This window comes from Pseudorca crassidens, chromosome 20, assembly GCF_039906515.1.
Source record: "Pseudorca crassidens isolate mPseCra1 chromosome 20, mPseCra1.hap1, whole genome shotgun sequence".
NCBI classification, from domain to species: Eukaryota; Metazoa; Chordata; class Mammalia; order Artiodactyla; family Delphinidae; genus Pseudorca; species Pseudorca crassidens.
In genome coordinates this window covers 48,255,867-48,518,401 of record NC_090315.1, presented here as the reverse complement: position 1 = coordinate 48,518,401, position 262,535 = coordinate 48,255,867, and the positions used below count along the sequence as shown (strand labels likewise).

The window sequence follows — 262,535 nt, the reverse complement described above, 5'->3', positions numbered from 1 at the left end:
AACTTAACTTCTCCCCCTCGAAATGCAATTTGCCCCACAGCCACATATCAGATGCCCCTTGGTATAGGGCCAGCATGGCCTTTGGGTGCACAGAACTCTTTGGGATCCTAGAACAGAGAGATACCTGATTTTTTTTTAATGCTATCAGATACTGACTGTTTTGACATTACCTCATTTAATGTCGCAACAATCCTTGCGATGGATACGATTTTCAGATGAAGAAACTAAAGCTCAAAGACGTTAAGTCACTTTGGAAGTGTCCATTCAATAACCAGGAACTCACCTGGAGCAATAGAGCCCTGTGGGTCGAATCTACGCCTCCTTTCTTTCCCAGCCACGCCCCTTTCTGAGAGAGCCTGTCCTGTTCACCCCCTGGATGCTGCAGCCGGAGAGCCACCTGACCTCTGTCTGCCTGCCCACAGCTGACGGGGCCGAGAGTGGACATCTGGTCCAGGCGGGGCCCCTAAGAGTCTCCTGGAATCTGAGGTTGAGAGCCAGGGCTGTCAGGCAGTATGTGTGGCATTGAAGCTGGGTGGTGATACAGCTTTGGGGGCGAGAGGTGGCACGACAGCAATCCAAAACCAAGCCCGAAGTGATACTGAGAAGAGTAGGAACCAAGAGCCCGGGAGAGTCAGAGAGTAGTGGAGAGAAGATGCAGAGAAAAACACAGGAAAGAAGGAAGGGAGGAAGGACAGAGACTGAGAGAGAGAGAAAGAGACAGAAACGGAGTGAGGGGAAGGGGAACCAGCCACCAGCTCCCACGAGGCCCTGTTGCACTGCCTAATACCGACTTCCCTGCCACCCCTATGTATCCTACCAGGGGATCTCCTGTCCACTAAGCGCAGCCCCCCACCCTATCATCCCTAGGTGTCCTCGGCCAGCATCCCCCAGGATGAGGCGCTGTAGCCCAGTCTATAGCTTCACACCTGCCCTCCCGACACACACTGCTCTGCCTGGGCTTCCCCTCAAAGCCCCCGAGGCAAGATGGGGTGGAGCGGTTGCCACGGCCTGGGATCCATGCAGGGGCAGAGGTGGGTCCTTTTCTACCTGGTTGCAACTCCGGGACCCAGATTTGCTGGAAAGGGAAAGGGCCTGGGAGCCCTTTCTCCCAGGCACGATCTCTATTCAGCAGAAGGGGAAACTCATGCCGTCAGGGACACCTCGTCTTTCAGAAGCCCGTTTAGTTCATTGTGAATGCAGGTATCTGTCTATTGAGACAAAGGGAGAGGGGAGGGTGATGCTAAGGCCATCACAGTGCCGTGCCGTCCTCAGGGCTGTGCTGACTCTCTCCTGTGTTAGGAGCCCACGCCAGGGGAACAGGGGCTGGGGTGACAGGGAGCGTGGGGTGGCATCTGGGATTCATTTCACCCTCTTCTTTCTCTCTTGTGGACACCAGACTTTGTTGCTGCCTGACTCACAGGTGCGTTAGGAGCTGGTGAGCTCTAAACACAACCCTTCAGCGGAAGATCCTAGCCCAGCTCCATGCCCTTGAGTGGAATTTCCCATTCCACATAGAGCCTTGGGACCTGAGACCAAAGTCCAAAATAGAGCAGTCCCAGGCAGACGCAGAGATTTCAAACTTAAAGGCAACTGTCTCCCGGGTACATTCTCCATTCACAAAATTCCCTTTGGAAAGATTACCAAAAGCCAGGCACAAACCCATCTAACTCTGTATTTTGGAGGGGGACACCTGTCTTCTACCCTAGCCTCCCAGGACCACCCCAGGAACGGCCCCACCCCTGTGAGGTCCAGCACCTTTCTCTTGTCTTGAGTTTCTCCAGGCAACTCTATCAACAGCCTCACCTTCTAACACAAAGGCCAGCAGAAACAGGCTATGAAGAAAAAGGAAAATGCCCAGGAACACCAAGTCCAGTTAGTAAGTCCCGAGGAAGAGAGCAGTGTCACACAGCTAACTCGATTAGCTGGAATTAGTTGCATCTCAGGGCCGAGAGAGCAGGCTGGTCAAATCCACAAGGTGCCAGGTCACTGGGAAGAACCCAAAATGGTTTGGACCACTGCAGTTCTTTCCCCAAGCAAACTGTCAATAATGTAATTTTCCTGACAACTACTTTCTACCACAGGCTGCATGGGGAGACGGCAGGAAGACAAAGACATAGCGGATAGGCTCGGTGGCACTGAGAGGGCATGGCCCTGACCCTCGGGGAACACATGATCCCACAAGGAGCCTCCCTTTTGTGTATCTGGTGCACCCTTGAACGTGTGGCCCACACGCCCCCTTTGGCAGCAGCAACAAAGGGACTGCCCCTTCCTCTGGGAATCCCTCCCTGGCTTCCCAGTTTGGGTGCCACTCCCATGGGCACCTTCGTTCAATAATAAGTATTTGTTGAGTACCTTCATGGAGCTTATACTCTAAGGTGAAAAAGACAATACATAGATTAAAATGTTCATAAAGTTGTGATACGTGCTCTAAAGTTCAACAAGGGAAAGAGGTAGGAAGAGGGGAGGGAGGCACTATTTTAGGTTCTCTGAATAGGTGAAATTCAAGAAGAGATGTGAATGAGGTGAGGGAGTGGACCTTGCTGCCATCTTGGGGAAGGGAGTCCAGATGGAGGAAACAGCCAGTGCAAAGGCCCTGAGGTGGGAGAGTTCCTGGCATGCTCAGAAATGTGGTCACTGGGGCTGGGCAGAATGAGGGAAGGGGGTGAACAGTTGATGGGGCTGGGGAAACAGGTGAGGCCAGGTGGAGGCCACAACAAAAAGGACTTCGGATCTTACTGTGTCAAAGGAAGCCACTGAGGGGGGAGATCATCAGAGAAGTGACATGATTTATTTTCAAGGTCACTCTGGCTCCTGTGTCAACACTAAACTATAGGAGGCAAGGGAGAAAGCAGAGGCGCCAGTTAGGAGGCTGACGCACCAGGGCCACTGAGAAACGCTGATGACTTGGACCAAGGAAGTGGGGGAGGTGACAGCAATAGCAGATTCTGGACCTGTTTCTAGGATTGAATCAAAAGGGCTTGCTAAGGACTAGATATGTGACACGCGAGAAAAACAGGAGTCAAGAAATGACTCCGAGGCTGCTAGCTGGAGCGACTGGGTGCGTGGTAGGTGCCATTAACCGAGACAGGAGAGGAGCAGGTTTGGGGATGGGTCGGGGGGGTAACTGGGATTTGGGACACGCTGCCTGGCATTTGGTGTCTGTCAGGACACCAACGGAAACCAGACTGCACATTCACATTGTGGACCTTCAACAAACATCCATGAGACAGACAGACGCTAGGTGCTGGGGACACAGCAGTGAAGAGGAGAGTCCCTGGCTGCCGAGAACTTAAAGGCTCCTGGGCCTGAGAGATGAGGAAACTAGCAAGTCCGCACGGTAAGTGGTAGGTCAGAAGAAAGCACAGGAAGAGGTCCCTAGATTGGGGGTGGGGGTGAATTCCTTGGTGAGAATGCCTGGCAGTTAAAACGTCAGCGTCCACAGTGGCACCAGAGCCAGAGGAAGCCATGCTCAACTGGGGGGACTGCAAGTCTCTTGAGAGCTGAAGCTCAGAGGGGAGAAGCTCAGAGGGTAAAGCTCAAGGACCAGACAGGACCAGCTTGTGCAAGGCTGGACATCACTCTCTTTTCCCAGGCTGCTTTGCAACTCCTTTCTTCTCCTTCTGGTCCTGGCTCAACCGTCACCTCCTCAGTGAGGCCCACCCTGATTAAACTGCAACCCACTCACCCCCCACCCGATGCCCCATAACCCCTCCCCACCAGGAATGTTTTTCCCCATAGCACATGACGACGTGCCCTGACGTGCGTTCAGATGCTCCCCCAGCTAGAAGGTAGGTCCTCCAGGGCGGTGCTCACACTCTACTGTCCTGCCCACACCTGCCCAACCCACACACCTGGGGGCACCATTCCTTCCAGCCTCCTCCTCACCTGGCACCCCTCAGCTCCCCAGAATAGTGGCCCCAAAGATGTCTGAGCCCTAAATCCTCGGATGTAGCGAATACGTTATTTTCCATGGCAAAGGGGAATTGGGACTGTAGAAGGAATTAAGGTTGCTAGTCAGCTGACTTCAGGGAGACTATCTCAGATTATCCAGGTGGGCCCAGAGTAATCACAAAGGTCCTTGGATGTGAAAGAGGCAGGCAGAACCCAGAGTCAGAAGGATGCAGTAAGCGGGAAGCGTTTAGAAACTAGGAAAGGCGGGAAAACATTCTCCCTTAGAGCCTGCAGAAGCCCCGCAGGCCTGCCGACACCTCAATTTTAACCCATTTTGGACTTCTGACCTCCAGAGCTGTAAGGTAATAAATTTGTGTCGTTTTAAGCCACCAAGTTTGTGGTAAGTGGCTACAGCAGCCAACAGGAAGTGAATACAAAACAAAACATAAAACAGAGGCCCACCTACTCGGTATTTGTGCTCCTGTCACATTATGAAATATGGGTAAGAATATATCTTCCTGCGAGTGTTTCTGTGAGGAGCCAGCGGATGCTAGTCACACACACGCTTCGCACGGTGCCCGGCACGGGGTCTCACTAACTGGCAGCCGTGAGGATGATGTCTGTTGTGGCCGTAGCGCAGGAGGCTTCCTCCGCTTTCTGCTGTGTGTTCTGTGGCTGCCCCAGGACTCACGGGGACCCAGCTGGTTCCAAATTTGGGAAGTCGCCCACCAGGCGCCCACCTGGTGCACCGCATCCTCCTTCGGGGATGGGAGTCCTCCAAACCTGGCAGACACCCCAAGGGACAGTTCTGTCTGCCAGGGCCCAGGAGCTGACCTCACACACCGGGCCCACGAGGGGGTTCCTAGAAACCACCCAGAAGCCTGGATCAGGGTGCTCGGTCCTCCTTACGCCTGTCCTTTGTTTCCACTCAGAGATCATAGTCAACCGGGAGAACTTGGCCAGACAGCCCCTTTGTTGGTCTCAAGTTCCCCATCTGTAGAATGGGAAGCTTGGAGCGAACGGTGTGCAAGCCTCCTTCAAAATCTTACCCCCTGACATCTCACTGAATAGCGTTTATAAATGGCAAACAAACACATCGAAGACGACTGACATCATCAGCCATTAGGGAAATGCCACTGTGAGATCCCACTGCACACCAGTGTAGACTGACTATCATTTTTAAATGTCTTACCCCCGCTTACAAAAGCAGAATCTACTAAATTGTTGCGGATGACAGGGAATGGAAGAAGAAAAAAGGCTTCCTCATAGAGCCAGTAAGCTGAGTGTTAAAACAACATTACCGACAGTTTTAAAAAATAACCACAATGAAATTCCCACATCCCTCCATGCAGTGCTCTGTAATTCATTCTTGTTCCACTGGATCTTGGATTAGCAGTCTGCTTTCATGAAGCCATCTGCTTCTGGACCAAAAGGAGTCCTGGAAATCCTGACTCGATCCACGTTTATAGTCTGAGAGCTGCTTAACTGACGTCAGCTCAGAAGCCTGCACCCAAGAGTCTTTTCTTTATATAAAGTATGAACGGTTTGAAGCACCTGGTACAGTCTTTTATCACAAGGCTCTAAGACTGTCCTTTTAAATTGATGACACACGCCGCACCCTGCAGCTTAGAGCAGAGCCTTCAGGCACACACCAGACTAAACGAAAACATCTCTACGATGACACAGACTTCATGGCTGTGGTTAATGGATTACTCTAACCAATAAGATCAAAATGGAGGAGAGTAAACTTCTCTCTCAGGCTATCGTACGGAATGATTTCATGAGACTTTAGGTGAGGCTTTCCCCTGAGGGTAAAAATATATGGGCAGTGAGGCCCTGACAAATCACGAGGAGCTTCCATAAACCACACGATTTCTAAACTACTTACATTAACATTTCATCTGTATAAGCATAACCTCAGGAAGGCCAAAAACGTTCTCTGATCTGACAAGTCTTCTTGTGCAAATCTTATAAGAGTAACACATCAAACAAACCTAATTCTTTCTGGCACTCTCTTTTGATAAGATGCAAAAACAAATCTTTGTGATTTCCCAGGGCTCCTCTGAGAAATCTCAAAGAACATAGTAGGTGTAAAAGATACCTTGAAAGTTTTCTCTTTTTTTCTATATTTATTAAATTATTTGAAAAGGGAGAATCTAAAGAGTTACCAGAAGGGATATAGACACTTGATTAATATATGATCATGGGTGCCTGAGAATTTAATCCTTGGTTACCCACTTAATTAACAACATTTAAAAGTAAACAGACGCGGGCTTCCCTGGTGGCGCAGTGGTTGAGAGTCCGCCTGCCGATGCAGGGGACACGGGTTCGTGCCCCGGTCCGGGAGGATCCCGCATGCCGCGGAGCGGCTGGGCCCGTGAGCCATGGCCGCTGAGCCTGCGCGTCCAGAGCCTGTGCTCCACAGCGGGAGAGGCCACAGCAGTGAGAGGCCCGCGTACCGCAAAAATAAATTAAAAAATAAATAAAATAAAAGTAAACGGACCCAAGAGTATTGAAGGCATACATCCACATAAAAATTTGCACACAAATGTTCACAGCAGCATTGTTCATAATAGCCAAAAAGTGGAAACAAACCAAATGCCCATCAACTGATGAATGGATAAATAAAATGTGGTGTATCCATACACTGGAATATTAATCACTCATAAAACGGAACGAAGTACTGATACATGCTACAACACGCATGAACCTCAAAAACATCATACTAAGAAGTTACACAAAAAAGGCCCCATACTGTGTAATTCTACTCACATGAAACGTCCAGAACAGACAAATCCATTGAGACCAAAAGTAGACTAATGGTTGTCAGGGGCTGGGGCAGTGGTTCGGGGGCCGGGGTGGCGGGGGGTGGTATTGAGGAGTGACTGCTAATGCAAACGAGGTTTCATTCTGAAAATGTTCTGGAGGGACTTCCCTGGAGGTCCAGTGGTTAAGACTTCGCCTTCCAGTGCAGGGGGTGCAGGTTGGATTCCTGGTCAGGGAGCTAAGATCGCACATGCCTCGTGGCCAAAAAACCAAAACAAAACAGGAGCAATATTGTAACAAATTCTATAAAGACTTTTTTTTTTTTTTTTTTTGCGGTACGCCGGCCTCTCACTGTTGTGGCCTCTCCCATTGCGGAGCACAGGCTCCGGACGTGCAGGCTCAGCAGCCATGGGTCACGGGCCCAGCCGCTCCACAGCATGTGGGATCTTCCCGGACCGGGGCACGAACCCTTGTCCCCTGAATCGACAGGCGGACTCTCAACCACTGCGCCACCAGGGAAGCCCTATAAAGACTTTTTAAAAAATGGTCCACATCGAAAAAAGTCTTTAAAAAAAAAAAAAGGAAATGTTCTGGAATTAGGCAGAATTAGATAGTGGTGATAGTGGTGACGGTCGCACAACCTAATAACATACTAAAACCCACTGACCTACACTCTCTACAAAGGTGAATAATATCTTAACTTTCTTTTAAAATGCCTATGCAGGCACTGATTGTGAAAAAATTAAGTAGAATAAACAGAATTATACACCTAGCTTGTTCGTAAGTGAGGAGTTTCTATTTCTTGTGGTGTAAAATGGTCTATTCTAGGACACAGCGAACTCAACGTAAAGCACCAGAAAGGTTTCTGGTGGGACGCAGAATCTCTGCTATCGAGAACAGCCTTCTGTGTTGCAGGCAGTGGTGTTAATCAGTGAGCCAAGGAGGCAAGCCCACCCAACCTGAGCGAACTTTGCTAAAACAGAATATATTTCACCCTTTCTTTTCAGACAAAGGTATTATAAAGTAATACAAATGAAATTCACCTTCACTCTCCAGACCTTGTCCTTCACAGTGCCCTTTCACTTTCTGGAACAGACTGATACTTTACTGTAGGACAGAGAGTCTGCGGGGTCAAAGCTATTTTCATAATAACGATAAAATGTTATTTATGTTAACATACAATGTGTTCATCATTGCTATTTTCAAATGACTCAATAAATAAGTAATTTTTTTAATGTCTCCATTCTGATTTCAAATGCAGTAAGTAGTATCGAGAGTTTTAACCCACATAAACAAAAGCTCTCTGGGTAATCTCAAATGAGTTTTAAGAATGTAGAGGGGAAAACCACATCCAAAAACAGTGTTGAGTGCGAAAGGAAACAGATTAAGAAATGGCGTAACAATACCACCTATGCGAATTAAAAGTACTTACAAGACAGCATCGATGCTCTGTTAGAGCATTAAGACAACCAAAAGACATCCACTGAGTGTTCCAGAAGGGTGGCCTACGGTGGGAGAGGGAGGCATGGGAGTGGGAAACCTCATTCAGAGGGCCTGAAACAAGGCAGGGGCCTTGCACAGACAATAAACTGCCACAAACCGAGAAGGGCGCTGAAATTCACCCTAGGCCCCAGAGGCTCCCATGTCCCCTCCCACAGGAAGCTGCAGCTGCCCAGGACACAGCTGACACCACACAGAGACCCTGTCCTGGCTCCTAGCATCGTCATCTTCCCGGAGGGGCCTCATCCTGGAGGATTTTCTCCAGCACATCCACACATGGAGAGGAGCAAGGGAGAGCTGGCCTTGGAGGGAGGAGCCCCCAGGGGTGGGAAGGCAGGTAGGACTGGGTAGATACCAGAGAGGCAATGCAAGCATATTTATCATGTACAGACCACCTACATGGACCAAAGGGGTTGTTCAGTTGCAGGGATAAGGGTGGGAGTGCTGGCCGGGTGGGAAGCCTGTACCTAACACGGAAATAGGCAGGAAGTGACAAAAGTGGCTGGAGGGACCAACCACGCTGTCTGTCATCCTGTTAAGTGGATGTTTTTAAAAGGTGCATGAGTTGGAGCGCCACAGTGCCTGCGGTGAGGGGTGGCAGAGGAAAAAGGAACCCAGGAGAGACACACAGAATCCAGACTGGAGGGCCAGAAGCTGAGAGAGGAAACTTCTTCAAAAGGTGCAGAGTGATCCATGGGGTCAGTGCCACCAGCTCACATCCCATGGATATGTCCCAAAGGGCATGTGCTCCATCACATCAAACCAACCATGGAAATAGCAGTGATCAACGCCGGAGGACCTGCTGGTTTCCGCTTAACCAGTGCCCTGGCCGACAACGGGGACCTGGCTGCTTGTCAAAGAAACAGATTTCACTGTCATTCAGCTTGCTTACGAAGTTTGTCATTGTTTGACGACTACTGTTTGGAGCATTAACCACAGGCTATGAGCTACACGCACGCTGGGGTTTATATAATGAAGAACCACAACAGACCTGCCCGGATAAGGCTCCCGGTCGAGGGGATGGCCAACACTTCCAGCAGACAAATAATCACAGGGGTGTTCTTGCCTTTTTGAGTCCCATACAAAATGCCTAACCTCTCATCCTATTCATCCCGTTGATTTTAAGGCGGCCCCTCTCCCTGTCCCTCTGTGCCCACCCTCCACTCTCTCTCCGCAGTCCCAGGCTCTCTGCACAACTCTTTCTCCAGTGACCTGTCCCCTCTTCTTCCCTCACTGCCCTCAGTAATATTCCAGGGACACGCTGTGGTCTGTAACTGCCCCTCTTCAGGACCAACCAGGTAAATGATCTGTAGGGCTCAGTGCTAAAAAGAAAATGCGGGGCCTCCTTCTTCAAAAAAGTATGAAGAATTTCAAGGCAACGACAGCAGAGCATCACACCAAGCGTGGGGTCCCGTGTGGCCGCTCAGGTTGCACACTCCAAAAGCCAGCCCCTGCCCCCGGGACGCGGAGACATAAACGAGCTCATCGACCACCAGCCTGGGGCAGAACAGGACAGACGCCCACCTGCGCAGCCCAGTCTGTGACCCATCAGCTTGTCATGAGCAGGGGATGGGCTCTCATCGCTAACGGCCCCCAACGGGGCCCAGAATCTCATCAACTCCCCGTAAAAGGGATCGCTAACACTTGTTAGAGCAGAAATTGCAAATGGAACTCAATGGTTAACGAAAAGCAAGGATCCTGAATATTAATTTTAATAAACCAAAGTGAAGCTGTGAAAAGTCCTCTGTGACCACAAAACTACGCTCTGAATCACAAAAGCCTGCATAGCAGGCCCCGGCTTTGGGGCAGGTATGGACAGGGCAGCACGTCCCCCAGGGACATGTCAGCAAACAGAGAGATGACACTGAAGGGGCTCCAGCTGTCCCCAGAGCCGCAGCCTAGAGGAGGATGGCTCATCTCACCCCAAAGGTGGCCTTTCTAAGTCCTGAAGGAAGACGGCTGCTGCTCAGGACTCCCCTTTCTTGGCCTCTGGTTTCATGAAAATCACTGAAGTCAGGAGGCACTCCTCTGAAGTAGGTTATCGCATCAAAGACTAAGCAGCTGAAACCACAGCCGGATTAACTGGCAAGGAGCTGAAGAGCCCCAGGCAAAAGTATAAAGGGGAAAAGAAATGGACCCAAAAAGGCAGGGAGGCCACAAGACCCGGAGAGTTACCACCTGCAGAGCATCCCTCAACTGAGAGACTGCAGTCGGTGGGTAAAAGCCCCAACTTCCTGGTGCCATTTCCCATGGCTCACACCCCACCCCCTGCCCTGTGCCTCCACCCCAGCGTCCAATGCACCCCAAGTCAGAAGGCAGTTGAATCCCTGGATGAGAAAATCCGAAGTCTGATGAGTCCCATCGTGACGAATACGATCCCAAGACAAAATACTGCCCACAGTGGTTCGAAGGAGGCAGCCTCCTTCCCATCCAGATGGAGAGAGGAGGCATCGCTGCGCCACAGCAGAGAGACAAGGAAGGTGCGCAGCCCACGCTCTGCCGAAAAAGCAAGAGGAGAGTCACATGGGCCTTCAGAAGGCCACCGGCAGCAAGTCATGGCTCTACAACACAAGCAAATCAGGAAGAAAGGGAATGGTTTGAAAAAGATGCAGCCTTCCAATCCCAGATGAGATATGTGTCCAGCAGGCAAGTGTTGGAAGAGGAAGGGGAACAGTGAAGGGGGCAAGTGTTCCCTGCATCTGGCCAATGCTCCTCTGGAAAATGAAGGCAAAACCACGCAGGCCTTAATGAAGGCCGTCAGCCACGAGTCTGTGCTGGTGCACAGACAGCCAATCAGAGTGGAGAAACAGCAGAAGCGGCTTGAGGAAGTGAAAAGGAATAAGCAGAAAATCCAAGACCTGGAGAAAAAAATGAGAAAAACAAGAAAAGGTCCTCTAAAATGTACATCTGCCTTCTTAAGCAGGAAAGCCACAAACTCATGTTCTGGGAACAGGATGTTAAAAGAGCTCTTGCCACAGAGAAGGTGGGAATTGCCAACTTGAGACATGTTTTAGGACAAGCACTCCAAGAAACAGAGAGACTCTTCAACAAGCCCTGTCTCTTGAAACAGCTCCAAGAAGTAAGCCGTCCACCAGAAACTTCCTGGAAGATGCCCTCAACGACCAGAGAGTTCCTCTGGCCCAGCCACCAAAACAGGTGAAGTCTTGCTCCCAGTATCAATAATAGGCCAACCTGTGGGGCCTTTCTCTTCCTGCTGAAGGAGCCCGGCCCAGACCGGAAGCCCTGACAACCATTCCCAGGGGTCACCTGAGCCCTCCAGTGCGGTGCCTGCCTCCTGGCTGGTTCAGTGGAGTCCCACCAACAGATGCGAGAAACCCTTCTCTTCTAGAGAGATGGATGTCACAGGCCACGTGTCATTTCCACAATCTCCATGATCACAGAGACAAAGATGCCCGCCCCCCGGGAAGACCTCCTGTGCCCCCTGCATCCTTCCACCTATGGTTCGCCTTAGACCTACTGAGAAAATACAAACTGTGCTCCCCTCCCCCGCCTGCCCAGTAAGAACAATCTGAGGTTTGCGTTTTAAACAACCGTCTGACCACTGTGAAGGCCACTGGCTAAACTGCCTCTTCCCACCACCAACAATGAGTCAGCCTACAAGCCCCTCCTCATCCCTCACTGGAGGAGTTCAGCCTGGACTTGGGTCCGGGCCTGCAGAGGAAGCCCCTACACCTTGTCCTGGGCTCCTCTGAGGTCTCTCCTGACCACATATCTGTGCTTTGCTGAAACCTTTCACTTCTGCAAATACGTGGAGAAGAGCCACTGTGTCACAGCATCAAAGGAGAACCAACTTGATTCCCACAAACACAGCCAAGCCAGGGCCAACTCAATCATCATCTTCCTCAGCAATCCTCCCTGGCTCTTCCCAGTGAGAATTCGAAGACTGTGGCCCCACCTGTGGAGACTGGACATACTCCAGCATCGGCTCTGCTGTCTACATAGCAAATGAGAGGCTTCCACACTCTTATGACAATTCATACCACAATCCTTGGTGCAGTGTAACCAGCTTGAAGAGGTGCTATTTGCAATTAACTGCAAGCCTGACAGCCCCAGCTCCATGGCTACCACACTTACATGGAAAACCAGAATCTCTGAACCCACACATTGATGATGACCTGCAACATCAACTTGGTCTATATCACGCAGCCCTCAACATCCTAGCGGCACCGTTTAGAGACTCCCATGATAATGGCCACATTCGCTCTGCAGAGAACCACCACCATGCTTTAAAGCAGCCAGCAACGTTGCCAGGGTGCACACACCTTACCAACTCCAGATGCCTCTGCGTACATTACATGTATCGTGGCAAAGCCGTGGTGTCACAAAGCACTAGATGGAATCTTCGTCACCGAGCTCACAGGGCCAGCTGGGCAGATGACCGTCCAGGTCCACAAAATGGGAAGGGGGACTCAAATGGCCACACTCAACGCTACAGACACGTACCTCCCACAGCCCAACTTCACGCTGATGCTGACGCCTGGGGTCTTTGCCAAGATCCCCAAATCCCACAGAGCGCAGGGGCGACTCAAGGCAAAAACCAGCACTCGGTTCCCTCACCCAGAGGTGCTCCTTGTTGCACCCACAGCATTTCCAAAGCTTGCTTCTGCTGCCTGGTACCAGGCATCACAGTCCCAACAATGAGGGAATCTCTGGCTGGTAGACCCGCAACTGAATGACTGCCCGAAGCAGGCCACGTGAGCATTCAGACGAAAAGCTTCCTAAGTCTGGAGGAACATTCCTCACTCCTGAGCAGCAACACATCCTCGAGTCGTTTGGGATTCCTGGGGAGCTGTCAGAGCAGGTATACCAGGAATTAAGCAGGGAAAGGAGAGACGAGTCTGACTCGGCTGTGGAGGATGAGTCATCATTAAAAAAAAAAAAAAAAAAAGACCCAAAACCCTCATTGCATCCAGGATGCCCTGGTCTGAGGGCACAGCAAGTGCAGTGCTTGTACACCACCTCCTAAACAGTGGGGACCTCAAATGCTTCCAATTCTCCTGCCACATCCGTTCCCTGCTGGGCCTTCTCCTTAAAACCCTTCTCTGGTCTCTCCCCTGAATGAGCAACTACCACTGCTGAAGTTTGTGATTTAAAAAAACAAAAATGTATTCACCACACAAGAAGATTACCTCAAGACCTTGTTCGCCACATAACTATTTAATTTTAATAGCAGCTCAGGTGTCAATTAACAGTAAAGGGCTGAGTGACTTACAGCACTGCGTGTAATGCTCTAAAAATCTTTGGGTTTGGGGCTTCCCTGGTGGCGCAGTGGTTGAGAGTCTGCCTGCCGATGCAAGGGACACGGGTCCGTGCCCTGGTCCGGGAAGACCCCACATGCCGCGGAGTGGCTGGGCCTGTGAGCCACGGCCGCTGAGCCTGCGCGTCCGGAGCCTGTGCTATGCAACGGGAGAGGCCACAACAGTGAGAGGCCCGCGTACCGCAAAAAAAAAAAAAAACTTTGGGTTTGAGTGAAAAGAAACACAATAAAAACCGAGTTCCAGCCGATCCAGCTGCCCAACCAGCTTTAGGAACCAGTAATTCATATCTGAAAGGGCTGGGGTTTGAAAAGTCTGTGTCCGTCAACTTTGAAAAAACGTCTTGCCGTGGCTTCATGGGAGCCTCCAGATGGTCACAGAAGTAGGCAGAGACCACCGAGGTTCAGAAAAGTCATCTCGCTAAACTCAACACAGCACCTAACAGCCGCTTTCTGAGGGCTCACCCCACAGGGACCGCCGCAAAGCAGTAGTTCTCAACCAGAGACGGTTTTGTCCCCAACTCCCCTCCCCGAGGACATCTGGCAATGTCTGGAAACGTTTTTGATTGTCACAAATCGGAAGGGATGCTCCTGGCATCTCATGGCGAGGGCTGGGGACGCTGCCAATCATCCTACGATGCACAGGGCGGCACCCCCCACCCCAACCATGACAAAGAACGATCCAGCCCCAGGTGTCAGTACTGCTGAGGGTGAGAAGTGCCAGTCCTAAAGTCACGCGAACCCCCCTAGGCATCCACTCTCTTGAGTCCCTCTGAGCACCTCACTCAGTAGGCCCTGTCCCTGGTGGCGGGGGCGGGGTTTATACACACAGACACAAAGGTTCGCAGCCTTGAAGGGGCGGTGGAAGGGTGCCAGCGATGCCTGATGCCCACTCATGAACTCTCCCCCACACCCCGCCCCGCAATGCCAGGCACCCAGGGATGCTGAGTTCAAGTACTCTTTTTAGAGAGTCTTCCAAATTTTTAAAAATCCTTCTAAGTAAAAGAAACGCCGCTCAAAAGAAGCTTCAGCACTTATTACCTCATTTAAACTTCACAGCCATCCAATCGGGTCGGGACTCAGGATCACCAAGCGACAGAGGAGGAGACTGGGGTACACACGAGGTTTAGGTAACTTTTCCAAGGTGAAACAGCCCTTGAGTGGCAGAGCCGCAGGCCCGGGCCCTCCGGGTTCCGAGGCCACCGTGGAACTGCGCGGTGGGGTCCCAGCCGACGGGGGACGGGGGCGTTCCGATCCCAGCCCTGCTTCCATCCGGCTCGCACCTCCTCCGCAGCCGCTGCCCTTCCCTGGCTGGGAGGTGAAGGCATCCAAGGCGCCGGGCCGGCCCTCTGTCACGGCCCTCACCAGGGAGGGCAGCTCTCGGGGTCAGAGGCGGGGCCTGGGCCGTGAAGCGTACACGTAGCGTGGGGCACGGGCAGCTCCTCCCACGGGCCGCCGCGGCTGCGCAGAGAGGACCCTGCCCCGCCTCTCGCGCCGCGCGGGTTCTCGCAGATGCCAGTATGGCGGGCCAGCTCCCGTTCCTGCGCAACCACGCTCACGTGCGAACGTGGCCAGCAGCACCTGTAGGAGCTACTGGTTCATGGAGCAAGTCACTTCCAAGGCCCATCACCTGTGCATTTAGGGTCCCCCAAACTTGCCCGCTCACAGCATCCGTCAGGAGCCTCTCTGTGCCCCTCCAGCAGCCAGCCAATACCTAGAAATCAAGGAGCAATGACGAGTCCCTGAGGTTTCCTTATTTTTTCCTCCATTGAACCGCTCCTCGGTTCCCTCAGTCTGTCTCTGCTTTTGTTTCACAGCAAGAGGCTGCTTGTGGACGAGGCGGGCCAGCGGTCCTGCAGGGACCAACCTCACTCTCCTCCTCTGGCTGAGACTGATGCCGGACTTGGACATTCATGCGCCAGGGCTCGTCCCGTGTCTTCATTTCCTGGTGGTCACACTTTAGTCTGATCCACAGGTTCCTGTTGAAAACCACCCAGCAGGGCACCTTTGCATCCAGAGGCCTGTGACAATGAAGAGACAGCATTCAGGCAAACTATATTCCGAGGCACATTTTTTTCTTCTACTTTGCAAATACACATACTCAAATCTAAAATTTTTGTTTCAGAAAACAACAGCCAACCAGATTCTACAGATGTTACCCCTTTGCCGTATGAGCGCCAGACCAGTTTTTTAAATGAGTAAACATTACTCTAAAGCTAAGCTCCCCCACCGACCACTACCCAGCTATTCCTTTCAGTCACCCACTCCCCCTCTGGGACAAGCACTATATAACCAGAGCATCCCTTCTCTGGATATTTCTTACTGGTATGGGACACTAGTGTAGCCAGAAATCAACATGTCATACCTGCCCGGTGGGTTCTGACAACTTACAGAAAAGGTAGCATATTGCCCACGTCTGGACCCTATTTAGGCTCGTTCTAAAACAGTCCCAGCACCTTTTCCTGACTGGATGTCAGATCCCTGTAGCTGGGCAAGGGTGGCTTTTTCCATCCTAGGCTGGAAGGGATGAACCCTGCCATCTGATGGAGGAGAAACAGGCCCAGAGAGGGGAAGTGAATGTGTCAAGATCACAAAGTCAGCGGTGAGGTAGGGACTAGACCTGCGCTCTTGGCCTGGGCCAGGGTGCATTCCTGAGCTGGTGACATCATCAGAACCTTCTTCCTCCTCATCCCACACAGAGCAGGCTATGTGGACGGGACTCCTCCTTCCCCACTGCACTCGGTCTGGAGAGGAGCCAGCCAACTGCAGACAGCCATGCCGGGAGGCTCTGAGCTGCTGCAGTCCGCTTGTGGGCATCCTGCCACTGGGGTCAGCAATTCTGGTCAAGAGGGAGAGGCCTAGGGCACCAGAGCTAGGAATCTAGGTGAAGCCACAGCGCCCCCTGTGGCTAACTGCTAAGTAACCCAAACCTTAGGTCTACCTGTCAGATTTCTTGTGGTGCCCACCCAGGAAAGCTGAGGGCTGGGTTCAGAGCAAACCCCTCCTGGGGAGATTTTCCTTTTGCTCTGCATCACCCCTGGGGGAACCCTCAAGATCCCAGTCGATAAGAAAATCATGTCCACCGTGTACAAGACCCTTTGTCTCTCTGACTGCTTCCCTGAATGTGTCCACCCAGCATCATCTATTGATGGCTTTATGCGGGCCAGCCACTGGGTCCAGTACTTTGGGGATGGAAATGACAAGACACTCTTCCACCCACCATGGAATTTCTTGAGTGAGGCAGACAACCAAGGAAACATAGTGAGACAAAGATTTGATGGAGTGCAGTGGGCTGGGGGAGCAGAAAGGAGGATAAAGTACCAGGGAAATGGATCGGAGGGGCTCTAATGGCAGACAAGGTGTTTGAGCTGAGCTTTGAGGAGGAAACACAGGAAGACAGATATGGAGAGAGGGGAAGGCATTTGTGGGGGATGGAACATACACAGCCAATACCCTTCCTCACTTGTCCCTTGTCCCAGCTGCTTCCTATTCCTCCCTCCCCTCCTAATTCACCATGGGTCACAGTGGCTGTCCAGCTAGAGAAGCCACCCACCTTTCCTGGCTGCAGCTCCCCTCTCTGACAAGGTCCGTGTCTGAATGGATTCCTGTGACTCTCCCAGCCCTCACACTTTGACCCTGCCAAGGAGCACTTGGTTTCCTGAATCCTGCACAAGCCTATCCACAATCTGGACACTTGAGAATTCAATACGTGGGAAGTATTTCTTATGCAGGGGATTCAGCAAAGTTGAAACCATCCTTTGTCTCTAAGAAAGAGGATTCATCCCAGGAAAGGAGAAAAGGGGCAAAGGTGTCGTGCCGAGAGAAGTTTCTCTGCAGGCCATTATGGCTGTTATACACCCTCGCTCATGGCAGAGTGGGTCCTGAAGGTGCAGGGAAACCCATTCACCCTGGACAGCAGCATTATCCTGATACTCCTGTCTCCTTTGGAAGAAATCATCTTGAGCTAGAAATCTGTGCTGCCACCAGGGGGCAGCAGAAGACCAAAGCTTTACCTGAAAACAGCTAACGTTAAATTCTCTGCCCAGGAGGTAGAGCAGCCGTTCCTAACCTTGGCTGCAAATCAGATTCACCTGGGGAGATTTAAACAACACTGACGCCAGGTTCCCACCCCCAGAAATTCTGATTTAACTGACCCGGGGTGCAAGCCAGCATCACACTTTTTGGTCTCCCCACAAGAACTTTAATTTTGTTTAACAGAGAAAGTATAGACGAGGAGAAGCAGCAACCTCTCAGACCATTCTACATTTCAGCCAGGGTGAGAACCACGGGGCTAGATAGACCACTGTAACTCAAAGCATGGTTCACAGACTACCAGCATCAACATCACCTGGGAGATTGTTAGAAATGCAAAAATCTCAGGACCCACCCCAAACCTATTGAATCAGAATCTGCATTTCAACCAGATCTCCAGGGGATTTGTTTGCGTATTAAGATTTGAGGAATGCTGGTCTTAGTAACCAGAAGGGCCCTTGGGGAGATCCTAGTCCTACACCAAACCTGGTTTACAGATGTAGAGGTTGAAGTCCATCTGCTCAGACATTGGCGATGCGTTGGGTGGGATGGCACAGACCTCAAAACCCTGACTCCCGGTCCAGTACTCTTTCTCCCACAGCACCCAGAGCTGGGCCTGGGCACCAAATGGCCATAAACAGTGGCGCGAGTTTGGTGAGGTTTTGGAACTTCCCCATAGCTCTCAGCATGCGGACTGTGGGCATCCCAGAGATGGCTAAGTTACCATCCCGGCTCAAGGCACTTCCATCCTCATATGTAACTCAAAACACACACACGATATCAGCCAAGCATAACCTCTCACCTTGAGTCACGCTGTGGGACCATCTCTAAATCTAGGAAGAAAGAGAAGGGAAAAAGATCAGTGTGGACTGATGTGTGGCCAGGGAAGGTTTCCTGCAGGCTGGACTTGTGAGAGGGGGTGGGTGAGATTTCAGTGGCTGGTGGAGGCAGAGGCAGCCTTTCAGGCCAAAAGACCAAGACGAATGAAGGGTATTAATAAGGCAGGAAGGGGATCAGTGTGACCAGGGCACCAGGTAAGGATTGGGCAGCAGTGAGAAATAAAGCTGGGTTGGGGGAGTGGCTCAGAACACAGACAAGGCCCTGAAAGCAGACAGAGGACTGCGGGGTAGAGCTGATTCAGTTCCTGGGCTGGAGGCCACAGTGAGCCATAGAAGGCATTGAAGCCAGGGTGGAGTCTGGTCCTTGGACAGGCCTTCTGGGGTGTATCGGACATGGTACAATGGAGGAAGGGGCTACAGGAACCCTCATCCTGGGAGCTCACTGAGGGTACGGCTAGAGGCTCGTTCATCTCAAGGTCACCAGCATTTGGTAGAGCCTTGGCCTTGGCAGGTCTCCTCCAGCTGACGATATGCATGGGAGGCCAGCCTTCCACCCAAGGGCCATTTAAGACTCAAGGTCTAGATCAGAACAGGAAATTTAAGTCATTCTCTTGTGACCTTGGGCTTGTTCCACCAGAGTCAGGATGATAACAGAAACTCCCTCTTAAGGTTAGTACGAATTATCTGTGATAAGGCACTTTCCATAGCTGGCATCTACCTGCTGCTCCATAACACGAGGACTCCCTTCTGTAAGGCCAACTGGCCCGAGGCAGGGGAACAAAATCAGATTCACAGGTTGCATCAGACCGAAATTCTCCCGACCACCCAGTTCCAGTAACTGCCCTGGAGACATTCCGGACCACCCAGTTCCAGGAACTGACCTGGGGACTTTGAACCCAGCCCAGCCTTCCTGCCTTTCGAGGGGCGGGACTAACGGTCCCCCAGGATACCCGAAAAGACCACCAAATAAGGAATACCCTGCGCCCTCCCAGATTCACCACACCCCTTTCCCTTCTTCCCCTATAAAATCTTGCCCAACCCTCGCCCGGGGGCAAGTGACTTCTCTGGCCCCTTTCTCTCGGACCAGTGAACCTCGGCCAGGAGCGCTCCCTAATAAAGCTCACTTGAAGCTTTCCTCCGTTTCGCGGTGCTGTTTGTTAAGATCCGACCTTACACTTTCTACTTCTTAACCCCTGCTCTTCCCAAGGCCTCAGAAAGTTAGCACCACCTTGGTATCCCTTTGAGTTGCTCCTTCAATCTCTTCTCCTTCCGTAATTAATGGTAGCATCTGTTGAGTACCGTACCCATATAAAAGCACAAGCCCATTACATCCTACAATAATGCTTTGAGATCGGTTCTATTCATTCCCTGATTTAAAGATGAGAAAGCTCAAGGACAGAGTTTTACATGCACACAAGAAGGGTTTGAATTGGGTTACCATGTCAAGCACCCCTCTCCTAACCACGCTTTCATATGGCCTCCAAGTGAGATGGCCCAGGACTCTCCATGGCTCCTCCATGACCCTCAAGCTACACATTCTCCTTCCACAATTCCTCCTCTGACAGCTGTAGGGACCAATCTCAACTTTTTGTCTTCGGCCTTGGTCTTCTCCTTTGATCAACAGAACCATATTTCCAAAGGCCAGTGGGATATAGATCCACATGGATGTCTGTCTTCCTCTGAAACCTAACCCACCCCAAGTTCCCAGCCCCTCCCTCTAGCCTGAGCCTGTTAGCTCATGCCTTGTACCTCCTAAGTTCATTCTATCCAGAAGGGTGGCCATGCTGGTCTCCATCCCCAGTGTGGGGTCCTGGAGAGCAGGAATCTGTCCTCAGGTGCCTCTCGCAGAGCCAAGCACAATCAATACAGGACTTACCTATCCCTCCAACCAGCGTCCCCTCCTAGCTCTCCTATTTCGGCTCACAGCACTGTATCCTGCATCTGGTCCTTTAAGACCTGAAACTTGGCCCTGGACCATCCCTCTCCAGCAGCTTCCTCATTCCCCCAATATCCTCTCTGCTCAGAACCGCCTCCCAACTGCCTCTTAGGTTGTTCCCTTCCCCCACTTCCCAACAGACCAACTGCTCCCAGCCCTCCTGCCAGCTCAGGCCAAATCCAAGCCCCCTTGAGTCTTGACCACACCCTGGCCCCTATTAGAGTTAGTTCCCAGTGTATACCTTAACGCAATGAACCATAAACTCCCTGGGGGCAGGAGCTGTGTCTTTTTATTTTTTGTCCCCATGACACCATTCACAAAAATTAGCACACAAAACCACTAATAAACATATTTTGAGTAAAAGAATTTGGGGATTTAGTTAAAGCTGAAAGTCTGATTCAGAGGGAGCTTTTTTTTTTTTTTTTTTTTTTTTAATTAACAGCATGGAAGTTGTATGTATTCCCAACACAGAAACTTATAAAACTGCCCACTTGGGCTTCCCTGGTGGCGCAGTGGTTGGGAGTCCGCCTGCCGATGCAGGGGACACGGGTTCGTGCCCCGGTCCGGGAAGATCCCACGTGCCGCGGAGCTGCTGGGCCCGTGAGCCATGGCCACCGGGCCTGCACGTCCGGAGCCTGTGCTCCGCGGCGGCAGGGGCCACAGCAGTGAGAGGCCCGCGTGCCGCAAAAAAAAAACCAAAAAAAACTGCCCACTCCCACAGCCCATATCACTCTGCCCCTTGCCATGCACACCTGCCCTATTTTTATTGATTCATTCATTTATTCTGTTTTCACCCACTGATGTCTGTTGACTATTCATTCAACTACTTCTTGAGCTAATGAATGAAGATGTTAATGGTCACCTGATCCAGGAGAATTTACACTTGAATAGTGGAAATACCTAAGAAGTTTGTGAAAAGTACAATCCTCAAGACCATTTCTAAAATTTACTGAATCAGAATCTCTGAAGGAAGGCCTGAGGGCTTCCACTTTTATTTATTTGTTTTTAACTTTTAACTTTTCCTTTTAAAGTAATTTTCAGAATTATAAAACAGTTTGAAAATAACAAAGTTCCCATAATACCCTTTACCCAGCTTCCCCAAACATTAACCCTCAGGTAACTGTCATGCAATGATCAAAACCAAGAAATTGGGCTTTCCTGGTGGTGCAGTGGTTAAGAATCTGCCTGCCAATGCAGGGGATGTGGGTTCGATCCCTGGCCCAGGAAGATCCCACATGCCGCGGAGCAACTAAGCCCATGAGCCACAACTACTGAGCCTGCGTGCCACAACTACTGAAGCCCACGTGCCTAGAGCCCGTGCTCGGCAACACGAGAAGCCAGCGCAATGAGAAGCCCGCTTGCCCCAACTAGAGAAAGCCCGCGCACAGCAACAAAGACCCAAAGCAGCCAAAAATAAATAAATAAATACATTAAAATAAAAACAGGAACGCTTTTTTCTTTCCACTAGTACTTCCATGGTTTCATTTTTTTACATTTAAATTCATGATCCATTTGAGTTTATTCTTCTATATGGTGTGAGCTGTGAATTCATTTTTATCTTTTTTGAAAAGACTACTCAGTTGTCCCAGCACCATTTATTTAAAAGTCTAGGGCTGGGCTTCCCTGGTGGTGCAGTGGTTGAGAGTCCGCCTGCCGATGCAGGGGACGCGGGTTCGTGCCCCGGTCTGGGAAGATACCACATGCCGCGTAGCGGCTGGGCCCGTGAGTCATGGCCGCTGAGCCTGCGCGTCCGGAGCCTGTGCTCCGCAATGGGAGAGGCCACAACAGTGAGAGGCCCACGTACCACAAAAAAAAAAAAAAAAAAAAGTTAAAAGTCTAGGGCTTCCCTGGTGGCGCAGTGGTTGAGAGTCCGCCTGCTGATGCAGGGGAACATGGGTTCATGCCCCGGTTCGGGGAGGATCCCACATGCCGCGGAGTGGCTGGGCCTGTGAGCCATGGCCGCTGAGCCTGCGCGTCTGGAGCCTGTGCTCCGCAATGGGAGAGGCCACAAGAGCGAGAGACCCGCGTACCGCGAAAAAAAAAAAAAAAAAGTCTATCACTGCCTCTGAGATTGGAGATCCCATCTTTGTCATATACTAAATTTCCATTTGTACTTAGGTCTATTTCTGCATGTTCTGTTCTGTTCCATTGGTCTGTCTATTCATGTGCCAAGGCCACTCTGTCCTAATTACAGATGCTTTTACAGTTTGTTTTAATGTCTGGTAGCTACCTACCACCTCCAGCCCCTGCCCTGCTCTTTTGTTTCAGTGTTTCCCTGGATATTCTAGCAGGTTTATTTTCCATATGAACTTTAATATCAACAAACTGTGCCCCACAAAATGGCTCCAAGAAGTAAGCAGTCCACCAGAAACTTCCTGGAAGACACTCTCAACTACCAGAGTTCCTCTGGCCCAGCCACCAAAAACAGGTGAAATCTTGCTCCCAGTATCAATAATAAGCCAACCTATGGGGCCTTAAGACTCTTCCTTTTCTGGGAGCCCGGCCCGTAATGGAAGCCCTGACAACCATTCCCAGGGGTCACCTGAGCCCTCCAGTGCAGTGCCTGCCTCCTGGCTGGTTCATCGGGGCCCCACCAACAGATGCAAGAAACCCTTCTCTTCTAGAGAGCTCGATGTCACAGGTCACCTGTCATTTCCACGATTTCCATGATCACATGGAGACGAAGATGCCCGCCGCACCGGGAAGACCACTGTCTTAGGGAAGACCGCTGTCTTATCTAGGAGGACCTTCTGCGCCACCCTTCCACCTACGGTTCCACTTAGACCTACTTAGAGAAGATACAATCTGTGCTCCCCCCAAGTACGAACTTCCTTTTGCCCAAGGGGTATATGCAGACAATAATCTGAGGCTTGGAGTTTAAAAAAACTGTTTGACCATTATAAAGACCACTGCCTAAACTGTTTCCACCTATAGAATCATTTACAGAATCACCTTCTTAGTTTAACTCCTACCACCTCTGTAAGTATGAATGAATTTAATTTCTAAGTGTGATAAACTTCACACTATAAATAAATCCTTTTCTATGGATGATTAGCAAGAGTCTCTCAGTTATTCCAATGCGCAGCCGGGTTTGGGAACCAGGGGAATACAACAGACAGGATAGGGATCTGGCAGCCCCAGGGGTGCTCCTACACCCTAACAGGGTCCTAGCGAACAGCTGAACCCGCCACACCAGGCGGTGAATAGGGAAGGCTCAGCAAGACCAGGGGAGTCCTCCAGCTGAGAGTGGTCAAACCATCAGTGATGAGTACCTGTCACCACAGCTGCCTTCCCAAGCTAGGTGTATTCTGCAAACTCTAGAATGGTATCTCCCTCCAATCTTCCAGCAGCCCAGTGAGGTAAATTCAGGTATGATCACCATTTTATGGGAACAGAGAGGTTAAGACAACCAATCAAGGCAGACCTGGGGTGAACAGAGGCATGTCACTCCAGCAGCCATGCATCCTTATTTCCAAGACCTTGGATTCTAATGACATTATGAGAGGTAGAAAGCGCAGCACTAAGTCCCACTCTCTACGCTGCATGGCCATAGCCCAGGGTGAAGTTACGTGATGCTGGATCCTAGAATGGGCAGGAAGGGATTGACCCTGTCGTTTCATAAAGGAGAAACAAACCCAGAAAAGGAAGAGACTTTCTCAAGATCACAGCCAGTCAGTGTCAAAGCTGAGAACAGAGTCCAGGTCCTCTAAGCAGGAGTCTTTGCAACCACCTGCAAGGCATTCAGGAGTTTAGAGGCAAGGCAAGGCTGCCCCCTGGAGGAAATACTGGAAAACTGCAGGCATCCCTATCCTGAGACCCTGGGCAGCTTCACTCTGCATGATGGATTTCCTGACCCTGTACCTCCCTGAGGGTTTCTCCTTCTTTATTAGTGTCCCTCTGCAGAACCCCCCAGGACTCTGTTGATGAAGTCATATCAGGGGTCTAGCATACACAAAGCAGTTTTTCCTCTCACTGCATCCTTGAAATCACTGGCTCAAGAAACACCCGGATAGAGATGGCTTTTCATGTATGAGGCGCTGGGATGGGTGCGTGGGGACAGAGTCTGAGAAGGTGACCCTGCCTATCCACATGGAGGTTATGATGTGTTGGGTGTCTCAGACACAATCTGTGGTGAGCAGAGAGCTGGAATGGGACGGGGAGGCAGGGGAGGACCAGACGCCAACTAAAGAATGGAGGGTGGGACTCATGGGCATCACATCTGAGTTAAGTGTGAAGAGGAAAGGATTTCAGGACTGAAGATGATGGTACAAAATTCCCGGGGAAAGAGGGAAAACAGGGCCAGGGCCTCGCCGCATGTTCCCTGGTGCCTGCCCTTCCCCTCAGCCCCTCACTGCCCAGCCACCAATGTCCGACTCCTTACAAAGCGCCCTCCCCTGCTGCACCTGCCTCTTCCACAGGTCCTCCCCTACCTGGCCTTGATCACATCTCCTGCAGTCACTCAATCCCAAGCCTGAACCCTCAGATCTTCTGGTCCTTTGTAGGCCTGTCTACAGAGAAATCTCTATTGTAATCAATCAATAAGCTAAAACTAGTTCTTGTGTACCTGCTGCAGAGGATCCAGAAAATTCCAAACCAACCTCTGCCCCAAAGAAAAAGAAATCATCTCAGGGGAAGAGTAGAGGTGCAAGGAAGTGATAGAGAGGGAAACATTCCCTGCTAGTTCTGGGCAGCTGTGCAAGGGGAGCCCAGGCCAGAGGGACTTTGGGGGTGACTGACATCGGATTAGGAGGCATGGGTAGGTGGCAGGAAGGCAGCAGCAGAGGCTGGGAGGCAGGAAGGCCCTGGGTGGGTCTGCAGGTCAGCGCATGGCCTGACTCATCCGGCTGAGAGGCTAAGGGGTAGCCTTATCGGCCGAATATTTCCCCAAAGGCACTGAGGAGCCACTCAAGACTGGGACACCTTGAAAAGTGTGTTTACAGAGATTCCTGGAACAAACCGTGTCCTTTGCTCTGCAGCTTCTCAAGGTGGCGGGGGTGGTAGGAGGGAGCTCTGGCGACACAGCTCTCACAGCCCCTGAGAACCTGTCCCTTTGGGGGAGCTGTCTGCCCTGCAGCCAGTTTCTTCCTCCAGTTCTCAGGGCAGAATTTGTACCACCCCAGGATGACCGGGAGGGGAAGCCACAAGGTCAAGGCTGGGTAGTGGCTGAGAGAGAAGAGATGCCAAGCCCTGACCCCGTGCAGTGCTCTTTGCTCACTGCACAAGCCCCCTCCAGCACTGAGTCTAGGCAGGAGGTGTCAGCAGAGAGTGGCTTGGGGGTGGGGTCCAGAACCTCTCCGAGCATGCTTCTGAAAATGGTGTTTCCAGGGGTGGCTCAGATCCTGCCTGTGAGTCACAGAGCACTGAGTCAAGAGAGGAGACAGAACTGACATACAGGGAACAATTGACCACAGGATGCAATACTATCACTAAGTGCCCTAGGAAATCAGAACAGGAAGGGGGAATCAGTGTGAACAGCTGTCCAAGAGATGACCTGAAACCGGTGTCCAACTGAGCACCAAACCCCTGAAAGGGGCAAGTAGGGAAAAGGGGCTAGACCCACCAGATATGAAAATACATTGTTTCCCCGGTGGAAACCAGACTTCCACAAGAATTCCACAAAAAGAATAAGCTGCCCAGTCCAAGGTAGTAATCCTACCCCATAATAATCGTTGGACACATGGGAGCGGGTACTGATTCGTTTGTAGTCATCCCTTCCGGGCATCAGCAACAGAAATTCCCCTGAAGAAAGGAAGGAATGCTTTCTTAGAGATAGTTATATGTTCTGCTCATCTGTCCATTCATCCATTCATCCATCCACCCTGCATTCTTATGAAAAGATCTAAAACCTTGCTGCTACTCCTCTGCCCTTCCAAATGCGAGGCCCTATATGTAATAAGGAAACAAACAGAACCACAAGGTTGAATAAACGACTAAGATAGCAAGTCCAAGACAACCATAGTTTCTCCCTCCGTTTTCCAACGGAATTCACATTCAAGAGTCTTCTGGAATCTTCTCTCCCTTCTCCTACCTCACCTCTACGCCCAATCCCGGACCAGGGCCTGGCAAGTTCACGCCCCCAACTGCTCTGCGCCCCTCCCTCCTCTCTCCTCCTCCTCTCCCCACCTGCCCGCGCCCCAGGGCCCTTCCCACCATTCAGGGGCACCCTCGATGCCCACCTGCAGCCGCTGTCGCCCCCTCCAGCCTTCGTCCACCCGCCGTTTGTCAGCAATACGAGTCTGAGCTCACGCACCGCGCGCTCAAGCGACGGTGGCCGTCTGGGCGGACGCCCTCGTCTCAGACAGCCGCTCGCGCCGCCTCCTCCGTGCGCTTCGCGTCCCCGCTGCCCGGCCTCGCGCCGAAGCCAGGCGCGTGCCTTCCGGGTTCCCTCGGCGCCTGCGCCCTCGCCTGGCCCTAGCGTGTTCTGCCCCGCCTCCTCCTGTTCACCCAGCAGAACCCCACCGGCCGCGCCCCTTCCCAATCCCGTCCCCCGGCACGAGCTGCTGCACGAGCCCACGTCCTCCCCGGGACCCGCTGCGCTCCCGGCAGGCGCGGTCCACCCTCCCACCGCAAGACGGCGCCTCTCGCCGAAGAGCGATCCTCCTTCCCCACGTGTCCGGGGACCTGCCGGATTTCTGCCGGGAGACGCTGACACTTGGGAGGCGGCTTGGCCAGAGGAATGGGCTGCAGGCACTTTCCCTTTATTGATAAGGAAGACTTTTTCTATATTTGCCTTCTTGGTGCAGTGGGAAGCGCGTCAGTCTCATAATCTGAAGGTCTTGAGTTCGAGCGTTTTGCTGCCATTCACAGAAAATAATCTGCATTCTGGGATGGTGTTTACAGAGGCCCCGCGGGGCCCAGCATGTAAAGGGAATTCCACGTGCTTATGTCCAGAGGACATAAGTAAATGCTTAGGTCCACACAGAGCCCATTCAACCGCAAGCCACGGCCACGAGGGACGATCATTGTCCCCTCTACCATAATAATAAGATTAAAAACCCGTAAATGTGAAAACGTGCGGCATCTGCGCGACTGCGAGGAAATGGACACTGCGCTGCTGAGTGGTTCAATTCCTCTCGCAACATCCGTGAAAAATCTCGGTCTCCGAGAACACTTCCGATCTCCTTTTTCCCCAGCTTCCTCTACTCGAAGCAAGGCCATGTCTCCACGTTCTTTTTCGGCTGTCTCCGGAGACTGTAACCTCGCTCCAGTCCAGACCCAGCTTTCAAGACCGGCTGTCAGTGCCGGTCCCCTACGTGGCCCCGGAAAGCAAGGTGGGGCGACATTGATGAGCCGGGAATGGCCAAGCTCTAACTATAGCTTTAGCTGAATCCTTCAGTTTATGATTATTCAGTTTACAATAGCTTCCAGTTACTTTGTGATTTAGCCTCTACTAATTATTTAGAAATATATTTCTTAATTTCCAAAATAGGGAAATTTCTAGTTTTCTATTATTTATTTCTATCTTAATTGCATCATGGTCGTAGAATATATTCTGTAAGAATTAAATACTCTGAAATTTATGGCTCAGTATTTGGTCAGGTTTTGTGTTTCTTTGTTATTATATAATTTTATTTATACTAGATTAATATCAAATTAAACAATATACTATTAATAATGAGTTAATAATAAAAGTGTCAATTATAAATATAAATAATAAAATTTATTAAACTTATATTATTATATATTATTATACTCTATTATTCCAGTATTTTTCCTCTATTAGTTTGGAAGCTGTACCTTTGTTTCATATTCTTTTAGTAATTAATCTTGAAATTACAACACTACTTGATTTATCAAGACTACTATTAATTTGGAGTTTTGCCTTCTTTCCAGAAAAAAAAAAATTTACAGTTGTTTTACTTTATCATTTCCAGTTATTACCCTCCCAACTTACATTTGTTTCCAATTCTCTTGGGTATATATCTAGGAATCGAATTGCTGGGTCACATGGTAACTTTATGTTTAGCACTTTGAAAAGCTACCAAACTGTTTTTCAAAGTGGCTGCAATGTGTTTTACAATCCCACCAGCAAGGTACGGGGGTTCCAATTTCTCCATGTCCTCAGCAACACTTGTTATTGTCTGTCCTTTTTATTCTAGCCATCCTAGCACATGTGAAGTGACATCTCACTGAGGGTTTGGTTTGCATTTCCCTCATGATGTTGAACATCCTTTCCTGTGCTTATTGCCATTTGTATACCTTCTTTTTTTTTTTTTTTTTTTTTTTTTTTTTCGGTACGCGGGCCTCTCACTGTTGTGGCCTCATCCGTTGTGGAGCACAGGCTCCGGACGCGCAGGCTCAGCAGCCATGGCTCACGGGCCCAGCCGCTCCGCAGCATGTGGGATCTTCCCGGACCGGGGCACGAACTCGTGTGCCCTGCATTGGCAGGCGGACTCTCAACCACTGCGCCACCAGGGAAGCCCTGTATACCTTCTTTATAGAAATGTCTATTCAAATCCTCTGCCCTTTTAAAAATTGGTTTACTTGTCTTTTATTGTTGAGTTATAAGACTTCTTTACACCTTTTGGATATAAATCCCTTGCCAGAAATATTTTTGCAAATGTTTTCTCCCCTTCTACGGGCTTTCTTTTCACTTTGTTGATGGTTTCTTTCGAAGCATTCATTTTTAAAATTTTTTTATTTTTATTTTTTATTTTTTGCGGTACGCGAGCCTCTCACTGCTGTGGCCTCTCCCGTTCGGGAGCACAGGCTCAGCAGCCATGGCTCACGGGCCTAGCCGCTCCGCGGCATATGGGATCCTCCCGGACCGGGGCACGAACCCGTGTCCCCTGCATCGGCAGGCGGACTCTCAACCACTGCGCCACCAGGGAAGCCCCGAAGCACTCATTTTTGACAAGCCTTATTTTTGAAGAAATAAACATTGCAGATAGAGTTGAAGCTCCCTTTATATCCTTTTATGATCCAATTTCTCTACCTCTGTCTCCATAGTTTACCACCATTGTGAATTTGATCTTTATAATTCCCTACATTTAAAAAAAAAAGTGTGTAAAATACACATAACATAAAATTTATCATCTTAACCATTTTAAAGTATACAGGTCAGTGACATTAAGCACATCCACACTGTTGTGCAACCATCACCACCATCCATCTCCAGAACTTTGTTCATCTTGCAAAACTAAGACTCTGTACCCATTAATCTTCCATTTCCCCCTCCCCTCAGCCCCTTGTAACCACCATTCTACTGCCTGTCTCTGTGTATGACCTCTCTTAAGTACCTCATATGAGTGGAATACAGTATTATCCTTTTGTGTCTGACTTATTTCACTTAGCATGTCTTCAAATTTCATCCATGTTGTAGCAAGTGTCAGAATTTCCTTCCTTTCAAAGGCTGAATAATATTCCATTATATATATTCTATATATATAACAATATCACATTTTGTTTATCCATTCATCCATCGATGGACACTTGTTATAGAGACACTGGGAGTCTATTTGTTACTATAGCCCAGTAGGATAGACCTACTGTTGGACTCTACCGTCTGTATTATATTTTTCAATGGATGCTAAATAAATATATCATTTAGAGACACGCTGGCTACAGGAGTCAGCAAACTACAGTCAGCAGACCAAATCTGGCCCACTGCTTGTTTTCATAAATAAAGTTTTATTGGCACACAGTTGCATTCACTTATCTGTTGCCTATAGCAGCTTTCATGCTACAGCAGCAGAGTTGAGTAATTGGGACGAAGACCACAGGGCAAAGCCTAAAATATTTACTATCTGGCCCTTTAAGTAAAAGTTTGCTATTTCCAGGGCTATAGTAACAAATAGGCTCCAACATGTATAACAATTCGAATACAAGTTTCTCTCCCATGAAATAACCCAAAGGGGGAAGCTTTTCTCCACGTGTGATTTGTGGACACGGGATGCTTCCATCTCATTGTTTTGCAATCCCCTCGGGCCTTCACATCGCTTGCCTGGAGCTGGTCTAAGGGGACAGAGAGCCTGGAGGGGACACCCCACTCCTTTAGCATTGGCCCAGAAAGGAGACACATTCTTCATTCATGATCCATCAGCAAGAACTAGGACCCAATAATATCTCAATGCAAAAGATGGTACATTTTGTCCCTGGCTTTGTGCCTCTTCCGGTGAACTCTAAGCGACAAACGTTAGTGGACAGCTAGCTGTCTCAGCCATGCCAACACCAAGCAAAGAGGCGGGAGGATGGAAAAGACCAGAAAGCAGGCCTATATGGCTTGGTTCAGGGAGCTGGGGCTTTTTCAGCCTGGCAAAGGCCAGACAAAATATCACACCCACCAACGTGAGGAAGTTGCCCGGAAACAGAGACAGGCAGCTTTTGACCGGCACAAAATGCCAGAATTAGGATCGGGACTTTGAAAGCCTCAGATAAAGCGAGGTTTCACGAAGTAGGTAGTTAAAAGGACAGCTCTTCCTGGGATATGGTTAGACCAGTGACTGGAGTCTTAACCTGCGTCAAGAGTTGGGTGTTGTTGGTCTACCAACACGCTGATACAATCTGAAAGTTTGTACATGGACATACGTTGCTTCTTGAGCTTTCTTAAGAGTCCAAGAATTCCAGAAAAGTTATAAACGAAACTAAGTCTGGTCTAAAATTCCTTCCCCAACCTGGAATTTGCTGAAAGGGGGCATAAGCAACCCATCACGATGAGTTTGTTGTTTGAAAGAACTGACCGGGTATCCAAGCCATTTTGGTTTTTGCTTTTCCATTTTATCAATTACAAAATAAAGAAATCAGTGGTAGAAAAAATAACAAAGGAAAAAATCCCTAAGTTACATAATAAAAACCTGGAGAACAGGCCAGGTGTGTGCTGGGTGGGAGGGGAATGGACAGATGACCAGCCAGGGAGGAGAAGGTGGGGCTGTGGGAGGTGTTAGAGTTGCCTGACACCCCGAGGTCACCCTCCGAGCACGCTGGTCTTCTTTGGGTCTTCACCAGCAGGACCGTGGCTTGCAAGTTTCAATACAAGAGTTGGTAAACAGTGGCACTGTTCTTGGAGCCCGTGACCAGGTACTGGTTGTCGGAAGACACATCACAACATAGGATGTCTGTAGACTCCTCTACCTGGAGGGAAAGAGAGGCCACAGAGGAATGATATGCAGGGGCCAGACTGGGGCCGGAGATGCACACTTCACGCAGGTCTGTTTCAGGGCTCCGTGTAGACCTGAGGCCCAGTCTGGAGACCGGGCCAGGTTCAGGGCTCAAGGTGGAGCCCAGGAGTTCCTAGGACCTTGAGTCCTTGTTCCCTCGATGTACTCAATGGCCCTGTTTGCCATCTCAGAGGTACTTTCCAGCACTATTTCTGGGGCCCGACCAACTGGGAGCTGGGGCTGGAAGCTCCAGCTGCCTGGGTTTGCACACGCCTCCATCCAGTACCTGAAACAATCTTTGTAGAGAAGGTGCAGCTATGCAGCGGATCGACTCATCCAGTGTGGACACAAAATAGCTCCCTGGCGAAGGAAAGACAGATGGAGGGGCCAGAGGCCAAGCCTGCCTTCCAGTCCCAGCTCTCTGCTCCCGACTAGACCAGGGAAAGGATCACTCCTTCTCTGCCTCAGTTTCCCCATCTATACAACTCAGAGACATGACCCAAACCATTCCCTCATCTGCCCGCTTCCTCCTGCCACTCCCAGGATTGTGGTGAGGGGCAATGAACAACTGGACAGCCACATGGGGCTTCGAGCATCTTCCGTCTGCCGATGTCTTTGGGCTGTGGTTCCACATAGGAAGCTACCATTACAGACAGAGCCAGAAAAGGAGAGGGGGTGAGCAGAAAAAGAAGGGAGGAAGGGTAGCCAGGCTGGCAGGGGAGAAACACCGGTGACAGGAGGAAGCAGAGGCGAGGGCAGTGGGAAGGTGGCCCTGGACCTTGGCCCGGCCAGTGCTGGGGCTGGAGAGGGGGGAATTAAGAGCCTGAAATAAGGCTGGGCCCAGACTCTACAGGTGAGTAGATGCCTTGTCAGGTGACAGGGCACCCAGAGGTGTCCCCTGCCTGCTCACTCACCACAGGAGGAAAACTTGAGATTGTGGTGGTAGACATATTTCTGCAGGACAGCCTTAAACTTCTCCCTCCGGTGTGTGTGCAGGATTACGATGTCACTCATTCTCAGGCCCACTAACAGCCACTCCTCACTGGGGTCGTGGGCAATGCTGAGGATCTGTTTGGAAGGAGGTTTGGGGTCAGCGCACAAAGCTGCCAGCGCCATCATTCGTGGCCACCTCTTCAAACTCGGACTCTGCTCCTGCGGGCACCGACTCCCAGTCCCCAGGGGGACTGCACTCAGCACAGCCGCAGCCGTCCGGGCACCTCATGCTGTAAATCGTGTTGCTGCAGCCTCTGGTAGTTCCTCAGGTCCCAGGAATACAGTCTGGTGTCTTCACCTCCCGTCCAGAACTTATTGCCCGTGATGTCCACACATCGGGACCCGTACATGGGGACTTCGTGCTTCCTGGCGGGAAAACAACTCAGAGGTTCATGCACTGCTTGGACCCTCAGAAGTTTCGGGCCCAGGAAGCCCCTAGATACGTAGCCCAAATGCGTCCTCCACACCGACTCACCTAGTCCTACTGCAGAGGAGAGAGTGAGGTCGGAAAAGAGGCCCAGGCTTCCCCAAGGCCTCACCGTCCAGCCCTCCCCCAGGTCATACCTGATCAAGATTTGGTTCTGCAAATCCCAAATCTCAACAAATCCTTTGAAACAAGCCAAGCAGATCTGGGCGTTGGAGGAGACAGCCAGGGAATAGCACATGGGGCCTGTGGAGGCCAGCTGTGCCCTGATGCGAGGGGTGGGCGCCAGGTCCCAGAGAGTCAGGGTCTGGGACAGACCCCCCGTGATCAGGCTTTGCTCATCGGGGGACAGCTTGCAGGTGAGGACACAGTTCTGACGGTCCTGTAGGAATGGGTGACATTCTCAAATCATCTCCTGGAAGCATGGGCTCCAAGTATTAGGACACAGGTCACATCTAGGCTCCCTGAGCCTTCTGCATGACCCCTCACCTGTAAGTTCAGCTGGGCCTGGGGGGCGTGGTCCCAGGCATGCAGGGCACTCTCATCCCACACCCTGATGTAGCCATGGCCGCACGTGTACACGTGGTGAGTAGAGCTGCTGATGGCCAGGGAGTGGACTTTCTTTCCATGGCGGAGTTTGCCAACCTTCCAGGACTTATGTGGGGTCATCTGCCTGACCACCACTTCATCTGGAACGGGAGGCTGGGGTGCCCATGAAAGGGTCACAGCCTTGACCTGCCCTCATCCATGGGGGACAGCCTTCCCTGTCCTCTGACTCGATTCCTGACCCTGCATCCAACAGCTCCTCTCTGACCCTCAGGCAGGACTGTGTCCTCAGCTGGGGTCCCCAGACCACTGACATCCTTCTGCACTAGCCCAGGATGGCCTCCCTCATAAACAGGCCACATTTTGAGACACTTCTGAGTATAAGCAATGAGAGCAGAGCCTGGCTCAGAGTCTCCTAGGATGTAGCTCTAAAAGTGACCCTGTCAGCTGAGGCCCTACACACTGGTGATGGGAGGAGGGTAGCTTGGGTCCAAAGAAGCAGGAAGTCCAGTGCACCCACCACCTATGGGAGAGAGTGAGGATGTGGACACACTGCATGCCCTCACCTTCTTCCTACGAGCTTCTTGTTCCAGGGGTAACAGGAAGGGAAAGATGCCATGTTTAAAAAAAAAAAAAAAAAAGACACTTACAATTGCTCTGAGGAATGACAAGACTTCTTCACTGGGACGAGGTGAAGGACAAGGCTGACCTGCAGGGAGACACCAGCGGCCAACCACTCAGAGAGAGGAGGTCTGGCAGCAACAGCGTCACGGGATCCAGGGAGAAGACTGCTCTCTCCACCCAGGAGCTCGTTCCAGGTCTCCCATCCAATGCCCAGCCATGGGCTACATCCTGCCTGCCCGCACCGTCCCAGCTGGGACTTACCGACCTCGGATCCTGGTGGGGAGCTGTGACACACAGAGGAGAGAGGGGGAGTCAGGGCATGAGATGGATGGAGAGCTCTGTGTCAGGATCCCTCTCCCCGAGACAGTTCGCTCCCCCCACCAGTCTTGTTCGGGTGAGACCTACCTGAGGCCAGGCTCTGCTTCTTCTGATTCTGCCTCGGAGAGCTGAGTGGCCTGCAGCTCAGATCTGTCCAGGGCCTGGGGGGCCCACTGCTGTGGACTCACACAGCTCATCTCCTGATAAGCCAGGTCATGCTGCCTCGGGTAGCGTGGGAGCTGCTCGGGGGGACCACACGCTTCGCCCAGCTGGGACTGTGCATGGTGCTCGTGCTGGGAGGAAATGCCGGGGCTCTCGGGCACATTCCTCCTCTTCTCTGGTTCATCATAAATTGTGAGTATACTGAACGAGGCCTCTTCCTTCTCTTCACTCATGGTCTTTGATCGATGAAGTACCTGAGCTACCAGGTTCGAGGGCTTAGAGGAATGAGCCCGTCACCCAGATCCTGGGTTTCCAATTCGTCCCGATGCCCTGTAGCAAGAGAGAGAAAAGATGCTGACACGCAGACACAATGTTCCAGGTCTACTGAGAAGGCTCAGAGAACACTCCTCTGGGGGAGAGGATTCAAAAGACTGGTCACCAACTAACTTGTGATACTACATGTTGGCAGCAATGGTGTTGAGGGTAAAATTTCACACGCACGTTTTGAGATGTTAGTACCAGGTAAGTTATGTTTTTCCTTCTAGACACACAGACTGCATTTCCCATCCTCTAAAATCAAATTCACCCTTTAATCTGACTGTATACTTTTCAAATGAGGGCTCACCCCCAACCCCCGCCACAGGTAAAATAAACAAGAGGTAGGACTTCCCTGGTGGTGTAGTGGCTAAGACTCCAAGCTCCCAATGCAGGGGGCCCGGGTTCGATCCCTGGTCAGGGAACTAGATCCCACATGCATGCCACAACTAAGAGTTCACATACCACAACTAAGGAGACCACGTGCCACAACTGCCTGCCGCAACTAAGACCCCATGCAACCAAATAAATAAATATAAAAAAAAAAAGAAGAATGGCTAACTTTTTAAAAAATAAATTTATTTATTTATTTTCGGCTGCGTTGGGTCTTCGTTGCTGCACGTGGGCTTTCTCTAGTTGTGGCGAGCAGTGGCTACCCTTCGTTGTGATGCACAGGCTTCTCACTGCAGCGGCTTCTCTTGTTGCAGAGCACAGCTCTAGGCACGTGGGCTTCAGTAGTTGTGGCATGCGGGCTTAGTTGCTCCATGTCATGTGGGATCTTCCCAGACCAGAGCTCGAGCCCGTGTCCCCTGCCTTGGCAGGCGGATTCTTAACCACTGTGCCACCAGAGAAGCCCCTAGAATGGCTATTAAGAAAGAAAAAGAAAAAGAAACACGAGGGCAACAGGAAACTGCACACACATCGCAGTGTCTCTTGCCACCCTGCCCCACGTGCCCCCCAGAGGGGAACACGTGGAAGAACTCAGCGGTCCTGCAAACAAGACGTTCCCTTTGGATGGGGCGAGGCTGTAGAATGATGAAGAGTCTGGCTGGTGGTGACTTAATCTTTCCCATCCTAGGGGATAATTCTGAGAACTGAATGGAGTCATGCGTGTAGAACACTCATAATTACATCAGGCCAGTGGCAAACACTCAATACATGGCAGAGAGTGCGTTTACTTGGAGGTTGTGCCAGGGACCAGAGCTCTGAGGATTTAAGGCAGACCAAATGCCTTCCTTCAGGCTGCCCAATAGCTATCCCCAGAAGGCCCTGAGGAGACCCAGTGTTCCATTCTCAGGATGTATTAGCAGCTCCAGGGAGAAGACGATGTGCAAGGCTGGGGAGAGGATCCTCCAACTGGAACCAATGCCTTGAAGACCAGGCTCAATCCTTGGCTCTCAGACACCCGGGGGTACCCAGGCTGCCTGCCCTTGGCAAGATGTGAGGGCAGCTATATGGCCAGACTCCACTCCTCCTGACACTTGGAGGTCTCACTGTGTCTTTGGCCCTGAACCAAATACTTTACATAGTTGGTCCCATTTCATCCACACAGCTGTGTGGGCCACATTTTACAGGTTTTAAACACTGAAGCTCTGAGCAGGTGAGCAAATAGCTAGAAAGCACGGAGAAGAGGTTCAAATTCTGCCCTGTCTGGTTCTCAGCAGTCTGCTTCCTACTTCCCCATCAGAGGGAGGAAGGCAATATCCACCACAGTGACAATGCAGTTACCCTCTGACCCAGCACTTCCACTTTCAGGCATTTATCCTAAAGGTGCCCTCAGATAAAAATCCATGTCTAAACTGAAGCATCACAGCATCGCTTACGACAGTAGATGACAAACCCAAAGTCCACAAGAAGGGCCTGGGGAGATAAGTCACAGTACATGCATGAAGTGGAATATGACACAACTGTTAAAAAGAACAAGGACACTTACATCTGGACATGGAAAATCCCAAGGTCAGTTAATGGGGGAGGGGTGGATTCAATGCACATAATGCACAGATTTGCTGTAAAAAGATGGAAATTAGAACCGATCTTTGCATATGTTTGTATGCACATAAGAAATTAAGAAGGGCATTGCCCTTGGGAATAGAAATGGGCAAGTAGGAAAGAGGAATGGGAGGAAGATTTGTCACTGCAGAACTTGGGATAGTTTTTGCATATCTGAGGCTATTTAAACCTAAATTAAAATTGTTGGGCCATGAGCCTTTTTCTTCAACCAAGTCCTTTGTCATCTTCCCCCAACTGACAATTTGGGGTCCTCGTGATTCTTAGTTACTTGTTTAAATAATTTAGCAAATTGGCCCAGACACGCAGCAGTCTCCTTGAACTGGGACCCCGGGGCTGCCTCGGCCCCGGGGAGGGTGAAAGCGCGGAGGACACACATTCCCAGCCCAGGGTGAAGAGGATGGGCAAAGAGAGATGGGCAGCAGCCCAGGCTCACGTGTGGGTAAACCTTAAAGACAGGAAGGCCATTTAACCAGGATTCCATGGGTGAGGGGGACTTCATCCTAAGAATAAGACAAGGCTTTCTAGAAAGTGTACAAGGAAGAGTCAGTATCACCGATTCCCCTCTCCACTCTACCCTCAGAGCTGGGAATACAGGCAACCCTTCTTTCTCAAGCTTCAACACAAAATGCTAGGGCTGGGGTCCACCCTGCCGCCAAGACGAGCACTCACCAGTCCCCCACAGCATGCAACTCACCTCTGAAGGCAGGTCAGACCCTGGAGACGGGAGGTCAGAACTGCGCCCAGCTAGTGCGCTGGGAAGACCTTCCTCCAGCCCCGGTCCGCCCCTCCCACACCCAGGTACTGCCCCTTCCCCTGCAGTGCTGCTACTTTACACTAATTGATAATCAAGCCCTGGGTCAGAACCTGGGTCAGGTGCAGGGCCCTGAATGGCTCATCAATTACCGGGCGTGGCCTCAGCCAGCACCCGCCGCACAGCCACTTGCGGGGCTGCCAGTTCTGATAACGCTTGAGTCCTGGGATAAGACGGGGTGTACCAAGTAAATTCACAGCAGGAGGCCAGGGGGAGTGAGACATTTTTCAGGGGATGAGTCTTTGGGTTGGATTCTGGGCGCCCCACAAGAGCCAGTGTTTGTGCAAAGATGGAGAGGCGGGTTGAGCTGCACCCAAGAGCAGTTTCAAATGCTCATCTCCAGGTGAATTCCCTTTGCTTGGGGAGGCCGGCTCAGTCATCTCTCATCTCTCACCAGTGTCTCTGAAAGGGAAGACCAGGGAAGACTTTCTTCTCTGCGGTGGCCTCATCGTGATTCTTACACTGCAGCACTCGGAACTCCCTGGAGGGCTTGTTAGAACAGAGCGCTGGGCCCACCCCCAAGAGATTCTTTTTCTGTGGGTCTGGGGTGGGGTCTGAGACTTGGTATCTCTGGCAATCTCCCCGGTGAGGGCGACACTGGGGCTGCTGGTCTGGGGACCCCATTGGAGAAGCACTCTGTCTGGTGGTCCCTTTCTGGCAGGAGAGGAAGGGGTGGTGAGGCCAGATCCTCTCCTGCTCTGCTCCCCTCATTCACCTCCGGCCACTGGCCACCCCTCCCACTGAACGCACTCTTTTTCTGTTTCTTCTCACTCATCAGCTTCCTTCTTTTGAAGCAGAAGTTCTGAAATGGCTGCTGCTTAGAAAGAAATCTTTTACCACCCCTGACCTCCAATCTCTAAAGCTCTCTGTCTCTCTCCCTTTCTCTCTCCCCCTTCCTGTACACAGCCCTTGTCCCCAAAACTGTAATGGCTGCCTAGGGCCCTCCAGACAATGCCTGTATTTAAGATCCATCCCCATCCAGGCCCAGCGTGTTCTCACTTTTCCTGTGATTATACCCTAACTTGACCCCCAATGTACTTGACTGTACATTTCCACCCTCATGCTGTTCCCTCATCCAGAAATGCTGTTCCCTGCCCACTCATGTATTAAATATGTGCTCCCATATACTCTGAGCAATGTGCCAGGTCCTGTGCACAGTGTCAGAGATCAGCCTAACACCTGGCCCAAGTCCTTGGGGAGCTTCAATCTGAGAGGAGGGATAGGGGTTGGTGGTGGTCTTGATATATATACACATAACCCCCCGTCTGATACATGATCCACTTTTGGAACATTCTCTCTTTTTTGATTCCCATAGGAAACACAACAATGTGGGATACCGGCATGGATTTGATCCCCAATTTAGAAATATGAGAATTAATTTAGGGTGTCAGAAACTCAGAAAGACTTGTCCAAGATCTCACTAAACAGGTGGAAAAGCCAGGATCCAAATCCAGGCCTATATGATGTTTACAAGGAAGTCTGTGGGAAAGTGGGTTGAATCATAGAAGCTCTTTCTCTATGCTGGATATGAACCTTTTGTCAGCTGTGCAGACTGTGTATGTCTCTACCACTCTGTGGGTGGCTTTCTAACCCTTTTAATGGTGTCTTTAGATGAGCAGAAGTTCTCGATTTATTTTTTTTTAGCAAAAAAAGTTCTCAATTTTAATTCAATCCAGTTTATCTTTTCTTTTAAGGTTCGTTATTTTAGAATCCTATTTAGGATATATTTGCTGCCCCCAATGTCACGATGATGTGCTCTTTTATGTCTTCTAGCAGCTTCTCTATTTTACCTTTCACATCTAGATCTATGAAATTTAGGAACTTGGCACTATCTAGAAAGGGTTGCAGGGAACACAGAGGATCCAGGAGCGAGGCCTGGGCCTCTCTCAATGGGAGGCAATGGGTGCAGGGGCGAGGAGCCCGGCCCTTCTGTCAAACTGTCATGATTTGAAACCCAGGCCTGTCACTTCCAAGCAGCATGAGTTTTGACAGCTTGCCAGCCTGTGCCTCAGTTTTCTCATCTATAAAATGGAGATGCGGAGGTTAGATTCCTCCTCAAGCTGTGGTCAGACCTGGAGGTTAACAGGGCTTTGATGCTGTCAGGCTTCAAGTCAATGCTCATTCAGGGTTAGCAATTCTTAGGAGACTGAGGAAGAGAAAAGAGAGAGGTGAGAGAGGTCAGTGGGAGGAACCTAGTGGTCAGCGAGGCAGCCCATGGAGAAGAGGGTTTGTAGAAGGGGCCTAGGGTCTGGAGCATAATCCAGAGCATTGTCAGGCACTGGACATGCATTTTCTGCATTATCACAGCCCACTCTCAGAGCTGACCCAGGAGGGAGGTTTACACTGAAGCAAACTAAGGCTCAGAAAGTTTAAGTAACCTGCTCAGGATGGCACAGCAAGGAAGGGCGGGAGTTAGGGTTTGAGGCCAGGTCCTCACAACCCCACACAGCCCTCCACCAGGCTGCAGGGAGACAGAGGAGGATGACAGGAACAGGGGGCCACCTGGCTGCAGCAGCCCGGAGGGGTGCTTTCTGGGCACTCTTAGGCCAGACGCTAGATTGCTAAGAGTTGAATTAGCTGCTGATAAGAATGGAAGTCGGGGTGCAGAGAACTCAACTGAGACATTCGGACAAAAGAAAAAATGGGGCAGCCTGAGGGGTTACAGGGTCAAGGAGAACAGTGGTTCTGAAACTCAAGACGCAAGTTAAAGTAACCAGCGTGCTTTAAAAGTACCCATGCGCAGGTATCTGTGTGCCCCCCTTTCCCATTTAATTAGTAGGGATGCAGCCTGGGCATGGGGATTTTTCAGACCTCCTGCTGTGATTCCAATTCCAAAGCTAAGGTTGGAATCTCCGAAGCAGAGGGTTTTGTAGGGAAGGAAATAGGGCAGAAGGTAGAGATAAGTGGGTGGGAGATACTGCAGAGGCTGAGAACGGAGGGACAGAAGTGACAAAGGAAGATTCCTGAGGTGCTGGGGATGGCTGAGGTCCAGGGCACAGAAGAGGGAATTTAAGATGGAAAGGAATTTAAAACCCAGATGTGGAAAGATAATATGGACTTATTGTCCCTCAACCATGTCTGTGGATGAAGGTGCTGGCTTGAGCCCAGGCTGTGCGTGGATGAGAGTCAGGTGCATATGGCCAAGTGGCAGGACCAAAATGTCTGAACCAGGGTGGAGGAACTTCCAGGCAGAGGAAGCAGACTGGGGCCAGGTGGGCAATCAAACACATCTACGCATCTACCCACGAGCCCATCACCTTTCCCTCCAAGTGACCAGTCTGCACTGTGTTTTACTGAGATCCAGGCTGTGCTGGGCTCTGAGGATTCAAGGCTGAGCCTACAGACCTGACCTTGACCCTTGTGGGTTTCAGCCTTTGAAACTGACAGTTGAACTGGCAATTACAAATCAGAGGGGAAAGTGCCATGATGAGGGAGGGAGGGTGTGATGGGGGAGCACAGAGAAGGGGCACAGAACCCTGACGTGAAAGGTTATGGGGAGCCAGTGAGGTCTGAGACATGATGGATGGGAGGCCTTAGTGGGGGAGGGCAGAGGAGAGCACAGGAAGATGTTCTAGGCAGAGGGAACAGCAGGTGCAAGGGTTTGCAGAAGTGTCTTTTAGCACCGGAAGAATTTTCTAAAGGCTGGAGCACAGAGGGTGTGTGTTTTAGGGGCAGGGAGGGCAGGGATGTGTGCTGTATCTAGGGAGAGTGGGTGGGAGGGCACTGAGGGGTTTTAAACTAGGGGAGACATGATCAGACTTGTGTTTTATAAGGACTCAGCCTACTCTTCAGTGTAAAGATTGGAGGAGGGGGCAAGTCTGAGAAACCAGTTAAAAGAGAAGATGCTCAACATCAGTAATCATTAGGAAAATATAAACCAAAACCGCAATGAGGTACCACTTCACACCCACTAGGATGGATGTAACAACAACAAAACTACAAAAAATAATAAATGTTGGTAAGGATGTGGAGAAATTGGAACCCTCACACATGGCTGACAGAAATGTAAAACGGTGCAGCCACTGTGGAAAACAGTTTGGCAGCTCCTCAAAAAGTTAAACATAGAATTACAGTACGACCCAGCAATTCCACTCCTAGGTATATACCTAAAAGAACTGAAAATAGAGGCTCAGATTTTTCTACACCAATTTCACAGCAGCATTATTACAATAGCCAACAGGTGCAAACAACCCAAGTGTCCATCAACGGATGGATGGATAAACAAGAAGTGGTATATCTATACAATGGAATGTTAGTCACCAATAAAAACAAATGGAGGACAGATATATGCTACCACATGGATGAACCTTGAAAACATTACGCTATGAAAAAAGCTAGACACAACTGCTCCATATCGTATGAGGCCATTTACATGAAGTACCCAGAACAGGCAAATCCACAGAGAGAGAAAGCAGATGAGTTGTTTCCAGGGGGTGGAAGGCAGTGGGTATGGGGAGTAACTGCTTAATGGGCATGGGGCTCCTCTTAGGGTGATAAAAAAGTTCTGAACCTAGATAGCGGTGATGGGTGCCCAACATTGTGAATGTACGTACTGCCACTGGGTTGTACACTTTAAAACAGGTAAAATGGTAAATTTTACGTTATGTGTATTTTACCACAATTAAAAAACAAACAAAAACAGACATTGTGTCAATGAGTTGGAGGCCTTGCAAGTCCCAGTAGCATTTTTTCCTTCTTCCTCTTTATCCACCAAACCCCAGACAGTTTAGCTGGTGGTTTTCTTACCTTTGCTTTCTCAGGAGAAGAACCAATCACATGCAGGTACCCCTGCCGAGACCCTGGCCAGCTATAGTCAAATGGGCAGGGGCTTGCGCGCCCTCTGGTGGGCAATCGGAGAGCAACCCAATTCTAACTTGACCGTAAGACGTTTGTGCTCACAGCCCAGTGCACTCGATGGTTGTGCTCAGGATACTGCTCTCCCACTCCAGAATTTCTCTTTCTTCACTAGAGCCCCCGGAGAATTGACCTGGGCGCCTGTTGTGAATGAAAATGTATAAACCATATAAACACTGGCAAAAAAACACTTCTTCCCTTACTAATTCACTGACATCATCCGCTCAGAAATTATTCCCAAGCAAGTTCCGGCCTGGCCCAATGCGCTACCCCCAATGCCCTTGCGGTCCACAAGGCGAGCCGGTAAACCAGCAGCTCCAAGTAGAGAAGGCAGGGAGTGGTAAAGACTAGACGGAGGTGAGAGCAGAAAGCTGGCGGAGGACCCAGAGCAGGGGACCCAATGCCAACCGAGGAGACCAGGGAGGCCAGCGAAGGGTAGGTGGCCTTTGTCTGAGCTCAATCTGAAGGGGGAGGGGGAGAGTTCTCCGGGTATACGGGACACTCCTCATTGTTCCCCTGGTTCCTGCGCTTCCTCTCTCTTCCTCCCTCCCTGTCATGAGGAGCCTCCAACTCACCACTCCTTCCCAGGAGCCCTTCCCAGGAAAGCAGGGTGGCGGGTCCCACCTCCCCCATCTTGTACGGTTCTTCCTACCCAGCTCGTGCCCGCGGCCTGGCTATCGAACGCTTGCATTCTGAATCCTGCGTTCCACTTTCCATTCTGGATCGACCTCTTACCTCCCAAGGGACGTTTAAGCAAAGCCCCTGGCCTTCACTCCCAGGGGTCCACTGGCAACTGCCCCCTCCTCGCAGCAGCTGTACATATGTGCATTTACAATATAGACCTCTAAGCAAGATTTCATGGGTGATGGGGGAGGGGAGTAGGCTGTGCTGCTTTTAAGAAAAGTTTGCAATGCGTTGTGTGCGTTCTTCTGACTGGCCTTCAGGGCACGGGGTCCCGGCCGCAGGCCGGCTCCGCGCGGTCAGGGATCCCTGCAGTCCTCCAGGGCCTCTAAGACCGTGTCCACCACCATCCACCCCCGCCACCCCGCGGATCCACAGGAGATTTTCCGCGGAGAGGTCAAACCGGCTGCCCCAGGACTCCGCGCGCGCGACACTCCGCGGGATCAGAGCAGGGAGAGCCGGCCCGCGCCGAGGGGACCCGGGCAGCCTCGCGGTCGTTTTCTTCCCGCCCTGCAGTAAGCGGACCGGCCGTCAGGGGCAGCAGGGGGCCCAGGCTGGCGGCCAGTGCCTCGTAATGGCTTCTCACGCCCACAGCGCCGGCCTCAGGGCCCTGAACGCGCAGGCCCGGCCTCCCCGCTCCGTCTCACCTCGAGGCCAAAACGGGGTCCCAGGGCGAGAAGGCGTGCGCCCAAGGCCGGCGGGGAGGGAGGCGGCAGGTAGAGGCCGCCACCCGTCTGCCAGTGCCGCGCGCCTGTGGCCCAGGGCGGGGGTGGGGGGTGGAACCCAGGGCCTCGGGTCCCCGCCTGGAGCACATGGGCCCTGGGCGCCCGGGCCACGCACGGCTGACAGACGCGCCAAATCTGTGGCAGGACGATCCCTTACCGTGGCGGGCTGAGGAAACCAGCCGGAAGAGGCGCGTGCGGCTGCGCTTCCGGGAGGGCTTCTTGGAGGCTGGCTCCGGCTGAGCGTGGGTGGGATTTCAGTGGCCGGGAGGAGGTGGGGGCCACGCTTCAGGAGCACTGGAGCCTCCCAGGCTCTGCCTGCGCGTTCACGGGCTGGCGAGCGGTGGGAGGGAAAGCCAGAGCCGGAGGGCCGGTCAGGCCGCGGGCAGCCCAGGAGCAGGCGCAAAACGCAGGGCCCCGCAAAGGGGGCTCAGACCAGGCGGAAGCCTCAGGAGCCACGTGAGGTGTTGGATTTGCTGAGACCACGTGGTCTGTGGTGTGAATGGGGCCCGAGAGCAGGCGGAAGGGGCTGCGGGGAGCTCGCCGAGGGGAGATGTGGCCGAGGTTCCCCCATCTCAGGTTCCCTGGGACTTGGCAAACCCCGGCCCGTGGAAGGGCGTGCAAATGTTCAACTGAATTGAATGGACTGTGTAAGGGAAGGGGTGTCCTCAGTTCCTTGTCAGGAGAAAGGATAGCATACAGGGTGGGGCTGTGGTCTGGGGAGAATGGAGACCCAAGAGGCAGAGAGGACAGAAGAGCGTCCAGGTGCCTCTCCTCAGAACTTCCAGACCCATCACCAGGAGAGGGCTGCCAGCCCAGGGAGAGCTGTGCTGAGTCTCTCGTCCCCGCACATGACACCCAAGCCCTGTCTCCACCCACCCACGGACCCTCCCAGCTGTGTTTGGACCTCTCTCACCAGGCTTCCTGGTCCTGCCGGGGCCCCGCAGCAGCCGCGTTTTCCACTGAGCCTGTTTCCCCTCCTGACCTGGACAGGGCAGGACCAGATGTTCTCTGAGGCCCCTTCCAGGGTGATAGGCCAGGGTGGGAGGATGCCCTGTGCTGCAGGGACAGAACATGCTGACCTGGACTGAGGGAGAAACTTGCTTTAATCCTGACCCTTCCAGGCTCATGGCTCCCTTTCAGAAAAGAGGTGCCTTTGTGAGGGGAAAAGGGTATCCAGAGCCACGGCTCCTCTTTGTTCTTCCTCATAAGGCCTCCACTGAATCCAGGCAGCTCTTGACTGGAGTAGTGAACATCAAGACTACAGGGTGTCAGGAATCCTGGGCCATGGGACCACGTGACTTCATGAGACTTTGCAGGTATCTTCCTTCTTCACCCTCGTATCCTTGGGATCTGAACAGAAGGACCTGCTGTGGACAGTAACAAAGCTACAGAGAGGGAGAAGACCCTCAGGGACTGACTGGGTGAGAAGGGTGTTGAGCCCTGGGACTAGCCCCCACCCTGCACTGAGAAAGAGCCTGAGACCCAGAGGCCAAGGTCACACAGGACATTGGTGGCAGATCTGGAACATCTGGTCCTGTCCTCAGTGGTTCTCAGCCCTCCTAGAGTCCCTGCCTTGGTCCTGCCACAGCAAACAAACTGCCAAACCCCACTGGGAGCCAGGACAGCAGGACTTCCAGTCCCCATCTTCCCTGTCACATCTGGAGACCATCTGGAGGTGATTCATGATCTAGGAAGGTTGGGGTAAGCCATGGCCTTCTGACCTCTCCTCTGGCCTGGGTAATGGACCACCTCAGCCACTGATTTGCTGTGTGACCGGGGCAGTGCCATCCGTCTCTGGTCTTCAGTTTATAAGTAAATGAAGGACTTGGACCCCATGGCCCAGGGCACTTCTGGGTCTCTTTGTATGGTCTGGAGCTGCTCACAAGAGCAGGGCCAGATGGTCAGGGGGAGGGACTCTGCTCCCTCCTCTCTGTTCTGGGGGCTCCAGGATCTGCCTCCACCCATATGCAGGTGGGGTGGGGGGAATGTCACTTACACAATGGCCCTGGACACTCTGCTGAGGTCCTATACCATATCAGTAGCTTTCTGACAGGAGTGGCTCCTTTGAGGTATGCAAGACAGCATTCCCAGCCAACACGGGCCTCCCGAGCTACAGAGAGCACAGCAGCAGGTATGGGGAAAGGGGCGCTGTGGGGATACACTGTGTGTCTATAAGAGGGTCTCTGTGTTTGTCTTGTCAGTGGGAGAGAGGTTGGAGGGCTTCCTATGTGTGACTGTATGCTTGTTTTAAATTTTTACTCCTTAGAGTACTACTGAGACTGAACATCTTCCTTTATTAGTCATTTTTATATCTTCTTAAAAGCTGCTTGCTATTGTCATTTATTTTTCTCATAATTTAAGACCTCTTTGTATGATACTTTTATATCACAAATTTTACAAAGGTATTTCCACTTTTTGTGCTTTATCTTTTAAACTTATTTGGGGTTATTTAAAACAAAAACATAAATATTTCATTTTGAAGTCAATTTATCAATATTTTCCCTCATGGTTGGTTTCTGGCTTTCATCTGATGCTTAGAAAGCTTTTCTCCATAGCATGAAAATAAAAAGATTTACTCATATTTTTTCCTTAAGGAACTCTTTATTGTTTTTCCTCTTTACAAAAGTGATGCATGCTTGTTGTCAAAGTAAAAGGGCAATAAATTAATTTAGGTAGGTAGTATCTTTATGAGTTTTTCTATCTAAGAACAAGGTATCACTCTCTCTCCCCCCATTTATTTAACTTTCCTTTTGTACCCCTCAGCAGAGATTTATAATTTCTCCACATAGGTCCTAGTAAGTTTATATCTAGAAAATCAACTTTTCTTGATGCTGTTGGGAATGGGATATTTTCTTTCATTATATTTTCTATTGGTTGTTGGTATAAAACAAACTACTTATTTTTGGATGTTATTTTAAAACTGGTTGTCATTCTTGATCTAAAATTGAATAAAATGGAAAAGATTTGTTTCCTTGTGAAGACTCTGCCGTATCCATTTCTCTCTCAGGGTTTTCCACCAGGGTGAATCTGAGGATACTTGATCTAGTTCAGCATTAACCTTGACAGTTTTCTACATCCTTATTAGGATTTTCCTTCACTATGGACACTCTGATGCTGACTAAGTTGGAAGCTAAACCTGAAGGCTTTCCCACACACATTACACGCATAGGGTTTCTTCCAAGTATGGACAGTCTGATGTATAATACAGTCAGAACTATAGCTGAAGCCTTTGCCACACTCCACACATCTGAAGGGTTTCTCCCCAGTGTGGCTTCTCTGATGCCGAATTAAATGGGCATTAACATGGAAGGCTTTTCCACACTCCTTACACTGAAAGGGTTTCTCTCCAGTATGGATTCTCTGATGTACAATATAGTCAGAACTACAGCTAAATGCTTTCTCACATTCCATACATTTGAATGGTTTCTCCCCGGTGTGTATTCTCTGATGCCTAGTTAGTTTGGCATTGATGCTGAAGGCTTTCCCACATTCCTTACACTGATAAGGCTTTTCTCCAGTGTGGATTCGGTGATGATCAAATAGGTTTCTTTTAGAAGTAAAACATTTCCCACACTCATTACATTCAAAGGGCTTCTCCCCAGTGTGAATCCTCTGGTGCTGCATTAGTTTTGCATTAACGTTGAAGGCCTTTCCACACTCATTACACTCATAGGGCTTCTCCCCGGTGTGGATTCTCAGATGCTGCCGAAGCTGGGAGTTACACCTGAAGGCTTTCCCACACTCTTTACACTCATAGGGTTTCTCACCCGTGTGGATTCTCTGGTGCTGGATTAACTTCCCTTTGACGCCAAAGGCTTTTCCACATTCAGTACACTCATAGGGTTTCTCCCCTGTGTGAATTCTTTGATGCTGAATGAGTTTTGCATTATTACTAAAGGCTTTTCCACACTCCTTACACTGATAGGGTCTCTCTCCAGTGTGGATGCTCTGATGCTGCCTAAGCTGGGAGCTGCACCTGAAGCCTTTCCCACACTCATTACATTTATAAGGTTTCTCTCCAGTGTGGATCCTCTGATGTTGAATTAATTTTGCATTAACATTGAAAGCTTTCCCACAGTCATTACACTCGTAAGGTTTCTCTCCAGTGTGGACTCTCTGATGTGTGATATATGCAGAACTGCAGCTAAAGCCATTCCCACACTCCTTGCACTGATAGGGCCTCTCTCCTGTATGGATTCTCTGATGCCTACTCAGACTCCCATTAACGCTGAAGGCTTTTCCACACACCTTACACTGATAGGGCTTCTCCCCACTGTGGATAGTCTGATGTGTGATATAATGGGAACTGTAACTGAAGCTTTTTCCACACTCTACACATTTGAAGGGCTTCTCCCCACTGTGAAGTCTTTGATGCCAAATTAATTTTGCATTAACGCTAAAGGCTTTGCCACACTCCTTATGCTGATGGGGCTTCTCCCCAGTGTAGCTATCTTGATCCTGATTAAGTTGAGAGTTACACCTAAAGCTTTCCACTAATTCTTCACATTTGAAAGGTCTTTCCCCAGAATTAATTATTTCATGTTGAATAAGTTTTGTGTCAAAGCTGAAGGCTTTCTCCAATCCTGTACACTCAGGGGACTGCTCTCCAGTGGAGATGGTATGACACTGATTCAAGTTTGGACTTTGCCTAAAGCAACACTCCTCCATGGGGCTTATATTGTCTTTCACTGTCCCATCAATGACACTCCTGTTTTCTTTCTCCATACTTCCTACTGAGTGGACTTCCTGCTGTTTCTCTAGAATATAAGTTTCTGAAAAGTCTGTTTCCTGGGAAGAGTTCCTTTGAAGTTCAAATGATGTATTATGTTTTTCTTCATACATTTCCTCTGTCAAATTATTGTCAGTCTGGATATCAATATTTACTATAAAAAACAGAAAACATAAAATATCATGTAAGAACCATGTTAGAAAACAAAAGAACTGTGATAGAAAGAAAAAAGGATCAGGGTAATCAAGGGTGGGGGGGGGCTCTTTAAAATCACCAGACTAGGTCAGAGAATCTAAGGTTCATCCATAAGGTGGAATAACATGTAGCTGTTATAAAATGAAATAAATCTATATGTACTGACATGAAAAGATGTCAAAGACACACTGTTAAGTGGAAAAACAAGTTGAGAAATGGTATGTAGAGTATCTTCCATTTGTGCAAAGGAGAGTAAAAAGGGCTGACATAAACACATATATTTGAATATGCCTAGAAAACTACTGCAAGAATACACAAGAAACTGAGCAAACTGGCACAGGAAGTTTGGGAGACTTCCCCACTGCTCCCACTTTATGCACTTTTTATACTGTTTTGAGCATGTACCAATATTACAAATTTTAAAGTAATGATTTTAAAAGATCACCAGTCTCTAAACCAATAACCAGTAACAAGAAGGTTAAAAGTGACAGCAGTGGAACAAAATTCTAGGTCTTATCTGCCAGATCAGCATTCTTTCCATCACACCATACTTTACTACACTCTTCAGTTTCTATTAATAAAAATGGAAACTGCTTAAGAAAGAGAAGGCACAGAATCCAACAACATGTGGCAACAAGGGATGGCAGGTATTAGCACTAGGAAGCAAATGGGAACAAATCTTGTTTATTTTCTTAGAACTTAAACTCTAGGCTTTCCAAAACTTCTCCTTTAACTTCTTTTTTCTCTACTTCAGAAAGGCTCTGTTCAGGCCCATTTGATCCCTTTGATCCCATATCTTCCCACCCCTCCAGAACACTGCAGCATTCTCCTTGCCTTTCCTTCTACCTCTTCCCTCAATCCTAAAATTGGTCACTCCCTAAAATTCTTTCTGTAATCTTATTAGTCTTTCTATAATCCCATAGTCCTAGTAGAACCAATGATCTCTACATTTATTCTCAAATTTCTCAAAATTGGCCCCAAAATGCTTCCTTTATTTTTTCACCTCTCATCTCTCCTCAGCCACATGTAATATGCCCCCTACCCCAGTATTTCATTATAATTGTCCTCAACAGACCCAAATGACCTGGACTTCCCTAGCAATCATTTTCAAAATAATATTGGTCTTTTCCTGATTATAGAAATAATATTCATCTGTAGTATCAGAAACTTACAAAGAAAAAAATTCAAATTACCTGGAAAATTTTTTTAAAAAATCAACTCTGCTGACATGGGTCTTGTGCCCTGTGATTTCCCCTTCTTCCTGCCTAGAACCCATTTGATTCCTGACCCCAATTAACCTACATACACTGACTAGATGAACGTTTCTATCCTCACCTGACATCACGATGGGTTGTTCAAAGACTTCAGGACTGTCTGTTGCCTACAGAATGAAATCCAGACTTCTTTGACTAAGAAGCTCCACAATATCACTTTCATCCCCCTCTATATGTCAAGCACTTTAAGCTCTCCATTTCCAAAACATGTCTTCCTTGGTCAGTGAACATCTGGTTGAATGATTACAAGGAACAAAAAGCCACTGAAACCATCTTTTAAAAAAAGAGGATTCATCAAAAGGATGCAAGAGTATCTTATGGACCCCAAAGGCAGGAAGTAAAGCTGGGCCTCATGGGAGATGGGAAATCACCTGGCAGCTACTCTGCATGAGCCAATGAGAACCTCACTATTTCAAGAGTGGTCTGGGAACAAGAATCACTGGCATTACCTGGGAACTTAACAGAAATGCAGAATCTTGGCCCTGCCCCAAACTAACTGAATGACAATCTGCACATCTGCAAGATGCCCAGGTGATGCATTTGTTCATATTTTGAGAAGCACCAAATTGATAGCATTACTTCCTCCCACCTTATTTCCTAGAGCTTATTATATATAGCTTTCTCCCCCCCCAAATAATAATAATAATAGTAATAATAATAATAAAAACAGAATTTAACTGAGCACACACTATAAGCTAGGCACTTGGTACATGTTATCTCATTTTATCATCAAACCTAGCACCATTACCTCATTTTGTAATTATTATTCCATTTTCAAGGGTGAGAACACTAACTCTTAGAGAATGCAGATAACTGACCTGCTCAAAGTCACACAACTAGGAAGTAGCACAGTTGGGATTGGAACTCAGAAAGTCTACTCCAAAGTCTAAGTAAAAAGACTTTTAATTCTGTACCCTTCACATTAAGTGGACAGTGCTTAGAAAGTAGCAAGGACCCAAAAAAAGTACTGAATCCATTCATTTTGTCTGAGAAAGGTAGAATTCCAAAATTAGGATTGAAAATAATTACAATAAAGCATTTGAAAAAAGATCTCTTCTTGGAATTAGAAAGAAATAGCAAACTATGAAAATAGTCAGAAAGGTCTCAACTGTTGCTATCTCTAGAAATCATCAAAAATTATTTAAATGGGGCTTCCCTGGTGGCGCAGTGGCTAAGAATCCACCTGCCAATGTAGGGGATACAGGTTCGAGCCCTGGTCCGGGAGGATCCCACATGCCGAGGAGCAACTAGGCCCGTGTGCCACAGCTACTGAGCCTGAGCTCTGGAGCCTGCAAGCCACAACTACTGAGCCCATGTGCCAAAATTACTGAAGCCCGTGTGCCTAGAGCCTGTGCTCCACAACAAGAGAAGCCACCTTAGTGAGAGGCCTGTGCACCGCAGCCAAGAGTGGACTCCACTCTCTGCGACTAAAAAAAAGAAAGCCTGCGTGCAGCAACGAGGGCCCAATGCAGCCAAAAATTAATTAATTAATTAATTAATTTTTAAAAATTTAAATGTTACTCTGTACGGTTAGCCAATAAATGTGGCACGCTTATATGTTGCTAAAGCTGACTTTCTTCCTAAAGGATTACTTTTTCCAGCATAATGGGCAATGTGTGCCTCCTTACCAGTCCAGAGGCCCTGGGGGCCTGTGCCTGTTCCAGAGGCCAGTGGAGATGGGCCCTCCAGCTCACCTCCTCCCTCCAGCTGTGAGATCACAGTAGGTTTGAGAAGGGGAAATCCTGTTTTGGGGAAAGGAAATAGGAAAGATAGGTGAATGATCTCCCACAGCTGATTTCCTAAACCTCTTCTCAGATTGTGTCAGCAATGGGGAGGGAAGGAAAGAGCCCCAGAGGGTCCCGTGCCTAAGAACTATGGGAAAGTGGCGGGGGGTGGGAGGAAGAGGCTTGAGAAGATGCGGGAGGAGTTGGGGAGGGCCCAGACTGTGAGACCTCATGCAGGGCAAACAGGGAGATTCTGCCTAAAGGGATAGGTACCAGTTTTTGACCAGGGCCTAAAATATTACAAGTACACCGAGATCCTTGGAAACACTCAAGATATCCAGGTAGGGTGAGGGGGAACCTGAAGGTAATGCTGTAGAACAGGAAGTTACTTTTTTTCCACGCTGTGTCCAAAACACAGCCTCTATCGGGTGGATCAAGAGTGCACAACAGTCCCAGTAAAGTCCTATATTGGCCCAAAAAGGGCTTGGGGTTCACCCTTCCCAGCAACCCCGGGTCTAGGGGATTAGGAATCAGCCCCTGAGGTTCCCACTCAGTGAAGGATTACCAGAGGCCCCACCTGCAACCAGTAAGGGGAAAGGAAGCCAGGAAACCCTAATCAGCAGAGTCTGAGTCCCCGGGGGAGAAAGGCCTTACCCAGGGAGGCCACATTCCCATAATTCTCCAGCATCACATCCCTGTACAGAGCCCTCTGTGCAGGGGACAGGCCATCCCACTCCGTCTGGGTGAAGTACACAGCCACGTCCTCAAAGGTCACCGACTTCTGAAACAACAGGTTCCTGCTGCCCTAGGGGCCAATTCCATGGCTCATGCCCTAGGTGAGGGGCAGAGGGCAGTATGAGGGCTTGAGGAGGGGCTTGTGAAGAGCACAACATTAATAACAGGGGGAAAGATTTGAGAAAAACACTTGGAAGGTAAAGCATGGAATATCTGACCTGGCTCCCAGCAGAGAAACCTCATGCCATATTTCACACTTACAAAGGATGACATAAGTTGAGATGAAAGAAAAACACCTCCCATGACCAAGTTCCCCTAACGCAACTGCTTTCTTTCAGTCAGGCCGTGCCCTCACTGGCGGAAGTAGCTCTGGGCCCACCCACAGGTTTTCCCACTTCCTCGCCCTCACCCTCACCCTCAAACCTCAAGCCGCGCCCAAAGAACGGCCATGGCTTCCATCTCACCCAGCCCCACCTGATTTCTATCATGGACCCCCTACAAAAGGCTGCATAGCCTCTGCTCCTGCGCCTTCAGCAGAGGAAGCTCAGTGCTGCCCAGATCGGCTGGGCACCGTGGAGGTGGAGGGAGGGGTGAGAGCAGGCAGCCCATCCTGCTTGCAAATGGCTCTCGCCAAAAACCCATTTTCTGTTACCCTCTCCCAGTCAAGCCTCATCCTGTCCAACTTCACCCAAGACTTCACTGTCTCTCCAAGGAGGTTTGGGAAAGAAGGGAGGTCAGCCATCTTTTCAGCCGCTCCTCTGCATCACTCGGCGCTCGGCACTCAGCAGAGGCTCCACCATCAGGGCTGATGGCCGAGCTGCTCCCAGGCCCACCTCCTCCCCTCCGGGCAGCTGCCACTTCTGGCTGCCCTTGCTCTACCCACCTCGGCCTTCTGTAACAACCTTGGGGACACACTGGCAGCGATTTGCCTCTCAACTGCTCTCTGCCAGGACCTGTCTTGCTTGATTCTACGGGCCTCCACCCATCAACAATTCTAGTCCAACTTGTGGGCATTTCTGTGAGTCATTCATCGTGTGACTTGGATAAGACAAGAAATTCTTGGTACAAAATTAAATGCCTTCGCTCTCGCCCACCATCCCCTTTTAGCCCACGACTGGTGCCTCCTCCTTAATTCAAACCTCAGCTGGTGTCACCCACCACCATCCGCGAAGGAAAGAAACCTGGGGATTCGTTCCTGACTCCTCCCTCCCCCTTACCCCACCCCAATCTTTTGACTCTTCCTCCTAGAGATTTTTATGTTAAGCATTACTTGAATTGGGTCTCCCTCTTTAGCAACTACTTGCCTTAATGAAGCCTATGTCACCTAGACCAATAGGACTCTTTCTGAAGTGGTCACCTTGCTTTTAAACCTCCCCTCAAAATTATTCCCCACACAGGCATCAGAAACCTGACCTCGTTAACTTCACTGGCTCCATAGGTGTCATAGGGCTGAACAGTTAAGTCACACAATGACAAGTCACTTCACTCCCCTTTGCCTTTGTTTCTTTTGTGGTAGAATGAACGCAACACAGCGCCTATCTCCCAGGGCGTCTGTCAGGACTGAGTGATCCATGTAAAGTGCTTAGTATGGTGCCTGCGGCGTAGTAAGCCTCAAATGGTGTAACTTGAGTTACTGTGACTATGATTATTCCCAAACTGTAGCCCATGGAGGTCCCTGGATGAGCATCAGTGGGGTCCATGAAATCCCTGAAATCGTATGGAAATTTTCGTTTGCATGTTATTCTGGGAAGAGGATCCAGAGCTCTTATCAGAGACCTAAAGCTTGGCCACTGCACCCCAAGCCCTGAAAGCCTCCCCAGGACACAATGAGACACAGGACTTCCTGTCTTTTTTCCCTCCCTTGATCCCACTCTCCTTATGTCCCCTTCCCCTGGAATTAGAGGCACAGCCATTCTTTATGTGGATCTGGTCCTGCTAGTCCTCTTTATCTACACCTCCCTCCCTGGAATCCTAGTCCCCTGCTATCTTCTTCCATTCATGGGCAGCTTCCATGTCTCTCATTCACCAAAGCCCTCTGCTGGGGGAGCAAAGCAAACTGGTGTGCAGAAGACTATATTTCTGCCTTCCAGACACTTCTGTCTTGCCTGTCCTGGTCTCTGGCCCCTATCCCTCCATATCATCGCTCTTCCCACAAGCCCAGTCTGGCAGGCCCCTCCAGCTTTCATAGAAAGGCTCACCAGATTCCCTTCTCAGTTTTCTTCAATGTGAAACTGCTCAGAGGAAGAGCTGAAGGACCCACAGCTCACCTGGGGCCAGGCTGTCAGAAGCATGGCTGCCATCACCTGGTCTCCCTCTCAGAGAAGGACTGGAGCTGAGGGAAAACAGGGGGACAGATGTGAGACAAGCCACCCCCACCACGAACAATACAGCCCCTCACAGAAGATCTGAGATGCAGGCAGCCAGCATCCAGACAGAAGTGCAAGCAGGAGCTGCCATGGGAAGAAAGGAGCGATCTGTTCACTGGATCTGTGCCCAGGGCTCCTCCTGGCCATGACACTGACACTGACTGCCACGGACCCTAGGATTTTTACAATTCTGGACACATATCATACACACACACGAGTGTGCATAAAATGCAGGTAGAGTCTAAAGAATAATAAAACAAAGACTCGTGTAGCAACACGATGCTCTAAACGAGCATCCCTCTCTATTATACTGCAAGAGAAGCCAGCTGGACGGGCTGCAGCCCCAGCACATAGGCCTGAGTCAGGCCCCAGGGAGGCACCTCCTGGAGAAAGGGACAGCTGCTCCCTCCCACATGCCCGTTCCCTCACACAGCTGACTGCCCTCAAGAGTCCTGATACCTCTGTAGAGATCTTGGGAGGTTAGGCTCCTGCCCGGCCCAGGTTTACTGTGAGGAAGCTAGGCCACAAGTGAGGTACCGGATGGCTCCTCATACCTTCCAGCCTTTTGATGGCAAAGAAGCCAAGGCTTCAGCTGCCTGAGAGAGGGGGTCCCTATAGCATCCCGTCCCTGGTCCCATGACCCAGCACTCCTTGTTCATTGTATTCAAGACCACATGGACTGGTTATTTTCTAATTTTTAGTGCTCCCAAAGTCAGTCTTGAAATTTTATATTTTCCTAAAATATTGTCTATATCTTCCAGAATTTAAACTTGAGTGTAGAATTATGGGAAACAGTGGCTCATGATTTTTTTCATTTCCTCCATACCTTGAGGTATACCTTGCTTTTCCTACTTCTTCTTTGAATATATATGCTCTCTAGACCTTTTAGCCTTAGTTAATGTTATGGACTGAATGTGTCCCCCCAAAATTCGTATGTTGGAGCCCTAATTTCCAATGTGACTGTATTTGGAGACAGGACCCATGAGGAGGTAATAAGGTTAAACAAGGTAATAATCTGATAGGGCGGGTACCCTAGTAAGAAGAGGAAGAGTCTTCCAGAGCTGTCTCTGCTGTGAGGACACAGTGAAGGCAGCCACCTGCAGCCTCACCAAGAACCACATCATCTGGTACCTTGATCTTAGACTTCCAGCCTCCAGAACTGTGAGAAATAAATTTCTGTTGTTTAAGCCAGACAGTGTATGATATTTTGTTATGGCAGCCCAAGCAGACTAATAACATTAGGCTGAACCATGGTTTATCTAGTTTAATGTTGTTTTATTTTCAAAGAACTAGCTTTTCTATTTAGAACACCACTCCCTTTTCTACCTGTTTGTTTGGTTTTATAAAATTAATTAACTTATTTATTTAGTTTTGGCTGCGCTGGGTCTTCGTTGTTGCACTCAAGCTTTCTCTAGTTGCGGTAAGCAGGGGCTACTCTTCGTTGCGGTGCGTGGGCTTCTCCTTGTGGTGGCTTCTCTTGTTGTGGAGCACGGGCCCTAGGCACACGGGTTTCAGTAGTTGTGGCACACAGGCTCAGTAGTTGTGGCTCACAGGCTCTAGAGCACAGGCTCAGTAGTTGTGGCGCACAGGCTTAGTTGCTCCGCGGCATGTGGGATGTTCTCAGACCAGGGCTCGAACCCGTGTCCCCTGCATTGGCAGGCGGATTCTTAACCACTGTGCCACCAGGGAAGCCCCCTCTACTTGTTTTAAATTAAGCTCTGCATTTTAAAATTTGTTTTTTAGCTCTGTAAGAGACACCTTATGTACCTCACCAAATCCTCTTGTCCACTCTTAGTCCAGTTCCAGAGGCTTTGACCAGCTCTGCACAAGTACAACCTACAAATGCCTCCTCAAGGGTCTACACCACACATGCCTGGCTCCTGCCCTAGGGCTTCTCTGTCCTGTGTGGGACATCTGCGGACACCTGCTGGGTCCTGAAGGATAGGGGAGTTAATGCCTGTGATGCTACCACTGACCAACAGGAGACAGAGGTCAGTGGATAAACGTTTCCCCCTTTAGTCCCCCATGTGGGCAGCCATGAGATTCCAAGGCTCCTCAAAGATCCTGCAAGTCAGAGCACCAGTCACCTGTGGAGGGGCCAGCCTGACAGCACATCCTTGTATTGTCTGTCCCTCCTTCTCCATTGCACTCTCCTTGTCTTTCACTCTGCCCCTGGGACTACATTCCCAAATAAACTGCCCGCACACAAATCTCTGTCCTATGTTCTGCTTTCGGGGAAAGCTAGACTACAAAAAGCTTTTTTCTACCTTCTTGAGGCTACATGATTCATTCATTTTCATTCTTGCTGTGTAGCAATCTAAACCTATAAATGTTCCTCTGAATACATTATTCCCTACATTCCAGAGGCTTTTCATATTTCATGTTTTAATTACTATTTTATAACTCATCAGCAACTGTGTTTTGTCTCTGGACAAAGAACTGTTCAGGATAATTTGTTGTTGTTAATTTATTCTCTGGCTTTACTGCATGGTGTTTAAGTAACCTGATCTATTTACTTCTGCTTTACAGATTTTTAAAGGTTTTCTTTTGTGGCTACAGTGTCCATTTTAAAAATATTCCATGGATGCTTAAAAAGATAACTTATTCCAACATGGATGGACCTAGAGATTAGCACACTAAGTGACGTAAGTCAGAAAGAGAAAGACAAATACCATATTATATCACTTATATGTGGAATCTAAAATATGACACAAATGAATTTATCTGTGAAAGAGAAACACAGACATAGAAAACAGATTTGTGGTTGCCAAGGGGGAGGGCGGTGGGGGAGGGATGGACTGGGAGTTTGGGACTAGGAGATGCAAACTATTATACGTAGAATGGATAAACAACAAGGTCCTACTTTATAGCACAGGGACCTATATTCAATATCCTGTGATAAACCATAATGGAAAAGAATATGAAAAAGAATGTGTGTATATATATGTGCATATACCTATATAAATGAATTACTTTTGTGTACAGTAGAAATTAACACAACATTGTAAATCAACTATACTCCAATAAAATAAATTTAAAAAAAGGAAACTTATCCTGTGATGGAAGAACATAATCTATCTGAATCTAATAAATCAACTCTACCAATTTTATTATATAGATTTTTCTCCATAACCCATGATTACTTTTACCTAATTGTTTAGAGAGCCAGTAAAGAGTGAACTCTCACAAAACACTGAGCCCTTATGTATCATGGGAAAAGCCTTTCAAATCTTTAAGAAATGAATAATTCTAACACTATTTAAACTGTAGCAGAGAACAGCAAAATAAGTTTCCCAGACCTTTTTATGATGCCAGCAAAATATGGATACAAAAACCATAAACTAGTATCATTTATGAATACTGATGCAAAAATCCTAAATATTGAGGACTAGACTCCAGTAGTTCCTTAATGTGACATATCATGACTAAGAGGGATCATCCTATGAATGCAAGTAAAGTTCAATATTAGCACAGATTGTACTTTCCACATTAATAAATCAAAGAAAAACATACTCTCCATCTCAGTGGATGTCAAAGGTGTTGGATAAATTCAATATTCATGCCTAAATTTTAAAACTTATACCCTAGGGAAACTCTCATATGATATACATGATATATGATATACATACAAAATTATATATACCCTATACCCTAGGGAAACTCTCATATGATATACATGATATATGATATACATACAAAATTTTGTATATATACAAAATTATTATCAGCAGTATTTTAATAGCAAAAAATTGGAAACAACTCACATGTCCACTGAGAATACACAAATAAGCTGTCGTGCCATTTTTACAATGGAACATTACCCAGTAGCAAAAACGAATGACTCACAGCTACACACAAAATATGGATGAATTTAGGAACATTAATATTGAGTTATGCCAGTCCCAGAAGACTACAGACACCATGATGCCATCTTCATAAAGCTCAAAAACAAAATTAATCACATTATTTACATACACATGTATATATGATAAAATTATTTTTAAAAATATGATTAACACAAATATATGTGTTATCAAAAATCAAAAATATGATTAACACAAAATTCAAGAGAGCTGTTACCTCTAGGGGTGAGAATGTGGGAACTGGGTTGGGGAGGAGCACACAGATGCAGCCGTATGGGCAGTGCTCTTCTTAATGGTGTGGTGTGTTTAATGCGTGCTCACATTACCACTATGCTCCATAAATGCCATGCTAGATGCATAACATTTAAAATATACATACTTATCTCTATGATATGAAATGATTTTCAGTGTGCAAAAGGTAGTGTGCTATCTTCTGTGTAAGAAAAAAAGGGAGTATAAGAAAATACATGTGTATCTGGTGATTTGTGCAAAAAGAAACAGAAGGAAAAACAAGAAACTAAGGAGAATAGGGGCCTCAGGTGTGGATGGGAAGTAGATGAAAGGAACCTGGGAACTGAAACAGGATGGAAGGAAACAGTGCAGAAGGGATGAGGAGGAAATGATACTTCCCTGTGCCTTTTTGTTCTGACTTTCATAACCACAGTAATGTTTCATATATCTATACCTGTATCTATCTATCTATCTATCTATCTATATATATGTATAAAAATCAACCAACCAGAATGGGATGGGGGGGTGACGACGTCCAAAAAATACAAACAACAGTAAATAAGCCTAACTATACCACAGCATAACCACAGTGAAGTGATGGGAAAGAAAAGAACTAAGTAACTCTGCAAAACAGTATTTTAACTAAATTCTCTAAGGCTAAAAAGACCTGTAGCCAAAGACTTCTTGAGGTTGCATGATTTTTAAAATCTATTTTCATTCTTTCCTATTTGGCAATTAAAACCTATAAGGCCACAAAATTTCCTCTGAATACACTACTAGCCACACTTCATGTTTTCGTTACTGTTTTATAGCATATTTTTTTGTAAACTTGCTTTCATGAGGGTATGAATGAGTCATTCTGGAACTTTTTGTGTATTCTAGGACTAAGCAAATCAGTATATTCTACATTGTAGAAATCATTCCCAGGTCATTGTCATCCCACCGCCCAAGAGAAGTTGGGCCGGGTTACCGTTTGGAACTGACACGGCTCCTGCAGACAGTGCTCTCAAAAGTCGGGCTTCTTCTGTAGCCTGGAGGGGCTCTGCTTTTTCTGCTCCCGCACTGGCCTCGATTCACTCCCTGAGTTAGGAGGGCGGGGCGCATATAGTTCATACTTGAAATGCATAAAACGTGCAGGTAAAAGCCCCTGCACGACCTCATTATGTCAAAAGACTCATATCACCTCAGGCCGCTTCACCCCTGCAAATATTCTACCCCCTGGCTGCTCCAACACAAGTTCCCAAAAGGCGAGCAGCATCTTCCCCAAAGTGCTAAATGCTCGGGGCTTCGTGGCTGTGGCAGTACCCCGGGCTTCGCCTTCCACGAGACAGAACGTCATCGGCCACCAAGTCCAAAGCGGGAGTCGAGGAGGGGGGAAGAGGACCCCCCCGACAGGAAACCCACCGCCAACGCAGGGGGAAGGAGCGTCCCTGCCGCACCCAGAGCCTCGGAACCAGGCACCGCCCCCGCCTCCCGCAGCCCGTACTCACCTCCAAAGCTGGCTGCTCGGCGGCGGGCGGCCGGAAGTGCGTCACCAGGCCCCGGCCGAGCCTCTCTAGGAGCAGCTTCGCTCCTTCTCGGCGGTGCTCTGGCCCCGCCCCCTGCAACCGAAGCACTGGTACTCCGAAGCCTGGCACCGTTCTCCCCGATGCGGGTCGCAACGAGGAAGCAGTTGCTCCTCGCGGTGAGCTAGGGAAGACAAGAATGCGGCGAGCGCTGGGCCCAAACCAGGGGTGGCGCCGGGGATTTGTATCTTAGTAAAGCTGCCGTGCAACCAGATTTGGGAGTTTCCGGACTGGACGCCTGGATCGCATGCTGTCAAACCCAAGGCCCCCTTTCTGGAACAAATATTTCCTAATGACCAGCATACTCTCCTGTCATGAAACTCATAGGTAATGGCTTAGAAGATCATAGACGGTATAAACAACCTGCATTATAAAAAGTAATGTTAAAAAAAAAAAGTAATGTTATGTGCTAACATTTATGTAATAAAGGAGAAATAAAAGGAAAATTATAATTTAAAATATATATTTCAGAACGTATAGGTTTGGTCGTGACTGGTATAGGAGACCTAATAAGTGGTCAGATCATTTGCTCTACACATAGAACGTGCCTGAATGCCACAGTGCTGTATCTCATATTGGTATTTCAAAAATCACAAGTTGTTATCCAAAATGGTGAGCACAGGGACTTCCCTGGCGGTCCAGTGGTTAGAACTCAGCGCATCCAAGCTGCAGGGGGCACGGCACGGGTTTGATCCCTGGTCCAGGAAGTAAGATCCTGCAAGATGGGCATAAATGGAAAAAAAAAAAATGGTGATCACAGAATCTTCTCTTGATTATACAGTAGTTATATTTCTGGAGACTCAGTTATGTTAAAACTGTGCAAAGATACACTGCGTTCATCTTGATTTTTTTTAAAAAAAGTTCTAGATTCAGGTAATTTATAAACAGTTTTTACCTATGTGAATGTTCAGCAAGACGTATGAAAGTCTGTGAAAACTTTTTCAATAGACAGGTCTGTCTTGTGCATTGCAGGATTTGTGGTACTCCTGGCTCCCATCCAACACCCCCAAATCTTGTGACAAAAATGGCCCCGTAAAATTCCAAAATGAGGCCTGGGGGAGGGGGACAGCACCAAAAGCCACTGGATTGACCACCCTTAAGTTCCCTCCCAACCGTGACCGAGCTGGCCCTTGTTCTTTCAGCTCTGATCCCTCAGTGCTGCTGTACTGGAAGGTGGCCAGCCCTCACTCTCTTCCAGCCTCTTAGCACTCCCATTCTCCTCTCAACTTCAGCCCCACTTGCTGAACATGCTGTTCTCTAAACCTAGAATGTACTTCCCATTCTCACCCTCTGTCTTGACTGTTACTTGAAGTCTCAGCTCATATCCCATTTACCGTGGGAAGCTAGTCTTCCCTGACCACCCAGAATAGGGCAGGTCCCCAGTCACATGCCAACATCACCCTGTACTTTTCAGTACATGGCACATGTGTAATTATTCAATGGTGACAGTTTATTTAAATCTCTGTTTTCTCTCATCCCTCCAGGGAGCAGGAACTATATCTATCTTGTTCAACACCATTGTCCTCAGCTAGAGCACAAGGCCTGGCACAAAGGAGGTGTACGATAAACGTTGGTTGCTGACATAATCCAAAGGCTTCAGCCCCAACTCCTGGGTAGAAGCTTTCTTTATTTCTGTGCCACTAGAGATAGGATACGTCTTATGCCTGGGATCATGACACTGACCAGGAACTCATCTCTGCTTTGCCCTGACTCTGATCATCACTGTTGCCCAAAATGAGCACTTTACATGGCTCATCTCCTTCAGATGGGAAAGTGGTCTCATGATTGGGCACAGCGATAGCTGGGGATTACATTGCTCTTGGCAAGAACTGCTGTTTCCACTTCTTCCTAGATTCACAAAGCAGACCTTTAGCTAGGAATGAGGACTCGTCTAAAGAAATAAGGAATTAGATCACAGTGTCACAGAAATGATGGCCCCAAGTGTTGGATCATAAACCAGTTGCCTAATTTTACACAGAAAAAATAAGTCCTCCTAAATAATCATGAATCTTCTACTACTAAGAGTGCTAGGACAGGTGCATGCCAAGTTTCTAAGGCTCTACAGAAGGCCTGCAGAGGCAGAGACCACTCCTCGTTTGCCAACCTCTGTTCTTCCCTAACAGAATCTCTAGCAAGGCAAAGACAGTCCAGAAAAAATAACACACTTCCCAGCCCCCTTTATAGCAAAGTGTGGACATGTGAGTAACTTCTGGCAAATGGGCTATAAGAAAAAGCAATGCTTTGGTCTTAAAGAGTAGAGGCATGCTCTCCCTTGCCCCTCAGCCAGGGAATGCTGGCAGGGGTGTGAGCATCTTGGACTATGAATGAGGATGTGGCCCCTGAAGATGACAGAGCAGCCAGAAGGAAGAGTCATGGAGCTGCTATATCAGCCCTAGCAGCCCAAATCCTAGCTAATACCCTTAGAAATAAGGACTGGTGAAAAGAATCACACAATAGTTCAGTGTTCTGCAAGTCCATCTCTATACTGGGCCTATAGCCACTTTTATTCACACTCAGATCTAAGGCTTATTCTCCTGGACCCTCTGTCCTCGAAATCTCAGGGCTTCCCCAGAGCCCTTCCTCCCTGCCTGCTAGGGGAAACTGACGGTCTTCTCACATTAAAAAATCTCTTTTGGTGTTTCCAGTTTTAAGATGACAGAGTAAAGATGGTTCTGCCTGTGTCTCCTCTTGAAAATTGTGGGAAAGAAATAAGAGCCTGGTTGGGGTTCATTCCAAGAGTTCAAGGATGTTTCAATATTATAAAATCTTCCTTTATTTATTGATATTGTGAATTAACTTAGCAGATCATTCAACTTACTATGTGGAGAAATATAGTCACATGCCCGGTTTTATGTCAGGTCCCCTGGCTTTACATCAGGTGCCCCAACTTTATGTCATGTGCCCTGGTTGGTATTTTTTGTTTTTTGTTTTTTTTAATAAAACTATTATTATTTGTGGTTAACCAGAATATGTAGATGAAAAAAATAGTCAAAAGGATCTACATACAAGCTAATAGAATTAGTAAATTATTTTAGCTAGGTAGGTCCCTGGGTAGATCAATAAACAAAAATTGTATTTCCATGTACTTACAACAAAAGAATTTGCAAATGAATTTGCAAATGAATTCCATTGTAAGAGCATGAAAAAATATTAAATACCTAAGCATATAAGTATATCCCCCTTATCTGTGGAGGATATGTTTTAAGACCCCCCAGTGGATGCCTGAAATTAAGGATAGTACTGGACACTATGTATAAAATTTTTCCTATACATACATACCTATGATAAAGTTTAGCTTATAAATTAGCCACAGTAAGAGATTAACAACAATAATTAATAGTAAAATAGAACAATTATAACAATATACTGTAATAAAAGTTATGTGAAAGTGCCCTCTCTAAATATTTTATTATACAAATTTAATGCCTTTTCCATCTTTTAACTAAGCACTTATCACACACTGTGGCCATATCTTTTGCAGCTTGAGGTTCAGCAAAACTAGCACAAATTTCTTTTTCTTTCTTCACAATTTCATAGAACATTTGTTCTTACTAGATGTTAGCAACCTCAGCATAGGAATTTTTTTTTCCTTTACTAAGTCAAGAGCTTTCACCTTTTCACTTAAAGGAAGAACTTTATGGCTTCTCTTTGACATATCCGAATTGCCAGCATCTCTACTCTTGCACTTTGGGGCCATTATTAAGTAAAATAAGTCTTCCTTGAACACAAGCACTGTGATGCTGTAGTAACCAAGCAGGACCTACGGGGTCTTCCCCGGAAAGACCCCTCCCCCCGAGTCCTCTGCTTTGGGTCCTCTGTGAAGTACCTAGCTAACAGTATCTGACGCACATTTCCCGAGTTGTTTTACAGATGCTAAAACAACCACTAAATGGAAGAAGTTAACTACTTGGTGACCATGATGAGCACGTAGCCCCCAGACTGACAGGAGCCTCAGTATTGATAATGTTAACCCCTGTGACACCGCCCTCTTACCTCACATCAACCAATCAGCGAATTGTGTCCGAGCTGATCACCTACCCTGGGATTCCCCTTCCTCAACTTGCCTTTTAAAATGCTCCCTGAAACCCACGGAGGAGTTCAGGTGTTTTTGAACATTAGCTGTCCTGGACTCCTTGTCTGATGCCTTACAATAAACACTACACTTTCCTTCACCATAACCCGGTGTCAAGTAGATTGGTTTTACTGTCCGTGGGCAAGTGGACCCAAGTGTGGTTCAGTAACACAGTGACAGTCGATTTGACAACTACGACGGCTGCTAGCTGAATAACGGCTGGGACAGAGCAGGAGGGCGTGAGATTTCATCACGCTACTCAGAAAGGCTCACAATTTTAAATTTATGGATTGTTTATTTCTGGAATTTTCCGTTTAATATTTTCAGACTGCGGTTTGGTGCTCTGGTTTTGCATAAATCTTGCCTGTATTACTTAAAATGGCTCAGCATCCTGAAAATTGACCCTGGTGAATTTTAGGGTTTAACTTGCTAGCCACTTGATCTCAAATCCCTGGATTGACGTTGAGTGTCTCCTAATAGTCTGCAGTCTTGTGTCAGTTTTATATTGAAGCAAACATCAAACCTCACTTAGTTATGGTATTTGGAGCTTGCTTACTCATAGCATTAAAAATAATTTCAGAGAACTTAACTGAAAATAATAAGACACTACCAAATAAAACTAAATCATGACTAGCTTGTTACCGGGGAAATAAAAATATGGGTCTATAAAACTGAGGCTGGGGCTTCCCTGGTGGCGCAGTGGTTGAGAGTCCGCCTGCCGATGCAGGGGACACGGGTTCGTGCCCCGGTCTGGGAAGATCCCACATGCCGCGGAGCAGCTGGGCCTGTGAGCCATGGCCGCTGAGCCTGCGCGTCCGGAGCCTGTGCTCTGCAACGGGAGAGACCACAATAGTGAGAGGCCTCCGTACCGCAAAAAAAAAAAAAAAACACTGAGGCTGCCTCCAGGGGACACCTCTACACCACCTGGCTCTGGCCTATGCTTTCAGCCCCACAGCACTGTTTATATTTGCAAGTTTTAAAATCTTCTGCCTGAGGGTCTGGCTTCCAATCAGCCTGAATCTAGGTTCTGACTGAGATTCCCCTGCTTTGGAACACCGACTGGTCTTAGCACACCGTCATCTACTACGAGCTATTAAAAATAAAATAGGCTGCTTGGACAATCACTGAGGTTTGAGAGACAACAAGAGTGAGGCAGGATTGAACGGTCAGGCCCATCTCCTGCAGGAGGCCACTGCTTTAAGTCTGGCTGCTTTATCTAATGCATAGAAACCAACAGAGAGTCAAGCAAAACGAAGAAACAAAAGAATATGTTCCAAACAAAAGAACAAGACAAAACCTCAGAACCAAACCTTAATGAAGGTACTTATTGGACTGAAATAGACCTGTTCAAAACACAAAAAATTATTGAAACACAAGCATTTGTGTGGTTCTGGATTAGATACTAATTTGGATAACCAGCTATAAAACACATAATTGGAACATTTGGAAATTTTATATCATGTTTCAGGTATTAGGTGAGATAAAATTTATTGATGTGTAGAGACCAAGATAGTCAACTGAAAAAACATATTATTGTACAATGTGTATGATCTCTATAGTTAAAAATATAATATTACAGAGGTTTATTAGGGCAGTGAAAATGCTGTCTATGATACTGTCATGGTGGATACATGTCATTATACATTTGTCCAAACCCATAGAATGTACAACACCCAGAACAGACTCTAATGTAAAGTATGGATTTTGGTTGATAATGATGTGTCAATGTAGAGTCACTAGCTGTAACAAATGTGCAAAATCTCTGTTTCTTCTCAATTTTTCTGTGAACCTAAAACTGCTCAAAACAATCCTTTAAAAATATAGATACATAGACTTCCCTGGTGGTGCAGTGGTTAAGAACCCCCATGCCAATGCACACAGGTTCGATATCTGGTTCGGGAAGATCCCACATGCCACGGAGCAACTAAGCCCATGGGCCACAACTACTGAGCCTGCACTCTAGAGCCCGTGCGCCACAACTACTGAGCCCCTGTGCTGCAACTACTGAAGCCCGTGCACCTAGAGCCCGTGCTCCACAGCAAGAGAAGCCACTGCAATAAGAAGCCTGCGCACCACAACAAAGAGTAGCCCCGGCTCACCGCAACTAGAGAAAGCCCGCACACAGCAACGAAGACCCAATGCAGCCAAAAATAAATAAATAAAATAAATAAATTTATTTAAAAAAAGAAAAAGAAAAGAAAACGGACCAGAAGAACTGTTCCCATGCACAATGGATGGCGTCTGTGAAAAGAAACACCTGTTTATTTGGATGCTATTTCTTTATCAAGGTGCTTATTCACTGATCCTTCTTCTAGGAAGCATGCTAAAGATACTGCCAACATATTACATCAGCACAGGAGCTGAGAAGCCAGTTGAACGTTCCTCTGACCAAAAATATCACATTTTCAAGGCAACCATCTCACCTGTGTGTGGGAAGAGGTGGGACTCTGCTTCCAGGCGATACCTATGCATTTTAGTTTGCTCGGGCTGAATTTACAAATACCACAGGCTGGGTGGCTTCGACAAAGAAGTTTTTCTCTCAGGTCTGGAAGCTGGAAGTCTGAGATCAAGGTGTCAGAAGGGTTGGGGAATTCCCTGGCAGTCCAGTGGTTAGGACTCTTCGCTTCCACTGCAGGGGGCACGAATTCGATCCCTGATCAGGAACTACGATCCCACATGCCACGTGGCATGGCCAAAAAAAAAAAAGGTGTCAGCAGGGTTGATTTCTTCTGAGGTCCCTCTCCTTGGCTTGAAGATGGCAACCTTCTCCCTGTATCCTAACGTGGTCTTTTCTCTGTACATGCCTGTGTCCTAATTTCTGCTTCTTAATTGAGTTAGGACCCATCCCAATGACCTCATTTTAAGTAAATTACACCTTTTAAAGCCCTATCTCCAAATACAGTCACATTCTGAGGTACTGGGGGTTAAGATTTCAACATGTGAATTTTAGGAGATCTAATTCGGATCATAAGACTGTTTGGATACTCATGCTTCCTCATCTCTCTACCATATTCTGAGCAGACTGGGTATTTTGCAGCCAAGACATCAATCACAGTAGTCCCATTTCTCAGAGGCCACATGAATGACTTACAAAGCTGACGATTTTCTGCTGAAAGCCAGAAGACCTAAGGAGAGAAAGATTTTGACTACAAAATAAAGATCTCAGTTTTCTAAGCTCTTATGTGACATAAATATGAATTGAGAAAATACCCCAAACTAGAATCATAATAACAGGAATAATAGTGACCCTCACAGGGGACCAGAGGATGTCCTGACCTTGACGATGACATCCAGTGGTCAGATAACAGGATGTGATGACATTCTGAGTGTGACCTCGGGGGCTACAGGTTAGAGGACAGGATGTGAGGATGTCCTGGGTGTGACCAAGGTGTATGAATGTCCCCTCCCTCCTGTCACAGCCCAGGTCTGAATGTCCCTCCTCCTGTCACAACCCAGGGTCTGAGTGTCCCTCCTCCTGTCACAACCCAGGGTCTGAGTGTCCCTCCTCCTGTCACAACCCAGGGTCTGAGTGTCCCTCCTCCTGTCACAACCCAGGGTCTGAGTGTTCCCTCCCTCCCGTCACAGCCCAGGGTCTGCGTGTCCCCTCCCTCCCGTCACAGCCGAGGGTCTGAGTGTCCCCTCCCTTCTGTCACAGCCCATTGCCTTTCGACAATATTGAAGGTGACCTAAAGGTCCAGAAATCCCCTCACCCTCTGTGTCTGGGAAATGGCTTCCTGAAAAGACCCCTCCCCACAAAGACTCTGCTGAGACTCAGGAGCCCCCCTTTCCTGACCAGACCACACAGACCCAGTCCCTCCCCGGGCTCATCAGCCAGGAGCTGACCCGCTCCTTCCCAGGATCTGTGAGAACAAGGGCTGGTGACCCACGCGTCTCCCTCCTCCCCGGCCCGAACTGCAGCCGCCGGGTCAGAAGCCCTGCTCAGGGCACCTCCTGAGTCGGGGCCCTTGATCCACGTGCCGTCAGGCCACCTTTTGTGCCAACCCCTCGCCTGGGCCTTTATACTTGTGTTTATTTACTCCTCTCCACGGAGAAACCGCCTTTGCCCCAACTCTCCAGATGCTTCCAGACCTTGTCTCTTTTCCTCCAGATTATCAGTCTCAGAGTTACCTGTCACCACTCACAGTCCCTGCAGAGCCCAGAGATTTCTCCTTGAAGGAAAGGTTCTGGAGAAATCGGAGGGTTAAATAAGGAGTGCAGCCATTTCCCACCTGGTGCTGATGCCCAAGAAGGTGAAGAGAATGAGTGTTTTGTTAACGCAAGTTATTGTGTCCGACACACGGTGAGGTCAAACAAACTGAAACATTGGAGTTTGGAGCAGAGAAAGGTTTATTTCAAGGCCATGCAAGGAGTCGAGGCGGCTCATGTGCCCCAAAGCCTCAAGCTCCCGGGAGGGTATGGCGAAGCATTTTTAAAGCCCAGGGGGTGGGGTGGGGTGGGGTCGGGTTGCAGGGTGTGTGGTCAGCTTGTGCACAGTTCTCTGATTGGCTGATGGTGGGGTAGCAGGGCGGCGCCACAGGGCTAACATTATCAGTCCTTAGGCTCCAGATGGCCTGGGGCTACGTGCTCTTGGTCATCAAGTAGTTCTTCCACCTGATGGGGGGGGGGGCGGGTTTCACATCTGTGAAACAATTCAGGAAATGTGCATCAAATACTATTATCTAAGGACTTCAGAGAGGAACTAAAGCAGAGGATACGGCGGAAGGCCTGTCCCGGGAAGGCCCCATAGCGTCCTGCTCCGTTACATTTTCTCGCTAGAATTTTAAAATCCTCCAAGTAATAGATCATTTGGGAGCATCCTGTGTCTTCCTGTTCATTCTAAGAGAATGTCCCTCTTGAATTTTAAGGGGGGGAAATTCTTTATCTCATAAATATGCGGAGTGGGAGATCCACTTATAAAATATTATCAAGGTCACTGCAAAGGTTTCCAAAAAACCAGGACACAGCGCCCGGTGCTCAGACACTGGCTAAGAGGTTCCCGCCTGGATCCTCAGGCACGTCGGACGGCGGGGCAGTCACGACCCTCCTCCCACACGTGGGCCTCTTCAAGCTGGCCCAGATTAGCCAATGGCAGGCAGCTGGCTACATTTGCGAACGAGAGAGAACTCCTCAGCAGCCTGGGACCACCCCTGGGCGTGGCCTAAGGAGCCTAGTCCAAGCCAAAAGCTCCTCTGCGGAGCAACGCGCTGCGTCAGGAGCTCCTCTGGTCCGGCGTGTGGCAGGAAACTGTGAGTCGAAAGGAGAAGTGTTTGGGGGGGCTGGGGGGAGCTTTCTGCTGAAAATAATTTCTGCTTCCACTTCTGCCGCCGACTTGGTGTTTGGTCTCCAACAAGCCCCTTTCCCCCTTGGCCTGGGTTTTCTTACCTGTGGAGAAATGCGTTAGATGCCGGCTTATTGAGTTTCCTCTGAGTTTGAGGTGCTCCTGCGAGACCCCCCCCCCAGCCCCACGGCCCCTCCTTCCCACTCAGGCACCTATTGGTTTGGGGTTCTCAGTTGATGCAATTTTAATAGGTTTCCATCATTTCCTGAGGGAAAGATGGGAGGGAGGGTGGTTTGTTGCAGAGACGGATCTCACTGCACCTGGGAAGGCGGGACACTCATTTCCCCTTTAGCTCTAATGATAACCGTCCACTTTCATCAGCAGGTGAGTGAATGTGGCTTCTTCCCAATCATGGTACAAAATGTATAATTTCTCCTAATGAGATTTGATTTTAATGAGAGACTAGATCATAGGAGAGAGTAATTATTTAGATGGTATGCACGTGCCAGGTTAATTTTAAATCAGCTTTTAGATCAGTCTATCTAAGTTATTCAATTAAGTGTTTTCGACTAGCGATTTCAATAGTTGTATTAGCACAATGCCTGGCAATGTAATTGCTTTTTAGATCCTGATCATTGTGACATCAAAGTCAGTGCCTGGGCTCTTTCTCTGGGCTGGTTTAAGTGTGTGTGTGAGAGTAGAGTGTGTGAGAGTGTGCACACACACGCTGGGGGGAGGCTCTTTCTCCTGATTTTTTCCCCCTACATTAGGGCTTGTTTATTTTATATTTAGTAGTTTGTATCTGCTACTCCCCAACTCCTAATTTATCCTTCCCCTCCCTTTCCCCTTTGGCAACTGTAAGTTTGTTCTCTATGTTTGTGAGTCTGCTTCTTTTTTGTAAGTAAGTTCCTTGTGCCATATTTTAAATTCCACATATAAGTGATATCATATGGTATTTGTTTTTCTCTTTCTGATTTACTTCACTTAGTATGATAATCTTTAGGTCCATCCATGTTGCTGCAAATGGCATTATTTCATTCTTTTTTACGACTGATATTCCATAGCAGATATATACCACATCTTTATCCATTCCTCTGTTGATGGACATTTAGGTTGCTTGCATGACGTGCCTTTTGTAACTAGTGCTGCTATGAACTTTGGGGTACAGGTATCTTTTCAAATTAGAGTTTTCTCCGGATCTATGGGTTGGCAGAACCCCAAGGACGTGCAGAGAGGAGGGGTTCATTACCAGGCTCCTCTGACTCTCTGGCCCAAATTGCCTCGCGTCGTAGAGGGGACATAGGTCTGCCTTCAGCACCTGATGGGGCACTTCTAGCCTGGCCAGGTGGCCCACTGGCCGGACAGCCTAACAGGCTTTCTGCGGTCTGACTGCCCTTTGTTTCTCTAGAGGCAGTACTCTAGACCCAGAAATACCTGGCATGACTCTTGGGCTTGGAGTTTTCAAGCTGCAGGCCTGCGTGGGTTTTGGCATCTGGAAAATGGTGCTGGGGGTCGTGAATACGGAGCATGTAAAAACCGTGGTGTTTTGGTGCGCAGGCTGTGCTCATCCCTGTGCCCGTTCTCTTGAGAGTTCTCCGCAAACTTCCTTCTCCCTTGCCATCTGAGCCTCTTTCTCCTGTCCCTGTTAGCACAAGTTCATGTGCCTGATGCACAGTGAGGCCAAACAAACCGAAACGGAATTTGGAGCAGAGAAGGGTGTATTGTAGGGCTGTGCAAGGAGACGTGGCTCATGCCCCCCAAAACCCCGAGGTCCCCGAAGAGTTTCAGCAAACCATTTTTTTTGTTTTGTTTTGTTTTTGTTTTTATTGCGGTACGCGGGCCTCTCACCGTTGTGGCCTTTCCCGTTGCGGAGCTACAGGCTCCGGACGCGCAGGCTCAGCGTCCATGGCTCACGGTCCCAGCCGCTCCGCGGCATGTGGGATCTTCCCAGACCGGGGCACGAACCCGCGTCCCCTGCATCGGCAGGCGGACTCTCAACCACTGCGCCACCAGGGAAGCCCTCAGCAAAGCATTTTTAAAAGCCAGGTGAGGGAGGGGTGGATCAAATGGTATGTTATCAGCTTGTGCACAGTTCTCTGGCTGATGGTGAGGTAGCAGGGTGGTGTCACAGGGGTTAACATTATCAAGCTTTAGGTTCCCGGAGGCCTGGGCCTATGTGCTCATGGTCAAGTAGTTCTTCCACCTGGTGGTGGTGGGCGGGGCCGGGGGGGTTCAGATCTGCAAAACAACTCAGGAAATGTGCATTAAATACTATCATCTAAGGACTTCAGAGAGGAGCTAAAGCAGAGGATACGGGGGAAGGCCTGTCTCAGAAAGGGCCCATAGGGTCCTACATCCCCACACTCCTCCCCTCAGCAGAAGGTTCTCACTTATCCGTCTGTTGAACAATCACTGATAGCCTCTATGCCAAAAGCTATGTTAGGCCCTGGAATCAACAGGAAGTTCCAGTTTTTGAACTCCTCCAGCTTTTGCAGGATTGAGGGGCAGGCGTGGCATAAATCGGGGTTAGGTGACAATAAAGCCTGGGAAATTGATATAAACAAAGCCTGTGATTGTGCCGTAAAGCACGGTCAGGTGCTGTAAAGCAGCGCCAGGTGATGTAAACCAGGGTCGGATGACGCAAAACCCGGGAAATTGATGTAAACAAAGCCTGGGGGTTGTGCCGTAAAGCAGGGTCACCGGCCATAAACGTTGGGTAATTGACGTAAAAGAAGCCTTGGGGAAGTGCCGTAAATCACAGGTGAGGTAATGCCTGGCACCTGACCAAGCTGGGCTCCTGCTGCAAACCCGAACACGTGACATATGAATTGGGATATATGAATACCCCAATTATAACCCAAATCCAAAACTTTACATAATGTTTAGTGCATAGTTTATGGGGATTAAATACATCATTTATGTCAGACGTTACATTCTAACTTGAGGGATCAGATTTCTTGAATAGATACCTGCACAGGCCTTTTGTCCAAGTCCAGAGACCAGTATTCATTAGGAAGAAGTTCAGTGGCAGAGAAGAAAGGACACTGGGAATTAGGATATTTGTGTCCTGATCTTGGCACTGCCCCTGGGAAATTGGCATCAATCTTGTGTCTCTGTTTCTTAAGCTGTTAAACAAGGCAATTGGACTACATCTGTATTACTCAGGGTGCTCTAAAAACCGTCTTTGTAACAGCGCTTCTGGGGTCAGGAAAGTTGTTAAAAAAAAAAAAACCTGCTTACTCCATGGGGTTTTCAAGCTATAATATTAGAATTCCCTGGACGTCCAGTGGTTAGGACTCTGCTCTCACTGCCAAGGGCCCGGGTTCAGTCTCTGGTCAGGGAACTAAATCCCACAAGCCACGATTGGTGGCAAAAAAAACAAACCAACTCCCCCCCCAAAGTATAATATTAAAGTTTATATAGATAATATCTAAGAGATATATCATAGTATATTATGTACATGACATAAGAATTTTAACATGATAAATATTAAAGTTTATCTATAGTATTTATTATATATTGTGATATGCATTCTATTAATATTGTAAAATGTATAAAACTGCATTTTAGCAACCACGAGGCTCTGAGAAGTCTGTGGGGTCAGAAAAACAACAACGAGCCATAGATAGTGTTGACTACAGACCCTCTCTTCTGAGAAAGCTGTTAGCATCACATAGGCCACCTGGAGGATACTGAATTTGATGAGTGTAATATCCTCTCTACCTCCAACATGCTATGGATATCTTTAGAAAGATCTGGCTTTGGTGAAATGCAACAATGGCTTATCTTTCAGGAGGCTGAGGTGCTTTGTCTTTTTATCTCAAACTGTGCAAACAGTGAGGAGACCTGGAATGTTCAGAGTACACAGTGACGATAGGGAGGCTGGTGAGCCTCCTTTTGTTTTCTTCATAGACAACAGCGGCACCGTCGATAGCATCTTCTTTGGCTGTTAGGAAGGCTGCATCAATTCAGGTGTAATCTGCCCTTTCCAATTTTATTTTGACTCTTTGATTTGACGAGGGTGTTGTAATGCGAAGTTTTGTGTTAAAATAGAGAACACATTTAAGTCTTCGGAGGGAGTAGTGGCTCCCTTTCTCCACTTCTCAGCTCCTGGTCCCTGCGGAGAGGATCCGTGGACCCTCCAGCTGGGCAGTGCTGTCCCCACAATGACGTCCCTTCTTGAGTTGGGGATTTGCTCCCTGTGTTGCGCTTGGGGCAGGTCAGCTCTGGGAGGTGGCTCCTCCCACACCTTCGCAGGAGTGAGAGTTTCACATCCAATCACGGCGCAGGAGTGGTTCGGCAAGTGCCGGGGGACTGGCAGACGGGCGGAGCTGCAGCCGGAAACTCTCCGAAGTCAGCTGTCGTGGTGAGTACCGCCTGCCTGTCTCAGTTCAGAGGCTCGAGATGGGGCGGTGGTGAAGGGTGGTCCGCGCTCCCCTCGGGTCCAGACTCCTCCTTCCTTCCTGGGGCCCAGGGGCAGCAGGAGAGCATGGAGGGCGGCGTGGGGGGTGGGGGCCGGGGGGAAGCGTCCGCTCGCAGGCTCCGGTGTTCCCAGCGTAAAGGGTAGGAGACCCGCTGGGTCAGAGCCACTGAGCCGGCAGGAGCCCCTGGACAGTGGCTCACAGGGGGCGTTGACAAGCCCGCTGTCTGCTGGGCCGCTAACCTAGTTGGTAGGACAGGTCTGGGTCAGGCAGGAGCTTGTTGTCTGAGGCCTCCTTTCCTGTCCTTATGCTGCGGGGACAGGGCCATCCAATCTGGGCAGGTGGGTGTGGGTGAGCATCTGGGGAGCCCGCTGAACGTTCAGGGGGTCTGATGAGTACTTGATTGGCCCAGTGAGCATCTTGGGAGCCCGCTGAGTGTTTGGGGAGACTGGTGAACATTTGGGGGGCCCAGTGAGTGTGCAGGAGGCCTGGTGACCATTCGGGGAGACTGCTGAGTGTTCGAGGGCCCGCAGAGTATTCTGGGGGCCTGGAGATTGGGGAGCCCACTGAGCATTCAGGGGCCTGGTGAGCATTCAGGGGCCTGGTGAGCATTTGGGGGGCCTGGCGAGCATTTGGAGAGCCCGCTGAGCATTCCGGGGTCCTGGTGAGCATTTGGGGAGCCCACTGAGCACTTGGGGAGCCTGGTGAGCATTCATTCAGGGGGCTGGTGAGCATTTGGGGGGGCCTAACGAGCACTTGGGGAGCCCGCTGAGCATTCCGGGGGGACTGGTGAGCATTTGGGGGGCCTGGTGAGCACTTGGGGAGCCCGCTGAGCATTCCGGGGGGCCTGGTGAGCATTTGGGGGGCCTGGTGAGCATTTGGGGAGCCCGCTGAGCATCCGGGGGCCCAGGTGAGGAGGACGATGGGAACTCCAGTGGGTTTGCCATCAGTGAGCACGCCCATCCGTTCCTTTACCTGAGAGCTATTTCCTGAGTGTCTACTCTGTGCCAGCCACCACCTGCAGGTAAGCGTGGTCACAGAAGGAGCCTTCCTGCCATGGTCACAGGTTGGCAGCTCAGATGTCTCACCTGGCCATCCAGGAGGGTCAGCGGGACTGGGCCCTTAGCTCATCTCGCACCCGCTGCATTTTGTGAAAGTGTCTCCTTGTGCCCACCTGAGTCCCATGTTGACTGAGGAGGCAAAGGGTGGAGTGGATGCAGCTGAGGAAGTGCTGGGTGGGGAAGGCATCGGGGTGTGCGGGGGGCACCTGGCCTACTCCCAGGGGTGCTGTCCCAGGGCTCGAGGTTGGGGCTGCACCTGGGGAGTGGGGATCGCCTGGCCGGTTCTGGGATTGCGCTGCTGCTGAGCACACCTGAATCTGTACTTGGAAACCAGAGAGCTGGGGTCTGTGGTCGAGGGAGAGGGTGGGTAACTCACACCTGTGCACCTGGGAGGAGGTGAGTGCCTGGCAGGTGCAGGATTGGTGTCCACGGGGATGGGACGATTTTCTTCCCACCGTGGACAAACCCATGACCTTCTCAGGCGGGGGCAAATGGGAGGGTGAGGGACTTGTTACAAAGTGACCCAGATTCTGATGAAACTGGGGGATGTGGGACAGGAAGGAACATGACACTCAGTGCTCAAGTGACCTGAATTATGGGGACATGGGGACAGGAGTTGGTAAGACACCCTGAGTGTCGTGTGACTTGTGTTTGGGGAGAGGTCTCCTCTGTGATGGGGATGCAGACACACACCTACAGGTGTCCCCACAGTGGTGACACAGACACACTAACAGGTGCCCTACATTATGGGGGACATACATCCACAGGCGCCTCTGCACCACCCACGCCTGGGGCCTGCAATAAGTGTTTTGCTTTATGTCATCCTTGCAGTCCTTTAGGCCTATAAAATAAAATCAAGTCTGGGTTAGAAAGGAGACTTTCATTTCAAAAGAATTATTGCGAGGAGGAAGGGGGACTATAACAAGGGGATGAGAGTGTGGTAGTAGAGGGAGGGACTATTACAACAGAGGGGGACCATTGTAGAGAGGGCCTATTACAATAGAGGCAGCACTATTTCTGTAGAGAGGGAACTCTTACCATAGAGGGGGGACTATTACAATAGAGGACGACTGTTGCTGTTGAGAGGGAGCTATTATAGTACAGGCGAGACTGTTAAAATAGAGGGAGGTCTATCACTGTAGAGGGGGGACTATTACTGTACAGAGGCTACTATTATAGAGGAGGACTATTACTGCAGAGGGGGGACTATGATAATAGAGCAGCATTGTAACTAGAGGGGGGACTGTTACTAGAGAGTGGAGTCTATAACAATAGAGGAGCACTGTTACTGTAGAGGGGGGATATAACAATAGGGGAGGACTATTGCTGTAGAGGGGGGACTATGACTACAGAGAGAATTCCTGACAAGGTCTGGAAGCATCTGGAGAGTTGGGGCAAAGGCGGTTTCTCCGTGGAGAGGAGTAAATAAACACAAGTATAAAGGCCCAGGCGAGGGGTTGGCACAAAAGGTGGCCTGACGGCACGTGGATCAAGGGCCCCGACTCAGGAGGTGCCCTGAGCAGGGCTTCTGACCCGGCGGCTGCAGTTCGGGCCGGGGAGGAGGGAGACGCGTGGGTCACCAGCCCTTGTTCTCACAGATCCTGGGAAGGAGCGGGTCAGCTCCTGGCTGATGAGCCCGGGGAGGGACTGGGTCTGTGTGGCCTGGTCAGGAAAGGGGGGCTCCTGAGTCTCAGCAGAGTCTTTGTGGGGAGGGGTCTTTTCAGGAAGCCATTTCCCAGACACAGAGGGTGAGGGGATTTCTGGACCTTTAGGTCACCTTCAACATTGTCGAAAGGCAATGGGCTGTGACAGGAGGAAGGGGACATCCAGACCCTGGGTTGTGACAGGAGGAAGGGGACATTCAGACCCTGGGCTGTGATGGGAGGGGACACTCAGACCCTGGGCTGTGACAGGTGGAGGGACACTCAGACCTGAGCTGTGACAGGAGGGAGGGGACATTCCACAAACCATTTGCTCTGGACCCAGCATGAAACCATAGTGTGATGTGCATCACAGGTGGCGTCGGGGCAGACCCACTGAGAGGCTGCGGAGGCAGAAGAGTCTCACCCTTCGTGCAGCTGTCCCAGATAAACAATCACTGTTGTCTTGATAATGGAGGCGGTTTTGTGTTTGGAGCCAGGCCCCACTGGACTCGGGCCTCTCCTCCCAGGAGCAGGGAGACGGGGTTTCCTCCTCCATCACATTTCAGACACACGCCCACGTCTGCAGGAAACATTCTGAGCTGTGGTAGTGTCAGAGGTGTGTTCTGCCTTTAAAAGATGTGCACACGCTTCAAAGAGAGAAGGAATTCCCACACTTTCTAAAGTAAATGTCCTACAAAAGCAGAAGAAGGGAGTCTTCCTTTATTCTCCAGGGAAATTAAGCCCTGTGGTTTGGATTTGGATTTGCTGTACACTGCCTACTGTGCGTCCCGGGTGGGCTGTGTAGGAACCGAGTTCCTCAGCCTTCTTTGCAAGTTCATCTGCACTGTGGCTGGTTGTTTTTTGTTCTGTCTCAATGTAGATGAGGCCCCAGGAATTATTTCACTCGGTTGAGGATTAAAATTGCAAAGCAGTGTGCGAGTACTGTAGTGGAACAATTACCACCACCGTCCCTGTTTCTGGAACAGCTGCCACTAATATTAGTCACAGGCACATCATCAGGTGTGTGTACCTGAGGATGCGGAGCAGGTGGGCGGGCCTAGGGGAGGTACGAGGTAGGTACAGGGAAGGGGTGATCTTTCCGTTTTCAAGGGCACGTTTTTGATGGATTTTCCTGGAGCAACACTGTATCCTATAAATAGAAATGTCTGTGTGCTTCTGTGGTACAGGGGTCATCTTAAAAGGTGGGGGTTCTTGTGACTGTACCTGGGAGTGACATTTGTTCGTTTACTCAACATATTCATGTTTGGGGTCAAGGAGCGTGTGTGAGGGCCTGCAATGCAGGTGTCGGGTGAGCTCCTGTTGGGAGTGACTCTGGAATTTCTCTCGGGGAGGGGCTGGGGTCCCTGTGAACGCCCTGCTGGGTTACCACCAGTTCCTTCCTTCCTTCATTCTTTTCTTCACTCAGCCATGAGTGAGGCTGAGGTCTGCTGGGGTGACCCTTTCTCCTGTGGTGACAGTGCCCGGACGCAGACATCCTGAAGCAACAGCATCCTTGTCTGGTTCTCAAGTGAGGGTGTCTGGCTTCACCACGGCCATAATCACGGACCTGCTGGTTGGACACAATGTTTTCCTCCTCTTCCGTCTCGTAGGAGCTCTGCCCACTGCTCTTGCTGACATCTGAATGTGCAAAGTGGCCGTGTTTATCCAGTTTGGCAAGTTGTGGAATTGAGGTGAAAATCTGGAAAATCCATACCCCTGGACACCTAGGTTTTGGGTGTGAGTCCAGCCAATGTTTCAGGGTCTGAGTTCTGCCAGGGGGTGGTGACAGGGTCATACGCAAGGATGTACTGGCCAATGGTCAGGACCCTGCTCTCCAGGGAAAGAAGAGCCAGCATGCCTGCACAGTTTATGATCTAAGATGATGTGAAGGACAGTGGTACACAGATAACAAAGATGATGCTGTGCTGATATCATGTGATAACAGCACACAAGCCTGATTCTCAAGGGCTCCCCCAAAAGGTGCATATATGGGCCCATACGTTTATTAGCTAAATTGATACCCAGGATGTAGCAAACAATTAACAAAAAATACTAGTGGACAGGACTTTGGTGTAAATTCCAGAGAGACCAGGGCTTCACGGGATGCTTTTGTGGATTTTTGCCTGGCTCCTGTTCCCCCACCACCCGTGCTCCCCTAGTCGACACACGAGAGCAGTTCTGGTATTGCTTGGAATTTTCTTGTAATTAAGGAGTAAGACTACGAAGTCCACGTGTGTAGAACCTCACTCCTTCCTCCATGACGTCAGCAGCCTCTGCTGAATCGCGTAGTGGGTTTCGGATGCAGAAGAGTGTTCTCTCGGTCTTTGCAATGCAACACCACAGACACACCCCTGCACATCCGGTCTGCAGGAGTCACACTTCTCCCATCACTTTCTAAGTCTAGACCATCAACAAAACAATCACCCAAGGCTGGGTGGTGGCATCTGCCGTTTCTGTGGTGTAGATATTCCCACGGTGGCCAGTTTTGAGTTTCCGATGTGATGTTCGTGAACGCGCAGCCGGGAAGAACCCCAGAGAGAGTTTCCACCGCACACACTCTGGGTGGGAGAGGGTAAGAGTGAGCAGAGATGGTAGTAAATGCAGTACGATAACCAGTGAGGTCTACAGTAATGGTAGTGAGTTTTGAGAATTCGCTGCCTTTATTCTGAATATAGTTTTCAGTGTAAGGCCGTAAGTTAACTGCTAACGCTAGCTGTGGTTAACAGTGGCTCACGCCATTTCTGAAGTTTCCAAGATGGCTTTCACGATGGATGGCAGCTCGCTCCAGCGCCCACTCCCCTTCCAGGTTCAGTGCCTGGAACCCAGATGTTAAACTGAGAAAAGGCAGACTAACAAGAGGGGAAAAAAGATGGAATGTGTGGGAGTTTATAAGGCAGTATTCCTCAAGGAGGCAGTGAGAATTGGGGGCTGAAATACCGTCCTGGGCTGGACAGAGGGAAGGGGTTGGTGGGGCGGGGATAAGCCATGGGAAGTCAGTCCGGAAAGCCCGGTGAACAAGAGGGTTAGTGGGGCTTGTGATGCAGATTCAAGTCGGTGCCTTTTTTTTTTTTTTTTTTACTGGTGAGAGTTGTTACGCAGCCTCCTCTTCCAGGTGTGGGAGAAGAGGAGGTCCCTACAAGTGGGCATTTCCTTTATAAATGTGAATTTCCTTTATGGAAGGAATGCTTGTGCCCTGTTCTCAGAGCGTTTCCTGAGTCTGCTGGTTCTCAGTGGCCTTCTATTCAGAATAACCCTTATGCCAAACATGCACATTTGGGTTGGTGAGTCCTGGTTCCTTTCATTTGAAACTCAGTGGTTTTCCCTTAAAAGCAAAATGGGGAAGTCCCAGGAGTCACCTGAGCCCCTCGGTCTGGGATCATTGCGACCTGGCCCAACTTGGATAGGATCCACAAGGGCTTGGATTCCAGTCAGTACTCCAGCTGGCTGTGAAGGGGGCCCACTGGGGTGCGTGGTTGGGAGGGGCGCAGACCCACCCTTGTTCTCCTAAGGACAGCAGAGGTGTGTCTCCCTACACTGAGGCTGACCGCACTCCTAATTGGGGTCCCTGTGATGCAGCCATCCCACACTACAGAGCCCTGAGTGTGGGGTTTTGGGGTCTGAGCCCTTGCCCTGATCCGCCAGCATTTCAGAAACCTGCGTGGGCGATGTGCGGGCCATTGTAGCTGGAGGGCACTGGGATGGAATCACCCCCGGGTGTGCTGCATGGCAGAGTCCAGCTCCAGCCACCTGAACACTTGGTGCTGGAATGTCACACCCCCCCCCCCCAGGTGGCCTGGGGTCCCGGGTTCTCGCCTCAGGGGACATTTATGAGACAGGGTGTGACTGAGGGAGCCATGGGACAGGCTGCGAGAGAAGATGGAGACCGGGGTGCTAGTTGAGTATCTCATAGGTGGGGAGAGGGTTGGTGTCGCTGCTGAGGCAGAACAAGAACAAAGGGGGGGTTGGCTGTTGGTGTATTTGACGCGGTATAGGGGATGAAAAATTTTTCCTCTACTCTCTTAGGTTCTGTCCCAGGGACCTGCAAATTAAACTGACAACAGATTAACAGGAGCAAAAGGTTTATTATGTCTGTGTACAGAGCCCTGCACAGAAAAGAAGTGGAGATGCAAAGAGACAGTTAGACTTAAGGACTTATGTGCCATGTTAACACAGGGTGATAAGTTTTTGGAGAAGTGACAAGACAAAGGAAAACAGGTTTCAATTTCTAGGGACAGGAAGTTGTGGGAAGGTAAGTAAGTGGGGGAAGATAAGAGAGGACAGAGCTGACTTAGTGAGGTTTGTTATGCAGACTGAAGTCAGTACCATCTCAGATGATAAGATTGTTTCTTCCCTTCCTGGAACAGGGGAGGGAGGGGGACATCCTCGCAAAGGGATCAGGCAGATGGAGGAGGGCAGAGTTTTTCTTTTTGCAGCTTCTCAATCACCTCAACTCCAAATAACCCTTATGCCAAAGTGACATATTTGGGGTGGCAAATTCTGAACCCCCTCAGCTGTATACCACAGCTGGATGTGGTACCGGTGGATGGGCCTCCTCTAGACTAGAGGGAAAACGTCCCTACCAGAGGAGAGGGTCCAGAATGTTGGGGTGATGGCCAACAAGCTTCATGGTTATTGTGCGCCTCAGTTCTGAGTGCCTCACATGCTTTAGCTCAGAGTCCACCCTGTGACCCCGTGAGATGGGGCACTATAACCAATCCCATTTTACAGGTGAGAAACCGAGGCCCGGATGGTGGGGTAACTGGTCCAAGGGTGGCTCGTTGGTGGTGGAGCTCAGGTGCAAACCCAGCTCTTCACCGCTCTCCATAGAGGATGCTGTCCGTGTTTCCTGGGGCTGCCGTAACAAACACCACAGACCAGGTGGTTAAACAACAGACATTCATTGTCTCGCAGGTTCTGGGGGCTGAAGCTCCGTGTTCAAGGTGTTGGCAGGGTTGGTTTGTCCTGTCGTCTCCCTCTTTGGCGTGTTCTAGAGCTTTCCCTGCATCTGCTCGTTCTTGGTGGCCTTTAGCTCAAAGTAATCCACATGCCAAAGAGGCACATTGTGGAGTGGTGTGTTCTGGTACCCTCGTTTCTGCGCTGACTGAGCAGGATTCTTGCTGAGACCGGGCTGTGCAGGCCCCGCAAGGATGGGGCCAAGGTGGAGGTCACGGACAGGGTCTTGGTGCGATATGGTTCAGGAGAGTCTTGGTCACCTCGGGTGGTCCTGGGCATGTGCCTGGTGTCTCTGTGTCCTGATATCCTCTTCCTATAAGGATACCTGTCATATGGGATCTGTTACCTTAGAGTGAAGGGGGATTGTGTCTGCCCACCCCAGCGCCACCCATGGAAAGAGACAGCCACATCCTGACCCCAGGGCCTCAGGACATGACCTTATTTGGAAGTAGGGCCTGGTGCTGTAAGTAGTTAAGACAAGGGCATTGGGGTGGCCCTCGTCCTGTGTGACTGCGTCCTTATAAGATGAGGGGAGATAACAGACACAGAGGAGAAGCCACGTGAAGGTGAAGGCAGAGATGGGAGAGATGCAGCCACAGGTCTGCGGATGCCTGGAGTCCCCAGAAGCTGGAAGAGGCAGGAAGGACCCTCCCCTGCAGCCTCAGCACTTTGCAAGTAGACAGGTGCAGTGGGTGGGCCTGAACTGAAGGCAGTGCTGTGGCCCTTAACTGTTCTGTGTTCCCCACATGGTGCCCTGAGGACAGCTCTCACAGGACACTGACCAGTAAGTTGGTTTCACATGAGACTGCAGGGCCGGTCCTCTAAACATGCAGGCCTGTCTCAGCCTTCCTCCTGGGCTCCGGTCACACAGGATGACTGTGCACCGTGTGGGGCTGGGCTTTCAGCTCCTACACAGGACCCCTGGGTGTCGGTTAAAAATGCAGGTTATGGCCCAAGAATGACAGGAGGTGAATTTCTCATCAGCCCTATACAGTGTGGGCAGGGAGTCACAATAAATTATAGAGTTAAAATTAAGGGGGCGGGGAGTATTAACTCAGCCGTGAAAAGGAGTGAAGCGCTGACATCGGCTGCAACATGGATGAACCTTGAAAACATGATGCTCAGAGAAAGAAGCCAGACACACAAAAGGACAATTTATTAATTCCACTAACATGAGACATCCAGAACAGGCAAACCCATAGCGACAGAAAGTGGATTAGTTCTGTGCTCAGATGGCTTCTGTGCTCCAGCCTCTCCGTGTTCGCCCCTCAAATCAGCCCTGGTGCACGAAGCAGCCTGGCCGGGTGCTGTAGGAGCCGTCACCCCCCGGCACATGCTGCCGGGAAGCAGGACCTGTGCGCGGTGCTCTCAGCTGCCCTGAGCGTGCTCCCCCGATTTGGCCCGTGGGATGCACTGTCCTTCCTGGGCTTCCATTGAGGCCGCCTCCTGTTGGGGGCCTGGGATGCTGGAATCAGGCCACTTCTTGGACAGGGCTGCACTGCAAGAAGTTCCAGGGTTAGCCCGGGATCCTGACCATCACGTGGCCAGAGAAATTGGTAACGTTTTTGTTTTGCACATTGAAATGTTTAATGTCAGAAAGATTTTGTTTAGTTTCCTGATGTGGGTAAAGTGTGCGAGCCCAATGTTGATTTATTCTCCCAGAAATGTACATCCTGGTTCCCACACGAGGGTGAGCCCCTGTCCAGAGATGAGAGACCCCACATGTGTGACCTTGTGCCTCCTGGGAGAGCAGCCCTAAGCTAGTTTAAACCTGATCAAGTTCTGTCTGCACGGTAGGGTTAGACAGCTCCATGTCCTGTCTACACTGAGTATGTTTAGACCTGACCATGTGCTGTCTACAATGAGAATATTTAGACCTGACCGTGTTCTTTGTGCGCAAGGACATGGGGATCTGGCCTGGCCTCTGTCCTGGGAGCTTCAGGGGGACATGGAGACCTGGCCTGGCCTCAGTACTGAGAAGCTCCACGCCTCTGTCCGAATGTCAGTGCTCAGACGCCTGGGGTCTGGAGCTGAGGTGGGCTTGTCTGGGTGACAGCGCTCTGCTCTGAGTGTGGTTACATGGCCCTCCCAAAGGAGCCATGGTAAGGGCCTTAGTCCTTACCCCTGCAAGGTTCACCTTCCCTGCGGCTGGTGGAGACTCCTCAGGTGGGCTACCTCATGATTATTCCAATTCACCAGCACACGCAGAGCGAGTAGGAAGGCAGGTTTACCTGGTGAATTGATTGCCGGGCACATGGATCTAGGTGTAAGGCCCATCGGCAGCAGGTGAGATGTGTCTCTGTAATCTCCTTCTGGTCAACCATCTCTGCTCAGCAGAGTCCGGACCTGCCCCTCCTCTTTCACCCCTGCTGTCCTGTGAGTTTTCTCAACACCCCAGCAAATCAGGAGAGGACCAAGCCTGCCAGACCCAAGGTAGTGTGTTCAACTTCAGCACAAAAAAGTTAAAAACAAAAGTGAAAACAGGAGGGGACTGACTTCTCTGGGGCAAGTGTTAGGAGAGGAGACAGACCCTACACTTCTTTCTCTGGTCCCAGGGACCTGGCTTGTTCCCACGTTGGGGGCTCATGCAGCACAGCCATGGTATCCTGACCAGGGGGATGTGTGACCCTAGTTGCGGTGTCTGGGGATTGTGTCGGGCTCACCCCATCCGTGTGGGTCAGGCTCATGTGCAGACCCCATGTCTGCTCTTTGCCTGCAGTGTGTCTTGTCCCCTCTGAGATTTCCAACATCCGAATTGAGGGTGTTGCCCTGATTAACCTGTGGTCCCTTTTCTTCTCTTAACCTTGTCATGTTCATTTGAGGACAGGCACCTTTGAGCAGGGTGGTCCTCCTGCTGAGTGACAGCCCTTGGTGGTATCATGTTAATATCATAGCAGATCATGTGTCTTATCTATGGGGTCGCTGCTGTCTGGGTTCCCGTGGACAGAGCTCAGGTAACACCGACTGGCCCCCCCCAAGAATGGTCCTCCACATGCCGTGTGCCCGAGGTGGGGGACAGTGCTTTGACCTTGCACATTTGTAACAAAGGGGTCAGATTGGAGTCTCAGTTAACCAGACATTTTAAAATTTTAAATGAAATAAACACACATCACACAGCATTTACCATCATCATCATTTTAAGTGCATGTTTCTGAGGCATCAGGTACATTCACGTTGTGGAGCCATTACCACCATCTCTAGAAAATTCCACGACCATGAAAGTCTCACTTCCATCCCCTCCCGAAGCCCTGCCACCAACGACCACTTAGGTCCATGAGTTGTCGACTCTTGGGCCCCTATTTGAGTGGAATCCTGCAGTGTTTGCCCATCGAAGCTCTGCTTGTTTGCATCTGAATACCCTACATTTAGGGAGAGGGCGTGTGAGGAAGAGGCTGTAGGAGGGACAAGGTGTGCGGGGCACAGATGAGCCAGGACCTGACCAGCCGCCTCTGGGGCCCTCTGCTCCCGTGTCTTGGGCTGTTCGTCATCTGCATCGTTGCTGTCCACGCTGGCAGCCCTGGGGCACTGATGTCTGAGTGAGTGAGACTCCTCTGCTGCCCCGCCTTCCACCTGCTCTTCCTGCTGGTTGGGGAGAGGGCTGCTAGCTGGGTGGTCTCTGCTCCTGCAGCAGGAAGGACCCTGCAGGGGGGACCCACAGAGTGTGGAATGCGATCCCTGGAGCTTGGGGGGCGGGCCACAGCGTGAGGCCGTGACAAATGCTCAGACTGCCACATCACTGACAGAATGTTCCCAAGACCCCGCTCAGGAGGGAGTGGTGGGTGGCCCGGGACCCCAGAGACCCCCTTCCTGTCCTGGAGCTCAGAGAGCGCATCCTCTGTGGGCTCTGGATTCACCCCGTGGCTCACGCCATCTCCCTCTGTCCTGTCTTTGAATGAAGGAAAATGATTTCTCCTGATTAGTGTCCACAATACAGGTCTAGTCCTGTCGATATTATGGTTCTTTAATTTAGGTGTCCTGGAATAGCATCTGTTTTTAGGCCTAAAGAAGAAACAGCTCACGAGTATAAAACATTTTCAGATGAAACTAATATTCAATGATTATGCTACTTCGTTGTTGAATTAGTCATAATTCTCCTGGTTTTAGATCTCATGTGGGGATTATAGAGGAATAAAGTTTTAAATCTTCATAATCTGTGTGTTCATAGCTTCAGTGTCATTGATGACCCACAGTTTTTACGTTTAGGGAAGGGGTACTGATTTCATGTATCATGTAAAAGATTTGTAATGAGGATAGGGCAGTTAAGATTCGAATGATGGCCGGTACATGGTCCAAATTGTCTCTACTTGTGCATCTGTTGTGTGTACATGAGTAAGTTTAGTTGTCAATATTAATGAAATAATACAGAGGGCTAGAGAACTTATTTTAAAAGTGATTATTAATGTATGATCATGAAAATGTAAAAGTTTTTCCATAATAGGTGATGTTGCGTCTAGAAAGCCTAGCTGAAATGGATTTGCCATCGTGTTATACAGTATTTTTGTCTATGATTCAACTTTGACAAAGTTACATAATTTTTTGCTATTATCTCACTTATTAATAAAGACATAATAGTTATGGTGTTGGCTTGAAACTGGTTGAGGATTCAGTTCCTTCCTTTCTTATTTTAAATTTACATAGGTGTGATCTTCAAGTATAGAATATGGTAGAGGGCATTCATGTAACCATTCTGGGTTAGTAGTAGTTAGTTCCTCTTCTGAAACTTCTCATTTAGATGCAAATACATCTCAAAATTTGAAGATTATTAGCATTACTGCTGTTAATGAGATGAATGAGTGAAATATTTCTTGTGTGTGCTTGAGGGTAGCTGGAGTAAAGTCGTGGCATCCCTGAAAAGCCAAGAAAGTGCTGCAGGGGAAAAAAAAAAATCATATTTTCTACTACAAATACAATTGTGAAGTGAATTTTTGCTCATGTGAAGTGTATAACCTGAGGTTATTGGAAATCAGTGTACAAAGCCTCCTATAATAGTGAAGACTGCTCCCATTCACATTACATACTGGAATGTGCTACTGCGTAGTCTGTATTGTGGAAGACAGTGTCCTGGGATGAACTGGCTAAGATGATTCCTGTTAAACCACCTACTGTAAAAAGAAAAATAAAGCATAAGTCTCATTTTGCTATACTATATCATAATCCCTATGAAGAGTTGTTAATCAGCCACTTTTACTGCTAAAGGAATAGCAATAGCTATGGTAGCTGATGTAAAGCATGCTCATGGGTCAACATCTGTTCCTACGGTAAACATATGATGGGCCCACAAGATAAATCCTAAAAAGCCAGTGCACATGGCTCATACTATTCCCATATATTCCCACATATCTGTCCCAAATAGTATGTCACGATATGTGAGATTATTCTGAACCCTGGTAGGATAAGAATATAGACTTCAGGGTGACCACAGAATCAAAATAGCTGTCGGTGTAGGATTGGGTCTCCTCCTGTAGGGGAAAAGAAAGCAGTGTTTAGATTTTGATCTGTTAACAGTATGGTAATTCCAGCTGCTAGAACTGAGAGTGATATAGTAATATGGCTATAACTAGGGCAGATCGAATAATGGTGTTTAATATTGGGATAATGGCTGGTGGTTTATATTAAAGACGGCAGTAATAAAAGTAACAGCACCAAGAATTGAGGAAACATCTACTAAATGTAAGGAGAAAATGGTGAGGTGGACAGAGGCTCCTGCATGGGCCAGACTGCCAGCTAGGGCTGAATATATGGTTCCACCGGTACCAGAACCAGCTTCTACTATTGATGATATGAGTAGGAGTAAGACTGATGGGGGAAGTAGTCTAAAGTTTATATTATTTATTCGGGGAAATGCTAAATTGAGTGCCCCAGTTATTACGGAGAGAAGCCAGTTTCTGAACCTTCCAATCATTATAGGTATAACTATAAAGAAAATTATGACAAATGCATGTTCCGACGACATTATGGATTTGGTCAGCTCCCAGCAGCACTCTGTTGGCCTAGCTCAGCACGGATTAATGGACTTAAAGTGGTGCCTACTATTTCAGTTCAAGCACCAAATAATAAAGTCCTGATATCTTTGTGATTTGTTGAAAATAATCAGCGGTTTGTGAACATAGGTAAAAAAGGCTGAGCAAGTGTTAGACTGTAAATCTAAAGACAGAGGTTATGCCCTCTTTTTGTCAAGCCCTGGGGTGAATCAACAAATTGAACTGCAGATTCAAAGATGCAGACGTTGAGAACGGACTTGAGGACACGGTGGGGTGGGGAAGGGGAGGCTGGGATGTAGTGAGAGAGTGGCATGGACATATATACTACCAAATGTAAAACAGCTAGCTAGTGGGAAGCAGCCGCATAGCATAGGGAGATCAGCTCGGTGCTTTGTGACCACCTAAAGGGGTGGGAGGGAGGCTCAAGAGGGAGGAGATGGGGACATATGTATATGTATAGCTGATTCGCTTTGTTATACAGCAGAAACTAATACACCATTGTAAAGCAATTATACTCCAATAAAGATGTATAAAAAAATTTTATTTTAGGGGCTTCCCTGGTGGCGCAGTGGTTGAGAGTCCACCTGCTGATGCAGGGGACATGGGTTCGTGCCCCGGTCTGGGAGGATACCACGTGCCGCGGAGCGGCTGGGCCCGTGAGCCACGGCCGCTGAGCTTGCGCGTCCGGAGCCTGTGCTCCGCAACGGTAGAGGCCACAGCAGTGAGAGGCCCACGTACCGCAAAAAAAAAAAAAAAAAAAAAAAAAAATTCAATTAAAAAAAAAAAGAAGCAGCTTCAGCTCTGCTGGCTCTTCTTCTACCTCTTTTTTTCTTGATGGTGGGAGAAGTAGATTCAAGCCAGCTGACTAGAGAATTTACCTGTTAACTAAAATTTTGTGGGGTGGAAGCCCAGCAATGTAGTAAGGATTTAGCTTGAAGTGTTTGATTTGCATTCAATTGATGTAGGATAGAGTCTTGCAATCCTTATTTTCAGGAATTGAGTAAATTGTACTTGCTTAGGGTTTTGAAAGCTCTTGGTCTATACTAGCCTAAATTCCTAGTCCAGCGCTGATAGAATGGGTATTAAGGGTGGTAATAGTGTGGATATTGAGGATTAGTAATGATAGGAAGGTTATTCGTTTTGTATGTTTGAATTGTCATTTTATTTTTAAGTTATTTATTGAAGGGAGTATAGTTAGTAACATGGAGTATGTTAGCCGAAAGTAGAAATACCTGTTGAGTAGTACTCTGATGGCTGTTAGTGTTGGCAGAATGATGTGATTGTTTTTTGTTTTCTCTTGGATAATTACTCATTTGGGTAAAAACCCTGATGGGGTGGGAGACCTCCCAGTGATAATATGATGGTAATGATAAGGATTGTGTTGAAAGGTGTTTTGTTTAATGTGTGTGATAATGACAGTGTTGCAGTACCTGAGCTGGGCATAAATAGTAAGAAGATAGCGTTATTCTGCACCGATAAAAGAAATTTTCACATATTGAGGTACGGGGAAGTAATTCTGGCTTATACATGATTTAACTCAAATTTTATGCTAACTTAAAAATAGCCAGTTTGTGGGCTATCAAACATACATTGTTCACCTGCTTTAATTTTTAAAGAAAAGGGCACACTGACCAGAAGTAAAGAATGTCCACGTTAAAAATAAAGATTAAATGCTTCCCTTCCTGGGATGCCAATTCTGGTAAGACCCTTCAATGATAAGACTCTTTCCCAGGTGTCAAGGCCATACTGACTTGTGTACATGTGTAGTTTTCTTTTTCGTTTTTATTTATTTATTTTTGAAATCTTGAAGGAATGTATCCCTGGCTTTAATGTTCTTTGTTCTGACAAGATATAAAACTGTACTGAAAACCATGCTTCTCTGAAGCAGTTCCTCAGAGTTACCTGAGACGTTGTCTTCTGGGATCTATAGTCCTCAGTTTGGCTCTTTTATAAAACAAAACTCTTTTCTATTCCTATTGTAGATTGTTTATTGATTATTTTCACTGAAATTACTTATAGTCGGCAGGATATCAGAAAAACCTGCCTGAGGTCACCTGGATCTACTTTGGACCGGTGCTCGGGAGACCAAGCCTGGGCCCTTTGAGCCCCTCTGGCTTCAAAGTACCCTTCAGGTGCTTTGGTGAGTTCTTCCTCATTATCTGGATCTCCTTGTACTAAGTGACAGTTTGACTTTTATTTGAGCTGTTATCTTAAGACTTGGAGTCTTAAGGGGATACTGGTATATTTCCTAGGTGAAGAGGTCCTAGGGGTAAGTTTCCAGGGAGAGGACCTGGGGGAATTTCTAAGCAGGAAAGCCTGGAAGAAATTTTGGAGTGAACTGTGTTGGCTGACTTTTTAAAAAAATGGCTTAAAATTGGACATTTAAATTTAATTTTAGATGTGTACTTTATAATAGAATGAACCTAGAAGAAAGCGGGAAATTGCGCTTCTAAAACCTACCAGCTCCCAGGCAGGCATCCACCCACTGACACTCTAGCTGGCTTCGACAATTGGTATGGAGCTAATACTTAACAAGTACTTACCTAATCCAAAAATGGCCAGGATGGAACTTTTTTGACATTCAAAACTGATTTTTGTGTGCACAATTAAAGAAAGCTGGCTTGATACAACATCTTTTCAAAATTCTGACTCTAAGAATAAAAGTACTCCTAGGAGAAAACTTGTAATTATGACTCTTATCATGTCCTTGAAGTGCTAACGCATACCACATTGTTTGAGACTACAGCCTTGGCTCAATTAGTGGAATGTAAAACTGAAGGGAATAAAAAGGCTTTTTAAACCTCAGGCAGGAAAACTATGAGATATCTGTGTCTATCTGGATGTGTGTATGTCTGTATGTATGTTACAAGTATGTTTCTACTTCCAGATGATATCATCAAAATGAGTTGATAGGGCTTCCCTGGTGGTGCAGTGGTTGAGAGTCCGCCTGCCGATGCAGGGGACATGGGTTCGTGCCCCGGTCTGGGAGGATCCCACATGCCGCGGAGCGGCTAGGCCCGTGAGCCATGGCCGCTGAGCCTGCGCGTCCGGAGCCTGTGCTCCGCAACGGGAGAGGCCACAACAGTGAGAGGCCCGCGTACCGGGGGGAAAAAAAAAAGAATTCATAAAAGAGCTCTATTTAATTGACTTAAAAATACGCATTTACAAATCAGATATTTCTAATTGTAACAAAAAGCTAACCCAAATTTTTAGAGGAGCATGCGATCTAGGATTAATCTTCAGTACATGAAAATAAGTTTAAGTTGTTGACTTGATTAATACAAAGATGCCTTTAGGGTCGTCAGTGTGAAGTATAATACTTTTATTTGGTACCTAGGTTTCCTAAAAGTCAATAAGCTCATGCTACCTCTGTTACAAAATTTGTCAACAAGAAAATTAACTTAGTATGGTGGTATTTTCATAAGTAATAAAATTGAGATAAATGGGATAAAAGCTTTTAGGTGAACTCTTTAAAAATGATTATGCTTTATGGTATGTATACCTAAAAAGAGTTTCTCCAGATTTTGGGTAACCTGAAACTTTGGAGTTGTGCTAAATTAAATTAAATGATGGGAATTCACTAACTATCCAGATCATTTCCAATTAAGATAAAAATACTAAAACATTAATTGCTCAGCATGTCTAAATTTACCTACTTTGTCTTATCAGAGAAAAACTAAAGATGTTTGGGTTTATTGGACACATGTCTTATACCACATTGAGAAAAGAAATCATGCTATGAGAAAATGTATGTTTCTAAAGGTTGTTGAAATGTTGATAAGCTTGCCAATCAGGAAACGCTGGTATAACAGTTCACGATGTACTGTTTCTTGGTTTTTGTTAGGGATTAAGGTTTTCAAGGGTTAAATATTGTAATTAAAGTTAGTAGAAATAATAAGGTAAACATTTGAGTATTCAAGGGAAAAAAAGATGTGTTTTCAGTAAAAGGAGGATTGAAAATGGATTTAGTTAATGGAAAATGAAGTGATACTGTCCTGAAGTGTCTCAAAGAGGGAGATATTCAACTAATTATGCTTATTTGGTCTATTATATTACATGGGAAGCATTGTCAACATTAAGCCTTCTTTATGTCTATAAGTATATAGTGTAAATGTTCCAGAAATTATATGAAATTCCTGAAAATCTTCCTGACATAGAATGTTTCTTTGTCATCAAAATCGAGGCTCACACTAAAGGGACTGAACCCCCGAGTATTAGGGAGATGCTCTGCTCTTTCATGCAAAGGCAACAACACAGCTGATGGCACTTGTAGGTGAAGTCCATTCTGTGTCTACAAAAAATTAACACCTCATTGTCAGGCATTTGCCATCCTGATGTCCTTATAACACGACAACAGTCTGCTCCTAAATCAGAGAAATTAAGATGGGTCAACAATAGCTGTGAATTAAACAGTCTGGGATATGGGAAACCAAGACGGCTGCTTGGCTTTTCCTGGCTTCCTGGCAAACCCCATTTCTATTTGATGGATTAAGGCCTTCCCTGGCTGCAAGGCTGATGCCCTCACAATGACAAAGAAACTGTTGGAAAATGTGTTTCCCACTTGGGGTATACTTTCCACAATCTCCAGCAAACAAGGCACCCACTTCACGTGACAAATCATATAAGCCTTAACAAAAACCTCAAAAACTTTTAAAAAATGTCCTCAATCATCAGGCAAGGTCACCAAAACTAATGGGAAAACTGGACTCAAGCAGAACAAAAATTAATTATATGGGATTGAATGAGCTTGTAAATATGATTATAATTTTTATGATTTTTTGTCTGAAATATTACTGGCTTTTCATCTTTGTTTTCCAGATATAAGGAAACCTTTCCCCTTAAGCAAAGTATGACTTACAGCAATTTGGTAAATTATTCCTTTGTGAGCAGAACTGAAGCATTTATCTTTTCTCTCTACCTGATTCCTCCTGAATGTAGAATCTCTTAGGTTCCTCACAGCCTTTCCAGGTGAAAAAGGAAGTCCACTTCCTGGCAGAAATGAGAACCTCAAGATATTTTGGAACATAGTTAGAGAGGAATCCACCTAAATCTGTAGGTATTGCAGGTAGAATCTAATGGCATGGCTTTCCTGGCTTTGAGAGGCCTTTTAAAAGTTCAATTTGAGATCCCTTATGAAAAGTTGCAATAAAGCCAAATTTCAAAGGGCCTATATGATCAGTTACACTTATGTAAGTAACCAGGGTAAGTGTATAGAAACCAGATTTATTCTTCAAACAAATTAGTCTTAATTTGACTATGTTTGGTCAAAATGAAGATAATTTATATAGAAAAATTAAGTTTCAATGATATACCTTCGTGGATATTGAGGTTTTATATGTACTGAGGTGTTGTACTTACTGCCTACAGCCGAGATGCCACTTTGTTATGTCACATTATTGTAAAGTTTAATTGAATTATTAAAAGGATATCCAAGCTTGCTTCTGAAGCCGATCACAGTGTTCTATCTTTGGATGAAGATCAGATGCTCCATGACCTGCACCTAGGAGATTGGGCATACTGGAAAAGATCATTTAAAGGACTATCTCAAACCTAAAAGGAAGGATCCTTATCAGGTACTCTTAACTGGCTCATGCACAGTAAAACTGAAGGGAATTAACTCTCCAATTTTTATTTCTCACTTAAAAAGGGCCTCTGCATCAGACTGGTCTGTAGAGGGGACTGCTGACCTCAAGCTCACCTTAAAACAACCATCAAGCCAGGACGAGAAGACGATGACAACAGTGGACAGCTGACCCAAGAATCCGGGCCAAGCCTGTAAGACCCATCCTACTAGTTCGATTGAACTGTTATTTGAATGTTTGTCTCCCTATCAAAACTGAAAGTTACTCTTCTACTTCTAGCTGTACTTTTGCCTCAATATTGAAGATGGAAAGAAAATTCTTTAGTAAAGTTGTCACAAAGCATAGCTACTGGGATAGGCCCCTCATAATACCTGTCACTGACTTTTCAGATGTTGCTAATGTTACCGCTCACCCAGACCAACCTCTCTCTGACCTAATCTTTCAGGTTTAAATTCTTCAACGTATTAATATGGCCATTCCTTGTCTGATACTATCTTCAGTCCCTAGAGACTGAGCAATACTTACCCCAGGACCCCCTCCCTCTGTCCCTTACTTAATTGAAAAATGTCTTAATAGCTGACAAATAGAAGGTATATATTTATTAGAATATTACGTTATCCCATTGTCTATACATCAGGAAATAAATGAATCTCCTTTCTCTCTTCATTAAAGAGTCAAGCAATCTGTGTTAGCAAAATACCAAGATACCAGTGGCAAATCTTTTGGGAATCTTGGTTCCTAATGCAGGAGTGTATGTAAACAAAAAGATCAGAAATTTATCAGCCACCACTAGTCAAACAGCCAAAAAGACTGCACTGCAGCACAACAGATATCCCTATATTCCTTAGCCCAGGTAGTATTAGATAACTGGGTTGCCTTAGATTTTCTACTGGTATTTGTGCTATTGTTCACACTTATGGGTTAAATTTTTTTTTTTTAATTAGAATGGGGATAATAGTAACCTGTGTGAGCTTGTTATTTCAATTATAATTCCTGAGATAATGGTTAGTAGAATGATAGTAAACACAAGAGGGTTTATTAGTACTGGAAGGATGTAAACCAACATTTTTGGAGTATGGGCCCAATAGTTAGTTAGCTGACTTTACCATGAAGAATTTAAAATTCTTAAGGGTGGGTTCAATTTCTATGATTCTAGAAATAAGAGGGTTTAAACCTCTATTACTAACTCTATCAAAATAACTCTTTGTCAGACATATTTCTTATGTTTGTGGTGGGATGCCTGATGTGATGACAGGTAGTGAAACTTCTCATACACATAAGACTAATGTTAGTGGTAAAAATTTTTTCATAAGAGATATATAAGCTGATCTTATCAAAATTGTGGGCAGGATGCTTGAATTCATATAAAGGAGATTGTTAGGAGGAGTGTTTTAATGATGACATTGGCTGTATAGAATTCTAGCATGTAGGGGTTGTTAAATGCTCCTAAAAATAGGATTGTTGTGAAAATATTTATTGTAATGATATTGACATACTCTGCTAGGAAGAACAGGGTGAATAAGCCTGCTACATTTTCTACACTGAAGCCAAATATAGGTTAAATCAAATGGGACTCTGTTGGTTTCTGCTAGAGTAGAGATAAATCACATTCTGGCTAGGGGTCAGGATGGGAAAATTAGTCACAGGTATTCTTGTGTAATAATTACTGCTGAAAGTGTAAATGATCATTTATCACTAGAACTGATAAGAGAATAATTGCTACTGTTACATCATATGAGATTGTCTGTGCTACTGCATGGAGACCTCCGATGACTGTGTATTTTGAATCCAAAACGCATACAGATCAGAGGATGGAAAAAATGGCTAGGCTTGATAGCTAGTATAAATAGTACACCTAGGTTTATGTTAACTAGTGGAAAGGGTAGGGGGAGAGGAATTCATCTTGCGAGAGCCAGGCTTGAGGCTAGACTTGATGCGATAATACAGAAATTGATGAGATTGATGGTCATAGTGTTTCTTTAATAAATAATCTGACTGTATCAGCAATGGGTTATAATAATCCATAAGGGCTGACGATGTGTGGCCCTTTCTGGATTTGTATATAGCCTAGGAATTTCCGTTCCATTAATGTGAGGAATGCTACAGCTAGTAAAAGTAGAATTAGTGAAAGAATGCAGATTATAAATATTTCCGTAGGAAAAGGACTTGAACCTCTGCGGATAAAGGTTTTAGTTTTACACAATTACGGGGCTCTACCACCCTAACAAACCCTGTTCTATAGTGGGGTATGTATAAATTAATTGAATTGAGATTATATCATCAATTAGTTTGAAGACATTTTGTAAAATAGGCCTTATTTCTCTTGTTCTTTCATACTGCAAGAAATATAGAATAGAAACCTAATGGGATTACTCCAGTCTGAACTCAGATCAAACAGGACTTTACTTGTCACTGAACAGACCGTTAATAGCAGTTATACTATTGGGATGTACTGATCCAGCATCAAGGTCATAAACCTTATCGTCAGTATGAACTCTACAATTGTGCTGCTACCCCTAGGGTAACTTATACCACTTATCAATATTTTGGATCATTAATGATAAAGCATTTTGACTAGCTGGTCTAAATCTTAATCACTTCGATGTTTTATTCTCCAAGGTTACCCCAACCAAAATTGTTAATCCATTAAAAGCTATGTTGGGGCTTCCCTGGTGGCGCAGTTGTTGAGAGTCCGCCTGCCGATGTGGGGGACACGGGTTCGTGCCCTGGTCCGGGAAGATCCCACATGCCGTGGAGCGGCTGAGCCTGCGTGCCTGGAGCCTATGCTCTGCAACGGGAGAGGCCACAACAGTGAGAGGCCCGCATACTGCAAAAAAAAAAAGCTATGTTGGAGGCTTTCAAGACGGCAGAGTGGAAGGACCTTGAGCTTACCTCCTTCTCATGAACATACCAATATCACAACTGACTGCTGAACAACCATTGATTACAAAAAAGACTGGAACCTACCAAAAAACATCATCTACATCTAAAGGCATAAAGAAGAGACCACAATGAGATGGTAGGAGGGGTGTACTCGCAATATAATCAAATCCCCCCACCCCCGCCCGTGGGTGACCCACACACTGGAGAATAATTACACTGCAGAGACTTTCCCACAGGAGTGAGAGTTCTGAGGCCCCCATCAGGCTTCCCAGCCTGGGGGTCTGGTGTTGGGAAGAAGAGCCCCTCAGAGCATCTGGATTTGAAGACCAGAGGGGCTTAACTTAATGCAGAGCTCCACAGGAGTGGGGGACATAGAGACTTAACTCCTGAAGGTATTGCACAAAATCCATGCACCGGGACCAAGGGCAAAAGCAGTAACCTCATAGGAGCCTGGGCGAGACCTACCTGCTGGTCTTGGAGGGTCTCCTGGGCAGGTGGGGGGTGGCTGTAGCTCATGCTGGGGTCATAAAAGCTGGTGGCAGAAGGGGATTGTTCATCTGCATGAACTCTCGTTGAGGCAGACATCATTAGCAACAAGACCCAGCCCCACCCAACAGCCTGTAGGCTTCAGTGCCAGACGCCTCAGGCCAAACAACTAACGGGGTGGGAACACAGCCCCACCCATTAGCAGACGGGCTGCCTAGAGATTTCCTGATCCCACAGCCGCCTCTAGACATGCCCCTAGCCCTGCCCACCAGAGGGCCAGGACCCAGCTCCACCCACCAGTGGGCAGGTATCTGCCCTTCCCGCCAGGAAGCCTACCCAAGCTTCTAGACCAGCCTCACCCATGGCGGGCAGAAACCAGAAGGAAGAAAACTATGATCCAGCAGCCTGTTGTCTCAAACACAGGCCGGACATTACCCTGCGGCCCCTGGCCCTTGGGTGACGAGAGAGGAGTGCACTGCTGGGACACACAGGACGTCTCCTACAGAGGGCTACTTCTCCAAAGTCGAGAAAGGTAATTAACCCAAAATGAGGTGGCAGAGGAATGTGTTTCAGATGAAGGACCAAGATAAAACCCCAGAAGAACTAAGTGATGTGGAGGTAAGCAATCTACCTGAGAAAGAGTTCAGAGTAATGATTGTAAAGGTGATCCAAGAGCTTGGGAGAAAAATGGATGCACAGATAAGTTACAAGTGTTTTTTAACAAAGAGTTAGAAAATATAAAGAACAACCGAACAGTTGAACAGTACAATAACTGAAATGAAAAACACACTAGAAGGAATCAATCAATAGTAGAGTAAATGAAGCAGAATGGATCAGTGAGCTGGAAGACAGAGTAGGGGAGGTCACTACTGTGGAGCAGAAAAAAGAATGAAGAGAAATGAGGACAGTTCAGGAGACCTCTGGAACAACATAAAGCACACTAACATTCACATTATAGGGGTCCTAGAAGGAGAAGAGAGAGAGAAAGGCCCGAGAAAATATTTGAAGAGATAATAGCTGAAAACTTCCCTAACCTGGGAAAGGAAACAATCACCCAAGTCCAGGAAGCACGGAGAGTTCCATACAGGATAAACCCACAGAGGAATACACCACGCTGCACTGTGATCAGGATGACAACAATTAAAGAGAAAATATTAAAAGCAGCAAGGGAAAAGCAACAAATAACACACAAGGGAACTCCTATAAGGTTATCAGCTGATTTTTCAGCAGCGACTCTGCAGACCAGAACGGAATGGCATGATACTCTCTCTGTTCACTTATTTTAAGTGTGTCTGTCAGGCAAGAGCTGCTGTGATGGTTTACAATGATGCCAATAAAAAGTGGGTACCAGCTGGTGGTTCAGCTGGGTTCAGCACAGTTCATATATATCGTCATACATGGAACAACACATTGAGTGGTGGGCAGGAAGATTCAGGACCATCAGGTCGTGGTAAATTGTGCCATTCCTAAAGGGCTGAAGTACAATCAAGCAACACAGACGTTCCACCAATGGGGGGACACTAACTAGACAGGTGTACGGTCTCAACTTTGGCAGCAAAGAAGATGCCAGTGTCTTCGCGAGTGCCATGATGCATGCCTTAGAAGTGTTGAATTCACAGGAAACGGCCAACGTTGCCTAGACAAAATTCACAGAGCTACCTGCCCAAGTTCAGAATGGCCCATCACGAGAAGAATTGGAAAGTCAAAGAAGGCAACTACAAGAACAGCAACAAAAGGAGCTGGAGTGGGACAGGCTAGAGGGAGAGATTGGAGAGGGAGAGGTTAGAAAGGGAAAGGCTGGAGAGGGAAAGACAAGAGCTGGAGGGGCTGAAGAGACGGGCCTGGGAAAGGCCAGAACAAGAGCGGCGAGAGCAGCTAGAAAGGGAGCAGCTGGAATGGGAGCGAGAGCCAAGAATGGCAAATGCCGCTGCCCCTGCCTCTGTGGAGACGACTCCTCTGCTTCTGAGCCAGACTTGCAGGCAACCTCTCTGCCGGCCAAGACTCCAGCCCAGCAGGACATTGTCTTGGGACCACCTGCACCCCCACCCCCTCCTCCACTCCCACCAGGTCCTGCCCAGGTATCAGCTGCGCTCCCTCCTCCCCCAGGACCCTTCTGCCTCCTCCACTTCCAACCTCAGGGCCCCCGCCTCTGCCTCCTCCACCACCTCTTAATCATATACCCCCTCCTTCTCCACCACCTGCTTCTCCCCTCCCTGCATCTGGATTCTTTTCGGGATCCCTGTCTGAAGACAATCGCCCTTTAACTGGACTTGCAGCTGCAATTATTAGAGCAAAACTTAGGAAACTGTTGCGCATGGAGGATGCCTCCTTCCCAAGCGGAGGGACTACCATTGGTGTGAATTCAGCGTCATCTAAAACAGATACGGGTCGTGGAAATGGACCCCTTCCTTTAGGGGTAGTGGTTTAATGGAAGAAGTGAGTGCCCTGCTGGCCAGGAGGAGGAGAATTGCTGAAAAGGGATCAATACAAAAAGAACAAAAACAGGACAAAAATGAAAATTCAGAGTCTGTAACTTCTAAGGCCTCTTCAACAAGTACACCTGAACCGACAAGAAAACCTTGGGAAAGAACAAATACAATGAATGGCAGCAAGTCACCTGTTATTTCCAGACCAAAATCTGCACCCTCGTCACAGCCCAGTGCCAACGGAGTCCAGACAGAGGGACTGGACTATGACAGGCTAAAGCAGGACATTCTAGATGAAATGAGAAAAGAATTAACTAAGCTAAAAGAAGAGCTCATTGATGCAATCAGGCAGGAACTGAGCAAGTCAAACACCGCGTAGAGAAACAAACTAAGGAGAGATAGGACTTCAATCTGGAGTGGAAAAAAAAAAAAACCCTACAAACAGCAACTGTTAATAACAACAAACCTCTACATTTTGTGAGCTGTAAGAAGAAAATGGAAATAAACAGAAGGAGGGAAAAACCAACATACTCTGAAAGTCTTCAGACATTACTACTCTGGCGATAAGCCATTTCCCTCCCAGTTTGTTGCTTTTTTCTGACCTTTACAACAGGATGGAAGAGAGTCGCATAGGAGTTCCTGTATCAGTTTTGCAGAAAATACTAAACGCATCAGGCAAGATGACTGCAATGAAATATTTTCATGTCAAGAGAAAACCGCACATTTTCCACAATCCATTACTAAAATAAAAAGGAGAAAGGCTTGAGAAGTTTTTTTCAGAGAATGCTGATGAAGAATTTAGCAAGTTATGCTATTGTATTGTAAACGCTTCTCTCAGGTTTGTCTTCCTATCATATTTAATATTCCATGAATAATTGAGATCAGCCCTATGTAGTTAAGATCATAAAGTGTGGAACCAAAGGAATTGTATTTGCTTTCAAAGGGTGATATTTATAAGAAAGAGTCCTAGAAATGATTTGTCCAGAGTGAGGAATTTTAGAATGATAGGAAGTCTCTCGAGTTAGCCTTCATGCAATTTTGTAGATTCAAACATAAAATTCATCCAGAATTTAAAGATTTAGATGCCTTCCTGAATTGTTACAGTGCTTTACCAAATCTACGACTTCTACGTAACACAAACCAGTGGTCAAATGTAAAACAATATATTGTAGATTTACTGTAGGTTTTTGACCTTTTTTAGATTAATGCCTGCAGACGTTTTTGTAATGTAATTACAACCTCCACAAAATTAGTTTTTTAAATTGCAGACAGTAATGCATGTCAAACTAATATACAGTGGCCTTTTCAAGGCTTAGTCCAGGGAAAACATTTTGTAGAGTATAGGGGAGTGGGAGGAAGGGAAGGAATAATTTTTTATTTAAAGTTAACTTCCGTACTATCTTTTTTCTCAATTATCTGCATGAATAATAATGAGGAATATTTTGTGACTTTGATAAATATGTTAACAGAACCAAGTACTTAATCTTCTACATCATGTCTCCGGCTATTTGTATTTTAACTTCAGTAAGTTCAGTGGTCTGAAACATGATTCTGAGCTTCACATGCATTGTATCTTACTGTGGAACTCAAAAGTTCGATCCCTGAATTTGGCTATTATTATTACCTAGGGGCCCTGCAGTTTTACAGGTGTTCAGGTGCACGTTCCTGACTACAAAGCTGCTTTTGAATTTTTGTTAGGTTGAAATACTAAAAAAGTAACAATGATGGCAGCAATTAACGTTACAGAAATCATTAAAGGGAAAACGACGGGTCCTGCATAATTTTCTTTTAATAGACTTAGGTGGTGGGAGGAAGGAACTAGATACTCTACTTACCGCCGTGTGCATGTGTGTGTGTGCGCGTGCGTGTTTGTGTGGGCACTCGTGTGTGTGTATGTTATCCACTCCCTTTTCTTTGAGACTTCTAAGATTAAAATAGGGGAGAAATCCTGTATGTTGCAATGAGAGAATTTTTTGAAAATTCAGGAAATCAGAAATTCTCCAGGCTCTCCATCCTGATTTATGCTTGAGTTGTTATGTGCCATATTTGCTTTGAAATCTTTGGTTATCAGTAGTTGTACTAAAATTTTGAAGAAATAATCCACTTTCATCTGCTTTCTAGATTTCTTAATCTAAATTCATAAGACAGATCTTGCTGATAGCATAGTTTTCTAAATGCTGCAGGTTTGCAGCCATTACCACTTCAAAGAGGTTTGAAGGAATTTTTTTTCCTTGTTAAGATAGTTCCTGTTTCTGTAGAAACTTCATTTTTAGATTAATTTGTGATGGATAAGCTATCATAATTCAAGTATACATTCCTTTTTTTCTACCAACTATTCATTATCATCCAATAGTAAAGACATTAAAGATGCAGCAAGCTTATGAAGTATTACTTTCTAAAAGAAATAGGCATTTTCATCTTTATTATTGTACTTTTGGTTATGCAAACACTTTGATATGAATTTTTTTAATTAAAGATTTATTTATTTATTTTTATTTTTGGCTGCATCAGGTCTTCGTTGCAGCATGCAGGATCTTTCATTGTGGCGCGCAGGCTTCTCTCTAGTTGTGGTGGGAGGTTCCAGGGTGCGTGGGCTCTGTAGTTTGCGGCACACAGGCCCTAGTTGAGGCGCGCGAGCTCAGTAGTTGGGGCGCGTGGGCTTAGTTGCCTTTCGGCATGTGGGATCTTAGTTCCCAAACCAGGGATTGAACCCGCGTCCCCTGTATTGTAAGGTGCATTCTTTACCACTGGACCACCAAGGAAGTCCCGATGATATAAATGTTTATGTCCCCCATAAATCTAGTCAGAAATCACTTTGGATTTTGTTGATTAAGTTAAACAGTCTATAGTAGGATAGAGTATTGGGTACAAGTGGTCCAAAGTAAGAGAAAAGACTACGATAAGAATGCTAGATATTAAAAAAGAAACTGGTTTATGCACTAAACGTTTTGTGCCTTGGTCTAATAGTAACATGATGTCTATGTAAAAACGACAGAAAGAACCAGTGTTGAATCACGTTTTATTTCCTGTCATTCTGCTTTATCTCAGATTGCTAAATGTGTTCTTTCCAAGAAGTTTTATCGAATTACTGTATACAGTTACTGTCCTGTGACAGTTTTGTCATTGTTAGAGATTTCAGTAATTAAAATGGGAAACAGAAGCTTATTTTCCTTATCAAAACTGTTACTTGGACCCACATTATTATGATGGTTTTCATGCCCTTGTACATTGGATGTCTTAAGCTGAGTGCAGTTTAGGGGATCCTTTCTAATTACAGGAAGGTGATCTGACCTGTGAGAAGTCTGTACTATACACTATGTAAATAGCTAACAACTCAATTGCAAACCAACTGAATGTCCAAATCTTAGTGCTTGTACTGAAATCTCTTCAGAAGAGTCATTATGATCTCAAAGTTTGTTTCAAAATTTGCAAGCATTAAGTGTCAAACCAAACTGAAGATGAAACACTAAACACTAATTCTTGTGCTTTAGGTGTACTTCCTTTTTAGAGTTTTTGGTTCTCTGCTATTTTTACTGTACTGTTTCATTTATATTTCCTACACATGAACTTCGTTTGTGCAATTGAAATAAAACTGCAGTATACACATGTTAAAAAAAAAGGCTATGTTTTTCCTTAAAGTACAGTTATTATTTTTTTGGATTAATTAATTAAACCTCCATAGGGTCTTCTCATATTATTCCTGCCTCTTCACAGGAAGGTCCATTTCACTGATTAAAGGAGACAGTAATACTCTCGTGTGATCAGTTATACAGGTCCTTATTTAGAGAAAAAATGACTATGCTGCCTTTCCACACTCAGGATACCATGACCATTAAACAGATGTCACTGGGCAGGCAGTGCCTCTAATACTAGAAGTGCCAGAGGTAATGTTTTTTATAAAGGAGCAGGGTTTGTGATTGCTGAGTTCCTTTTACTTTTTAAAATCTTTCCTTAAATGCATGCCTGTGTTGGGTTTAACAATTGTTTTAATAAATAACTAGGTATTGGTTTAGGTTTATTTTACTGTTAACTCTCAGTAGGTTAATGTTCTGATATAAGCATATGCAAGGAGCAATACTACTTGTTACTTATACTGACAGTATTGCTTCTATTAATAGATAAGTCCAGTATTAAATTAGGGTTGGTTTATTTACTATTGGTATTTAAGATGAATGTGTGGTCGACCTTGAACACTTCTGCAATTGGTGGCTGCTTTTAAGCCAAGTATTGTTTATGCTTACTCTCTGGGGAACTGTGTATCCTGATACTAAAAGCTGTACCTTTTTCGAATAACATTTAAAGTTATAATAAAAGTTATGTTTCTTAAGTAATATTTAAAGTTGAACTAAAATTCTTTTCTAGACAACCAGCTATCATCAGGCTTGTTAGGCTTGTCACCTTTACCCGAAAATCTTCTATTTTGCCATATAGGTGAGTTTGTTCTTGTAAACTGTTCATAAGTAGCTCACCTGCTTTCAGGTTATCTAACTTAAGTTCTCTATGTTAAAGTTTTCTAGTTAAATCATTACACAAGAGGTAAAAGAGGCAAGCTTTGCTTTTTGGTATTTTGAGTACTTCTTTCATCATTGCCGTAGCATACTTTATAACACCAGATTTAAATTTCTGTCTCCTATACTTTAGATGTTGAATGAATGTTTAATTCACTTATGGTAGTTGAATTCGGTGGGAAGTTTGGGCTAGTTTCAGTACAAAGTGTTCATGCAGTATGAAATCTCCTGGGTGTAAACCAGGTACTTTTCTGTAAGCTACACTTTGATTCATCCAAGCATACTTTCCAGTATGCTCACTTATCTCCTCTTGTATGTTTGGAACTTATTACTGGGATATGAAGTTATCACTTTGAGGGGGGAGTCAGAGAGAGAGAGAGAGGGAGGGAGAGAGAGAGAGAGAGAGAGAGAGAGAGAGAGAGAGAGAGAGAGAGACAGAGAGAGAGAGAGATAGATACAGAATTTTATATATTTTATGTTCCTGAGGTACAAAATATAGCCCATTTCTTCCCCTCCCAGAGGTTACAATTTGATCTAACGTTTTGATGTCTGATAATTTTGCTTACTATTGTTTACCAAAGTTTCCTGAGGATGACAATACTTAGGGCTGGTGAGGTTTATCAGAGTTTATCAATTACAGAATAGGTTCCTCTAGAGGAGTATGAATCACTGCCAAGTCTTTTGACTTTTAGGTTGATGCGGGTAGTATTCTAGCAAATCATTTTATTGTTATAATTATTTGAATTTATGGCTAAGCATAGTGGGATATCTAATCCCAGTTTAGATCTTAGCTGTCATGTAATCAGAAATGTGAAAGTCACTTTCATAGTTTATTTTTGTTTTAGCTATGGCTTTTTACAGCTTAGCTAGGACTTCATTTTATTTTGGGGTAATCTTTAACACGCTTTTCACTGGATTTCTATTAACATGGGTTAATCTTATGACCAAGGTGGCTGACATGAAATTTATCAACCCTAATTAGTTAATATAACTTACTCAAAAACTTTTGTTTGGGGCTTAATTTTTATCACTGCCATTTCCCATAAGGGCGTAGTTAAGTAAGTTGTTTTGAGCTGCTTTTTAGTGTGCTTGATGCCTCCTCCTTTTAATCTTTTTTGATTTAAAGGATATTCTCACTGGGATGCAGATACTTTCATGTGTAATTTTATTTGAAATTAATAGAAAGGGTAGGACCAAATCTATGGGTTTATGGCGTTAGTAAACTCAACTAGGTATTTACAGTGCCTCGCTTTAATTATTAAGCTTCATCATTAGGTTGAGTAGGATTTTGTATGTATCAATTTATGTAATTAATTGACAATGTGTTAAAATATTGAAATAATTTTTTTCTTGTGGAGATTATTAAAATGTAATTTTAATTTTGTTTGAGGTAAATGACAGATCGAGGGGGATGGCTGTCTATATAAGCCTTATATATGTACATAATTCAATGGTATAGTTAAGAGGCAAGTTTGGATTTACACTTACTTTGGGTTGGTGAAGTGACAGCAGTATGTTTGTTAGGTGAGTTAGTTGAATCTTATATACTTTGACTTGTTTTGGGGGTTTGGCAGGGTGATAATGGTATATAAAGTATGAGAATTAGTGGGGTAGGGGTTTGATTAAGCAAGCTGTTTACCAGATATGAGTGTGCCTGTGTGGTACGTGTGTAACTGCTCTATATCCTGTGACCACTGACGCAATAACATATTATGGTAGATGATGTTGGAAAATAATACTCAATTCAAGCTCAGCTACAAGTTTCTCGGCTGTGTTAAAGACCTCTGATGGCCAAAGCTGAGTCACAGCATGCCCCCCAATTTAAAAATACCAAAAGCATGAAACCAGTTATGTGTGAACATGGCTGATTAGCCATTAGTCCATCGAGGTATATTATTGAAGAGGAAAGAGTAGGCAATTTTAGGTGAGATGGTCCTGAAGTAATAAGAGCCAGATGCCAGATACAGTTCATTTATAGAAATCCTCATGGTTCATTGGCCTAGAACGAGGAGAGAGACATATTTGTGGATGGGTTGATTGTGGCTTGATTATTAAGCTCTGGTTATCGGTTATGATAAGCATGATGACTGGAAATGATTTGACTTTATGTGATATGATTAATAAACGTATGTCCTGTATAATATCAATCACTTCAATTACCCCTGGAATCTAATGTGAGTTGAACTGTTTAATGTGTATGTAATATCAATAGGCTGATGTACTTGCTTATATATATGGGATAATTAATTTATGATTATATACCATGTATTATGCATAAGAAGGTATATATACTTACACATGTGGAAGGGCACAAAATGCACAAAGTACACAGTAATGTTAGTTTTCAAGATGTCACTTTTAAATACTTACACAGTACTTAAAGACAGTGTTAATGTCCCATAAGCAAGTTGTTCAGGGAATCGTTGAAGTGGAATTTCAGCTTCGGGTGTTGATGGTGGGGCTGGAGCTTCTTCCTCGAGTCTTAGGAAAAATGTTTTCCTTTTCTGGTTTAGAAGAACAAAGTAATAAATATACTACAAAGACTCTTCATTTTAGGAGGTTATTTTCAATATGCTTGTTAGTGGTATAAGGACTATAATTATGAGAAAGTATAAAATAGATGCTGTTTGTCCAATGATAATAAATGGGTGATCAATGGTTTGTCTTCCAATTCATGTTACTGTTAATAGGTCCCCTACAAGTACTCAGAATAAACGTTGGCTAAGAGGTCATAATGTTATACTTCATTGTTTCACTGTATGAAGTACTGGGACAATCAATCAAATTAGGAATGAGATGGTTAATACTAGTACACTTCCTATTTGTTGTGAATAGATCACAGAATTGCATATGAAAATAAGAAGTATCATTCTCGTTTGATGTGAGGGAGAGTGCTGAGGAGGTTAGGTGGAGTATAACTTTCTCTACCTAGAAGGTCAGGTGAGACTAGTACTAGTATTAGTAAGATTACAAATAGGAACAAGGCACCCAAGATATCCTTAATTGTGTAGTATGGATAAAATGGGATTTTGTCCATATAGGATGAGATCCCTGCTGGATTATTAGAGCCTGTTTCATGAAGGAATAATAGGTGAAGAACTGCTAAAGCTGCAATAATGAATAGGAGGATAAAGTGGAACGTGAAGAATAGGGGAAGGGTGGCTTTATCAACTGAGACTCCTCCTAAGAGTCATTTGACTAGGTTAATGCCAATGTAAGGAATTACTGAAAGGAGACTTGTCATGACTGATGTTCTTCAAAAGGATGCTGGACTATTACCTTAAATAGTAGGATGATTCCGTTGTTTCATATTTCTAGGAAGGTGTAAGATCCATAACACAGGCCTTGCCCTACATGGATAAATAAGCAAACAAAGAATAAGAATAGGAAAGGTCCGTCTGCATATACATATCAGATAATTCATCCACAGTTTGTTTCGGTAGATATGAGTTATAGATGAGAAGGCAGTTACTGTATCTGATGTATTAATGTATTGTGAAGAATAACCCTGTTGGGCTTCCCTGGTGGTGCAGTGGTTAAGAATCCGCCTGCCAATGCAGGAGACCAGGGTTCAAGCCCTGGTCTGGGAAGATTCCACATGCAGAGCAACTAAGTCTGTGCACCACAACTACTGAGCCTGCGCTCTAGAGCCTGCGAGCCACAACTACTGAGCCCAATTACTGACGCCTGTGTGCCCTAGAGCCTGTGCTCTGCAACAAGAGAAGCCACTGCAATGAGAAGCCTGCGCACCGCAACGAAGAGTAGCCCCTGCTCACCACAACTAGAGAAATCCCGCACACAGCAACAAAGACCCAACAGAGCCAAAAAATTCAAAAAATAACCCTGTCAAGATTTGCAAAATTAAATATAAAGCAGGGATGAAATTTTCATCATGAGCTATTTGATGGGGCTGGTAGATCATTATATGCATTATTAACAATTCTGATTAATGGGTGGGATTTTAAAATGTTAGTCATTAGTGTTTCTATAGCTGAAATACAACGATGATTTTTCAGATCATTGGCCATGATTACATTGCATTTAAGAATAATGATGACACACATTGTATTTGTTTTAAGTACTATTTTGGTAGTTTTGTAGGTCCTTCTTCAAAACTTTCACAAATTTATGGTGGGCCTGGGTTAACTGGGTTAATTGAGTGGTTGTGATATTGTAATGAATTTTGGTGGATCGTTTTTGTGCTTAATGGTTTTTAAAATTTGTTTAAAGAGAAAGTGAATAGTTTTTGGTTATACAACAGCTGTGTCTACTAAGCAGTGTCCTGAGGTTTGAGAGTCTAATAAAACCCTCTTAGGTATATTTCTTTAATGTTATGATGGACATGCAAATTAAAACCACAAAGTGACATCTATTCACATATAATAAATGATTATAATCAAGAACAAACAAAAATGCTGGCAACAATGTAGAGAAATTGGAACCCTTACACATTGCTTGTAGAAATGTATAGTTTGGCATTTCCTCCAAAAAGGTAAAATACAATTAGAGTCTGGTTCAAGAACTCAATGCCTAGATATGTGCCACAAAGAATTGAAAACAGGAGTTCAAACAAAAACTTGTACATGAATATTCATAGCAGCATTGCTTACATTGGCCCAATGGTAGAAAAAATTCAAATATCCATCAGTGGATGAATGGAGAAGCAAAAGAGGGTAGATCTAGAAAAAGTTCCATAGTATTCTGCCATACATAGAAATATAGCAAAATGGTGCCATCTGCTGTGGAAAAACAGTATGGCAGTTCGTCAAAAACAAAGTATGATTCAGCACTTCCACTTCAGGGTATATACCCAAGAGGTTTGAAAGGAGGGAGTTAAACAGATATTTGTACACCCATATTCACAGCAGCATTACACTGGCCAAAAGGCACAAGCAACCCAAGTGTCCATGGATAGATGAATGGATAAGCAAAATGTGATAATATACACAAAGGTACATTATTCAGCCTTAAAAACTAAGGAAATTCAGACACATACTACAACATGTATGAGTCTTAAAGTCATTATGCTAAGTGAAATAACCCAGTCACAAAAGGACAAATATTATATGATCCCACTTCTATGAGGTATCCAGAGAAGTGAAATTCAGAGACAGAAAGTAGAATGTGGTTGACAAGGGTTGAAGGGAGTTAGTGTTTAATGGATGCAGTTTCACTTGGAATAAAACAAGTACAGGAGATGGATGGTGAGGATGTTTGTACAATAATATAAATATGAATGTCATAGAACTATATATTTTAAATGGTTTAAGTGGTAAACGTTATGTTCGATATTTAATCACAATGGAAAATGTGAATGAAGTACTGATACAAGTTACAACATGTATGAACATTGAAAACATCCTAAGAGAAAAGCTATGCAGAAAAGGCCACCCAGATCATACTCATCTTGTGTGCTTTAAATCCATCAAGGCTGTGAAAATGAGGGGAAGTCTCAAGATTGCTTCCAGAAAAAGAAAACTGGAGTATTTTCTTTTTGGAAACACTGGAAAAATGTTTGGAAACATTGGAAAAAAATGGAAAAAGACATTTTCATGCTTTGGGGCAGGTGATGGAAGTGGAAGTGGAGCCAGTGGATTGGATTAGAAGGTGAAAACCGTAATGATTTCTCATATGGGGGTTATAGGGGTGTTCCCTGGGAGAGTGTCCCTTTTTGGGGTGGAAACACAATGGAAACAGTCATTGAAATTGGCATATGTGGTAAAACAGTGATGACTGGGGAATCTGAACTTACAGATAAAGACTACATTGTACTGCTACTGCAAGTTTTCTGTATGTTTGAAGTTAGCAGAAAGTAAATAACTTTGCAAAACATGTCAACACCATGCCAGAAGAATAGACAAGACATCAAACTTCATGATGAGGCCAAACCCTACCCAGATTCACTTCACCCAAAATGGTTAAGCTAACTGCTCTTGTAGGAATCATATATTATTAAGAGGTGCTATGGGAAGATTATATTATTAGCAGTCACTGTGTCTTGGGGGTTGTGGATGACCTGGGATGTGGTAGAAACAAAGGGATTTTTGAATTACAATTTTCCACATCAAACCGCCAAAAGTTACAAGTAATACATGAATTTAGTAAAGTTGCATGATACAAAAGCAATACACAAAAATCATTTGAGTTTCTATACACTAATAAAGTATCAGAAAGAAAAATTAAGAAAACGACCCCATTTGCAGCTGCATCAAAAAGAACAAAATACCTAGGTATAGATTTAACCAATGATGTGAAAGACTTGCACAATGAAAACTGTAAGACACTAATAAAGAAACTGAAGAAGACACAAAAATATTCGTGATCAGGCACTGGAAGAATATTCTTAAAACGTTCATCCTTCCAAAGCAGTGTACACATTCAATTCAATCTCTAACATAATTAAAGTGGCATTTTTCACAGAAACAGAACAAACAATTCTATATATCCTGTGTGGAACCAAAAAGGACCCCAAATAGCCAAAGCAATCCTAAGGAAGAGAACACAGCTGGAGTCAACTTGCCCCCTGACTTCTAACTACACTGTGAAGCTACAGGAACCAAAACCAAAACTTGGCATAAAAACAGGCACATGTACCAGAGGAACAGAACAGAGAACCCAGAAATACACCCATATGTATGTGGCCACTTAATTTATGACAAAGCTGCCAAGGACATACACTGGGGTAAGTCCCCTCAATAAACTGATGCCAAAGAAACTAGATACCACACACGAAAGAAAGACACTGGAAACTGTCTACACTACACACAAAATGACCTGAAATCCACAGTTTTCCACATCAAGCCCATTGTCTGCTGGCTTCTCTGAAAACAGACCCCCTTCAGCAGTCAGCCGCATACAGGAAGCTTCTCCCCACTTTTTCTTTACCTTTTACTCCTGCGGCAGTGCCTCCCAGCAGGTCCTGAAGACACTGGCTCCTGTCTGCATGGACTAGTATGTCCAGAGGAGACCAACCTCCTGTCTATGTTGACTCAGCCAGTCATTGTCCGGAAGCCAAAGCCCTGGAGAATCCTGAAAAGACCAAGCCCCGGTCAGCTGCCTGGAATCAAGTCCTCCGGCTGAACACGCACTAGCCTCGAAAGTCAGAGAGGTGGGCTTGGCTCCACCTGCTGGCCAGTTTGGAAGTGCAAGCCTCAGCCACTTACCTTCCACTGGAGGCCCTGCTCTCAGCTGGCAGGTCTGATGAATCCACTAAATTTGAAAATTCAGACTCAAATGGAGCCCCAAATCCCATGATAAGCCACAAACGGAAAGAAAAAGATTTGCAAAACACTTATCTGATAAAGGATTTGTACTCATTATATCAAGAACTATAGAACAAACAACCCCATTAGAAATGGGTAAAATCTGAATGGAGACCTGGCCAAAGTAGATAGTAAGTAAGCATACAAAAATATACTCAACATCATATATCATTAGGGACTTACAAATTAAAACAGTGAGATAGCACTGCACAACTATTAAAACTGCTGAACTCAAAAAAAAAAAGACACTACCAATTGATGGAGTGTGAGGAACAATGGGAACTATACATCACTGCCAGTAAAATAAATATACAGCTACTCTGTAAGACATTTTTCCAAAGCTAAACAAATCTCACCTAAAGAGCCAACATCCTGCCTCCAGTATTTAGACAACTGCTCTGCAGAACTAGGTCCAAACAAAAACGAGGATGCAATTAAGCACAGCATCTCTATTCAGAATGGCTAAAAACTTAAAGAAATCAGTATGCCCTTCAACAGATGAACATATAAGAAAACTAGGGTACATCCATGTTGGGGGAACAGAATATGCTACCCCAAAATATGCCTGTTTGGTGTAAGGATTATTTTGGCTTGATTGTTTTTAAAAAAGACAATTTCTGAAAACCAGTCAAGATTACACTTTTGTGAAGGAAATTTACATTTATAAGGGAAATCTCCATTTAAAAAGTTGTCTCCCTCTCTGTACCAGGAATAGACAGATGACTAAATCTCATGAAACACTTATCAGTAGAGAAGGCCGGGACTTAAATCTGCGTTTTCTTTTTTTTTAATTTTTTTTAATTTTTAAATTTTAATTTAATTTATTTTTGGCTGCATTGGGTCTTCATTGCTGCGCGCGGGCTTTCTCTAGTTGCAGCCAGCAGGGGCTACTCTTCGTCGTGGTGCACGGGCTTCTCATTGTGGTGGCTTCTCTTGTTGCAGAGCACGGGCTCTAGGCTCACGGACTTCAGTAGTTGTGGCATGCGGGCTCAGTAGTTGTGGCTCACGGGCTCTAGAGCGCAGGCTCAGTAGTTGTGGCTCACGGGCTCTAGAGCGCAGGCTCAGTAGTTGTGGCTCATGGGCTTAGTTGTTCTGCAGCATGTGGGATTTTCCCGGACCAGGGCTCAAACCCGTGTCCCCTGCATTGGCAGTCGGATTCTTAACCACTGTGCCACCAGGGAAGCCCTTCTTTTGTTTTTAGGTGAAGATGGTATTTAAGGTGATGACTTAGGCCATTTCAGGGACTAATTTTTCCTGGGCATCGCCCATGCATATAGGAAGTACAAATGTTATTAAACTTCTCTTTGTTTTTCTGATGGTAATCTTTTATTATGGGGGGCACTTCTCAACCAAGAACCTAGGAGGGTAGAGGGAAAATTATTTTTCCTCTCATACACATGCAATGGAATACTATTCAGACATAGAAAGGAATAAACCATCAACCTTTGCAAAAAACATGGATTAATCTTACACGTATACAGTATTGCTAAGTGAAAAAATCCAGGAGGAGGTACACACTGTATGACCCCACTTATATGACATTCGGGAATAGGCAAAACAAAGATGGTAGGGCTTCCCACTGGTGGCGCAGTGGTTAAGAATCCGCCCGCCAATGCAGAGGTCACGGGTTCAAGCCCTGGTCCAGGAATATCCCACATGCCACAGAGCAACTAAGCCTGTGTGCCACAACTACTGAGCCTGCGCTCTAGAGCCTGTGAGCCACAACTACTGAAGCCTGTGCACCTAGAGCCCGTGCTCTGCAACAAGAGAAGCCACTGCAATGAGAAACCCGTGCACTGCAATGAAGAGTAGCCCCTGCTCACTGCAACTAAAGAAAGCCTGCGCACAGCAATGAAGACCCAAAAATAAAATAAATAAATTTATTTTTTTAAAAAAAGATGGTAAGCAAGTTATGGTGTGGGGTTTGAAATGTTCTATGTAGTACTTTGATGGATACTTGCCACTATGCATTAATCTAAACCCATGGGTTTTTACAACCCAACAAGTAAATCATAATCAAATTTATTTAGGATATGGGAGTGTCACAGGATGGAATACAGATGTGACAAAAAATCTAACTGATTTAGAAATGTACGAAAAAAACTCACTGTTGGTAGGGCAAAAGGTGCTGACTTAAGTAACTATGGAAATAAATGGACTCTGTAGAGCAAAGGCAAAATGTGCTATACATAAATACTGGACTCTGTAAGTTCTTTCCCATGGTGGTAATACCTAACAATAGTAATACTACTATATCTGTAATCTAAAGGGAGCAAGCAATGAATTCAATGTAGGACAGGTGGTAGGCTGGCATCTTACATTTGGAATCGATAGTTACAGATAAGCAAAGGCAGAAGGTTACAATAACCATGCAATAATGGATAGATTATATTTCCTCAATTTTAAAAACTTTTGTGCATCAAAAGATGATATCCAAAAAGTGAAAACACAGCCGGCAGAAAGGAAGAAAATATTTGCACATTGTATTATATCAGACAAGAATCTGTTCTTCAGAATATATCAAGAACGTTTACAAAACATCAACAAAAAGACAACACAAATTTTAAAATGGAAAATGACTTGAATAGACCTGTCCCCGGACAAGAAAAGCAAATAATCAACAAGCACGTGAAAAGGTGTAAAACATCAGTTGTTGTGCTGGAAATGCAAAGTAATACCATAATTCAGTACTCCTTCACACATACTAAAATGGTTATAATCAAAAAACAGAAATTAACAAATGTTAACACTGTAGAGAAAATGAAACCCAACATTGCTTGTGGAAATGGAAAATGGTGCAGCTTATGTGCATAATAGTTTGGCATTTCCAATAAAAGATAAAAATACAATTATCATATGGTACAACATCACTCCTATAGACCCAAAAAATTGAAAACAGGTATTCAAAATGTTGGAGAGGATGTGGAGAAAAGGGAACCCTCCTACACTGTTGGTGGGAATGTAAGTTGGTGCAGCCACTATGGAGAACAGTATGGAGGTTCCTCAGAAAACTAAAAATAGAACTACCATATGATCCAGCAAGCCCATTCCTGGGCATATATCCAGACAAAACTCTAATCCAAAAAGATACATGCACCCCTATGTTCAAAGCAGCACTATTCACAACAGCCAAGACATGGAAACCACCTTACTGTCCATCGACAGATGAATGGATAAAGAAGATGGGATACATATATACAATGGAATACTACTGAGCCATAAAAAAGAATGAAATAATGCCATTTACCGCAACATGGATGCAACTAGAGATTATCATACTAAGTGAAGTAAGTCAGAAAGACAAATACCATATGATATCACTTATATGTGGAATCTAAAATATGACCCAAATGAACCTATTTATGAAACAGACAGACATGGAGAACAGACTTGTGGTTGCCAAGGGGGAGGGGGGTGGGGGAAGGATTGGAGTGGGAGGTTGGGGTGAGCAGATGTAAGCTATTATATATAGAATGGATAAACAAGGTTCTACTGTATAGCACAGAGAACTATATTCAGTATCCTATGATAAACAGTAATGGAAAAGAATATTAAAAAATATATATATATGTATAACTGAATCACTGCTGTATAGCAGAAATTAACACATTGTAAATCAACTATACTTCAATAAAAAATAAATTAAAAAATAAAAACAGGTGTGCAAACAAAAACTTGTACACAAATATTCACAGCAGTGCAGTTCACAATAGCCAAAAGGTAGAAACAAGTAAAATGTCCTTCAAAGGGTGAATGGATAAATAAAATGGATAAATCCATAAACTAACCTATACCATATAAAGGAATAAAGTAAAATGGTGGTGCCACTCTGGAAAACAATATGGTAGTTCCTCAAAAACTTAAACAGACAATTAATATATGATCTGTCAATTCTACTTCAGTATATATACTCAAAATATTTGAAAGCAGAAACTGAAACAGATATTTGTACAACCATATTCATAGCAGCATTATTCATAGTAGCCAAAAGGTGGCAGAAACCCAAGTACCCATCAACAGATGAATGAGTAAACAAAATATGGTATGAACGAATAAACACAATAGGACATGATTCAGCCTTTAAAACTAAAGTAATTCTCATACATGCCACAACATGGATGAACCTTGAAGTCACCATGCTGAGTGAAATAAGTCAGTCCAGAGAAGTCAAATTCAGAGACAAAAAGAATGTGCTTTCCAGGGGCTGAGGGCTGTGAGTGAATGGATACAGAGTTTCACTTGAGAAAAATTTTTAAAGTTCTAGACATGGATGGTGAGGTTATTTGTACAACAGTATGAAGGTAGCTAATGCCACAGAACTGTACACTTAAAATGTTTAAATGGTAAATGTCATGTCATGTATTTTTAATAACAGTGGGGAAAAATGAATTAAGTACTGATAAGTGTTACAACATGGATGAACACTGAAAACATCCGTACTGAAAAAAGCCATACAGAAAAGGCCACCCTGATCACATACTTGTCTTGTGTGACTTAAATCCATTAAGGTTATAAAAATAAGGGAAAATCTAAGTAATCATTCCAAAAAAAAGAAAACCGGATCAGAATGGAAAAAGATACTTTCAAACATTTGGACAGCTGGTGAAAGTTAAACTGGGCTTGTGGATTAAATTATAATGTGGGTACCATATAATTTCTTGATTTGGGGCTTATGTGCTGGTTCTCAGGGAGAGTATCCCTGTTTTGAGTAAAACACACTGGAGTATTTTGTGTGAAGTGGCAAATGTGAATACTTTTTACTTTTGTGGAAAATTTTCTGTATGTGTGAAATTACTAGAAATTACTTTTCAAAACAACCATGTCAGTACCATGCCAGAAAAACAGAACACATCGAACTTCATTATAAATGCCAAGACTTACCCAGATCCAGTTCAACGAAAGCTGTGATGTTAATTGGCCTTGTAGGAGTCCACATGTTATTAAGAGACACCGTAAGAAGATTACACTAGGAGCCACCATGTCTTGGGTGTTATGGATGACCTGGGATACAGTAGAAACAGTGGGATTTTAGAATTACAACTTTCCACATCACTCCACAAAAAAAACTGTTGGAATAAAATTTAGTGAAGTTGCAGACTATAAAATCAATATACAAAAATCAGTTAAGTTTCTATCCACTAATAATGAACCACTAGAAAGAGACATTACGAAAATCCCATTTATAACTTCATCAGAAAGAACAAAATACCTAGGAATAAATTAACCAAGGACATGAGAGACCTGTACTCAGAAAACTATCAAGCACTGATTTTAAAAATGGAAGACACAAATAAATAGAAAAATATTCTGTGCTCATGGATTGGAAGAATTACTATTACTAAAATGTCCATTCTACCCAAAGCCATCTACAGATTCAATGCAATCTTGATTAAATTTCCAATGGCATTTTTCATAAAACCAGAAATAATAATATTTGTATGGAACCACAAAGGATCCTGAATGGCCAAAGGGATTCTGAGAAAAAAGAAAACAGTTGGAGGCATCTCCCCCTCTGACTTCAAACTGTATCACAGAACTAAGGTAACCAAAACAGTGTGGAACTGTCACAAACACAGATACACGGAATAAAGGAACAGAATAGAGAGCCCAGCAATAAACCCACATATGTGTGGTTAGTTAATTCATGACAGTAGGGCCAAGAACATACAACAGGGAAAGGACAGTCCCCTGAAAAAATGGTATTGGGAAAACTGGACACTACTCTCCAAGTAATTAATTAGAAAACATGGAATGAAATGAATATAGACATAAACTTTACAACTTATACCCAAACTCACCCAAAACTGTCCACAAACTTAAATTAAAAAACTATAAAAATTCTAGAAGAAAACGGAAGAAAAATCTACATGACCTTGGGTGTGGAGATGACTTAACACACACCACCAAAAGCCTATCAACAACAAGAAAAAAGTTAATAATGTGCATTTTATAAAATTAGAAAAAACACAAATTGAGAGAAAAATATTTGCCAAGCACACAGCTAATAAAGGATTTATAATCAAATTTTCCCAAGAACCCTAGAACAAAACCTCATTAAAAATGGGCAAAGATCGGAACAGACTCCTGGCCAAAGAAGATATACAGAGTGTAAACAGGCATACAAGAATATACTCAACTTCATATACCATTAGGGAAATACAAATTAAAACAACAATGAGCTAGCACTGCACACCTATTTGAACTGCTAACTCCAAAAAATGACAATATCAACTGGGGGAAGAACAACCGGAACTTTCCTGCTCTGCTGGTGGAGTGCAGGTACAATCACTCTGGAAGACAGTTTGGCAGTTTTTTCCAAAACTAAAAAAGTCTTAGCATAGAATAGAAAAATCAGACCTCTAGTATTTAGACAATTGCTTTGAAAAACTGTGTTCAAACAAAAACTACCATAAAATTATACACAAGTTCTATTCATAATGGCTAAAAGCTTAAAGATATTAGGATGTTCTTCTGTAGATGAACGCGTAAGATTATTGGGGCACCTACATGTCAAGGGTAAGAGCATATGGACCCCCAAATATGCCTGTTTGACATAAGAATTATTTTAGGCTGATTAATTTTTTTTCAAAACTGCGAACATGGAACAATATAAACGCATTAGAAGTTGCTTTTTATGAGGTCGTTACAGGGTGGGATCTGAACCAAGAACAAAGAAGGGTGGAGGAAAATTTATTTTTCCTCTCCTATATATGCAATGGAATACAATTTAACAATAGAAAGAAATGAGCCACAAGCCCAAGCAAAGACAAAGATGACTCTGTATATATTGCTAAGTGTGTCAACCAGAAACAAAATAACATAATGCAGGAGACAACAAACAGGAAAAGAATTTATTTGGGGTCTTTAAGAATTGCTGTTTGGGAGACACAGATTCAGGTAACCCTGAAAGTGAAAGGTTCTTGCCTCGTCCCAGGCAGAATTCAGAGATGAGACAGGGAGGTCAAGAAAGTAAAGTGAGGATTTATTTAAGCTATAGTACGCTCTTGGGGAGAGCGGGCAGGCTCAGGTGAGTAAGCTGCCCTGAGTTCTTTTGGCAAGCCGGTTACATGGGGTATAATGTTCACTGGGGAGGGAGGGATTTGGGGGTGATATTCCCTGATTTTCACCCCAGCGCCACCTTCCCGGGGGGAGGAGGAATTTTTGTCCTTATTTAGCCTTGATCAGAAGTGTCATGGCTTCTGTGCATGATGGGTACTTCTTATCTGCAAGGCTAATTTTATTGTAATGAGAGCATAATGGGCAAAAGGTTACATTCGGACACCAGATTCCCACCTTTTCCTACTTTTCTTTGCCTCCAGGACACTTATCCCAAAATGTATGGTTTCCTGCCAGTTTGGAGGTTCCAAGGACCCCATCCCACCCCCGCCTTTTACAAGACGCATGGTTTCCTGCCATCTGGCCCATGCCCCCCCCCCCCCCACTTTCTCTGCTCACATCTAGCTACCTTCCTGCTTTAACAAAAGAATTTCTGGGGAAGAGAAAGAGGGGCTTTTAAAAACAAAAAAGCAATGAGGCTGATAAAAGTTGTCCGCCAATAAATGCAACTGACTGTTGGAAGTCTGAAGATATTTGTCCTTAAGGAATTGCCAGTTGTTACAGGTAAAATAAGTTGATAGATTTTCATGGATTATTTTAGTGTAGGAGTCCAATAAGTATATAGACTGTCAGGAGTTCCTGGCAGATGTTCTGGATGATTCCAACAGGTGAAAAACACCCCATTTAATATGGAAAATACAAGCAGACCAATTAACCATCCTCTGACCCTTTCTCCTTGCTAGTTCTCTCCGTGTTCTGGGATTTCCCCCTCCTGGGACACAGAGGAAACAGGGACAGAGTTGTTTGGCAGCTCCCCTTAAATCTGACCCCACCCACTGTCTTTATCTTCCCCAGACATGCCCCGCCCAATGAGGACACCATGCCAGAGGGAGTCTCAGGAATCAATGATCCTGATGTGGGCTTCCCTGGTAGCGCAGTGGTTATGAATCTGCCTGCCAATGCAGGAGACACGGGTTCGAGCCCTGGTCTGGGAAGATCCCACATGCTGTGGAGCAACTAAGCCCATGTGCCACAACTACTGAGCCTGCAAGCCACAACTATTGAAGCTCGAGTGCCACAACTACTGAAGCCCGCATGCCTAGAGCCTGTGCTCCACAATGAGAAGCCACTGCAATAAGTTCATGCACCACAATGAAGAGCAGCCCTCACTCACCGCAACTAAAGAAAGCCTGCATGTAACAATGAAGACCTAATGCAGCCAAAAGTAAATAAATAAAATTTTAAAAATGATCCTGATGTGTCAGAACTTATTTGATTACAAGGGACTAGACATGCTTACTCAAGTAAAATAAATATTTTAAATGACAGAAATTAATCCTTACAAGAGACAAGTTGAAAACTGGGTTCAGAGGTGTCAGGTCCAAGGGCTCACATGCTTGTAGTGTGACCTGGTCCCTCTCCGACCATCAGCCTGCTGAGTGCCTTGTGGTCCCATTCACAGGCACAGTTTCTCTCATTGCATCCAGCAACTCCAAAATGACACAAGCTTAAAGTCCATACCAGGAATGCTTTCTCCTTCAGTAGGCTTCCTTGAAAACTCATGGCTTAGAATGCCTTTGGCCTGGCTTGGATAACATTCTCATCCTTGCACTGATCACAGCAATCAGAGGATGGAAGATGGGATCGGCCAGGTGGGTGGAATGTGGGGTCAGCCCTCTGAAACTATTTGGACTGGAAGCACGCAAGATGTAGCTCCCAAAGGAAAGCTGAGGTGCTGCACTTGGACATGAGGACAGATGCTGGCTCGGTGAAAGCAGCAGATTCCCTATCACTGACCACCCACTGCACAGCACAGAATCTGAAGCACAAGGTAGAAAGGGATTCACTTAGGGTTAGGGGCTGCAGCCACCCATCTAATGTTCTTGCTATCCTTTCACGACAGCAAGCAGCTTTTCCATTTGCTGAAAAGCAAGGTTGATGATGATGGTAAACTCGAGGCTCCTGCCTTGGGCATCAGGTCCTTACATAGCTCATGTGCCCTAGGAAGGCACACAGACCTCACTCTTGTTCCTGGGGCGGGGGGGTGGTAGCCCAGAACTCATGCCTGCCCCCCAGCCACATTAATCAACCACTCCCAAAGAACAAACATTGCTCATTTTTCCAGTCTCCTCTCTCCACGACAAAGAGCAGACACCAAATGCTAAGGGTGGCAGAAAATTCTTGTTCAGTGAAGTACTGGGAGGTTCGAGGATTATTCAGTACCACGGAATTCATAACTGGCAGGCTTTCCAAAGTCCACATGGGTGCACGTGGCTCTCCAACACCATTCAGCCACTGTGAAACTGCCCATTAGGAGGCCCAGCTGCTTAACGAGTATGAGTGATTAAGATCTTAATGAGTAGGAATGTCAAAAGTTTGTTAACAACTGGAAGGCGAAAGGATTGCCTGGCCACAGTCTGCCATCTGGTTGTTGTGCCAGGGCCACACTCACCATTTACAAGGTTATTAACTCTTGCCAAGTCTGGGATTCTAACTGGACTATCTTGGGTTATCTACTGACATCTGAACCAACAGCTGTAGCTTGAGGGAAGGAACCTGCAGCTGAGCTGGGGCTGTGTCACAAATTCTACCCCGAGTGGAAGACAGAATCCAAAAGGAAATTTAGTGTACTATTACCAGTAAAAGGGGGTAAAAAATTCTGGGAGGCCAAAACATCCAACATCCAGCACTGGCTTCTCTCCAGGGTGGATATGATCTAGCTGGGAAGAAGTCCTAAAGGTTTTTTCATACTTGACATATTCACAGGTTTTCTCTCTAGTATGGACTCTTTGATGCTGAAGCAGATTTCTTTTGCTAGTTAAGACTATTCCACACTCATCACACACATAGGAAGTCTCCTGAATATGGATTCTTAGATGCCTTTTTAATTGATCCTGAGCACTAAAGGCTTTTCCACAATCTACACAGTCAAAGGGTTTCACCTCACTGTGGACTCGCTGGTGCCGATTTAGTTTTGTATGAAAATTGAAGGCTTGCCCACATATTTTACAAGAATAAGGCTTTTCCCCTGTGTGAATACGCTGATGCTGACTAAGATGAGAAGTCCGTCCGAAGCTTTTGCCACACTCATTACACTCATAAGGTTTCTCTCCAGTGTGGATTTTCTGATGTCGCAGCAGTGGTGAATTACCAACAAAAGCTTTTCCACACTCATTACACTCATAGGGTTTCTCCCCAGTGTGAATTCTCTGGTGTATGACAAACTCAGAACTACTGGTGAAACCATTTCCACACTCCGTGCAGAGATAGGGTCTGTCCCCACTGTGGATTCTCTGATGCCTGATCAGATTTGCGTTATCATTAAAGGCTCTCCCACACTCTTCACACTGATAGGGTTTCTCTCCAGTGTGGATTCTCTGATGTCGAATTAATGAAGAATTGCCATTAAAGGCTTTTCCACACTCATTACACTCAAAGGGTTTCTCCCCAGTGTGGATTCTCTGGTGTCTAACATAGTAAGAAAAATAGCTGAAGCATTTGCCACATTCCTCACATCTGAAGGGTTTCCTATTATAGTGGATTCTTGGAACCTTTCCTCTAACGTTTTTCACTGTGGGGATTTCCTGGTGCTTCTCCAGTTCACATGTTTCTAGGAAGCTGTTTCTCTTAAGAACATTCTTCTGTGGCCCATGTAACATCATCATATCTCTTTCTTCAGAAACTCCCCATGTTGGTGTTAACTCATTGTCAGTGTTGGTCCCAGCATCTGACATAACAAACAGAAAACAAAAATGCCACCTGAGGATTATACTAGAAAACAAAAGAACACTGAAAATTATTGTCATCCCCCCTTATCTGCAGTTTCCCTTTCTGTAGTTTCTGTTTCCTTGTCAACCATGGTCTGAAAATATTAAAGGGAAAATTCCAGAAATAACGATTCTTCAGTTTTAAATTGTGCACTGTTCTGAGTAGCATGATGAAAACTAGAGCCATCCCGCTGTGATCAGATGTAAATCATCCCTCTGTATATGCCACCTGCCTGTTACTAAGTAGCTGATTCAGTTATCAGATTGACCATTGCGGTATTGCAGTGCTTGTGTTTAAGTAACCCCTATTTTACTTCATAATGGCCCCAAAGTGCAAGAGGAGTGATGCTGGCAATTTAGATATTCTCTTACTGTGCCTAATTTATAAATTAAACTTTATCATAGGTATGTATGTATAGAAAAAGACATGGCATATACACAGTCAGTCCTCTGTAACCACGAGTGAAGAACCCGCAGTTACAGGAGGCCTACTGTACTATGCCATTTTATGTATGAGACTTGAGCATCTGCAGATTTTGGTATCCACAGGGGTCCTGGAGCCAATCCCCGACAGATACCCAGGAACAACTACATAGGGTTCAGTATTATCCACAGTTTCAGGCACCCACTGGGGGTCTTAGAATGTATGCCCCACAGATAAGGGGGGACAACTGGATAGAGATTTTAGAGATTACTAAAACTCCCAACATCAGCCTGCTATTGAGACAAGACTAATAAAATGAAAGTGCCAAATATTCAAAAGCAGAGAACAGTTGAGATGGAAAGTTGTTTATATATTTCAGATACTAGTCTCTGTCAGATATTATATTATGCCAGAAATTGAAGTGGATCTTCTATTCCCTTCCTCCAGTCAGACTACCTTCCTTTTTTCCCATCTGCAACCCATTCTTATCTGTTGAACTCAGAATAAATGGCCCTGCCACTGAAGGAGCATCACCTGAGCTTCTAAACTGAAATTACTCTAACCTCTCCTCCTGCTATGCTTCACAGCCCACTGCCTATATATCAACAACAGCACTTGACACACATTTTGCAGCTCTAAACATCTGTCTCCATAACTTATATCCTCCAGAGCTTCTAAATCAAAGCTTGGCACATGGCAAGTGCTCAAAAACTGCTCCTGAATAAATCTATCCCATCCAAGGAAGGAGGGCCTCTGAGACAGGCAATGATGAAACTCAGAAAGGAGCAATGGACACAAAAGTTAACTCAAAATGGATTAAAGACTTGAATATAAGTAAGATCTGAAACCATAAAACTCCTAGAAGAAAACATAGGCAGTAACCTCCTGACATCTAGGAGATGATCTTTTGAACCTGACAGAAAAAGCAAAAGCAACAAAAGCAAAAATAAACAAGTGGGACTACATTTAACTAAAAAGCTTCTGCACAGCAAAGGAAACCAACAAAATGAAAAGGCAACCTATGAACAGGAGAAAATATTTGCAAACCATATATCTGATAAGGGGTTAATATCCAAAATATGTGAAGAAGTCATACAACTCAATAGCAAAAAAACCCCAAACAATTCAATTAAAAAATAAGAAGAGGCTTCCCTGGTGGCACAGTGGTTGAGAGTCCACCTGCCGATGCAGGGGACACGGGTTCATGCCCCAGTCTGGGAAGATCCCACATGCTGCGGAGCGGCAAGGCCCGTGAGCCATGGCCGCTGAGTCTGCGCGTCCGGAGCCTGTGCTCCGCAACGGGAGAGGCCACAACAGTGAGAGGCCCGCATACCGCAAAAAAAAAAAAAAACACAAAAACTAAGAAGATCTGAACAGACATTTTTCCAAAGAAGACAGACAGCCAACAGGCACGTGAAAAGATGCTCAACATCACTAATCATCAGGGAAATGCAAATCAAAACCACAATGAGATATCACCTCACACTGATTAGAATGGCTATTATCAAAAAGACAAGAAATAAGGTGTTGGCAAGGATGTGGAGAAAAGGGAACCCTTGTGCAATGTTGATGGGAATGTAAACTGGTACACCCACCATGGAAAACAGTATGGAGGTTCCTCAAAAAATTAAAAAGAGGGGCTTCCCTGGTGGCGCAGTGGTTGAGAATCTGCCTGCCAATGCAGGGGACACGGGTTTGAGCCCTGGTCTGGGAGGATCCCACATGCCGCGGAGCAACTAGGCCCGTGAGCCACAACTACTAAGCCTGCGCGTCTGGAGCTTGTGCTCTGCAACAAGAGAGGCCACGGCAGTGAGGGGCCCACGCACCATGATGAAGAGTGGCCCCCGCTGGCCGCAACTGGAGAAATCCCTCGCAACAGAAACGAAGACCCAACACAGCCAAAAATAAATAAATAAATAAAGAAGCTTTAAAAAAAAAAATTAAAAAGAGAACTACCATGTGATCCAGGAATTCCAAAGAAAATGAAAACACTTGGTATTTAACCAAAGAATATGAAAACACTAACTAGAAAAGATATATGCACCCCTATGTTCATTGCAGCATTATTTATAATAGCCAAGATACTGAAGCAAGCTAAGTGTCCACTGATGGCTGAATGGATAAAGAAAATGTGATTGATACATACATACACACACACACAGAAGAATGTTAATTCAGCCATAAAAAAAGAAGGAAATCTTGCGATTTGTGATAACGTCGATGGACCTCGAGAGCATTACGCTAAGTGAAATAAGTCAGACAAAGAAAAACAACTACAGTATAATCTCACTTATATCTAAAATCTAAAAAAAGGAACCACACACACAAAAACAAATAAACCAAGCTCACAGTTACAGAGAACAGGTTGGTGGTTGCTAGAGGCAGGGGTAGGGAGTGAGAGAAACAGGTAAAGGTACAAACTTCCAGTTATAAAATAAGTCATGGGAATGTAATGTACTGCATGGTGACTAGCGTTAACAATACTGTACTGCATATTTGAAGGTTGCTGAGAGTAAATCAAAAGTTCTCACTGGAAGAAAAAAAAATTTTGTAATTATGTAAGAGGACAGTTGTTAACTAGACTTCTTGTGGTGATCATTAACGCAACGTATACAAATATCAAATTGTTATTTGTATACCTGAAACTAGTTTGTTATATGTCAATTATACTTCAATAAAAACATTTTTTTAATTAAAAAAGAAGAAAGGAGCAATAGATTCGAGAATTATGAGATGTGTTAATCGGAAATATGTCAGGAAGAATTAAAATTGGTGGAAATGGTTTCATATTTTACCTATTTTGAGAAATTATCTGTTTTATTTAAATCCTTCCCAGCATGGTTCATTTTAAAATATACTGCTCTGTAAAGCTCTGTAGCTGCTGTTCCTAAACCTGCCTCACTTACTTTTACAGATGTCTTTGGTCCCCTGTGCAGGGGGATCATCCTGTGTCTCCAGGCCCCAAGGCAAATCCCCTCTCTCCAGAAGTGAGACCAATGCAGGTTTGGGAACTGGGTATCCTGAAAAGGGGTAGAAAATGGCACCTTTCAGTCCTGTGTCTGCTGTGTCAAAAGAAGGAAAAGCTCAGGAGTCTCAGTGATAATAAAACAGATCCACAGAATAGGGCTCAGGACTGGGGAAAGCCGAGATTTTTGCTCAAGTGGAAACTGAGCATTTGTGACCTCTTCCTAAAACAACACGTAAGAGTACGTAAGTTAGTGATCCTGCAGGACATATGCAAACACAGGGAAGGGGTCATATCCTTCCCTAGACTACGGGGAGATAGCAACAAGCTGAGAACTTATCTGGCAATGGATGCTACTTATTCCTTACTGTGCAGAGCCCCTGGGAGGACAGATCATACTCTTACCAGGCGACAGCAATTCCCTATATTGAGACCAAACTGACCCAAGACTTGTCCCTACCCAGCAAGCTCTCAAGTGGGTCATTTGGTCTCAGTCCCAGAACCATCAGTGAAGGATACAAGAGATGACTCCTCCCTTTCCACACCACACCTCCGGCTGATAAGGAGGAAAAAAGGAAGGAAATGGGAAAGCATAGATCTGAGTCCCAGGAGAAAAGTGGCCTTACCCAGAGACGTCAAGTTCCCATAAATCTCCAGCATCACACTTCTGTACAGGGCCCTCTGTGCAGGAGAAAGGCCAGCCCATTCTGTCTGGGTGAAGTATACAGCCACGTCCTCAAAGGTCACCACCTCCTAAAACAAGACGTTCCTGCTGCCCCGGAGCCAATTCTATGGCTCAGGGCCAGAGTGTGGGGTACAGGGGACAGTATGAGGGAGGGGTCTTATTAAGCATGAGTAATGAGAAAATGTGAAAGAAATGAGTGTTAAATGACTATTGCTACAACCAAAAAATCTGGAACTTCTCTCACTACCAGAAGAGTTTCCATTTGAACACAAAATTTAGTGTCATAAAACACGACACATTTTGAAAACCCTGGAAAGTCTCCCATTAATTAATATTCCTAGAGCAAAATCTCTGTGATTTTATCAAACTTTGTCTTTTATTGTTGCAACTACAAGGAAACAATTAGCTTCAGTCTCTCCAGACACCACTCAGAGGTAGCATCTCAGGACTGACCTGTTCCCCCTTCACTGCCCCAAGTGCCCAGTCAATCCATCTGTTCCCCACACATGCTCATTCTACCCTAAACCTCAAGTCCACATGACAGGAACAGAGTCACATTTTTGCCTTGATGACTGGTCTCATCCAACCCTCATCTGTTGCTTGAAGAAGGGGTTGTGCAGCCTGTGCTCAAGAATGTCCAGTAGAGACAGCTCAGTGCTGCCGGGGGCAGTCTATTCTGCTTCCTGATGCGTTTTCCTGGGAGAAGATGCTTCTGGAATCAAATTGCTGCTGGGTAGTTCTTTTAACTGCTTTTCTTTATACCTCCAAGACAATCTGTAATTGTTTCTGCCAACTAAGGCTCATGCTTTTTTAACAGTCACCCTTTCCCTTCCCTGACGGTCCCAACTCTACCTTCCCAGAGAGCTCAGGATCTGGTTTATAAAACTCTTATTCATTCCCCAGACTTTGGTATCAGACCTGGTTACCTGAATGCACAGTGAATATCCTGCCACCTTCCAACACCTCAACTGATTCTGCAGATCTCCCCAGCACTGCCTCAGACTCCCTGGGGGACCTAACACATCTGACCCATCTAACACCAAACGCATCCCCCCTTCCTGCCCCCTGCCAAACTGACTCTATTTTCAATTCACATAACTAACTGGCACAGTGAGTGACACTGTTGTTTCTCATTTAACAGTGCGAATTTCATCCCAGTCTCCTAAGTTAGAAAATTGAAATTCATACTACACTAACTTGCCCTAGTCACTACTCATTTCCGATAAATAGTCAGTAATCAAATCCTGCCAATTTCATTGTCTATATGTTTCTGGAATCTGACTCCTCTTCACTATGGTACAATCAGTACAGTAGTATGGGCTGGGGATACTTAACTCCAATTCCAGGCCTGTCCTGTTCTGAATCCATCCTCAGCCAGCCATACAATCAACAACTTAAAATGACAAACTGACTCAGTCAACTGAATGACTTCCTTGAATGAGTCACGACTAACTACAACAGTGGTTCTCCAAGTGTGGTTCCCCAGAGCAGCAGCAGGATCACATAGGAACTTGTTGCAAAGGCAAATTCACAGGCCCCAATCCAAAAGCAATTTGTGCTTCCATAAACCCTCCAGGTGATTCTGACGCACACCAAAGTCTGAGAACCCTGGACTACAGGATAAAATCCGAGCTCAGGAAACCAAGCTCTATCAGGTAACAGCTGGAGATGGGAAAGCACAAGACTGTACACAGAGAAACTATCTGGGAAACTCTGCAAACAAAATCCCAGAAAAGGAATGACAAACCCTGAATGAGGGCAATATAAAAGATGGGACAAGTGGAAGAGATAGTAGGCAGAAGCAATGAGACTTGGTAACTCTCTGAAAGTGGTATCAAGGAGGAAGAGAGTCAACAATTACTCAGCAACCTAGAAACTGAGTGGTGAGGACTGCGACACGGTGATACCAGTAACTCACTAAAACTTACAGAAGATCAGAAGAGGACGGGAGCAACAAGAAAGATAATGTCTTGGTGAGGCAGTAGGCAGAAGGACCTGCCAGATACCAGAAATCCAGGATTGGGACTTAGGATATAGTTCATAGATGATAAGTTACTGGATAAATAAGTCCCAGGAAGAAGGAAATGGTTAAGGAACACCCAGCAACTCATCAGTCTCAAAAAGTAAAATCAACTCAAGAAATCAATTTCCTTGTCCCACAAATGTAAGGTACTTAATGTTCACCTCACAGATGAAGTTAAGGTGCAAAGAGGTTAAGTGACTGGCTCAAGGCCACAAAGCCACTGAGGCTTTATGGGATCCCTCACTTCAGGTGTTCTGTCCTAGTGCAGATTATTCCTATTATAGCCCCCTGCCTTGATTAGCCAACAGCACTGACCTCAAGGAAAATATATTTTCCCTGATTCTGAAGCCAACTTCTTCTTTTTTTTTTTTTTTTTTTGCGATACGCTGGCCTTTCACTGTTGTGGCCCCTCCCGTTACGGAGCACAGGCTCCGGACGCGCAGGCTCAGCAGCCATGGCTCACGGGCCCAGCCGCTCCACGGCATGTGGGATCTTCCCGGACCGGGGCACGAACCCGTGTCCCCTGCATCGGCAGGCGGACTCTCAACCACTGCGCCACCAGGGAAGCCCTCAACTTCTTTAATAAATGGGACAAGCCCACTTTTTCTTGTCTTCTTCCTGCCACCGCTCTGCCCCTACTTCCCAAGAACCTTGTGACCTCGCTAATCTCGATTACTCTCACTGTGTAATCAATACCTACAGCACAAGCCTGAGTCCTTCATTCTCACAGGTCCCTCTGTAGGAGGAACCACTGAAACTGGGAACCATCTAGCTCAACAGAGATCCTCAGAGTGCAGGAGCCTAGGCTTCTGCTGCCAAGGACACTCTCTCCAGCCATCACTTGCTGGGCTTCTGGCTGTTCAATCCCTCATCATCAGCTTTCTCTGGCATCCAGTCCTACTGAAGAGAATCAACAAGGGTCTTCCTACTGCTTTGGCTCTAAGACTTTTGCCAGAATCATCTCTCTCATCCCCCATTTCCTTCAAATCAGATCTCTCCAAGGCTGACCTGAGGGAATCACAGCTCACCTGGTGCCAGGCTCTCAGGGGCATGACAGCCATCACCTGGGCTTCCTCTCAATGAAGGGCAGGGGCTGAGGGAAGAAGCAAAGAGAAACAAGAGTGAGCCCAACCCAGACAAAGGCTCTCCTTTAAATCAACAAACTTGCTGGTAACAGTAGCAATCATTTACTAAATGCCACTTGGTAAGTGGTGTATGAATATTTCCTCTTTTAATCCACACTATGCCATGAAGTTTGAATTCTGAGGAAACTGAGAATTTGAAAGGTAAGTAACTTGCCCTCAGCACCACAGGCTGTACTCAGCAACATCATGCAACGCTGCCTGTCCTAAGACATGAGCAGAGGGGAACATGAATACACAAAGAGCAAAACAAGCAAAAGACACCAGAAAACTCAGAGCAAACCCTAACAAGAGGAAATCCAGACCTTCATTTTTTAAAATAAAAGTTTACTGAGAAACATAAAAAGTAAAAAAAAAATAGAAACGTGTTATTGGAGGAAAAATACATATTCTCTCATTCAATCTCCACAATAATCCTTTGAACCTTTTCTTTTTTCCAAATAAGAAAACAAGTCTAAGACAACAATTTTCTCTACCAAGGTCAGTCACCCAGTGGATGAATGAACTTGGATTCCCAAACCAGATAAGCCAGATTCCAGAAGCCAAGCGTTTAATAACTACATCCAAGTGCTTCCAATAGTAATCGCAACAGGATGTTTTTTTTTTTAAGAACTTGATAAAGTGCTTCTAAGGTTAATATGGAAAAATAGGTAAAAGTAGCCCCCCCAAAATCAGAAAAAGAATCTTAGAGTAAGGTTTCCTTTTCTTGGACCTTGGGGCAGGCATCTTTTTTGATCATCACCCCACTCTACACCCAGTAATAACCAGAAACAAATTAGCAAAGGACCCTGAAGAGGCCACAAAACATGCCAAAAGGTCTGGGTTATTACTTTAATTATATCATCCCCTACAGACACTTTGTATTCTTGTTAACCAGTCATATTCTACCAAAAACCCAGCATCTTCCAAAACTCATTGCATGCTGCAATTTCCTGCTAGCCCCATCTTCTTTCAGTTTATCTACTATGCTAATTCAGGATCTTTGTACCTACTGTTCCTCTGCATGAACCACTCTTCTCCAACCTTAGAACCTTTGGAACTGACAGTCTCTGTGTGCAATACTCTCCAGCAGCCTGACCTCTCTTCATCTACGTAAGTGCCTGCTCACCCTTCAGATCACCGCCTGTCTCCACAGATCAGGTCGGGGGCCCTGGGTTACACACTCCACTAGCACTGTATTCCCTTTCTTGTATACCACCTCTCCCAGTTTGAGATAATACACTGATCTATGTTTTCTTCATCCCACAAACATTTATCACATATTTATTTCATTCCAGGCCAAGCATGAGACACAGGAGATAACAGTGGAGAGAGAAAGGTTTGATCTCTTCCATCACGGAGCTTAGACTAAAGAAATCAAAGATTCTCATAGTTAGCTTTAAGACCACGATCGTGATTAGTGCCAGGGAGAATTTATCCTAGATGGGGAGGCTTAAGAATAGGAATTAACTAGGTTGAAAGAAAAATCTTTCCGAAAGTAACAGCATGTGCAAAAACATGTTCCCGATATGAAAGTCCAAGAAGACTGTAGCAGAGCCAAGGGAAGTGTGCTGAACACGAAGGTGAAGTTGCAAGAGGCCAAGGCCCCCATGGCCTCTGCACGTCAAGGACTTCGTCTTCATCCTAAAAGCAACAGACCGCAACTACAGGGTTCAGAGCAGGTGGAGTGAAACGATCGCACTGGATTAACAGGGGGCTTTCCATTAAACTGAAAGCTCCCTGGGGGAGGGGCCCACGGCCGTCTCATTCGCAGCTACATCCTGGGAACCTACAAGAGCAGCTGGCATTTAGCTGCTCAGTAAGTAGTTATTGGACCAGGGAGCAGGGGAGGCTGTGGCTGTGTCGGGTCAAAGGGCGTCTCCTTTCCATACCCAGCCTCCATTTCCTAAGGCAGCCGCAGCGGGCTGGAGAAAAGGCGCCAGGGCGGGCTGGACTGCCCGGCGGGCGCCCTCGCTCCCCGGATCCGGTGGCGCCGCCCGACTCCCTCCTCCTCGGCATCAGGGACTAAGGGGACAGCCTCCTCCAGGGGAGTAAAGAGCGTGGCCCCAGCAGCTTTGCTGGGGCCACAAACCCCCAACACTCACCTCAGGAAAGGTGCAATGTGCTGCGTGACCGGAAGTGCGTCACTACGTCGGCTGCGACGCCCAAGCTTCACGAGCTTCCTCTCTAGGAAGCCAGAACGCTCCTCTCTGTGGACTCTGGCTTTCTTCCCCTGGCGCACGTTTTTAACCACGGACCTAGAATAGAAAAAGCTTATCCTTGTTTAAGCTAACCTCTAGCTGAAACTTAGCATTTCCTTCAATTATATGTTGGCAAAAACCACAGTAGTATCAGCAGTGCCTTGCGACTTTGTCAACAATAGAAATCATAGATGTTTTCATATCACATTGCAATTGATGAAGTTATAGTGGAACTTAAGTATCATGCACGGTCATTTTTGCCTTGGCTGACAAAGAATGTAAAGTTAACCTAATGTTTTGTTGCAGTACCTATATTGACTATATTTGATGTGATTATCTCCTTGCTGCTGAAAACATACTTAATGGTGAGAGAACGCCTTCCCTGTAAAGTTGGCAACAAGGCAGGTATGTCCGCTCTTCCCACTACTATTCAACATCCTCCTGGGAGTCCTAGCAAGTGCAAGAAGGCCAGAAAAAGAAATAAAAGGCATAGAGATTGGAAATAAATCAAACGGTTACTATTTGCAGAGGACATGATTGTCTACACAAAAAAATCCCGAAGAATCTACAGAACTTCTAGAACAAACAAGTGAGTTTACCAAGGTTGAAACAGGAGGGAAGGGGTCAGGGTACAACCTTCAAAGGAATGACAGCTGTTGAGGATATGACATAAACTGGTTAGAACCAACTAGGTCTGGACTTCCCTGACCGGCCAGTGGTTGAGACTCTATGCCCCCATTGCAGGGGGCACGGGTTCGACCCCTGGTGGGGGAGCTAAGATTCCGCATGCCTCACAGAGTGGGAAGGAAGAAAAAAAAAAAAAACTCCAACTAGGTCCAAGATAGCAGAAGATTCAACTTCCCGTAAACCTTGAGTCTCATTATACGCTCATTATAACACACTGCCATATGCTAATGACACACCCACAGGTGCCATGACAGTTCCAAGGCTAACCCTAAAAGGCCAAAAAGTGAGCAGTGGCCCAACTCCTGGAAATCCCCACACCCTTCTCCAAGATAGTTGAAATAATCCTCCCAGTCATTAGCCTATGAAATTACCCAGCCCATAAAAACTAACCACCCCATATTTCAGGGCCTCTCGCCTGGGCCCATATTCTCTCTGTGGAGTTTGTATTTCTCTCAATAAATCTACTTCACCTCTTGCTGAATTCCTTCCGTGCAGAGACATAAAGAACCTAAACTTCAGTAGGTCCTGAGACCAGGTGTGTGATTTTTATTAAAAGACAGTGGGTCAAGTCCCAAACTGAGTTGTGTGGCTTCAACGTCACAGAGTTAAAGTAAAGGTGCAAAAAAGATCAATTGTTGGAAACCAAAATTTCCAGCAATAAAATTTCCTGCAACCTTAATAAATTTTAAAAAATAGTACCATTTACAACAGCATAAAAAACATGAAATACTTAATGCCTAACAAAATATGTACAAGATATGCAAGCTGAAACTATAAAATAATCACAAAAGAGATGAATGTATACCTAATAAATTGAGATACTGTGTTCATTGATTGAAAAACTCAGTATTATTAAGATGTCAGTTATCCCCCAAACTGCTCTATATATTCAAAGCAAGCCAATCAAAATCCCAGCAAGACCTTTGTAGAAATCAATAAGCTGATTAAATTGCATGTCAATCATTTAATAGAGCTGAAAAAAAGCAGTGGAGAAAGGAGGAATTTTTCAATAAATTATGCTGGAACATTTGGATATCCCAATAGAAAAATAAGATTCTTACTTCACACCATCACTAAAATAAATTCCAGGTGGACGAAAAATCTAATTGCAACAAATCTACATCTTTGATGAGAAAGTATGAGCAGTATGATTTCTACAGATGTGTTAATACTGTCTGCCCACACATCTGATGCCTGAACTCTGTAATGGATACCTCAACATGGGGCTGCTCAAGCTACAGTCCAGCATCCCTGGCAGATGGACGTGGTGTCTTCAGAGGCATCTCGCATGGCCTCCCTGTACATGTTTGTACCCACTTGCCACCAACCTTGCCATAATGCCCAGTGGCACTGATTACCTCTTCATGTCCTGTGTTGTCTCCTATGACTGCCCCTCCTGCCCTTCTGTAAGCCAAGGAGAAAGGCCTCAGGAGAAATCAAACCTGCTAACACCTTGATTTTGAACTTCCAGCCTCCAGAATTGTGAGAAAATAAATCTCCGTTGTTTAAGCCTCACAGTCTGTGGTATTTGCTACGGCAGTACGTGCAAACTAATTTAGACATATAAAGTTAAGACATGTTGGCGGTGTTAGAGGCTGCTAGTTGCCTGTACAAACATCTATTTGTCCCTCTTATTTAGTAACAGAAAAGTTCATCAGGGGTTGGCACCTTATCTCTCATCCAAGGACAGTTCTTGCCATCCTTGTAAGTCTGTGGCTCTCCCAGGACTAAGTTCTGCACAGTGAAGTGGAAGTGGAAGTGTTCTCAGCACTTACAGGATATTTCCTTGAAAGGAAGGTGACATGCTCTTCTTTTCCTCCATCCTGCATCCTGGAATGGCTGGAGCTCTAGCTGTTGCTTTAGACTGTGAGGATATTGCCCCATCTGATGGATGGCAGTGCGGTGAACTGGAAGGAGGCAGGATTCCCGCTGCCAGTGTGCAGCTGCCTATCTCCAGATCTCTTTTATTTTATATATTTTTTTAAATTAATTAATTAATTTATTTTTGGCTGCCTTGGGACTTCGTTGCTGCGCTGGCTTTCTCTAGTTGAGGCGAGCGGGGACTACTCTTCATTGCAGTGCCCGGGCTTCTTACGGCGGTGGCTTCTCTTGTTGTGGAGCACAGGCTCTAGGCGCGTGGGCTTCAGTAGTTGTGGCACGTGTGCTCAATAGTTGTGGAGCACGGGCTTAGTTGCTCCGCGGCATGTGGGATCTTCCCAGACCAGGGCTCGAATCCGTGTCCCCTGCATTGGCAGGCAGATTCCCAACCACTGCACCACCAGGGAAGTCCCCAGATCTCTTTTTAAAAAAGGAAAAATCAACTCCATTCTTGTTTTAAGCTCTATTATTTTGGATTTTCAATTATGTGCACTTGAACCTAACCAAGCCTGATCCAAAGACAGTAAGTCAGTTAGAGGGGGACTCCAGCAGTGGCACCTAGGTCACATATCATGGATAATCTGCTAGATACTCAAGTTCAGGAAGATGGAGCTACTCCGTTACCTTAGAGATAAGAGACACCTTGGGGGTCCAGCTCTCTGGCTCAGGCACTTACTATGAAGGTACTACTTTCAAATAGTTGTAGCAACAAAAATGCCAGTGCCACGCAGCCACTAAGCCTTACTGGGGAATCTAGGAACGAGGTCCTCTGCCTCCTAGAGCTGTATTTTCAACTTCTGCACATGCTACCTCCCTGACAACAGCAGTTTTGAAACTGTGAAACACACAATGAGCCACTCTGTACTAGATATGCCTCGCTGTTTTATCTCAACCCATTCACCGCCCTCTTTTCTCCAAAGCCAATATACAGCCTCCCTTTGCCTTGATCTGATCCCCAGTGTCTTCCACTCACAAAGAGCATCATAGCAAAGTCACCTCAAATGTGTCTTTTTGGTCACTGAATTACATTTGTTACAGATCTTGCTTCTAGACTTTAGGGCATCACTCTGTGACAGTTAGAGCATGGGCTCTGAAGCCAGACTGCCTGGGTTTGAATCTCTGCTCTTCCAGTTACTAGCTGTATCTTTGGGCAACCTACTTAACCTCTCTGTTCCTCACTTTCCTAACTGAAACAAGATAACAGTACTTCAAAGGCTGTTAGGAGTTAATAAGTTAATGCATTGTGGAGCACCTAGCAGAGATAAGTGCCACAAAATGTTACTGGTTAGTAGCATTTATTAAAGAACAGCTATGGCAAATTAAAGGCTAGTATTCTGTTGGGGAAGCAACAACAGGAACTAACAAACCTCAACTCTAGTGACTTCAACCATTTCTTTATCTGAATCACTTTGGTTTCGGCAGAATTATAAGTCCACTACTAAAAATGATTCCCCTCCCCAGGCAGGGGTAGATTGCTGTCAAATAAAGAGGAAGTGGTGAAGTCATTCTCTCAGGGCCAGATTTCAGTCAACAGGTTAAATCTGGAACTGAAAAACTGCCATGACAGATGACAGTACAAGGTGGCATGGGAAGTAACAAGGCACAGGTTGACAGGCATCCAAAGAAGAGAACTTCCTCCTTATTTTTACAAAAACATATCCTCAGTATCTCTTTAGACCAGTGGAAACAATTTTGATTGTTATGAATGAGGGTAGGGGAGAACATCACAAACAGTATCTAGTGGGTAGAGGCCAGTGGGTAGGCTAAACATCCTACAACTCACAGGACAGTGTCCAGCAAAAAATTAACAGGTCCTAAATGTCAATAGTGCTGCGTTTGTAAAATCCTGCTTCAGACTGAGAACCAAAGCCATTTCCTTGGGTGTAAAAGCCCCCTAACCAGATCAAAGGGCAGGGCAAACATGCTATGCCGGGCATTATAATGATAATATCAAGCTTTTGCACGGAAATATGAGTAATAAAAATCTTCCTATAGGTTTTATAGACAAACAAACAGGAATGACAAGGGGCATATTTGAAAATATTTTTTAAAATAAGAAAAATTACTTGGGTACAATGCTAAGCTAATGATTTATAAATGTCAGTGGGAAATTATACGTTACCAACATTGATTCAAGAAGAAACAGACAATGTAATGGACAATGCCAGGGAAGGAATTACTAAAGTAGTGAAAGTTCTACTCTGCTCTACACTACCCCCAACAAAAGCAACTGGTCCAGGCAGCTTTACAGGTGAACTTTTTTCAAATCTCCAAAGAACAGATAATTGCTAGGCTTTTGAAACTATTCCAAAGCACAGAGAAAGAATAGTCTCCTAACTATTTTTAGCAACGTGGTATAATTCAGGTCCCAAATCTTGACAAAGAGTGAAAAAAATTACAGGCCAATCACACTTATGAATATAGATGCTAATATCCTAAACATATTAATATAATCCAGCAACATTTAAAGAAACTTAACAACACTATACCCAACTAAGATTATGAGAACATAAGTATGACTCAATATTAGGAAAAACATTAATATAACTATATAAATAGGTCAAAAAAGAAATATCATCTTTAACAATCTAAAATAAGATAAAATTCAGCATCCACTTCTATTAGAAACTGAGTAGGAAATAAATACTTAAAAAAATATTTTCTAATTAATACATTCATCTACCCTACAGAATATTCGATAGAGATTTTGTTTTATAATAACTTGAAATTTTCATTAAAGTGCTTAAATTGCTGTAACTTCCAACCATTTAGGATGCCTGAATGTTGACTTGGCTTAATCGAGGGTTAAAGGCTTTCCCACATTCACAACACTTGAATGGTTGCCTCTGTATGAACGTTCAGAATCATAGCTACATCTTTTCCAATACATCACTCACATGAAAGGTTTCTTCATAGTGTGGAATCAGTGAAGCTAAATCAAGTTTATGTTAACTCTGAAGGTTTTGAAACATATGAGACATTGAAATGGCTCAATATCAGTATGGATTCTGTTACAAGTGAAAGAAATCCCAACTCAAAACTATTTAAGCAAAGAATTTAATTTTTTGATTTACATCACTGAAAAATCCAGAGGCAAGTTTAGTTCTCTGCATCTCTGTTTGCAGGGCTGGCTTTCTTCTCAGCCTTCACGTGGGTCAAGGCTAACATCCATGTCCAGCAGAAAAGAATGTCACTTCATGGTAGGTTTTGCACAGTCAAAGGGTCCATTCTGATTGGATGAACTTGGGTCACCTGAACCCACCATTGTGGTGGGTGGAAGGAACAGTACAGATGGGCCAGACTAGGCTACATGTTCCACCTTTGCAGTAGGGAACAGAGCTCCACCCAAACCACATGAACTGTTGTGTTGGGGCAGAGTCGTATTTCCCCCAAAAGTAGGGTAGTAATTACCATGAAAATGGGGTAAAAAATGCTGGGAGGCCAAAAGAACCAAGGTCCAGGACAGGCTTCTTTCTAGGGTGGGCATACCCAAGATGATGTAGCTGGGAGGAAGTCCTAAAGGTTTTCCCACACTTGCTACACTCATATGGTTTTTTTCCACTGTGGATTCTCTGATGCCGACTTAATGTTGACTTAACAGCAAAAGGTTTGCTGCACTCATTACATTCATTTTTGGCTGCGTCAGGTCTTAGTTGCGGCCCGCAGGACTTCCTTGAGGCATGTGGGATCTTTCCTAGTGGCACATGGGTTCTTCATTGCAGTGTGCGGGTTTTCTCTTTAGTTGTGGCGTGCAGGCTCCACAGCGCGTGGGCTCTGTAGTTTCTGGCACGCAGGCTCTCTAGCTGAGGCGTGTAAGCTCAGTAGTTGTGGCGAGTGGGCTCAGTTACCCCGCGGCATGTGGGATCTTAGTTCCCTGACCAGGGATCGAACCCATGTCCCCTGCATTGTAGGGTGGATTCTTCACCACTGCACCACCAGGGAAGCACAAAATTTAACCAATATTTCTAAATTTTTGAGTTGTTAAAAAAATAAATTTTATATTCAAGTGTTGATCTTTATCAATTCGTACACTTTTGTTAATTTGTATTCTAAAATATTAGCTTTTTATATCTTTTGCAAAATAAAACTATGTGCTGAACACCTGCTTTATTTTTCCTTTTCTTTACAAATTAGTTGACCTTGATCTTAAACCACTAGAACATAAACTCCATGAGAGCAGGGACTTTGTTTTCTTTCCTGCTATCTTGGGTGTCTTGAACAATACCTGGCACATAGTAGACAATAAATAAGTATGATAAATAAATGATTGAATAATTGTTTGTTACTCTGTATAAATAGGCATACAACTCACGCACTGCAATAATAAAATTATTCTGGCTCAAAAATAACTGTACAATTCCAGACCTGACCTCTCCCCAAGATTACAGAGCTGCATTCTCAACAGCCTGCTATACCCAGGGAGGTGGGTGTCCCAAGGAAACTCAAACTTCGTGGCATTAAGTCTAGTGTCATCTACCATAAAAACTGTTTTTATATCAGGACTCCCGTACGTTACCCAATTCACTGACACTTTTACTAAGCTCTGTCAGTGGTACCAGGACATTTCTCACAATCCTTTCCATCCCTACATCACCCTGTCCCCAAACTTGTGTAGGCCTCCAAAGTTATTAATTGCAATATAATGACAATGGAATAGGGGTTTATGCCTTCATTTTCTCCTCAGTCCAATCAAATTACATACTATTTTGAGTTAGTATTTCTAAAACAGAGCCCATTACGGAACTCTGTCACGATGGCAAAGGCACCGCGGTGGGGCCCCTGCTCCACACTCCCATTTGACTGCTCTCTAATTTTCTGAATACATATTGTCAGGTCCGAGGGCCTCTTCCATCCTTGTCAAGGGGACTGCTAACCTTCTCTCCTTTCATACAACATGACTGCTCTCTCATTTTCTGTTCCCATGCAGTAAGTTCCCTAGGACAGAACTCTTCAGGTCGGCCATAAACTCTGTGTTCTAGACTTTCCACATGCACCAACAACATTTATGCACGGATGGGTAAGTAAGGGGGCTTAAGGATATGCTCTGCAGTAGAAGAGGGATGTCCAAAGAAATATAATGTGAGCCATAAATGCAAGCTACATATGTAATTTAAATTTTCTGGTGGCCACATTAAAAAAGTAAAAAGAAAATGGCAACATTAATTTTAATAATACATTTTATGTAATATATTTAATATATTTAAATAATATATTTTATTTAACCCAATATATCCAAAATTTTATTTCAACATGAAATCAACATAAAGATTATTAATGAGGTCATTTACATTTTTTTACTTTTTACTTTTTTTTTTTTTTTGGCCGTGCCGCATGGCCTGTAGGATCTTAGTTCCCTGACCAGGGATGGAACCCACGCCCCGTGCAGTGGAACCGCAGAGTCTTAACCACTGAACTGCAAGGTAAGTCCCCTCAATTACATTTTTTTATACTAGGTCTTCAAACTCTGGTACTTACAGCATCTCTCAATCTGAATCAGCCCCACTTCAAGTGCTTAAGAGTTTAATTTAATAAGCACATGTAGCTAGTGACTACCATGATAACAGGACAGAAGTAGAGAAAAGAAAATCTTACTAGGTTTTCAGTCCTAAGCCCTATGCTTTTGAATGCTTACTAAGAAAGTCAGAAGAATGAATGCTTGAAGGAGAGACCCAGAAATATCTTCTTTTTTTTTTTTTTGCTGACAAAGCAAAAGACTTTATCGGGAAGGGGGCGCCCGGGCAGAGAGCAGTTGGGTAAGGGAACCCAGGAGAACTGCTCTGCCACGTGGCTCACAGCCTCAGGGTTTATCAGAAATATCCATTCTTACAACTAACACAAGAAACTAACACAGTCTTGTGAAGCAATTATACTCCAATAAAGGTCTATTTAAAAAATATCCTGGGCTTCCCTGGTGGCGCAGTGGTTGAGAGTCCGCCTGCCGATGCAGGGGACACGGGTTTGTACCCCGGTCCAGGAGGATCCCACATGCCGCGGACCGGCTGGGCCCATGAGCCATAGCTGCTGAGCCTGCGCGTCCGGAGCCTGTGCTCCGCAATGGGAGAGGCCACAACAGTGAGAGGCCCGCATACCGCAAAAAAAAAAAAAAAAAAAAAAAGGTGGGGGGGACTGTGAAGTCTCTGCTTGAGCCCCTCCAGCAGATTTCCCTCTGAACAGCCTACTCAACTCCAGATGGTCTTCCTAGGAGAAGGTGCTTCCTGATTCTAATGGCTGCTAGGTAGCTCCTCGGGCCGTCTCTCTTTATGCCCCTCACATAATCCGTCCTCTGCCAGACAAACCTGCCAGCAGCCCAACTCTCCCTTCCCATACAGTGCCATGATCTGATCCCCTGGTCTCTTTGGTGCCTTCCCTGTGCGGTGATGACCCTTCCATCTCCTCACTCCAAGGTCTCATGAGGTTCTGGCATCACCACATGGCTAACTCAGATGCCCTGATGACTAAAGAAAAAAAATATTGTTGCCTGCCATTCCAGTTTTACAAGGATCAAGCCATTAGCCACTGCAGTCTTCCACCCACAATGCGCCTGAGAGGAATTCAGGATGGAGAAGAATTCAGGATGGAGAAAAACAGGAATCGTTCTGTGCTCTGGATACAACCCCTAGTTAGTTAAGATACATATCTAAGGAAATTTTTCAATGACCCCAAATTCTTGAATCTTCCCATGCAAAGCACTAAAATCATTAACTCAAGATGTCTTTGTGTTTAGGAGTAATCTTTTGATGTTTGACATGTTTTTTTTTTCTCCCCTATGGCAAATATTCATATACATCCTGGCTCCTTCCTTATCTCTTCATAACAGTTTCTCAGAGCTGAGAGGCTGACTCCTGGGCTACAGTCCTTAGTAAAACACTGAATAAACTCAACTCACAGATCTTATGTTGTGCTTTTTTTCTTTTAAGCTGATACAACCTTCATCCCAGTTATGTTCCTCATTCATATGAGCCACAATCCAGTTTTGAACTCATCTCCCTTCCTAAACTGGCTCCTTTGCTCCTCCAAATTCACACCAACTGCTCAGTACGTGAGAAACAAATGGTGAGAAACAAATGCTCAAACATGACGTTGGTTCTGATTTTGATCCCTTGTCTCAGTGAGTTAGTACCAACACTTTCAGCCTGGTCTCCTATGCTAGAAACCCGAGAATCCCTCTTCACCATTTCCCTACTCACTGCTCAGTTCTGACACACAATCAGTAATCAGATCCTGCCAATTTTACCTCCTAAGTATTTCTTGGATCTGACTCCTACTCGCCATCATTACTCACCATATAATTTTTCAGTTCCTCAGCAACTGTCCTGTGGAGCACTGCAACAGTCCCTAACTCCAGACTCATCCTCCAAGTCCACCTTCTGTCCAGCACATAGAATGATCTATAGAAAATGCCAACCTGACCTCAACTTTGTGGGTTAAAACACTTAAATGGATCACCACACAACAGCAAACTTAAGCCCAAGATCCTGACCCTAAGCTCCACAGGCAACAAATGTCAGAAGATTAGAGACACTTTTTTTTTTTAAATAAATTTATTTATTTATTTGTTTTTATTTTTGGCTGTGTTGGGTCTTCACTGCTGTGCACAGGCTTTCTCTAGATGTGGCGAGTGGGGGCTACTCTTCGTTGTGGTGCGCGGGCTTCTCATTGCGGTGGCTTCTCTTGTTGTGGAGCACAGGCTCTAGGTGCACAGGTTTCAGTAGTTGTGGCTCACGGGCTCTAGAGCGCAGGCTCAGTAGTTGTGGCACAGGGGCTTAGTTGCTCCGCAGCGTGTGGGATCTTCCCAGGCCAGGGATCGAACCCGTGTCCCCTGCATTGGCAGGCGGATCCTTTTTATTTTATTTATTTATTTTTGGCTGCATTGGGTCTTTATTGCTGCCTGCAGGCTTTTTCTAGTTGCGGCGAGCAGGGGCTACTCTTCGTTGTGGTGCACAGGCTTCTCATTGCAGTGGCTTCTCTTGTTGTGGAGCATGGGCTCTAGGTGCGTGGGCTCAGTAGTTGTGGTTTGCAGGCTCTGGAGCACTGGCTTAGTAGTTGTGGTGCATGGGCTTAGCTGCTCTGTGGCATGTGGGATCTTCCCGGACCAGGGCTTGAACCCGTGTCCCCTGCATTGGCAGGTGGATTCTTAACCTCTGCACCACAAGGGAAACCCAGGGCCTCTCACTTTCTGAGATGGCCCACACTGTCTCTGTGGAGTGTCTTTCTCCTAGGGCCACTCTTGCCCTTTGAGATGGACCACTTTCTGTCTGTGGAACTGTAACCCAGCAGGACTCCATGGGGCCTTCCTGGGACAGGCCTTCCCCCGTATCCTCTGCTTTCGCTCCTCTCTGAAGTACTTAGAGAGTAGCATTTGATGCACATTTCCTGAGTTGTTTTGCAGATGTAACCGCTCCCCCACCTCAGGCCTCCTGAAGCCTAAGGACTGATAATGTTAGCCCTGTGACCCCATCCTGCTACACCATCAGCCAATCAGAGAACTGTGCACAACCTGACCACACACCCTGCACCCCCCTCCCTCACCCGGCTTTTAAAAGTGCTTTGCTGAAACCCTTTGGGGAGTTTGGGGCTTTTAGGGCATGAGCCACCTCGTCTCCTTGCATGGCTTTGCAATAAACCTTTCTCTGCTCCAAACTTCAACGTTTCAGTTTGTTTGGCCTCACTGTGCATTGGGCACAGGAACTTACATTAATAGAATGTGTATCTCTACAAATAAATCCACTTCTTACCTATCACTTTGTCTCTCACTGAATGCTTTCTTCGAGGAGACATAAAGAACCTGAGTGTCATTAAATCCTGAGACCAGGTGTGTGATCTCAATTAAAAAACAGGGAGTTCAAGTCCCAGTCTGGGTTTCGGCTGGATTCAAGTCCCATCTGAGTTGTGCGGTTTCAGCACAGGCCCCCCTTTTCTTGCCTTCCTCCTGCTGTCCCTCTGCCCCTACTTCCCAAGAACCTTGTGATCCACACCACTAGCCTGAGTCCCTCATTCTCACATATCCCTCTGTGGGGGAAACTATTGAACTTGGAGATCCTCTGGCTGAGCAGAAATCCTCAGAATGCAGGAGGCTGTACTTTGGCTTCCCAGGACATTCTCTCCAGCTATCTCCAGCCATCACTTCCTGGGCCCTGGGGTCTCTGCTGCTTAGCCTCTCACCATCATCCAGTCTCACTGGGGGAGGAGGGGGGTTGGATGAGGGATGTGTGAACAGGGGTCTTCCTACTGCTTTGGCTCTAGGACTGTGTCAGAATCACCCCTCTCATCCTCCATTTCCTTCAAATCATATCTCTTGAAGACACATCTGAGGGATCCCATGCTCACCTTGTGCCAGGCTTTAAGGGGCCTGATAGCCATCACCGGGGCTCCCTCTCAATGAAGGGCAGGGGCTGAGAGAAGAAGCAAAGAGAAACAAGAGTGAGCCCAACTCAGTCAATACCTTACCTTTAAACCTGCAAACCTGTATTAGCTGCGAATAACGACAGGTGACATTTACTGAAGGCCTGCAATATGCCAGCCTCAGAACTCGGGCACTTTACTATGTACTAGGAAATATGTAATACTGTTGTCCTCATTTGACCAAAACAAAGAAATGAGCCTTAGAAAGTTTAATTAATTATCTTAGGCCACAAGATCTGTATTCATAACCACTAAGTAATGCTCTCTCCCGCGTGAAACAATAGAGCAAAAAAATACACGTAAACAAAAGCAAGATGCCAGGCCACACAGGGCCCATGAACGTTAAGAACATCGTCTTCTGCCCCCAAACAATGGGGTTATTACGAGCAGGAGCAGCGGTTATGATCAGACTTGATTAATATCGACTTTCCCATGAGGCTGAAAAGTCCCCGCGTCCGTCTCAATCACAGTTGCGTCCCCGGAACCCGGAACAACACTGCACTTAGTAGGCGCTCGATACGGTCACTTTCTAAACCGTAGCGTGTCACTTACCGGGGCCACCCCTTCCAAGGCAGTCCACACCCCCGCCCCACTCCCAAAGCGGCCGCGGCGGGGGGCTGAGGGAGGCTGGACTGCCCGCAGACCTCCTCGCTCGATGCGGCCCTGCGCCACCGCCCGACCCCCTCCCGGGTCCGCCTCCCCGGGGCCTGGGGGAACCTGTGGCGCTGCCCGCCCGGAATGTGGAACAAGAACGCCGGTTCACCTTGCACTCACCTCCGACGGTGGGCGGCGACGCTCCGGCGCTCCGGAAGTACTTCACCAGCTGGCGCGCTTTATGGAGCCTGCCCTTCCGCTCTTGTAGAACGCCCGCGCTTCTCTGGGGGCTTCACTCCCTTTCACCCGGACCAACTCCTACGAAGAGCAGGCTGCTTTTTTTCCCGGTGGCCTATGGTGGCACTGCCTTTCAGCATTTTGTATGGGGCGGAGGAAGCCAAAGGCCAGCCTCGATGAGCACTAGCATTTGGGGATTCTCTTGTTTGACTGCAGTCAAGCTGGCTGTGCTCATTGGATCGGGTCAGATTTCGCTGTAGGTCAATCAAGTTGCAACTGCAGTATGAAGAATGGATTTAAGCTGGGCAGGAAAGCAGTTAGGAGGCTATTAAAAAGGCCCAGTCACGATAAAGAACAGCTGGATCAAGGCAGTACTGTTTATAACTCTTTGTAACGAGAAACAGCTGTAACTGTAGATACACACAAGCTCATTTATATGAATTACCTGTACATTTATTCAGCCTTCTGGATGGTACTGCTCTAGAAATTAATATTTAGATATTCTTAATTTCCCATCACACATAATTAGCATCCAGACTACTTCAAAATTGACAATGTTTATTCTGTCCCAGTGCTCTTGGCTGACAACAAAATGTTCTGAGATATGCCTTCTTCATTTAAAGATCACTCCAGGGACTTCCCTGGTGGCGCGCAGTGGTTAAGAATCCGCCTGCCAATGCAGGGGACGCCAGTTCGAGCCCTAGTCCGGGAAGATCCGGCATGCCGCAGAGCAACCAAACCACTGCGCCACAACTAATGAGCTTGAGCTCTAGAGCCTGTGAACCACAACTACTGAAGCTTGCACGCCTAGAGCCCATGCTCAGCAACAAGAGAAGCCACCACAATGAGAAGCCCGCACACTGCAACGAAGAGTAGCCCCTGCTCGCCGCAACTAGAGAAAGCCTGCACGGAGCAACGAAGACCCAACACAGCCAAAATAAATAAATAAATAATTTAAAAAATAAAATAAAGATCACTCCAAGGACCTCCCTGGTGGTCCAGCAGTTAAGACTCCGTACTCCCAAAGCAGGGGGCCTGGGAACTAGATCCTGCATGCTGCAACTAAGACCCAGCATGGCAAAATAAATTAAAAACAAAACAAAACAAAAGTCAGCCCTGTTTAAGGGAAAAAAAAAATCACTCCATTATTTCAACGAGGAAATGGAATCCTAGAAAAAGGAGACATATCTGAGATCTCACAGCAACCTAGGCAGCTTTCTGGCCACCTTTGCAGTATGACCCTGGCTTTTATCTCCATTCTCACTGCTTCAACTCAGTCACTGAGGGCCTTAACATCTCTTGGGGCTCTGCAAACACTTCCAGTTCCACTTTTCCTAGACAGATAATTATCAGGCCCTGATGAGGCTGGACTGTAAACTCTGTAATTCAGTTCAAATTCAACTAGTAGGAAAAATACAAAGGGGACTTAGACTCTAGGCAGAATTCTTCAGCCCAATTTATTGCTCTGGATACAGACAGAAGGTCTTTTCTGGGGGGCTTCTGGCTGGACAGATCTTCCATAGAGAGGCTGTGGTACTTGGCTTCCAAGGATGGGGTTGAGGGCATCTATTCATGTTGTTGGAGGCTCAGGATCTCGGGTGCAGGGGAGCCCTGGCTACCAGTTAGTGGTCCTTTAGGAATATTGAGGGGGAGAAAAAATAGAAAAAGGAGAAGGTTGACCAAATAACACTAGGATACTGGAGAGCCTTCAGTTTACACTTGGAATAGCCACAACTTAATGGTTTTCAATTTTTCCCCCTATGTGGCTTCACTAGTGATGTCATTTATATTGTATCTGAAGCTTTCCCACATTAATTCCATAACATTGTTTCCCATATCAGTGATTTCCAAGGTCAAGGGTTAAGGGAGGATTTAACTACAAATGGGCAGCAGAGAGTTTTATTGAAATGATAGAACTGTTCTGAATCTTGATTGCAGTAGTGGTGATTACATAACTATGTGATTGTCCAGGCTCATAGACCTATACAACCAAAAAAGAGTAAATTTTACTGTATGTAAGTTTAAAATCAATAAAAAGCAAAAGTTTACAAACATCCTTATAAAAGAATATGTAAACACAGAAAATTCAAATTCTATAAAAAAGTACAACAGGGAATGTAAATTGATACAGCCACTGTGGAGAACAGTATGGAGGTTCCTTAAAAAACTAAAAATAGAATTACCATATGATCCAGCAATCCCACTGCTGGGCATATACCCAGAGAAAGCCATAATTCAAAAAGACACATGCATCCCAATGTTCATTGCAGCACTATTTACAATAGCCAGGTCACGGAAGCAACCTAAATGCCCATTGACAGATGAATGGATAAAGAAGATGTGGTACATATACACAATGGAATATTACTCAGCCATAAAAAGGAACAAAATCTGGTCATCTGTAGAGATGTGGATGGACCTAGAGACTGTCATACAGAGTGATGTAAGTCAGAAAGAGAAAAACAAATATTGTACATTAACACATATATGTGGAATCTAGAAAAATGGTACAGATGAACTGCTTTGCAAGGCAGAATCAGAGACACAGATGTAGAGAACAAACATATGGACATGAAAGGGGGAAAGCAGGGGAGGGGGTTAATGATGGTTAGATGAATTGGGAGATTGGGATTGACATATACACACTAATATGTATAAAATAGATAACTAATAAGAACCTGCTGTATAAAAAATGAATAAATTTTAAAAAATAAAAAAATATATATCAGCACCATTATAAAAAAGTGGTTAGATGAACTAAAAAAAAATTTGATAAGTTAGATACAAATAAAAGACCTATGGAATAATTTTTAAAAAAAGTATACCAAGCAATGTAAAAATTATTAGAAATCCCACGGAAAACAGGAGAAAACAATATTTGGTAAATACCTTTGTAGAAATCTTTCCATGCATATAAGCTCATATGCATATTACATGACCATAAATTCAATTTTATAGAAAATATTGTAGTAGATGTATTCAAGCTCCATAATTCTCATGGGATCAATATGAAATTAGTTCCCAGCTAAGACCACATCTTTGCCTAGCTTTTTCCCTGGTCCTGTATCTCCTAAGCACACTCAATTAATCACTTGCACAAGAATCCCCATCTCAGGCTCTGCTTCTGCTAGAATCTGGCCCAAAACAGGTATCATACTATGTATGCTCAACCATAACTTACTTGTCAGTCAACAAGGTATGGGCATGTCTTTTTCATATTAACAGTGATTCCCAATATTGTTCTAAGTGACTGTACAGTATTCCACAGCAGTTATAATAATTTATCTAATCACCTATTGATGGATATTGATTATATATCCACCTATTGATGGATATTTAGGTCATTTCTAATTTATCATTAATATAAACTGTATATAAAGCTACAAGAAATACTCTCATAAGTATATTTCTGAATACAATTTTATTATTACCTGAGAGTAAATTTCTAGTAGATGTGGAATTTCTGAGTCTAAGGGGTAGCATATTTAAAATTTTACTACATACACTGCTAGCAAACTGCCACCCAGAAAGTTCATCATCAATTTATGGTCACAACAGAGCACAAGAACGCCCATTTCCCCACACCCACACCCAAAACTGGATTTGCCAATATATATATATTTTTTTTCGGTATGCGGGCCTCTCACTGTTGTGGCCTCTCCCATTGAAGAGCACAGCTTGACAGAGATGGAAAATATAAAACCATGATATTAAACATCAGTGAAAATGAATGAACTTGAGCTATGTGGTTAAATCTCAAGTCTATAAAGTTGAATTTAAAAAGTAAGCTAGGGGGCTTCCCTGGTGGCGCAGTGGTTGAGAATCTGCCTGCCAACGCAGGGGACACGGGTTCAAGCCCTGGTCTGGGAAGATCCCACATGCCGCGGAGCAACTGGGCCCGTGAGCCACAATTACTGAGCCTGCACATCTGGAGCCTGTGCACCGCAACAAGAGAGGCCGCGACAGTGAGAGGCCCGTGCACCGCGATGAAGAGTGGCCCTCGCTTGCCACAACTAGAGAAAGCCCTCACACAGAAACGAAGACCCAACATAGCCATAAATAAACAAATAAAGTTGTAAAAAAAAAAAAAGTAAGCTGGTGCTCACTTCAGCAGCACATATACTAAAATTGGAATGATACAGAGAAGATTAGCATGGCCCCTGCACAAGGATGACACGCAAATTCATGAAGCGTTCCATATTTTTTTCAAACTACCACTGGCATTTTTCACAGAACTAGAACAAAAAATTTCACAATTTGTATGGAAACACAAAAGATGCCAAATAGCCAAAGCAATCTTGAGGAAAAAAAACGGAGCTGGAGGAATCAGGCTCCCTGACTTCAGACTATACTACAAAGTTACAGTAATCGAGACAGTATGGTACTGGCACAAAAACAGAAATATAGATCAATGGAACAGGATAGAAAGCCCAGAGATAAACCCACACACATATGGTCACCATTTCTTTGATAAAAGAGGCAGGAATGTACAGTGAGAAAGGACAGCCTCTTCAATAAGTGGTGCTGGGAAAACTGGACAGGTACATGTAAAAGTATGAGATTAGAACACTCCCTAACACCATACACAAAAATAAACTCAAAATGGATTAAAGAACTAACTGTAAGGCCAGACACCATCAAACTCTTAGAGGAAAACATAGGCAGAACACTCTATGACATAAATCACAGCAAGATCCTTTTTGACCCACCTCCTAGAGAAATGGAAATAAAAACAAAAATAAACAAATGGGACCTAATGAAACTTCAAAGCTTTTGCACAGCAAAGGAAACCATAAACAAGATGAAAAGACAACCCTCAGAATGGGAGAAAATATTTGCAAATGAAGCAACTGACAAAGGATTAATCTCCAAAACATACAAGCAACTCATGCAGCTCAATAACAAAAAAACAAACAACCCAATCCAAAAATGGGCAGAAGACCTAAATAGACATTTCTCCAAAGAAGATATACAGATTGCCAAAAAACACATGAAAGAATGCTTAACATCATTAATCATTAGAGAAATGCAAATCAAAATTACAATGAGATATCATCTCACACCAGTCAGAATGGCCATCATCAAAAAATCTAGAAACAATAAATGCTGGAGAGGGTGTGGAGAAAAGGGAACCCTCTTGCACTGCTGGTGGGAATGTGAATTGGTACAGCCACTATGGAGAACAGTATGGAGGTTCCTTAAAAAACTACAAATAGAACTACCATATGACCCAGCAATCCCACTACTGGGCATATACCCTGAGAAAACCATAATTCAAAAAGAGTCAAGTACCAAAATGTTCATTGCAGCTCTGTTTACAATAGCCAGGACATGGAAGCAACCTAAGTGTCCATCCAGAGATGAATGGATAAAGAAGATGTGGCACATACATATACAATGGAATATTACTCAGCCATAAAAAGGAACAAAACTGAGTTATTTGTAGTGAGGTGGATGGACCTAGAGACTGTCATACAGAGTGAAGTAAGTCAGAAAGAGAAAAACAAATACCATATGCTAACACATATATATGGAAAAAAAAAAAAAGGTCAGAAGAACCTAGGGGCAAGACAGGAATAAAGATGCAGACCTACTAGAGAATGGACTTGAGGATACGGGGAGGGGGAAGGGTAAGCTGGGACAGAGTGAGACAGTGGCATGGACATATATACACTACCAAACGTAAAATAGATAGCTAGTGGGAAGCAGCAGCATAGCACAGGGAGATCAGCTCGGGGCTTTGTGACCACCTAGAGGGGTGGGATAGGGAGGGTGGGAGGGAGGGAGATGCAAGAGGGAAGAGATATGGGGACATATGTATATGTATAACTGATTCACTTTGTTATAAAGCAGAAACTAACACACCATTGTAAAGCAATTATACTCCAATAAAGATGTTCAAAAAAAATAGATCTACAAGGACCTACTGTATAGCACAGGGACTCTATTTACTACTCTGTAATAATCTATATGGGAAAAGCATCTGATAAAGAATGGATATATGTATATGTATAACTGAATCACTTTGCTCTACACCTGAAGCTAACACAACATTGTAGATCAACTCTACTCCAATATAAAATAAAAATTAGATTAAAAATTTTAAAAAGTAAGCTGCAGAAGAAAATATCAAGTATACTATTTATATACATTAAAAACATGTAAAATAATGTTATGATGTTTATGGAAATAACCATATACAACAAGTTTTAAAGCATCTATGAGCATGAATAACAACAAATTCATATGGTAACTACCTCTGGAACCACAGAGAGGTAAATGCAATTCAAAAGATGTATACAGGGGACTTCAATTCCATCTGTAATGCTTTAGTTCTAAAAAACACATGGAACAGCCATGACAAAATGGTCAGATATGATAAAGCTGAGGGGAGGTACATGGGTGTTTGTTATTCTCTTAATTTTTCTACACTTGAAGTATCTTAAAGAACTTTAAAAAAAATTTCAATAGTTCCACTAGTAGAATAAAACCAGGAGAAATACCTTTTAAAAAATTGAGAAAAGAGAGGGACTCCCCTGGCAGTCCAGTGGTTAAAACTTCACTTTCCAATTCAGGGGGTGCAGGTTCAATCCCTGGTCAGGGAGCTAAAATCCCACATGCCTTGAGGCCAAAAAAACCAAAAAACATAAAACAGAAGCAATATTGTAACAAATTCCATAAAGATTTTAAAAATGGTCCACATCAAAAAAATCTTTAACAGAAATTGATAAAAGAGCAAAGAAAGCAAAAGGGACAAAATAGGACACAAGTAATCATTAAAAATTAAAAGCATTCAAGATGACAGATGTCAGACCAAAATTTATCACAATAAATGTAAGTTGGTTAAAACATTCTTAAATGCATCAATACAGGAAATGCATGAAACATACTCTGCCTAGATAGTTGGGCTACTTTCCATAAATCCAAGGGTAAATAAGCCTGTGAATAAGGAGATTGCCTTTACCTAGACATCCCTCACAAACCAGAGAGCTTCTGTTTCTAATTACCTGGAGAGCCCTTGTTCTTTTCACTGAGGACAAGACCCCATATACTCATGAAGTACACTATCCTAAACAGAAATTTCTGAATTACTAATGCAACAAATTAAAATGTTAGTGAGGTCTCACTAATCATTTTCCTCTATTCCGTGTACAATATGTGCTTTCCTGATATTTCTTGCCAAAGCCCAGGAATCATTAAAGACTTTGGGGAACGATAACTTCTGTGCTACATGTGGTGTACCAAACTGCTGGGTTTGGACGCTCCAAAACAACTGGACACTTCCACAGTCTTGGTTAAAGCCTCAGCTTTCAGTGACAGAACCCAGGGGGCTGTTCTGTCTCTCAGGGCCAGGAGGTTTCCTCATTCTAAAACTCTGCATGGCCTCCTTGCCTCTTTCCCTCTCATGCAGGGCAGTGCCATCTGCACACACTTCCCTCGAGCTCACCATCCCCAGGCTGCTCTCTTTCCAGCTCAGGCTGCAGTAGTGGAGCTTGCAGCTGTGTGGCCTCCGACAGCGGGGTTGGGGTGGGGGAAGATAGCGCAGGTCCGAGGCAGAGACCCAGAGGTGGGAACCGCTGCACGGGGAGACCCTCCACCAGGAGCTTTGAGGCCGGCGCCCTCCCTGGTGTCTTCCTTGGAGCTTGGACAACCTCAAGCACTACCCAGCTCAAGGGATGCGGAATGAATCATACGCATGAGAAAATCAAGGTTCAGGGAGTTTTAATAAGGCCACAGTAATCATATACTGGGATCAGGAGAGGAGAGAAATGAACAATTTCAAACACTTGAAGGCTTCCCTCGGTCCTGAATATTAAATAGAACATCTGAATGTCAGCTACATTTTCCACAGCACAATGGTGACATCTAGTGTTAGCTGGGTAAATATCAGCCTTGCAATTGACCTGAAATTCAGAGTCTTGGTGTCTCCTTTCGCCTCAGGATTCTCACCTTGGCTTCCTGCAGGACCAAGAAATTTGTTTTTGTTTTTTTCCAATTTCTAACTTGCCTTTTAATTTTCTTAACAATTGCTCTTTTATTTTTCACACTGTTGAAGTAAAAGTGATGTACAATAGACTGGATATTTAAATTTTTTAATTGAAATATATTTGACATAACATTGTGTAAACTTAAGGTGTACAACATGCTAATTTGATACATTTATATAGTATCATATGATTGCCATTGTAGTGATTATTTGCACCTCTTCCACATTACGTAATTATTCTTTCTTTTAGTGGCTGGATCAATTAAGTTCTAGTCTTTTAGCAAGGTTGATGATTATAATACTGTTGTCTATATTCACTACACTGGGACTACTCTAGGACTTATTTACTACTTGTTGCAAATTTGTAGCCTTAAACATCTGTCCTATCCTCCCACCCAAATTGGACATTTTTAGGGTGTACAACGTGGTGAATTTTGACCAGCAGAGAACGAAACAGACAAAAATTCCTGTCCTCGTAGGCTTGCATTCTTTTTAAAAAAGTATTTATTTATTTATTTCTAACTTTGGCTGCATTGGGTCTAAGTTGCGGTACAGGGGATCTTTCATTGCAGCACGTGGGCTTCTCTCTAGTTGTGGTGTGCAGGTTTTCTCTCTCTAGTTGTGGCGTGCAGGCTCCAGAGCACGTGAGCTCTGTAGTTACAGCATGTGGGCTCTCTGGTTGTAGCATGCAGACTCAGTTGCCCCTCGGCATGTGGGATCTTAGTTCCCTGACCAGGGATTGAACCCACGTACCCTGCATTGGAAGGCGGATTCTTAACCACTGGACCAGCAGGGAAGTCCTGGCTTGCATTCTTTTTTTTCCGGCTTGCATTCTTAATGGCCAGAATTATGCCACATGGCTACTCCCAACAGCAGAGGAATTTGGAAGGCAAGTTTTTAGCTTTTTGGCTTCCACAATAGAAAGAAAATGGAAAGGGTGTTTTGTGAACCAACTTACAGTTCCTGCCACAATGGGACTGAGGAGCATGCTTGAAATGTGTAAACGCTTATGTACACCAGTTAGGTTTAAAACATGTTTCAAAAGTATTGACATACCTACTCCTTCAGCCAGCCCCATTCATTATTATTATTACTACAGTTAGTCATACCTACTCTTTCAGCCAGGCCCATTCATTATTATTATTACTACAGTTAGTATTAACTTAGATGTCTTATTTGATGACATGTAAATAGATCCCCTAGCACAAGACCCTGGCCCACAGGGGACCTCCATTCAATGGTAGATACTATCTTGGCACCAATAAGGTACCCCCCAATGGCCCTCGAGTGTTGTTTAGACCTTCCATTACCTCAGGTCCCTTTCATTAGCTCACTGTAAAGATTCCTTGTTAAGTTACATGCTCAGCTGGCTTTGCTAACCTCTCATGATGTTCACAGCCTCTTTGTTTTCTAAAGTCCCCTTAATAGAAAGAAACAGATGTTTACTAGATAGGATGAATGGAACTGCTCATCTGGCTCAGAATATACTCATTTTTACTGAATCAATATTAAATCACAGTTTATAAAAACTCACTCCAAAACTCCTGGGACTCTCCACCAGGATATGCTTCCCAAAGTAAATTCCATCAGATCACAGCTCTTAAACTGGAATGCACATTGGAATCACCTGGGAAGATTTTTTTAAACTGTGATGCCTGGGTCTTGCCCCCAAAGCAGTGATTTTCAATTGGGTGATTTGCTCCTTCCACCAGGAAACACTTAGCAATGTCTTTTGGTTGTTACAACCGGGAGAGGGTGTCACTGGTATCTAGTGGGTAGAGCCGAGGGATGGTACTAAACATCCCACAATGCAGAGAAAGAGAAAGGCCTCCATAGTAAAGAATGTCTGGTCCCAAATGTCAATATGGCCAATGCTGAGAAACCTCATTAAAGATTTGACTCTCTAGATATGTGTTCACCCTGCGTGTGGGAGTTTTTTTTTTCAATTAAAAAAATTTTATTTTATATTGGAGCACAGTTGATTAACAATGTTGTGTTAGTTTCAGGTGTACAGCAAAGTGATTCAGTTTACATAAACATGTATCTATTCTTTTTCAGTCTTTTCCCATTGGCATGGGAGTTAAAACCTTCCCAGGTGATTCCATTATGCAGCTAAGTTTGAGGGAAAAAAGCTAGAAACCTGTTGCTAGAGAACATTTGCATATGTGGCTAAATTGCTTTCAACCCTGTGCCACTGAGTTTCAACTGGAAAATTTCCACATCTTCTCATTGGATCGTGAGTTGGGTTGGAGGTTGAAGGTGCTTGGAAGAAGGAAGAGTTGGTTGCTTTCGTAAGGAGGACCCCACAACATGCTAGAATGGACATCTCCACAAATATAAGTTTTGCTGCTTATTATTCACCTACTTAGGAGTTGGCCTCGCTGGTACACATCAGAAGGATCATTAACTACAAACAGTCACGTCCTGGGAAATTGGCCACTAGGAGTCACACATGGGGGAAGCAAGCTGGCTAATCATTGCCGCTGCTCTGGGAGGTGACAGCTTCTTTGCGGGGGAACTCCAGGAAGGGCCACTGCAGTTGCACAACTTCAGGGGTACTGTTCACATAGAACACAACACGAATGGTGCTTCCTGGCTCCGTAGCCCCCAAAGTAAATTTTTACATTCACCAGATTGCCTAGACTTTTAAGCTAAACCGTTTTAAATATTTTTGCCAAATGAAAATAGCTCTATATATTCTATTTTTTTTAGTTTTTTTTTTATGTGGACCATTTTTAACGTCTTTATTGAATTTGTTACAATATTGCTTCTGTTCTATGTTTTGGTTTTTTGGCCAGGAAGCATGTGGGATCTTAGCTCCCTGACCAGGGATCAAACCTGCACTCCCTGCATTGGAAGGCAAAGTCTTAACCACTGGACCACCAGGGAAGTCCCTATTCTGATACTTATACTGTCTCAGATAATACTAAGGAGACTATATTTTATATTATATATATGATATTTGCATGTGTATATATATAATATAAACAATTTTAAAAAAAATATTTATTTATTTGGTTGCATCGGGTCTTAGTTGTGGCAGGCAGGCTCCTTAGTTGCGGCATGCACGTGGGATCTACTTCCCTGATCAGGGATCGAAACTGGGCCCCCTGCATTGGGAGCACGGAGTCTTAATATAAACAATTTTTAAACACAAATGGTATTATATTATACATACCAACTGCAACTTGCTTTTTCTTTTTTTGGCCATGCCATGCAGCTTGCGGGATCTTAGTTCCCCAACGAGGGACTGAACCCGGGCTACAGCAGTGAAAGCTCAGTCTTAACCACTGGATCGGCAGGGAATTCCCTGCAACTTTCTTTTTCATTTAACTTTCTATATTGTCCACTCCACAGGTTCAGACATATAGCTATGTTATTCCATCTAACAACTACAGAGTATTACATTGTGTGGAACTGATGACCTTAAAGAGTAGTTGCTTATTAAATAAGGGTGGACTGAACACAAGAATTCCTGGAATCCTATAACATGACACTAAAAGTACAACAAGGATAAGGATTTACAAGGACAAGAGAATGAGAAAGGAGATGAAAACTGATGAGAGATGTCAACACAGTGTGAGCAGATGGAAAGAGAGAAAGAAGTGGTAACCAGAGAAAACCAGAAGCCTTGCATGTGACAAGAGAGGGGAGGAGGGTGGCTAGGACACGTGGATAATACCACAAAGCAAACTGATTCACCCAGCAGAGAGGCTCAGGAATCAGGCGTCAGACACTTTGCACAGCAGACACAAAACACAGGGAAGAGGAAAGAGGGAAGAGGTATAGGGACAACTGGACCTATAGATCCCATCCCCATGTATACAGCCCAGAGATTTCTGCCCCCAAACCCTGTAACACAGGAGGTTTATTCTCTGGGGGAAAAAAAAAATACAGAGGGCCAGATTGAAGCAGTGGATTTAGAACAAGGAGATGAATGAAAGTCTGCAAACTGTACAGAGAAATATCACAATGCCTCAACTCCTCCTCCCCCATCCCCCGAGATCTATTCTCCCACCTGGCTCTCAAACTCTATCAACCCGGCTTTATACCGTCTGCACAGGAGCTTGGAAGGGCCTTCTTTAGAGGCAAGGAATAAAGGGAATAACACCCAATAAACCTACAGACATCTGTGGTAAGGGTCTATCGACAAAAAATTCAACAGTCTCTCGAATTCTTCTTTACTACAAAGTGTTGGATGTGATTCTAAGGTCACAAGCATGGCCATGCCTATGTGTAGGTCGAAGGTAACAGAAATATAATGGAAGTAGAGGGAATGCTCTAGAAATAATGATCAAGGATATAGGGGATATTTTATGTTGAAGCTGGGGATCTTAGGAACACAGTGGTGGGGGTAATGAAGAGCTGTTAGAGGATGTCAGACTGAGATAGACAGGAAGGAGAGAGAATCCGGAGCAACAACCAGGATGTCTACCTCCTAATTCCCACCAAGGAGACAGTCATCATGGGTCAGAGTGTCGCCAGTGCACTTTCCCATTCAGCAAACATACTGTGTGTACCTACTATGAGCCAGGTTCTGGGTTAGGGAACATGTAAAGATATAGACTAAGATGCTGTTCTTGTCCTCAAAGAACTATTGATCTATACAGGGGATATCGCCAATTGTACAGCTCCCTGCTGTCCTAGGATAGACATGGGGTCCTGAGACTCTCCTGTTGCTTTCACAGATCCCTGCCTAGGCACAACATTGTGCAGATCCCTCCTCATTTCCTCACTCTCCTCCAGCCTCACACAAAAATGTCTTTCCCTTAGCATTCCCACTCAGTCTGTGAGAACCACAATTCGGCACAGCTGAAGGTCTCTTCTGGCTGTCATGTCAAACTAACAAATTAGCATGGAAAAAGCTCACTATGTCCAAGGGGCTAGCTAACTGGCGTTCAAATTCCATCATATAGGCTTGGAAGTTTAGCATTTATAATGATGTCTTCAAAATAGAAGAGGGCTAATAAAAAGAAAGGAAATTGAGTTATTTGTAGTGAGGTGGATAGACCTGGAGTCTATCATACAGAGTGAAGTAAGTCAGAAAGAGAAAAACAAACACCATATGGAACACATATATATGGAATCTAAAAAAAAAAAAAAAAGGTTCTGATGAACCTAGGGGCAGGACAGGAATAAAAACACAGACGTAGAGAATGGACGTGAGTATATGGGGAGGGGGAACGGTAAGGTGGGACGAAGTGAGAGAGTAACAGTGAAATATATACACTACCAAATGTGAAATAGCTAGCTAGTGGGAAGCGGCCACATAGCACAGGGAGATCAGCTCAGTGCCTTGCGACCACCTAGAGGGGTGGGATAGGAAGGGTGGGAGGGAGGCAGACACAAGAGGGAGGAGATATGGGAACATATGTATATGTATAACTGATAAACTTTGTTATAAAGCAGAAACTAACACACCATTGTAAAGCAATTATACTCCAATAAAGATGTTAAAAAAAGAAAAGAAAAGAAACACAGCAGTTTAGGCCTAGAGTCATGAGCCATACATTTTTTGTTTGTACACCTCCTAAGGTAATTTTGTGAATACTAGGTAGTTGCAGTTAACAAGCATATTAAAAGATGCTCAACATTCTTACTCGTTAGGAAAATGAAAATGAAAATCACATTGAGATACCACTTCACATCCACTAAGTTAACCATAACTTTTTTTTTTCTTTTTTCTTTTGGCAGTTCTATAACTTTATTGAACAATCAGCAGTTAGTTCTCATCCACACTAACTGTCTGTAGATTTTTGAAAGTGGTGACAGGTACATAGGTAACTAATGTATAGAGCTTGTTTGGTGAATCTTCCATTATGTTTTCTGGACAACTGCACATGGATACAGTATGGGACATTCCTTATTCCTTTGGCCCAGACAGCTTTGTTGAGCCTGGTGTCAATGAGTACATCTGGAGTTCCCATCTCCTTCATGGCAAATTTCCAGATTTCTCTGAGTGCCCGAGGGGCACGCTTCTTGAAACCCACTCCACGATGCGCTTGTGAATGTTGATGGTGTATTCTCTGGTCACCACCTCGTTGATGGCAGACCGGACCTTCTTCTTCTTGCCGCCCTTCATTGCGGGAGCCATCCTGCCCGGCCAGCGTTGGAAAGCTCATGACTTTTTTAAAATGGAAAATAACAAGAGTTGTCAAAGATGTGGAGAAATTGGAACCTTCATACATTGCTGGTGGAAATGTAAAATGTTGCAGTGGCTGTGGAGAAGTTTGGTAGTTCCTCAAAAAGTTAAACCAAATTATCAGCAACGTCACTCCTAGGTATAGAACCAAAAGGATTGAAAATAGGTATTCAAACAAATACTTGTACACCTATGTTCATAATAGCAGCACTATTCATAATAGCCAAAAGGTAGAAACAACCCAAATGTCCATCAGCTGATGAGTGAATAAGCACAATGTGATATATCCATTCAGTGGAATACTATTCAACCATAAAAGGGATTGAAATACTGATACATGATACAACTTGGATAAACAGCAAAAACATGTTAAGTGAACGAAGCTAGACAAGGTTACATACTGTATGATTCCATTTATATGAAACGTCCAGAGTAGTAAATCCATAGAAACAGAAAACAGATTAGTGGTTGCCAGGAGGAGTGATTGCTTAATGGGTGTAGAGTTTCCTTAAACGTCCAGAGTAGTAAATCCATAGAAACAGAAAACAGATTAGTGGTTGCCAGGAGGAGTGATTGCTTAATGGGTGTAGAGTTTCCTTTTTTTTTCTTTTTTAAAAAAGTTATTTTATTTATTTATTTTTGGCTCCGTTGGGTCTTTGTTGCTGTGTGCGGGGTTTTCCCTAGTTGTGGCGAGCAGGGGCTACTCTTCGTTGTGGTGATTGCCATGGCTTCTCTTGTTGCAGAGCACGGGCTCTAGAGCGCAGGCTCAGTAGTTGTGGCACACAGGCTTAGTTGCTCCATGGCACGTGGGGTCTTGCTGGACCACGGCTCAAACCTGTATCCCCTGACTTAGCAGGCAGATGCTTAACCACTGCGCCACCAGGGAAGTACCCTAGAGTTTCCTTTTGAGGTGATGAAAATGTCTTGGAAATACAGGTGATGGTTGTGCAACACTGTAAATGTACTAACTGCTACTGAATTATACAGTTTAACATGGTTAATGGTTAATTTTATGTTTTGTGAATTTTACTCAATAAAAAAATCAATAAAAGAAAAAAAGACCTAAGTAGTCCCCCTACTCGTTTTTAGCTAATATTTAACATTTCTGAAGTTTAAAGAGTTGCAAAGGATGTAACTTCCGGTATATTATATAAGCCCGATGTGCTGCTGGCTGCGCTAAGAGGGCAGCTCTCCAGTATATTATAAATAATGACAATTTAAAATAAAACTGTTAACATCATTCTTTTAAATATATCCATACAATCCTAATGCTCTAATTGATACCCCATCACCTATTTGTAAAAATACATGAATAAACTCTTCTTTAACTATCAGATATTGTATCTATTTTTCCAGAGTTACCACATTATCTTATTTAAAATGTGCAGTTTTCAACAACCAAAAACCACTTATGAGATATACAAAGAAACCAGAATGTATGGCTCATACACATAGGAAAAAAGAGCTATCACTATTTTACATCGCTCCTTTTTCTCCTTAAAATGGTATTGCCATTACATTTCCCCACATATTTTTATCCTTGTGTAATTTTTTATGGTTTTTGTTTTTGTTTTAGTTTCCTGATACCAAAGGTCCCAAATATTAAAAATTTCTTCTGGATTGGGTTGTTATAATTGGTATTAGTATACATTTGATCAAAATAATGTAAGTATTACAAATTTTGATAAATAATACAAACAGTTATTAAACATAAAGAAATTTGCTGAAAATACAGATCTCTTAATAGCATGGATGGGGCTTTTTTTTTCTGTTTATTCTTGAATTCATGGATAAATATTACCTCTTGCCAAAATGAAAAAGTTCAGCATAAACCTCTATTTCTTGATTTTGCGTCTACACATTCAAGTACTGTTCACATAAACAAGTAGATGGGAATAGAGAGTTTTGTTATAGCAATGGCAGTCAATCAATCCTTTGACGGTATATGCCAAAACCCACCCAATGGTCAATCATCAAAAGATTACTGTCAGTGATCTATCTGCTGACAGCTAGATTAGGTATTTCTTCAGTGAGTTTATTTTTTAGATTCATTTATTCATTTATGTTTTAATTTTTGTTATTGAAGAGTTCAAGTCTATACAAATTTAGAAGAGGAATGAAATGAATCTCTACGTGACCACCATCAAGCTTTCAACAGCTTTACCAACCTATGGCCAATCCTGTTTGATCTCTATCCGCCCCCACTATCTGCTCTCCATCCCCCACCCTTCACCACTGCTGGATTATTTTGAAGCAAATGCCAAGTATCAGGCCACTTCTTCTGTAAATACCTCTATATATAGCTCTAAAATATAAGGACTCTTTTTAAAACAAACCAGTACACCTAAAAAATGTAAGTCATCCAGTATTCAGGCAACATTCAAATCTCCCCTGGTTGTCTCATACATGCTTTTTGTTTTGTTTTGGTTTGGATTTTAGTGTTGGTTTTTCAATTCAAGGTCCTAACAATGCCCACAAATTGCTTTTGGCTAATATTTCTCTTGTCTCTTAGTGATAGATTCTTCCTCCTGTTTTTCTTTCCTCTTGTAATTGGTTTGTTGAAAAACTGGGTCATTTTTCTTGTAGGGTTTTCCACATTCTGGATTTTGCTGATTACTTCTCCCTGGCCTCTGTATTTCCTAAAAATTGATATTTAGGCCTGGTCAGATTCAGAGTTGATACTTTGGCAAGAATCTTCCATAGGTGAACCAGTGGTTAAGATCCGCCTGCCAATGCAGGGGACACAGCTTTGATCTCTGGTCTGGGAAGATCCCACATGTCATGGGGCAACTAAGCCTGTGCACCACAACTACTGAGCTCACGAGCCACAACTACTGAAGCCCACGTGCCTAGAGCCCGTGCTCCGCAACAAGAGAGAAGGCACTGCAATGAGACACCCACACACAGCAACGAAGAGCAGCCCCCTCTCGCCACAACTAGAGAAAGCCCGCATGCAGCAACAAAGAGCCAGCACAGCCAAGAAAGCCCCCCAAAACCATATACTTTGAAAATGTCATCTTTAGCTGCTAAATAAAACTTAAAAAAAAAAAGAATCCTTCATAGGTGGTGTGTGTGTGCTTCCTGTTTCATTGGAGGTACATAACGTCCGAGTATCTCTTTTTTCTGATAGTATTAATCTGTGGGTTCAATGTACCCACTCATTATCAAGGTCCCCATTAGCTTTTCATCTAATGGTTTTAGCAATCATTAATGATCATTTCTTAGATCCATCATTTCATTATAAGTTCCTCTTTCATTATTTTTATTTTTTTGTTTTTTATTTTCCTTTTTCATTTTTGACAAAAATAAATCATTGGAAACTTGCAAATTAATTTGTTGCCTTCTTATTGGAGTCATTCACTTTCTTAATTTCTGTAAACTAGTATACTTTTTAAAATTTCAAGAATTATATTACATAATTATTAATGTTGAGTATTATGTAATTACAATGAATTATATCTGTTACTCTTTCACTTAAGAGATACCTTGTTTAATCTGATAAACTCAGAAGATATTGGGAAAATCAAAATATGAATTCCAGTGCATCACAGCCGATTCAATATTTTTCCAATAAAAATAATTTTATCTCATCCCACATTTTAAATACATTTTTGTCAAAAATCTTAGAGGGCTTCCCTGGTGGCGCAGTGGTTAAGAATCTTCCTGCCAATGCAGGGGACATGGGTTTGAGCCCTGGTCCGGGAAGATTCCACATGCTACGGAGCAACTAAGCCCGTGCGCCACAACTACTGAGCCCGTGCACCACAACTACTGAGCCTGCGCTCTAGAGCCCGTGAACCACAACTATTGAAGCCCGTGCGCCTAGAGCCCGTGCTCCGCAACAAGAGAAGCCACCGCAATGAGAAGCCCGTGCACTGCAATGAAGAGTAGCCACCCCCCATCCCACCCCACCCCCGCTCGCCGCAACTAGAGAAAGCCCATGCACAGCAACGATAGACCCAACGCAGCCTAAAATAAATAAATAAATTTATTATTTTTTTAAAGAGAAAAAAGAAAGAAAGAATTACACTTCAGGAGAGTTTTGGGGTTTTTGTTTGTTTTTCTCTTTGCTTCCTTTGAAGCAAAGTTTTCATTTATACAGATATAAAAGGTACTACAAAAGAGACTTCCCTTCCACCCTGTTCCTCCTCCACCCTGTTCCTTTCACCAGAGGTTATCAATGAGAAAGAATTTAAAACATGAAATCTGTTGTAATCCTGTATATGCCTGGGGCAACATAAGAGAAACCATTTGAGGCTAATCTATAGTCCAGGAAGTGTTTGGGTATTGTAAAACCTTTGTTACGGAAGACTAAGTATAGAAAGTTGGAAGCAGGGTCGAGATAAAAAAGGCACAGAAGCAAAGAAGAGGATGAGGGACAAGGGAATGAAATAATGAGTCTGGGAGTGCTGAATTATAACTACGAGTTATGTGTGAACCCAAGGCAGGAACAGGAGTTTTCAGAAGTCCACAGAGCAGTTAAGATCAGAATAAATCCAGGTAACCAAGACCAGTCAATGTAGAACCTAGGCATGGAGTCAGGCCCCAAGACTGCCCCTCTTTTCTCAGACTGATTAATGATCTTGAGCCCCTACCCTCCAAAACTGCTTCATGGATAGAGAACCCCTACATTTTAGAGCTGAGAAGAAACTTAGAAATTATCTAACACATCTATTCTCAAGGACTTTGGTCTCAGGGCCGCATAATACTCTTAAAGATACTGAGGACCCCAAAAGTTTCTGTTTATGTAGGCTATGTCTATCTATATTTACTATATTAAAAAGGAACACTGATGAATTTTTAAAAATATTTATTAATATATTTTAAAATAACAATAATAAACACATTACATGTATAAGACTTTCTATGAAAAATACTATATTTTCCAAAACAGAAAAAAAATAAGTGAAAAGATCAGCATTATTGTTGAAAATCTCTTTAGTGCCTGACTTAACTGGAGACAGCTGGATTCTCTCTGCTTCTGTGTTCAATGTGTTTGATATCACATGGAGTGGAGCCTCAGGAAAAACACTGTATACATACAAGAGTGGTTTGGAATGTACAGACTCCCCTGAAATGTCTTGGGAATCTCAGTAGTTCCTGGACCACGGTTTGAGAACTACTGATCTGATGTAATTTAGGATTATACTTTCCTATAATGCCACTTATTAGCAATGTGACCTTCAGCAAGTTACTTGACCTCTCTAGACCTCAGCTTCCTTAGCTGTGAAGTTGGACTAATAACAGACTTGCGTGGATTCCTATAAATGTGAGTCCTCACAGTCAGTTAAAATACAGAAGTGAGGGGCTTCCCTGGTGGCGCAGTAGTTGAGAGTCCACCTGCCGATGCAGGGGACACGGGTTCGTGAGCCGGTCCGGGAAGACCCACATGCCGCAGAGCGGCTGGGCCCGTGAGCCACGGCCGCAGAGCCTGCGCGTCCGGAGCCTGTGCTCCGCAACGGGAGAGGCCACAACAGTGAGAGGCCCGCGTATCGCAAAAACAAAAAACAAACAAAAAACAACAGAAGTGAGGTGACACTGATAAATGTTTAATATAGTGTTTGGCCCCTAGTAATCACTCAAATGATGACTCTTCTACTACTGTTGTTAATATTTGTTATGACAACATGCCAAGCATTGTGCCAGGCACCAAGGATCATATCAAAGTGAGGAAAATAGCCTGAGTCACTTAAGAGTAGGGGAGATAAAATAAATGCATAACTGTGAGAACAAAAGATTATGACAAGAATGATAGAAGAGAGAGCGGTCACACTCATTCTCAACAAATATTAATGAATTGCTTCCTGTGTTTCAGGAGCGCCACGCAGTAGGGGGCCAATATGGTGGAGAGGAAGGGTGGCAGGAGGTAAGGGGGGATATGGAGAGATCGGGGTGGGCCATGGACACATTGTGTAGGCCTTGTAGGCCAATGTGATTTGGGATATAAGGAAATGTTTTATGAGGAAGTACCATTTGAGTTAGAATTTTGAGAAGAGGTAGGATTTGGGAATAGAGTTGACATACACATTCTTTTATTTACTCATCCAAAAAACATTTGATTTTTCTGCTAAGTCTGCTCCACGTTGTACAAACGAAGGATCCCTACTTTCAAAGAAGATATCTTGCATTTAACTGTTTTTATAACAAATATAGGATCACTGGAAAAAAAAAAAACTGGAACATACAGGTGAGCAAAAATGACAAAATAAGACCCACTCATAATCTCCCTAATCCACAGAACACCACTTCAGGACCAGGATTAAGGTGAGGTGAATTTTGCCTCAGGTGCAAAATTTCAGGGGAGGGGAAAGCGCTAAAAAAAATCAGTAATATTCTAATTTTTTTAAAAATCAAAATTATTGCAAAAAATTCAGGATGACACAATACCTAAGGTTTTTTTGTTTGTTTGTTTTTTTGCTGTACGCGGGCCTCTCACTGTTGTGGCCTCTCCCGTTGCGGGGCACAGGCTCCGGACGCACAGGCTTAGTGGCCATGGCTCACGGGCCCAGCCGCTCCGTGGCATGTGGGATCTTACCGGACCGGGGCACGAACCCGTGTCCCCTGCATCGGCAGGCGGACTCTCAACCACTGCGCCACCAGGGAAGCCCAATACCTAAGTTTTAAAGAAAAGCAGGCTCCAACCCTGTGCTTGCCCCACTCAGCCTGACTGTGCTTGGTTATTTTCTGTATGTTCCTTCTTCCCAACAGATCCATTCTCTGCCCTTCTCAGCCCTGCTCTGGTCCCTGGGGGGCTGGTCCCTGAGGACTGCATCAATGGGCTTCTTTGCCTTCTGGTTTCCAGTAGGATTCAACCAACAGGAGGCACCTATTAGAAACCAGAGGGTGGGAGGAGAGAGAGGTTGGAATATTTCTTTTCCCCACTCTATCCCTTCTCATCACCTATTGGAAGGAGACCCTAGAGCTGGAGTAGTGGGGCCACCTGGGCCCCCCGCTTTGTTACAGATCTGAGGAATTCAAGGTGGGGAGCAGCAGACCTGTACTGGGTTCTTTCGGCATCCTGAGGACAGGTTGTGTGTGAAGCTTCAGGACTCAGCTTCCCCAAGGTCCACCTGCCAGTTTCAACCCTAAGCCGGCTGACCAGTGGTTTTGTCCATAGGGAGTCTGAAGAAGCTGGAAGAGCAGGCCTGCCAGTGTAGACTTCCTCCTTGCCCCTTAAATAAACTGTGCTCACTTTCATTCAGTCCTCACCACCAGTTGATTACACTTCATGCCTGTCTGATTACAGATTTGAAAAGTCAGGAGGAACATTCACCGCACAATAGAAAACATGCCCCGGGGGCCCAGAGGAGTTAGCTCACTCCCCGGGCTCTCCAGGGAGGCCCGCAAGAGCCCGTGGGAGGGAGGCGAGGCGCTGAGTAGAGGAGGATGTGGTGGTGAAGGTAGATCTCCTCGGAAGGAGGAAACAAAGTTCCCGGGCGACAGAAATGTGAAAAAACGGGGCAAAGTGAAGTGAGGCGTAAGCATCCACGCTGGAAACGCAGTGAAGCAGAAAAAGCAGCCGTGCTGTGAGGAGCGCCCAGGAGGGGATGAGGTGGCGTGAGAAGCGAGATGTGCTCAGCAAACAGCACAGGGAGTTGGCCTGGGAGCCCCTGAGGTGAACACCATTGCCCTGACGGCTACTGGGGGGCTGTGAAAACTCCCTTCCCAAACATTTTAAAGCAGGAAGGAAATGAATCTAGCTGGGGATGGTTTTAGGTGTTGCCCCTTTATCTTTTGCTCAGACTGTTGGCCAAGTTCAGAAGTTTCCACTTTGCCTTTAGATTCTCTCGCTTTGGATTCCACAACCCCCTCATCACCCCTGTAATCTCACAGGGGAGACAGACATGTAGAGCAAAGTGCATAACTGCAGAGGTCTGTACAACCCAGAGACCACTGCAGTGGGGCAGGGAGGGAGGAGACTGAACTGAGCAGCAGGGTAAGGAAACGTTGCACAGACAAGGCATGTCTGAACAGAGTTTAGAAGGCTTAAAAGGAGTGTGTCAGGTGGAATGGGAGCAAAATGGAGAAAACATTCTAGAGAAAACATGACACAAGATTTTAGATAAGGTATTTATCCTTCCTAACTAAATTCCACTTGCATGAAAAACAGTGACACCCACCTAACAAATATAATTAGTGGATTATGAAACACTTTTTGAGGACAAAATGACATCCTCACACCTGAAAGGTAAATGCTACCACAACTCAGGTGAGATGTGCTCTTAAGAAAAGCACTTAGAATAGTTTATTCCGATGCTGATTCTGGTTTTGGTTACATGGAGTCTCGTTCATTCTTACATCTGACCTCTACCCCTGGCTATAATTAGTTTTTCACAGAATTAGACCAGCAGAGGCCAGGGGAGTGTATGGAAAGCAAAATAGAAGAAAATAAGACAACCCAATAGCCGGAGCGGGGAAGAAACAATTCATGGACCCCCAATGGACAACAGGCTAAATGACTGTCAGGGAGAGAATAGCAAACCTTTTCATCTCAAAATAATTCCTTGGTCACTGGCATCCAGCAGAAATCTAGACTTTAATAAGAGATGTGATTTAAAAATAAATGGGGGACTTCCCTGGTGGCACAGTGGTTAGGAATCCGCCTGCTAATGCGGGGGATACAGGTTCAATTCCTGGTCCAGGAGGATCCCACATGCCTCGAAGCAACTAAACCCATGCACCACAACTACTGAGCCTGCGCTCTACAGCCCGCGAGCCACAACTACTGAAGCCCACGCGCCTAGAGCCCGTGCTCCACAACAAGAGAAGCCACCGCAATGAGAAGCCCGTGCACTGCAAGGAAGAGTAGCCCCCGCTCACAGCAACTAGAGAAAGCCCACGTGCAGCAACGAAGACCCAACGCAGCCAAAAATAAATAAATTAATTAATTAATAAAAAAGATAAATGGGAGCATAATATTATTTTTGTATTAAATTATTTGATATGACTATTAGCCATATTTCTGCAAAAACCATCCCACACCATGCTGCTAGAATTTAGCAGCTAAGGTTGACCCAACCCTTCATTATGTCACTCCCTTGCTCAAAAGTTAACTATCCCCTGCTGAGTAAAAGATAATGTTAAAATGTCCCTAACCTTATATTCAAGGATCTCCACGACTGGGCTCCATGCTGCCCTACCACTCCCAGACATTTTTTTTTTTTTTTTTTTTTACTATTTCTCTGTAGAAACTCTCTTCCTAGGCAAAACTAGTTTGCTCAGTGTCCCCAAAACATGCGATACCATGTGATTGTTGCTGACCTTTCATAAGGATAATATTCTTGCCTTTCTCCCCACCCCCATACTTGACTACGCTACTAGAAATGATATTTTCCTCTGCAGACCCCTAGAGGAAGTTCTCTCTTTCTCTTTTTTTTATATTAACACAAATACTTTTTTTTTTAAGCCATGCAAATTTTTTGACATGATTTAGGAAATATCAGTAGTTCACAATGGTTTGGTATTGTGTACTGAAGATAATAGTAAAGATATGTAGACTGAGTCATATCCATTTACACTCTACCCTTTAAAGTGTTCTTACAGTATTTAGATTATCTTTAAACGGATCTATACAACATAATAAAATATAAAATAGATTGCGCAATGTTTAAGAAATAGTCATTTGTACTTGAGGCAGTAAAAAGCTTTAATCTGTGATGAGTGTTTACTATATACTGTAGCTTCACATATCTTGCTGAACTAGGTTTTCTGTGGGTGTGTCCATTTGATTACACTGTTTAACTATGGGGAATTTTGCACCTGTCGTGCACAAAGAAGTAAGGCCCTTTGTAAAGGTTGAACAAAGGTTCATTCATGCATTCCTTTCACAAGATTTCACTGTGCACCTTCTAGGTGCCAGGCACTGTGCTAGGTGACAGATGTACACAGATAAAAGTGTCCTGTCCTAAGGGAGCTCCCTAACGTTAGTTCAGGAGACAGGGCTAAGGCTTGTAGCAGAGCTATACCCAAGGGACTCTGTGTCAATGATCCAGTGCCATAATAATGCTAAGTAGCAACCAACCACGTAACTTTAGTGGATGAAACAGTAACTGTTAATTTCGGCGGTTGCCTCAGCAGTTCTGCTGATTTGGGTTGGGCTCAGTGAAGTGTCTGGGGGTTAGGTGCTGCTGGCTGATCTAGGATGGCCTCACCGTGTTGATCTAGCTCTGTTTCATGTGTCTCTCATCCTCCAGCAGGTATGTTCTCATGGCACTGGCTTAGACACAAGAGGAAGAGCATGCTCTTGAGGAGTTTTAAGCTTTTGCTTTAAAATATCCCACTGGTTAAAGCAAGCTGCATGGCTGAGACCAGAATCAGAGTTATATGGCACAGGGCATGGATACAGAGATGGAAGAATGGGGGTTGACATTGCAATCTATCACAGGCTCTGAACACACACACCAGGGGCACCTAACTCAGCCTAGGGAGATGAGGAATGGTTTCTCCAAGAAGGTTATGTTGACTTGAGTAGAATTTTGAAAGAGAAGATGGAAGCTAGCTAGGGAATAAAGAAGATGCTTTAAACAGAGCAATCCACATGAGCTATTGTAAGTACTTCCACATTTTTGCCTCATAGATGCAGATACCCTTTGCCTGTTAACCTTTTCCCCCTTTCCCATTTGGAATTTAGATTTGAGTTCTACATGTGCAGCAAACTTCTTATGACTATAAGGCAATAAGTGTCAGGTTGAAGGTCTGCAGAAAGACGGCACTTAACACATCACTGAGCCACTGTTAAGAGCCCCAACTGACTATGCCCAGACTTCTTGTCATATGAGTCAGCACCAGAAACTCCTGTAAAATCCCCTGAAGAATTACCTTGTTCTTCAGTGTTCCACACTCCACCCCTTTCTTCCTTCAATCAAAACTCCCATTTGTTCAGTCAAGCTGACTCCAGATGCTTTGCATCATTTGCAGAAATGGTGACACTATTCATCTCCAGAATGACATTTCTAAATTTCTAGAATTTCAGGTGCCCTCGACAAGACAACATCCCTCCCCTGACCTCATCACTGTGAAGAGTAAAGATGGGCATACCTTGGACGCGCCTGGAAGGTCCTTCATACCTCCCTTTCCTCAGTATTCACAGTTTGGCCACCGTTATCTGCCTTCAGACCATCATTATCTGTTATCATTATTCCCTTTAGCCTGCTTTATGCTAGTCACACAAGGAGCCCCAGGATTCTAGATCATTCATTATCCCTTGCATTTCATCCCAAATGGTCCTGTACATTCTGTTTTCTAACCCCATTTCCTACCCTCTTCATCTCCTGAAACTCTCAGGAACTGGTTGTTGGGATCCGCAAAATTCCTCTTTTCTCAAAATCTCTGAATTTTTCCTTCTTGCTCTAAAGGAGATCTGGGTCTCCTCTGAGGACAGTGATTCCTCTGCAGCCCTCTCAAGTGGTGGCTGTTTTTTCCCCACACCTTGCAGTGGAATAGGTATCCTCTTTGTCCTTTTTTTTTTTTCTCTTTGTCCTTATTGCTGCTTCCAGACCATTCTGCTTCCCTCCTTCCCAAAAGTGTCCAGCTTTGATTCTGATGTTAACCAGACTATGCTACCCTCATTGCCATCATGTGGCCACTACCAGTCTCCAACCCTGCTCCCACATAACCTCAGTATCCTTATAGATGATGCTTTCAAAACACTAATTTCTAAAATCCCTGACTGCCTCTCCTCTAAAAAGTTTGTCCTCCATTGTAGCTCAGTTATTCCCTTTGTGTCCTTGTTTCACCTCTTATCTCACTTAGATTCTGTGGTTTGTTATTATAATCACTCCTTCGAATACAACCTTGGTTCCCTTTCCCCTCTCTCTCGCTTCACAGTACTTTTCTGACAGAACACAAGCCTTAATAAAATCTAACCTTCCACCTATGCATGCACAAGTGGGCAGCTGAACATGACTGGAAAATTCACATACCTCTGCTAACTGCTCTCTCTTTAAGTTTATGACCACTCACCTTAAAAAGGCCTTCAATGTCACTCATCAATTCTACTTACATTATCCTAGCACAGTCATTAACGCATTCTCACAGATGACCATTCCATACCTTCCCCTCTCTTTTCAAACTTTTCATAACTTCTTCCCCATCCTAAGATGACAACCTTGTCTCCTAGTTCACTGAGAAAATAAAAATAAGAAGAGAAAGTCCACAAGGTTCCCACCTCCCCGCATCCATGCTCATCTACTCTGCCTTCCCTCCTATCAATAATGATGAATGGTATGTGCTCCTAACTTGGACCAACTCCTCCACTTGTGTACACCTGATTCCATCACTCCAACCATTCTCCTCTCTCTCCTGGATCATTTCCCTCAGCAAATAAAGAAGCCATTATTTCTCTCATCTTCAAAAACAACAACAACTGTCTCTTGATCTCACTTCTCTTTCCAGCTACGGTCCCATTTCTCCTCCCCTTCAGACAATGAGAATTGGCTATTTTCCCATCTCCAAACCTTTCCTCCCATCAGATTTTCATGCTTATGACTCCACAGAATGTCCTCTTGTCAAGGTTATGAATGACATCCAAATTGCTATATCTAATGGTCAATATCTATCCTTAATCTTTCTGAAGGTTTAAACACAATTGATTACTCCTTTCTCCCTGGAACACTTTCTTCTCTTGGCACCACATGCACTTTGTTTTCCGCCTATCTTGCTGGGGACTCCTTGGTTTCTTTCGTCCTCTTCTCCAACTTCTCACTCTTCCTGAGTGCTTTTATCCAGCCCTGTGGCTCTCTATGTTGATGATTCTCAAATACACGTTTCAAGCCCAGACCTCTCCTTTGAATTCTATATATGTATGCATATACATATATCTAACTGCCCGATCAACATTCCCACTTGGTTGTCCAATAGGCATCTTGAACTTAACACATCCAAAACCAAATTCTTGATTTCTACACCAAAGTCTAATTCTTCCCATCTTTGAAAATGGCAACCATACACTTGAGTCAGCCTTGACTCCTCTCTTACCCTCATTGCCACATCTGATCCATCAGTGAATTATTTGACTCTACCTTTAAAATATATGTTTTAATAGATATTTTAGAATCCACTACCTCCACTGCTACTACCCTGATCCGAGACAATGGTCTCTTGCCTAGCCTCCTAGCTGACCTCCCAGCTTCTGCCCTTGACCCTCTTATGGGTTATTCCCCTCACTGTATCCCAAATGATCCCTTAGAATATGTCATTCCTAAACTTATAGCCTCCAGTAGCTTCCCATTTCACCCTACGTCAGAGTCAAACTCCAACTAATAAGGTCTACTGCATTCCTACACCGTTTGTCCCATCCTGCCTTTGCTTCCTTGCAACCTCCTCTCTCATGCTCTCCTTGCTAACTCACTCTGATCAGTCACACTGCTTTCCTTGTGATTCCTGGCTTAGCACCTCTGCACTTGCCTGTTCCTTTTGCCTAGAATGGTCTTTCCTCAGGTATTTTCCTCACCTCCTTTAGGTTCTCGCCAAAATGTTACTTTCCCTGACCCTTCTATTAAAAATTGGAAAACGGAGTTCCCTGGTGGTCCAGTGGTTAAGACTCCATGCTTCCAATGAAGGGGGCCTGGGTTTCATCCGCAGTCAGGGAACTAGATCCCACACACATGCCGCAACTAAGAGTCTGCATGCCACAATGAAGATCCTGTGTGCCACAACTAAAAAATGAATAAAGAAATACATAAATTAAAAATTGGAACAACCCCAGCCCCGGTCACAATTTCTCCTTTCCTTACTTTTCTCCACAGCACTTGCCACAATCTGATATACCACACATTTATGTGTTTGTTCCCCACCCAACAGAATGCAAGCTCCACAGACACAGAGAATTTTGCCTGTTTTGTTCCCTGCTGTTCTCAGGGCCTAGAGTAGTGCCTGGAGTGTAAGAGACACCCAACAAGTATTTCTGGAATTTACTGCATGAAGGAGATTATGATGGAGAGTACAGAAACAACAGCACTTGAAAAAAATACTTAATGGCATGCCAAGTTTTCATCTTGCCTATACTGAGCTCCACTGCAGCACTTCCAGCAGAAAGGTGATAGGGATCAGATCTGTACAGCGAAAGATCACTCTAGCTGTAGGGTGGAGCAAAGACTGGAGGGGTGGGATTGGAGGTGGAGGGAATAGTTGAGGGGCTGTTGGCAGAGATTCAAGCAAGGAAAATTGAGAGTCTGAGCAAAGACAGTGGCTATGGACATAAAGGGAAAGGGAGCAAAGTTGACAGTTACTTACGGGTAGAACAGACAGACCTTGGTGATCAATGTGATACAAGGAATACAGACCAACAGAAGACACCCTTTTATTCTCCCCAGATTTCATCCCCAGCAACTCCTTGACTGGGCCATCATGGATCACCTGCAGCAGTCTCCACTGATTTTTGAAAGCCTGAAGGCAGAATCCTCAGATCACATCCTGTCCTGACTCCAGGTAAGGCATCATCCAACAATGTCAAGCTCCTGAACCACCAAGAACTTACAAGTTCTTGTAAGGAACTTCTTCTTGTAAGGAACAAGGAACTCCTGGCTCTATTTCCCATTTTCTCACTCACTCACTCTGACGTGTTAAGGAGACTTAAGCAAGCAAGAACCAACAAGAAACTTAAAACCGTGTTTACCTTTTACCTCCTACTGACCTACCTTAATTCAGCGTGTTCTCCCAGTGTTGACTGAAATAGATACTTCTAATACAGAGATAGGGGCTATCCTATTTCCAGGGGATCCCCACCCAGGTGTCCTCCCTCAGGGCCCAGCTCAAGGAAGCAAGTTCTACTGAAGGCCGTTGTCCATTTGATAATAGGATTTACAGCAACCAAGATTCCCTTCCCGGCATACTTCTTCAGAAGGTCTTGGCTCCCTAGGATGCTAAGGTCCAACTAACTGCTACCGTCTACAGATGCTTAGCCCAAACAGAAAGCTCCAGTCCTCCAGAATTCATTCTTTAAACCCAGCCGCTTAGCCAGTACCCTGGTTGGGACTGACACCAGGCTTTGGTAAGCCACACAGGGCTGGTGAACAATGGAGGGAGTGTAACGTCACTCAAGTTTCAGGCCCTAACATCCACACTGCAGGCTGAGGCATACTGAGTGAAATGAGGAGTGCTGGAGCCCCTACGTGAAAAGGAACGCAAGGAAAGCTGGACTGTGCTTTTAGTGTCACTGTGGACAGGAAAGACAGGTAGCCAAGTACAGCAGTTGAGAAACTCCAATCCTAGTACACAAGGAGTGATGGTCTGGGTGAAGGTAGCAGGAATACGTAGTGTAACCAGCATAGAAATCCTTCTTGGTCTCTTGAGAAAATCAGACTCTGGTTCAGGGGCTGACCAAGGATTTCTTCACCATTCAGATGGGTCCCCAGACTGTAAAGATCCAAGAGCAACTGATGGAGCTCAGAGCTCTGCTGTATAGTGGTCCCTGGGAGAAAGCTCTCTCCACAAAATCACAGTTTGGGAAGCACCTGAAGTGCGTGCAGACTTTTGTAAGGATTCTTAACTTGGGACCCCTTGAAATTGGATGATTTGCAAATGTGCGTTTTTCTAGATAGAAGGTCTTTATCTTTCATCAGATTCTCTGAGACTCAAGAAGAAAGGGACTGGAGGAGCCGGGCGTCCCGGGCGAGGGGCAGGCGGCTGTACCGGCCCCGGTAGCCGTGAGCGGCGCAGCCCGGTCCCGGCCGGGGGTCGCCAGCGAGCCGCCGCCGGCTTCATTCATTCCCGCGGCTTCGCCTCCTTTCCCGGGCTCAGGAGGCGCGTCCGAGAGGATGGCATTCCCTGTGGATATGCTGGATAATTGCAGTCATGAGGAAATGGAAAATTCTGCTGAAGATTACATGTCAGATCTCAGGTGTGGGGACCCTGAAAATCCTGAATGTTCTTCTCTTCTCAATATTACGATTCCTATTAGCCTGTCAAATTAGCTTTGTACCTCTCTATGGTGGAGATCAGACCCAGAAAGTTCTTGCTCTTTCTGCACCCGAGGACTCACTCACAGCTGCGGCACTTTACCTTGCTGATCAGTGGTGGGCTATTGATGATACTGTGAAAACATCTGTCCCTTCTAGAGAGAGACTTAAGCAGGTGAGAACTCTTGGGGAGAGAGGCGTTCTGTACTGAATCGAATTATTTACAGAAAGCAGGAAATGGAGAGAAATGAGATCCCATTCCTGGGTCATAGCAGTACTGATTATGCTAAGATTCTGTGGAAGAAAGGAGAGGCCACTGGGTTTTATCCAGTTAAGCCTACAGGAAGCATATGTGCCTTGTTTCTTACCCAAAGCTACCAAACTGCCAGTTCTTGATACAATGTTCATAAGAAAGAAATATAGAGGGAAAGACTTTGGGCTTCATATGCTGGAGGACTTGTTGATTCCTTCACAGAAGATGCACTTGGCTTGTGGTATCCACTGACCTCTCTTATGTACACAGCTTGCAACCAGTACTTTGAAAAATATCCAGGAGACCATGAACTGCTTTGGGAAGTTGAAGGTGTGGGACACTGGTACCAGAGAATACCAATCACCAGAGCATTACAAAGAGAAACATGTAAAATGACTGCAGTTTCTCAAAATGAAGCTAAAAGACCTGTGTCTGGAGAATATGGTCTTGCATCTGTTCCAAACTATGAAGCAGGAGCTGAAGACAGTTTGTCTAGTGAGATGCAGCTAACTATTGATTCTCTAAAAGATGCCTTTGCAAGCACTTCTGAAGGTCACGATAAAACACCTGTTTCCACTCGTACTCGAAGTAGTCATCTAAAGCAGCCAAAGACTGGAAAATGGTTTCAGGATTCTGAATTTAGTAGTTCTCGAGGGGAAGACGAAAAGACTCCCCAGACTTCACCTACAGCTTCAGTGAACAAATTGGAGTCTACTGCACAAATATCAGAGAGCTCAGAAAAATTCTTGGAAGAAGAACCCTAACAGACTGTGATTGAATCTGAAGATGAAAGTAGTGATACAAATGTTTGACCAGCACCAGAAACCCAGCCAGGCCTGGAAAAGCAAGAAGGTGAAAAGGAATCTGAATTAGAGCCTATGAATGGTGAGATAATGGTTGATACTCTTAAGACTTCACCTATAACAGAAGAGGAGGACTCCACTAGTGAAGTCTTAGGTGAAGAATTAAAATTGCAGTTTTGGGGCTTCCCTGGTGGCGCAGTGGTTGAGAGTCCGCCTGCCGATGCAGGGGACACAGGTTCGTGTCCCGGTCCGGGAAGATCCCACATGCCGCGGAGAGGCTGGGCCCGTGAGCCATGGCCGCTGAGCCTGCGCGTCTGGAGCCTGTGCCCCGCAATGGGAGAGGCCACAACAGTGAGAGGCCCGTGTACCGCAAAAAAAAAATAATAAAAATAAAAAATAAAATATAATAAAATTGCAGTCTTTTAATGCCAGTGAAGACTCTACGAATCTTGTTCCACTGGTGGTAGAATCTTCAAAATCTCCTGAGGCTGTTGCACAGGATAAGACTTCACATGTAACTGACTCAGAAATGTTGCTAGATGAAGGCCCATCTGATGACAAGGGGCACACTGAAGAGTGGCTGCCTCTAGTTTCAAGAAAGAAAGCACATTTTGGGAGTTCAGACAATGTGGCTACTATCCCAAATGAAGAATGGTTTTCCAAACTCCGTGATAACTGAATTTTCTGAAAATGTATCACCCAACACTACTGCCTCATTGGAAGACCAGCGTGAGGAGGGGGTAGCCGAGCCTCAGGAAACATCTCCAGCTCTTCCTCAGAGCTCTTTAATAGAGGTTGAACTTGAAGATGTGCCATTTGCACAGAATGCAGGACAGAAGAGCCAGTCAGAGGAGCAGTCTGAAGCATCTTCTGAGCAACTAGATCAGTTGACACAATCAACAGAGAAGACTGTGGATAAGCAGCTCAGAGGAGATAGAAGTGGAAGTGCCTGTGGTCGACAGGCGGAATTTAAGAAGAAAGGCCAAAGGGCACAAAGGACCTGCAAAGAAGAAAGCCAAGCTGACCTGAATGAGGAAGAAATGCGGATAACATAATTGTTGTTTTTAAAATATGACAGTGAATAAATAGCATGGGGCACAGGACAAAAACTCCAAATTTTCAATTTGAACTTATTTATGATGCTGCTTTTCCCTCCCCTGTAGGACCTAGGATACACCGTTCTTTTTAATTTTTCAGGCTATTTTGTGTAAATACAATTTTTTTCATTATTAACCATGTTTCGATTTTGGGAAACCAGATCATACTATATTTTCTTTAGCAGTTGGGGATATCTGACCATTAATATTTCAGAAAATATAAATTAAAAAATGTGAAAGTAGTAGGGTTTCCATCAATTGTAAGGATCACAGAAATCTTTTATACTAAGGGTTTTAATAGTAATCTCGGTGAAGGTTCTAGAAGTTTTATCTTAAATTTCAAAACTAATCACCATTTTTTAAAATGTAGGCATACTTAAACAAAAATGTCAGTAAATTAGGATAAATGCAACTTCAACTAAATGAGAGCACAAATTTGGAAATTTATGGTCAAAGGTTTATGAAGGTGGTATTTGGGCCTCTTAGTTCTTAGTTGTAGGTGCAATTTCTTCCTTTGACTTCAATGTCTGTGGAAAGGCACAAACAAAATCTGTTTCCAGTTCACTCTTGATAACATCTGATATTAATAGTACTGCTAGGGATTTAACTCTGGCCTGTAGGCACTCGTATAATTATTTAAAATTTCATTTGAATCTGGGGACTGTACTTTTGTCCTCACCCAGTTAACATGTATACTTTAGAAGTGTGAGAACCCTTCCTAAGGCTTCTCCTTAATCCTGCCACTGCCTTTATTCTAGAATCTTCGTTATATTCCCCTCACTTTCATCCACTTCCCTAACTCATGGAGTGATTCCTGTCAAAAGATCTTTTTGCCTGCCTGTCAGCTTATGCCCTTGGCTTCCATTTTTGGTAGGTTTGGAACTGCGTCCCACAATCTTAGACCTAGAGGGCAGGAATAAGCTGCCCTAGGAGCCATAGTTACAAGAGCTTAAATCAGATTGGAGGCTTCATTTGTCCCTTTTGGCTTGCTCGCTCTTGATTTGCTCTGTGCGGACAGGTTACAATCTAGCCTGCGTGTACATTGTGGTTGCCTTTGCCTGCGCAACACAAAGGCCTTTGCCTGGGTAAACTAAAAACAAAAAACATCCTCAATTGTTTATTTTCGTAAAATAATTTATTTAAAAATGAACAAAATGGTTATTCTTAGAATCCAAAGAGAATCTTAAAACAATCCTACTCTTTGGAAGTATTATGTGTACTCAAATTTTCATGTAAGTTTGGGAATGCTTTGAGGCCATTTAGATTGTTTTTGTTTTGTTTTGTTTTTTTACGGTACGCGGGCCTACTCACCGTTGTGGCCTCTCCCGTTGCGGAGCACAGGCTCCGGACGCGCAGGCTCAGCGGCCATGGCTCACGGGCCCAGCCGCTCCGCAGCATGTGGGATCTTCCCGGACCGGGGCACGAACCCGCGTCCCCTGCATCAGTAGGCGGACTCTCAACCACTGCACCACCAGGGAAGCCCTAGATTGTTTTTAAAACTGCTTGGTCCTTACATGAAAAAAAATGTGTTATGACTTTGTGTCATTATTTGAGGTGCTAAGGATTGATGTTGAAGGTTTATTCAGTCTACAGTCAGGTGATACTAAATTTTATTTTGGGATGTTGGCATTTTAGGAAGATTTAAAGTTGAGATAAAAATCTTTAGCAGACAGGGCTTCCCTGGTGGCGCAGTGGTTGGGGGTCTGCCTGCCGATGCAGGGGACGCGGGTTTGTGCCCCGGTCCGGGAGGATCCCGCATGTCGCGGAGCGGCTGGGCCCGTGGGCCATGGCCGCTGGGCCTGCGCGTCTGGAGCCTGTGCTCCGCGGCGGGAGAGGCCGCAGCGGTGAGGGGCCCGCGTACCGCAAAAAAAAAAAAAAAAAAGGTGTAGTTTAAGACTGAGCTCACTGACAACTCTTGATGTGTGAATATAGTTGCTGAGGTTTACAAAAAAAGAAATGTGCAGTTATTCATATATGACCACTGAGGACTCGCAGTATAAATTTACACTTGTTAAACTTGTTTGCTTTAAACAGTAGGTGCATTTTAAGCAGTTTCAAAACTTTCTGTTCAGCACACAATTTTTGTCCATATTATCTCTGACAGAAAATGTTACTTTGGACTCTCAACCACTGCGCCACCAGGGAAGCCCCCTGAAACAGATTTTAATGTAAATAAAGAATTTATACTAACATTACTCATCTGTGTAACAGTATTTTAGAAATTTCTGCCTTGTATGTCCACTAGTAGCAATACTGTGTTTGGAGTGTTAACCTAGTCTTTCATGGGTGTGATTAGTTACAAATGTTTATGCTTCTGTTTGCATACTTAGTATCAAGCTTGATTTGTACAAGATAGTTTAACTTGTTTATTTTTGGTTGTGAAAAATAAGCAAACCTCAGTTCTGTATCCAGTGCTTACCTTCAGTCCATTTTTTTTTCTTTCACCCTCCAAAACTTGTCATTCATACATTCCCCATTTCTATTAGCGGCAAAATCATTTGTTAAAATCTAATTGTAAGGAAGGTTCTGCTTCTGTTATCCTGAAGTAATTGTATCTTACTGGATAGTAATTCCCAAGGAACTAGCCTTTCTTTTCCTTAGTGTCTGTGTGTTCTAAAACTTCTAAGTCTACAATTTAGAAAAGATGTTACATTATTCAGAATAGCGAGACTTACTCAAGTACTTACGATTGTTTTCTTGGTAGTTTCTTTTTTCTAATTTTTTTTTTAAATTTTTAACAGTAGTAATTAAACCTGTATTTTGTGATTGTTTCCTGGTCTGTGTTTTGAAATTCCTTCCCTTTTCCCTAATATCGTTGGTGAAGATGTGTTTAGATACTGAATTTGTTTAGACACTGATTTTGTTTCAGGCACAATTAATCACATTGTTTGTATTTTCAAGACAGACTTAAAAAAATAAACAGAATTGAAAGCAAAAACAAAAAAAAGAAAAGGACTGGATCTGTACAAACTTATCTGCACTTTCCAAAATGGTAGCATTAGCCACATTTCAAGTGTCCAATGTCCACAAGTGGTAGTTGCCACTGTATTTGTGCAAAAACATTCCTCACCACAGAAAGTTCTATTGGACAGTGCTGCCTTAAAGAAATGGTCCATGGTCATGTAGGAAGGTAACATTACCTGATGAGTAAGCCTGGGCTTTCAACAGACCTGGGGTTGAGTCCAGATTTTGCCACTATAAACCATGTAACTGTGGATACATTATTTAACTTCTCCAAACCTCTATTCCATCATTTGGAAATTATGAAATTTACCTTCTAAGGCCATGGCAAAGACAATGTGATAACCCAAATAAGTGTGAAGTATAGTACCTGGTTTGTCGCAAGCTCTGAAGGATCAGTAGCTACAATGATCTTCTTTCATAACCTTCACGCTCCATAATTCCTTTTTGGAAGTGCCCTCTGTTTTGGATACCCTGAGTTTTCGATTAATTACCTATTTCTTTTTTTTTTTTTTGGCTGTGCCACACAGCATAGGGGATCTTAGTTCCCCAACCAGGGATTGAACCCACACCCCCTGCATTGGTAGTGTGAAGTCTTAACCACTGGACTGCCAGGGAAGTCCCATGAATACCTATTTCTTAACGACTGCTTCCAGCCAGCCTTTCCAGGAGTTCTTCCTAACTGACTTATGAATCACAAATTAAAGAGGCTAAGATCTGTGGTATTACATGTAAGGAAGGAGGTGTGATGGCTACTTGCACTGAGCACTGTGGGAGGTGCTTCATTAATCATTAAGAACATTGTGTTTGGGACTTCCCTGGTAGCACAGTGGTTAAGAATCTGCCTGCCAATGCAGGGGACAAGGGTTTGATCCCTGGTCCAGGAAGATTCCACATGCCGTGGAGCAACTAAGCCCGTGCACCACAACTACTGAGACTATGCTCTAGAGCCTGCGAGCCACAACTACTGAAGCCCGCGTGCCACAACTACTGAAGTCTGTGCGCCTAGAGCCCGTGCACCGCAACAAAGAGTAGCCCCCCTCTCGCCGCAACTAGAGAAAGCCCACACACAGCAACAAAGACCCAACACAACCAAAAAAAAAAAAAAGATCACTGTATTTGTCACAGAATTATATGCAAATGCAATAAGGAAAAATTGGAAACAATCTAAACATCTGTCAATAGAATCCTGGAATACTGGCATATGATAAATCCATTCAAAGTAATGTCTCCCATAAATATGTGTTGAGATGGGTAAATGCTCACAATATAATGTGAGTGAAAAAAGCAGATCTAACCCCCACGACCCAGCCTCTATTAGAGACACATGTATAAACGTGTGCCAGGAGACATGTCAAGAATATTCAGTCATAGTTCCAAACTATGAACAACTCAAATGTCCATTAACATGAGCATGGACAAATTGTGGCATATTTATACATGGAATATTACACAGTAATAAAAAAAGCCATAACTGTATGTAACAATGTGATGAAACTTACAAGGATAAAATGAAATGAAAAAAGCAAATCTCAAAAGAATACATGTGCTATAATTCTACCTAGAAAGAGGTCAATTTGGGGTCAATTTGGTCAATTGTACTGCTTAAGGTGATAAACTATATGGAAGAATAAGGAGCTGCTTACCTTGGAAGTGGTCACCTCTGAATGATGAGGGAAGGGGGAGGACGTGAGAGTGAAGAGATACTGAGGCAGCTTTGGCAATGTTCTGTTTTTTGGGTGTTCTATTTTGGAGTGGTAGTTCCTTTATATCATTTGTTAAATTGTACCTTTATACCTTAATTTTAATTTCATAATTTGAAATGTTTTAAAGACTAGGAAAAATAAATACAAAACTATATTTTCAGTGTGATCCTAATTATACAGATTTCTGCAGGCATGGGAAAAACGATCAATGGTGCTCTTCTCTCAGCAGCAAAATGTAAAGAGATTTGTGTTGTCTTCGTTACACATTTTGTATTTTTCAAATTTTTTATAATTAACAAGTATTACTTTTATAGTAAGAATAAAAGCAGAACTACCAACGGCCCAGTTTTGCTCTTCAATTTACGTCTCTGCAATGGAGTCACTTCAAGGAAGAGAAATTTCTCTTCCACCTGCTAGAGAGAAACAGGAAGGGAGAGAAGGCCACACGACTGAAATCAATACAAGGCACCACCACAGGTGGTGCTTATGGTGCTTATGATAAGGCCTTAGGGGGCTCAGCTGATTGAAACCAGCAAATATACTGCCTAGATTATCCCAGGACTCACACAACTCTGCCTGTTCTCTCTTTCAAGGCCTTGGAAAATAAGCCAACAGCCGAGAAAGAAAAAAAGAGGTGTTATTATGATTCTATAATAACTACCACTTTTAAACTCATTATTGTCATAATATTGTGTTAGGGGTGTTATATGCATGAATCCAATCCTAACATTCACAAGAATTCCATTAGGTGAACATATATTTTACACTGATACTTTACACCTTATTTTACAGTGATATTCTAGGGCTCAGAGAGGTGGAATGACTTGCCCAGACGTCTGACTCCAAAATCAGTCGCTTTTACACTCCACCACAATTTACCTTTATTCCTGTACATGTTATAAAAAGAGCTTCCTCATCTTTTTTTTCCTTCCTCATAGCCAAGATGAGCCAAGCGAAATGTTGGTTCTATCTTCCCCAGGGAGTGGCAGTCCATTTAATTCCAACAATAAACTCACCTCCAGGAAGGAAGGACTATATAAAGGTCTGTGTGAATTACACAGTGATTATGAAGTTAATAATGTGACAAATCCAGTGGCTGAATCTATGACTACCTGACATAGTCCAAGAATATACAGTGTAAGAGGCTCTTAGCCGCCCACGAAAGAGAAGTCAGTTTGTGCCTGTGCTACACTATAGGCGACTTCTCTTCTGGATCTCCCCTCTCTATGAAAGGGAGTAAACATTTATCGAACAGTTTCTGAATTAATCAGTGTCCTGGAAGCTATACAGGCTATTTTTCGTGGCTGACTCAAGGCTTGGGACTTCTGGTGTGTTGCTTTATATAATCTGGCCTTTGACCTGAAGACTTCCCTTTAGTCATCTGCATATTTTTGCCTGTACAATCAACCCTTCCTCCGTATCTGCAAGGGAATTGGTTCCAGGACCCTCGCTGATACCATGCTCAAGTCCCTTATATAAAATGGTATAGTATATGCATATAACCTATACACATCCTCCTGTATACTTTAAATCATCTCGAGATTACATTGTAATACAATGTAAATGCTATGTAAATAGTTGTAAATACACTGTAAATGCTATATTAATAATTGCCTGTGCCTGGCAAATTCCAGTTTTGCTATTTGGAACTTACTGGAAAAAAATTTCCCTAGAAAAAACCAGAGAAGCTCTACGTTTAATTTAATTGAATAAAAAATTCACCTAAACTGAGTCACTTTGCTATAGAGCAGAGATTGGCACAACATTGTAAATCAACTACACTTCAATTAAATATATATATATATTTAAATTCACCTATCGAGACTTCTCTGGTGGCGCAGTGGTTAAAAATCCACCTGCCAATGCAGGGGACACAGGTTCGATCCCTGGTCTGGGAAGATCCCACGTGCCATGGAGCAACTAATCCCATGCACCTGGAGCCTGTGTTCCACAACAAGAGAAGCCACCGCAATGAGAAGACCGCGTACCACAACGAAGAGTAGCCGCCGCTCACCACAACTAGAGAAAGCCCACGCGCAGCAACAAAGACCCAACACAGCCAAAAATAAGTAAATAAAAATAAAAATTCACCTATTGTTTTACACTCACAACAATCATGTAAAGTAGCTCAGAGTAGTTGTGTGATTTGCCCGAGTACACACAGCTAGTAAGAAGATATAATTTTTCATGATAACTTGTTTCTTTTTTTCTTGAGGGGGAAATTTCTTTTCCCGTACCCCAACTAAACGCCAATACATATGTGTCCTCCCATAAAACGAGTTATTACATCTATGTAATAGCTCTAGTTACTACCTCCTGCAAGAAGGGTGAAGATGTTGAATAAGACAGAGGCCAAAAAAAATGTTTTCTCCCTAAATCCAGTGAAGTGAGCAGGAAGGTGGAATCCAGAAATCGCTTCCAGGTTTTCTCCTCTTTTTGCAGCAGAGATAAGAGCAAGGTTTCACACTGTGTCCATTTTGGCTGTCATTGTCCTGCGATTTCCCTATCAACCTCATCTACTTCTGGGGTCCCTTTTCTTTTTCCACTTTGCCCTAAGGTAGTTAACCTATTCAGCTGCCTTCAAGGGATCTACATTCCAGGATCGCCTCCCAGTGGTGGGAGAGAATGCTTCCTCCTTTGCTTCTCCGGGCCCCGCCCACTCCAGCAGAGTCTCCCCACCCCTTGAGTATCTCAGGGTTAAAGCTGCTAATATCAAGTCTCTCTGGGAGCGATGCTTTCTTAACCCTGTCTTGGAAGGTGGGTAATTTTTTGCCAGAGAAAGAAGGCAGTGGAATTTGCTCTGAGTAGGGATGGTTATGCAAGATGCAAGGAGGAGGAGGAAGCTGAGAGGAGAGTTGGTAAGTCAGAGGACAAAAGCTGCACAACTTGGCTAGCAGTGAGCCTTTAGAGCAGTGGGGAAGCCTAAGCCATTAACAAGGTAAGGAGAGAATTTTCTCTACACCTCCAAAGCAGGGCCATTATTCCCAGGTTCTTGGGGTGGAGTATCAGATAACCTGGGGCAACTAAGCTGGGAATTTTCTGGGCGATGGCGGAGGGGAGGTGTTGGTGGGGGGTTGAATCAGAATCACCAGGATAATCTTCCCCAAAAGCACAAGCTGCCTGCCAGCAGCTCCCCTCTCCCCACCCAGCTCTATCCCTAAAAGAGTTAAGAAAGAGCCTAGAATGTGAGTAGGGCTATTCCGATGTATATTTTTGTAGCTAGTCCCCCTGACGTGTTTTCCTCATTCAGATGCTGGCTTTGGATCTCTGTACTTCTTGCAGCTTCTCCTCTGCTCAGGTGTTGGGGAGTAGGGACGGGAGGTGCTGGGAGCTACAGATTTTCTCTAGCTCAGGGAAGATTTAGTGTGATAACTGAATTCTCAGACCTGGGACCCAAAAGATCCGGGTCTGATCAGACGGGGCTATTTCTATCATTGAGTCAATTAATTAAAGTTCACTTATTCTGAAACACAGAGGTGTGGCTCATCACTGTTCTATATATTTAATTGGACTGTTGTCATTACGGTGGCTGAAAGGGCTTTCAAAGTTGTGGAGCCCTGTTCAGATGTAAAATAAGATTAAATTTGAGACCAGTGAGTCAGCCAAGGTAGAAGAGACTTCTATCTTGTAAGGCTGTGGATAAGTCTGGAACTTCTAATTGGAAGTTAAATACTTTTATATGTGCAAAATAAAAAAAAATATCTTGTCCTGCTTTCCTTACCCAGGTCAGTGAGGGCACCTCAAATAGTAAAAAAAAAAACGTTACAAATGTTTGTTCATTCAGTCATTCATTCAATAGATGTTTCTTGAGCCCCTACTAGACGCCAGGCACTGTCGTTGTTACTAGAGACACAGAAATTGCAAAGACCCTTCAGTCTAGTTAGAGCTTGTTATTGTACGGATACCCTTTGCCCAGGTGCTTATCTCACAGGTTTCCAGGTTCTGCAGCTATATGTGTGGATGCAGGTCTCCCCGATCCAGCTCTCCTCTCTCTCTGTGCAAATGTCTTCTGCCATCTCTAATTTCTGGTTTGGGGGGCATAATCTCACTGGGAAATATAAATTAGAAATTTGTCAGCGGCTGGAATCCAGGGCTCTTAAATTGATGTATGTTTGGTTTTTTCCTCAGAATTCATCATTTTGTTTCTAATAGGCTACACGATATGGACTTGAGGGTCCTCTATAATTCAGCCCTCTGTAATCAGGCTGCTGGGTGAGTCACCCATCCTGGTGCCTTATAGTCCCTGTGCCTGAAGTAGGTGCTACATCACTACCACCCTTTTGTGATGTTTTTCAAGGCAGCAGTGGATGAGGGGGAGAGCTGAGGGGGAGAAATGAGAGACAGAAGAGAGAGGCCACTTACTATCAAGACCAGGCTAGCACATTCAGGATTAGATAACAGGGAGGGCAGGTTCAAGCATGCAATCAAATAGCCAAAAAAGAACACTCAGGAAGGTGGACTAGGGACTCTGAGATGGAAGTCACATCACAGACCGCTCATAAGTGCTTCCTGACCCCAAGGACTACAGAGGAGGTTAATATAGGACAGCTGGGGAGAGATGATGGTTAGAATAGAGGAAACTGCCATGAAAAGCCTTGAGTTTCCTTGTCTTCCCGGAGCCACCTCTACCACTGATTCCAGGGACTGCAGGGATAAGCTTTCCCTGAGACACACCCTAAAGTGTCCCCTGACTGTTCTCATCAGCCCCATCATTGGTTGCTTAGATCCAGGTTGCGTCTAGATCCCAGTGACAAGAGATGGGACTCACTTTACAAAAGCATACTTTCCTTCTGGCCGGGGAAATTGCTCATGGAAAGAAAAAGCAGAGAAAGCAGTCAGAGGGTTTCCTTGGGAATTCCTGAGAACCGTGGTCTATTAAAGCCTGAGGACAACTGGGGATGAGTTCAAAGGCCAGGCTCCAGCTCTGGGAGAGAATGGGCATGACACCAGGTGCTATTGGCAGGCAAGGAGGGCTCAGAGCATGCTAGCCCTCTCAAACACTGAACTGGCCCAAAGCCAGATAGGGGGAGGGAGGACGTACTTTTGAAAGGTCTATGTTGCTAGTCCCTAGGAAATGTTAGCTTTTTCCTGAGCCGATTATAGGCCCTGCATATAAAATTCTATCCTTATAATTATACACAGGTCAAGTTCTTTCCTCTCTCTTTTGCTCCATTATTTCCTATCTTTGTTGCAAACTTTTCCTCATACTCATAACTGCCTTTGGGAGAAGATCTCTTGCTAGTCATTTCCTCAATACTTGGGGGGCTGGGGGGTGGGTATTCTTGAGCCATTGTCAAAAATGGCTTAGTTTCTAATCATTTCCTCTTGGGCTCAAGTTTAAAAGAATAGGAACATATCTTAGCCGGCCCCATTCTAACCTTCAGGGCCAAGACAAGGATTCCCATTTATCGACATTTTCCTGGCATGCAGCAAAGTGGGTTTTTTTTGGCACGTAGGAGAGATGATCCTCACTGGATCTTCTGGCACATGTGGAGGAAATGCATTGTTGTGATGAATGCAAGAGAGGGGTTTCTGGGCCATTGCCACTCAAGGTTTGGTTGAGGTCATTACACACTTCCTAGAAGGTTCAGGGGACTTCCAAGGGAAGTCCATGGGCTGGCAAAGCATGCTCTACCTCTTCAGGAAGCAAGCTATAAACTCCAAGAGTCACATCTGTGACTGCCCGATTCCTCCTCTAAAATTTACTCTCTAGAATCTCTGGACTTCTAGACACACAGAATGGTTTATGACCAATATGAAGGCTGTCTGGACAACAGATCCCAAAGGTACACATACCTGTACTCTTTGATTCAGCAATCCCACTTCTGGGGAGTAAGCTTACATACTTATATAATGATGTATGAACATAAAGGTCATTATTGAAATTTTTGAAATGGCAAAAGACTGGAAACAACCCAAAAGCTCATCAGTGTGGACACTGGTTAAATAAACTGTGGTACATCTATACAATAAAATTCTACACAGTGGTAAAAAGGAATGAGGAAACGCCTTATGTACTCCCATGGAAAGCTCTCCAAGGCATATTGTTAAGTTAACAAAGCAAGTTGCAGCACAGTGTGGATAACTTGCAACTTCTTGTGTTATCAAAAGGGGAAAAATTAAGAATACATAGACATTTGAATTTTCTTGTGTACGCATAAAGCAACTGAAAGGACACATTAAAAAATGAACCCAGGGGCTTCCCTGGTGGCGCAGTGGTTGGGAGTCCGCCTGCTGATGCAGGGGACACGGGTTCGTGCCCCGGTCCGGGAAGATCCCACATGCCGCGGAGCGGCTGGGCCCGTGAGCCATGGCTGCTGAGCCTGCGCATCCAGAGCCTGTGCTGCGCAACGGGAGAGGCCACAGCAGTGAGAGACCCGCGTACCGCTAAAAAAAAAGAACCCAGTTGCTATTTGGGGGCAAGTTGGGAAATGGGCAGATGGAGGACAGGTGTTGGAAGTATATATTTCACTGTATAGTGATGATAAAACACCAGCTCGTAGATAAATACTAGCTGTCAGTAAATAGAGAAGAGATTATTGATTCAGCAGCTGGTAAAATTCTTAGGTGTTCTTTCCCCTAGAAAAATTCTATGACCCTTTTAAAAAGTATGTCATACAAATAGCTCTAGAAATTTTCCAATTTATGACTATAGGTCTCCTCCAGAGACATAACTGTTGTCATAGGGTTTCCCCTCACCTAATATTCAATATGTAAAAGACCTGGAGTGTGACAGGCTAGGCTACAGGCTGGGAAGCACTGTCCTTACTCCCTTCCTGCATGTGGAATCTTAGGAAGCCTTCTTTTAAATTCTGAGTCTGATTTAATGTCCATGATAATGATACTCTTAAAAACAATTTGAACCATGTGACTATTAGCTATTCAAAACTTTAAAAAAATTGGTGATGAGACCTATCACCAGGAGAATAGCATATCCTAAACCCAGCTGCAATTACTGTCTAGAAACATATTTTCTCTTCTTTATTAAAGCTTGAAGGAAGAATTTCTTGAGTATAGAGTGATATGCAAATTAGCACCTTGCTACTGTTAACATTTTACACTATGTGAAATATCTATTATATTTCTCAATAGTTATTTATGTCAGGAAGTCACCCAGATTGATCCAGAGTCATCTCAACCCATAGTTAAGAGCTCCCCTGGAATAATATTCTAGCATGGCACTGGGAACAGTGGTCTTTTCACACAAAGCCCTGGTGTGAAGGGAGTAAGTTCAGCGTTGCCACCAGTCTGTTTAAGCCTTAGTGTAAATTACAAAGTGAAATTCCTTTCTCTAGATATTTAACATCTAAGGACTGGAAAACCATCCTAATGTACTTATCCTACTGAACCAAGATACTTAACTGTCACCTACCAGACATTTTGTTAAATAATAAATATCTTAAATTCTTGATGAAGTGGCATTCCCTAGGGTTGGGCAGTATACAACATGCCCAACTGTACTGAGGAACCCTGAGTAAGTTGTGTCAAGTGGTCAAACATTACCCCAAGAAGCAGCACAGTGGCTAACAGGCCACAGCATCACTATTGCAGCTCTTAGGTTGGCTTGCCACAGTTTCATACAGTTGGCTGCTAATGCAACAACGATTCAACCCAAATCGATTCAGATAGTTTATTACATACACAGACACGAGGACAGCATTGGGTCAGCTCCTCATGTCCCTAGTCCCACAGGATGAGACCAAATCAGAGGGGATCAGATGATAGGTGCCACGGGCACTTTGCCACTGAGGAGACAACTCCAAACCAAAGCCAAGCAGTTTTATACTCTGCAGCCATATCCTTCAGGGTATTGAAAGTCCTGTGCTTAATTGAGATGAAGGAGGGTAGTGAGAAATGGCCTTGGCACTATCCCTCACGATGGGGGTGGGTGGCCGGGCCTCAAGGCAGCTCCTCAGAAGTCAGCTTATCTCCTGTAGTTTCTGAAGGAATCATGGGGCATTCAACCAAAACTTGGGTCAGATTGTGGTTAAGCTTTGCCTACATGGCCTGTGTGAAGACATGTGTGTCACCAGGGTGAACCTGTTTTCCCTATATTCATGAAATATGGCTGAGTTCACACATTTTTGTAGCTCCATGGACAAGAAGGACCAGGAGGGAGGAAGTAAAGAGACTAAAAAGAAAGAGCTTAAAAAGAAATAGTACTTATTGGGCTTCCCTGGTGGCGCAGTGGTTGAGAGTCTGCCTGCTGATGCCGGGGACGCGGGTTCGTGCCCCGGTCCGGGAAGATCCCACATGCCGCGGAGCGGCTGGGCCCGTGAGCCATGGCCGCTGGGCCTGCGCGTCCAGAGCCTGTGCTCCGCAACGGGAGAGGCCACAACAGTGAGAGGCCCGCGTACCGCAAAAAAAAAAAAAAAGAGAAAGAAATAGTGCTTATTGACACACTAACTGCAAGGGACAGGAATTAATTTCGAGAAGGATTTGTGCAATTCATTGCAAGAAGGCTCCAGCATTCTACATTGTCCCTTGGTGCGCGTCAGGGAGAAAGTAGCTTTGGCTAGAAATGGGATGGAAGCCAGATACCAAAACATTAGCCTAACATAGCCCCTCTGCTTGTTCCTTGAAGGTCTTCTACTTCAGCATGACACCGCCCCCAAAAATGAAGCTACTACTGTTCCTGGCTTCCCAGATGGCTGTCTTTGTTCTATTCATCCTTCTGTACTCCCACAACTTCAACTCCCCGCAGATGAAGGAAGAACCCAAGCCCGCGAACATGCATGTGCTCATCCTGTCTTCGTGGCGCTCTGGCTCTTCTTTCGTAGGGCAGCTTTTTGGGCAGCACCCAGACGTCTTCTACCTGATGGAGCCTGCCTGGCACGTCTGGATGACCTTCACACAAAGTACTCCCCAGAGGTTGCACATGGCAGTGCGGGATCTCATACGGGCCGTCTTTCTGTGTGACATGAGCGTCTTTGATGCCTACATGAAACCTGGCCCCCGAAAACAGTCCAGCCTCTTCCAGTGGGAAGGCAGCCGGGCCCTGTGTTCTCCACCTGCCTGCAACATCTTCCCGCGAGATAAGATCATACCCCAGGCTCACTGTAAGCTTCTGTGCAATCAAGAGCCCTTTGAGGTGGTGGAGAAGGCCTGCCGCACCTACAGCCACGTGGTGCTCAAGGAGGTCCGTTTCTTCAAACTGCAGGTGCTCTACCCGCTGCTGAGAGACCCTTCCCTCAATCTGCACATTGTGCATCTGGTCCGGGACCCCCGGGCGGTGTTCCGTTCCCGAGAACACACCACGGGGGAACTCATGATTGACACCCACATTGTGATGGGGCAGCATCTGCAGAAACTCAAAAAGGAGGATCAACCCTACTACGCAATGCAAGTCATCTGCCAAAGCCAGCTGGAGATCTACAAGGCTGTGCAGTCCTTGCCCAAAGCCCTGAGGCAGCGCTACTTGCTCGTGCGCTATGAGGACTTGGTCCGGGACCCCCTGGCCCAGACTGCCCGAATGTATGAATATGCAGGGTTGAAATTCCTGCCCCAGCTCCAGACCTGGGTGCACAACATCACTCGAGGCAAGGGCATGGGTGAGCATGCCTTCCACACAAATGCCAGGAATGCCCTCAATGTCTCTCAGGCCTGGCGCTGGTCCTTGCCTTATGAAAAGGTTTCTCGGCTTCAGAAAGTCTGCAGGAATACCATGAATTTGCTGGGCTACCACCTTGTCACATCGCAGCAAGAGCAGAAAAACCTGTCGCTGAATCTTCTGTCTACCTGGAGCCCCTCTGAGCAAGTCTACCAAGAGGGCTGAGGAGGCTCTGTCTCCACCTGGCACCCGCTTCAGCCACGTTAACTGATGGCAGCTTCTGAGCCTCGACCGTGTGTGTCAGCGTACGTGTGAGCATGAGTTGTGCCCAAACATGTTCAAGTCGAGAAATCTTTGCGTCTCTGCTCATATCTAGAGAAGAGACTTAGGAACCTTATGTGAGGGGCACGATCCAGCAACAAAGCAGAAGTAATGTCTTTATTCTCTTCTTGGCCTTCTTACCTATGTATACCTCAGAGACTTTGTGGCCTGGGCCCTATGTGGCACCGTGCAGTATCACTGGAGTAAATCCATAAACTCTTCTGTCCACATCTTGCCCGGCGGGAAAGGAGAGAGACAGGAAAAACCAGGGAAATAGGTCTCCCACCAAACAGTCCATCAGCACATTCAACAGGGATGTGAACTCTGAGCCCTCAGAGAATGGGCAACAGGGTTGGATGCTTACCTGTGAGCTTGGCCATCACAGCTACCCATTACCACAAATATGGAACAAAATCTCTGCACAACAGAGGAAGCTTTTTTTTTTCTTTTTTTTTTTTTTGCGGTACGCGGGCCTCTCACTGTTGTGGCCTCTCCCATTGCGGAGCACAGGCTCCGGACGTGCAGGCTCAGCGGCCATGGCTCATGGGTCCAGCCACTCTGCGGCATGTGGGATCTTCCCAGACTGGGGCATGAACCCGCGTCCCCTGCATCGGCAGGCGGACCCTCAACCACTGCGCCACCAGGGAAGCCCCCAGAGGAAGCTTTTAAGTTCACGGGATGGCTGGGCCCAATTTGGACATCTGTTCCCCTCAGTGTTTTCCTATTTTAACCTGTGAAGCTGCCATCTGTTAACACTAAAATTCCAAAATAAGGTTCTGTTTGGAGTGTACCTTTTTATGCTTTCTAATTACTTAGTAGTAAATGCTCATTCTTATGGGATCCTAACTAAGAGCCTAAACATCTTTACAGATTTTTTTGACTGGAATATGTTACTTTTTAATTTTTAAAAAGTTTTTATTGAAATATAGTTGATTCACAATGTTGTGTTGGTTTCAGGTGTATTGCAAAGTGATCCAGTTATACATATATATATATAAATATATATATTCTCATCTTTTATTATTATCTATTACCCACACATAGAAAAACATGTTAAGACAGTGTTTGGTTCAGATGATGGGCTAAGGTCTAAACTGATCAATACTGATCGATACACTGTCCTCTTAAGAATTTGTAGAAAGTAGACAGCTAGCAGCTAAGCCCTTTCTTGTGTGCAGCGTAAGCTATAGTAATACCAGGTGGATCACTCTAGGTTCTGGAGTTCTTTTAATCTCATACCTCAGCCAGAGGACCTCGGTTATAATACGACTGGTGCTCTTCAGCTCTTCCTGGTCACCTCCCCTAACAAGAAAAGTTGTTCCCCCCAATCTTTGCAGGACTCCCCAGATCTAGTTTGTGTATCAGAATCACCTGTTAAAGATGTGTTTTGCCATGCCCTACCTCAGATCTGCTGGAAATGGAATCTCCCAGGAGAGGCTGGGATTCTGCATGTTTATCAGTTGACTCTTTGTAACTCTTCCACAGCCAACCTGACGATGGTACACCCTGCCCTGGGCAACAGCACTCTCTGCCTTCTTGTTCCAAGACAGGTGACTTTTCAGCACATGCCAAGTATCTAAGCGCTTCCTCCTCACACAGGTGCTGTCCTCAGGTTGGAAGGAATAGGAAGGTCTCTGTATGTCTGGAACTGCGTGAACCACTGGGTCCTGACTTTCGAAACATTTCACTTTATTCAATTCTGAGATACCATTATTTCATCTTTCCTTTTGTCCCCACGCCCACTTTTGACATGGTCCTCGCTTCACAAAGCTCCCTTGGTGGCAGATGGGAATTCTCCCGCTCCATTCCGCCGAGTAGCTCTTGCGCTGCACCACCACCTGAGATGCTTGAGGAGGCACCTTTGCCAGCTGGGTCTTTGACGTTAATTTATATGGGCTTTAAAGGAGTGAATTTATCCTAATACCTAAACCCAAGCCACTCTAGACCCTCCTCGAGAGCCTCGAATCTCCCAGGTAAATGCTTCTTGCCTCTCCAAACCTTCCAAAACTATGAAAATTTCCCCAACGTTGAAAATAAGGCCAGGGCAGTAGGTGAGGGTGCAAACAGAGTGAAGAGGGCCAGTGAGGGGGAGAGACAGTGATAGACTCGACCATCTCTGATTTCCCCTCTGACATTTCAGCCTCTACCTGAATTGTCTTAAAGTCAGCAACTTCCTTAGGAACCATCTCTGTGGGATGCTGGAGTACAGAGCTGCTTGCTTTTCCATCTCCAAATGAGTTACCCGTCCCAAGACAAGGAAAGAGACTAGCCACATGGAGATCTCAGGATCTTATTTAAGATCTACTTTAAAACAGCTTTAAATTTCCTATATTCCAAGTCCTAAGTCAGATGAGGTCCAGACAGCTAGTAGCCATGCTCTTGAAAGACAGCCTATACACTACCCTATATAGGAGCCACTGGCAGCTGTTTAGATTTAAATAAGTTAGAATTAAAATAAAATTCAGTTTTCAGTTGCACTAGCCATCTTTCAAGTACTCAATAGCAACGTGTGGCTAGTGGCTACTGTACCAGACAGCACAGATATAAATCATTTCCATCATTGCAAAAGTTCTATTGGACAGTTCTGGTCTAAGTTAATTTCTATTTGTTTGTAGCATCTTATCCTTAACCTCAAATTGCACCCTGCCCAAAAATGTTTAGAGAATATATAACAATACTATAATGGCACTTTTATATAACATAAAACTGTGCAGTATAAAATCATGCTACATAACCTCTAAAACTCTGACCTAGTCGCGCTTCCTTAGGCAGCGGCCATGGTGGGACAAGAGGATCCAGTGCAGCGCGAGGTTCACCAGGACGGGGCGAGCTGGGAGTACATTGAGGTCATCACCAGCAGCAGCAAGAAAATCGCAGACTTTCTCCACTCGTTTGATATCGCAGACTTTCTCCACTCAAGACTCGCAACACTAAACGAGAAACTGACAGCTCTTGAACAGAGAATAGAGTACACTGAATGAAGCGAGGGTGACAAGCGGTGAGACTCTCACCTATAATTGTGCCATGCTGCTGCTAGGAAGTTGCTTTTGCAGAACAAAAAGGCCTCGTGGGAAAGGCCCCAGCAGTCTTCAGTTCCTTCCTCTCTCCTTAAAGAACAACAGGGCTTATTCTTGTTTTTCTTTATTTCAAAACTGTGACCTTTGGGCTCTGCCATGTACACCCAGCAGTGTGATGTGGCGCGTGGGAAGGAGTCCAGGGGAACTCTCAGAAACAACAGTAGGCACTTTACCTCTTCAGTAACACTTTGTACAACTACTTGTCAACACATTTGAGGCGCTAAGAGCCAAAAGCCTGAGACTCTGTCCAGGTCCTCCCCACCTTTCTCTCTCTCTCTCTCTCTCTCAGCCTTTCCTTACAGCTCTCATTGCCTCTGCATTGCTTCTATAAATAGTCTGTCTCCTCCCCAACTTTGGCCAGGGGTGGGAAGCATTCCTGGCTGAGGAGCCCTGGTGAGGTGGCTGCCAGAGAATGTTGTTGCTAACCCATCAGTTTCTTGTCCTTTTGGGAAGGTCAAGCCCAGGCCTCCACTTGGCTTGAAAAGGGACATTTTCAGAGTTTTCTTTCTGTCACTTGAGGTGTCTTAACCTTTCATATTTCCCTAATAAACTCCTCAACTTTAAAATAAATAGATAAATAAATAAAACTCTGACCCAGTGCTGAGCGAGACTTAGAGAGCAATGGAACATCTCCTATTGAAGCGCTCAGGCGGCTGGCACCAGAGTTCAGGGATGCGAGTGGCAGTACACTCAGTTATGAAACATGGGGAATTCGGGGAGCTGAGAACCCATGATGGGTATAGAGGACTGTGCTCTGCAAAACAGCCTTTCCACTTTGGAGGTATTTGTTCCAGCCCCCAACCCCCAAGCCTATTGAGCTGCATGAGATCTAAGGATGAGTTTGAACATAGATGAGGGATGAATTTGATCTAAATTTCTCAGGGCTAGTAATTAGGTTTGGGGAATGAGCTCTTTCATGTCTAGAGAAAACATAATGGCCTGAAATGCCTAATTGGGGGCTTCCCCAGTGGCGCAGTGGTTGGGAATCTGCCTGCCAATGCAGGCGACATGGGTTCTAGCCCTGGTCCGGGAAGATCCCACATGCCACAGAGCAACTAAGCCCGTGCGCCACAACGACTGAGCACGTGCTCTAGAGCCCGCGAGCCACCACTACTGAGCCTGTGTGCCACAACTACTGAAGCCCACGCGCCTAGAGCCCGTGCTCTGCAACAAGAGAAGCCACCATGATGAGAAGCCTGCGCACCGCAATGAAGAGTAGCCCCTGCTCGCCACAACTAGAGAAAGCCCGTGCACAGCAACGAAGACCCAACGCAGCCAAAAATAAATAAATTTAAAAAGAATGTGGGCTCTAGAACTGGGTTGCCTGGGTGACTTTGCTATCACCAGTTGGGTGACCTCAGCAAGTCCCTTAACATCTCATGTCTCAGTTCCCTTACCTGTAGGGTGGGTAGAATAATAGTCGTACCAACTCCTTGGAGTTGCCAGGAGAACTAATGAGTTAATACACGGAACATGCTTAGAAAGCATCTGCTGCTCACTATTGTTAGCTGTGAATATCTTGGTAACAACACTGGTCTCGGCTCTCAAGGACTGTCTTCCATAATTTCTGGTAACATCCTTATTAAGGTGATGTTTAACAGCAGATCACAAACCCTTTATGGCATTTCTGATCATAATGATACCATTAGGAGACTGATAATTTTCTGATATTCTAGTGTCTCAATATCTGTAGTTCTCAACCAGAGGTGACTTTGCCCCCCAGTGGACATTTGGCAACGCCTAGACACATTTTTGGTTGTCACACTTCGGGAGGGGGGTGTCTCTGGAATCTACTGGGGAGGGGCCTACAGTGCTGCTAAACCTACAATGTACAGGAAAGCCCTCCCTTAACTAATATATGATTAGTATACAAAGGACAAAGAGCTAATGATTCAAATAAATTTCTCTTCCATCTTCATCCAATTACATTCAATCTCACTCAAATGAGATTGAAAGCGTCTTGACTGGGGAGATGTCATAACCTGGGCTCTTTTGATACCCACTCAAGTCAACTGAAAGGGAGAAGTGGAGGAGACATTACACCAATACAGCACCATGGAAGTCTGATGAGAGGAAGTGAGTGCAGCCAGGCTTCCCGGTCACTCACTGGGCAATCTATGCCTTAACCGGTCTTTGCTTGCATCCACCCTAATTCAGTCAGCTGTAGCTTGAAGAGAAGAGTTTAAAGGGGCAAAACATGGTCATTTAGGGCCTTGGGGAAGATGGGCAGACAAATGAAGCCATGAGCAGACACTGTGCTAGACAAATGAGTTATCTAACATGTCGGAGAACAGAAGAATCACTGACAAACGTCAAAAAGTTCCATGGGCACCACAGAGTTTACATCACAGTTCCTCAACCTTTTTTTTATTATCACCCCCTCACCCTCAACAAGCTTTTTTAGACATTTTTTCCCTAATTGCACCTCTGCCATGAAATGTTAATACCGTAAATACACTGCATGTCTGTTTTTGTATGGTGGCCCTTTGGAGGGTCACAAACCACCATAATATCTACTCTTTTTTTTTTTGGCCTCCCCAAAACTGCTTTTCACCCCCTTGGTAATTTTCACCTCCATTGGGAATACTACCGTCCCTAGTATTTTTTAAACTCCTTTCCCACCCAGCTCCTATCTTTCTTTTCCTCAACATGTCTTTTCATTTGTCATCTCCCCAAATTATGTTCCTTGCTCTCACCAATGATAGCTGTACCCTGCTCATCAATAATTGAATGTGATTATGTAAAATAACGCATATAAGTGTCATCTGTAAACTGTAAAGACCGTGAAAACGCTGGTTATTACTATTAGTAAAATAATAATACAAGTAATTCTTGACTGCTGTCCTCCCCGCCAGCCCTAATCCTAACCATTTGGCATGGTCCAGCTTTCCTTGCCAATTTTCACACTGGCTTCTTATGATCCTGGATGAAAAATAAGGAAGCTAGTTTATGCTTTGTTTGTTTTTTAAATTTATGACAAGAGTTGGTAACAAATGGAATAGGAACGTAAAATAGGTTCATAAAGAATGAGGTACGTTTCAGAAAAAGTTAGCCATTGCTCTACCCTAAATCAATGTGGACTTAAATGACTAACTGCCTATAATTTAAACATGCTGAATGAAAAGAAATAAAGGCTCCTATTATTTTATGTAGTGGTAAGGTGAATGATTATCTGATCCATCATGAACCAAACTATGAGACCTTAGCAGATGCAACACACACACACACACACACAGGCCATTCTAGATGCAAATAAGCTTTAAAAAGTTGACTACACTAAATTTAACTGGGTTTTCAAATGTGAGACCCTCAGAACTTCAAATATGTTTATGTGTATATTAAGAAGGGATTAGAGTATATAGCAGTTCTCCCAAACTTCTTTGACCAAGGATGTTTTCATCCTGTTAACATCTGTCAGTAGAATGTTTAGAGAAAGAGCAGTTGGAGAAATGCTGAATTATCTTCAGCACTCATAACCCTGGATGTTCCCAGCACTCTGCCTTCTCCTTGCCTTCTCCCAAGCCCAAGCAGGCGAATTCTGAATGGAGAAAATCACATGAGGGCAGCTTAGTTCACAGGCAGTTATAATCACCCCCGTCAATTTATGATCACTTCAACACTCACCTGCAACCCTTTCCCCCTCTCCACAAGGACTTTCAGGTTTAGAAAGCCTTTCAAGATCCGTCCCTTGCATCCTTCTCTAATAACTCCCTCTTAGACTCCACTTCCCCCATCTCAAATGTGAAGTTCTACCAATGTACCATGTCTGGATCTTAGATCATGCTGCTTCTCCCACCTGGAATACCCTGTTCTGTCCCACCTTCAACTTCTCTGGCTCATTTTTTTGATCCCTCAGTTCTCAACTAAAACATACCCTCTGGAAGTTTTTCCTGGCTTGATCCTTAAGCCTCTGTTGAATGCCACTTTTTTTTTTTTTTTTTTTTTTTTTTGCGTTACGCGGGCCTCTCACTGCTGTGGCCTCTCCCGTTGTGGAGCTACAGGCTCCGGACGCGCAGGCTCAGCGGCCATGGCTCACGGGCCCAGCCGCTCCGCGGCATGTGGGATCTTCCCGGACCGGGGCACGAACCCGCGTCCCCTGCATCGGCAGGCGGACTCTCAACCACTGCGCCACCAGGGAAGCCCTTGAATGCCACTTTTACATGCTTTCTATTATAGTATTTATCACACTGTAATAAAACTGCCCAATTTAAGCAGCTGCATAGCACAGGGAGATCAGCTCGGTGCCTTGTGACCACCTAGAGAGGTGGGATAGGGAGGGTGGGAGGGAGGGAGACGCAAGAAGGAAGAGATATGGGAATATATGTATAACTGATTCACTTTGTTATAAAGCAGAAAGTAACACACCATTGTAAAGCAATTATACTCCAATAAAGATGTTTAAAAAAAAACTGCCCAATTTATGTGTTCTTTGAGCTCTTTGAGAGCAGTCTTATCTTACTCACCGTGGTATAACCAATGCCTAGCACAGTTCCTAGCATCTAGTAGGCACACAATAAATATTTGTTTAATAAACGAAAGCTTGATCTCAGCCTCATTTTATGTAAAGGGATCAGTCTTTATGTAATACTTTTTAAAAGGCCAATCACAGAAACACAGTGACATATTTAAAGATTCAGATAAGAAATAACCGACATTTAAGAGTTTCCTGTCTGAGTGAAATAAGGGAAGTTGAATCTTAAAGCCAACAGCTCTGAAGTGCTAGGTCAAGTGGGGTGGCAGGTGGGAGGGTGGATAAAGCAGAGATTCAAAAATTAAGTTGAATTGTATTTCTAATAGTGATACAAGGGCTTCCCTGGTGGCGCAGTGGTTGAGAGTCCGCCTGCCGATGCAGGGGACACAGGTTCGTGCCCCAGTCAGGGAAGATCCCACATGCCGCGGAGCGGCTGGGCCCGTGAGCCATGGCCGCTGAGCCTGCGCGTCCGGAGCCTGTGCTCCGCAATGGGAGAGGCCACAACAGTGAGAGGCCCGCGTACCGCAAAAAAAATATATATATATGTATAGTGATACATATTATCATAGCAAGAGAAGCTGCAAATTATGCTGGTTGTCTAAAGAGCTGCATGTGTTCACAAGGTGTATGAACTAACCAATTGCCTTCTGGATGCAATTGGCAAATATTTGCTTAGTGATTGCCTTGCAACTGTTTCTTAGCCAAATCTCCAAGCAGAAAATTTATGGCTTGTTTTTTTTATTGCCTCTCCACCCTCATAATGGCAAAATTTTATTTAATGAATGTCTTGGGGGAATAGAGTCACCTTTGATTCTTTCTTTTCTTTCACTTTCCACAATCCTGTCCATCAGCAAGTCCTGTTAGCTTGACTTCCAAAATGTACCCTGAATCAGACCATCTCCACTCAACATCTGCACTGCTACAATGTTCATCCAAACCAACTTCAAATCTCACCTGAACTGCTGCCAGAACCTCCTAACAGGCCTCTTCTTGCCCTGCTCTCATAGTTCACCTCCCATTTACTAACCAGAATGACCTATCTAAAGGGTAAATTAGATGCCAATTCTCCACCTAAAGTCCTCCAGTAAATTACAGCCCAGGTGACTGTAAAAAGGAGAATGGATAAATAAGTTGGTAAACTCATATCATGCAATACTATTCAGTAATAATATTAATAGTTGATACATGCAGCATGGATGCCTCGCAAAAGCATTAGGCTAAGTGAAAGAAGTTCTACATGAAAGAGTTCATACTATATGATTTCTTAATATGTACAGTTGTAGACCAGGAAAAAACTAATACACGGTAGAAAAAAATAATAACAGTGGTTGCCTCTGAGGGCTGGGAGGTCATGGTGATTGATGGGGAAGAGATATGAGGGAACTTTGTTGGGTGATAGAAATGTTTCATACCCTGACAGGAGTTTGGGTTGCACAGGTGCATGAATCTATCAAAACTCAATGACTGTACACTTAAGATTTATGTACTTCATTGTATGCAAAAGTTACCTCAAAAGAAAAAAAAACTGCAAACAAATATTGAATTCTAGTTAATGATACACATGTGAGAGAATTTAGAAGTTACTGATGTCTGCAACTTACTTTGCATTGCATCCAAAAATACATCAGAGTGAATGATAGATAAATGGACAGATAGGATACAAAATGTTAATGGTAGAATCTTAGTAAGGAGAATATGGGTATTCACCGTGAAATTCTTCCAACTTTGCTGTTTAGAATTTTTCATACTAAAACATGATGGGGAAATAAAACGCCTAAGGTGACCACACTTCTGGAATGGCAGCGTGAGAAGCTCATCTCCCCACTGAAATATTTAACTAGTGAAAATTATTTTTTAAAAAACCAACCATTTAAAATCTCTGGATATTGTCCTAAGAGTATACAGAAGGTGGAGAAACATTTATTCAAGAAAGCTTAGTAAATCTTGATAAGAACAGTAAGAGTCTATGGTATTTGAGCCACTGTCTGATTCTATCTCCTCCCAGCTCACTGTGACATAAGTTCTACTTCAAGCAGGGAGGTCAAAGAAGACAGGACTCCCTTTCCCTTCAGCTCCTAGTCTACGAGTATGGTTTCACCCAAGGAAGGGCAAGTGGCCAGCATGTCATCCCTGTTTCTGGCAGGGGCCTGGACTGGGACTCCCTTCCAAATCCCAGGTCCCACTCATAGGGTGGAAGTTTTACCTAGGCACAGAAAGCTGAGAATATTGGGTCCCAATTGCCCCCACCCCAGCTCACTCATAGATTCCATGCCAGGAGGGCAAGCCCAAAAGACTAGGGGCTGCCATCCACATCCAACGCCCCACTCATGGAGCAACCCAGGTTTATCACTTCAGAAGAAGTGGACAACAGTCCCTGCCCATGCCCTACTCTAATGCAGTAGTACAGGCATTCTGTTGGAAGGTGGGGGAGAGGGAGCCCATAAGAACAGAGAGCTCAGACACTTCTCTGGTGGCACAGTGGTTAAGAATCCGCCTGCCAATGCAGGGGACACGGGTTCAATCCCTGGTCCGGGAAGGTCCCACATGCCGCGGAGCAACTAAGCCCATGTGCCACAACTGCTGAGCCTGCACTCTAGAGGCCACGAGCCACAACTACTGAGTCCACGTGCCTAGAACCCGTGCTCCACAACAAGAGAAGCCACTGCAATGAGAAGCCTGAGCACCACAACAAAGAGTAGCCCCCACTCGCCACAACTAGAGAAAAGCCCACACGCAGCAACGAAGACCCAACGCAGCCAAAAATAAATTAAAAAAAAAAAAAAAAAGAACAGAGAGCTCAGTAGCTCTCCCAAAGAGGACATACTTTATTGGGAAGACAATGTGGGGAAGTTCATGCATAAGGGTATTGTCAAAAACAATGGAGATTTTCGTGGTAAACAGTTAAGAGGAGGCTCTTAGCTCCATTAAACTAGCAGCAACAAACAAAATAGTAGCCCAGCTAGAAGTTTAAGAGAGTAAACCAGGGAAAGAGACAGATAAGAAGGGCCTTTCTGAGCTCAGAGCAAGCCTCAAAGACTGCCCCCACAAAGGGGTCTGACTTTAGCTGGATCACACTGTGGAACAATTTATGCCCCAGACTTTGCCAAAAACAACAGAGCAGTCAGCTAGCAATTACTGGAGGCTAAAGGCTGTGAGTGTTACAGTAAAGTCAGGTCACCTAGCAGCTTAACAGGGAGGCCAGGGAAAGAGAGCACTGCTAAAACCACAATAATCCCTGGTGGTCAGAAGACTGTGCACATAGTCAAAGCTTCACTATTTGAGGAGCAACATCAGAGACTACACACTGTGGAGAAAATATTGATAGAATTCTGTGAACTAGTCCAGGCAAGTCACTGAAGAAATAAATAAGAAAACAAGCCCCAGGTGAGAGAGGGATCAAAATCCAGAGTTGCTACAACATATTATTGTAGCAATGTTCCATTTTCAACAAAAAAATTATGAGACATGCAAAGAAACAGGAAAATGTGACCCATGACAAGAAGAAAAAAAAAGTAGGCAACAGAAACTGCTTTGGTGGGGGCCTAGATGTTGAACTTAACAAAAACTTCAAAGCCCCTATTGTAAATATGTTCAAAGAACTAAAGGACACCATATTTAAGGAATTAAAGGAAGGTATGTTGACAACATCTCATCCAACAGAGAATATCAATAAGAGAGTTATAAAATGTTTAAAAAATAAATAAATAAATAAAAATGAAGACACAAAATACCAAAACTTATAGGATGGAGCTAAAACAGTGCTCAGAGGGAAATTTTTAGCTATAAATGCCAATGTTAAAAAAAAAAAAAAGAAAGATCTCAAATCAATAAACTAAATTTCCACCTTAAGTAACAGGGGGGAAAAAAAGCAAACAAAACCCAGAGCAAGCAGAAAGAAGAAAACAATAAAAATTAGAGTGGAAATTATCGAAATAGAGAACAGGAGGGGAAAAAAAAGAAAAGAAAAAATAAAACCTAATTTCATTCTTTGAAAAGATCAACAAAACTGACAAACTTTTAGCTAGACTGACCAAGAAGAGAGAAGACTAAAATCACTAAAATCAGAAATGAAAGAGGGGACATTACTACTGACCTTACAGGAAAAAAAAGAATTATAAGAGAATACCATGAAGAAACATATGCCAACAAATTATATAACAAACGAAATGGACAAAGTCCTAGGAAGACACAAACTACCAGAATCAACTAAAGAAGAAACAGAAAGTCTGGAAAGGCCTATAACTAGTAAAGAGATTGGATTAGTAATTTAAACTTCCCCCAAAGAAAATCCCAAGCCCAGATGACTTTACTGGTGAATTTCATGAAACATTTAAAGAATAATATGAATCCTCTCAAACTCTTCCAAAATATAGGAGAGGAGGAAACACTTCTCAATTCGTTCTATGAAGCCAGTTTACTCTGATACAAAAACCAGAAAGACATGTTACCAAAAAAACCTACATACCAATATCTCTTATGAATATGGATGCAAAAGCCTCAACAAATACTAGTCAACTGAATGCAGTAGTATATGAAGAGAATTATGCACCATAACTAAGTGGGAATTATCCTAGGAATGCAAGGTTGATTTTACATTGGAAAATCAATTAATTTAATGCACCACATTAATAGAATAAAGGACAAAAACCATTTGATCATCTCAATAGGTGCAAGAAAAAAAAAAAAAGCATTTGACAAAAATCCAAAAACGTTTCATGATTAAAAATACTCAGTAACCTAAGAATAGAAGGGAACTTCCTTAAACTGAAACAAAGGACATCTATAAAAAACTCACAGCTAATATCATAATGGTGAAGAAATGAATACTTCCCCCCACAAGACCAGGAACAAGACAAAGATGTCCATTCTCACCCTTTTATTCAATAATATATTGGAGATTCTATCCAGGGCAATTGAGCAAGAAAGAAATGGCATACAGATTGAAAAGGAAGAAGTAAAATGATCTTTATTTGCAGATAACATTATCTTATATATAGAAAATCCTAAGGAATCCACTAAAAAAATATTAGAACTAATAGAGGAGTTTAGCAAGGTTGCAGGATACAAGATGAATAAACAAACACCAATTCTACTTCTACATACTAGCAAACAATTCAAAAATGAAATCAAAAAACAATTTAATTTACAATAGCATCAAAAATAAAGTACTTAGTAATAAATTTAACAAAAGAAGTGTAAAACCTGTATATTGAAAAGTATAAAAAACTGTTGAAAGAAATAAAAAGATCTGAATAAATGGAAAAATAGCCTATGTTCATAGAGAAGAAGACTTAATACTGCTAAAAGGGTAATACTCCCCGAGCTGACCTACACATTCAATGTAATCCCTATCAAAATCCCAGGTGGCTTTTTTTTGCAGAAACTGACAAGCTGATACTAAAATACTGTGGGAAAAAACAAAGTTCTGATTTCAAAATTTACTACAGAGCTACAGAAATTAAGAGAATGTGGGGACTTCCTTGGTGGGGCAGTGGTTAAGAATCCGCCTGCCAATGCAGGGGACATGGGTTCGAATCCTGGTCCGGGAAGATCCCATGTGCCACGGAGCAAATAAGCCCGTGCACCACAACTACTGAGCCTGTGCTCTAGAGCCCATGAGCCACAACTACTGCAGCCCGTGTGCCTAGAGCCTGTGCTCCACAACAAAGAGAAGCCACCGCAGTGAGAAGCACACACACCGCAACAAAGAGTAGTCCCTGCTCACCGCTACTAGAGAAAGCCCGTGCACAGCGTCGAAGACCCAACGCAGCCGAAAAATAAGTAAATAAATTTATTTTTAAAAAAAAGGCAATGTAGTAGTAGTATGAAGACATACAAATAGATCAATGGAATAGATCAATCAAGCCATGCATAAATGGTCAAATGATCTTTCAAAGGGTGCCAAGATGATTCAATGAGGAAAGAATAGTGTTTTTCTTTTTGTTTTTTATAAATGTACTTATTTTTATTTATTTATTTTTGGCTGCATTGGGTCTTCGATGCTGTGCGTGGGCTTCCTCTAGTTGCGGCGAGCAGGGGCTACTCTGCTTGTGGTGCGTGTGCTTCTCACCGCGGTGGCTTCTCTTGTTGCAGGGCACGGGCTCTAGACGGGCTTCAGTAGTTGTGGCTTGCAGGCTCTAGAGCACAGGCTCAGTAGTTGTGGAGCATGGGCTTAGTTGCTCTGCGGCATGTGGGATCTTCCTGGACCAGGGCTCAAACCCACGTCCCCTGCACTGGCAGGTGGATTCTTAACCACTGTGCCACCAGGAAAGAATAGTTTTTTCAACAAATGGTGCTAGGACAATTTGATATCCATATATAAGAGAATGAAGTTGGATCTCTACCTCACACCATATACAAAAATTAACTATTATCTATTATCATAGGCCTCTTATGTAAGAGCTAAGACTATAAAACTCTGAGAAGAAAACATAGAAGTAAGTCTTCATGACTCTTGGTTAGGCAGTGGTTTCTAGGGTTTGACATTAAAAGCACATGCAACTAACGAAAAAAGAGATGTTGAACTTAATTAAAATTAAAAACTTTTGTGTTTCAAAGGACACCATCAAGAAAGTGAAAAGACAACCTGCAGAATGGGAGAAAATATGTGCAAATCATATATCTGATAAGGAACTTGTATCTGGAATATATGAAGAACTGTTACACTTCAACAATAAAAAGATAAATAACCTAATTTAAATGTATGTATGTGTAACTGAATCACTTTGCTGTACACGTGAAACTAACACAACACTGTAAATCAACTATACTTCAATTTAAATAAATAAAAATTATACAGTGCTGTATGTCAATTATATCTCAATAAAACTGTAAAAAAAAAAACAGTACCTAAGAAAACACAATGAGATACCCACTAAGATTGCTGAAATAAAAAGATAATAAATGTTCGGCCGTTCCTCAAAAGGTTAAACATAGAGTCACCATATGAAATAGCAATCTCACTCCTAGTTACATGCCCAAGAGAAATACAACCTTTTACCCACACTTGCATACAAAATCTTGTATGTGAATGTTCATAGCAACATTATTCATAATAGCCAAAAAGTGGAAACAACCCAAATGTTCATCAACTAATGAATGGATAAACACAAGTAGCATATTTATACAGTGTAATACTATTCTGCATAAAAAGGAATGAAGTACTGATACATGCTACAACATGGATAAACCTTATGGATGTTTTATCCATAAAAATGGATAAACATTATGCTAAGTGAAAAAAGTCAGTCACAGAAGACTATATATTGTATTATTCCATTTACATGAAATGGCCAGAATAGGCATATTCATACAGACAGAAAATATATTAGTAGTTGCCTAGGGCTGGGGGTGAGAGCGGGTTGTGAAGGTAGAAAGTGAATATTAATGGCTATGGGATTTCTTTTGGGGGTGATGAAAATGTTCTAAACTTGATGGTGGTGATGGTTGCACAATTCCGTGAACATATTAAAAAACGTTGAATTGTACACTTTAAATGGGTGAATCGTATATGAATTATGTCTTTTTTTTTCGCCGTGCAGCTTGCGGGATCCTAGTTCCCTAACCAGGGATTGAACCTGGGCCCTTGGCAGTGAAAGTGCGGAGTCCCAACCACTGGACCGCCAGGGAATTCTCTGAATTATGTCTTAATAAAGCTGTTAAAACAAACAAAACAGAAACCTCCAGGGGTTTCCAACCCACGTGGCCCTTCTCTCCTCATTCACTCACCTGCATCCATGTTCTCCACTTTCTACCAAATTTCCTGGACTTTGTATGTGTGGTTCCTGCTTAGAACATTCTACCCCGAATTATCTCAAGCTGACCTTATTATTATTTACTTTCGATTCAAATGAATCCTCCTCAGAGACATTTTCCCTGACCATCCCAAGTAAAGCAGTCTCTCCCCCTTAAAATGGTCTCTTTTATATTCTGTCAATGAACTAAAAAATAAAGTAATTCAGATATTCAGCTGATGCGTGTCAGGTAGCACCTCAAAATTAGCTAACTCCTTGAGCTGAAGCAGAACTGGAGTTTTTATAAGGCAAGAGCAGAAAGGGGTATATGGTTATGGTATTGTCCCAAGCTGCAATTTTCTTTACCTGTAAGTGCTGCAAAACACTGCAGTTTAAAAGGGTGGGATATATTGGGATATTTCTGCCTCTTTCTTGTAATTGCTGGTGTAGTCTTATTTTGGTAGCAGTTGAAAGGGTTCTTTTGAGAGCTATCTTTGTAAGCCTTCTCAATCATCTAATGCTAATTAAGTTCATGGGAAGGACTGACAGAAAGGGGAAAAAAAGGAAAGGAAAGGAGAAAGAAAAAAAAAGGAGGTAAAGCCTGAAACAAGGAAAAGCAGGGTCTGTTTCAATTCTTTAGAACATGTCTCAGTATCTGAAATTGTCTTAGTTATTTGTTTGCATGGTTATTTTCTGTCTCCTCTACCACTAGGATGTTTCTGTCTTGTTTGTCCACATAGTAGATGCTTAATATGTGGTGGCTGATTGACCAAATTCCACACCAACATGATAATCTAAGGTGAAAGCATGAGCAAATATTTTGGAACTTTCTAACCACTCCTCTCATTTCTCGGGACTATAACGAACTGTCACCTCAGTGCTTAGAGAATTAAAAATTCTTGGGTCACACCTCCACAGACTGGTTCATCCGTGCTTTAACTATACATCTGCCTGCCTACAGAAACAAATATTTTAAAAGGTAAGGAAAAATCTGTGTGACAGTCTGGGCAGTGCTTCCATTGCCTCGAACTCGACACTAGGATTGTTGATTATATAGGAGGAACTGGAACAAACGTTCTGCAATTTTATGCAGGGGTTTCACGTCTTTAATTCAAGCTTGCTTCTTCCTAGAAGTAGGAGTGAAGTCATTGTGCTTAGTTACTTCTGCAATTGCTAGAGGCTAGGAAAAAAGACTCAAAGAATTTAAGTGCTGGAAGGAACCTCAGGCATTACTTAGCTTCTTTCTTTCTTATCAGATGTTTCTTATCGTCTGTATCCAAAATATCAAGGTTTTACCTTCTAAGAACACTTCCCTGCTCAAAGCTTTTTCTCACACAAGCATCACTGGCATTACCTAGAAGTCTGTTTGGAAATGCAGAATTTCAGACCCCATTCCAGAGCTATGTAGTCCGAATTTGTAATTTCACATGACCCCCAGGTGACTGGTGTGCAGTCTGAGAAGTGCCGCAGCACTTCTGGACATGCTGAACCAGTACCTACTATCTCCAACAGCATGCATTTATCATTAGCACTTACCTGCAAGCTGGACCAATGGAACAAGGAAAATTCATAAGTGAAAAGTTTTCCCAAATGTCCCCTGTAGAATTCAAAGACCTGTGTATTAGGGAAAGAAAAGAAGAGGCTCAAAGGATAAAACTCAAAAGTAATTACAAAGCTTACTGGTAAAATAGTGGTAATTGTTTTGAACTGGGTGATGAATACATTGAGATTCATTAAACTACTCTCTCTACTTTTGCGTATATTTGAAAGTTTCATAATAAAAATTTTAATTGTATTTTATTCACACTTGTTTATCTTTTTTTTTTTTTGGCCATGCCGAGTGGCATGAGGGATCTTAGTTCCCCGACCAGGGATTGAACGCTTGCCCTCTGCATTGGGAGTGCAGAGTCTTAACCAATGAACCACCAGGGAAGTCCCCTGAAAGTTTCATAATAAAATATTTTTTTAAAAAGTAGTCTCAAGTTTGGGACTTCCCTGGTGGCACAGTGGGTAAGACTCTGCACTCCCAATGCAGGGGGCTCAGGTTTGATTCCTGGTCAGGGAACTAGGTCCCACATGCATGCCGCAACTAAAAGTTCGCATGCCACAACTAAGGAGCCCACGTGCTGTAACTAAGACCCAGCGCAACCAAATAAATAAAAATTAATTAATTTTAAAAAAGTAGTCTCTAATTAGTGATAACTACCAGTCCCACCAAGAGGCACTTGTGGTGAGAAAGTGTAGTCAAGAATGTTGTATATCTTGGGACTTCCCTGGCAGCCCAGTGGTTAAGACTTCACCTTCCAATGCAGGGGGTGTGGGTTTGATCCCTGGTCAGGGAGCTAAGATCCCACATGCGTCAGGGCCAAGAAACTAAAACCTAAAACAGAAGCATTATTTTTTTTTAAGAATTTATTTATTTATTATTTATTTGTTTGGCTGTGTTGGGTCTTCATTGCTGCACGAGGGCTTTCTCTAATTGCAGCGAGCAGGCGTTATTCTTCATTGCGGTACGCGGGCTTCTCACTGTGGTGGCTTCTCTTGCTGCAGACCACGGGCTCTAGGCACGCAGGCTCCAGTAGTTGTGGCTCATGGGCTCAGTAGTTGTGGCTCGTGGGCTCTAGAGCACAGGCTCAGTAGTTGTGGTGCATAGGCTTAGCTGCTCCGCGGCATGTGGGATCTTCCCCAGACCAGGGCTCAAACCCATGTCCCCTGCATTGGCAGGCGGATTCTTAACCACTGAGCCACCAGGAAAGCCCCTAGAAGCATTACTGTAACAAATTCAATAAAGACTTTAAAAATGGTCCACATCAAAAAATCTTTAAAAAAAAAAGAAGGTTGTGCATCTGCCGCAAAGTGAAGGCTGAAGGGGAATGCGGAAGAACTAAGGTTTATGGACCAGACCCCTTAGGTACATTCCTTCATTTAATCCCCCATCACAGCTGTGTTAGGTAACACCACCTTAACCAAGTGATTGAATTTAGCATCACCAATCCTGGGACAAAATGGTACTGTATGCCCCCAGGTGGAGAGTATGGGGAAGTACACATCCTCGTTGATGCGGTCCTCTCACCAAAACTGTCTCACCTGAATCTAAACAGGAGGCAGCAAACGCTGAACAGAGGACATTCTACCAGACAATGGGCCTGGACTCTTCCAAAGTGCCAACATCATGACAGAAAAAGATTTAAAAAGTAAGGTGAAGTGCTTTAAATTAAAGGAGACTAAAGAGGTATGACATCTAAATGCAATGGGTGAACTTTGATTGGATCCTAGATTCAAAAAAGTCATTGTGGGGACTTCCCCAGTGGTCCAGTGGTTAAGACTCCGTGCTTCCAATGCAGGGGGCACAGGTTCGATCCCTGGTCAAGGAACTAAGATCCGGCATGCATGCGGTGTGGCCAAGAAAAAAAAAAAGAATCATCTAATACACTGTCCATTTTCCAAGTTTCTAATTGTCCCCACAATGACTTTTTATTTTAATAAATAAATTTATTTATTTATTTATTTTGGCTGCAATGGGTCTGTTGTGGCAGCGTGAGGGCTCTTCGTTGCGGTGCGTGGGCTTCTCTGGTTGTAGCGCACGGGCTTAGTTGTGGTATGTGGGATCTTAGTTCCCTGACCAGGGATTGAACCTGGGCCTCTGCATTGGGAGCACGGAGTCTTAACCACTGGACCACCACGGAAGTCCCCAAGATGATTCTTTAAAAAATATATATTAAATGTACTGGGTGTGACTAAAACAACAACAATAACCTTATGAGGTAAGTGGTAACCCTCTTGTAGAGACTGGGAAACTTAAGTTCAGAGAGATAAAGGGACTTGCTCAAGAATCCACAGCTGGTAAATGGCAGCGCCAAAACAGGCTCAGATCTCCCTGACTCCAAAGCACAAGCTCCTGGCTGGTGGATGCTTCTTCTTCTGCAGCATCCCCAGGCAGCAAGAGATAGGGCTGTGTCTCCAAGGAGATGGTAAGGGTGCATTGCTATGCCGCAAGCAGTCGTTCATTTATTCAAAATTTAATTTCTGTGTGACAATGATAAGCAAAAACAGGCAGTCCCTAGACTCAGGTTGCTTACAGCCTAGTGGAGGAGACAGATATTGATCAAATGTTGGAAACACTCAAAGGAATATATATATATATATATAACAAAAGGAGATCAGAGCAATGAAGAAAAGGAAGCTGACCAAAGCAGAGGGTCAGCAGAAGACTTCTATGAGTTGTGCTTTAAAGACTGAATAGAAGTTAATGATACAGACAGAAGGAAAAGTGTGTGAGCAAAAGACCTATGGCAGGAGGGAGCATGACCTTGCAGTAGGAGAGGCCCAAGAGCTGGCAGGTGTGTGGTGCAAGGTAAGAATGGAGGAAAGTAGGCAGGGTCTGACCATGTAGGACCTTAAAGGCCATGCTAGGAATTCTGTTCAATTTTAAAAGCAATGGAAAGTTACTAAAGGGTTTAAGCAAGTGACAACATGAGATTTCAAGTTTAAAAAAAAAAAAAAAAAACACTTTTGCTGCAACGTACCAGTTAAGAGATTGTGGTAACCTGTGGTTACTTGTATTAGAATGAGCAGTGGAGATGGAAGGGGATATTTGGGCAGACTGGATATGGGGAAATGCAGGAAAAGGAGGTATTGAAGATGTCTTAGGTTTGTAGCTTGTGCAGTTGGATGGAGATGCCATTCTCTGAGAGAAGGAGCACTTGGAAGAAGGCCAGATATGGGAAGATGTAACATGAGTCATATCTTGGAAATGAAGAATTGGTGATGCTTTTGAGACCTCCAAGTGGAGATGCAAGAAGGCAGCTGGACGTGCAACTCTGAAGTTCAGAAGAGAAGTCTAGACTAGAGATGTACATTTGGGAGTCATCAACTTATGGCTACTGAAGCATGGATAAGGTGGCCTCAGAAAGGGAGGATTTAGTCAATGGGAACCTCTGATTCTTAAAGGGAAGGCTTTGATGCAGAAATATTGGAAGGGAGCAGTAGGGGGGCTGAGTCACAAGCCTGAGCGAGAAGTGTGTGTTGGGAGAGAACCTCAGTGTCACTCTCACTGCTTCTAGAAGCAATGTGTTCCTGCCAGCAGTGGGGTCACCTTCACTATTTTTGGAGGATGGCTCATGCGTTTCTCTACCTGGTGGGCTCTACTATTCACCCTCTAGGCAAGCCTCTGCTGGCAGCCCCCATGTCTTCTGCCACTGCTTCCTGGGGGAAGGTGCTCTGCTGCCGGGCTTTTCTCCCAGTGTCCTTCCAACTATACCATAATTTATTTTTTTGTTGTTTTTTTTTGCGGTACACGGGCCTCTCACTGTTGTGGCCTCTCCTGTAGTGGAGCACAGGCTCCAGACGTGCAGGCTCAGCGGCCATGGCTCACGGGCCCAGCCGCTCTGCGGCATGTGGGATCCTCCCGGACCAGGGCACGAACCCGTGTCCCCTGCATCGGCAGGCAGACTCTCAACCACTACGCCACCAGGGAAGCCCCCATAATTTATTTATTAAGCAATTAATTAGTTGACTAACCAATGCCTTAGTGATAGGCAACATTTGGGGGCAAAAATTATGGTATAACCATACGTTGGAATACTATGTAGCAGGAGAGAGAGAGAGAGAGAGGGAGGTGGAGAGAGACAGAGAGAGGTATTTCTCTGTGTTCATATATGGAAAGCTCCCCAATTCCCCAATATACATACACTGTGAAAGAAAAATACAAAACTGTGATTTTATGCTATCTTTTGTACTAATGGGGAATATAAATCTGTATTACAATTTACTTGTATATGCCTAGAGAAAGTGTGGAAGGATACACGGGACACTAAAAACAGTGACCCCATAGGGGATAAGGCAGGGTGGATTGCAGAGATGATAAATAAGGACGAAACTTATTATGACTCTTTACTTAAAATTTTCTGAACCTTGCGACTGTATCACCTATTCAAAAAATTAAATTTTAAAATATGGAAAAATGTTATTTTCCAATATGTTTCATATTTTATATTTTCTAATGAAACTGATTTTAGTGCTCCCACCCCCAAAGATAACATTTTGCAGACATATAATACAATATTGCAACCAGGATATTAACACTGATACAGTCAAGATACAGACAATTTCCATCACCATTGTGTGCTATGTTTTAAATCTTGAAGATGGATGGTCTATTAAATAAAATAACATGTTTTACAAATCAGTGTGTTTAGTACACATTAAAAAAAAGTCTGGTGGGAGGGAGGGAGACACAAGAGGGAGGACATATGGGAACATATGTTTATGTATGACTGATTCACTTTGTTATAAAGCAGAAACTAACACACCATTGTAAAGCAATTATACCCCAATAAAGATGTTAAAAAAAAAAGTCTGGAAGGGAATTCAGCACAACAAAGTGGTAACAGTGTTCATCTCTGGTCACGAGGAATACCGGGGGGTTAACTTTTTTTTTTTCCGTTTTAGTTTCATGGTAGTTTTCTGTTTTCTGAGGTGAAATTCACACAACATACAATTAACCATTTTAAACTGTATATTTCAGTGAAATTTAGTGTATTCATGATGTTGTACAACCACCTCTTTTTAGTTTCAAAACTTTTTCATCGCTCTAGAAGAAGACCCCATATCCATTAAGTAATCACTCGCTAGCCTCCTATCGCCAGCCCCTGACAATCTGCTTTCTATCGCTATGGATTTGCCTATTCTCGATATTCCATACAGAAGGAATCACACAATATGTGACCTTTTGTGTCTGGCTTTTTTCACTTAGTATAATATTTTCAAGGTTCATCCGAGTTGTAGCAGTATCAACACTTCATCCATTTTTATGGCTAAATAATATCCCATTTTGTGTATACATCATAATTTGTTTCTCTGGTCATCCATTAATGGACATTTGGGTTGTTTCCACCTTATGGCTATTGTAAACAGTGCTGCCAAGAATATTCATGAACAAGTTTTTGTTTGGACTCCTATTTTCAATTATTTGGGATATAAATGTAGAAGTAGAATTGCTAACAATTCTGTTTCTCTTTTTGAGGAATCAACAGACCGTTTTCCACAGCAGCTGTACCGTTTTACAGTCCCACAAGCTGCATGTGAGAGTTCCTAATTATCCATAGCCTTGCCAACACTTGTTATTTTACCATTTGTCTGTTTATCATAGCCATCTTAGTGGGTGTGCAGTGGTATCTCATTGTGGATTTGACTTGCATTTCCTTAACGATCAACAACGTCAAACATCTTTTCATGAGCTTATTGGCCACTGAGTATCTTTTTTGGAGAAATGCCTCCAAAGCATGTGCTATTTTTAATTGTATCATTGATGATGTATTTTAAAACAGAGGGATTAAATTTTACATTACTGCTCCTAAATAAAATTTTCTCTTATTACTGATGAAAATTAAAATTTTGAAATGGTATCTCATTGCATTAGTTAAGGCAATGGAAGCTGCTATAACAAATCCTCAAATGTTTGATGGCTCAAACACAACTGAAGTTTCTTTCTTGCACAGATAAAGCCCAACATGTTCAGTAAATGGCTCTTCTCTAAGCAGTAATGCAGGTACTTGGGCTCCTTCCATTATGTGCTCTGCCAACTTCAACTCAAGGCTTCTAAGGCGGCACTGGTCCAGTATTTGTAAAAGGATTTTCAGTGAGGCTTTTTTCTCACTTTTCTCCTTTTTTCTTTCTTTCTTTCTTTTTTTAGGTATAGAAATGGAGAGTTCAGGGTTAGATTAATCTCAGGTAGAGACTTTCCACAGTAGATGCTACACAAAGATAAGGAAGCTAAGTTCAAGTGGCTGGCAAGAATGTGGGTATGTATTGCACCATGGGGTATATGTTGGAAAGAAAGAGAAGAGTAACAATACAGGGGAGTTGACGGACTTAGGAGGAAAGTGTGGAGAGATCAGAGGGTTGAATAATGTCTAGGTGTAAATTGTGATTCAGTTGGAGGGGAAGAAGATTGTAGTGAGTTAATTATACATCAGGATTTAAGATTCCTAAAATAGTCTAGTTCAAGATCATGATAAAGAACAAGGAGTAGGGACTTCCCTGGTGGCGCAGTGGTTAAGAATCTGCCTGCCAGTGCAGGGGACATGAGTTCGAGCCCTGGTCCGGGAAGATCCCACATGCCGCGGAGCAACTAAGCCCGTGTGCCACAACTACTGAGACTGCGCTCTAGAGCCCTTGAGCCACAACTACTGAAGCCCATGCACCTAGAGCCTGTGCTCTGCAACAAGAGAAGCCGCTGCAATGAGAAGCCCATGCACCACAACAAAGGGTAGCCCCCGCTCTCCACAACTAGAGAAAGCCTGCACGCAGCAACGAAGACCCAATGCAGCCAAAAATAAATAAATAAATAAATTTATTATTAAAAAAAAAGAACAAGGTGTGTCTGTGGGAGTGGGTGGCCATAATGCAGTAAGATTTACATATAGCTCCTCAAGTTCGAGACAGGCAGGAGGCCGTTATAGGTGTTGGTTGGGTTATCCAAAGAAATACTGAAATTTCCCATATGTCAAGCCCCTAAGTAAATAAAGGAGAGTGTACAGAAAGGGTATAAAGTAATATAGCTTATATTTTATTTACTTTTAAAATTTTTATTGGAGTATAGTTGGTTTAAAATGTTGTGTTATAGCCTATATTTTAAAGGATGGTTATTGCATGACTCTGAGAGACTAGAAATCCTGAAAGGACAGTAAGTTAGATTTCTAGACTAGGTGAAATAAAAGCAATTTCAAGCTGGCTGTAGGGGTGGCAGTATCTTTGGGGGAACAGCCAAGTTATGGTTAAAGCAAAGACGTGAAGGAACTATGCTCAACAATTTGGGAATGGCAGGGAATTTTAATCTGCCATGGAAGAAGAATTCCAGGGGGAACGAATGGAAAGAGAAAGCATCAGGCTGGAGGGAGCTAAAAGTATGGGAATTTCTATAGCAATATCACAAACTAGATAATGCGAAAATGTGTGTGCTTCAAAACACCTAGATATATTAGATAAAATCTAACATACACTTTTTCAGATTCGGAGCTAACTTTGCAAGAGGGTAAGGGTAACTCCCGAGGAGCACAAATAAAGAGGGAACTGAAAACGAGGAAAAAAGATTATGGTTATGCTGGTGCTACCTCAGTAACCAAGAGGTTTGGATTTTAAGACTAGAGAGGAAACCTTAGGCCCATGTAAGGCAGGGAGTTGTAATTTAAACTCTGGCTGAAGTCAGGACCCTTCAAGGGCTAAGCTTGAATGAAAGGATGAATTAAAAAGAAATCTCGGAGGAGCTTCAAAAAGAAATCTCGGAGGAGCTTCAAGATGGCGGAAGAGTAAGACGCGGAGATCACCTTCCTCCCCACAGATACATCAGAAATACATCTACATATGGAACAACTCCTACAGAACACCTACTGAACGCTGGCAGAAGACCTCAAACCTCCCAAATGTTTTGTTAGCATCACTGAGATGACCAGGTCGTTTTTGTCCTTCATTCTGTTTTTGAGGTGTATTACACTGACTGTTTTTTCATTTGGTGAACCATTCCCATATTCCATAAATAAATCCCACTTGGTCGGGGCTTCCCTGGTGGCGCAGTGGTTAAGAATCTGCCTGCCAATGCAAGGGACACAGGTTTGTAGCCCTAGTCCGGGAAGATCCCACATGCCGCGGAGCAACTAAGCCCGTGCGCTACAGCTACTGAGCCTGCGCCCTAGAGCCCGTGAGCCACAACTACTGAGCCTGCCTGCCACAACTACAGAAGCCTACGCACTTAGGGCCCGTGAACCACAACAAAAGAAACCACTGCAATGAGAAGCCCGCACGCAGCAATGAAGACCCAACGCAGACAAAAATAAATAAATTTATAAAACAAAAAATCCCACTTGGTCATGGTACATAATCTTTTTAATGGGCTGTTGTATTTGGATTGCTAGTACTATGCTCGTCTTCTCTGTATTGTTCCAATTTTAGTATATGTGCTGACAAAGCAAGAACTCCCTGCGGCTTTATTTTTTAAACACGGGATAACGTACTTTTTTTTTTTTTTTTTTTTTTGCGGTACGCAGGCCTTTCACCGTTGTGGCCTCTCCCGTTGCGGAGCACAGGCTCTGGACGCGCAGGCTCAGCGGCCATGGCTCACGGGCCCAGCCGCTCCGAGGCATGTGGGATCTTCCCGGACCGGGGCACGAACCCGTGTCCCCTGCCTCGGCAGGCGGACTCTCAACCACTGCGCCACCAGGGAAGCCCGGGATAACGTACTTTGAATTTCATAATGTACTTTGCATTTCAATTTTCAAATGAGTAAATGTCTCAAGGAGCAAGAATTCTTTTCTATGCTTGAAACACTGACAAAAATTAAGACACACTTGCTAGTTTGCAGACTGTTTTCTTCGCAGAATTAGCATCACCTGCTTCCTACATAACACACCTCAATTAGAGTGTCAGAAAGTGACTTTCTTTGGAAGGTGCTCTGCAACAATCTGACCCATAGAGAGCATCCGGATGTGCGGTTTCTATGACATCATTATGAAACCCGTTTGTAAACACACGAACTGTTTAAAGTAAATAAGAGTATGAATAAGATGTACCGGGGATTCACTTCTCCAACAGATTCAATACTTCGACATTTAGAGTACTTAAAATACAGGCCCTCCTGCACAGTAAAGTGTGGTGTGCGTGAAGCACAGCAGAGGAGTCACCTTTCTGGCTCGGCAGAAATCCAAACATATATGCCATGCACTCGGGACCGTGAAGGATACGATTCTTCTAAGAAAATTTCCAGGGATACTCTTGAAAACTGACAACAGCTCCTGGGAACTTCTGCTTCTGTTTCACAACTTATGGGACTTACTGGCACCCGCCCACAGCTAGGAAAAGGTTAACAGGTGTTTACAATACCTAAAGATGACTTGTCGACTTTCTGGAAGCCTCCCGCCTGATGTGGCCCGAAAAGGGGGCAAAGGAGGAAGGGAATCTCTCAAAAAGGCGCGGGTCCGAGAAATAGGCTGAAGGAGGAAACAAAACCGAACATCCGGAGAAAAGGTAGTCGCTCCCACTAGAGATACGCGACCTCGTTGGCGCCTCACGGTCTGCGGCGTCTCCTAGTCCCGTGACTGCGCATGCGCCCTGAGTAGTGCGCCGCCCTCATTAGCATTTGTGCCTGCGCAGCCGTGGGTTCTTTCCCCCGCTCCACCCCACCCCAACTCCCCCACCGCTCCATCCCCCGACCCCCTCCTCTTCCAACACGGTCACCCAGAGCAGGGTTGCGTCGTTGGTGACTGCTAGGGACTAGAGTGGGACGGTGTGTGGTACCGGGTCAGTGGTAACTCGCCAGTTATCCCGTAGGTTAGACAGAAAGGTGAATCACAGCTGCGAGCCCTTGTCTCCGACCTTTTAAAGCATCCTTTGTTTTATCCTGGGACGCTCGGAAGCCGCCATCCTGCTGCCGCCATCCGCGAAGCAGCTGGGAATTGTCTCTTGGGAATTTTAATCTTGTTTGGAAGCAGCCCCGACCAGGGGGTCCCTTTTTTATTCAGAATCACCCAGGACATGATGGACAGAAATGTCATCCCTCCTTAGACTTCCACAGAAGCTGAATTAAAAAGTTGAGTAATAGTTACTTTGAAGAAAGGAAAAGAAAAAAAAAGAAAAATTCACACGCAAAAACATTTATGTGTACACAGAATAATGTCAAAGAATGGATCAGCAACTGCTACTGTGATTACCTCAGGGGAGAAGAAAAGGTGCTGAAGGACTGGCATGAGTGGGTTTTTTTATTTTTTTGCATCGTTTGAAATATGTCCAATGTGCATGTATTTTTGTTTTGTTTATTTTATTTTTTAAAATTATTTATATATTTTTGGCTGCATTGGGTCTTTGTTGCTGCACAGGGGCTTTCTCCAGTTGTGGTGAGCAGGGGCTACCCTTCACTGTGGTGCACGTGCTTCTCATGCTGTGGCTTCTCTTGTTGCGGAGCACGGGCTCTAGGCGGGTGGACTTCAGTAGTTGTGGCTCGTGGGCTCTAGGGCATGGCCCCTAGATCACAGGCTCAGTAGTTGTGGTGCATGGGCTTAGTTGCTCTGCGGCATGAGGGATCTTCCTGGACCAGGGCTGGAACCCATGTTCCCTGAATTGGCAGGTGGATTCTTAACCACTGCGCCACCAGGGAAGTCCCGTTTTGTTTTTTAAATCTTTGAATTTTCATTTGACTCCCTTACCAAAATGGTAGATATCAAGGAAATTTGGAAATTTAAGAAGTCTGTCTAGATTCAGTAATGCTGGATAGAATTATACATACGTGTGAAGATAAAACGTTTTGTGTAAACCACTAAGTCTTCCTGTTTATCTCTGGACAGATATCCTTGGGAGTTGGGGCCAGAGGTACAGGAAAAGAGGAGCCAGGAATTTTCGAAAAATCGGCAGGAGTGGCATACAGGAAACAAATGTTTTTCATCTCAATCATTGTATATTCCTCTTGGTTTTGCTGAAAAAAATTGAAGGGTAAATTTTAGTTCACCGAAGTCCGACATAGATGGGAAGGGGATGTTTGATGTTTATTTTTGTAAAGGAAATTAATTGGGTGTGGTTGGCAGAGTTGAGACTTGAAGTTCCTATTCTAGATAAGGAAAACATCCCTTAGTGAAGAATTCTCAGATTGATTATGGTATATTCCTGCCCCTAACCTTGCAAAATAACTTCAGGCTCCCTCCTCCAAGGGAAATGGTTAGGAAAAAATTAGGCAACTGTGCTTAAGAGGATTTGCAGACAAAAAGCTCATACTGAAAGATGAGCACACCGGACACACCTCATTCTCTTGATTAGCTGAACCAGTTCAACTTGTTACCCAGTGAGTGGTTAGTAGATCTAGACAAGTGTAGGAAATTGGAGAGTGGGGATCCCAAAAGTTGAAAGTGTGAAGTCAGAGGCCAGGTGTTTATAATGTTGCTTCTTAGTTTGTCTTGTTTGTAAGTACAAGCAAGAAGTTGAGCTCCCAAATAAAATATTTTAGGAATAGTGTTTCTTAAGTGACTCCAAATGTCAGTACATCTACAAAGAAATAAATGAAACCTAGTGGGTAATAAATCAATCAGACTGAGCAATAAGTAGCACCTGGGGATAGAAATTCCCCACAGAGGAGAAAAATGACATCACAGAAGAGAATACTTAGTAAAATTTATTTTAAAAAAAAGAAAAAGGAAAACAATAATTTATGCCCTTGGCAAAATAAAAGATCTTTTCAATATAAATGTTTCTTAGAAAACATATGAAAAGATAATATAACATATATATCAATAAATCAATATCAATGTTACAGCAAAAGTAATAATAATTCTATAACAGTGACGAGTGAAGAAAATTCTGGCCCTTACACAGCAGCGTTCCTGGAAGGTCCTCTGATTCCTCCTTTTTTTAGTACAGATGTGCCGCCATTTTAAGAAAGCCTGATACACATATATCTACATTTAGAAACTCTATCAATTAAATTTCTTTGTATCACAAAATAATTCTCTACCAAAAAAAAAAAAAATCAACGAAAAGTTTCTGTAAGTGATCCTTCAAATTGGCAAGCTTTCCTAATGTGTTTAGAAGTAACCAAATACATGTGTCCCCAACTTCTTTCATCATAGCATTATTGCATACAGTGATGTATACCTGAAGTGAGCCGGTAACAGAGTTGGGCTTCAGACCTGATTGAAGAGAATGTGTTCTTACTTAGAGTAAGAGGAAATGGTTGGGGGCACAACTTCCCTCAATCTTTTGATTCTCTAATCCTGAGTTCTTAATTTTCCTGTCTCTACCGTTTCCTTGGTGACTTTGTTCACCTGGTACTCTCAAGCTAAAAGGAGGAAGTCATATGGGAGGATGGATTGATGGAAGTCATAGGGGTGGATTAATGAATTAGTGAGTCACTCCAGCAGAGCAGAGTGCGATGAAATCTGGGGTTCAGAGTGTGTGTGTGGATACAGCTGGGGGAAAGCTGGAGCAATTCTGAGCCCTTGTCGTGGTATTTGTGAGGCCCCTCTCCCAGCAGGGGCACCTGAGGAGCAGCAGGGCTCAGTCCCGCTCTCCCCAGCCCGATGGGACACACACTCAGGAGAATGGACTGCGTCCTATTTGTCACATTCCTCCGGGCTCCCTTCAGCACAATGGTAGTGCTGGTCACAGAACTCCTGGATCCGGCTACAGGCCTCCAGCATCATCACTTCGGGGATTGTGATTACCACTCGGAAGAAATTTGGGTACTCGAAGCACTGCAAAAACAAAAGCCTGTTATTCTCAGAGCAATTGAATCAGGGACTGGACCACCCTAATATGGCCAGGGCCCTAATCAGCACAAAGCAGTGATGCCATTTACCCAAGGCTATCATTTCACTCAATTCCCACCACTGGACTGCTAAGCCGGTAACTGAGTTAATTTATCTTAAAAGGAATTTGTGGAACAAGCTTGATTTCCTCTCACCTAGAATGTTCAACCACAATTTTTCTTCCTGGATGGGGGAGAAACAAATTTTAAATAGAGGTCATGAGACCCATCAGTTTGAATCTTTTCGAAAGAGAATACAGTAGTCCCTCGGTATCCATGGAGGGTTGGTTCCAGAACCTTTGAGAGTGCCAAAATCCGAGGATGCTCAAGTCCCATGTATAAAATGGCAAAGTATTTGCATAATCTACATACGTCTTCCTGTGTACTTTACATCATCTCTAGGTTACTTATAATACCTAATACAATGTAAATGCTATGCAAATAGTTGCCAGTCTGCAGCAAATTCAAGTTTTGGAACTTTCTGGGATTTTTTTTCCCCTCATATTTTTCCATCCACAGTTGGTTGAATCCGTGGATGAGGAACCTGAGTATATGAAGGCCGACAGTATGCTTTGTTGGGGGAGAGAAAGTCAGGCTAAAGACCAGCTCAGGGAGAGTTCCTGAGACTCTAGAAACCGTTGAGAGTGTCCTGAGAGACGTAAGCACTCACTGTTGCCGGGAGGCAGTGGACGGATTGCTCAGCAACTAACTGCTCAGTGAATTCCACATCATTCTCAAATTCTGGGAAATGTTCCATCTCAATTCCAACCTATACCAATAACAGGGAGATGCAAATTTATCAGGAGGGAAAACAGGCCAACTCCCTATGCCACAAATTAAGGTAGGGACTGCTCTAAAAAACATCTTGGAACTCCACTACTGATAACTAAGAGTTCTTGCTCTTATGAACTCACAGAATTTTTCATAGGGAAGAGAGGATGTATTTATATTGTTTTAGTTTACTGAAGGGTTCCTTCTTGGATGCTGATAAATGAAAGCTGGAAATAGGATGCCAGTGTTTCTCAAAAAAGGCACTATTGGGACTTCCCTGGTGGCGCAGTGGTTAAGAATCAACCTGCCAAAGCAGGGGACATGGGTTCGAGCCCTAGTCCGGGAAGATCCTACATGCCGCGGAGCAATTAAGCCCGTGTGCCACAACTACTGAGCCTGTGCTCTAGAGCCTGCGAGCCACAACTACTGAAGCCCGCACGCCTGGAGCCCATGCTCCGCAACAAGAGAAGCCTCCGCAATGAGAAGCCCGCGCACCACAAGGAAGAGTAGCCCCGCCCACCGCAACTGGAGAAAAAGCCCGCACGTAGCAACGAAGACCCAACGCAGCCAAAATTACATTAATTAATTAATTATTTTTTAAAAGGCACTATAATCATTATGGGCCAGGCTATTCTTGATTGCATGGAACTACCCTGCCCATTGAAAAATATTTAGCATCCCTGGCCCACAAAATGCCAATAGCACCCCACACAGTCTTTCTGAAAACAAACAAAATTCCTATATATCCCCAAACATTCCTAGGGAACCAGATCTCTCCTAGGTGAGAATTACAGTAGTGTGGAAAGCCTCTTATTTGTGTCTTATGTCATCCCTGTATCTACATATAAAATGAGTCTCTGTATGAAGAATTAAGTCATTTTAAGAGTTTTTTTCTTTTTCTTCTTTTTTCTTTTTTTTAGCACTGAGGTTAAACCACATCGATGGGACAATTCAGAACAAGGCAGTTCCTAAACTGACTGCCTCAGGAGCCCATGTGGTTGTCTTCGTGAGCCCTGCAGACTGGCTTCCCCCACCACCACCAACTGCCTGCCACCCACATACTCACCATGAGGTACATGGCCCCAGAAGGGCGGATGGGCCGGAGTCCAGGGATGGCAGCCAATGCCCCATAGCAGAGATCCGCATTGGACTACGAGAGGAGACAGAGACATCAAGAATGAAAAGTTAAGCAAAAGAAAAACCAAGTCATTAAAAGGAGAGCCCACATCAAAGGCAGGGAACCTAAGTTTGCCCTCCTGGCATAAGGGGTAACAAGATAAAAACTCTGCCACTTGAAGCTTTTGGCCAGGAGCAGGGTGGATTGCCAGAAGTTAGAGAAATGTATGGGTAGATATTTACACTGATGCCACCTCCTGGCTTGGAAGCCCCATAATGGAGCATTGCTCCAGAAATGAGGACCCATTATTTCAAATTCCACTGGTGGCATTCCTTGACTCCCAAAGTGGAAAGTCATGGGCTGCCCTTACCTTGAGGAAGCTTAGAGTGTTGTGGTAGAACTCTTGAGGGGTGCGATGCAGGATGCTTTTCAGAGCTCCCTGGACAAGGGTGCAGGGTCCCAGGATCCGCTGACTCAGCTTCACCAGCCCATCTCGGATCTAAAAAGCCCCCCAGCAAACACATTATTTAGCCTTTCTTAGGCATCCCCACTGTGGAGATCCTTGTTCTGCCAATTCTATCAAGTTTTTAATCTCTGGAGAAGTGATGGTGCCTAGTGTCATTCTTAGATCAGACCACCTAGGTTTGTAGCCCAGCTCTGCCGTGCACTGGCTGTGTGACTCTGGGCAAATAATACAACCTCTCTGTGTCTCATATTTCTTACCTGTGAAATGGAGGTAATACTAATACTGGCCTCACAGGGTTGTTAGGAGAATTAAATTGAAATAAAGTACATAAAGCTCTGGCACATTGTAATCCCACAAACAATATTAGGTATCATTACTGCTATTGTTTCCTTTTTTGTGGTACTAAAATTAGAGGTGGATGGAACTTCCTCACCAAGACAGAAAAACTGAGTTTTGGAGAGGAATAACTAGTACTGTCTTTATCCAGTGTCTTTCCAGGCATACGGAACTACAGGGCCAAAAAGAAAGAAAAAAACTCCTTACCTCCTTACCACTGTGCATGCAAAGTAAATAAATAAATATTTAGAAAAATATATGTCTATAATCACCCCTAAATTAGACATACGATTTCACCACATTGCTCTCACCTCATTGCCAAAAATATCTCTTCGGTCATGGATGAGAATCCAGCCCATCCTCCAGCCGGGAACCAGCCAGCGCTTGGCCAGCCCTCCACAGGACAGGATGGGGACGTTGCTGCTGAGGGTGGCTAGAGGTTCAAATTTGGAATCTGAAAACACCTGAGGAGAAGAGGTGCTTGTTACCGTTGTCTTCTGGTTTATTTTCCTCTGAATCCCATGCCTTGCAAAATTTTCCTTATATCACTAGGGACAGGGTCTCAGATTTACGGGCTCATTCCTACCCTGAAGCATGATTGGGATCTCAAGAGGCTTCAGAGGGGACACCCAAATACATTTAACCCAGTATCTAGGCTAGATTAAGGAAGCCTAAAATGAGGAAACTGACCCCAGCCCAGTAATAGGTATAACCCTTGGCTCTAGGGAATGAATGACCGTTGGAATTACAGATTTCACAATAAGGTATGCGTCCATAATCCCTTAGGTGAAATTCCTGGGCTCAAGTGTGTTGCAAAATGTAGAACTGTTTGGATTTTAGACAGGTTAGCACAGGTACCATATATTATATAACAGTCGCAGGGCAATCGGGGACAGCACTCCTAATCAAGCACAGTAACTGTTCCGCCCCTTTCCTTACACTCTTATACAGATCCATAGGTGAGATACACAAAGATTTACAAATAGCTTTATATCAAGCACAGTAACTGTTCCGCCCCTTTCCTTACACTCTTATACAGATCCATAGGTGAGATACACAAAGATTTACAAATAGCTTTATATCAAGCACAGTAACTGTTCCGCCCCTTTCCTTACACTCTTATACAGATCCATAGGTGAGATACACAAAGATTTACAAATAGCTTTATATCAGGCCAAGTCAGGTTTTGCCACCAAATGAATTCCAAAAATCTTCAGATTTGTATAGCTTTTTGGATCTTGGAAAACTGGCTAAGGGCTGGTTATCTGTATATCTGTTTAGAGCGCAGGGATACTACTGATTAGTGCTGTACTGAAATGATTAGGATTTGCTTCTGATTATTCTAGGTGCCACATCTAAAGGTGCCATGAGATAATTTGGGATTGAGAATATGGCAGTGATGCATCCTACCCAAGACTCACCATGTCTCCATAGATCTCATCAGCTAAGATGGGGACACACTGCCTTGCAGCCACTGCAAATAAGAGAAACATGCTGAAATCATTTCTAATGTGAATTGCCTTAGCATTTAATATTTACCTGGGCTTACTATACTTTGCACTTCATGTTTGTATGTTTCATCTTCCTCTTTAAGAACTATAAACTCTTCTTATACTCTTCCAGGGTACAGAGCCTAAATTTGCTCTTTAATTAACTAGATATTTCAAACCCTCTCTTCCACATGATGGGAGTGGTGAAGAGGCAAGTATTTCCTCTTTTTCTCCTTCTTTCAGGAATTCCTACCTTTCCAGGGGCACACCACTCACTAGAGACCCCAGTGGAGCCCTCCCACCTCCATCCTAGGCTTGGAACTTAGTGAAGGACTCCTTTCTCGTTCCATGAAACACCTGAAGGATTCCATCCCCATCTTCTCCCCTGTCAAGTGAAGTCTGCTGGACTCACCTGCCAAAATTTTCTGGAGATGACTTCTACTGAACACTGACCCACAAGGGTTTGATGGATTATTGACAACGAGACAAGCTGTCTTTTCATCAATCAGAGATTCCAGTTGTTTCAGGTCAATTTCCCAAAACTTCTCTGGCTGGGGAGGAAAAAACGGGGAGACTAAGATGATTCTGAAAAATGTAGGACTGCTCACTTCACTCAAAGATATAATGTAAATAACAAAATGTGTCTGTGGCCTCGACCACCCACTTCCAGATCTTTCTCTGCTAAGATAATGGTCATATATTTTTATGAAGTAGTAATTGAGCTCTTGTGTCTAAAATTTAAAAGTCATTTACCAATAAATTGTAGGGTTTGACCTCGATTCCCATAGATTCCGCCAGAGTCCTGTAGAGAGAGAAGCCAGGTCTGGGAACTAGGATGTTTTGCCCTGGGTTGGCCAGCACAGCTAAACAAAGTTCAATAGCCTGACTGCAGCCACTTGTTAGAATGACATCCTGTAAAGAACAGAAAAGTTTCATTTTGTTAGGGGTTCCAACAGCAACAGGAGAAAGGTTATCAGATGAATGAGAGGGAAGCAAAAAAAACCTTATTTTTACAAACTCTATGTAAAGTAGTGGGGACTGTACAAAGCCAAAATTGAAAGAAGTGAATATGTTTACGTATGTGCATATCTAAAAGTTGTTGAAAATGTTGGCCACTTAAGAGAAATAAATCACTTAAAAAAGGACGGGTTGGTTGTGACTCAGCAGACCTCCACGAGAGATCATTATGACCTTGGACTTTTTCACCTGGTTATTTATTTACTTTTGACCAGAGATTTGAAACCTGACACTCTTCTGAAAGACAGATATAGGGCACCTCTTAATGTTAAGAAATATTGACCCCCACCCAGTGGACAACAGAGCAGAGGGTAACATTTAAACTTGGCCCCGCCATCAATCCAGTATGCCGTGGAAGCTCTATCTTCCCATCTAAGTGACCTTAAGGGCAGTGAAGGAAGCTACAGATTCATAAAAGACCTACTGGTAAAATGAAAAATTTCAATTATTTGATGTTTATGAATTATTGTTTTTCAATGATCTTTTGCAGAGAAGCAAAATATAGGGTGACCTCTGAGTCCTTTAAGCCTCCTTGAGACAGACACTATACGAGTTGTATGCAACGTTATTATCCTACTATAATGACATTAAATATAATCACTGATTAGTGGCCTCCCCGTATGAAAAGTCCTCGAATTGCCAAAGGGAAATTATCCTTAGTTTTTGTTCCACTTGAAACCCTTATTCCTCGTGGAACAGAAACAAGGAAAAGGGTAGAGTTTGCCCAATACTGTTCCCAAGCTGGTTCCTTGTCTAGGGCTCACCTTAGCTTCCAGGGGTGCCTCGGGACAGTGGTAATAAGAAGCAACCTCCTCCCGACTCGATAAGTAGCCTGAGAGAAAAGAGCAGAATGAGGAAGCTGGAAGTTTTCATTCCACAACTGACAGCTTTGCCCTTACGTCAACAGGGCTTCGAGGCTACCTTCTGCCCCAGCTCAGAGCACATACGATTTAGTTTAGCTCTCTGTCACTATAGATAAAGGAGATTAACTTTATATCTTACAATTTTATAATGAGCACAAATATATAAATAATAACAAAAAGAGTTCCCCAAACTATAAAATACTCTGCAGCATCTTGGTTACTGTGATATGTTTTATTTTATTTTAGATTATTTAATCTAAAATTTAGATTAAATAATCTAAAATAGGATTAGATTAGTTAGGATTTAGATTATTCCTAAATCCCTTCCAGGTATTTTTTATATATATATATATATATATATATATATATATATTTCTTTTTTTTTTTTTTTTGCGGTACGCGGGCCTCTCACCGTTGTGGCTTCTCTCGTTGCGGAGCACAGGCTCCGGACGCGCAGGCTCAGTGGCCATGGCCCACGGGCCCAGCCGCTCCGCGTCATGTGGGATCTTCCCGGACCGGGGCACGAACCCGTGTCCCCTGCATCGGCAGGCGGACTCTCAACCACTGCGCCACCAGGGAAGCCCCAGGTATTATATTTTTTGAAAACTTGTAATTAGTGAATTCATTACCTTGGGTCCATTTTAACTTTTTCACATTGTACTGTATACCTATTAGTATTTTTCCTTTTAACTTATATTGATGGACTTCCCTGGTGGCAGAGTGGTTGAGAGTCCACCTGCCAGTGCAGGGGACATGGGTTCAAGTCCTGGTCTGCGAGGATCCCACGTGCCACAGAGCAACCGGCCCATGCGCCACAACTGCTGAGCCTGTGCTCTGGGGCTTGCAAGCCACAGCTGCTGAGCCCATGTGCCACAACTGCTGAGGCCCTGTGCCTGGAGCCCATGCTCCACAGCGGGGGGAGGGGGGCCACCGCGGTGAGGAGTGGCCCCCGCTCGCCGCAACTGGAGAAAGCCCGTGAGCAGCAAGGAAGACCCAACACAGCCAGAAATAAATAATATAAATTAAAATAAATTTTAAAAATTATATTGAAATTAAAATTTTTTTCTTTTAAATTATATTCTCATACAATAGTTCCAAATGTTGGTTTACAAGCTTGAAGTATAGACAGTTTCATACAAATTATTATGTTTTACAAAATTGCTCTCCAGAAAGATTGTCTTCAGTTACCAAGACTAGAGGCAGTATTTCCTAATGTTTGTTAAATTAATAGGTAGAGATAGGTCTCTTGATGTTATACAAATTAGCACTTCCTTAATTACTAATAAAGAAGAGTATTTTCTAGATATATGTTATTATCTGTGTTTCCTTTGGCATGAAGTGTTCATATCCTTTGCATTTTGTCAAATGGAGACTTGGTTTTGGGTTTTCAGGTTAAGTCAGTTTCCTAATACTTTGGATATAAAAGTCATTATAAACTTTTAAAACATTTTATTGAAGTATAGTTGATTTACAATGTTATGTTAATTTCTGCTGTACAGCAAAGTGATTTAAGTTATACATATATACATCCTTTTTCATATTCTTTTCCATTATGTATAAACTTTTTTTACAACTTAACTTTTGGTCTTATTTTGTTTTGATTTTTATTTATGAAACTTCATAAAATGTAAATAATCAACCTAAAAATCACATCCCTGATATCTCTTTAAAGTGTTTTTACAATTCTAGTTTAGCATGAAACTGGAGTTTTATTCTGCATTAAGAATATGTTTCTAGGGGGCTTCCCTGGTGGCGCAGTGGTTGAGAGTCTGCCTGCTGATGCAGGGGACACGGGTTCGTGTCCCGGTCCAGGAGGATCCCACATGCCGCGGAGCGGCTAGGCCCGTGAGCCATGGCTGCTGAGCCTGCACGTCCGGAGCCTGTGCTCCGCAACCAGAGAGGCCACAACAGTGAGAGGCCCGCGTACCGCAAAAAAAAAAAAAAAAAAGAATATGTTTCTATGCGCACATATACACAGCGGGGAAATGTGCGACACCGAAACAAAGTCAAGGAATCACTTATTTTACCAAAATGTTTAGGGTAGAAATGTTTAATAGATGGAGAGAGTTAAACCTAAACCTAAGAATAATTTCTTTCTGTCCTGAACAAACCTTCTATCCTCCAGTAGGTCAGCTCATTCTTTGCTGTTCTTGGTTTTATTGGTTTTGTTTTTTGTTTTTGCCTTGAAACAAGTACAATTACATTGAGAGTGTGATTAGGACCATAATTAAATTAAACCTTGAATGTGTAGAGAAGGAGAAATAAGGCCAAGAAGCTATTTACACAGGGCAGTAATTAAATTAATTTAGGAGCTAGAGGGCTTTGTAAAGAAGCAGGTGCAGCCACACTCAAGGCCTCCGTTTAGAATTAGCGATGATAGAATAGGAGTGTTATTTGAGAAATAAGTATGTAATGGGAACCTAGAGCAGGGAGGTGCCATAATGCCAGAGGAAGCCAGGAAAGAAATTAGACCTTGATGGCTTGAGGTTAAGTATGCTGAGACCCCTTTCCCCAAATCCAACAGCCATTTTATCTTAGCTTCTCCTTAGGAATTATGCATCAGGAAAGCAAAGAAGAATGCTAGAAATGTATTCCTATTAGAAGAGCACTAAAGATTTGGAAGCCACCAGATTAGAGTCTCAGGAGGAATTTACCAGTGGAGGGGGCATAGCCGTTATACTTCCCCGAGTCAAGGGCATCTTTTATTGCTTGGGTAACTTCAGGATCTGTAGGCAGGTTTCCAAACACAGTAGGGTCCCCTTTTCATGGGAAAAAAAAAAAAGAACCGCCGAGAGGTTATTCTTCCATGCCCAGTGCCCAGACCCACCCTCCACTTCCATCCTTTCCAACCAACCCATGAGGATGGGGGTGGGAGGAACACTGCCTGCCTCTCGGTCACGTGTCTCGAACTCACCAATTGACAGAGCAATCATGGTCTTGTTTGGATTTGGCTTCACCTTCATGCCGTCCACAATGGCCCGGATGGGATTGAAAGTTTTGTTGGACATGTCCGAGGGCTTCACGGACCATCTGGCCTTCCTGCCTTTCATTTTTCCCGGCACAGAGCTTCTCCCAGGGATGTTGACATGCACATCCAGCACTGAGGGGAGGTTGCCATTGTCGTGCAACTGAATCATGTATGGGTCCATCACTAACAAAGACTATGGGGAAAAAAAGTGGTCGCTGTGACACTAAGAACAGACATCATCCTGGGGGGGCTACAGTTGGACCAAAACATTGGAGTGATTTCACCAGACATCTCTTTCCAAACTCCTTTCTCATGTAAAGTAGCTTTGTTATGAATGTGGGGCGTTTTAAGACTTTTCCCTGAGATGGAAAATAAGCAAGAGCCCATTCTACAATATTAGCTGAGAGTGTTCCATCGAATACTTACCTACTGTGAGATTCGCTGTGAGCAACTGTAATCCCCATGAAAATTTAACCACGCTCTCAGTGAGACCAAGGAAAAATGACATGAGAACTGTTAAACAATGAAAGCATATGTGTTCCTTCCTTTCCATGCAAGTGTTCCTCCCTAACACTTCAACAGACTGTGTCTTGTCCTGTGCAAAGAAGAACCAGGGAGAACCATTCCACCTTGTTAGAAATTTAGTGTTAATATCGTCATTAGTAAAAATAAAGCCCTATTCCATAAGCATCCTACTGTCCTGTGGATAAAGAAGTCAATACACCACAAAGAAAAAAGTGCACACTCCAAACCACCGTCACCAGATTAGCTGAGGCTTGAGATTTTACCTTCTGGGTAAAGGAGAAGCAGCTTCCAAGTAGCCAAACCAGGAAGTCGTCTTAGTTCTTTGGCCAGTTACAGTGACAGTGAATTCAGATGCAACCTCTGACTCCTGAAATAGTCCCACAAATGGGCGTTGGGCCTGAAACGTTCATGCTATTGGTTCAGGTGAGAACTGAGCAGCCAGCCCTCCTCTTCCCTCCCCTCCCCACTTTTTGCTTCTTTTTACCTCTAACCCTGCCTCCACCTCCACCACCAAATCAGGAATTTGAACTGGCTCTGTGTTAACTCTTTCCGCGTACTTTGTGAGATGTTTGAAAGGACTGTCAGAGAGGTAGTTAGGATTACAGTTGGTAACTTTTGTTAAAACTTTTTTGTTACAAAACAACCTATTAAAATTTCAATAGTACAGAAACGTATAGAGTAAAAAGTGAGAGTCTTGCTATCTGTATGTTCCATTCTCACTCCCAGGGCCAAGCGGTGGTAATGATTTGGCCATTTCTATCCATTCACCAAGATGGATAGATGATAGTAGATCAATTGATCTACAGATGATAGATAGATAGATAGATGATAGATTAGATGACAGATACATAGTTACAGAATTTTATGTATTTTCAAAACACAGCTGAGATCATGCTCTACAACTTGTTGGGCAGCATACTTACTTACTTCCTACATCTTGGGCTCCTTTCCTTGTCAGTCCACAAAGTTCTACTCCAGCTGGAACATACTGCACAGTTAGAGTAAACTAAGGCTCCCTCCAAAAATATCTTAAAAGTACATGGTCTCCAAGGCAACCAAAACCTGTGCAATTGTGAATTCTCCTTCATTTTCCTGTTGTGGAGCTACTGGAAAAATAAGATGTCAGGTGAGATCTAAATAAAAAACTTTGCTAAGCAAGCACAGCAGAGATCTCAGCATTCCTGTGAGCCTATGAAAAGTACCACCCACCCAAGGGTTAAGAGGAGCCTCAGTGACCCCATGACTCAGATCCTATCTGTTTATTTATTGAGAGACAAAGAGTTGTTACATAAGCTCCATCTTCTCCAGCTGCTTATCGGTGATTTGAGTCTCCAGTGGGGTTGAATAACCTTTTATTTCTCTGGTCCTTCTATCTCTTAGTGCTTTGAAAGACTTACCTAATGCATTCTCTTCCCCACTCCAGTGAAGTGAGCATTTACCACTTCATCTCACCAGTGGAGAAGCAGAAGCACCAGGTAAGGGCAGGATGCCAGTCAGGTCAAAGAGAATTTAGGTTCTGAAGCTCTGAGCCCTGAGCTAGCTAATCCAGACTGCTCTGCTTCAAAAAGCTATGTCTACAACATCTAAAAAGACAGAAAAGGAAAGGCTTAAGTCAGCTCTGCTCTTTGGCACCCTATAGCAAAAGGTGAATGGCTTGTTTTACTAAATGCAGTGAAACACTGTACAGAAAGAAGTATACATCACAGGCTGGACGGACTGCCCTTGGTTAAGTTGCCAAGTGAGAACATGGTGTTATTTCCAAAGCACATAGATTTTGTCAAGACAGAAGACCACTCTTTCCTAAATGCTTTTATTCCACCACTGCCACCATTTAAAATATAACATGTAAAATATAACATGCATGTGCTGGAGAAAATCAAAAAAAATTAAAAGCATTTATAATCCACCACCACTCTTAATCCATTAGTCTTACTTTTCCCCCCCAAAGTTTGGATCTTGTTCTATATACATATTTTTTAAATTGAGATAAAATTTATATAACATAAAGTTCACCATTTAAGTGTAAGATTCAGTGATTTTTTTAGTTCATTCACAACATTGTGCAACCATCACCACCATCTAATTCCAAGACATTTTCATTGCTCCAGAGAGAAACTCCATACCCATGAACGAGCCCCTCCCCACTTCCTTCCTGCCAGTCTCCCACAACCACTAATCTACTTTCCGTCTCCATGGATTTGCCTCTTCCTGACGTTTCATACAAATGGAATCATACAATATGTTATCTTTTTTTTTTTTTTCAGCGGTACGCGGACCTCTCACTTCTGTGGCCTCTCACTTCTGTGGCCTCTCCCGTTGCGGAGCACGGGCTCCGGACGCGCAGGCTCAGCGGCCACGGCTCACGGGCCCAGCCGCTCCGCGGCATGTGGGATCTTCCCGGACCGGGGCACGAACCCGTGTCCCCTCCATCGGCAGGCGGACTCTCAACCACTGCGCCACCAGGGAAGCCCCAATATGTTATCTTTTGTGTCTGACTTCTTTCACTTGGCAAATATTTTTCAAAGTTTATCCATGTTGTAATGTGTATCAGTACTTCATTCCTTTTTATGGCTGGAAAATAGTCCATTCTGTGGATACACTTCATTTGTTCATCCATTCACCAGCTGCTGGCCATTTGGGTTGTTTCCATTTTTTGGCTATTATGAATAACGCTGCTATTAACATCTGTATACAGGTTTTTGTGTGAACATATGTTTTCAATTCTCTTGGGTATGTACCTTGGCATAGAGCTGCTGGGCCATGTTATGGACAGTGTTTGCATTGTGAATTTTTAAATTATATCATGAATATTTTCCCATGTTTTGAAAAACATTCCATCATAGAGAGGTTCCTCATTGTGTGAGGTGATACCTCATTGTAGTTTTGATTTGCATTTCTCTAATGATTATATAGCTTGCTTTTTAAAAAGTCTTAATTATATGTTGTGTGGCCATTCTTTCCATTTTCATACATAGAGATCAACTTAATTCCTTTTAATGGCTACATAGTGTTCAGTTAACCATTCCACTGTTGTTGGCTATGTGGCAGCTTCCAATTTTTCTTTCTATTACAAATAAATCATATTGAACACACATTATTTATGATTGGGAATTTTTATGAGTATCCTGTAATTTGTGGGATAATTTCCTAGAGGAAGAATCACATTTCAAACACTGATAGACCTGCCAACTGATCAAATACTAGACTATAGGGAGAAGAGACAACACAAATATGTCTTATTTTGACAACCTCTTGGAGCTCAGACCAGCTGTCAGAACAACATATCCTGCTTGAGAGGTGACACAGGGAATCAACTGAGTGTTACAGCAGTGGTTCTCCAGATGGAAAGAATCTCAGAGATTAAGACCTCCTCTTGATATTGGCCTTTGCAAGAGTTAAGTCAGGCAAGGATGCGATTGTCTCAATGTTAGAAGCTATTGCCACTCAAGGTTTAGACTTTCAAGGATCCCAGCTACACTGGAGACTCAGGTTCAACTCGCCCTCCCCCACACACAGACAATAGGCTTGGTGTCCTGTTCCCACCTCGACATTATAAACCGGGAGCCTTAGATTATTCAGACTGATAATCCCCCCTGGGGCGGCAGCAGTGTCAGCTCATCTATATCTCTGGTTTTCAGTCCTTCTCATTGCTTGGCCCCTGGGGCATTCCATTTTTATCTTTGGAGCTCAGTTAGGTATTTTGTTATATTTAACCCACCATTTTTAGATATTTTTATAACTGGAGATCTTCCAGGTCCTCCTGACCTCAATATCACCAAAAATGAAAGTCTCTCCTCGTTAATTTGAAATGTCACCTTTATCTCATACTAAATTCTTCTACCTTCCTAACCCTTTATGGAATACTATATTCTAGAATGAAAAATTTTACAGTTCTTGATATGCATTGGCAGCTTCCTTTCTGAATGGCCAATAACCTTCCTATCAGTAATTGTTTGCAAACCCTGGGAATTATTTTCCACAAAAATCTTTGCCAAATTGATTGATAGGAAAAAAGGATATTAAAGGTTGCCGTTATTTCTGTTCCTTTATATTCTAGTGAGGGCAGTCATTTTTCATGATTTAATATTAGCTCTTCTCATGTTGTGAATTACCTGTTCACATCCCTCACCTGTCTTGCCCAGGGGCTCAACTTTTTCTTAGGTGAGACCTGGACAGAGGAAGCCGCCGCAAGGCAACAAAACAGCTGCACTGAGATCACTGGCCCAGCCTCCTCTGTTTCAACCCAGCTGGCTCAGACTCCGGTTTACAGATCAAAGAACAGTGAGTAGCCCGGGGTTTGGGCAGATGGTCCTGCAAATAGTGCAGCTGACGCAGAACCAGCAGGGCCGAGGGGGTGTGAAGGGGACAGGTGCTGCTGTATCAGAAGGTCATCCCCATGGCACGCCCTCATTCAGTAGCTGACAAGCGAACCCAGATCAGACGGGAAAACAGACAAAACAAACAAGTTTTGGTCACACCCTTCTTCTGTAGCTCATGTTTTCTCTCAATAGAAAGCTGAGGGGGGAAAACAAAAGAGAAGGCCCAACTCTGCTTACGGAGCCTAACTGCCACCAGGTAACCTTCACTGGACAGTCAGGGCCCGTGGAAATACTCACTAAAAGCTACACCAACCAGCCATTAAGGCTTTCACTTAAAAATTAAACTTGCATTGAGTTTGTTCTTGAGTATAACACTATTGTGTTTGCCATAGAAAAGTGTTTCTATGTGCGTGGTAAAAAAAACACATAACGTTAAATTTGCCATCTTCATCATTTTTAAGTGTATAGTTCGGCAGTGTTAAGTATATTCACTTTGTTGCACAGCAGATCTCCAGAACTTGTTCATTTTGCAAATCTGAAACTCTATACCCGTTAAACACTAATTCTCCCTCTCCCCTCCCCACAGCCCTTGGCAACCACCTTTCTACTTTCTACCTTTCTATTTTCTGATAGGAAAGTATTTTAAAAATAGTTACACCACCCAGAGATAACCACTGTTAACCATCTTGCCCACAATTAATATTTTGAAATATTTTTTTTTCCAAAGGGTACACCCACAGGCTTTCTATATCAGAATCTGGTTTTCCACGAGTCTCTTTTTACATGATATTGTGATCTTCCTAAGACTGTAAAAATTTTTTTGAATTTCTTTTTAGGGATCGCCTAAAACCCTGGGTCTCCCTTTTTTTTTTTTTTTTTTTTCTTTGCAGTAAGCGGGCCTCTCACTGCTGTGGCCTCTTCCATTGCGGAGCACAGGCTCCGGACGCGCAGGCTCAGTGGCCATGGCTCATGGGCCCAGCCGCTCCACGGCATGTGGGATCTTCCAGGACCGGGGCACGAACCCGTGTCCCCTGCATTGGCAGGCGGACTCTCAACCACTGCGCCACCAGGGAAGCCCAGGATCTCCCATTTTTATACATCTCTTTCCACATCCTTTTTTTCTCGACCCAGGCATAAGAGTTTATGCTCACTGGGTATCTATCCCATACCCAGCACTGTTTGATATGCTCTACCCAAATCAACTCATAATCCTCATCTACATCCCAGAAGTAGGGCCTGTTTCACCTCCACTTTACAGATGAAAACGAGTCCCACAGTAGTGAGTGGTGAGTTGCAGTTCCAGTTTCACCATCCAGCTCCAGATCCCATTACAGAAGTCTGCCCCATTTTATTTTTTAATTTTTTTTTATTTTTTATCAATTTTATTTATTTATTTATTTTTGGCTGTGTTGGGTCTTCGTTGCTGTGCGCAGGCTTTCTCTAGTTGTGGCGAGGGGGGCTACTCTTTCATTGTGGTGCACGGGCTTCTCATTGCGGACAATAAACATGGAGAGTTGCTGGGGCTAACTTTAAGAAAATAATGAATGAACTGTGTGGATTAAGCATGAAGGATTCACCTGCCTTTTATTGCTTATAATTAGTTACTTTGTCACTTTTCATCCTGAACCATTCCCAATGATCACTCATCTGTTGGGTACAGAGGAATGCATATGTTTTAACTCCCCTGGTGGATAGTAAGCTCCCTGAGGAAGTACCAGGTGGGGAGCATTCCTTATACCTCCCTACATCCTCCTTCAGGTCTGGCGTGGTGACTTTATCAGCCATACTCGATACTTGCTCGCCAGTTGGCAGTGAATAGTACATAAACCAGAGGGAAAGGAATGGCAGGAGGGGTGGTCAAATGAGAGGAAACCCAAGCCTTTGCACAGTTATAGAAGAGGAGGTGAGGAATTCAGGTCCTAGTTTGTTCCCACATTCACTATCTCATGTAATTAAAAAAAAAACAAAAAAAAAACCCCGCAAACAAACAACAGACCTGTGCGCTAGACAGATAGAAGAAGGCTATCAGAACAGACAGGTGAACCTGGTTGCGCTTTTTAAATTTAAAGTAAACTTTCTTATTTTAGAACAGATTTAGAGGGACTTCCCTGGTGGCGCAGTGGTTAAGAATCTGCCTGCCAATGCAGGGGACGGGGGTTCGAGCCCTGGTCTGGGAAGATCCCACATGCTGTGGAGCAACTAAGCCAGCTAGCCACAACTACTGAGCCTGCGTGCCACAACTACTGAAGCCTGCGCGCCTAGATCCCGTGCTCTGCAACAAGAGAAGCCACCACAATGAGAAGCCTGTGCACTGCAATGAAGAGTAGCTCCGCTCGCCGCAACTAGAGAAAGCCCGCCCGCAGCAATGAAGACCCAACGCAGCCAAAAATTAATAAATAAATAAATAAATTTATTTTTTAAAAAAACTTGTATAGAATAGATTTACAGAAAAGTTGTGAAGATAGTACAAAGAGTTCTCACATACACCTCACACAGTTTTTCCCGTTTTTAACATCTTATATTACCATGGCATATTCTTAGTTATAACTAAGAAATAAACATTGGTCCATTAAACTTCAGCAAACTCCATATTTCACTTGGATTTCACTAGGTTTTCCCACTAACACACCTTTTCTGTTCCAGGGTCCCATCCAGGAGACCACATTACATGTAGTGGCCATGTCCCCTGAGTCTAATCTAATCTCAAACAGTTTCCTCTAATCTGGGACAGTTTCTCAGACTTCCCTTATTTTTCATGATGTTGGCAGTTTTGTGTAGAATGTTCCTCAACTTAGGTTTGTCTGATGTTTTTCTCATGGTAAAAGAAAGACAAGTTGAGCTTTTAATGTTATGGCTACTCACTTCACAAAGGTTAAAGAGGAAATAAAGCTTTCATCTGTTTGCTGGTTAAAGCACCTGCTTGCTACTTCTCTCATGGAGTTTAGCAAATCATACCATCCTGTTTGTTTTGTGCTTTGCATAATCATTTAAACCATTCTCCCATTAACTCAGTCATTTCTCTTTAGTCAGAACTTGGAGTTCTTTCATTTGAGGATGGCCAGAACTTCAATCTCACTCCAATTCCTAGCATTCATCAGGAAAGAGTGTCATTTGTACTTACAGGGGGAGTCACCAAGCAAATAAGCTTAGATTCTTGGGAAATGATTCTGTGTTCTTGCCATTCCAATGTTCAGAATAATCTAGAGTCTCAACTATGCTCCAATCCATCAGCCTATCTCTAGACTACAATTTCTCACTATTTTTCTAATAATAAAAATATTATTTTTGGCCCTGTTTTTAAAAATTGAGATATAATTCATATTCCATAAAATTTATCCTTTCCAAATGTACAATTCACTGGTTTTTAGTATATTTACAATGTTGTACAATCATCACTACCATCTAATTCCAGAACACTGTCATTACTCCAAAAAGAAACCCTGTACCTATTAGCAGTCACTTTCTAGTCCCTCAATCCTGCCTTGCCCCTGGCAACCTTTAATCTATTTTTTATCTCTATGAATTTGCCAATTCTGGACGTTTCCTATAAATGGAATTGTATAATAGGTAGCCTCTTGCGTCTGACTTCGTCTACTTAGCATAATGTCCTCAAGTTTCATCCATGTTGTAGCAGGTATCAGGATTTCATTCCTTGTATGGCTGAATAATATTTCATTGGATGAAATACAGCACATTTTGTTTATCCATTTATCAGCTGATAGATACTGAGGTTGTTCCTTAACTGATTGTGTTTTGATAGCTGTTCGTTATTTACCAATTGACTCAGCTCCTGGCGTCATACCTTATCTTCCTAATTCTTAATCCCCATTCATGTTTTACCTCCAGGCCCCATGAAAACAGCCAACAGCGGCTATCGCTGAAAACAAATACATAAAAAACACCAAAAAACCCACCTCTATAGAAATCATTGCTGATTTTTCTACCATATTCTTTCAATAATTGACTCACAGCTGCTTACTGTGTACCTACTATTTGTTAAGCACTGTTCTAAGTCCTACAGATATAGGGTTCAACAAGACAGATTTAGACCCTGCTGTCAGGGTACTACTATTAATGTCTAATGAGAGACAGACTTTAACCAAATCATTATACAAATAGATATTTAAATGGCTATTAGGATAAGTGCCACAGAGAAGTGCAGAGAGAACATCATGAGTGAGGAGAGAGGTTGAAGGAGCCTTCCCTGAAGAAGCTGTGTTTCAGTTGGGTTGGGAAGATAAGGATTTGGCCAGAAGAAAAGAACGAGAGAGATTCCAAGCTGTGACACCAGCATGCTGAAAGCCTTGAGGGGCTAGGGGCTTGAGAGGAAGTGGTGGGGCACTGCGAATAAGAGGGGAGCAGTGGACAATGAGGCTAGGGAAGTACAGAGGAGTCTCTGACCAGCTTATGCTCATGGAGAAGGTGATCAGAAAATGTAGCACCATCTTCTTACCAAAGAAAAAGGCTTAACACTATTTTCCAACACTCCAGGGCTTTTAGAAATTTTTCAAGCTGCTCAAAATTAGGGAATTTTTCTTCCAGTCCTAAGAGGAGCAATTCTGGTCCCAAATCTCATTCTTGCCCATGGGTTACATATCCTAGATATTTTGTTATCCACTGGGATGCTGGCTATCTTCCCTTTGTCTCTTCAGATCCACTGTTTGCCCTTCTCCTTTCTCTGTGCCCCAGGAACCTGACTTGCATGGACTCATCAGTGGGACCCCTTGGCCACTGTGGGTCACTGATAGGAGATCCAAAGTGGGGTCAGGGGTGTATGAGGTCGGCTCCCTTCTGGTTGGGTTTCATCTTCTGAAGACCATAGCTACCATCAGGAGGCTGTCTCCATATAGCCACCCTCTCCAGGTTCTTGTCACCACTTCTTCCCCTTGCCCCCTTAGGCCTCAGTGGGGACAGCTTCCCTGTTGGTTTCTCTAAACCCTATTTATACCTTTTTTTTTTTTTTGCGGTACGCGGGCCTCTCACTGTTGTGGCCTCTCCCGTTGCGGAGCACAGGCTCCGGACGCGCAGGCTCAGCGGCCATGGCTCACGGGCCCAGCCGCCCCACGGCATGTGGGATCCTCCCGGACCGGGGCACGAATCCGTGTCCCCTGCATCGGCAGGTGGACTCTCAACCACTGCACCACCAGGGAAGCCCTATTTATACCTTTTATAGCAGACGTAGTCCCCCCAAATGGCTGCAACAATACTCCCACTCACATGCTCCTCAGCAAACGTGGCTTTGCCACTTCTCCTTTGAGAGATGGAGTCTATCCTCCACACTCTTGAATCTGGACACTGTGACAGCTTTGACCAATGGAATCTGAGGGAAGTGCACTGTGCCATTTCCAGGTATAGTTCTTAACTGGTCTACCAACTTCTACTCCCTGCTCTTGGGACCCTGAGCCTCCATGTAAGAAATTCAGTTTACTCTGCTGGAGAGAGAGGACACCTAGGGAAGCACTGAGGTGCCAGGTAGGTAAGTGAGGAAGCCATCTTGGGTGTCCAGCCCATCTGAGCCTTCAGATTACACCAGGCCAAGATAACTACGACTGCATGAGAAATCCCAAAAGAGATTCACCCAACTATTCCAGTCACCCCTCAGAACCATAAGAGATCCAAAGTAAATTATTTTATGCCAGAAAACCTTTGATATGGTTCCTTTATTAAACTCTCTTCAAATTGCCTCGTTTGTATGCACCCTCTGTTTCCTGCTGGGACCCCATAGATGACAACCAAAAGTGTCTGGCAACAAAAACCCACTCTAACTTCTAACCTGGATCACACAATCCTATGAGTGACAGGGATTGGGATAATCCTGGAAAGCCATCAGCTTGAAGTCATCCTGCATCCATTTGTCTCCATCTATTTTATTTTAAACACAGGACCTCAGTCACCTGTTTCAGCACTTTTCACAAGCCACTTTCAAGAGCACATGTAGGAGAACAGATCATTCAGCTGCACAGACAGAACAAGTGCAGCAGAAGAAAAGTGTCAACTTTTTCTTTTCCAGGCCAAACATATTGGGTCTTTATAGCTTCTTCAAGGGCTCTATAATTAATTGGTCAATCCTTGCATTTTTTTCCTTGTCCTTCCTGGAACAATTTCATGGGTGGTGGTATCCAAAAAGGAGCTCAGCCCCTCCTGTAAATGTCTACCTAGTTCTGTAGATAGGAGTAGGCTATATAGATATAGATATAACACATACATATAAGGGAAAGAGAGAAAAAAAGGGATTCTCTTCCCAACAAGTCTGAGCTCTGAGCAGCCAACTAAAATGATAGCTAAAATAATAATATGAAATACAAAGCGTTTCTCTCTTGCTGACCTTCAATGGGATCCTTAAAGCCTAGGAGACCCATCCTTTAGCATACATTACCTCCTGCAGTCAGAGATTTGAGTCACAAGACACACTTTCTATGAGGAAGAGCATCTCCTGGTAGCCCAACACAGACTTAAGCATCCCCTGCCCTGTGCCTTAGTGGGTAATAAGGGTCTTCCTTCCAGACCAGGCAGGTGCTGAGCCTGGCTTCTGCGCTGCAGAAAGTCCCGAGTACATTTCCATGGGTCTGCAGTTCCGAAGAAGTTTCTCAGCCAAGAAGCATAGACTGTTCCAAAGGTTAAAGTGTTGGCTGCTGCCATCCCCCAATGAGGCCTCAAGGACACTCCTTCACTCTTCTGCCTGGAAACAAGCGCCAGAGGTGACGCAACTCAGCAAACTTTATCCAGATTCACTGCTGGGATCCACAGAAGGGAGAGGACCGTTGATGGGGGCCAAACCACAGTAATTACCCAAGTCTGGGAACATCAAGTTCCCACAAGACCCTGACGAAACAAAGAGACGCAATGGAGTCTCTAGTACTTGAGAAGAGTGCCACGGGGTACACAACTCTCTCAGTGGGAGGACTGGGAGGGAGAGAATAAAAAAGAACAATATGGTTACCAAAGGGGAAAGGGGGTGGGAGAGGGATAAATTAGGAGTTTGGGATTAGCAGATACAAACTACTATATATAAAATAGGGCTTCCCTGGTGGCGCAGTGGTTGAGAGTCCGCCTGCCGCTGCAGGCGACATGGGTTCGTGCCCCAGTCTGGGAAGATCCCACATGCCACGGAGCAGCTGGGCCCGTGAGCCATGGCCGCTGAGCCTGCGCGTCCGGAGCCTGTGCTCCGCAACGGGAGAGGCCAGCGTACCGCAAAAAAAAAAAAAAAAAAGATAAACAACAAGGTCCTACAGTATAGCACAGGGAATTATATTCAATATCTTGTAATAAACCATAATGGAAAAGAATATATATATATATATATAACTGAATCGTTTTGCTGTACACCAGAAACACAACATTGTAAATCAACTATACTTCAATTTTTTTTTTTAAAAAAAGAACGAGTCAGGATAATAGGATTCAGGTTTGAACCAAAACATGGGGAGAGGTGGGGTACTGTGCCTACTTGTCACTTAAAGCTCTGCCACAGCAAGAGTTCTGCAACCAATGTTCATTAATGAGTTCACTCCTAAGTATTTATGAGCCAGGCACTTTCCTAATACTGGGGATGCAGCAGTGAAGAAAACAAACCAAGCCCTGTTCCTGCATGCTTGGAACTGACATTCCTGTGGAGGAAGAGAAGTAATGAACAAAGAAATATATGTCAGGAGGCATCGATATCACAGAGAAGAATAAAGTAGAGTGTGGGATTAGAGGGGGTGCTATTTTGTGTATCATCATTAGAACAAACCCCCACGCCCTCCCTGAGGTAGTGATGTTTAATAGAGATGAGAATGAAGAGAGAGAATGAGTCCAGCGGATGACAGGGGAATAAGCGTTCCAGGCAGAGGGAACAGCAAGGGCAAAGCCTTGAGGTGGGGTAGTACCTGGTGTGTTTAGGGCGTGACCAGGCCAGTGGGCTGAGTGAGCAAAGTGGAGGGTGGCAGGATATGGAGTAAGAGAGAAAGTGCTTTAGTCTTGCTACCAAGAGGACTAACTAGGCCATTAGTTTAACATAGGAAAATTTGTTTCACGGCCCCAGACTGGTCCTCTAGCTCCAACTCACCACCAATAAATGCCTTCGGACATGAGGGGTTGGGAGCGTGTCTGCATCAGTGCTGAGCCCTCGCAAACTATAATAAAACCTGCGAAAGGCATGTGCTGCTGGCGGTGGGTCAGCAGGGTCACCTCACTCTGGCTGTTGGGCACAGACTGGAGGGACTAGACAGAGATACAGATGGGAATTAGGGGGTTATCCTTCTGGTTGAGTCTACAGAGAACTGGGGCTCTGCTGGGGACATCCCTGCAGCCACCCACAGGGATTTTCCATACACTCTCCTCCATCTCACCCAAGGGCCTTCCAATCCAGCTGTTCCCTTGGTCCTCACCTGAGAGCCTTGCAGAGTGACAGTTTGATCACAGTGGTTATGGCTGTAGGACCCTGACAGGTTTTATAAGAGGAATGGGAAAGCTATTAATATATTAATTTATTTTAAAATATCTTACTCTTGTTTTAGAAATTATTAGGCAGTCATAGACTGTCACGAGGATGGAAGGACATCACCTGGGATGACTGGATTGCATCCCACCCAAGTGTTGGGGCTGGGCTTCTCCCATCCAAGCAAAGACAGCCTCCCTCCTTCCTTCTCCCCTCTCCCTGCCCCAGGTATTGGGCCCATCTCTCATATTTGGGGCTTAGTGAGCACCCCTGGCTACTGAAGGGCTGGTCCTCCAAGTTCAGTCTCTAGGTGGGAAGTCTTCTGCAGGAGGGTTAGGGACACGCAAAGACGACCACAGAGTTCCCGGCTCCTTGCCCCCCCCCTGCCCCCCAACCCACCCAATTCACCTCCCACTCTTACCCCCTCCTCCTCTTGTCTCTCTTCTCAATCCATTGCCTAGAGATAAACCCTGGCCCGGGAGGGTGGGAGGGAGGGAGACGCAAGAGGGAAGAGATATGGGGATATATGTATATGTATAACTGATTCACTTCGTTATAAAGCAGAAACTAACACACCATAGTACAGCAATTATACTCCAATAAAAACGTTAAAAAAAATAAAACATATGTAAAAAAACAAAAAAAACCTGGCCTTTCATTTGATTTGCCAAAAGCCTTTTTCCTTTCTCTCAGAAAGCCAAGAGGATCAAAATCTCTGGCTTTCACAGCTATTATGTCTAAAATGGACTTTGAGAATCCTTTTTGGAAGTCAGAAGCTGAGCTTAGATTCTTCCTCTGCTGTAACAGTCCTGGTCTTCCCTGTGCAGTGGGTACCTCTGAGTGAAAGGCAGAGGAAGTTCACAGAAGAAGAAAAAAGAAAAGCACCTCAATGCTCCTTCAAGATAATATTTAATGATCCATTAACCCAAATTTGTTTATTATTGTGATACTAGCAGCCACTGCCTGAGAGCACACATAAAGATAACAACAGTTTTCACTGATGCTCTTTTTTAAGATGAGTCTTCTGGATTGGAAAACAATTTTCTCATAAAGTTATATACACTTAGTCATACAACACCAAGAAAAGACATCCTACTCATAGGAAAAAAAAACCAACTTATCTTCACTCAAAACCCTGGATGTGAATGTTTATAGTAGCTTTATTCATAATTGTCAAAAATGGGAATCCGCTTACATGACCTTCAGCTAGTGAATGAATAAATTGTAGTACATTCATATAATGGAATACTACTCAGCAATAAAATGGAAAGAACTACCAGTATACACATCACTATAAATGAATCTCAAATGCATTAGGATAAGTTAAAGAAGTCCGACTGAAAAGGTGACACATAGTATGATTTCATTTATAGGATATTCTGGAAAAGGTAGAATTACAGGGATAGGAAACAACTCAGAGGTTTCCCAGGGGCTGGAAGCTGGGGAAGGGAGGGCTACACATAGGAATTTTGAAGGATACTGTCCGTATCTTGTTTGTGGTGCTGGTTATATGACTGTATGCATTTGACAAAGACTGCAGAACTGTACACACACAGAAAAAACCCAGTGAATTTTACTGTTTGTAAATTACACCTTAACTTTTTAAAAGGAAGAATACAAAGTTACTGCCCAAAAAACAAAAAAAGCCAGTGATAGTACCAACATCATGGGGTTGTGGTGAGATTCGGTCAATTAATACGTGTAAAGGACTTCAAACAATGCTGGGACCTTGTAAATGTTCGATAAACGTTAGCAGTTATTATTTCCGGTTCCCGAAGCTCTTGTCTTTTCTACCTTTTAGTCTTGTAATCCAGAACTGTTTGCATGCATGAGTGTGCCTACTGGATAAAATATATTACAAAGAAACTGTCTGGGACTTCCCTGGTGGTGCAGTGGTTATGAATCTGCCTGCCAATGCAGGGGACGTGGGTTTGAGCCCTCGTCCAGGAAGATCCCACATGCCGCGGAGCAACAAAGCCCCTGCCCACAACTACTGAGCCTGTGCTCTAGAGCCCACGAGCCACAGCTACTGAGCCCCCGTGCCACAGCTACCGAAGCCCGCGTGCCTAGAGCCCCTGCTCCACAAAAAGAAAAGCCACCGCAATGAGAAGCCCACGCACCTCAACGAAGAGTAGCCCCCGATCACCGCAACTAGAGAAAGCCCGCGTGCAGCAACGAAGACCCAACGCAGCCAAAAATAAATTTATTTATTAAAAATAAATAATAATTTTATTCATCACCAAATATCGATTGAGCACATCTATATTCTCGGCACTTTTGCAAGTTCTAAATACAAATGTTAACTCATCTAATTCTTACAACAACAACAGGAGGTAGGTACTATTATAAGCCCTGTTTCACAAAGGAGGTAAACCAACGATAGCCACCATGGAGGTCTATAAGGAGATTCAGGATGAGCCCAGAGGAAGAGAGAGGATGCTGTGGACCCTTGGGTTGAAACATGAAGGAGTCAGTTTGCCAAGTGGGAGCAAAGGAAGGCTGGACTCACTTCCAGGCAAACCTCCTGCCCGCCAGACCCGAGGCTGGACGGACTCATCCCCCTCTCTTTACAGAATGGTTTTCACTGCCCTGCAACAAGAGATCAGCTCTGGCCGCCTATCTCTGCCAGAACAAATATTAAGAAACAGACTCAATGACTCAGTGTTGCACCTTATTGCGTGTGCCACAGAATAAATCTCTTCTCCTGCCCCCTGACCCCCAAAATGAGCATCAGGTAGTCGAGGCAGAGCTAAATCCTAGTAAATGAGGTGGGGGATAACTAGGGGCTGCCAAGGGATAAAGAGAGTGAGGAAAGAACCAAAAAACAGTGGCTGGAGATTAACCCTGTGAAGTTTCCCACCCACAAGGACCCTGGGCTTGTGGAGATGGTGATGGAATACTGCCTGACATCTGAGCAATAACCCATAACTACAAGGTATGTGAATGCTAGCTGTTCTGGGATCTCCCAGGAACCGCTGTCTCCTTTCTCTAAAATAAATTTTAAAAATAAAATCACAGTTATAAGTACACACACATATATACAGTAGTGTTTTCTCAAGAGATTTTATGTATGATCAATCTATCAAAGTGACCAATAAAATTGCTTACAAATGGAGATCAGCTCGGTGCTCTGTGACCACCTAGAGGGGTGGGATAGGGAGGGTGGGAGGGAGATGCAAGAGGGAGGGGATATGGGGATATATGTATATGTATAGCTGATTCACTTTGTTATAAAGCAGAAACTAACACACCATTGTACAGCAATTATATTGCAATAAACATGTTGAAAAAAAAATTTCTGATTTTTACTGCTCTATTGATTTTTTAACTACCACTAAGTTCCCACTTAGATGTCAGTGAGCCCTAACATGAAAATTATTAACTGTAACGCTTATGTGTCTTGTAAATATTTGATCAATGTGTTCCTGGCTTGTGCCAAAGTGTGGACTCTGGGAAAGTGTATATATCTCTGTTTCTTTTCATGTTTGTGCATTTCTGAGGGCAGGGGCCGTATTTGTTTAACTTGTTTTATACAGTTCTAGACAGTTCCATGCACAAGGGAGTACTTAATCCAATTTAATCAAGAGGTCAATGTTTATTTCCAAGAGGAAATCAGATATAACACATTCATACATTTCATTTTTTGAAACTCATAAAAAATATGATTTACAAGTGCCAAATAAATCAGACCAAAATATACATACTAACTAATAAAAATGACAATTTGGGCAAGTTCATATGTCTTGGTTTTTCAGCATTGAGTGACAATCCCCAACAGGGAACCACAACTTGCGTCTGATGTAGGCAGGATCAGAAGAAAATTCCAGCACAACAGTAATGTTCCAACTTCCAGTTGTCCTTCTCCATGCATCTTCAAGTCATATCTATCATGATTTTTCCTTCTCTTTAAAAAAAAGTTTTTAAAATTTTGTGCAAAATTTGGGAGGGTTCTGTGCAAAATATGGGAGGATTCAGGTGTAAAGTGACAGAGAGAAAATAAACATGACAGCTAACACTTACATAGAACTTATTATATGTCAGTCCCAATTCTAGTGTTTTATATCTTAATTCATTTAATTCTTACAACTACCCTATGAGGTCAGCTCTATTACTATGCTCATTTTCAATGAAGGAAAACTTTTCATTTCCTTGAAAGAAACTTAAGTCCAGACAGATTAAATATCTTGCTCAAGTTCACAAATCTATCAGGTAGTGGATCTGGGATACAAACCCAGATAGCCTGGCTCCCAGATCTATCTTAACCACTAATATATGACCAGAAAAAAGCCCTTCAAGAATTTGCCAGTCACCTTTATCTTTACCACGAGTGGTTTTGACCTGGGTGTTAAGTAAGTGGTAAATAACTCTCAAACTTCTTAAAAGCCATGGCTAAATCACAGATTGAAAAAGGAAACAGCAATGAAAATGCCAAGGTATAAGGTTGACCAAAAAGTTCGTTTGGGTTTTTCCAGAACGTCTTATGGAAAACCCGAACGAACTTCTTGGCCAACCCAAATATATAAAACTTACTTTAAGTTATTTGATATGTTAGTGTGTATGTCACATCAATTTTGGTAACATGATAGCTTAGAATGGAAGCTCCCCAGAAGCTTAGGGACCTCTGATGATACTCAAGCTATTTCTGCAGCTTCTTCCAATCATCTGTCATTTACAATTCCACATGTGATTACCTCAGAGGTAACAAACTTCATACGTCCCTAGTAGTCAGACCAAATGGCAGCAGCCGCTGGACATCTCATATAATATATTGTAGCAGCTCTAAATTCTGATTTTTCTCCCTAAGGGTTGTTGCTATTGCTGTGTGTTTTTTTCTTTTTGGTTGTTTAGTGACTTGCCTGGACTAATGCTGTAGCGGCTGTTTACAGAGGGCAGCCCCTGATATCTACGCATGTTTTGCTTTTTCTTTCTTTTTCATTATTTTTAAGTCTGGCTTCCTTGGACTTGTCCCTTCATCAGTACAACTTAATGCTCAGCAATGATCCAGAGCCATTTAGATAGCTGCTCATGCACACGGCCTTCTGGATCACCACAGGTCCATGGGAGCTCATCAAGACCCACTATGACTGTTTCAGTTCTTGATCTCCCTATCAACTTTCTGGCCAATCTACTGTCCTGTTCCTTGCCCAAACCTTCAGGATAGCTATGGCATTTGCCTTCCTTATTTGTCTGCCACTAAGATCACTGCGGTTTTTTACCAAACCCCTGGGCATTTGGTTTTCCCCATGTCCTGCTCCAAATCACGTCAGTCCCCTCGGGCAAGGTAGCTGTTATTGTATAGCTTAGCTCACTCTGGTGGAATTACCAGCCAAAAGAATTGGGTGCCAGGGTGGGAATTGTCCCAGACAAGAAAGTCATAAACTCTCATTGCTCATACCTGATGCTGAGTAGTTTTTCCTGAATAAACATTTCTCAATTTGTTGTCCACCTTTGGTCAACTTTCAGAATCCTTAAGTGCATTGTTTTTTGTTTTTAAATTTTATTTATTTATTTTTGGCTGTGTTGGGTCTTCGTTTCTGTGCGAGGGCTTTCTCTAGTTGCGGCGAGTGGGGGCCACCCTTCATCGCGGTGTACGGGCCTCTCACTATCGCCGCCTCTCTTGTTGCGGAGCACGGGCTGCAGACGCGCAGGCTCAGTAGTTGTGGCTCACGGGCCCAGCCGCTCCGCGGCATGTGGGATCTTCCCAGACCGGGGCTCGAAGCCGTGTCCCCTGCATTGGCAGGCAGATTCTCAACCACTGAGCCACCAGGGAAGCCCCAAGTGGATTGTTTTTGACAATTTTTTCAGTTTTATTATTCCTTTGGGGGAAGAGGATTTGCCATGCTCCTCACTCTGCCGTTCCAAAAGTCCTGCTCTCCTCACTCTCAGATATCATCAACCACCCAGTCCTAAGCAAATTTACTCATCATATATCTCTGGTATCCATTCCCTTCTCTTTATCTCCACCACCTCCTCCTAGCCCTAATTACCATCATCTCTCTTTTTTTTTAAACATCTTTATTGGAGTATAATTGCTTTACAATGATGTGTTAGTTTCTGCTTCATAACAAAGTGAATCAGCTATACATATACATATGTTCCCATCTCCTCCCTCTTGCAACTCCCTCCCACCCTCTCTATCCCATCCCTCTAGGTGGTCACAAAGCACTGAGCTGATCTCCCTGTGCTATGCGGCTGCTTCCCACTAGCTAGCTATTTTACATTTGGTAGTGTATATATATCCATGCCACTCTCTCACTTCGTCCCAGCTTACCCTTACCATCATCTCTTGACCGAACTATTTGTAATCACCTCTTTGGAAATCTACCCTCATTTAAAACAATTTTTTTTTAAGTGGACCATTTTTAAAGTCTTTATTGAATTTGTTACCATATTGCTTCTGTTTTATGTTTTGCTTTTTTGGCCGCGAGGCATGTGAGATCTTAGCTCCCCAACCAGGGATGGAACCCTCACCCCCTGCATTGGAAGGCGAAACCGTAACCACTGGACTGCCAGGGAAGTCCCTACCCTCATTTTAATCTGTTCTCCATATTGTAGCCACTCATACTGTCCAAAGGTATTTTCTAATCATGTCACACTCATTTCCTTCACCTTTTGCTTAAAATCTTTGACTGACTCCCCATTGCTCTTAAGATAAAAAGAAAAAAATCCCTAACACTCTCTCAGAAGACCTGAGTTGTCTGATTGCCCACTGTAGAGCTTCTTTTTCTAGACCCCACTGGTCGTCCGATCATTCTGGGATTGTCCCATTCTCCTTTTTACCTTAGGGACTTTGCACGTGCTTTTTCTTCTGCCTTGAACTCCCCGGTCCTTCTTCATCAAACTAAGCCTCACTCTTATCCCACAGACCTCAGTGCAAACATCACTTCCTTGGGGAAATCTTCCCTGACATCTCCTATGTCAGCTCCCACTATGGTTTACTTCTTGGCACTAACTGTAAGCGCAATATCATATTTATGGTGTGATTATTTCTTTGATTTCCATTGTCTCCTCCACTGAATTGTATGCTCATGAAGGTAGGAACCATGTTTTACCTCTGCATCTCCAACACTTAGCTCATAGTATGTGCTCAACAAAAATGCATCACCCAAAATACACCGCTTCATGACAATTCAATTTAATATCAAAGGAGATATAAAAGCAAAGTTCTAAACCTTACATTATTGAGAAAAAAAGATTTAAAATATATATTCTAAAGGAGCGCAGAATCTTACCCACTGGACCACCAGTGAAGTCCTGGGGAGGGATAAATCTTAATTATGCCAGTGGATGGCTTACACCAAGCGGAGTCCCCCAGGCTCAAAGGACTGGGCTTGCCCTTGACAACTTCTCTTTCCTCTAGAGAAATGGGTATTTGTGGATGAGGTGTAGAAAAATTATTCAACACTTGGATGTAAGGGGGAAAATAACTGTATGTCTTCAATGTCACATGGAGCATTAACAGGCCTGCCCAAAACTATTGATTCTCTAGGGTAGTGCACCTTTGTTTGATTTATCACTTGCTCTTGATTCAGGCTCAGGCTCTGTAAAGCTGGATGCTCTTTTAGATTTGCCAATTATAAGTGCTTTTTAAAAAAATTTTTTTTAATTGAAGTATAGTCAGTTTATAATGTCGTGTTAGTTTCAGGTGTACAGTTGCGTCTGGTCTTAATTGCACCACACAGGATCTTTTGTTGCAGCGTGCCTGCACTTTGTTGTAGCGCATGGGGTTCTCTCTAGTTGAGGTGTATGGGGGTCTCTCTAGTTGTGGCACACAGGCTCCAGAGCACGTGGGCTCTGTAGTTGTGGTACGTGGGCTTAGCTGCCCTGCAGCATGTGGGATCTTAGTTCCCCGACCAGGGATCGAACCCGTGTTCCCCTGCATTGGAAGGTGGATTCTTTACCACTGGACCACCAGGGAAGTCCCTACAATTATTTTTTGTAAAGTAAAGATGCAAATGATTTCTTATCTAGTAGGAAGAATAACTTCAAAATTTATAACTTATTACCATGTGTGTTGGGTGACCAACAGTTACCATTTGCCCAGGATTGAGAAGTTTCCTAGGATGTGGGACTTCAAGTGCTAAAACTAGGACCATCCTGGGCAAACAGGGGCAGTTGTTTACTCCACCTGCATGACTTAGGCAGTTTGGGAACTGACTTGGCCATCTTCTTTCAACATTCTGTCTTGCATTGGCCAGAATTGCTTTGGTCTCCCCCATATGCCTCTGAACCAGTTTTCTCATCTTCCTGTTCTATCATTAATGAGCTAAATAAATCTTTGACAAATATAAAGACTCACTTCATATTGGTATAAGACATGTTTTTAATGGTTTCAAATGAGTATTTTCAACTCAACAATGAGAAAAAGACAGTCTCTTCAGCAAGTGGTGTCAGGGAAGTCAGACAGCTGCATGTAAATCGATGAAGTTAGAACACACCCTCTCACCATACACAAAAATAAACTGAAAATGGCTTAAAGACTTAAACATAAGACATGACACCATAAAACTCCTAGAAGAGATCATAGGCAAAACATTCTCTGATATAAATTGTAGCAATGCTTTCTTAGGTCAGTCTCCCAAGGCAACAGAAATAAAAACAAAAATAAACAAATGGGACCTAATCAAACTGACAAGATTTTATATAGCAAAGGAAACCATAAAAAAAAACCACAACCTACAAAATAGAAGAAAATATTTGCGAATGATGAGATTCACAAGGGATTAATTTCCAAGATATAAAAACAGCTCACACAACCCAACAACAAAAAAACAAACAATCCAATCAGAGGGAGACCTTCAAGATGGCAGAAGAGTAAGACGTGGCGATCTCCTTCCTCCCCATAAATACATCAAAAATACATGTACATGTGGAACAACTCCTACAGAACACCTACTGAACGCTGGCAGAAGACCTCAGACTTCCAAAAAGGCAAGAAACTCCCCACATTCCTGGGTAGGGCAAAAGAAAAAAGAAAAAACAGAGACAAAAGACGAGGGACGGGACCTGAACCTCTGGGAGGGAGCTGTGAAGGAGGAAAAGTTTCCACACACTAGGAAGGCCCTTCACTGGTGAAGATGGTGGGTGGGTGGGTGGGTGGGGAGGGAAGCTTCGGAGCCACGGAGGAGAGCACAGCAACAGGGGTGCAGAGGGCAAAGCGGAGAGATTTCCACGTAGAGGATCGGTGCTGACCAGCATTCACCAGCCTGAGAGGCTTGTCTGCTCACCCACTAGTGCGGGTTGGGGCTGGGAGCTGAGGTTTGGGCTTTGGAGATCAGACCCCAGGGAGAGGACTGGGGTTGGCTGCGTGAACACAGCCTGAAGGGGGCTAGTGTGCCACAGCTAGCCGGGAGGGTGTCCAGGAAAAAGTCTGGACCTGCCTAAGAGGCAAGAGACCATTGTTTCGGGGTGCGCAAGGAGAGGAGATTCAGAACACTGCCTAAACAAACTCCAGAGACGGGTGTGAGCCTATCAGCGTGGACACCAGAGATGGGCATGAAACGCTAAGGCTGCTGCTGCAGCCACCAAGAAGCCTGTTACAAGCACAGGTCACTATCCACACCTCCCCTCCCTGAAGCCTGTGCAGCCTGCCACTGCCGGGGTCCCGTGATGCAGGGACAACTTCCCCAGGAGAACACATGGTGCCTCTCAGGTTGTTGAACGTCACACCAGCCTCTGCCACTGCAGGCTCACCCTGCATTCTGTACCCCTCCCTCCCCCTGGCCTGAGTGAACCAGAGCTTCCTAATCCGCTGCTCCTTTAACCCCCTCCTGTCTGAGTGGAGAACAGACACCAGAGGGCGACCTACATGCAGAGGCGGGGCCAAATCCAAAGCTGAACCCCAGGAGCTTGCAAAGAAGGAAGAGAAAGGGAAACCTCTCCCAGCAGCCTCAGGAGCAGCGGATTAAATCTCCACAAACAACTTGATGTACCCTGCATCTGTGGAATACCTGAATAGACAATGAATCATCCCAAAATTGAGGCGGTAGACTTTGGGAGCAACTGTAGGCTTGGGGTTTGCTGTATACAACTGACTACTTTCTGATTTTTATGTTTATCTTAGTATAGTTTTTAGCGCTTCTTATCATTGATGGACTTGTTTATTGGTTTTGTTGTTCTCTTCTTTTTTTTATTACTTTTTTTTACATTCCTGAATATTCTAATGAATTCTAACAAAGGTAAATTTTCATTACTCAGTTTCAGTACTATTTTTACCAGTAAAATGGGGAAAATGCAGTTAAATATTTAGTGATAGTTATAACCATCATATAGTTATATCACACAAAATAGACTTCAAGGGACTTTCCTGGAGGTCCAGTGGTTAAGACTTCACTTTCCAGTGCAGGGGGTGCAGGTTCAATCCCTGGTCGGGGAGCTAAGATCCCATATGCCTCGTGGCCAAAAAACCAAAACATAAAACAGAAGCAATATTGTCACAAATTCAATAAAGACTTTAAAAATGGACCACATTAAAAAAAATCTTTAAACGAAAAAAACAGACTTCAAAATAACACTGTTACAAGAGACGAAGAAGGACACTACATAATGATCAAGGGATCAATCCAAGAAGAAGATATAACAATTGTAAATATTTATGCACCCAACATAGGAGCACCTCAATACATAAGACAAACGCTAACAACCATAAAAGGGGAAATCGACAGTAACACAATCATAGTAGGGGACTGTAACACCCCACTTTCACCAATGGACAGATCATCCAAAATGAAAATAAATATGGAAACACAAGCTTTAAATGACACATTAAACAAGATGGACTTAATTGATATTTATAGGACATTCCATCCAAAAACAGCAGATTACACTTTCTTCTCAAGTGCCATGAACATTCTTCAGGATAGATCATATCTAGGGTCACAAATCAAGCCATGGTAAATTTAAGAAAATTGAAATCATATCTTTTGAAAGATATGATTGAAAAGTATCTTTTCTGACCACAACGCTATGAGACTAGATATCAATTACAGGAAAAAAACTTTAAAAAATACAAACACATGGAGGCTAAACAATACACTACTAAATAACCAAGAGATCACTGAAGAAATCAAAGAGGATATAAAAAGATACCTAGAAACAAATGTCAATGAAAACACGACGACCCAAAACCTATGGGATGCAGCAAAAGCAGCTCTACGAGCGAAGTTTATAGCAATACAATCCTACCTCAAGAAACAAGAAAAATCTCAAATAAACAACCTAAGTTTACATCTGAAGCAATTAGAGAAAGAAGAAGAACAACAACAACAACAAACCCCAAAGTTAGCAGAAGGAAGGAAATCATAAAGATCAGATCAGAAATAAATGAAAAAGAAATGAAGGAAACGATTGCAAAGATCAATAAAACTAAAAGCTGGTTCTTTGAGAAGATAAACAAAATTGATAAACCGTTAGACAGACTCACCAAGAAAACAAGGGAGAAAACTCAAATCGACAGAATTAGAGATGAAAAAGGAGAAGTAACAACTGACACTGCAGAAATACAAAGGATCATGAGAGATTATTACAAGCAACTACATGCAATAAAATGGACAACCTGGAAGAAATGGACAAATGCTTAGAAAAGCACAACCTTCCAAGACTGAACCAGGAAGAAATAGAAAATTTAAACAGGGCAATCACAAGCACTGAAATTGAAACTGTGATTAAAAATCTTCCAACAAACAAAAGCCCAGGACCAGATGGCTTTACAGGCAAATTCTATCAAACATATAGAGAAGAACTAAATCTTATCCTTCCCAAACTCTTCCAAAATATATCAGAGAGGGAGGAACACTCCCAAACTCATTCTACGAGGCCACCATCACCCTGATACCAAAACCAGACAAAGATGTCACAAAGAAAGAAAACTATAGACCAATATCACTGATGAACATAGATGCAAAAATCCTCAATAAAATAGTAGAAAACAGAATCCAACAGCACATTAAAAGGATCATACACCATGATCAAGTGGGGTTTTTTCCAGGAATGCAAGGATTCTTCAGTATACACAAATCAATCAATGTGATAAACCATATTAACAAACTGAAGGAGAAAAACCATATGATATCTCAATAGATGCAGAAAAAACTTCTGACAAAATTCAACACCCATTTATGATAAAAACCCTGCAGAAAGTAGGCATAGAGGGAACTTACCTCAACATAATAAAGGCCATATATGACAAACCCACAGCCAACATGGTTCTCAATGGTGAAAAACTGAAACCATTTCCACTAAGATCAGGAACAAGATAAGGTTGCCCACTCTAACCACTATTATTCAACACAGTTGTGGAATTTTTAGCCACAGCAATCAGAGAAGAAAAAGAAATAAAAGGAATACAAATTAGAAAAGAAGAAGTAAAACTGTCACTGATTGCAGATGACATGATACTATACATAGAGAATCCTAAATACACTACCAGAAAACTACTAGAGCTAATCAATGAATTTGGTAAAGTAGCAGAATACAAAATTAATGCACAGAAATCTCTTTTTTTTGGGGGGGGAGGGTACGTGGTCCTCTCACTGTTGTGGCCTCTCTAGTTGCGGAACACAGGCTCCGGACACACAGGCTCAGCAGCCATGGCTCATGGGCCCAGCCGCTCTGCGGCATATGGGATCTTCCCGGAATGGGGCACGAACCCGTGTCCCTTGCATTGGCAGGCAGACTCTCAACCACTGCGCCACCAGGGAAGCCCAGAAATCTCTTGCATACACTAATGATGAAAAATCTGAAAGAGAAATTAAGGAAACACTCCCACTTACCACTGCAACAAAAAGAATAAAATACCTAGGAATAAACCTGCCTACGGAGGCAAAAGACCTGTATGCAGAAAATTATAAGACACTGATGAAAGAAATTAAACATGATAGAAACAGATGGAGAGATATACCATGTTCTTGGATTGGAAGAATCAACATTGTGAAAATGACTCTACTACCCACAGCAATCTACAGATTCAATGCAATCCCTATCAAACTATCAATGGCATTTTTCACAGAACTAGAACAAAAAACTGCACAATTTGTATGGAAACACAAAAGACTCCGAATAGCCAAAGCAATCTTGAGAGAGAAGAACGGAGCTGGAAGAATAAGGCTCCCTGACTTCAGTCTATATTACAAAGCTACAGTTATCAAGGCAGTATGATACTGGCACAAAAACAGAAATATAGATCAATGGAACAGGATAGAAAGCCCAGAGGTAAACCCACACACATATGGTCACCATTTCTTTGATAAAGGAGGCAAGAATACACAATGGAGAAAAGACAGCCTCTTCAATAAATGCTGCTGTGAAAAGTGGACAGCTACATGTAAAAGAATGAAATTAGAACACTCTCTAACACCATACACAAAAATAAACTCAAAATGGATTAAAGACCTAAATATAAGGCCAGACACTATCAAACTCTTAGAGGAAAACAGGCAGAACACTCTATGACATAAATCACAGCAAGATCCTTTTTGACCCACCTCTGAGAGAAATGGAAATAAAAACAAAAATAAACAAATGGGACCTAATGAAACTTAAAAGCTTTTGCAGAGCAAAGGAAACCATAAAAACGACAAAAAGACAACCCTCAGAATTGGAGAAAATATTTGCAAACAAAACAACTGACAAAGGATTAATCTCCAAAATTTACAAGCAGCTCATGCAGCTCAATATTAAAAAAACAAACAACCCAATCCAAAAATGGGCAGAAGACCTAAATAGACATTTCTCCAAAGAAGATATACAGACTGCCAACGAACACATGAGAGGATGCTCAACATCACTAATCATTAGAGAAATGCAAATCAAAACTACAATGAGATATGATCTCACACCAGTCAGAATAGCCATCATCAAAAAATCTACAAACAATAAATGCTGGAGAGGGTGTGGAGAAAAGGGAACCCTCCTGCACTGTTGGTGGGAATGTAAATTGATACAGCCACTATGGAGAACAGTATGGACGTTCGTTAAAAAACTACAGATAGGGTTTCCCTGTGGCGCAGTGGTTGAGAGTCCGCCTGCCGATGCAGGGGACACGGGTTCGTGCCCCGGTCTGGGAAGATCCCACATGCCGTGGAGTGGCTGGGCCCGTGAGCCATGGCCGCTGAGCCTGCGCGTCTGGAGCCTGTGCTCCGCAACGGGAGAGGCCACAACAGTGAGAGGCCCACGTACAAAAAAAAAAAAAAAAGAAAAAAAAAAAACTACAAATAGAACTACCATATGACCCAGCAATCCCACTACTGGGCATATACCCTGAGAAAACCATAATTCAAAAAGAGTCATGTACCAAAATGTTCATTACAGCTCTATTTACATTAGGCAGGACATGGAAGCAACCTAAGTGTCCATGAACAGATGAATGGATAAAGAAGATGTGGCACATATATACAATGGAATATTATTCAGTCATAAAAAGAAACAAAACTGAGTTATTTGTAGTGAGGTCGATGGACCTAGAGTCTGTTATGCAGAATGAAGTAAGTCAGAAAGAGAAAAACAAATACCGTATGCTAACACATATATATGGAATCTAAAAAAAAAAAAAAAATTGGTCATGAAGAACCTAGGGGTAAGATGGGAATAAAGATGCAGACCTACTAGAGAATGGACTTGAGGATACGGGGAGGGGGAAGGGTAAGCTGGGACAAAGTGAGAGAGTGGCATAGACATATATATACTACCAAACGTAAAATAGATAGCTAGTGGGAAATAGCCACATAGCACAGGGAGATCAGCTCGGTGCTTTGTGACCACCTAGAGGGGTTGGATAGGGAGGATGGAAGGGAGACACAAGAGGGAGGGGATATGGGGATATATGTATACATATAGCTGATTCCCTTCGTTATAAAGCAGAAACTAACACACCATTGTAAAGCAATTATACTCCATTAAAGATGTTAAAAAATTTTACAAACATATGAGAAAAAAAAAAACAATCGAAAACTGGACATAAGACCTAAATAGATATTTTTCCAAAGAGGAAATACAAACGGCCAATAAGCATATAAAAAGCTGCTCAACATCATTAATTATTAGAGAAATGCAAATCAAAACTACAGTGAGGTACCACCTCACACCGTCAGAATGGCCATCATCAAAATCTGTACAGGGGCTTCCCTGGTGGTGCAGTGGTTGAGAGTCCGCCAGCCGATGCAGGGGACACGGGTTCGTGCCCCGGTCCGGGAGGATCCCGCATGCTGCAGAGCGGCTGGGCCCGTGGGCCATGGCCGCTGGGCCTGCGCGTCCGGAGCCTGTGCTCCGCGGTGGGAGAGGCCACAGCAGTGAGAGGCCTGCATACCGCAAAAAAAAAAAAAAAAAAAAAAAAAATCTCTACAGATAACAAATTCTGGAGAGGTTGTGGAGAATAGTGAACCCTCCTACACTGCTGGTGGGAATGTAAATTGGTACAGCCAGTATGGAAAACAGTATGGAAGCTCCTCAGAAAATTAAAAATAGAATTACCATATGATCCAGCAGTCTCACTCCTGGGCATATAGCTAGATAAAACTCTAATCCAAAAAGATACATGCACTCCTATGTGCATAGCAGCACTATTCACAATAGCCAAGACATGAAAACGACCTAAGTGTCCATCAACAGATGAATGGATAAAGAAGATGTGATACATATATACAATGGAATACTACTGAGCCATATAAAAAGAACGAAATAATGTCATTTACAGCAACATGGATGCAATTAGAGATTGTCATATTGAGTGAAATAAGACAGAAAGAGAAAGACAAATACCATATAATATCACTTATATGTGGAATCTAAAATATGACACAAATGAACCTATCTACAAAACAGAAACAGACTCATGGACATAGAGAACAGACTTGTGGTTGCCAAGTGGGAAGGGGTTGGGTGAGGGATGGAGTGGGAGGTTGGGGTGAGCAGATGTAAGCTTTTATATATAGAATGGACAAACAACAAGGTCCTGCTGTATAGCACAGAGAACTATATTCAGTATCCTATGATAAACCATAATGGAAAAGAATATTAAAAAAAAGAATGTATGTATATATATATATATATATAATGGAATCACTTTGCTGTACAGCAGAAATTAACACATTGTAAATCAACTATCCTTCAATTTAAAAAAATCAATAAAAGATGAGTATTTTTGACAAGACAAGAGATTTCTCTGGTGAGGGGGCAAGTGGGGAGGTGCTGCTGGGAGAACAGGCCCTGAAGATCTGTACCAGAGATGCCGTTTCTGTTTTTCATGACTTTATTGATCCCCTTCCTCTTGAGCCTATAAATATGATTCAGTCTCGTCCTTCCCGAAAAATAGCCTCCCTTCCTTCTGGCCGTGGCCTGTCTCCTACTCTTCTCATCCAGGAGTGCAATCTGGTTCCTTGTTAGCAACTTCATGATCTAGCCAAACTCACTGACACCATCCAAATATAATGGACACTTTCCAATCTTGAAATCACTAACTTCTCTATGATAAAAAATGTTTATAGCTACCAATATCTGACTTTCATTGAGCACTTGACATTCTTTGAGTATTTGTCTTTCATTGAATATTTAACATTCAGTGACCATGCTCTCGGCCACTTGGCACTACTTACTGATCGGTTGCCCCTTCTTGTTTATAAACAATATACTTCCTTAATATTGCCTAAATCCACTTCCTCTCCATCCCCAATGCCAAGGCCTTGGCTTGAACCAGCTTTCCCTCCCAAACATCCTGGAAGGTTATTTCTATAACAAATTTGACTGAGGTACTTTCCTGATAAAAAGCCATCTCTGATGGTTCCACACAGCCTGTAGTCACAAACCTAGCATGCACGCCAATATGCAAATATTTATTTATAAATTATATCCGTGTACCACTGTACTAATATATTGCTTATATTTACATATCATAAATCAGATATGGAAAAAGAAATTCCCAAAGAAATAGCATTTACAAACTAAATAGAAGTTCTAATTTCTTTCCCTGCACTGTAGTGGAGGTTGTATGCGCTTTGCTCAGAAACCACAGACCCACAGTGGCTAAGTCCAAATACATATGGCTGACTTTCAAGGATTCTCATGATCTGGCCCCTGCCTATCTTTTCTGTCTCTTCTCCCTTTGCTTCCTCTCTTGCTCCTAATGCTTTGGTCCTAATGGAAGGATTTGAACTTAAAGCTCCCCAAATCTGCCTGCTTTCTATTTGTTGCCCTCTTTGTTTAGAAGGCTGTCCCCTACCTTGGCTCCCGAAGCCCCAAGCCCCTCCGTCTTATTTATTCCTAAAAGCTCTCATCCGGCACTCCTTCCTCTAGGAAGCTGTTTTTTGGTTACTTCTGCCTCACACCCCACCTACACCCCATGCACATCTTTTCTTTTGCAGTAAAACACAATGTTTACTTCTCTGCCTCTTTCATTAAGCTGTGAACTCTGTAACAAACTGTCTAGCTCACTTAGGAGTCCAGAGTGACTGATAAACAATAACAATGACAATAATAACAGCTAATACTTATTATTTATTTTTTTGCAGTACACGGGCCTCTCACCGCTGTGGCCTCTCCCGCTGTGGAGCAACAGGCTCCGGACGCGCAGGCTCAGCGGTCCTGGCTCACGGGCCCAGCCGCTCCGCGGCATGTGGGATATTCCCGGACCGGGGCACGAACATGTGTCCCCTGCATTGGCAGGCGGACTCTCAACCACTGTGCCACCAGGGAAGCCCAACAGCTAATACTTCTATAGTGTTAATATATGCCAACTACTGAGTCAAGTTTGTTGTAGACATATTTGCTTTATTTAATCTTATGATATAGGTATAATTATCCCTATTGTGCAAATGAGGACACTTGGGCACAGAGAGGCTAAGTAAGCTCCCGAGGTCATTTATGTAGTATGCAAAGTTCAGAAAGTACTGAACTAAACTGAACTGCATCCTTTCCATCCACCTGTGATGAAAGAAGTAGAGTCACCCAGGCCCAGGAGAGGGTGTATAGTGTGGGCTGCCCCAGCCTGAGCCTGCGCTGCCCCCTGCTGGCCAGCTCTGCCCTCTCTGCAGGCTTAACCAGCTCAGAAGTGCCCCCTGCCACCTGAGCTTGAGGGAGAGAGGGAGCCAGAAGGTCACGTGGAGAATATCTAGGGATCTCCCCTGATCCACACACCTGAAGGCCATCTCCCTGATAGGGATGCTGAATGAAAGCTCTCAGAGTTACAACTGGGGAAGTAAACTCTCTGCCACCAAATGCCATAGAATTTACCCCAAACCAATACAAATGTTTATTTTTTAAGGAAAAAATTAGGTAACTATTTGGATTATTCTTACATTAGGCTCTTCTTTAGGATAAAAAATTGAATGCTAACTTATATTAACAGATTGGTTCGCATATGGGTTGCCCCATGGAATGAGTGAAAAATACAGACGCCCAGGCTCCACCTCAAGCCTGGTAAGCCAGAAGCACCAGTGCTTTACTATTTCTCCTCATGTCACATTTTTCCAAACCCCCAAATCTCTAAGACCATTTAACATCCCACTTTTCCAGTTTAAGCAAAGGCAATGCCTTTCCATATGTGCTTCAGTAGAAAATGATGCTATTTTTTCAACTCTGTAAATTGTAGGTAATTGATGTGATGAAAAGAAAATTCTTGCCTGTAGACATGCAAATTCTACCCTGTCTGATAGAGGTTCAATTGATTTTCCTTTCCCTCTTTGGAAGAAATGAGTTTTGCCTCCTTTGTACATTGATTTCCTTATTCCTGATTTATGATGAGTCTATCTTCAGGTTCTCTTCTGAACCTGCTGTAACATTTGCCTGATTCCCTCACTGATTATTGAGTTAAATAAAATCTTTAGCACGTGTTCATTTTATATCTGAATGACAGTTGTCATTTTACCTTTTCTTGGAAAATTATCTTTAATACACAAATGGCAAGCATTTTCCTTTTCCCTCCTCTTCAGTCATCTGCTACTTGTGCTCTTTGCTTTAGTTGAAAACTCAGAGGGTTTCCTCAGAAAAGAGTCGCTGCTCTTATAACCTTCTACCATCTGCATAACGTCTAACCAAGCATTCCTGGAATAATAATGGAATGACCAAAAGATGTTACATTTTTCAAGGCGAAAGTGAGGTCAGGGCATTGGTTCCTAACCTTCTACAAAAACTAAAATAAAAGGACATAAACTTTAAATTAAATAAAAACACCATATTTTTATTGGGCTCTAACTTTGAAATATCTTATTTACTTATTTCCTCCTTATCTGTGTTGTTGATGGATTTATTAAAAATTATACACATTAGGATTGTTTTACTTTTAATGCATTTTATGCCATCTTGTGCCTTATTCAAGATGTTATGGAAAATATAAGGTCCCTGTCATCTTCCTGAGTACACAGATTCATCTAAGAACTAATGTTATTCACTCAACAATTACTTATTAAGCAGCAACTGTGTGCCATGTATAATAGCAAAGACATCGTCCCAGGGGGCTGACAGACTAGAGAGAGGAAGAGACAACACAAATAAATGTATAATTTCAAAGTTTGAGACCCACAGATGAAATGCATGTTTTCCATTCTTCCCCTCACTCTCACAGCTTTATCCCCAAATTTTTGGTTGGGTACCTAGCTACACTTCCCAGCTTCCTTTGCAGTTACCTATGGTCACGTGACTGTCTTCTGGCCAACAAGATGTGAGCAGAAGTGATGTCTCCAACTTGTTGGTCTCGCTCTTAAAGAAATGAGGAGAGCCCTTACCAATCCCTAATTTTCTTTCTTTCCTATGGGCTGAAATGTCAACACAGTGTTGACATTTTGGACCTTGTAGATGAGGGCAGCATCTGAAGAGTGACAGAACAACAACATAGAAGGAGCCTGGACTTCCAAGAACTTCAGAGAGTGGAGCCACCAAATGGGCTTGGACTTTTCCAAGAGAGAA

The 262,535-nt window shown here is 44.4% G+C and overlaps 5 protein-coding genes, 1 long non-coding RNA gene, 1 other non-coding gene and 5 pseudogenes across 13 annotated transcripts; 6 read left to right on the top strand and 6 right to left on the bottom strand.

Moving 5' to 3' along the window:
- Window positions 1–31,003: 31,003 nt before the first annotated feature.
- TLE7 (TLE family member 7) lies at window positions 31,004–34,718 on the bottom strand. Its single transcript, XM_067719705.1, has 9 exons — window positions 34,328–34,718; window positions 34,184–34,206; window positions 33,949–34,007; window positions 33,242–33,454; window positions 32,893–33,134; window positions 32,553–32,694; window positions 32,250–32,403; window positions 31,622–31,695; window positions 31,004–31,309 (listed from the first exon to the last, which is right to left on the bottom strand). The coding sequence occupies exons 1-9, from the start codon at window positions 34,633–34,635 to the stop codon at window positions 31,205–31,207; spliced, it is 1,320 nt and encodes a 439-aa protein (XP_067575806.1). The 5' UTR covers window positions 34,636–34,718; the 3' UTR covers window positions 31,004–31,204.
- Window positions 34,719–46,379: 11,661 nt separating this feature from the next.
- On the bottom strand, window positions 46,380–60,397 carry ZNF23 (zinc finger protein 23). Its single transcript, XM_067718028.1, is given in 6 exon segments — window positions 46,380–46,977; window positions 46,979–48,681; window positions 51,625–51,738; window positions 52,375–52,501; window positions 54,723–54,787; window positions 59,886–60,397. Coding segments are annotated over 5 exon segments (2,103 nt in total). The 5' UTR covers window positions 54,756–54,787; window positions 59,886–60,397; the 3' UTR covers window positions 46,380–46,851.
- A 9,297-nt stretch (window positions 60,398–69,694) lies between these two features.
- LOC137214373 (uncharacterized) lies at window positions 69,695–119,343 on the top strand. Its single transcript, XR_010938874.1, has 3 exons — window positions 69,695–69,798; window positions 93,537–93,664; window positions 118,948–119,343. It is a non-coding gene; the product is annotated as an uncharacterized lncRNA (long non-coding RNA).
- Window positions 85,023–217,006, bottom strand: ZNF19 (zinc finger protein 19). Of its 7 annotated transcripts, none has more exons than XM_067718033.1 (12): window positions 144,020–144,037; window positions 143,171–143,235; window positions 131,183–131,350; window positions 128,985–129,049; window positions 125,875–126,001; window positions 125,190–125,303; window positions 120,730–121,819; window positions 115,918–116,037; window positions 110,660–110,803; window positions 107,054–107,124; window positions 106,145–106,278; window positions 85,023–96,886 (listed from the first exon to the last, which is right to left on the bottom strand). In XM_067718033.1, exons 4-8 carry the CDS (start codon window positions 129,015–129,017, stop codon window positions 115,998–116,000), a joined length of 1,404 nt encoding a protein of 467 aa, XP_067574134.1. In that variant the 5' UTR covers window positions 129,018–129,049; window positions 131,183–131,350; window positions 143,171–143,235; window positions 144,020–144,037; the 3' UTR covers window positions 85,023–96,886; window positions 106,145–106,278; window positions 107,054–107,124; window positions 110,660–110,803; window positions 115,918–115,997. The 7 variants fall into 7 exon arrangements, 6 of the variants coding, with proteins under 6 accessions (XP_067574134.1, XP_067574130.1, XP_067574132.1 ...); XM_067718029.1 differs by lacking the exons at window positions 125,875–126,001; window positions 144,020–144,037 and adding exons at window positions 137,983–138,068; window positions 143,798–143,956 and having other exon boundaries at window positions 131,183–131,335; XM_067718031.1 differs by lacking the exon at window positions 144,020–144,037 and adding an exon at window positions 143,798–143,956.
- Window positions 98,114–103,622, top strand: LOC137214369 (protein enabled homolog pseudogene; annotated as a pseudogene).
- On the bottom strand, window positions 138,651–138,739 carry LOC137215783 (U6atac minor spliceosomal RNA; annotated as a pseudogene).
- On the top strand, window positions 148,175–148,281 carry LOC137215785 (U6 spliceosomal RNA). Its single transcript, XR_010939419.1, has one exon. It is a non-coding gene; the product is annotated as a U6 spliceosomal RNA (small nuclear RNA).
- LOC137214371 (large ribosomal subunit protein eL31-like) lies at window positions 157,371–216,969 on the bottom strand (annotated as a pseudogene).
- Window positions 173,816–176,193, top strand: LOC137214609 (soluble lamin-associated protein of 75 kDa-like; annotated as a pseudogene).
- Window positions 183,747–191,598, top strand: CHST4 (carbohydrate sulfotransferase 4). The gene is made up of 2 exons (XM_067717880.1): window positions 183,747–183,859; window positions 189,506–191,598. Exon 2 carries the CDS (start codon window positions 189,521–189,523, stop codon window positions 190,694–190,696), a length of 1,176 nt encoding a protein of 391 aa, XP_067573981.1. The 5' UTR covers window positions 183,747–183,859; window positions 189,506–189,520; the 3' UTR covers window positions 190,697–191,598.
- LOC137214372 (probable protein BRICK1 pseudogene) lies at window positions 193,538–194,644 on the top strand (annotated as a pseudogene).
- Window positions 217,007–219,507: 2,501 nt separating the features above from the next.
- Window positions 219,508–230,299, bottom strand: TAT (tyrosine aminotransferase). Its single transcript, XM_067718304.1, has 12 exons — window positions 230,171–230,299; window positions 229,329–229,575; window positions 229,069–229,173; window positions 226,316–226,383; window positions 225,288–225,446; window positions 224,947–225,085; window positions 224,466–224,518; window positions 223,356–223,508; window positions 222,613–222,741; window positions 222,192–222,275; window positions 221,025–221,123; window positions 219,508–220,301 (listed from the first exon to the last, which is right to left on the bottom strand). The coding sequence occupies exons 2-12, from the start codon at window positions 229,561–229,563 to the stop codon at window positions 220,161–220,163; spliced, it is 1,365 nt and encodes a 454-aa protein (XP_067574405.1). The 5' UTR covers window positions 229,564–229,575; window positions 230,171–230,299; the 3' UTR covers window positions 219,508–220,160.
- Between the last annotated feature and the right edge of the window lie 32,236 nt (window positions 230,300–262,535).

Coding starts and splice junctions, on each gene's coding strand:
- CHST4 (XM_067717880.1), top strand. CDS start 189,521: ATGACACCGCCCCCAAAAATGAAGCTACTACTGTTCCTGGCTTCCCAG.
- TLE7 (XM_067719705.1), bottom strand. CDS start 34,635: ATGAGTGAAGAGAAGGAAGAGGCCTCGTTCAGTATACTCACAATTTAT. Junction 33,455..33,948: donor TGTCATTCCTCAGAGCAATT/GTAAGTGTCTTT, acceptor TGGGCACCCCAG/CCTCCCGTTCCAGATGAAGT. Junction 32,695..32,892: donor CAGAACCAAATCTTGATCAG/GTATGACCTGGG, acceptor TTTTCCCGCCAG/GAAGCACGAAGTCCCCATGT.
- TAT (XM_067718304.1), bottom strand. CDS start 229,563: ATGGACCCATACATGATTCAGTTGCACGACAATGGCAACCTCCCCTCA. Junction 226,384..229,068: donor CGGCTATGCCCCCTCCACTG/GTAAATTCCTCC, acceptor CTTTTCTCTCAG/GCTACTTATCGAGTCGGGAG. Junction 222,742..223,355: donor GAGATATTTTTGGCAATGAG/GTGAGAGCAATG, acceptor GGGGCTTTTTAG/ATCCGAGATGGGCTGGTGAA.
- ZNF19 (XM_067718029.1), bottom strand. CDS start 143,203: ATGGCTATCAGGCCCCTTAAAGCCTGGCACAAG. Junction 129,050..131,182: donor CACATTGCACCTTTCCTGAG/GTGAGTGTTGGG, acceptor TTCTTCCCTCAG/CCCCTGCCCTTCATTGAGAG. Junction 125,304..128,984: donor CCCTGAGAGCCTGGCACCAG/GTGAGCTGTGAT, acceptor ACCCCTTTTCAG/GATACCCAGTTCCCAAACCT.